Raw genomic sequence first — 241,431 nt, 5'->3', positions numbered from 1 at the left:
AGGGGGGAGTCACAAACATTGTGATGTCACTTTAACTTCATCAGTAACCGAAAATTAATTTATATTTTTTTATTCGCTGTACAGTTAAATAATGAGATTTTTGATGTAACTTTCGTTGTGTTATAAAATTACTAATATTTATATATCAAAAATATTTTTTTATTAAAGTTGCCTGTTTATTGCCTAAGTCACACCAGGGGGGAGGGGTTTGCAAAATGTGACCAAGTGTGACAAGGAGCCCTGGGGAGGGGTAAAAAAACCTAGAAATTGGTGTGACGTAATTAATGGATGATCCCTGATCTGATAATTTCATGAGTGGCAGCCTTAATTCTTGTGTACCTTGAGGGCTATCTCAACCCCTTGAACATTTCAAATTTATCTTTATGCTTTAGTTTCATTTTAGATTAAAGGAAGTGAGGAAGAAAACATTTTTTTAACATAAACATGTATTTGATCAGAATAAAATTGTATGATTTGAAAAAATAGAAACCATTCACTTATCACTTAAATTATTAACAAGATAAAATCTTACTAATACTATTTGTGTGGAACAAAATATGTTAAGATTGTGTTCGGTTTAGCTTTGTTCATTGTTCGGGGGCTACTCCGAGCCACGCCGGAGCCCGAGGGGTTCTTCCACATGGCCTTCAGCTCCTGCTGCATCTCGTACGGCAGCGCGCTGAACACCTCCTTGTCTACGTCGCTGGGACAGTTATCACAGCCTCCTTCTGCAACATCTTTCATAGTGTCTGAGTTGTCAGACATATTGTCTTTAGCTGGACTCGCTCTAGGAGTTAAAGATCTATCTCGAGAATTCAGTCTGAGCTCTGAAACTTTCTCTAACTCTTTAGAGTTCAGTCGCAACTCTCCAACTTTCAGCTTGCTTGGCGATGCTACCTCACCTTTAGACAAACATCTTCTTTTTGCTATCCAATTCACTTTTTTGGGCTTCTTAGGCGAGGGTTCTACTTCTGCGTCAGACAAGTCAGTTGTTGTGCTGCTGCTAGGAGAGGGAGCGGAGTAATCCATGGATGAGACAGAGGTGTCACAGTCATTTTGCAAGTTCAGTACAGACTGGACGGATATGTCATTCATCAGGTAGTTGACTATGGAACCCCTTCCTGTCATGCGTTCCTGGAACTTGGTGAACGCCAGTCCTACTAATGTCAAATGGAATGGTTTGGACAAGTCAATGAGTTTGTTAAATAATCTCATAATGATACTTAAGAGTTTCTGCTGCCCTGCTGGAGTGACGGATAATGTGCCACTGGATATTGTGAAGATGGATGGTGAGATCTGACACTGTCTGGATTCCCGGTGACTGCTAAGTCTCTTGGCATCCTTTTTCCGCAGAGTGACTCGGAGCGAGACAGGAATGCGTCCATCCTCCCTAACTAGCACCAGGAGTCTCTGAAGCAGAGCAGAAAATTTTTCTTCCACCTCACTCTTAACACTAACAGTCTTGAAACTGTCCTCCAACCCTATGCTCTGGGGCTTTCCGGACTGCTTCACTGGAGTATTGTCGTTCCCTATACTTAGGCCCTTCAATCTGACAGCCATGTCACTGTTAAAATGCTTCTTTAGAAAGTCTAAAGGTACTCCCTGTAAGTCCGCCACTGTTATAATTTTCTGTGTCACAAGTGCTTCTGAAGTCTTAGAACCAATGCTTGGAATGGAGCGTACACTGGGCAGCGAGGACATGAAGCCCTCGGCATGTTCTGGGAACATGGTTGTCTGGTCATTAGGCTTGTGAAGTGGACAGATTAGCTTTGCCAACAGTTTGTTATGTGCAACACCAGCACAAGTTGTGAATCCTAATTCACTGTATATCCTCTGTCTCATTTCATTTGCTATTTGTGATGCTAATTTCAGTCTCATGTGGCACCCGCAGGCGCACTCCGTCGTGGGCTCCTCGTATACATGTCCAGGCACAGTAATATTGTTCACATCTGCACTTTTTACCTTCTCTTGCACTAACTTTGTGACATCTATAAAGTTTTCGTCCATGCCCAATTTTTCGACGGGACATTTCCAACTAGATAACAGTTCAAATATTTTGTTAGAAGCTGTCCTGTAATTCGTGAGATCTTCTCCGTTAACCAGCTTGATGTTGGGGCACACCTTGAGCGCCTCGTTGACGAGCATGCACTTGTGGACGCCGCAGCGGCGTGCCTCGTAGTTGCTCGTGATCACGAAGTTCTTCTGCTGCACCCCGAGCGGCACCGTCCGCAGTTCCGGACAGCGCAGCATCTCTACTTGAGCGTAAAAACAGTCGATTTCGATGTGTATAATCGTACGCGGGTGCTCGTGCTCGCCGTCGGTGTAACTGGAACTGCTGCAATCCATGATTCTGTGAAATAACAAGTAGTTTAGTCATAATTTGCATTGTTCCCGACTTAGTAGTACCTGTTGCAATGTAGTTCATTCGACAATGACTAACCTGTCGTCCATGACTTTTACATTGAAAGATGCTGTATATTTAGGAGTATATAAATATCAAAAATTGTTCCGAAATTATTGTTTTTCTTTCATAAAATACTAAATATTGATATTTCCAATGAGACAGTCACGACACATCAACAGACGCAGTGTTGTCATTGTTAAAAAATACCATTAGTACCGTTTGTGAATTCTACGATTTCACCCGTATTTACTCGGCGTTTTAAAATTACATTTTAATTATTTAAAAGCCAGCATAACTTTTATTACACTTTGATCTATTGCGTATAATCGGTTAGCTCATTGCCAGAGCAAATGCATCGTGCGTAAATTTTTCAATTGGACTAATGATTATACACGCGCTTTTATTTAACCGTACCTTCAAAATACCTCTGTAATGACATAAATAGTGATGCGCAACATCAAAAAAAGAAAAGAAAACATTACACTTTACTCGATAGTGGGCTATGAATTATACTGCAGACTACTTAATTTTGTGGTTATTGCATTAGTTAAAGCAATTTTTATAGTTGATTATGTAACAACGAACCAGATTTTATTATTTAGTTCGCAGCTTTTCACAGTTTAAGCTCACTATCAAAAGAATCGATTTCACAAAACGATGATTTACTCGCTACTCTGGTATGTCAAATTTGCGTATGTTGTGTCTTGTCATTTCTTTCACAAGAAAGTGGGTGTTTTAACAACATTTTGTTAAGCAACTACGCTGTTTAATCATTCGTTAAATAGTAATGTCTGCATCTACGTGAAATACGGCCATGGAAGGGTTACCTACGGGTGACATCCAGGCTAAATACCAAAAATTGGCAACGGAATATTCGAAGGTACAGGTGTTTCTTACGTACGAGGCACTGTAGTCGGCAATTTGTAAATCTGTTGTTTCCGTTACAGTTGCGAGTTCACGTTAAAGTGTTAAAGAAGGGCGTGCTAGATGAGCAAGCGAAGTCTAACGAGTTGAGGGAGAGTTTGAAGGAGAAGGAGAAAGCACTGAGGAAAGGGGAGTTGGAGATAGATTCACTCACGTTTAGGAATCAGCAGTTAACGCGGCGCGTGTCTGTGTTGCAAGATGAACTCGAGCTGTTACAGGTCAGTTGGGAAAGATTAATTCAATGCCAAACATGTTAATCAAATTTAAGTAATCAATTAAAATGAATGCAACCAAGCATACAAACAAATGTAGAATTAAATAAAAGTACATTAGTTATTTTTATTACAAGTAGGTAATTGTTTTTATGGTGCATTTGTTGAGCAGTTCAAACTATTTGTATTAATTTGCAATTAACATTATTTTGTGTCAAGAAAATTGCAGTACCTATTAGTATTTTACAGAATTATCCAGATTTTTGGTATATATATTTTATAGACAAAATCTTCAAAGAAGGCAAAGAGTAAAGATGACAAGCCAGCCGCTACCAGCAGTGCCCCACCGCTGGACACCGGTATACTGCAGGAAGAGCTCCAGAAGAAGATCATGGAGAATGCACAGTATGCTTCACAGGTAACTTACCAATCAGTTAAATTTAAGAGTACATACATAGTTGTTCTGTGCAGCAGGTGGTGAAGCCCTCCTTACTTTTTAACTGAATGCAAGTTTCTTCATCTCATGGTTTGATAAGTGAGCATTTTCACTTAACTGTGCACCTTAAAGCGCGACTTAAGTTGTGTTTCAGTAACGTCTAACCGTTACATTCCTGACATGGGATCTGACATTGACCGTCAGTTTTGTAACGATTGCTAACCGGCCGTTAAAGGTGCACAGTTAAGTGACAATGCCCTACTATGTCTCATCCTTAAACATTGCTCTTACACAACTCCATCAAAATATTAAAATACTGATTACAGTCCCAGTTATTTTTGCAATATTGACACTTTACAATAAGACTATACTCTAAATAGGACTAAAATATAAAGTTTTTTCAGTAGCCATTGCTATGCCTACTGCTAATAACCATTTGTTTTGTTTATTCTATTGAATTAGACTGGAATATAATATTAACTTAATAATTTAACTTAATTTAACACCATATGCCGCTTATCTTGCATGTTATACAAGAGTGGAGTGAATCATTCCACATTATCATTTGTGTAAATATATAATTTTCGTTTTGATTGCTGCTTCATAAATTATGAGATAAGCTTCATAAGAGATAATATTTTGGTGGAAATCACAATTTTCAGTAACTTATTAAATGATCATTTATACGTAGTCACGTATACCTGACCGGGTCTCTATTGTTTCCCAAATAGTTTTAAGCCATAATGTATTGTTTGCCCGAATTTTCGTTAGTCATAATCCATTTAATTCAGAAACGCTTCACTTTTCAGGATTGCCATAAAACAAACCTAACCTAACCTATCTATAGGATAACCTAACGAAAATCCTGAAATGTTAACGGTTTCAGTTTTATGACTAATGATAATATGAAAAACAATACATTATGACTTAAAACTTTATGGGAAACAGGGACCCCATACTGGACCACTTGTTTTAATTTACACGCTGACAAAGTACATGGGGCTACTTTTAGTGACCTTACGTTAATGCTAACTAAGTACATGTCCCATAATCTCAATTTTTTTTGTTTTTGTTAGTGATAAGTAATCTCTGATTACTTAATGTATATTTTTGTTTAGTTAGCATTGTGGTTGTTTATCTGATTAAATACTGTCTTATAATCTTGACTTCTGTGCAATGAATGAGATTTTGTTTCCATCTAACCAGATCTTATTAATTGACTTATTAGATAACTTGTTTTGGGTAGAATAATGAGGCCCATTATTATTATTTCAAATTTTCAGCTTTCAGATAAAGTATTCGAGCTGTCCCAGCTCAAAGCGGCCCTGGACGACTACCAGCGCCACCTGAGCGAGAGTGACAGCCGGTACAAATGCGAAGTGGCCAAGTTGAGGCACAAGAATCAGGAGCTTCAGTTTGCTTTAGAAGAGGCTCAGAGAGCGAGCGGCACGCCGAACAGGCAGCCCAGCCAGCCATGCTGTAACGGGGACTTTCTGTCGGAGGGAGGCAGCTTGGTAATTACATATTTTCTCTATGGTTTGAGTACAGGCGTGTAGCCAAGTTGTGATAGGAACTAGGAGCTTCAGTTTGCTTTAGAAGAGGCTCAGAGAGGACTGTAACGTGTACATGCTGTAACGGGGACTTTCTGTCGGAGGGAGGCAGCTTGGTAATTACATATTTTCTCTATGGTTTGAGTACAGGTGTGTAGCCAAGTTGTGATAGGAACCAGGAGCTTCAGTTTGCTTTAGAAGAGGCTCAGAGAGTGAGCGGCAAGCCGAACAGGCAGCCCAGCCAGCCAAGGGAGCGTTCAAGTATTACGTAACGCATTTGAGGGGGGGGGGGGGGTTCTTGTAAAACATTACGATGCGTTACAGGGGCGGGAGGGGGGGTTTGAACTACGCGTTACGTAACATTGATTTTAACCCTTCAGCCGGCCTAGCCAAGGTGACAATCGCTGTCGCTCCGTAGCGATCGAAACGCAACTGTGACTGTCGCACTAATATCGAAGAGTGATAGAGAGACACAAAGCGTTTCGTTGTCGAAGCGATAGCGATTGTCACCTTGGCTAGGCCGGCAGGTACTTTACGCCACATAATTGTGGTCTTTAGGTAAAAAAAGCGGCCAAGTGCGAGTCGGACTCGCCCATGAAGGGTTCCGTATTTAGGCGATTTATAACGTATAAAAAAAACTACTTACTAGATCTCGTTCAAACCAATTTTCGGTGGAAGTTTACATGGTAATGTACATCATATATTTTTTTTAGTTTTATCATTCTCTTATTTTAGAAGTTACAGGGGGGGGGGACACACATTTTACCACTTTGGAAGTGTCTCTCGCGCAAACTATTTAGTTTAGAAAAAAATGATATTAGAAACCTCAATATCATTTTTGAAGACCTATCCATAGATACCCCACACGTATGGGTTTGATGAAAAAAAAATTTTTGAGTTTCAGTTCGAAGTATGGGGAACCCCAAAAATTTATTGTTTTTTTTTTCTATTTTTGTGTGAAAATCTTAATGCGGTTCACAGAATACATCTACTTACCAAGTTTCAACGGTATAGTTCTTATAGTTTCGGAGAAAAGTGGCTGTGACATACGGACGGACAGACAGACGGACAGACAGACAGACATGACGAATCTATAAGGGTTCCGTTTTTTGCCATTTGGCTACGGAACCCTAAAAATGGTCACTTGGATGGTTACGTAACGTTTTACTAGGGGGGGGGAGTAACGTTACGGCGCGTTACATGGGGGGGGGGAGGGGGGGTCAAAAATGTCCAAAAATTGCGTTACGTAATACTTGAACGCTCCCCAAGCTGTAATGGGGACTTTCTGTCTGAGGGAGGCAGCTTGGTAATTACATAGGCCATAGGCCATACAAGTGGTTTCTAAGTTTGTTAAATAAATTAAATGACAATATCATTATTGTTTTGTTTTATAGATCGGCAGCGAAGACGCTCTAAGCTCCGTAGACGAGCTAAACGCCGTGGAACAGATCAGCGCGAAGGCTCATGCTACCGAACAGGTGAGCTTGTTTCACCTACTTTTGTTCACCAGAATGCCAACTAATCAATTCTATCCTCTTAACCTCTCATATCGCAGTGGCTCAAATATCAGTCGGAATTATAAGGATTTGAGAGGTCCTGAGAAACGAGGGGTTAAGTACCTCCACTCTTGCGCGGATGCACGGTGCGGGTGAACGCCTGTGCCCTATCCCACAAAACTTTACAAGTGTACAATTCGACAAAATTCTGTTGAAAAATTGTATGAGCAACGCTCGGCTAACTAGCGCGGACGCGACGGACTTTACCCACCACAGAACATATTAAAGAGGTTAGAACGGCTATAATAAACGGCATAATGGGATACCCTCCTCCAATTGAGGGGGGATTTAAATCTTCACGGGGCAGAGGTGTAGGGTTGGAGCCGGTCTACCTAGCTTTATTTGACGTTCATAAGCGTATTGTAATTATGCCTACTTGAATAAACTATCTTTTATCTTTTTTATCTTTTATCGCGCGCAGTTAGTATCGGAACCGGTGTCGCCGCTCGTTCCTCTCCACATTTACTAACACTCGCGCAACGGTAGTAAAAACTTGTGTGCGTGGTGAATGGATACGCCTCCTTTAGACAGATTTGATGTCTGGCTTCTTAATCTGAAGGTTATTGTGGCGCAAAAGGCATGTTTACTTCGTTTTTCGGTCAGCGCGGGCGAGTAGCATGCGAGCGTTTGCTCAAAACCGGCGGCGACACGTACCCTGCTCGCATCGCCATTCTAACTTGTTCTGTGTTACCCACGATGGTACCCGTGGGCGTGCACCCGCGTAAGACAGCGGAATTTAAACCATTTTCAATTAGAACAAAGTTGCATTTCATTACTTTCATTCGATTCCAAAACAGAAATAACCATATTTCAATAGTAAAAGCCAACACTTGCTACGATATTTTGAACTACCTGACGTGTTTTATTTTTAGTTTGTCAATATTTTTCTACAAGCATGACTAACGGTGACCTTTAATGGCATAATACTTATTTTTACTCTATAAAAATTTATTTAGTCTCTCTGAATTTCAACAGGAAAACCAGAAACTCCGCATGGAATACGAGCTGCTCCAAATGGAAAATGAAAGCCTCAAACTAGAAATTAGCAAACATGTATCAGCGTCCCAGAGACGGAGAGGGGACGGTCATGACTCCGGAGACTTCAACTTTTACTCGGAGACCTCAGTGGACGGAGAAGGCAGGCTCACCGGGATACTTGGCAGTGTGGAAGTGCCCTTCTTATTGGGACATGAGATACAGACGAGAGAGGATAGGATGAAGACATACTTTAGGAATAAGATTAGCGAACTGAAAGTTGAGAATGAGCAGTTGAGGAGTAAGACTGAACATTATGTGAAAGAGGTTAGTTTTTATAAGTTATTAAGGTATATAATGGGTCTTTTTACTTTCTCCTCTCATCTACTCAATGGTTAACTGGAAGAGATCCCTCATAGGGATAAGTTCGCCTTTGTACTTCTCACTACTTGTATGTTATTTTTAATGTCTTTTTGTACAATAAAGAGTTTACTACTACTATAATGCTTACAAATAAAAATTTAAACTATAGTTCGTTTTTTTTAGCATTAGAAAGAACTTGCAAGAAGGTAAGCGATCTTGACATGTCTTTTAATTGAAAACGCTTTTTAAAAATCAGTAACTATTACTTACGAAAGCAGAAGAATATAAATGATCGTATTAGATTCATAATTGTTACATATTTGCCGTGACTTATTTTTAAAATGTGTTTTTCAATTAAAAGACACATTAAGATTGTTTACCTTATTTCTAATGCTAAAAAAAACGAACTATAAAAATTTAAAAACACAAACCGCTCCGTGCCGTTTTTGGTCCAAAGGTGCCCATGATGCTCGCAAATGAACAAATATTCTTTTGTTTTTATAATGATAATTTATACGAGGTGTTAAAATTAGTTGTTCCATATCATTATTTAATTACGTTTGTAAAACCCTCGATGATGATTCGGCCATGATGAACTGCCAGCTTTGTGTTACTAAAAGGTTCAAAAACTTGTTTAGTAGTAGTAAACTCTTTAGTTAAAGTTATGCGACTTTCCTGTGGACATGCCTGATAAAATAAACGGACTTTAAAGCCTAATTTTCGTACTTTTTCCTTGTAGTTCTTGTTAAAATCTTCTACTTCTTAAAATTTGTAAGACTTATTTGTTGACAGTGTGAGATGCTGAGGACGAGGTTTGAAGAGATGGAGCGCGACAGAGAGACAGACGCGCGGACCATAGAAGACAAACATAAAACTATTAGTAGATTGGTGAGTTTAATTATAGTTTGTCAAAGGACTGTCTCATTTCAAACATAGACTAGAGATACATAGAGAATCATACTGTCTTTGTCTTACACTAATACTAGCACCCAAAAGAAAAGGATGAGTAGGTATAGTTTTTTATGTTCTTATTTGCTAACAATTTGGTTTGACCAACTATATTAAGAAAAAAAAACTGTTGTTACTATCGACGATCAGTTAATTATTAAAAAAAAAAGTGACAGTCTTTTATACCATTTTTCATATCCAAAAACATCACACACACGCCAACATCATATGGGCTAACAAATATAAACTTTACTTGAAAGTTACTTTGACGACGTACGCCATAATATTGTATTTCTAGGCGGTATGGTGTTACTAATAAACGGCTGCTAACTTAATCAGTTGATCGTCGTTTGTCCCTATCTGTCGTTATATCATAGAGAGGGACAAACGATAATCATCAGCTGATTAACTTGGCAGACGTTTATCAATAACGCCATAAAATGTTCATATAGAATAGACGTTATAAAAACCGGCCAAGTGCGAGTCGGACTCGCGCACGGAGGGTTCCGCACCATCAACAAAAAATAGAGCAAAACAAGCAAAAAACGGTCACCCATCCAAGTACTGACCCCGCCCGGCGTTGCTTAACTTCGGTTAAAAATCACGTTTGTTGTATGGGAGCCCCACTTAAATCTTTATTTTATTCTGTTTTTAGTATTTGTTGTTATAGCGGCAACAGAAATACATCATCTGTGAAAATTTCAACTGTCTAGCTATCACGGTTCGTGAGATACAGCCTGGTGACAGACGGACGGACGGACGGACAGCGTAGTCTTAGTAATAGGGTCCCGTTTTTACCCTTTGGGTACGGAACCCTAAAAATGGTGTTATATCAGGAGGAAGAGCTACATTCCACGTCCCGCAACTACGAGGAGCAGATGTCGGTTCTGTCGGAGCACGTGGCCGGGCTCAACGAGCAGCTGGCGCGCCAGCACGACCAGATCGACCAGCTCAAGCACCAGGTGAGCAGGAGGAAATAGGACCCTATGGAACTCAAGCTTTGGATTCCTCCGAAAACGGTGCCGTCATATTACGGCCGCTATATAGCGTTGACTGACGTCACTAGAACGTTGTCTATGTAAACAAGATGGCGCGGTTTCCTAGACGGCGTTACGTTACGTTGGTTGTCAACGTAAGATGACGGCCGTCATGACCTTGTCGATAGTTTCGTGAACGTTTTATTAGATAGCGGTGACGCCATTTTGAATAAATGACACGAGATTTGAATAAATGATTCCGTACTACGATTATTTTCCTCTTCTGATGATATTTCATCCTCCAAGTAAATTATAGATGATCAAGCAAATCTTGTCAGTAGGAAAAGGCGCGAAATTCAAATTTTCTATGGGACGTTATCCCATCGCGCCTACATTTTTCAAATTTGCCGCTTTGACCTTGGTGGATGACGGTGTGTTATGACGCCGTGGTACTTTCCACATGTCGCCACCGTAAAGACGGCCGTCTTTTGCTGCCGCTATATGACGGCCGTCATATGACGGCACCGTTTTCGGAGGAATCCAAAGCTTTAGGTCCGTCCTGTACAGTCAGCAGCAGAAGTTGCTAAGCGGGCCAGGTGTGCAAAATGATCTTGACGCGACTTTATTGTTAAGAGAATAAGAGCGTGTAATTTTGAACACCTCGCCCGCTTAGCAACTTCTGCTGCTGACTGTACGGCTACCAGTTTGACACTGACATTCGCTAGCGTGTGTGTAACTTATAAAGTCAAAGTCAAATATTTTATTGTGTTTCATGTGTACATTTGATGCTTATAGCTTAAAGCTAAGTGTATTCTCAACATGAACTCTGAGAGGGTATAGCAACATTAAATATGAGTAAACAATATATGAACGAACTAAAATGTTAATAATAATTTTTCACAATAATTATAGCAACTAACTTATAAAACTTTCTATGCATCTCGCTACTCGCATATGAGTGCGAGCGAGATGTATCAATTTCAATTTATCACCACTCTTTGCGAATTTCCTATTCGCACGTGTGTCGTACAACGTTTTACAGTACATATGCCCCTTTGAATTTTTGACATAGCTACGGTAAGTGCTAATTTCCGCACTAGTGCGAGAAAGTAGCACCATATGTACAGTAAATATAGATATATTGTAATTTTTACAAATATTGGTTATTAAAATGTCCAAAACTTTGTAATAATCATGTATACATTATGTAAGTGTAACGTAATATATATAAGACCTGTATAGGCTGTATAAATGTAAAAAAATGTTATAATGAAGTTGAAGTTAATTGTAAAATTATGAGATTGTCTTAAATAATTCGTGGCCGAAAGTTGTACGAAATTGGACTTTATTTCCAACTGTATGTGATCTATTTTAGCTTGTTAAATTATACTTGTTCTCAATTATGTCAAAGTTTATATCTAAATAATAAATTCGATATAAAATGCAATCTATTATCCACTTTCTCCAGACTTACTGGATTTAGTCTTCACACTATTGCTATCATGTTTCTATCGATGGAGTTGATGAAAATACGTTTACTTACTGTTTCAACACTACCGGTACCAACCTTTAGTCTTTAGGCGCTGTGGAAATACTTGTGATTTGCTATTAGAGAAGGGTCCTTATGCTCAATGAGCATAAGAGCTCATTTAGGGCTGAATTTGACGGCGGCCGAACTCGCATGCGATTTTAGTTACATTGCGGACTGTTGGTTACGTCCAATTCAGCCGACCGATCAAAACCCAATGTAATGAAACTTGCATGCGAGGTCTCGCATCGTCTAAATGGGCCCTTAGACGGTGCGAGAACCCGCATGCGAGTTTTATTACATTTCGTGTTTTGATCGGTCGGCTGAATTGTTGTAACCTGTCCGCAATGTAACTTAAATCGTATACGAGTTCGCGCGCCTTCTAACCCCGGCTACACGCGTTAACTATAAATCGTAGCGATTTATAGTTACGTGTGTAGCCGGCATAAGGGCTAATTTAAACGATGCGAGAACTCGCATGCGAGTTTCATTACATTGCGGGTTTTGATCGGTCGGTTGAATTGGACGTAACCAACAGTCCGCAATGTAACTAAAATCGCATGCGAGTTCGCGCGCCGTCTAATTCAGCCCTTAGGGCTCATTTAGACGATGCGAGAACTCGCGTGCGAGATTCATTACATTGCGGGTTTTGATCGGTCGGTTGAATTGGACGTAACCAACAGTCCGCAATGTAACTAAAATCGCATGCGAGTTCGCGCGCCGTCTAAATCAGCCCTAAATGTGCCATAACTGCCATAAGGCTAGTGGCATGAGGCATAAATATCACTCAGCCCTTCTCCTTGCCCCTTTCTGCGAGGCCTTACTGGGCCTAATTTATGTCAGTCTGCTAGTAAAATTTAAATAGGAATGAAAGTATTGATATCTACAATAATTGATAATATATAGATTTCACTGAGATTCAGTAGATGACGTAATGTAGGTATACGTCGTAACGTTGGTACTAAATAAATGTGAAACATGGAAATCTCGATAAAGTCATCTAGCTAGATAAACTGAATTTAGTATATACGAACCATAGACTAGGAATCCTCTAGACGGAGTTTAGAGCAATTATTTATGAAACCGATGCTGCCAAAAATACGGGCAGGGTTGGGCAAAATACTGGCTTCCACGTATTTGAAATACAAATTACAAAATACATTTTTAAAAGTATTTGAAATACAAAATACAAACTACTTTGGTGACGGGTATTTGAAATACAAAATACAAATTACAGTGTTTAAAATAATGTATTTCAATTACAAAATATACCTTTATTTATTTTTTTGTTTAGCATTTAGTTTTAACGTTAACGAATATCCTTTCATATAAACTTATAGGGTCATTGCGCTAGTTTTCGTCCAGCTCTAGTTTACGTCCACTTGACGAAATTTGAATATATACCTACATTCCTGCACAAATTTGGACTGATTTCAATCCTTATGTCTAAGGAGTCTAAGCAATATATCTGTCTACATATAACAATGATATTTCGCAAAAAGGAAGCGCTGGTGGCCTAGCGGTAAGAGCGTGCGACTTGCAATCCGGAGGTCGCGAGTTCGAACCTCGGCTCGAACCAATGAGTTTTCCGGAACTATGTACGAAATATCATTTGATATTTACCAGTCGCTTTTCGGTGAAGGAAAACATCGTGAGGAAACCGGACTAATTCCAATTACGGCCCTAGTTTACCCTCTGGGTTGGAAGGTCAGATGGCAGTCGCTATCGTAAAAACTAGTGCCAACGCCAATTACTGGGATTAGTTTCCAAGCGGACCCGAGGCTCCCATGAGCCGTGGCAAAATTCCGGGACAACGCGAGGAAGATGAAGATTTCGCAAAAAGTAGTAAATTAAAAATGAAATATATATTTGATAATCCGTCAAGTCGTCGAAAACTAGTGCATGGACGGAAACTACTGCAATGACCCTATCCCCTAGATTTAAACGAAAAGTTCCACGCAGAAGTTGACCTAATATAGATCCAGTATCCAGCCAATGCTCGGCTCACAGCTTGTGCGAGAGATTAGACATTTTAGGATTATAGAATTTAATAAAATGTATTTATAGAAATGTATTTTGAAGCTTGAAGTATTTGAAATACAAAATACTAAATACATGTGAGTGCAGTATTTGAAATACCAAATACAAAATACTTTTGAGGTAGTATTTGAAATACAAATACAAAATACTAATTTGTATTTCAAATACATGTAATTGAAATACTGCCCAACCCTGAATACGGGGGTGCGGGGGGACGAGGTGAGCGAATCCCGTGCCGTGATTGGTCCGTTCAAAGACACGGACCAATCACGGCACGGGATTGACTCGAAGATGGAGTAAAACTACCGTATATAGTGGCAGAGGGGGTAGCGTTACTATGCTCAGTCTAGAGGATGTCTTGTCTGTGATACGAACCCAAACTGCATATGGAGACTAGCGGGCTCAGCACGGTTCCATTTTTATCGACTATCACTATGCCCGTCACTTTCGCACTTACATACTTGTTAGAATAGAACGTGACAGGCATGGTGATAAACGATAAAAATGCGACCGTGCTACTAGGGTAGGAGTCACTATTATATCATCGCCAAGAGATTTTTCAACAAATACAGTATATGTAGGTATAAACATTTGGATAAAATGTAACGTAAATATAATTCGGTCCCTCAATACCTAATAAAGTATACATGTGATGAAATTTTATTATTGTAATTATTTATTACATTGTGTATAAAAAGGATATATACTGTTTACACTGTATTTATGTTATGTTGTAAGAATAATGAAATAACGATTAAATAGTTTTGAACAAAATGTGTTTTTATTTTGAATATTTAAGTTATAGTTATAAATTATGAATGTATTGGTTTATAATTTAGCAAGCGTATTTCTGCTGGAGAAATTTCAAATTTAAACCGTTATTAGCTTATCAAAGGCGATAAGCCTTTATAAAAAACATGTACCTATATTTATATATATTATGAATCTGAGGTTTGATGTTGGGTACGGTGGAACACATAACATAAACATACCTACCTACATACATCTGACATAGGCAGACTGCTAAAATCATAACCCTCTTGTATAAGGTCATGTGGTCAAGACAAACACTGGGGAAAAAGTAACACTTGTAGGGAATCCTCGTACTATTACTCTTGCCCCGAGTCAAATAAACTATGTACCTAAGGAGGTACATACATATTTCGTGTAATATGTCGTGAGCTTACAACGATATTTGATATGACCCATTCGGCTTAGGATTGTTATGTAGGTCATTGACATAGATATCTAGGGACTGGCTTTACGGGCAATAATAATGAGGCATGACAGGGGCCAGTACAGCGGTGTGAAATCGCTACAACGCGATTGGTAGATGAGTTCGCATCACGCGCGCGATTGGTTGACGAGTTCGCATTACGCGCGCTATTGGTCGCAACTAGTTGCGTTAGACTGCACGATTGGCTGGAATTCGTGAGTAGCACCGCTGAACTTGTACCATTTTTAGTGCCCCATTAGCCCGTCCTTAGATATTATACGTCAATGATGTAGGTAGTAAAATAAAACACATGGCTATATGCACAACTTTGTATTATAACGATAATCATAAGCACCCTTATATCTTCTGTTACATTAATTCAACAGTTACATTATCGTTATAAATATTTATACAAAATTTATCAATTTATCGAACAGCGTGGCAAATGATTGTCTAAGTGTCTCCATACGTGCAACACCCACGAACATTCTGGCAAGCGACTTTTCGGGACTTCATACACACATACAAATCAATAAAGTTCAATAACACATCAGGGAAACATTGATTCTGAGAGAAGTCAACATTATGGCGGTTATTCTCAAAATGAACATTACTTCACAAAGTAAGGAACGCATACAAAACCTGAATGGATATAATCATTATTGTCTGAGCGCAGATACAACCACAAACCCAAGTTAAATAAAAAATTACAAATATTTATTAGTAACAGCCTGAAGTCTTCATTTTGAAAATCAAACCAAAAAGTTTAAGTTGTCGGCCATAAGCAAACTTGAATTTAATAAAGACATATGTCTCAATTTCTGCAGTATTTCATGTAAAATGTAGTTTAGAAACGCACTTTGCATGGATATGTAGTATTTGTGCCCTTAGCGAATACGATAATTAATAATAATTATATCTGGCATAGTTGTTTAGGCCATCATTTAATCTGTGGTTGTGAAAATTCTATACGAAAGCACCATGAAACAGTTGTTATTTTTTTTGTTCTAGCTAGCTGTATTGTTAGAAAGTCCTAGACCTAGATGGCAGTTTTCTGTACTATGCTCTCTAGCCATCTCACTTTTATATTTTAAAGCACGAAGAGATGGCAATCAATAAAAATGACCTTATGAGAAATAATCATTCAGTCCCTTTGTATTTACCTATACTTAGTATGTTTTCGCATTTTGCACCAGTTTGGTAACTGGTTCAGTTGGTTCAGAGCATTGTTCTAAAATATTTTGCACTGTGGCAAATTGCCTGCCTTCATATTTCGCAGTGTTATTTGTTGATACGCGTCCCAAAATTTGTTAAATCTATCTAAATATAATTATCAAATTTTAGGCACCTACTGTACTACACATGTAAAAAATCTACGCCTATAACCATTTGTACTTGCGATGCGAGTTGTATTGAACTTTAACATTCATATATTTGCGGGTCTTCATGGGAACTTATTTGCATATTTGGTTTTATCTTAGATGAAGAAGAAATAAAAACAAAAGTTTTCCCCAAAAGTCACTTGCTTCTTTCATAAACTTTTATCCTAAACATGTACATGAAAACATTGAACTATTATTACTACGTATAGAACCGACACAGAGAACCAATATTTTGCGCCACGAGTTGTTGTTTTGACAACAAACCATAAAAGCGGAGCGTGAATCTCACGACCTAAACGCGCAAGCGCCATTAATTTTACGGCACTTACGACGTTTTGGTCGCGTGATACAGGTTGCTATTGCAACAATTTCATTGTTAGGTATTGCTTGTCTATAGTAATAATAACTCAGTGCATTAAAATTTTAAAAATAAACATTGCTGATTCATAAGGCAATAAATAAAAACGAATGCATTTAAGTTAACATACCTATCCATAACCTTAAATTGTATAATTATATTCGGTTAATTTAAAATTTAGACATTCACTTCGGATTAAAAATTATAAAATAAATAATGTTAAAAAGGTGCTCATTCAATCTTTACATTCATACACTACCTACACACTTTCATTTATACAAATTGTCTTGTTAATGTTATATTTTACCATGATTTTTATGATGCATATTATACAATTATAAGTATAAAAATGTCTCCGTCAACATCCCTAAAATATATAACAATGTTTTTATAAGGTGGTCATACTTTTGATAAGGTTGAAAACACACATTTTTATACTCAAATCACTCCAAATAGACTTTTTAAGTAGTTAGATCAATAACGGGTAAATGTAGCTATGAGGTAATGTAGAACTGGCATTCACATTAGGGCCTGTCTACACATTGATTAGCGTTTATTGCGAGTACATGTATTTGCCAATAAACGCAAGTAGCATGCACTCGCAATAGACACTAATCAATGTGTAAACAGGCTCCAATGTGAAGGCCAGCCACACTGAGTGTAAGGCCTGAGTGGACGCTCGAGTTGGCCGTGCAGCAGGGCGTAAATGCAAGCGTATAGGAGCGGCCTTAGTGCACGCTGCTCAAATCACTTGTGAGCCCGACGCCACGCTGCACGCCCCGCCGAACGCACCGCTTCGAGCGTCCACTCAGGCCTTACACTTATTCCGCAGCCACACTTAGCCGCAACCTTAAATCCTTTTGGCGTCTAACAGTGAATCGAAGCATTTATTTGTCACCTTTGGCACGCCAAGCACGTAACTAATGACAGGCTCGTCATTTTCCTCAACCGTCGGGCAAAAGAGACGCAGCTATAAGTTAGAGTAGCAAGCAACCAGTGCTGTATACATATACTAAAAAATAGCACACTTAGTTAAATTAAGCACGAAAACTCTACGAGTGTTTGCGTTTTAGCCCGACGATTGAAGGAAATGTTTAATTAAAACTAAAGAAAACTCTTATGAGTGCCGTGTAGTCAACCAGATTAGTCTATTACGATATATCTATTAGTTAAGGCATAAACTATGGCTAGTCCCTCGTGATTCCCTCTAAGTAACAAGATACTGTTTAAGCGCTCAACAAATGTATTAATTGATCAATAAGTCCATGTGAACATAATATTGGTCCTTCTTAGATTTGGTTTTGTAAAAGCTATCCAATTAAGTGTAAGGCCTGAGTGGACGCTCGAAGCGGAGCGTTCGGCGGGGCGTGCAGCGTGGCGTCGGGCTCAGGAGTAATTTGAGCAGCGTGCACTAAGGCCGCTCCTATACGCTTGCATTTGTTTAACATGCACGCCGCACGCCCCGCCCCGCTGCACGCCCAACTCGAGCGTCCACTCAGGCCTTACACTAAGCTAAATAACAAATTGTGTCATAATATTTTTAATAATGTTAATATCCAGGGAGGAAAATGAGGACTACGTTTGTATGAAAAGGCGATTTCGCGCGGCCTCGGTGTATCCTCATAACCTCTAGCCGCCCATACCATATAACCTTGCCAAGCAAAATGAAATTTTATTTTGTCAACACAAAGTTCAAATTAGAATGGAACAGGAGACCTTTTTATAGGAACGTAGGAAGGCCAGGAAATCCGACAATGATCATTATTTTGATATGATCCAGCTCTTTAATCATATATGCAAGTACATAAATGCAATAACAGTATAACAAGTTTTTTTTTACACAATAGGGACCTATTGTACGAGAAAATGAATTTCCTGTTTTAATTTTACTTCAAGTATTCCTTTGAGAGATGTACAATATAGATGTATGATGCAAATAGCACAAATACATATGGTCAATACGAATATGTGTAGCATACGATTGAGTGTGGCTGGCCATTGGGCCTGTTTACACAGTCATAAGTGTTTATTGCGAGTTCATACAATCCAAAGTCAATCAATGTGTAAACAGACCCCAATGTTAAGGCCAGCCACACTTCTCCCTATGCCACACTTACCCGTATTGACCTTACGAGTAACTTGTTACATAGTTAAAAATAACTCAATGCATATTTGGTTCGTAAATAATAAATAGAACTACATTACGATGGCTTGTTATAAACATTATAATAGATGAATGATGCGAGTCGGCCAAAAGTCTGTGCGGTTTAGTTATAATTAGCGAGTAGCGACCCGCCCCGGTTTCGCACGGGTTAACAAATTTTACAAATTATACACAAACCTCCCTCAAGAATCACTCTATCGATAGGTGAAAACTGCATGAAAATCCGTTCAGTAGTTTTTGAGTTTATCGCTAACATACAAACAGACAAACGCGGCGGGGGACTTTGTTTTATAAGCTGTAGTGATTATAGCATTCGTATTAGTTGGGATCGTCGAACCCTTTGACCGTTACACCTATTACATATATCGTAAACCTTATTGAAATGAACGAAGGTATTATTAAACTTTAACCGCGCACGTTTGTGGCCTGCTTTAGCGGTCAAAAGGTTAACCTGTGTTTGATAAGGACCCTGTCCAAATTTTTCAGTCATGCGTTTTCATTATTTTGAAAACTATGTGTTTCTGCTCTATACGGTACGACCGAGCGATGAACCCACGATTTTAGTCCACACACATACGTGACATACGAAACGCAAAACAGTGTGTCAATTCGAGTTTTGAAAATAAAAAAATCCTTCATGAATTTAATATCGCCCTGGTCTTCAGTTCGCGCTTTTAATGGTCGATAGGCCGCGACAGTATCTCTCGCGCGAGATAGACTACCCGTCTCTTTCTAACTAATACAGTTATAAAAAGACAGGTAGTCTATCTTATAGGTGACACAGCTCAGGTAAGCAGGAAAACACATCAAATATTATATGTTGGTAATTCATAATAATCAATCAGATTTATATAATATGTTTTCCCATTTCTTTTAATAACTTTATTTTCTTTTCCTTTTGTAAGAATTTGATATGTTTTCTGAAAGAGCTACGAATTTGTATGATTCCATGTACATATGTATATTTTCTAAATCAAATTTCTATTACACCTTATGTGTATAATTGCATGAATTCTATAGTGATTTAAATTGTATTTTTTTTTCCTTATTTTCTCGTAATGCATGTTAATTATAAGATGTAATTATTTTTGAAAAGATGTGTCCCGCCGAGTTTGTTGCCGGTCCCATAATGGGATACCCTCCTCCAATTGAGGGGGGATTTAAATCTTCTCGGGGCAGAGGTGTAGGGTTGGAGCCGGTTAGCTTTATTTGACGTTCATAAGCGCATTGTAATTATGCCTACTTGAATAAACTATCTTTTATCTTTATCTTTATCTTTATCGCGCGCGAGATACTGCCGCGGTGCACTCGCGGTTCAAACGCGAGCTACATAATGTTAGGATATAGTTAGAAATTTTCTCAGGCACATGGAATGCATCTATAAGGGCTTCTTTTGGCTTTGCCGTCGTTCGGTAAAAACATTAAAATTAATTAGCTGATGATCGTCATTTGTCCCTCTCTATGGCATAACGACAGATAGGGACAAACGACGATCATCAACTGATTAAGTTAGCAGCCGTTTATGATTAACGCCATAACACTTTAGTACGTTGTCATACCGATCTGGCCCCTATTTCACCACGGCGACAGGTGCGATATTTCTACAAATGTCACTGTTGCTGTCGTCACAGGCATCCATGGACTACGTTTACCGCTTACCGTCGGGCGGGCCGTATTCCTGTTTGCCACCATCATTGTATTATTTAAAAAAACTTTATTATATCGGCAAAAAACAGGTATTTCTCTTTCGAAGTTTATGATGATGATGATGATGACAATTGTCACACGATTTAATAGAACTTTCGGTAATTCTTGACAGAAAATGAGTTCTGTGTCGGAATTTCGTGACAATTGTCGTGTTTCTTGCGACAATTGTCATTAGCTTCGCAAAATAAGTATTATTTATTGGCGATATAATGGAGTTTATTAAAAATTTATATGTTGGTGGCAAATAAGCACACCGCCCGTCCGATGGTAAGCGGTTACCGTAGTCTATGGAGGCCTGTGACGTCAGTAACAGTGATGTCGACAATTGTCGCACCTGTCACCGTGGTGAAATAGGGGCCAGGTAGTCTATTTTTTACGGTACACTCTTCATTTTCCTCGCGTTGTCCCGATCTTCCCACGGCTCATGGGAGCCTGGGGTCCGCTTGGCAACTAATCCCGAGAATTGGCGCAGGCACTAGTTTGTACGAAAGCGACTGCCATCGGACCTTCCAACCAGGGATGCTGCGAATATCCGCATCCGCAACCGCGGGACTTCCGCATTATTTTCAACATCCGCATCCGCATCCGCATAAAATCGATGCGGATTTAATGCGGATGCGGATGTGGAACAGTTCGGTACAGGAACGTCTTAGCAACGGCGTAAGTGCTAGACTGCTAGGTAATTTAGTCATTAGCCAAAAAAACCTATTAGAAATTAGCAGTCAAGCGCGAGTGGGACTTAATGTACGGAACCCTTGGAACGCGAGTCCGACTCGCACTTGGCCGGTTTTTTTAATAAAAATTACTAAAATCTAATATTTGACGTTTTTAATGTACCTATCTTGACATCCGCATCCGCATCCGCGGATGTGAGCCTTTAAAAATCCGCATCCGCATCCGCGGATGTCAAAAAATTGGCATCCGCAACATCCCTGCTTCCAACCCAGAGAAACTAGGCCTTGTTGGGATTAGTCCAGTTTCCTATAGTATAGACTATAGTAGTGTCATATGCTTCAAAATTCAAATGCATTAATAGTTATTTACAGTACATATGGGGCTACTTTTCCGCACTAGTGCGCAAAATAGCACTTTGCGTGCGTATGTCGAAGCTTTAAAGTGCCATATGTACTGTAAAACGTTGTTCGATACACGTGCGAATAGGTAATTCGCAACTCGTGTCGATTTAAAACACTCCCTTCGGTCGTGTTTTAATTTATCGCCACTCGTTTCGAATTTCCTCTTTTTCGCACTTGTATCGAAAATAACTATTTCGAATAACTATTTCGAGTTGCGAATTACCTATTCGCACGTGTATCGAACAACGTTTTACAGTACATATGGCACTTTAAAGCTTCGACATACGCACGCAAAGTGCTATTTTACGCACTAGTGCGGAAAAGTAGCCCCATATGTACTGTAAAATGTTTTTATCTCTTTTTCACTATATCGCTATGTCAGATGATTTCGCAAATGGAATGGTGATTTATATATATTTTAATACAAAAATAATTTAAGTAATACAAGCTTGCCGGCGCTTTGTGATTCATATTGAAATCTATAAATAATTCATTCTCGCAACATTTAGATCACATTAGTACTAATGGACCGAGAGTTGAACGTTTTTATGACTACATTTTACACTATTACGAGTCCTATGTGTATGAAAACAAAATACAATTTGCTATGGCAAGTATAAACATGACAATATTTACTATAGTGACATTTTAATGTTAAACGTTCAACTGTCGTACCAAAGTGGGCTTAGCACTGGAGCCCCGCGATAGTATCTCGCGCGCGAGCTAGACTACCCGTCTTTTTTCTAACTGTATTAATTAGAGAGGGACGGGTCTATCCCGCGGGCGAGATACCGTCGCGGCGCTCCTGTGCTAAGTCTACAGATCACATAAAAACATTAACAGAACTACATTTTTATATAAGTATGCGTACTAACTATTTAACTCGGCGGAGTATCTGTCACTTCTAGAGGTGTTTAACGCATAGTATTGAAACACCTTTATAGGAAAATTGTTGATATTGTTCATATTCTATACTTTGACTTTGTTTCATCAAACATTCGGCGATACAAATTTCGTCCACCCGCCACAGAGGAGAGGGCCTACCGTGAAATTCTAAATTTCGTTATCTGTCTCTATCACTCTTGCATATTCGAGCGATAGTGAGGCAGATAACGAAATTTTGATTTTTGCGCTAAACCCTCGGGTACTAAAATTTTTATCAACATTTTTTTTTTAGGTAATGTCAGTGGACGTAAATGGTCGAATAATTACCGAATCTTCACCCCCCTTTCGCAACACTAGGGTGACTTTTGTATTACTGTAGGTACTTGATTAAAACTAAAACTCACAATTCGATTTCATTATGTTGTGTTACTTACTGGGTTATAGACATTTCGCTGCACGTCTATTTTTCTACATGGATATTTTGTTATAGACCAATCCATAGTTACCAGCATTTCATTTCGCCGAGATACGACGACGAGCGAAGCGAGGAGAGCAGTTTCTCAGTACCGCCGATCAGTTTCAATATATACCACAAGGCGTAGTCACTAGAGCGTCCTGCCGCTGTCACTGTTCCGACGACCATTGATCAGTTTAATGATCAGGGATCACTGTTCCGATGATCATTGGTCACTGTCCGCCACCATGCTGATCACGGTCACGGGATCACTTTTTAGAGGATGGGCTGGGGAGCGTTGGTGCCCGTTTTATAGTGGTTAATCTGTGGAAGAAATTATGCGAATAAATATTATATCCAGATTTTTTTTTATAAATATAAATAAATAATATACGACATTTTTACACAAATTGACTAAGCCCCACGGTAAGCTCAAGAAGGCTTGTGTTGTGGGTACTCAGGCAACGATATAAATATGTAATATCAGGAACAAATATCTGTGCTCATCACACAAATAAATGCCCTTAAATGGATTCGAACCCGGGACCATCGGCTTCACAGGCAGGGTCGCTACACACTAGGCCAGACCGGTCGTCCAGTTGGAGCATAGTTTCGATTTTGGGAGGAATACACTATTGGGGTAGATATCATATTAGGGATCCCTTTGTTTCCCACATAATTATTGCTTCGAATTTCGATACTCAGAAATTGATATCCATATGATTTATGGACATAATCATCAATAGTCATAATTTTTGTTAAGTACAACGTTTCATAGTTCTAATATTAATGATCTATAATATTAAACACTATAATCACAAAAGTTATAAAACTGATGAGTATAACATTCAAAGATCTATCAATAATTATTCAGAAATATTTTAAGGCATATATTTCATCGTACTAATGGTCGTTAATCATATCTTTTTAATGTCATCCCTTTGTTTCCCATAAACATACTGTTTGGAATTTCGATTGTCAGAAAATGATATCCTTATGATTTATGGACATAAACATCAATGTTTATAATTTTTGTCAAGTATAATGTTTAATATTTATAATATTAAAGAGCTATAATATTAAACACTATAATCATAAAGATTATAAAATTGATGAGTATAACATTCAAAGGTGTAGGTAACAATAATTATTCAGAAATACTTTCAGGCTTATATTTTAACGGACTAATAGGTCCTTAATCATTATCGTTTTAATGACTAAAGTGAATTACGTCTAAGAAACCAAATCAATAACTTCCTTCATATTATGTCATTATTACTCTACTCTCTCTACTATTAGATATTTGAAAGTTCATTTCATTATGATTTTTCGATAATAATTATGTCTTATTAAAGTTATGATGAAAAACGTTATGAAATGATAAAAGACGATTTTACCTAATATAAATTACGTCTTAAGCGATCAGTATAGAAACGAATTAGAACAAAAGAAACTTATTTCCCCATCAGGTAGGTTCGTTAGTTACCTTGTGTCCCTCAGAGCGGAAATAGGAGCCAAGCGGGGCTCCGTCGACTCGTTGGCGGGACAAAATGGCTTAATAAGCTACATGAAAAATAAGAAATGGCGGGAAATCAGTAATCCAAACAAAAAAAACCTGTTTCCTCAGCGAGGTTCGTTAGTTACCTTGTGTCCCTCAGAGCGGAAATACGAGCCCCGCGCAGCGGGGCTCCGTCGACTCGTTGGCGGGCCGAATTGGCTTAATATGCTACATGAAAAATAAGAAATGGCGGGAAATCAGTAAGCCAAACAAAAAAAACCTGTTTCCTCAGGTAGGTTCGTTAGTTACCTTGTGTCACTCAGAGCGGAAATAGGAGCCCCGCGTAGCGGGGCTCCGTCGACTCGTTGGCAGGACGAAATGGCTTAATAAGCTACATGAAAAATAAGAATTGGCGGGGAAATCAGTAAGCCAAACAAAAAACAATCTGTTTCCTCAGGTAGGTTCGTTAGTTACCTTGTGTCCCTCAGAGCGGAAATAGCTCCGTCGACTCCTTGGCGGGACTAAATGGCTTAATATGCTACATGAAAAATAAGAAATGGCGGGAAATCAGTAAGCCAAACAAAAAAACCTGTTTCCTCAGTTAGGTTCGTTAGTTACCTTGTATCCCTCAGAACGGAAATAGGAGCCCCGCGCAGCGGGGCTCCGTCGACTCGTTGGCGGGACGAATTGGCTTAATAAACTACATGAAAAATAAGAAATGGCGGGAAATCAGTAAGCCAAACAAAAAAAACCTGTTTCCTCATGTAGGTTCGTTAGTTACCTTGTGTCACTCAGAGCGGAAATAGGAGCCCCGCCGTCGACTCGTTGGCGGGACGAAATGGCTTAATAAGCTACATGAAAAATAAGAATTGGCGGGGCAATCAGTAAGTCACACAAAAAAAAAAACCTGTTTCCTCAGGTAGGTTCGTTAGTTACCTTGTGTCCCTCAGAGCGGAAATAGGAGCCCCGCGCAGCGGGGCTCCGTCGACTCGTTGGCGGGACGAAATGGCTTAATAAGCTACATGAAAAATAAGAATTGGCGGGGAAATCAGTAAGCCAAACAAAAAAAAAACCTGTTTCCTCAGGTAGGTTCGTTAGTTACCTTGTGTCCCTCAGAGCGGAAATAGGAGCCCCGCGTAGCGGGGCTCCGTCGACTCGTTGGTGGGACGAAATGGCTTAATAAGCTACATGAAAAATAAGAATTGGCGGGGAAATCAGTAAGCCAAACAAAAAAAACCTGTTTTCTCAGGTAGGTTCGTTAGTTACCTTGTGTCCCTCAGAGCAGAAATAGGAGCCCCGCGTGGCGGGGTTCCGTCGACTCATTGGCGGGATGGAATGGCTTAATAAGCTACATAAAAATAAGAAATGGCGGGGAAATCAGTAGGCCAAACAAACGCGTGTATGTAAACAAGTAGGCATAATAATGTTATAGCTAACTAATCACGTGACTACCTAAGATTATAACCTGCGAAAAAAGTCCTTATAACAATTATTATAATCAAGTTTATAGCCTTCAACATTATGTAATGGTATACCATCTGGACTTTGAATATTATGAGTAACAAATTTTATGACTAACAATAATGATGACCTGCAAAAATCGGAACTCCAATTTATATTGTTAAATTTTATGACTATTGACAATATAACTAATAAAAATTATGATGGAAAACGTTATGGACTGATAAAATCGGAACAAAAAATTTATGTGAACCAATAGAGACCCATCATATTATCGCCAAAGTAGTGTTCAAAAGTTCATTTTATATCTGTTGTAATTTTCAGAGTTAACACCGCATTCGGTATGAAGTTATTCGAAGGGTCGTGACCTTATAATAAAGGATCTTTCTGTTCACTGGGGCCCTCTTGGGTCGTACACCTGCGGTTTATTTCACTTTGCTGCACTATAACTACGCCACAAGTTGCAAGGTTATTAGTTCAACGAAATTTGACAACCTGTTTGTTTGGCCTAGTCATCAGTGACCCCAGTGAAAATTCCGGTAAGCAATAAGCACAAATATCTGCTAGTGAAGTTATCGGGTGGCGCGATAACGATGCCTGTCTGACAGTCAAAATCCGGACTGTGTCGTTCTCTTCAGCAATTTTAGGATGTGGTTTGTAATGAAAGGGGACCCACGTCCGCTAGCACTTTCCGGGGTCGGGCGGCGGACTCCGGTACTGGTTGGAGTGGTTGGTTGAGCCGGATGATATGCTGGAGTCGGAATCAGCTCTTTGCGGAGGCTGAGGTTGGTAGAGAGGCACTCACGTCCGCTAGCACTGGTCGGGGTCGGGCGGCGTGCTGAGGTACTGGTCGGCGCGCTGGTGCTGGATGAGCGCGGCCACGGTGCTGGAGTCGGGTGGCAGCTCCTTGCGGAGTGGAGCTTGGCCGAGAGAGTAGAGAGGCACTCACGTCCGCTAGCACTGGTCGGGGTCGGGCGGCGTGCTGAGGTACTGGTCGGCGCGCTGGTGCTGGATGAGCGCGGCCACGGTGCTGGAGTCGGGTGGCAGCTCCTTGCGGAGTGGAGCTTGGCCGAGAGAGTAGAGAGGCACTCACGTCCGCTAGCACTGGTCGGGGTCGGGCGGCGTGCTGAGGTACTGGTCGGCGCGCTGGTGCTGGATGAGCGCGGCCACGGTGCTGGAGTCGGGTGGCAGCTCCTTGCGGAGTGGAGCTTGGCCGAGAGAGTAGAGAGGCACTCACGTCCGCTAGCACTGGTCGGGGTCGGGCGGCGTGCTGAGGTACTGGTCGGCGCGCTGGTGCTGGATGAGCGCGGCCACGGTGCTGGAGTCGGGTGGCAGCTCCTTGCGGAGTGGAGCTTGGCCGAGAGAGTAGAGAGGCACTCACGTCCGCTAGCACTGGTCGGGGTCGGGCGGCGTGCTGAGGTACTGGTCGGCGCGCTGGTGCTGGATGAGCGCGGCCACGGTGCTGGAGTCGGGTGGCAGCTCCTTGCGGAGTGGAGCTTGGCCGAGAGAGTAGAGAGGCACTCACGTCCGCTAGCACTGGTCGGGGTCGGGCGGCGTGCTGAGGTACTGGTCGGCGCGCTGGTGCTGGATGAGCGCGGCCACGGTGCTGGAGTCGGGTGGCAGCTCCTTGCGGAGTGGAGCTTGGCCGAGAGAGTAGAGAGGCACTCACGTCCGCTAGCACTGGTCGGGGTCGGGCGGCGTGCTGAGGTACTGGTCGGCGCGCTGGTGCTGGATGAGCGCGGCCACGGTGCTGGAGTCGGGTGGCAGCTCCTTGCGGAGTGGAGCTTGGCCGAGAGAGTAGAGAGGCACTCACGTCCGCTAGCACTGGTCGGGGTCGGGCGGCGTGCTGAGGTACTGGTCGGCGCGCTGGTGCTGGATGAGCGCGGCCACGGTGCTGGAGTCGGGTGGCAGCTCCTTGCGGAGTGGAGCTTGGCCGAGAGAGTAGAGAGGCACTCACGTCCGCTAGCACTGGTCGGGGTCGGGCGGCGTGCTGAGGTACTGGTCGGCGCGCTGGTGCTGGATGAGCGCGGCCACGGTGCTGGAGTCGGGTGGCAGCTCCTTGCGGAGTGGAGCTTGGCCGAGAGAGTAGAGAGGCACTCACGTCCGCTAGCACTGGTCGGGGTCGGGCGGCGTGCTGAGGTACTGGTCGGCGCGCTGGTGCTGGATGAGCGCGGCCACGGTGCTGGAGTCGGCGGGCAGCTCCGACTTCTTGCGGAGCAGGGGCGCCGGCTTGGCTGAGGTTAGACCTTGCTTGCGAGCCTGCCAAAGATAAGTAACTAAAGTCAATATTTGCAAGCAGAATATTAATAATTAAGTAGGTATTTTCAAATTTAAAAAAAAACAAAATTATTTTAAAAAAATTCATAAGTATTTGGGGCATTATCTATGAAAAGGGACCTTATTGTCGATGGCGCATACGCCACTCAGCGTCGCGCGGCATTGTATTTATATGGGAGCATCGTTAACAAAGGCGTAAGCGCCATCGACAATAAGGTCCCTTTTCATCGATAACGTCACATTTATTTTTGTAACAATTAAGAATTTATTATTTTATTTGCATTAAGAAGCGCCCGGATTGCCCTAATGCGGTAGTTGCGCGCCCGTTTTTGTGCGCTCCCCTTTTAGATTGTACACAGATATATATTAAAAATATGAGGAGATTGGACATGCCGGTCACGCCAATTGTGACAGTACGTATTAACGACCTATCTTTTTCCTATCAAAAAGTGTGGGGCTGGTCTAGAAAATCTAAATTTTGTGTGATGTAATCAATGGACGACCCCTAGGTAAGTTTTTTATTTCGCACCAAATAAACTACTAAGTTAATCAGCTGATAATCTTCGTTTATCCCTCTCTATGGCATAACGACAGATAGGGACAAACGACGATCATCAACTGATTAAGTTGGCAGCCGTATGTACACAGACAATCCAACCTCTAGACATAGCATAGTCGCGCTACCCCCTCTGCCACACATACGGTAGCGTTACTCCATCTTCGAGTCAATCCCGTGCCGTGATTGGTCCGTGTAAAGACGTGTCTTTACACGGACGTGTCTTTACTTTGGTCTGTTCCGTGGAACAGACCAATCACGGCACGGGATTCGCTCACCTCGTCCCCCCGCACCCCCGTATTTTTGGCAGCATCGATTTCATGAAAGAATTGGCCAGTCTAGAGGTTGGATTGTCAGTGCGTATGTATATCCCACAGACCTGCGTGGCTTCTCTCTCGATCCTGGTATAGCTGAGGTCGGGCGCGTCGTCGACGAACTGTATGTTGTCGTCGCGGCGCGGCGCGGGCGGCGGCGCCTTGGCCGCCTTGGCTTCCAGCCGCTGCCATAGCTCTTCCCTTTGTAGGAGGCGCTCACGCTCTCTGAAAAAAACCTTGGTTTAAAGCACGGACTACATTCATATTGGACCTAAAATTGCCCATAAGTGTCACACCACAAGTCAACTAGACATCACAATTTTCACCCTAAGTGTAAGGCCTGAGTGGACGCTCGAAGCGGAGCGTTCGGCGGGGCGTGCAGCGTGGCGTCGGGCTCACAAGTGATGTGAGCAGCGTGCACTAAGGCCGCTACTATACGCTTGCATTTGTTTAAAATGCACGCCGCACGCCCCGCCCCGCTGCACGCCCAACTCGAGCATCCACTCAGGCCTTACACTAAGTGCCACGCCACAGACACTAGCTTCTTTTGAGCATAGACGCCGACGCTAGCGGATTTTCGTAAGGTTATCCTATAGATAGGTTAGGTTAGGTATGTTTTATGGCAATTCTGAAAAGTGACGCGTTTCTGAATCAAATGAATTATGACTAAGGAAAATGCGGACAAACAATATATTATGACTTTAAACTTTATGGGAAACAATAGAGACCCGTCGTCATATGTATCACTCACTTGTGCTTCTCCTGTTTGTACTGCTGCTTGCACTCGTCGAAGAGCTTCTGGTTCATCTCCATGAAGAGCTTGAGCGCGTTGTAGACCAGCCCGTGGATGGTCTTGTTCCAGTGGCTCTTGGTGTTGCGGTACAGCGAGGGGACATGATAGGCAGGAGGTGCCTCTGATGGTAGTGTCATATGTACTCACTTGTGCTTCTCCTGTTTGTACTGCTGCGTGCACTCGTCGAAGAGCTTCTGGTTCATCTCCATGAAGAGCTTGAGCGCGTTGTAGACCAGCCCGTGGATGGTCTTGTTCCAGTGGCTCTTGGTGTTGCGGTACAGCGAGGACATGATGGGCAGGAGGTGCCTCTGATGGTAGTGACATATGTACTCACTTGTGCTTCTCCTGTTTGTACTGCTGCGTGCACTCGTCGAAGAGCTTCTGGTTCATCTCCATGAAGAGCTTGAGCGCGTTGTAGACCAGCCCGTGGATGGTCTTGTTCCAGTGGCTCTTGGTGTTGCGGTACAGCGATGGGACATGATGGGCAGGAGGTGCCTCTGATGGTAGTGACATATGTACTCACTTGTGCTTCTCCTGTTTGTACTGCTGCGTGCACTCGTCGAAGAGCTTCTGGTTCATCTCCATGAAGAGCTTGAGCGCGTTGTAGACCAGCCCGTGGATGGTCTTGTTCCAGTGGCTCTTGGTATTGCGGTACAGCGATGGGAACATGATGGGCAGGATGTGGTGAGCGTTGTCCGATATTAGGGACATTATGTACTCGTTGTTCCAATAATAGAGGGCGCGCTCGGCCACCTGTAATTATATAGAAGGTTATAAACTACTAGCGACCCTCCCCGGCTTCGTACGGGTTAACAAATTATACATAAACCTTCCTCTTGAATCACTCTATCTATTAAAAAGAACCTCATCAAAATCCGTTGCGTAGTTTTAAAGATAGATAGGGACAGGCAGCGGGAAGCGACTTTGTTTTATACTATGTAGTGACATAAACGACTACGCTGACGTCAAACTCATCTTACGAGTCAAGGGAATTTGGAACTTCTATTAGCTATTGGTTCAGCACGGAGCGCCGCGACAGCATCTCGAACGCGAGATAGACTAATGCGCGAATGGGGTTGGCCGGTCAAAGTATTTAGCAGATGGCGCCCCTTTTTCTATGAGAAAAATAACAAATATTGACACAATTCTAAGCATTGAGGGGGCAAGCTATGATGGCGCCATCTATGCAAACCTTTGACACTTGCCAACCCCAATAATAAAGTTAGAAATATACGGGTTTATGACAAATCGTCAGGTGACAAGCAAAACTCACTAATTACTAAAAAATATTTAACCAAAAATCAACTTTCTTTTCGTACTTTAAAACTTCACTATGGTTATGAACTTTTGGTGGTACCAAGTGAGTTTTGCTTGTCACCTGACGAAATACGAATGTTTCCGAGACAATACGATGGCAAAGGATTGTTCACTACATCTGTATAGTTTGTAGCTTTCTAATAGAGCCCGAAGGCTAATCCTATTGTCTATTGTTAAGTAAAACCGCTCGTGCCACGTGCCACAACCACCTGCATAAAAAATCGGTACTTCGGTTACTGAGTGCCGGCGAGTCGAACGCTACAGAACCAATCTAAAATGTGTCATCGAGATGCGTAACAAAGGCGCGTTATCGGAGAGCGCACCTACACTGGTTTTTTGAGCGTTGGACTACCCCGCGCTCAGGTGCCAAATAGAATAATTAGGACCCTTTTTTTGCAGGTAAGTAGCACGTGCGGTTTTACTGAACAATAGACAATAGGATAAGCCTTCGGGCTCTACTAGAAAGCTACAAACTATACATAAGACGGGGATAGAGAAAAAAAAAACCGGCCAAGTGCGAGTCGGACTCGCCCATGAAGGGTTCCGTATTTAGGCGATTTATGACGTATTAAAAAAAAACTACTGGCTAGATCTCGTTCAAACCAATTTTCGGTGGAAGTTTACATGGTAATGTACATCATATATTTTTTTTAGTTTTATCATTCTCTTATTTTAGTAGTTAGGGGGGGGGGGACACACATTTTACCACTTTGGAAGTGTCTCTCGCGCAAACTATTCAGTTTAGAAAAAAATGATATTAGGAACCTCAATATCATTTTTGAAGACCTATCCATAGATACCCCACACGTACGGGTTTGATGAAAAAAAAAATTTTGAGTTTCAGTTCGAAGTATGGGGAACCCCAAAAATTTATTGTTTTTTTTCTATTTTTGTGTGAAAATCTTAATGCGGTTCACAGAATACATCTACTTACCAAGTTTCAACAGTATAGTTCTTATAGTTTCGGAGAAAAGTGGCAGTGACATACGGACGGACAGACAGACGGACAGACATGACGAATCTATAAGGGTTCCGTTTTTTGCCATTTGGCTACGGAACCCTAAAAACCACTGCTTACTTGGAAGTGCGGGCTGGAGACGCACTTAGCGAGCTGCCTGAAGAGCGGGTCCATGATCTTCTGGAACTCGGCGGGCTCGATCACGTCCAGGATCTCTTCCATCTCGTTGAGGAACATCACCTCCTTGGGCGAGTGCGTCTTTGGCCAGTATTTTAATAATGCCCTGTAGTCAATACTCAGTATACAATATCGTTTGCGAATTGCGAATACTACAGGTTGGTACAGTGTGAATTGAGGTTTATATTTTCGTCTAAATCTTTTAGGACAGCTACAGAGAAAACTAATAGCAAAGAAAATTGTGTACGAACGATATTTAGAGATGAGATCAGGCCATTTCGTGGCACTTTAATCTTATTTTGTGTTTTCTTTCATATTATGTATTGTCTGTGCTTATGAATAAATTATATTCTATTCTATTTAGCTTAGAATAAATAAAAAAGTGGAAACATTACTGTCTTGCGTGAGACTTAAAAACTCAGGGCCTCTGGATCAAGTCTCACCCAAGACAGTAATTTTTCCACTCTTAAATTTATTCTAAGCTTAAAAGCATCGTTAGCATTGTAATTATGCCTACTTGAATAAACTGTCTTTTATCTTTATCTTTAGCAGACGTTTCTGCTTCTTAAAAATTAAGAACGATATTTAAGCCAAAAATCTTGAAAAAAGATCTAGGTAGATGCGGAAAAAGAACACTAACTTAAAAATCTAATTATCACTGTCATGACGACAGTATGATAATTTGTTGTGTGCGTGACATCAAGTTACGGCCGATACCTTTACCTGTAGCTTAGAACCGCTTCACTTAATCTTAAGAACTTTCTATTTAATTTGAAACCCTCGCAAACGCACTAATATATACGTATTACGTTCGCAAGCATTTTTAATAATAAACATAATAGATACAAACCACAGACAATCCAACCTCTAGACATAGCATAGTCGCGCTACCCCCTCTGCCACACATACGGTAGCGTTACTCCATCGTCGAGTCAATCCCGTGCCGTGATTGGTCCGTGTCTTTGAACGGACCAATCACGGCACGGGATTCGCTCACCTCGTCCCCCCGCACCCCCGTATTTTTGGCAGCATCGGTTTCATGAAAGAATTGGCCTAAGCTCAGTCTAGAGGTTGGATTGTCAGTGATACAAACTCACCTAACTACGGGTTGTGTTAAGGAGGGGTCCTTCTCTAAGAATTGTACTACGCAGTAAGCTAGCTGGGGATGGTACACAGACAGAGACTTCGCCTTGTGTAGAGGTAGCAGCACCTGTTGACAACATATTTTATTAATATTTCGTCACCATGGGATTTGATAGCATTGCCGCATCAATTTGGCGAGTGGAAAAATTTGTATTAATCTTACTACCGCATAAAATGTGACGTTCCACGCGGCATATTGGAGCGGCGTTAATAATAGCGTAAGCGCCAATCGTCATAAGGTAACTTTTCTCGTGGGACGTCACAAATGTATCTTTGGCATAAAAACAAAACACTCTAAGTAACAAAGATAGAAATCATCTGAATTCTTCTGAAAGAATTCAGGACGAGTAAAGCCTTAGTTTTGTTGTAAAATCGACACTATCCTCATAGACATAAGCACTCACCCTGAGTAAGAACATTTTGTGTTCCTCCTTCAACGGCAGCGCGAATCCGTTTATAATGGAGCCGAGGATCTCCAGTAATTCCGCTATTCCATTATGGTGTTCTGTCTCGTATATAAACCTGAAACAATACATAGTTACTGTATACATATTTTAAATCATTCGAAAGATTGATTCAGCCGACCTCACGGATTTGACAAACAACGAAAATTACTCTAAAAGAAAAAAACTAGAGTAACATCGAGTTTGAATGACTTCAATAAGGCTGACCTAGCTACGATAACGACTTTATTGCTGAACTGTCCAATCTGTCTGTTCTATCAATAAAAGTAGCGATATGATTTTCAAGTCACCTCTAACATTGTCTCATGTCGAATTTGGCGACACACGCTCAAAAAAACAACAAAGAGACGAGATTTTCTTTAAGTTGCGATGATATGTCAATTCTGCCATGATAAGCTTATGCTTGCATGGCAGAATTGATATATGATTTATGCATGGTTAGTTATCTATACCATGCATGCATTAGTAAATTTAGATTGAACGTGTACTTTAGTGAGAGAACATGGTATACAATCAATTGAATTTATCTTCAAATACACATACTTGTACTCTTGCAATCAGAGTGTTGTATATCAATTAAATGTGTATTGTGTACTTATCCATTTTCGTTCGTCTCTTAGGTGTACAAAAACTATTATACAACCATATGCTAAAACATTTAGGTACGCTGTATGGCGTCATCGTTTAATAACTCTAGTTTTTCACCTTGAGGCCATTTCGTTACACATGTGTGTAACGGCCACCTTTGACTTGAGATAATTACTAGATAATTAGGTGGATTTGGGCTCGCCGCGATGCGTAGTTTTTAATTAACTCTATGCTCGATTTAATTCTTTGATCTAATAAGAAGGGTCCACTGCTAAAACGTGTTAGACTTACTAGTGTTTCATGCCACAGTCACATAAGATGGGTTCCCAAAATTCAAGGGTACAATTAAATTACGATACGAGCCGTAGCCGAGTTTTGTAATAAGATAGCTGTCGATTTTAAGAACGTGTTATGTAACCTCATTTTTAATCAAGCAGATACGTCTGCAAGCGCAAGCGTCAAAATCCTTTAATTAAAAAAAAAATAGTTATGTGAATTTGCACATAATACTGTATGCAATGCACACAGCATAACCAGTTGTTATGGTGTTCGAAAATATAGAGTTACAGAGGGAGACAACAAAATTTCAATTTTCAATCTTCCCGGTGGCACACCTCGGACACTGGCGATCAAATGTATGAAACAAACGCGTTCCTACGCACACAGCCTAAGCTCGTGTAGGTGAACGCGTACCATGCTTGTGTGAGTGAGATAAGACATTGTAGGGTAACTGTGAGGTAACCGAGAGCGGGTCTCAGCGGGTGGGCGGCACTTTCAACGGGAGGCAGGGAGCGTCCATACTGTATGCTAGTACTCTTTATTATACTGTGCCGGTGGTCCCCTGATTTGACTGGTTTGGTTAAGTACCCTGTTGCGTGTTATTGGCCGTTACTTAAAAAACTATTAGCGTCATTTAAACGTTAATCGTTATTTGACTTCTGTACCTTATAATTATTGCAATTTCGCCCACAGTCCAATCTCTGGTTATAACTTCACAAGTAAGATTAACGAGTCAGGATAGTCTCTCAGTAAGAAATACTCAGTAAACTATGCGATCAATAACCAGATATGTCATTACCACGTCATTGCCGACGAAACTATTCCATTGTCGTATGGGAACGGTTTTTGCGACAATTCCGCTACCTATTTATAGAATAATCGATGTTTTTCTACATGTTTTCCTTCTAGTTTCTGTAAAGAGCGAGGAAGGACAAATTGTGATGAGACTTAAGGATATCGTTTGTTGTCAGTCGGAAAGTGCATATTAACGCATTCACTGCCAACGTTTTAGTAGCTACGCTCGTAGCCGATCCCAGCGTTTTCCGGCTTTGTAGAGGAAAGCGACTACGAGCAGGGAACCCGCTCGGCGCACTCAATGTGCCTTTTCGAATACAGCACGCAATAGTAATTCTTACTGAAATGTGTGAAGGTGCATTGTTAAACTTTACTCATAGTTAGTCGTCTAATGCTGCCTATGTCGGTCAAAGGCTTAATAATTAGGACGTAAAGTATAGGTACCTAAGGTAAGGTAGGCATGTAGGTGGAAGAAAACGCTCTTTAGCGATAAGACCACTTGTAAGGCGGACTTAATGCCATAAGGCATTATCTACCAGTCAGCTTTAAGGCCAAGCAGAGTGATTGTGGGTGGTGCTACAATTACTTTTAGGTTGCTAATAATCATGCATAAAACGATGACACTGGCTGACCTGATATAAGTTATATATAGCTGGTCAACCAAATCTTGTCAGTAAAAAAGGCGCGAAATTCAAATTTTCTATGGGACGATATCCCTTCGCGCCTACATTTTTCAAATTTGCCGCCTTTTTCTACTGTCAAGATCTGGTTGACCAAGTATAGTTCGAAACATAATAACTATGTACTTAGCTTAGGCTAGGACCATTTGTAAACGCAATTACAGTAAACCGTAACTGTGGTAAACCGCTTTGATAAAACAGCGTTGTATAACAAAGGGTTTTAGCTAATAGGCCAATTAGCTTCGACATGTCAGGTGGGGCTTAGTTAATTTGTGTGTCTTATAATATAAATTCACTTATTAAAATACGGCTAAGTGTGGTTGGAAGCGGAGCGTGCAGCGTGGCGTCGGGCTCACAAGTGATGTGAGCAGCGTGCACTAAGGCCGCTCCTATACGTGCGCATTTGTTTAACATGCCCGCCGCCAAATTTCTCCTAACCCCGACGCCACGCTGCACGCCCCGCCGAACGCTCCGCTTCGAGCGTCTACTCAGGCCTTACACTAAGGGGTGTAAAAAAGTGATATTTTCAACCAAAAGGTACCACATTGTCGGTTGTTGATAAGGTTGACTTCAAATGAAACCTATATGGTAATAGCCGCAATAGCTCCTTATTGACAACCGACAATACCCTGTTGGTTGAAAATGGCAAAAATATGCATAAACTTACCTATAAAATACGTTGTTGATCTGTTTCCGTATGTAGGCACGCAGTACTAAGAACTTTCCATATATCCGGTGCAGCGTCGTCTTAAGGAAGTCCCTCTCGCGCGGGTCCTCGGAATCAAACAGGTCTAGCAACTGCAACAAAACGTGTAGCTTAGTAACGGAAGAGAACCTTATTGCTACGAGATAAGGTATTAATGTGCGGTTTAAAAGGGACTCATCTCTCTGAGAACGCTCTGACTGTGGATGGAATGAACGGCCTTCCGAAGTTTCTTCAATACTGTGGTATATAGTCCGGAAAGCAGCGTAGGTGTAGGAACTCGAGTTGTGTCTAAATTTGAAGGAGTCGACTCGTTTTTACGCGACCCTGAGCTTAAAAAACTTTCAAGTCTTTTAAGTTCCGAGTAGAGTCCTATATTGAGTCTTTAAAGCGCAATTAAAAAAAAAAAGACTCCAGCCTTCGAAATCTTCGTATATAGAATTCGTAATTTTTTTTGTAGGTTTTATCTAAATAAACACTAAGGAAAATTGGCGTTATTGAATGACGTGTGCCGTGTGCCTAACCCATGCATTTCGTGAGACAATGCGTTTTTAGAAAACTTTTGTACATAATTTGAGAGTTCTCATTAAATGACTCAAGTTTCGACTTAATGACCAAGTAGAGTCTAAACAACGGAGTCGTGTCTTAAATATGATCAGTCAAGAGTTTTGCTGTTAGAGTTCTATAAGTCTGTTCACTGACAATGGTAATGCTTATTGCATAGACATAAGCACTGATGGTCAATTGGTCAGTTCACTGTGAACGATAGAACGTAAAACAAGATACAATACAGATTTATGATGTGTGGCGAAGAGAAGAGAATAAAGCGCCTTTTGTGCGGTTGTCACGGCATAGAGAAATAATGAATTACTTTCGCTACAGTACGAGAAACCAAAGGAATACAAAGCTAAGCCATTTGGCGACGTTGTCCGATACATGAGGAAATGGTGGAACAAGTTTATGGATAATTATAATTTATGAACGTCCTTTCGACACCAAAAATTCGGGCGAAACGGAAGATGAAAATTCAGGCGTAGAAGTATGAGTAGGTACATCAAGGGAAAGAACCCCCTCTGGGGAGCGTTGTTATCGAAATAGGAACTCAACCCGTTTGGAAACTCAAGCTACATATTATGTTCGGTTTCCTATTGTGTAAACTGTGGGTACACAACTTATTTAATATTCAGAGGACAAAGTAAAACTGTAAAAAAGTGCATAATTGAACGGTTGAAATGGAAGGTAACCGTGGTAGGACGGCAACCAAATCAAGAAGGCACAAATCGTTCGATCACGTACGGTCAAGGGCAGTGTGGCCACGGGGCACTAAAATATTAGTGCACACGTCTTGGCTATCGATTTACAGAAGTTTCCAGTTTCACCTTTAAGTTCTTGGTTAAGGCCAATGGAATTCTTCAATGATAATTCCATTGTCAAGGCACAGCTATTATCGATTGAAATGAACTGAATTACACTATGTACGATAAGAGCGTGATCGGTAAAACTTGTATTGCGATATTTTAAAGTTTTTAAACCATTTTCATTCAAACGCCTTCTGATTGTATCTAGAGATATCTTCAAACCTTTTTCTTTAGTTTTCTTGCCCAGAAGGCCCAGAACGCAATGATAGACGTGAATTTTTTGAAAACATCTGCAAGGCCCGTTTTAAATCCTATGTGGAGGAGGTCTTTTTTTATTTTTTCCCGTGTTCTGGTAAATCGTAAACATTTTTATACTCCATATAATGCTTCACCGACTTCATTACCAACGCCTTCGATTTATTTATATGCAATCAGCTTGGCTTCGTGACATTTTGGGCCCTTTCGGGTACGTACAGAAGAACACTGCCTCATAATAACGTGAATCGTAAGCTACATTCTTTTTTTTATTGATGTTTAGGTGGGAAACTGTCAAAATATTTTTATTATTTTTTACGAAGCATTGTAGGCAAAACAACATTCTATTCAGCTAATACTTTTTTTTTCTATGCCACATCCTTAAAATATATAATTACACTGGTCACGCTCTTGTCAAACACACTGTAGATGTCACATACGAAAGAAAAAAGTGACCAAGGTCTTCATATTTATACCTACTAATGACTTTTCAATCATACGATATGTCAACATAATTTGCTATTGTCAAATGGTTTTGCTCAACTTAAGTCCTGAATAAGTCCTAACACTCTGCAGGCTTATGATGGACGTTGTTATCAGCAACTATCAAGATTAAAAAAAACCGCCTGACAGAAAGTGACACTGTCACGTGGATACCTGTGACCATCATATCCATACTGGCCATTGTAATCCTTACCCGCGCTTGGCTCAAAATCAACAGCTTGTGGAATTTCACAATAAAGGCGCCATCATCCACGAGTATCTAAAATATTAGAGTTCTATGTCTTGATAATCGATTTGCTATTGCTATAACATCGAAGTCAAGGGAATAAAAATTCAGTTGATTTATTGTGATTTATTATAAACGAACTTAACAGATATTACCTATTAGAATTAGACTATCAGTCAACATAATTTGATGTTGGCAAATGATATCCATCTGGGACTAAGGGGAAGGCAGGAATATGGTTCTTATTCCTTGGCATTGTTTCGTTTTGGGTCTGTTGAAAACAACTGTTGTTTTCAACAGACCCAAAAACAGCCTAGTAACGGGTCTCGAGGTTATTAGTTCAAAAGTCTAAGTTATCGATTTCATGCAAAACTTCTCATCTAAGTTCTTGGTTAAGGGCCGATGCTACACAAATACTCTGTCTCTGATAACGTTTCCATTAACAGCATTCAGTTGCGATCGATCCCGTATCAATCTACGAGCACATCGGAAATTAATGTCCGAACCACTGACATGCTACCAGGGTAACTAGCGTCCTATTCAGAATGATCGGTGAACGTAATTTGATGTTATCACATGATTTGTGGTAATGGATCTGGAAATTGGAAAAACGCAGGGGCCCGTTTGTCAAAAGCTTGTAACTTGTAATACAAGTGGAAGTCCCTTTCTAACAAAAGCTGTCAAAAAGTGAGATCCGCTTGTATTACAAATTACAAGCTTTTGAGAAACGGGCTTCAGATGGTTTGTCATTTTACCGTTAAAAGGCTTGAGTGAACGAGTGTCTACAGGGCGTAATCGAAAATCGTCTCTCGTCTACTAAGTGGAAACCTTCGCCTTTGAAGTGAGGAGTTCGACAAGGAGAGACTTTAAGCCTGTCTTACCGATATTACTTCTGGTCAATATACTTCTTGGCCACGTTGGGCTGAAAGTCTGGAGAATCCAACAACAGCTGGAGTAACACGTAGAGTCGAGCGTAGCGAGGTAGGCGGCTTCGAGTAGGTTCGTCCTCTTTAATGTTCAGCACTGATCATTATTTTAACCTAGTCTTACCGATTGCAAAAACTTCTGGCCAATGTACTTGGCTACATTTGGCTGAAAGTCCGGAGACTCCAGCAGTCATGAGAACAACTCGTAGACTAGCAGAAGATGTAGCCAGGATACCTCGACCGTAGACTTGTCCTAGTGGGGGGTTCGACAAGCAAAGAGATCTTAAACTAGAATCTTAAGCCAGTCTTACCGATAACACAAACTTCTGGTCAATGTACTTCTTGGCTACATTGGGCTGAAAGTCCGGAGACTCCAGCAGCCTCAGGAACAACTCGTAGACTAGCTGGAGATGGGGCCAGGCGGCCTCGAGTGTGGGTTCGTCTTCTTCAGGGTCGAACTCTGCGCCGTTGGGGTTGGACGACGGCGGCAGTGTCCGGAAGAGGTTTATGGCAAACTGTGAAAGAAAAGAGTGGAATTAGCGTACAATAATAAATAAAACAATAGAGGTTTTAGTAATAGGTTTTCGTGTGTGTGAAATCCACTTTGAATGAGCAGGTCCTAGTCCTAAAATTGACTTGTCTCACACCATATTGACCGCCTCGGGGTATATCGCCTCAATGACGACTCCCCTCTGCGACGTGACATACTCCACCATCTCCAGCAGAGCGGCGCGTTTCACCTCCTTCCACTTGAGATGAGACAGTGTTCATCAGCGTCGAACAAGCTCTCTGTACAAACACACTCACCATATTGACCGCCTCGGGGTATATCGCCTCAGTGACGACTCCCCTCTGCGACGTGACATACTCCACCATCTCCAGCAGAGCGGCGCGCTTCACCTCTTTCCACTTCAAGTCTGAGAGGGGTTCATCAGCGAAGTCGAACAGCAAGCAGCACTGTCGTAGCTTCTGTACGAAGAGCTGCTCGCGTTCGGCGGCTGGCGCATCTGTAAGAGACGACATTTGTGAGAAATCTATGTGGCTTTTGAGAATGTCAGATGACGTATAATAATATGGAATATCGGGGGGAGCATATACATTTCTAATTTTTCTAAACATATTTTATTTCGAAATCGGTCCTCGCTTGTGGAAGATACACAATATGTGAGAAATTAATCATGCTTATGAGAATACCAGATGGAATATATGAGATAGTATAGGAGTATCGTCGTATATCGGGAGTATATTAAAACCGGAATATATCACGTCATCTGAAAATAAATCACATGCAAACTTCTTTATAACCACAATCGCAATTACGTTTCTATTACGGTAGGTTAGGTTTTGCCGCAGTGAAACTAGTAAAAACCGGATTCCTTCAGTTATTTTACAATCATGAAATACCGAAGATTGTTCCGCCTGCATATGATTAGGTATACTTGTTAGTATAGGAGCAACCCCATTTTAGATGAAAATTGAGGAGGTTCGCAAACGTTAAAGAAAATGGAATACATTTAGGGCCTCATCAATCTTAGTTTATAAGAATAATAAACTAAGCTTTGGCGTGCATTCATATTTGAACTAACTATACCATCTAGAAGCCTTGTATCGACTGATTGAATTTAATGTAAACGTCATGTCCATTTATTAACTTTTATGGCTTATGCATTACGAATACCAAAACTTAACAGTTTTCCCGTCTATATTGGCACTTCAAGTGGCTCTAGTCTAATTGCACCCCAGAATACCTCAGGAACAAGTCAAGAAAGTAAACAGATTAAAATAAATATACGTAAGTACTCGTACCTACAGATTCTAATCAACTATACGACGTAACAAATCTGTGAGTACAGTTCCAGAGTTCAATCTTCATCCTATTACCCGGGATTAAAGTATACAGCTTCGTAGGCAACGTACAGCATAACTGTTCAATAGGGAAAATACATATTGGATTCTAATCTAACATTTACAATACGTAATCTGCGTATACGAGACAGATGGGAATCTTATTCCTGTTATTATACTATGGTTCAATTATTTCAATACTAATTTGAAAAATTTACTTTCACTTTTGGTCAAAATATCTGCTAAGTTTTCATCCAAATATGTACGAACATTTGAAGGTTAAGCGCTAAAAAATTCTGACACATTTTTATATTTCCAAGTTAGAACCTAGAATAAAATGTACAAACCTCGGTATACAAGTTATACAACTCGTTCGGTCGATGAAGGAAAAATTCCAGCAGCAAGGGGCTGCCATGGAAACCGGACAATAGGAAATAGGAATCGAGCGCAGCTCTCTCAATGTAACTAAAAATTTTATGTACAGTGTACAAATGTGTCTAAATTTAGATTGTTAGGTCTAAGGAAATCTTAAGTCCATTTTATTTGTTTTATGTTGTTGTGTTAGACAACAAATTAATATTTAAAATGTGCAAAATTATTGGAATTCTACTGGATTATATGGTAAAGGTTAAGTACCGTTTTCTTAAAGACTTAACATTTGAAATAATAACAAAAAATAGTCGCAGTAAGCATAATAATAATGTCCGCTGCCATTACCGAGCGAGATAACAATACAATTATATTTATAACTAGCGACCCGCCCCGGCTTCGCACGGGTTACCTAGGTACACAAAACCTTAACAAATTATAGATGGAAACCTTCCTCGAGAATCACTCTATTGATAGGTGAAAACATTATGAAAATCCGTTCAGTAGTTTTCGAGTTAAGGCAAAGTTGCCTTTGATTGGGTAAACAACTTGAATCAACAACCCAATGCGATCGTTTCTCGAATACTTAAATTCGGGTACAATGGGGTCGTACTATTTAGCAAGTAGAATCTGTTCGATATTCACATCATCGATACATAAACATTGATTGTAAACTCTTGCCGTGCGTATAGGTAGACTAGTAAATATTCAAGACAAACCTCCAAAACACTGTTCCTTGCGTGCCTTTTTTACTATTTTAGCTTTAATAGCTTAATACGTACAGTCGTACAAAATCTATCACCTGCTGAATCTATGACTTCTAAACGTAAAATTCAACTTTCTCCGCTGTTTTAAAGCCTTTCTAAGGGCCCGAAATGCTTTTTTTTTGTTTTGTAGTCCTCAAAATTAATCGCAATCGTTTTCAAACTTATCTCTTTCGGGAAACTCTGAAACTTCAGTATTTTCCAGACAGCGTTGAAACATGATTATATCAACCACTAACACATTTACCGCCCTCAAACGAGCACATAACCTTAGCAAACTAATTACCATCATTAGGCAAGTTAGCGACACAACCTTTATTTTTAGCGCCAGCTATCGGCCCATGAATAATGTCAATGGGAACCGACTGCAGGCCAGCAAGGACGCATTCTATTTTCCCATGGCATACTTAATGGGCCGGCCGGACAGCGGGTCGATATATTTCTGCGGCATTTTCGCCATTTAGTATAGCGTTGGTATACCTATGGACGAACACATTAGCCGTAGCCGTAGCTGACCTCCTCAAGGCTTAGGCGTAGGCGAGTTTGGGCTACGCATGTTGTGCCGGCTAGCGGTTACGATTAGAATGACGCACGTTTGTATCGAACTCGTAGACACTTGCGGCATTCTGTTAGGATGAAAACTCGTTTAATGCTTCGACGCAAATCGCAGCCGTTTACAAACGTTTATTTATCTCGGTAGCGGATAAATGAATAGCTAAAGCGTAACGCTTGTAAACATTGAATTTTCAAGGTGATAAGATCGACGAACCTTTAACTATAGGTAATTGGACCATGAGGCTCTCTTTATCAGCGGGCACGGCGAGCCGTTCGGGCGTGATCGCAGCTGCGGGCGGGCTGCGCGCGCCCGGCGGCGATGGCGCCTTCTGCGGCGGACCCGGGGCCTCCATTCCACCAGAGAAAAGCGCAAAACGGAACGCACGAGCGACGTCGGACACGCTTTCGGAGCGTTTGGTAGTTTGGCTAGCGACCAGATCGAGTCCCGAATGGAACGAGGGGGACTTCGGGATACCGAGCGGGGAGACGGCGCGACGCGGCTTGGTCTCAGCGGCGGTGAACATAGCGCGGGTAGGAGCGCGCACCGGCCCGGTGTGGACCATCGCAAGCGGCGGCCGGCAGCGGCATCCGGCACAGCACCCGGCGGCGCCGGGACCGGAGCGAGCGGCGGGGGCGGCGCGACTGACGGGCCGCGCCGCGCCCGCCGCCCTGCGCGCGCACCTATCGCCGCTCTATACTACCTTCCCTTCTATAAAGACTTATCACACTACGACACTATTATGCCGATACAACTTAATAGGTCCGCATGGGAGAGTACGCGCTAGGGCTGTCGCCTCGTGTCGCACGCGATTTACATAATCGCTTCTCAGAAGGATGAAGCGGAAGTGCATCTCAAATTACTGTGCGCTTCAACGAGCGCGTTATTTCGCTTCAGCGCAAACCTACCTATTTAAAACATTGTTATCAACATGTGTTGTTTCTGAGATACAGGACGGTGAAACATAAACATAACACATTTTTTTACACTTATAAGTCTTTAATGTTATGTAGGTAGTAGTGTCTATAATAAGACATTATAACATTAGATCCCAGTGTCGACGATTTCATGAAAATGCACCGAAATTAATTAAATACGAATAAAACTAGAACACTTGAGTGTTCCTAGTTCCTACCGAAAGAGCTCGATATTCTCAGTTGAAATAAAATATTAAATAAAAATTCCTAAACCCACACAAAACTTTTTTTTTTACAACAGATCATATTTAAAATAGTGACCTCAAAGCTGTTATAATAAGCCACTTACGGTGTCACCCCTGCGCGACGACGGGTTTACATTGGCCGTGGGGCAGAGCATCCACCCGACTGCCTTTACACCCCGCGCTTATCACCACTCCACTGATTACACGAAACCTAGGGATAATTAGCAGATAGATATGCAACTATATCAAATAGGTTAATAAAATCCGACCCCCTTAACCCTTTAACGGTCCAGATTTAAAGACACCCTCAATTAAAGCCTCATTGCCAACTTATACAATAGTCCTAAAAATTCAGCTTAAAAAAACACAAAGAGTTGACGCTATAGTGTGGTAATTTTTCCTTATAATATCTTAATATCTGGGAGACCGAACTTTGCTCGGTAAACATATAAAAACTCAAAAATTAGCGTTTTCCCAGAGATAAGACCTAGCTAGATCGATTTTTTGCCCCCAAAAACCCCCATATATGTACCAAATTTCATCGCAATCGTTAGAGCCGTTTCCGAGATCGCCGAAATATATATATATGTCGGAGCGAGACACCAGAAAGACGTATTGCAGCATTACAGTTCATAGTTAGACGCCTGTATAAAATCGATTAGCAATGTTTGGCGTATTGTTGAACTAAAATGACAGGTAGAAGGCTTTGGAACGTCAAGATGTGTACCTATCTTGAGTGAACGTAGGCACGGGCAGGCATTTTTGTCGTTATGTTGGTAGACTGGTCAGGCAGGTTTACCAACTTGAATTGGAGGCGGGAGCGGTTGGCTCCGCCGCTGGAACTGGCTTCTTTCTTCTTGATCGGACCGCGCTAGAGATCGGACGTTAGCCAAGCTCGTGCCTAATTCGCTACGTTCCTGAAGGCTTATACCTGAAGGATTATTCTGAAAGCTTATAGATTCTCACGTTCTTTAACCGTTTAGCTAAGTGTTTTATTCCAAGTGTTATTTTGATTTCTTATGTGCCATTAGAAGCTTACTTTTGTAAAATAAAGATTTAAACGATTTCATGTGATCTTTTTATTTTAAATAAAATCATTTTAGAATAGTGATTGGTCGTTTTGATAATTTAGTACTGAAATATAGTAGGCACTAGTATGGTTAACAAGTCTGAATGTTTATTTCATGCGTGGGTAGCATACCTACTATTTTGGCTGTGAAGTAATACATCTAGGTACTACCCTCACGCGCCCACCGCCATCGGGACCATCCGTTCGCCGATATATAAATAAATAAACAAACAAGAATTGCTCGTTTAAAGGTATAAGATTGTGCCCTATAAAGGATTAAATCACTTTCAGCTAAACCAAATTTCACCTGCAATTTTTTTTTTGCCTAATAAAAACTAATTCAAATCTCATTTGCGTTAAAATGCATTTTTTTATAAAATTTGTACGATCATATGATTGTTGCTGTCGTATTCACATCACAAGCACATTTCACACTTTATCTCACAAAAACGCGGAGTCTATTCCAACTTACAATTAAATTAAATCAATGAACACTGAACGTGTAACTCTACCTTCTAATAAACACGGTATAAATATTTTCCGATACAATGTTTACTGTCTCAATCTCCACTCAGACGGTAATAGGAGACGTCGTGTTATATTAACAAGCTGAACTATTCAAAACAATACTTGACGCAAAGTAGCACAAATATTGTTGTCGTTTTGCTCAACTTCTGGAAACTATTGATTATGTGTGCGAAGCTCTCGGCTGGATAGAAGAACTAAATATTCATAACTGACTTGTATATTGACTAATGTCATGTGTTAAATAAATCACTAGAGAAACCAGGCGGTAGGTACTTGGTATGGTCGGTAGGTATAACAGAAATAGAGAAGTGTAAGCATTGATTGGCAAGTAAAGATATGATGCAAATGTTGCAAAAAGTATAGAAAACACAATAGACTATGATTTATTGAATTGCAAATGGTGGTTGTATAAGATTATGAAAAACATCCGGTGTTTTTCATAATAATGAATGGCGTAGACTGCACATTATTCTACAATAAAATAAGTAAAATAACATTGTGATTGTTTTTAAGGACGAGCTTTGACGACGTAGTTTATTAGTGACACTGGCAAGGGAGAGAATTTAACAAAAATCTATTCAAAGAGATTTTGGAAGGAGATGCAGTCCAGGAGTTATCAGGACTACAATACAGGTAGGTGACCGTAAAAAACACTCAAGATCTAACAGCCTGGACAGCAGCCAGTGGCAAAGGAAGTCAACCAGTGGTAAGTGTAGACCCGCCCTCAAACATGAAAATACGATATGAGTGATATGACCGAGAAGAAATATGTTAAAGGTTTACATATATCGCATATTTTTGTCCCCAATACGGAGAGAGAAAAACAACGATTCTATCCACAACCAGAAAGAGATTGTGGTTACTGTTTTTAGGGTTCAGTACCCAAAAGGGTAAAAACCGGGACCCTATTACTAAGACTTCGCTGTCCGTCCGTCCGTCCGTCTGTCACCAGGCTGTATCTCATGAACCGCGATAGCTAGACAGTTGAAATTTTCACAAATGATGTATCTCTGTTGCCGCTATAACAACAGATACTAAAAATAAAATAAAATAAATATTTAAGGGGGGCTCCCATACAACAAACACGATTTTTTTGCTCTATTTTTTGTTGATGGTGCGGAACCCTCCGTGCGCGAGTCCGAGTCGCACTTGGAAGGTTTTGTATGTAAATATCTCATAATATCTCATTATCGTTCTCCCTCCCTGATCCATTTGAATTTGGTACAACCCTAAAATAACCAAAGCTAAACAAAATGAATCACAGCCCCTCATAATTTCATTACGTCACCTGTCACCAAGCATTCACTTCCACAGACAATTTGTGCGCAATTAAAGCGATCGATAATCTTGTACAGCGGTGCGTCTGGCACCTTCTTTAGAAACAAAACAGCATAGGTAATTATGTAATACAAGTGTACAGTCAGCAGCAAGTTGCTAAGCGGGCGAGGTGTTCAAAATTACCTTGACGCGCTCTTATTCTCTTAACAATAAAATCACGTCAAGATCATTTTGAACACCTCGTCCGCTTAGCAACTATTGCTGCTGATTGTGCTCAGCACATAAGCCTTACCTAAGCTTCTTACTGCCATAACACCTTGTCAAGTAGAACTGGCTAAGGATAAAGCAAGAGTATTTGAGAGGAATGTAAAATGGTGTTATTATTAAACCGTTAGTTCCAAAACTGTGGACACATTTGTGACGAATTGGCTGTAGATTTTTGATGGCATTTCTCGTTATTTGAAAGGACCGGATATTTCTTTTTAGTAGAGGAAATATTCGAGTCGGAAAAAATCGAAGTTGTTACCCTTGTCAGTCCGCATTTTCTCTTAAGACGTTTCAGTTTTGATAACTTATACGCACCCCACCCAAATAAAGTTTGCCCCTGATATTTGTCGTTTCTGGGAAGTCGCCCCCGTCTGGGACGATTCCCTTAACTTAGCGAGGACCCTCTTTACTTGCACCAGCGTTTGCACGTGATTTCCTATTAGCAGTTGGTATTACGACTTTAGAGGCCAGGCATATACTGGTGGTCTTGAGTTTCGTAGCTTGCGAGTGCGCGAAAGCAAATGGGAATAGGAGCTATGCTATCCATATTTTTACGATAGTGTAGGCGGGTTCGCATCCCCTTTTCGAGAAGTTTTCCCGGAATTACTGTCTGCGTTTTGGCCGAATTGGATTATATTTTCCGTCTGTTAATCGAAGGAATGTCCAGGATTCAAATAGAAGTTTATTTTATTTCAAGCTAAAATGGTAATTTACTCTATATATACGAAAATGAGGTAGGTGTTTACCATGTATATTTGTTTTGTCGAGTTCCCGATATTTTGGTGCAGTTACTCCTTGAAGATGTGGCATGTGCGAGTTGTGCTAATGTGCCGAAATATCTAGAACTCACCAAAACACATAATAATATATACATAGAAGAAAACTTTCGAAAATTGAAAACGAAGTGTTTATCGTTTTCAATTTTCGAAAGTTTTCTTTTGTGATTAAAAGCGTACAACTTTATTTATTTACCTATTTATCCTAAGGTTTCTAACATGAACTAATGTTAGAGGCAGAAGCATACATCGCTTTTGTTCGCCCTTCATAAATAACCGATACATATTTTCCACATAGCAACGCCTAAACAAAAATGCGATATTAATGGATTTTGATATTTACTGCCTGGTCATAAGCGGAGCATCAATCAACTAATGCGAGAGTCGATGGCCCTTCTAGTAAAGTACCAAAAGCAACATACTTAACTGACCATCAGTAGATCTTAGAAGACAAGTTACATTCCATGTAATATAAAAATGGCCGAATTCATAAAACAGTATAATTCGTGAAATGTATGGAGATGTTACTGCCATTTAACTACACTGTAGTAGGTCCCTGGGGCCTTCGAATCCTTGTCAAACATAAGACGATGTTACACTGAAGCCCGCAAGGCAACTCGTAGATAAGGGAGATTAGTCTGTAGCCAGCGATGTGTGATGACCGTTCCGTTAGTTAGATGTATCAAAGTGTAAGAACGAGAACTCATTGCGTCCGCGATTTGCATGGGGAATTCCTATAATTACGTTTGTAGGTAATCCTTGTTTTTGTATCAGAGATACTAAAATCACAGATCGATTGCCTGAATCGGAAGCAACTGTCAAAGGTTTTTAGAGATGGCACCAGCGTAGGTTTTCCCTGTTTCTAGTTTTTAGGGTTCCGTACCCAAAGGGTAAAAACGGGACCCTATTACTAAGACTCCGCTGTCCGTCCGTCCGTCCGTCTGTCACCAGGCTGTATCTCACGAACCGTGATAGCTAGACAGTTGAAATTTTCACAGATGATGTATTTCTGTTGCCGCTATAACAACAAATACTAAAAACAGAATAAAATAAAGATTTAAGTGGGGCTCCCATACAACAAACGTGATTTTTGACCGAAGTTAAGCAACGTCGGGCGGGGTCAGTACTTGGATGGGTGACCGTTTTTTTTTTGCTTGTTTTTTTTCTTGTTCTGCTCTATTTTTTATTGATGGTGCGGAACCCTCCGTGCGCGAGTCCGACTCGCACTTGGCCGTTTTTTTTCTATGTTATTTAGCCCATAAAATCCCCTAAAAAAAACAAGTATTTCTAAGTATTCAGGATTAACAGGAGACACGTATGCTGGCGCCATCTAAAAATCATCACCCGACCAACCCCATTGGCAAAACCACTCTGTCATTTAAATCAAATAAGTGTTCCCAAAATTTGTACGGAACACAAAAATTTAACAAAAACTGGTTGATTATATAGTAAATCACCCAAATAAAAGTCATTATAGTTTAAAAACAGAGTTTTTAGGTTACTGGCATTAATTACACTGCGATACTAGGTCCACAGGGCCTTGGGTGTCCTTGTCAAACAACATAAGACTGTGTTCAGAAGCCCGCAAGGCAACTCGTAGATAAGGGAGATTGGTCCGTAGCCAGCGATGTGTGATATGATGACCGTTCTGTATGTTTCGAGGTTTAATTGGTATTCCGCAGAATATATTTGCTTTTATGTGTTTACGCGGATAATAAAGCTATTTCGTTTTGTATCTTTGATAATAGTATTGCTACCGTCTGGCAGAAAGGGCCGCGCAATAGCTGTTTTTTTTTTACTATTCTGCAATATACCTAAATAATTTGTACAATTACCTACAAAAAACCAGAAAATTCTACTCAGAAATATAAATAGGATATGAAGAAATGTACAGGAAAGAAGATCGCAATTATCCAAAATAATGAAGGTATGGTGTCAACATTGACGAGTTTGAATTTTTCACAATATTAGGTATACTTATAAGATGCTACTATTTCTTTGCGGTCATTAATATCGACCAGCTATATTAAAAGCTTTACATCGTTGGATTTAACCGTAATCAGAGTCGACTTGCTTAGCACTAAAAATAGAAAAGCAATCTTGTTTTTGAACTCATCTAATAACATTTGAATTCCCTAGAAATATGATTAAACTTAAGAGTTTCTACGACCGACGATAACCTAAGATTTCAAATTGGATAGCCAATATTACAGATACAGAGAAACTATCAATGAAATAACTTAAGCCAATAACAATATTGGGATAAATTGCCTCGAAGGAAGAAAAAATCGAATATTCCGTAGGCTTTTGGGTATGGTTTAATGGAAAATGGAACGGAAAGAATAGATGTCTCTCTGTCTAACAAAAGCAATGATTAAAAGCTGTACGTGTTGCTGTCTCTTCCTAACACAGCACATTGTCGTTCGGCTGTCCAAATGGTGAATTGGTCAACTTGGTGGACTGGACTTAGCATTGTTCCTTTTTCAGTTAATGTTGTCAGACTCCACATTCCACAGTTTTTACGACATTTCGCCAATGCATGCGTCCTGTTGGCTTGCTAAAGGAGATCGTTTAAACGGCCTCACTGATCCATCTATCGAAGGTTTTTGCATACCGCAGCATTCTTCGGCATTTTCAACCACATTTTCAATCTTTCCGGTTTTCTTGCTTAACCCGTATGTTACACAGGTATAGGTCAGAGTTCGCTCAAGCGGCCCCGCTGACCCATTTCCCGCAGGTGTTTGGCATATATTGCCTGTTGGCACGGATACTCCAACTCTGTACTAAATGTAGATAGGTACTGATTGCTGTAAGATACCACTTTCCCGCGTTTGCACCAGTTTTGTACATGGAAGACGCGACCGGATTTGAGTTTAGGGTAAAAATTTAGTAGGAGGTTATAGATAGCGCTATAAATTATAGGTATAAATATTATTCAATATAAGTAGATTAGAAATATCATCACTACGAGTCACGAGGCGTTAAAGAAAGGTGTAAGTTTACCCATAATAATAATCTATTAAAAACTAGTAGTACTAGCAACGGAAAGAAACCATCTGCGGCAAAGGAGCGTGTGCTTATTTCAAAACGCCACAACCTAAGGTACAGGCCCCATAGACAACATGCCAACTGAACAACTGTCACTGTCACACTAATATGGAAGAGTGATAGAGACAAAACGATTCGATGGCGAAGCGATAGCGATCGTCACCTTCGCTAGGCCGCCAGGACAATCCGGGCTGTCTACTCGCAATCGAACTCAAGATATTGTTGGATATATGTACCTTTCTTATGTGTGTGATTGTCAAAAATTGTGGGTTCAAACCTCAGTCGTGCCGTAAAGAGCTGAAAAAATTGTACTCGTAAAAACGCAAAAACATAACTATTAATTTGGTCAGGACCCTTTATCGTACAGAGACGAGGTTAACGGCCCTTATTATGTATTTGTCTTTGGGTCACGTGTTATGGCATGTTTTATTCCATAAAATAAGAAGCCTCTATTTATCGAGGCCAATATAACGTAGCGAAATGGAAAATACCATTTAGACTTAGGCATAAAGTCTAGTTGTCAACAGGCTTTTATCGCCATTGTCCTGATTTTGCCTTTGTTTTTGTGAAAGCTGTTGTTATTATGGATTAATCAGGCCTCGTGGATATTTTATTAGCTTCGAGGCTAATGTATCTAGTACATATTTGTCGCGTGGGCTAATTTTCACGTAAATATACCTATTTGTTTGACACGCGTAAGTAAAATGAGAGTCTAGAAAAGTCGAATCATATTAGCTTTCAGAGGGCAGTCGAATTCATAAAAAATAAAAGGCTGTTGTCAGACGGCTTAAGGTGACGGTAGAGGTGGGTAAATTTTCAGATTCTGTCAATTTACCCCATTTCACACACAAGCGCACTTCACGCACACTACCTCACTTTACTGGGACAGGTCATTGACCCGTCAAGTTTTTTTAAGATTGCGTTTTGAGTTTAGTGTTAACCACTGACCTCTTTTGAGGAACAGAAACTGTAAAAACGTTCCATTGAAAGAAGAAAGAGAAACAATACATTAAATCTTGCTCTCCTTGTCTGTTCATGTCACACGTGACGTATTTAAATTCTAATTTAATTCATTTGATTGTTAACTATTTTCTGCATATTATGGCTTTGTCGAGATACGCGTTTTGTAAAGTTAAACCGAATAAACCCAGATGTCATTAAGTCAGATGTAAAATGTTATTTACTACTCTATACGGTTATTCATAAGGCGAAAAATCAATTCAATTAAAAATTTAAATAAATAAAGTTTCGGCAGGGTGGAAATTTAATTAAGGCCGACAAAATAAAATTTAATAATATATGTCGGCTGATGTACCCCTAAGATCTTTACAGATTTACTTGTACGAGTATCCTATATTCGCTATTTATTTTGCTATTAAATTTATAAAATTAAAATAAATAATTAAATATTATACTGGCATTCCACCGCTATTATTTCAGTGCTGAACTGATTATCTTCGATCGTAGCCTTGATGATGTAGTTGTACTTACACTTACGGCGGTAGGAGCGGCAATGAACCCCGCGCAGCGTAGAACGAGAGGTGCGTTGGGATAAGTGCATATACATATAATTCTTCGTGCGTCTGTCTGTCTGTCCGTCCGTCTGTCACAGTCTATTTTCTCCGAAACTACTGGACCAATTCAGTTGAAATTTGGCACACATATGTAAATTTGGCACACAAATGTAAATTTGTGACCCAAAGATGGACGTGTAACGTAAATAAAATGTATTTTAGAGAATTTGAAATACGGTAGCCATTTTTGGGGGGGGGGGGGGGTAAATGAAAAAATTAAAAAATGTTTTTTAAACTATATAGTGTTACATATCAAATAAAAGAGCTCATTGTAAGAATCTCAAACATAACTTTTTTTATAATTTTAGGATTAATAGTTCAGCAGTTATTCATGAAAATAGGCAAAAAATGATCATTCTCCGCCCACTTTCTCCGAAACAACTGGATCTAAAATTTTGAAAAAAATACACAAAGTAGTTCTTTACCTATATATGTCAGGAAAATCTATAAGAAATGTGCAGTCAAGCGTGAGACGGACTTAATATACGGAACCCTTAGAATGCGAGTCCGACTCGCACTTGTTTTTGTTTAGCTCTTATTAGGTTTAAGGAGTTTTATGAGTGAAAAAAGAAGTTTTTTGTTTTATGTGCCCGCGTTATTGCCGATCGATTGTGTTTTAAACGATAATTAGACAAAAAAACTTGTTTTTCACCCAACGAATATAGATCCCCATGACACATCTTCCAAGTCGCCTTTGGATAGGCTTAATTTTAAAAATAATTGAAATAATGTTCTATATCATTCATACTTGCAAAAAAAGACTAAAAATAATTTACGTGACCAATGCTTATTATTAGTAAATATCTTACAATTTAATATCTGATATATCACACGATACAAAAAAATGGCCGCAAAGTTAAAAGTTTATTTATTTACGTTACTAGTCCATCTTTGGATCACCGACTCTTTGTCATATGTGAAAAATGTGTACCAAATTTCAATTGAATTAGTCTATTAGGGGCAGACACACGAGTGATCTTAAAAGGGATTTTTTTCTTGAATGATTTGTATGTACTTACCCCAACGCACCTCACGTTCCACGCGGCGCAGCGTAATCAGTAAGTACCTAATAATTAGTGTCCGACCGAAACACAAATTTCTGTATATATAAATATTGTTGTCCTACTTGCTCGCCAACTTTTGGTCTTTGTCACATAGTTTAGTTTCATAATACGAAGTACTATTTCGTATGTTTCGGCCAGGCCGAAAGATTCGGCCGTTTTTTGGCCGAAACCGAAACTACGGCCGAAACATGATTTTATGGCCGAAACCGAAACCGAAACCGAATCTTCGGTCGGACACTACGAATAATCACAATGGTCTAAGTACCACAGACCCTACTGTCGCTTAAGTCCTTTATGCCAATCTCTGCCTATTAGAACTTATAAAAAAAAAAGAAACCGAGTAATTATATCCAACTACCGAACCTGCTTACAAATTTTCTCGAGATATTTGAGAAATGTGATATGCAAAGGAGAACATTCGAACAAACGAAAGTATTTTTGCCCAAGCTGAAACGGAGACCTTCGCCTACGCTCGGTCAGTGATGGTTTAGGTACAGTCAGCTGCAGGTCACCCCTGCATAGAAGATTGTATGCAGGGGTGGTACCTTTTCTCTGCAGCTGACTGTACACCTATAAAAAATTGTTGTACCTGCTGCAATTTTATACCGGTACCGTACTTTATATTTCAACAGGTATAGTACCTTCAAAACGAAGCGGTATTGATAAATAATAACGGTACCGTACCGCCTATAAATAATAATAATAATTCAGCCTATATACAGGGTGGTCCAAACCTTGACGTCCAAAAATTTTTTTTAGATTCCTCACGTCGTGGGCTATCAGAATATACCCCATGTATGTTAGCCGATTTTTCGTAGTTATCGAGTTATGATTTTTTTTTACTTTTAACTTTTCATATGAAATTCCGGGGTTCCCATACAGAGTGGCTAAAAAATAACTGCATTTCCGTTGCCAGGGAGGTTGTAAAAGTTGCTCAGTATAATCCCAACACCTCCCTGGCAACGGAATGCAGTTATTTTTCAGCCACTCTGTATGGGAACCCCGGAATTTCATAGGAATAAGAATAAGAATAAGAATTGTTTATTGCCACATACATGAACATAAAATAGAGTTAGAATTACTTACATAATAAAATAAAACAGTTGTTATCATATACAAAACAAAAGTGAGAAGATCTTTGTATTAGGCACAGGGTTCCAGTCTCAGCGTGTGCCGGGCCTAGGTGCCCGGCGCTGGTTTTCAGACCGGTCCCAGACTATGGACGGTCGGAGAATATTACCTACATAGGAAAAGTTAAAAGCTTAAAAAATCATAACTTGAAAACTACGAAAAATCGGCTAACATACATATGGGGTACATTATGATAGCCCACGATTTTTGGACGTCACGGTTTGGACCACCCTGTATAGACAATAATCTCAACGCTAGCCCAATGCGGATTGGGGACTTCACACACAGCTTTGAATTTCTTCGCAAATGTATGCACTACGAGTATGCAGGTTTCCTCACGATGTTTCCTCCTTCACCGAAAAGCTAGTGGTAAATATCAAATGATATTTCGTACATAAGTTCCGAAAAACTCATTGGTACGAGCCAGGATACCAATGAGTTTTTCCTTACCGCTTATACCGTAAAGAAATAATGCAGTCTCTGCTTTGCACGATTATTGTGTGGACATAATTCTTATAATCACCGAAACATACATACCTCTACGCACAGAATGTCATTGAAATAAAACATTGTTTTTTATAGTAAATTAATATAACATTCGATTTATACACATAACAATAAGCAGGCCAGGCCGCAGCGATATTGGCCTGTAAGCTTCATCTCGGTCTCCAAATCCGCAAAACTCGCTGGTACTAAATGCTGGTCTTGCCGTTATTAATTATCTTGATTCTTGAAGATTATCAGAACAGCACGTTACGTAATCGCATACATAGACGGAACGAACGTAGGTGTAGACACTGCAAGTCTTTAGGTATTAAACGAATTACGCTTCGTATTAATAGATGAGTAATATTTAAATGAACATATAATATTCTCTAACATAAATACAAGATTACAATTAATTGACATCAAAAGTCATTGACGTACAGAAGTCATATACATTTTTATAATGACGCAAAATTGATACCAGCATAATGAAAATCAATCCCAATCAGTAAAACGAGTTTTTAAACTTTTTTCATTTTAAGCGGGTTTTGAAGGAACAAGTTACTTAAATTCGATTGTAATCGTATTGTTTTAGGATAATTTACTGCTGTTTTCGACCGTTACGACCCGTAAATAACAACAACTCACATTTAAAATTTGACTGGAGCTCGACGTGATTATATTTATTTACCCTATTTTATGAAATACAATTTATCTACTGGTATACATTTTCGTATGCGTATATGATGAAATGTCTTTATTAATGTCAAAAACGAGCTATGACGATGTACACGTCTGCTTCGATGCAAGGCCAACGGCCATCTGACTCGAAGAAGAGTTTTGAGTGATGTCGTCAATGTATGGAAATTATACGAAAGTTTACATTTGGGATTGAATTTCTGTGTTGTATTTGTGAGTAAAAATATAAGTAGATAATAATCTGGTAGTTTAGTTATCTAGCCTTCAAAATCCCACAACAACTCAATTACTGTCAAAGACAAAACTGTAATGCGTCTTGCTCAAACGGAACTCCATATTTTGATTTTTGGACACTTTTAGTGTCGATTTGTAGAGAATTACAGGAAATAAAAAAAAATATGGCGTGAAGAGCCGGTACACGGCTTCTTCGTGAACAGATTTGCGTATAATTTAATGCAGTTATTAATCATTCATTGAACAAATTGATTGCACAAAGTGAGGTCTAAATCGAAAACGTCATATACCGTCCCCTTAAGTATTACAATTATGTTGTTTTTCCACCATGATTAATTGATTATATACCACTAGAGAGGAACAATAAAATCGTCAGAGGTCGCGCCGTAAGCCGTAACTTGTATAAAAAAAACACAAAGACATAAGAGTCTATTAGGTTCATTATAAAGGTCTCGAGATACTTGATATACGTGCAAATGTCAGTCAGCAATAAAAGTCTGTGTCAAACAATTTTTTTTTAAATCTAATACCTTTAAACGAGCAATTCTTGTTTATTTATATATTTATTTATTTATATATATATATATATTTCGGGGATCTCGGAAACGGCTCTAACGATTTCGATGAAATTTGCTATATGGGGGTTTTCGGGGGCGAAAAATCGATCTAGCTAGGTCTTATCTCTGGGAAAACGCGCATTTTCGAGTTTTTATATGTTTTCCGAGCGAAGCTCGGTCACCCAGATATCTATCTAATACCTTTAAACGAGCAATTCTTGTTTATTTATTTATTTATTTATATATATATATATATATATATTTCGGCGATCTCGGAAACGGCTCTAACGATTTCGATGAAATTTGCTATACGGGGGTTTTCGGGGGCGAAAAATCGATCTAGCTAGGTCTTATCTCTGGGAAAACGCGCATTTTCGAGTTTTTATATGTTTTCCGAGCGAAGCTCGGTCACCCAGATATTTTACTTATTAATTGACACCCAAAGATAAATCATCTGATCTGTGACATGCATTAGTTAGTTAGACAAATGACTTGTCAATTTAGAATCTTATTGGAACATATCCAATGAGTCTGTTTCCTCTTTGGCCGCGGAGTGGACGCAAGCGGAGCGCGGTGCGGCGAGCGGCAAAATAAGACCGTACATACATTTGGTTAAATGTATAAGCCGTAACAGACTACCGCACCTTGGTGCGGTGCGTCGCACGTATCGATAGTGTGTAAGGTGGTCGCCGTATTACGTGCGTTAATAATAATAAAAATCTTTATTTCGAAGCACATGACTCCATAGGGTATTAGTATATAGTTATTAAATTAAATTACAATAATTAAAATAATTAAAACTATGTTAGTGCCTAGACTAAGATAGATTAAAATTGAAACTACAACTAAAAAACTAAGAACAAATGCTGAAACTAAAATTAATCAACAAAATGTTCTGCCACACTTTTTACTTGCCCTAGCCAGTATACAATGATCGGGCAATCAAACTTGTCAGCAATCACATTCAGAATGCTATTGGGACCCTGTCTCACTCGCCTCAGCAGGGATGCAATCTTTTTTCGCATGATTGCAGGAAACCCATCAGTGCGCGCCTCGCAAAACATACCTGACGCGCTACACCTGCTGGGCAAGCCCAACAGCATTCTGAATATGTTGTTATACTGCACTTTCAGAGCATTGTAGGCACGCTTGGTATACCTCACCCATAGGCTGCTCGAGTAAAAAGATTGACAATAAGCTTTAAAAAGCGTTATCTTTACTTCATTGGAACATCGAGCAAACCTGCGGGCAAGCATATTTCCACGTACTGCCAGAGCCCTGCGCTCTCGTTCTATATCTTGATCATCACTCACATCATCAGTAATTATATGACCAAGATATTTGAACCGGCCCCCCACATTCAAAGGCATCCCCTTGAGCATAATCGGAGGTACATAGGAGGGTTTTATTTTTCCCGCTTTGAACACCATCACCTCACTTTTTTGGGGTTATACTCAAGACCATGAGATTTGGCGTACGTCTCACAAACGCTCAGCATTTCAGCAAGTGCACCAACAGTCGGCGCCAACAGCACCATGTCGTCGGCATAGCTGATGTTATTAACAGCAATGCAGTTAAGAACGCAGCTATAACTTAGAGTGAGAAAGAGATATTTTGATCACATCAAGATCGTGGTGCGGTGCGGTAGACTTGTTTTGCCGCTCGTCGCGCCGCGCGCCGCTTGCGTCCAGACCGCGGCCTCCCCTCGTTGATTTAGACGCAGTAACTACAACTAGAAGAAATGTGTGCTATGATCGATTTTGGCAAACACATGAGAGGAATGTGCGGCTTGCTATTGATTGATCATGATCAAGTGTACACATGCAGGTAGCAAGAATTTTGTATTGGTCAACACCGATATTTATCAGAGGCAATCCATCAAACGTATACCATTCTGTATTATTTCAGGAAGGCAAGTAAAATAAGGTATAGGACAGAATCGTCTATCTGTATATTGCTAGATAATCTACTAAACTAGACTAGACTGTAGCAAGTACAGTCAGTGACTATCAATCTTGCTTGCCATATCCGGCATTGGCGACTCCATCAACCATTCTTATCCGGATTATGAAATGCCCTAATGTGGCTCGCAAAAAACTTTGTCTTGAAGATGCGGTCACTAGGGCTTGCAATTCGAATATTCGAATTTGTCGAATATTCGACCTGTTTTGATATTCGAATATTCGGCCGCTCAGGTTTCGAATATTCGAATATTTTTTATTACTATAAAAAAATCTATGTCATCCGCTGTAGTTACAGTTTCTGTGTGTTTTACGGGTATTTACAGTGAATGAGGAACGGTAGGTACCCAAATACGAAGGAAATAATATTTTTACTGTATTCCTCTCGATAGACTTCGTGAATATTCAGTGAAAACTAACTCAATTTAAAAGAAAACGAAATCAAAAAGTATGTTATTTTTACGGTGCGTAAGTTTTAAGTTAAAGGGTCATTCTGTTTATTTAGTACAAGCGTACGTTAAGCGAATTTTTGAAGTCTAAACCTTGCCACTTATCGCAATTCTCAAATTTAATCATACCAAACCTGCCCAACTTGGTAATCTAACCATGCACCTTTAGCTGACGAATAATCCACCCAGTACTCAACTAACTTTTTCCCTTAAATATTCCAATATTATATAATTAGCCGACCATTAGGAATAATAACTTGGCAAAACAAATAAAGTCAATAAAGATTCAAAATACAATGAAATTAAAGGCCTTTTTACAGGCCTCTGAGTGATTACAAGTTAATTTAAATCGGAAAATAATTACCTACTTACTAAAAAAATATCTTACATACCTAGGTGTTTGGATGGTTAAAGTTATATTATTTCACGCAACGACGCATTTATAATAACTATTAATAAGTTATATCTAGAAATATTAAATACGTCTAATTTTGGCGTTTTACTTGTTTTTATAAATGTGGGCATCTTATAAATAGTAGGATGATAAAATCTAGTCAATTAAGTAGATTTCTGCCAAATATCCTTAGTTTTAGCAATATGTGAAAAAAGCTTTTGAATAAAACGATAATAAACCGATTTCTCGTTCCTTTTCTTATTTTTTATAATATTCGAATAATTATTCGAATATTCGAATACGTCGTCAGAAAAAGTCGAATATTCGAATATCTGAAAGTTTCGAATATTTGCAAGCCCTAGCGGTCACCCGATGCGGAATGGAGTTATCCAGTCGAGTTGCAGTTGAGTTGTCAGTGACTACCTATACCCACGAACTGTAGGTATATACTTGCTATATCGCAGCACTGAGCGTTTCCCCGGAACCGGAACAGAATACAAAGAAAGGGATGTTACTTAAAAAGCTAAACGGACGTGAGCCACTTTAACTGTGCTGAGGAGTTTTTAGCGTAGTTACTATCACTTTTTAGGGTTCCGTATCTAGTTGATGGTCAAGTTTAGTAGCTTATCGCTGAGGACAAGACACACATTAGATAACTGTGGTACTGTGGTTGGTAGTTACCTAAGTGCGGGAAAAGAGTACGAACACGAAATGTCGTTGTCTATACATAGTTTTCAGCTCTTTTTAGGGCTCCGTATCCAAAGGGTAAAAACGGGACCCTATTAAGTACTAAGACTCCACTGTCCGTCTGTCTGTCTGTCTGTCACCTGGCTGTATCTCATAAACCGTGATAGTCAATCACGGTCTAGGGAAGGCACATATTTCATACTAAAAGGGGGGGTTGCGGCAGGGGGAGGGGTTTGGACGCTAGTGTACGTAAAGCACCATACCCAAAGGTATCATACTACATTCATAAAAGGCTGGCTATAATTTGTTTGTCTTCCCCATACATTAGAAGTATTAGAACACAACTTAACCGAATCATGATGACGACTATACAGTACTGTAAATACCTATATGTATAAAGTGCCTTCACATGCATATGAACCGTATGTTATTCCCCGAAAGAATAATCAAACAAAGCGTGTCTAACGTACCAGACGGCGTGTACAATTCCCAATGCGCTTGTACCGTTTACAGTGCAACAAATAAAATTGCACGCTGCCAGCGGAGCATTCAGAGGATTATTGTGAAATTACTATTACGTAATGTGCATACGCTCATACCTACATGTGGTTTTTGTTTTTATCATGTTTTATTTGTATAATTTACATTCGAGCTATCAAATTGTGAAAAAAGTATTCTTTGCTTACCGTCTCAGCTACTTATGTGCCAGCGACCCGCTGAGATTCATATTAATTTGGTATTACCACAGAATAAATAATAGTACTAGGTAGGTACAGAAGACTCACTCTCTAACAAAACGCGTCTGTCACGATCAGGACAGATATGGCCGCTAGGTGGCGACAGCGCCACGCGCGGCTTATGGCTAGCCACCAAAATTGGTGTGGAACGGATGTACTTTTAGCTACCTGTAGCAACGCGACGAAATCGCGGAGTGAGCCACGCCTGGTAGTACATTGTATAAGGTTTCCGTTTCTCAATGTGGCTCTGAACGTAGGTAGTGTACTGACATGGAAATAATATGCCGTCAACGCTGGCTCGGTCGATTACAAAGTTGTCTCAAAGGGTAGATTACACAAGCTAAACTCACATGTGAGGTTAGACTATCCTCTGCGGATGCAGATTGGATTATGTTTACTCACACCGGCCACGCAAACTTGTATAAACTTTTAACGCACATGTATAATAGTCTGTCATGACTCATGACTGTAGGTACAGGTACTTAAGATTACCAGTCCGCCGGACGATATCGGCCTGTCAGTTGTTCGGAGCAGGGATGTTGCGAATATCCGCATCCGCAACCGCGGAACATCCGCATCCGCATCCGCATAAAATCGATGTGGATTTAATGCGGATGCGGATGTGGAACAGGTCGGTACAGGAACGTCTTAGCATCGGCGTAAGTGCTAGACTGCTAGGTAATTTAGTCATTAACCAAAAAAAACCTATTAGAAATGAGCAGTCAAGCGTGAGTGGGACTAAATGTACGGGTCCCTTGGAACGCGAGTCCGACTCGCACTTGGCCGGTTTTTTGAAATAAAAATTACTAAAATGTAATATTTGACGTTTTTTATGGTACTATCTTGACATCCGCATCCGCATCCGCGGATGTCAAAAAATCGGCATCCGCAACATCCCTGGTTCGGAGCCGTCACCTTTTGCGTTTAACCGACAGGCCGATATCGTCCGGTCGACTGGTCATCAGTGGGCCCCTTTAGGATTTCCTCTTAGGTAGGTTTCGGATTTCCTTTCGTAATATTGTATGAAAACTACCCGCTTTATTTTTTACTGGCCTCTATAGTCTATTTTTTTTATTCGGTAGACTGAAATGACATTTCATAGTATGAACATAAAATGTCATTTCATACTATGAAATGTCATTTTAGTCTACCGAATAAAAAAATAGACTTTAGCGCTCTTTGAAATTGTCAATCATATATTAGGAAATATAGGGCAGAGAAGATTGGACCGTTCGTATAGTACGTGGTACTTAAACAAAAACATTAGAATAAAAGCGTCGTGATGTTTGGTTGGTCGTCAAGCGTCCTTGGAAATAATGGTCTTTACTATATGCGCCAGCGATTATTTTGCTATTTGCGATCAGACCAATGTCAAGACCACGATTATTGCAATTTGCGAGGGAAAACAATGCTTGGTGGGCCATTTTTATACGAAAATTCGTCTATGAGTACATTTTTATGGAATATAAAATACCCTTTTAATAGTACTGTAAACCTGCTCCATGTTGCCATCACACACATTGCCTGGGTTAAAAAAAGAAATTCTCTACTGTTGAAATTAGAGATGCCACGTATATTCGGCAACTATTCGGCCACATTGCCGAATATTCGGTATTCGGCCGAATGTTGCCTACTATTCGGCCGAATACCGAATATCTGTTGCACCTTCTTAAAAAGAAAAATTGCACAATAAAAATAACCAAAAACTATGTACGTATATTTAGAATATATGTTCTTGGAAAGTTGTTAAATACGAAGACCCTTTTTTGAGCATTCGTTGATTAAAAAACGTTTTATATTTATCATGAGTCTGTTTTGTTTGACTCTATTCATTAATGCTGTTCAACAAAAATATATCTTAGCTAACGTCATCTAACGTTGAGCTTTGATAGCGATCAGTTTTCATAATAATTGTGACTCAAAATGTTCGTATGACATGCCGAATATTCGGTATTCGGTATTCGGCCAAAACCACTATTCGGGGCATCTCTAGTTGAAATAATAAGCTCACAAATAACATTGTCAAGACTCCTGGCGATCAGTCGCTTGCGCTACCACAACGAAACGCTTTATGTCTCTCTATCACTCTTCCATATTAGTGCGACAGTGACAGTTGCGTTTCGATCGCTACGGAGCGTAAGCGATCGGCATCTTGGCTACGCGGCCTGACCTCCCCTAAATACGGTTCAATTTTCGCCGAATATTCTTTTGCAAGTCACTCTTTCCGGTACGAAGATAGTGTCCCAGCTAATTCCGCATTAAAATTAATCGTATAAAGGAACCTTTGCCGTCAAGCAAACGTCAAAACTTTCATAATTTTGTAAGATCTCCCCTGTGCAACAAAAAAATTCAGAACAATGAATGTCAAGATTTTTTCGGTTCCCAGAGATCAAACGGCATGTTTATGGCTGCAAACCCTGAAACCATGACGGTATATTTGAGGTTAGATAATAATAGCGTAACAACCTAGGAACTAACAAATATTTACATTTCGTCAGAATCGTCCCGCATAATTAACCCGTTTGTAAACGTATAAGTTACGAACGGAAAAGGAATTCATGTCAAATTTGACGGTCGATTAACGTTACGATTAGTAGTCGTACCACGAGTTAACACTTGATATTTACGTTGGCGACTGTGTAAACTCGATCGCACTGATAGAGAGGGAATGCGATCGAGTTCACGCAGTCGCTAACTTAAATGTCAAAAGACAAGACAACTCGTGGTAGCCGTGTAGCTTAGTAAGAGTAAGAACTAAGAATCCGTAATCCGTATCGGGTGACCCGAGACGCAGGCCTTTATTTAACATGTTTTAATTTAATATTAATTCTATACGGAAATGTTATCTAAAACAAATTAAATTCATTCATTCAAACATCATTTATCAAGTTTGAGTAAGTGCATTCTACAAACAACTTGAAGCCTAAGCATGTTCGCGTGACAACACACAGCGTAACGACAAACAACTATGTAATTACTCTTTCTGCACAAGAAACCTAAACAAGTGTCGGAGATCCAATTATCATACTTGTACGATAAATGCACATTATTATACGTGTACGTGAGAACGACGCATTCTTTCGGCATTTCACTGTTCTTTTAGACGTTATTGTAATCATTTTCATTTCATTAATGGTATTTGACGATCGGTCTGGCCTAGTCGGTAGTAACTCCTTCTATTAATCTTTCCCCTTATATTAGGAAATCTCTGTCAATTTCTCTTTCTAATACAAATGTCAGTGACAGACAGGGAGAAACGATTATTAACGGCCTTGTAGATTTCCATGAGAAATAACGCGCAAGATTACCTTACTTGAGCGGTTATTACATCTAAATATACACTTGCCGAGGCCGGGCGGATTAAGCCAAGTTTTCCGTTTCATGAAATGAGAACATCGTTAACAGTACTTTGTCTTGAACTACCAAAAATATTCAATGTTACAAAATGCTGGCCCCCTTTCGCAGTTCCCGACAACCGTATAGATGTAATAAGCGCTTTACTTCAGCAAACGACTTTGAAACCTGTCCAAACTGTAATCAAGGCTTATACCGTCAGCTTTTCTATCGACATTAGAAATGAATTTTCCCGAAAGATAGCGCTTTGCGAGTCGTATCTGGGTTTCCAATTTCCTTCGCGCCCACGGTTTCCGCTGCGGCACAGGTTACATATTTGATACTGCAGACACACCACTCCAAACGGATGTTTCTGGTGCGACTGTTGCTTATTATTTTGTTTAACCTAAACCCAAAATCTAGTCAGACGGTCTAGCATGAGTTGCGTATGGACGTATGCGTTCAAGTATGGACTCGCGCGCGAGAACGCAACTTATGCTAGACCGTCTGATGACCAGACGGCAGCGGGTCCATAAACTCGATTCCTATCGGCTTGTCCAAATTTCAGGTACCTAATTGAGCCGTTTTCAATTTTACTAGCTCATGAAGAAAAGCAAAGCCAACAATATTCAAAGCTTCGGTTTCGGGTCTACGAATGTTTTTGACGCGTTGTCTGTCAGATGCTTCTATTTTGATAGATGAATGGAAGGCCAGATGGCCGCCGATTTAATTAAAGTTAATGTATCCGATCGAGAAGTGATATGACAATCATAACTGTTATTAATTTTGTCAATTGGCTCGGTTGTAGACGAATTCAGATAACAGTGGAAATTAAATTGCTCACCCCAACGCAAAGCGATACGAGTATAATGGCCTAGCTCTGTGGAAGGGTTGAGCGAGGCGACAACTTGGTAAACATTACGATCAAACATTTTTTACATTGGAGACTCTGCATTTATGTACCTAATCTGCAGACTAGTGGTGAAAAATGTTATCGAACATAAAATACCCTTTGATGCCGTGAATGCCTCGTCACGTCGTAAACGTGCAGTCATCAAATCAAAGTGGGCAAAGGTCTTATGTCGTTGGACTCAGGTAAACTATTAGATATTGAAATTTCTTCAGATTTTTGTTGATAGGACGTTGTAAAAGCTAAAATGTTTGTGTTCCAAGACTCCAATTTATGGCCTTTCGGTCCAATCGCTCTTAAACAACTGAGCTACCAAAGTTTACCAGAAACGTGCGAATTTTTCCATTCGTTCCTTTTGTTTACACGCCTTAGGGAGGCGCATAGCGTCCTCTACCGTAACCGTACCGTTTAGAAATCGTTCAAAACATTAATCCCAATGTTCACCCCTGAATAGGGGTTGTATTAAAAAAGTCCTTTAGTAATGAAATTCTACATTTGAAGAGTTTAAAATTTCAATGTCCTACTTTATATTAAACGGTTAAGGCTGTGCCACATGATCTGTGGGCTGTGCAGTGAAAAAATAAACGCATGGAAAACATCCGTGATTCATTGCATACAGAGCATACACAAATAATACAAGAAGCATCCACACATTTTTATTATAACCTAGATTTATAGATTGATAGCTGCAGCCTACGTCAATAGTTACTAAGCCAGTGCAATAAACGAATAACGATAAACATTCATGCAATAAAGATACAGGAAAGAATTTGAAGAATGTTGCAGAAAATCTCAAAACAAACACGCATTCTGCATTAACTAAAAAAATCTCAGAGAACATTTCAGACCTCTTAGCACGACTTGCGTTAGTTGCGTTGCGTTAATACTCGTACTCGTACCTCAAGGTCCTCAAGTGACAAATATGGAGTCGCGCGCGACAACGCGTTACGCGAGTCATCCTGAACCGTCTAGTGTGATTTTGACAAGTGGGAAGAGGAAGAGAGAAGTGATAACAGATTCATTATCATCATCATAATTTAAGAGCCTTGCTCTTGGCTGGAGGTGGTTGGAGAGAAGAGGAATCTATTGGCAACCATTGAAAATAGAAGAGGCAAAATGATAGTCGACTCGACAAACAATACCATACGTTTTCGTAACTTGGAAGAAGACTTGGTAATAGGACATACAGAATAATTGCAATTATATTGTACAAAATAGGGGACTCTATACATCCACCTAATTTTATCGAAAATCGAAGAAAAAACGACAACAAAATAATTTGTAGAAAAGTAAATTGAAGTAAATACAATTCGGACATATAATGAAGCGCCAAAGAAAACAAGCGCTATCCTATGTAGCCGCGGGTGTCAATTAGAGCCATTTAGCGTTAATTAGCGCCAGTTGCTCTTTTGTCCTCTAAATTCTGTTCAATGCAAATCTTTGATTTAAAAATTCCTAATGAACTCTACTCTTTTAATTAACTAAGACTGCTAGGGGCGTTTTAGATTTAGACACTATGAAAGATATAAATCAAGCCATGGAATAGGTTCTCGTATTAATCGACCAGCAAACAGCTATTTACTAGCCTTTTGAAAAGCATTAAAAGAGGAGCGTTCGTAAGCCACATTGTAATGCTCCAAAAAACCTTAATGACTTTCCGTTTTAGCTACTAATGGTAGGTAGACCACTCTGTCTAAGAGCGTTCTGAAAGCAACATAGGGCTGTAGGTAGATGCTAGGGGCGTTTAATAGTGGACGTCCTCTAATAATGATAACCTGAGATTTTTACCTTTAGTGCCTAAAATATTTGTCACTAAGAAAATTTCTGATTTCAAACTTGCCTTTAATGGGGAGTCCTTTATTGACTCACATGGTTTAAATTATGTATACCGAGCTGCAAAAGTGCATAACTATGATTAACTTTGATAGGTGGTAGTTTGACCAGCTCCTTGGGTTTTGTACGATTAATCAGCCGCAGCCGTGCCGTATAGGTTTCCCGTTCTATCCCGGTCTAGGTCCGTCCGCGGATTTCGGTACGATAGCTATCTCCCATTAGTGCCTGACCTGATGATGGATAAAGTCACTAACCTTTGATGGGTGGTAGTTTCACCAGCTCCTGGTTATGATTGTGCACGTTGAACCGGCTGGAGCCGTGCCGCCTGGGCTGCCCGTTCCATCCTGGTGGCCTTGGTCCATCGGCAGACTTTGGTACTATGGCAGCCGGCGGGGGCGGGCCGGATGCTATGGACGACGGCTTTTCTGGACGACCCTGTGGGCAAAGATGGGGAATTCGGTCAGATGTATCAGAAAATAACACATAATGTTATAATTTTAGAGATATGGGGATCAAGGGAACTGGAACGATTAGCTTAAAATGGCTATCAAAAGTAATGTAAAATCAATAAATTGAAGCGACATGATCAAGCATTAAGCAGTCTCTAAGACCGACCCGTAGGAAGGGCGATAATTACGTGTAGTCACGCGATTGCAGACATACTTATAAAAATAAGTACGACCAGTGCCCTGTTTATCAAATGCTTGTAACTTGTAATACAAGTGGAAGTCCTTTTCTAACAAAAGCTGTCAAAAAGGGACTTCCACTTGTACGAGTATTACAAGTTACAAGCTTTTGATAAACAGGGCACAGGCCCTGTTTCACCATGCTGACAATTGCCAAATGATGATGACAAATCACCGCATATTGCTGGTCCAAGGTAAGGTACAGGAAATCTTCATTTCCAGATGACAAGTATCAAGTTGGTGAAATGGTTTTTACAAAACTCGAGCTGCTCCAAGTACTTATTTTGCCACATCACATCACAAATAAAACAGCCCAATAACTCTGGCCAAATTGGGCTCAATTGACACAGTTTACGTGATCCACAAACAATATCGATCGGCAATAAAGGAACAACGGAGGCCATCAAAGATGGTCGCCAGGATATCAATAAAGCGCATAAGTCTAATAAAACATGGTCTTCTCTTCCCAGAGTGACACAAGCCTACGTCACAATAACATTGCCACTTTATATAGCGCTATCGCATATTATTATATAGCGCTGTCGCATGATTACGTAGGCTTGTGTCAGTCACGTGGTCAAGGTCAAGTCGGAAGAGAGTACCAGGCGGAGTATATTATTATACCATGAATAAAGCGGTAGTTTACGATATGAGACGCAATAAAACGGTATGTGTTTACGAAGGGTTGCCAACCGTACTATATCATTTTTCTATGAAATAAATAAGAACTGTTTACGGTAAATATATATACCCGTATTTTCTAATATTTCATGGGAATGATAATTTTTTTTAACGGTTTTATAAAGGCATAATTTTTTCAATATTGTGCGTTTCGTCTAATGCTTCTGTAGCTATACCTACTGTGCAAACCTTGTCTTATTCTTGCAGTTTATTAAGAAAGTGTAAGTACATAAAAAGAGTTTAGTTCTTTTGGAAAAGTTAGGATTTTATACATATATATTTACTAATAGAGGTTTTTCAGGTTGTATGAATAAGATCATTAGGCTAGACATCAAAACAATCTTGTATTTTGTAAACGACTCCAACCAAACTTGAAGTCGCGCTAAGTACATGTGTGGAGTCGCGGGCGAGAACGCAAGTCATGCTAGCCGCAGTCTGATGATGAACACAGGACCAATAGACATTTTAATGATAATAATAAGTACCTAGACTATCGAGATTGATTATGCCTTTAAGGGCTTTAAGATACCCATCTTTATCTTGTAGAGGCAGCCCTAAGTATTTAGGTCAATAGAAGTGGGATTCAATGTCAATGTTGCCTCGTTGACCGGAACGGACGATAAGCAGATTGAGTCGAGAGACAGGTCTTATATTTAGACCGCCTGTAACATTGCAATGCGTGGGCTAGATCAATTCCAGCATTGAATGTGAAGTGTGAAGACTTTGTCAACAATGTTGTTCAACTGTTTTTAGAATGTCTATCTATATCCTTACCTGTACTAAAATAAGTTACTTTAAAATTTAAAAATAAAAAATACTGCCGATGTGATACCATCTGACCCAGAGGGGGAAACTAAACCTTTTTGCGATTAGCTCAGTTTCCTCACGATTTTATCCATGAAAGAGGAGCAACTAAAGCAACTTATAAATGCCTAAAGATATTTCAAACACAAGTTCCAAGAGTGCACGATCCGGATTTCGAATCGAACTCACGAACTCCAATGTGGAAGCTGCAAGCTAGCATTGCTGTATAGCAGTGCACAGCTGTAACTGGGCTTAATATGAGTCTGAGAGAGTCATCACCCGTCTGAGAGGTCATCACTTAAAGTTAGAAAGGCATAAGTCTCACAGTAACCCATAGAAGCACTTTTTGAGCAACCGAGTAGTGAGGGCTTGGAACAAACTCCCTGAAGATGTGATTTCAGCACAAAATGTGAACCAAATTAAAAATAAACTAGACAAGCACACCTATACATCTACTTGTCAATGACAACTGTCAATTATTACTGGATACAGGCAATATCAGTTGTCACAACTGCCTGCCTGCTTATAGTATAATAATAATAATGTGGTAGTGTCATTGGTATATCAATTGCCTATGTGCGAAGTATGTGGCGGCGGAAAACTACGACAACGCACGGGGTGGGAAATATGTGAACTTTCATGGGATCTTCATACTATTTGACAGCTGTGAACTGTCAGATAATTAATATTTCCCATACCCGTCAGGGCAGGGCGTGCCACAGTGATGAACAGACCTAATCGGTTCGCGACTTTTCAGAGCCGTAATTGTGTAAGTGAGAAAAAGAGCATGTCATACGTTAGGGAGGGACAAGATGATTCGTGACGTCACAGTGAAAACTATACGTAGTGCTATTATATATTTCTGGACATGTGAAAAGTCCATTGACTGATGCTCTATACCCGTACCATAAGTCACTGACAGTGTCAAAACTGACATATACGCTAACGTCTACGTAATTTACTTTCTGTACACCTAGCTCACACTAATATGCGAGTACGAGCGAGATGCATAGAAAGTATGTTACGTTTGCGTTAGTGTTTATGTCAGTACCAAACTGGTGGTAGCCACACTGGTGAGGACGCTAGTTTTAACTCTCTATAACCTTAACACTGATTTAAACTTTCACGATTTTTACACATTATTAAATTGTACAACTGGACTTAATCGCGTATCTAAGTTTTAAGATTTACCTCCGACGTTTCGAGGACGGCGTTGTCCCCGTGGTCTCGGAGAAGACTGGCTTAAGTTGACATCAGCATCTTCTAACCGCGCGAGTTTTTCGAACTACCCGCACTTGGTCTTGTTTATCCACTTGAACGTTTTGCGCACTAGGGATGTCACTCTGTCGACACACAACACTAACGATAATTCGATTTATCGACTGTCGATATTACGCGCTTAGATACGCGATTAAGTCCCGTTGTACAATTTAATAATCTCTATAACCTTGCCTCATTTGCATCGTATCACTTCTCGCATTTCGCTTACACGTTACGCTTACGTGTATATGAAGGGGAAAAAATATATCTTTATAGCCGCATCATATAATTTGCATGAAATTACAATATTATAATTATATTGAGATTGACGAGCTTTATAACTGATTAATTTTACAAAAAGAATCTGATTTGAATATGCAAAAGCAGGGAAATATTTTTATCTAGGTCTTTAGTAAAACAGGTAGGCGAATTAGATTCCGTAAAACTCGTTTTTATTATTAATTAATATACCAAATTAGGCCTATGTTTGAGAATATAGGATTTAAGGCTTCGTCACAGGCGCGTATTCCGGGCGGGGCGTGAGCGTTTTATATTATATTTAGCGGAAAACGCTCCTGTGTGACGAAGCCTTTTACCTCTTTGTTGATCTCGGCACAGAATAAATAATAGTACTCGGTTGCAATGTTTAATTGTTATATCTCCTGGTACACTTTTTAAAGTATTTAAATTAATTATAGGTTTATGGTTTTATAAAGCCATTATATTATGGGCCATATAATGTGTGTGTAAAAAATGTGTTTAAACCTACTTTTCAACAAAATGTGTTTGTTACTCTCGTGGCTAACAGTACAACAAGAAATGTATAGGTAGTCGATCTATCTATGTGATTACTTTAGATATTTCAGACTGTAGGTAGCCACAGCGGGGATCTTTCTCTTTTACTCCAATGAAGGCGTAATTAGAGTGACAGAGACAGATGCCCACAATTTGCGTATTTCGGTTTTCGCGGATATATTTAGGCCTGAGGAAAATAGAAGCGGAAAATGGATAAACTGATAAAGAGGACCAATTCAAGGCCTAGTTTGCCTTTCAAAACAATATTCGGAAAAGGGTGTGAAAGCCTATTACGACCTAAACCCTCATAAATTATATGAAGAGAAAAGGGCGTCTTTGCAAGAACTAGACTATAATTATAATAAAGACTATAGGCAACTAAATATACCTATCACTTTACATTTAACGGCCTCCTACACGGTAGTGACCCTGCCTACGATATTGGGGCTCCCAGGAGGGGTTCGTATCCGGTAAGGGCCTTTTTTTTGTGTATTTACGAATATTTTCTTTCCAATTTTGGAATATTTTCCATGTATGTACATAATTCTTTATTTATGTATGTACGTAATTACGTAGATCACCGCCTAGTACCTATAGTCCAAGCTTTGCTTAGTCTGGGGCTAGGTCGATCTGAGAAAGATTGTCCTCAAAAATTATATATTCATTTTATTTTTACTTTTTTAACCATTGTTTGTATAAACAAAGTTATAATTAATGAAAAAACTTGATTAACGCTTGTGTCCTATAAAATAGCTAGATTCGTGATAGCAGAGGCAATCGATATCCTATATTGATCTGATTGCGAGCTTATCTATTATAGACAAGCTATCGGGAATGGGCTAGACATAACAATACCATTATATTTTATCTATTTTCAAACGTAACGTCAAGTAGAAATTTGACATTAATGACGACATTGCCACACTTTGACATTAAATACCATGCCAAGTTAGGTTCGTCCGACTCTAGCGCTTTTCATCTCACAATAGGGTATTTGACATTTTTTTATGAATGGTATCAGTCGATACCATTTTGTTTTGATGATCATATGTCTGTATGGGACCTATTGTCTTAAAGCAATACAAAAGTCACAAATGATGGTCAAAGTCTTTATTATTCCCATTTTTTTAAAGTTTCTAATGTATTATGATAAATTGCTCATTGTCTATCTATTTAACTAGATTTAGTTATAAAATTCAACATGTGTTACCAACCCTAATATTAGTTGCCACTTCGCTTGCAAAGCAAACATAAAAGAAGAACTTAGATATAATTCCACTTAGGTATATCAGCTAACTAATGTATTCGGTACATGCGTATCCCATCAAAAATATAAATGTGAAATGAGAGTCAAGTCTCAAGTTCTACATTGTTCTACATTAAAAATATGCGTCGTTGTTGACTTCACCGGCAAAAGAATTGATAACTGTAATTATGAGTGCCAAGTTCTAGTTCACTTGGGCTGTAATTAAAGCTCAGGATTTGGCTTGACTAGTTTTTATACCAACAAACTAACATATAATATAACATATAGCCTGTACGTAAAAATATCGCTGCCGCGTGTCTAGATACGGTATACTGACTGTCTAGCACTTCGTCGCAAAGGAAACAAAGAAAAACTTACTCGTAGATGTAATAATCCACTTCAATCAGCTAATTTATCCGGTACATGCTTATGGAACGGAAGCAGAGGGACTACCGAAAGTATACTCGTATTCCGACCAAATCGATACGTTAGAAGCTAAGAAGGCTTACATTTGTAAATTCATTCCGCATTTTGTCGTACCCAATTGTAAATCAATAACTGTCGACGTTCAGTGAAGCGTGTGCAATAAATATATCGAGTTGATACCAATAAGAACTCGCATATTATATATGATGTGGAAGGTTTAGAGTATATGTTAGGTATGCTTCGGTTATTTTAAAGTTTTTATATGACCGAGACTTAACAGTCTGATAGTTACTAATAATAAAATAGGTACAAATTTGGAGACAATCTTACACAGGTCAACGTAGCCCCAAACTATGCAAACATTGTACTATGGGTACTAGGCGACGATATACATATTTGTATAGATAACTTAGATAACATCCTTAAACCTAGGAACAAATAAGTAGTCGTGATGAACACAAAGTTAAATGCCCTAAAATTTAGAACCTAAATGGACCTACAAATATGGTAACCTAGTCTTATTTTAGTAATGTTAATTATACCCCTATTGTAATATCTCATTGGCTAAATAAATATCCTTCAATAGGCCTTATATCCTTTAATGACATTATCTATAATAACTCGACTTGACATTTGGATGCATATCAAGCGGCATACAAATGTCAAAAAAAAGTTACAAATTACGCTTTGTGGGAAGCCTATGAACATAACATTTACAGTACCTACCTAGTTCGTCATTTTATGAAGTTCTTTTCTACCGGGAAAACGGTACCTAAGTCAAGAAAACCAACGATAATATTGAAAAGATTGATTAATGATTACTCGCTCGAACACAAATATTCAATCAATCAAATAAACATTATCAACAATTCAATATCCAATGTCAAGGCTAGGTATTACAAACGGCGGAACAACGCCACCGTCTCGACTTGTACAGTCGCCATCACATATATCGGAGGGGCTAAGGTGGTCAAAAATAACTGAACATGAGCTTTAAAGTCTTATCAATAGAGACTTTGTTCAGATATTTGTGAACATTGGTCGCTCCGATATGTCTAATGGGCCTTAAATCGCAATTTCGTTATCTGCCTGTCTATATTCGAACGATAAAGAGGCAAATAGACGAATGAACGAAAGAACAATAGTAAAAAAAATAGATTTTAGATCTGAAAGCAAAACTAAATACATGAATAAGCTTTCATTTGTGATGTTTCCCTTTTACTTGTGGAAAAGGCTCGGTATCTGTTTTAGAATAACATAATCAATACGTTTCTACTTTAAAGGGCCCACTGATTAACAGTCCGCCGGACGGAATCGGCCTGTCAGTTAGAACAAAAAGTTGACAGTTCCGAACAACTGACAGGCCGATACCGTCTGGCGGACTGGTAATCAGTGGGCCCACTTATTAACAGTCCGACAGGCCGATATCGTCCGGCGGACTGGTAATCAGTGGGCGCCTTTATATTCAAGTTACTTTGATCAAAAAGACATAGGTAAGCAACCGGCATTTCTAACAGAAAAAGGTATCTTCAAACAAGGCTTCATCGTCCAGTACGGCTTCCATCAGTTTGGCACTGACATAAACGCCGTCGAGAACGTAATATACTTTCTATACATCTCGCTCGTACTCGCATATTTGTGCAAACGAGATGTATAGAAAGTAAATTACGTTCTCGATAGCGTAAATGTCAGTTTTGACACTGTCAGTGACTCATGGTACGGGCTCAGAGCTTAGCAGTTTGTAAAACATGGATTGCGTAACAAAGAAGCTATTTATTGAATTAACATGACAATGCTTTCCGAATGTTCTTAAGTAACATACGAATCTTAATGATATGTAGATAAGGTCGATATCTATGTGTGCACAAGCTCGACACGCCTCCACGTCTGAGGTGACGTCGACGTACATTAGAATATAATTTGGTGTTTACTCTGGGAAGGTCGTTGTATTAGACAGGAGTGACACGTGTATATGTGTACATTTTAACGATGTGAACAAATATTATCACATACGAGTATAAACAGATTTCAGTAGTTAGTCGATGTCATTTTTAACAGACTTCCATAAATACCTCTTGACTGTTTTTTCGGCTGTAACTTTAACTTCGCGAAAGCGAAGAGTTACGTTGACTACGTTTCATCTCGAGAAAAAATTATTAATTATTATTTCCGGATGTCCTCGTCTACAGGTCGCTTTTTTCAACCGATTCTCGGTGAAATTTGGTGAGCAGGTCTGATAAATATATAACATTTTTTTGTCGCGTCAGGTTTTTTTTTTTTTTTCAAAATGGCGTTGCCATGGGGGTTCGCCGTGTCTACAGCTACCTAAAACCTAAAGCTAAACTGAAGCGGTTGCTTTAAATTGTATTTATCGACTTATTTCTTTGTGGGGCTTAGTCAATTTGTATTATGAGTGTCCTAAAATATTTATTACTTTTTTATTAATTTTAAAAGCTTCTAAACTCTTCGTTCCGATCTTGTAAAAACGAGAATTTGACGACATAATCCATTCCATGAAATAAAACGGATCCGTCGATTTCATTTCAAATATCACACGCAAACTTAGACAATAATAATAATGTTTTATTATGGCGATGGTTTTACTTACTACAACACCAATAATTAAACATTTTGCTGGACCTTATATCTTTGGAATAAGGTTTATTGTCACTATTGTCAGTTATAAATACGGGTAATGATAGATCTTGGTATGCATAGAGGATCCATTAATAAAGATACCGCATCAGAAAACACTCCACAAATCACCACGATCAATTACTAAGATTGATTGCAATAGTCTGAATAGTCTAATGGTAATGGCGTATCGCACCTCGGAACTATGACGTCATCGTACTGTGCTTAGTTTTTTCTACCGTTCATGGTCTAATAAAACATGGTCTTCTCTTCCCAGAGTGTCACTTGCCTACGTCACAATAACATTGCCACTTTATTTCAACATAACATGTTACATGGGTACATTATATCTATGGTTAATAAGTTAAAATATTTCTTTATAATTTTATAATTTTCATTTATATGTATTTTATCTTAAATTTTACAATAACACGTCATTTTTAATTATTCGTTAGCAATATCTTCCGATTCACGAAAGAAATTTCAGACGTTCCGGTAATTCTGTTTACACTACTGGCAACACAGGATAGCGCTGTCACATTTGACAATCCGCCATGTTGTCCCTGACCGTCATCCTTGTCGAACGCGTGTTAATTGTTATTTCCTTCTCGCTTAGTGTCAGCAGTCGCAGTGTTTTCCAAACTTTTCACGTCGTAAGCTTGGTAATTAATGTTTTGTTACGAAAATGGTTGGCTGTTCTATTCGGAACTGTAAGAGTAGGAGTGAAAAGGGCACTATAGATTTGTTTTATTTTACTATGTTTCTACATTAATAACTTAAAATTAATGCCGTTAAAATAATTTTCACCGTTGGTTAAAATTCTCCCACATTTTAAAGTTTGAGAACCTGTAAACAGCATGATGACGTAGGCAAGTGACAGTTAGGTCATTCGCGAATCTCGGAAGAGAGTACCAGGCGGAGTATATTATTATACCATGCTACCGTTTATGCATATGAAAACTCATTCGAGTGTATACCTTGTTCTTATACAATAAGGTACATATTTGAATAAGTTTTTAAATTCACTTACGATAGATAGCGCGGTAAATTGGTTTTGTGTCAGTGCCCGGAACGGTGTTACGTCATTGTTCTAATTGTGTGAAGCTAGTATATCGGTATATATGGTACCCTATTGATTTTCCGAGAAAAAGCCGATTTTCGTTTCGCCGACAGCGATTCGCAGGCGGGTTCTTTGGCAGAGAATCGATTGTCAGAATGTCATTACGTATAATAGTCGTTTGCAAGAGTAGTAGTAAGCAGAGAAGTACAACCACAAGCTTTGACGAGTTTAAATAACTGTTGTCATTTCCTAATTTGAATAGTTGAAGGTTTACTCTCTACCATCAGGTTCAAATACGCTATCGCATCGCTTCATTCGAATTCCAATCGTAAAAGTTTTGCGCATCGGAATCAAAGCAGGCCTATGCAGATGGGAGTAGATCCAACCCAAGAACAAAAGGTCAAATAGAAAAGTCACTAGAAGTTCGCAATGAAATGATAAAACTTGTAACACTACAAACACATAACACCGACCGAATCCAAATTTCACATGTAACTTGAGACTATAACGTAAATAAGTTTTTGGCAAAAATTTCATTTTTGGTACAAGCTTTTATCGCTGACTGTACTTTTCTTACGACAGACACCTAATACTCATCGAGACAATTCTAAAAACCCCTAACACTATTAGGTTGCGTTGTTTCATCACAGAGTTCCTATGGCCACCTCCTGTCTCCATCATCAGATCAGCTCCATAGTACCATAATATTGCATTGTCATCCGACTTACATGTGTATGCAAAATTTCAGCTCAATCGGAAACCGGGAAGTGGATCAAATTTAACTTGCAAGATTCCATTACATAGTTACATACAGGTCGACTTAATATAAAAGCTTGTTAATGAGATGTTTTAGCCACACTGTTAACTGATAAGTCGTAAACTTTATTGCAAATACGGAAGGTTCACCTATGGTCAGGCAAAATGTGGTCAGTAGTGTCAGTACGTCAGTGGGCATAAGGTCGCATGTCATACAGGAGCCGTGTGAAGATGGGACTCTGTCGCTGTACGTTGGGGTCATGAGCCGCTGTGTATGCAAATTGTGAACGGTGACGCTGGGGCACCGTTAGTTGCCATTATAAATTGTAAATAACGTGGTACATGCTGACCGGATATTTTGTTTTTATCTTATACTAGCTTATCTAAATATCCTATGTCCTTCCTCGGGCCTCAAATTATCTCCATACCAAATTTCATCTAAATCGGTCCAGCGGGAAGCGTGAAGAGGTAACGGACAAAGTTACTGTTTATTTTAGAAAGATCTTATATATAGATGAGAAATAACTTAAAAATAAGTAAAATAACTAATAGGTACCTAATCCGTTTGATATAACTTTTTAATGAGAGTCATGTACTGGTGGCATTAACTATTAAAAAAAAAAAGTATATTACCAATAAAGATTCCTAAGTCCTCAGCAACAAGATCGTAATTTAAACCAGCAGTTAAAAACCATAAACTTTAGTGAAGGAATTTTCATTCCAGATGAGGGACATAGCGAGAATAAAATCTACTGGAAAAATTTCCTTAGGCCACACTGAGCAGACTTGTGAATTTGTGAGAATTAAGGTTTTCCCTTTTCCCACTAATGAGAAGGCCGCCGGACGATATTGGCCTGTCAGTTGTTCGGAGCTATCACCCTTTGCGTCTGTGCCCATCAGTGTGCCCCTTTATAGACGGTCTTCGCCACTTTGACCTTATTATTTGTATACAATACACAGTTCGCTTACTCGTACTGTATTTAAGTCTATGTTTACACCAAAAAAAACAAGCGAATATTCCTAGATATTTACAACGTGTTAAACGCCGTGTTTATAACACAACTCACCTGCGCTTTCTTGAACATGATGGTCAGAGTACGCCCGCCAAAATTCGCCGCCGTAGTAGCAGACACGAACATTTTTAAAAATTCAGTCGGACGCAAACAGTCTGCGTCTACGCTATTTTCAGAGCATTCCGATCAATAACACAAATTCAATAACATCAAAACTTTCGCGTCTAGTGCACAAACTATCACTTTCCTCATTTGGGCAAAAACACACGAACTTTCTCTACAAAACAAACATTCGATAGTGTGAGTCATTTATGAATAACTTGATTGCAAGGTTTCGGAACATATGTGTGTTGGAAACGTATGCATCTAGTAGTTGGTATTGGATTTTTATTGATGGTGGCTGAAGATATTGACGAGTAATACGAGTATGATGTATACTTGTGTAAACAGAGACGATATCTGCGATTTTAAAGATTTTTGTAAGTATATAAAGAAAGTTGAAGTAGGACCGTTGCGATTTCAGTCAAAGCTTAGATATGACACAAAAATGTTTGAATCAGTATCAAAAATAGACATATCTCTTTTAGTTAAGCTATTATATTAGAGAATGGTAGATTGACGTGTTGTTCGATCCGCCACTTTTAATGCTGACTGTACTCTTGAATATCTAGCTCGAGATTGTATGCAGAATATCAAACTTTAAATTGGCGGGATCTGCATAATATAAACTTTTATATTATAACAATGGAACTGCAGATTTGCAGGATTCTCCTTGTTATTACGAACTTCTCTTATCGAAATAAAACTATAGTATTGCATTAGAATAAACTGGAATAAACATTTTTGTTTTGAATAAACATTTAAGTGAAACATTGTAGATGTAGGCATCATATTATTTTATTACAGTTGTTCAAGGCAGATATAGAAATTTAGATTGCAGCTAAATGCAAAATGCAATTCAAATTATTCAATGGCAACCTACCAATTTAATAAAGCGGTTATGCTATACAATTATTGTGTAGGTATACACACTTACACAGTGGACTGGTTTTGCTATTTATACCAGAAGATATTGCTAAATCGAATTGCAATTTCCATTTACTTTTTTTATTAGTTATATTGTAATAGATCAGATCGATTATAATAGATTTCAACTTTTTTACGCGACTGTCACGACATACCGGCTAGAGCAGGGGTTCCCAAAGTGGGGGGCGCGGGGCTTCAGGAAATTTGAACATGATTACCGAATAGTTCTCCGTTTCCTTGCATCGAAGCGAAAAGGGGGGCGTGGCAACTTCATTTTAGGCAGCAGGGGGGCGTGCCTAAAAAAAGTTTGGGAACCCCTGGGCTAGTCTGTGCGGAAAGAGAAGAGTCGTGAATTGTATTGGGCTGGGCCCCATATAGTCCACGACTCTTCTCTTTCCGCACAGACTCTAACAATCTAGATAAAAGTGGCTGTTTTGTATTCAAGAATAGATAAGTACATTGCAAGTTAAATAAAAGCTTGTAAAAACATAAGTTTTTGGCAAAAAAATAATTTTTGGTACAAGCTTTCATCGCTGACTGTACTTTTCTTACGACAGACAACTAATACTCATCGAGACAATTCTAAAAACCCCTAACACAATTAGGTTGCGTTGTTTCATCACAGAGTTCCTATGGCCACCTCCTGTCTCCATCAACAGATCAGTTCGACAGTACCATATTATTGTATTGTCATCAGAACTACATACAGCTGCCAATTTTCATGACGCTACGATCATTGGAAGATGGTTAAATTTAGTTACCTTAGATTCCATTACATGTTAGTTACATACAGGTCGAGAGTTCCTATGGCCACCTCCTGTCTCCATCATCAGATCAGTTCGATAGTACCATATTATTGTATTGTCATCAGAACTACATACAGCTGCCAATTTTCATGACGCTACGATCCTTGGAAGATGGTTAAATTAGTTACCTTAGATTCCATTACATAGTTAGTTACATACAGGTCGACCTAATAAAAGCTTGTTAAAAAGGCACTTTTTTACTTTTTGCTTCTTTGCAGTCGTATCCGACAACTCATATCGAATCGGACAAATGAAAACGCTCTAAGGGTCCATCATAGGCGTTTGATGCCTACTAAAAGCGACACCTGTATAAGGGCTCATTTAGACGGTGCGAGAACTCACATACGAGTTTCATTACGTTGCGTCATTTGATCGGTCGGCTGAATTGATGTAACCTCCTCAATGGTGCGCAATGTAACTAAAATTGTATACGAGTTCGCGCGCCGTCTAAATGAGCCCTATCAGAGGTACCTTTCTTTATTTCTTTGGTACTTGACGTTGTTTGAATTTTAAATATTTTAATGTCAAAATTCCCCTGAAGTTTTATTCTTTTGTTTACGATATTCGCCCACGAGCTTTGAGAAACAAGAATACAGTAAGGGGACGAAATGGCTCGACTTTTAACTGGGACTTCATGGCACCGCACCAACTGCGATCAATCAGAAGTCATAACGTAACCATTATAACTGAAAGATAACGCAAGAATAACTTATAGGTGAAACTTAAATTGTTATGATGCATAAAATATTTAAAGACTCGGAAGCTGTCATAACACTAGTAAAAATGAAATGTTCAGAAGGTTCGAATTTCAGTACGGCTACCATCAGTTTGTCACTGACATAAACGCCGTCGAGAACGTAATTTACTTTCTATGCATCTCGCTCGTACTCGCATATTAGTGCAAATGAGATGTATAGAAAGTAAATTACGTTTTAGATAGCGTAAATGTCAGTTTTGACACTGTCAGTGACTCATGGTACGGGCTCTTATAGTGATAACGTTTTTAGTATGTGGAATTTTCATTGTTTATTTGGGACTCGCGGTTTATAGTTATTTGTTTTACGATGGAGCAAAGTTGTTTTCCAACCTCTCGAGCTATTATACTTACTAATATTCGAGCAAGCAAAAGTTTCTAAAACCACGCGCGAGAGCTAGCGAGTGATTTGTAAAGTGGAATCTTGAGCGTTGCGAGGTTTTCAAGGCACGAGGGTTAAACACACTTTGCAACCGAGTGAAACACAGTTCTTCACCTAAATAGCGCGAGGAAAATTGTTGTAGGTACTAACTCTAAAACATTACAAATCAAAACCAAATGTACACCATTAAAATTAAATATTTTTCATTCAAAACTCATTAAAAAAAGTCAATTCTACCAGTCATCATGAAGACACAACTGAAAATTTGCATGAACTTACTTTACCCCTCTGCAATAAAATGAAATTTTCCCATCAGTTATTGAAGCATAAAAGGAGCCTTTACGAGATGGCTTGGTAAAAAATATTATATCCTACAAACCGGCGATAATATCTAATCGGAATATAAGGGAACCTGTCGTAAAATTACATGACATAGCCGCGAAACTTGCGGCCGCAACACTGAAACCTGAAGCATACCTCTCTACGTTCTTACGCTAAATTTGGAAGGCCATTTGTGAAGTTTACACATATTTAAGCTGTCAGCGTTAGAGCAAGCCCCAATTTACAACGAGCATGACATCATTCAACGAGGCTCTTCCAAATTTAAATTATGATGTAAACTTTTCGCACAGCTGAGACTACAAACTTATGGTTCTAGTCGGTAATTTTTTAAGGAAAAATCGGTTTACTTCACTGATAAAACAAATTGTATTGACCTAAATAATACAAATACAAACAATATACACTCAACAGCAAAATAAATCCAGTCCTTATAAGCTACCTGCGCCGACTTTGACAGAACAAAGTTTGCAAGTGTCATAACGACATACTCGACTACTCGTACTTTCACAGATATTGGACGTTTACGATGACACTTACACACTTTGTATGCAAAGTCCGAGTAGAGTTGGCTTGGTCCGACACTATAAGAAAACTGTAGACTTGTATTTATGCTCGTTTAGTGTATATTGACTCACATTCCAGTGCTCTGTGTTTTGGCTCAAAGTTCTATGGATGAAAAAGAAGAGAATACACGTTTTTTTACACGATTCTTGGTTATTCGATTATATGCAAGAACCCGAGCATGAGCTCATAAATTCATCAAAGTCAACATAAATCCAACGGGATTTATTCCCGTCCCGAATCGTCGCACACGTGGCTCTCCCAAAATTTCTAGGCTAACCTTGAGTATTCCTAATGGTCGAGCGAGTTGACCGAACCACTCTTGTAAGTGACCTAGAGTTGGATCAACAGTTTTTTTATGTGATAGTCAGCAAACGAGCAGACGAGCCGCCTGATGGGAAGCGGCCATCGTCGCCCATGGACATAAGCAACATCACAGGAGCCACTTAAGCGTTGCCGACTCTTGAGAACCCTAAAACCCGCTTCTACAGAGCTGATTATGGACCAAGCTAGGTTAGCTCCACCTTCGACAAGATAAAGCGTGAAAGTGTCATAATAAACGTCATATTCATAGAAATTTGTCTTTGCTAATACTTCCAGTTTGTTATTGCGTCTGTGCAGAGTTAGATCATTTTGGCGGCGGCATAGTTAAGCCTAGGGAGAATTTAAGAGAAACTCGACCGTGCTGTTATACTACACTGGAATACGTATAGTCGGAACGGGTTAACCAAACTGACCTGCTAGCATGACTTCTGTTCTGGCGCGCGACTCCATACATCAAGGGCGACTTCATGAAAGGACTCTGGCGCGAGAACGCAAGTCATGCTAGCCGGTCAGGGGTGTTTTAGAGGTTTAAAAGCGAATCGTTGATTCTCTTTTCTCGTAGTAGGTACCTGGACCGCCAATACGAGAAAGTTCAGTCGAAATGATATTATCTTTACTTTTGAAATATTGGCAGGAGCTAGCCGGGCGGATTCGTCGGTACCGAAAGGAAAGGAATGCCTTCGTGTTTATGTTGTCGCGAAGTGTACGAGTACGTCATTCAAACTGTATAAATGTAAGCGATTGGAACGTGACGTGACACTGCGCGTACGCCGGTCCACGCCCACTTCAGGCGGGGGCAAAAGTATTTATAAACTTGTTTATGTTTGGAAAGTGTAGATCGTGGTTGCGCTGCGGGGTAGCTGGCGAACTGACACCTTCATTGAGATGGGAAGGTTGAAATGTTCCACATACGATTCAATTTGTGTAAATAAATTTAGAAAAAATCCGGTAATTATCATACTATATTTGCGGACTGTGTTTTCTAAGGTATGCTAGCTGTCTGTAATCAGTCCACAAGGAGGTAGGTTCCTCGATTTGAAAAATTGTACCTTCCCAATACCGGAACAGCAAAATAATAGTTTTATATTATTGAATTAAGCAGAACTTTCAACTGTAGCATTTTATGAATACCGATTTACCATTAAATAAAACAAGTAAAACAACCCTTAACAACTGAAGTGCCCGGGGTCAAATATAATTGCTACTTCGATTCGAAATAATATTTTCTTCACTCGTAAATTACAATTGCTCGTCAATGTCAGCTTTATTTAATTGAATTGTGTGGGAGGTGAGACTAAACGCCCATGCACAATTTACACGGTGTAAGCCCTGGAGAATACCTATATCATGTTATTTTAGAGATACATATTGAGCTGCAGAATGGAGAAAATATGCCAATATTTGTTACAAAATAAAAATACACGTAAATTTCCAGATTTCTACCGACGCAGTATATAAATTAGTGTTTATTCTCTAGGCTCTATCCGTGATCATTTTATACTTTTACGATAAAAAACCTGAATCACTTTTCTGTAAAATACTTCGACCAGCCAACCCCATTAAGTAAGTACATACGACCTATTGGCCTGGATGTAGGGTTTGCACGGCGGATCTGAAATGTATGGGAAGATCCGCGGATCCGGATCATCCGGATCCAGATTCGGATAAATTCATACATTTCGGATCCGAATTGCAAACCCTACCTGGATGTCGCGAACCGAGTGTGTTTAAATCTTTCATGTTTTTTTTAAATAGTTTCCGGCATACTTACAATCCTGAATGCGAACGATGCAAGGTGATTAGTTATTGAAAGCGGATGCCAAATATGTGACGTCAGACGTCTATCTATTCGAGTCAACAAAGTAAAATGCAATTGCCAGAACTACATATCCGGCATATTTTGACAAGTCTTTGGTTAGAACTTGGTTTGAACGTCAGAACCTGCGTACCTATTTGAGATCATACACTTAAAGGCAAGTTCATATTCTGCATTGAGACTTCGAAGTATTCTTTGAGACTCCACAAAGTTCCGCCGCAAAATCTCAGCCGCAATCCTGACAAATTACCAACATTTTTGGTAATCATGGGGGTGTTACGAACACACTTCGAAGTTCATATGTCTCCATCTTTATTGCTCATGTAGTGGGAGATGCAGACAACCGAATTCTTTGTCTACCCTGGAAAGTCTGACAACCCACGCCACAACCCCTAACCTACATTCTACAAAGTCTATAAAGAGAACAGGCGAGAAACGCGTCAGAGTGGAAACTAGCCTACACGTGTTAATTGGAATCCTTATTTGAGGGATCGATCGCACACACGAGCTTCCCAGAATAGATGGAATTACTAGTGTTGGCAGAGCTGTGCAATATAATAGGGATGTTTTTTAATTATTATTTTTTCACTGACGGACTGATTGGCCTAGATTTATTGTCCCATCCGCGTCATAAAATCTAAAACAATCTAAAAACAAAGAGTCAGCTACCCTATTATATCGGTTGACAGTACGACACCCCACTAATTGATATTACATTAATACATTATAGCTATTATTGCCAATTAATATCTTGCGAAGTAAATGGCGCGGGCAACCGCTATAAATAGTTTCCCTGACAAGTTAAGTGCCTGAAAGTTCGGTGAGGTCCTGTCCTGTCTGACCCCTATAACACTGAAGCCTCTCAGGACTACACGTATTTGGGTTAATCAAATTTGAAGGGCGCTAGTTGTTATGGTGACGTCCTCTAGTCTCTTACAGGACATATAATGGCTATAATTTTGATGAAACAATATATGTTCATGGTTAGCTTAGCACGTACTACTTACTAGTAAGGACAGAAACTATGAGAATAGAACACCTGAGAGTCCGAATCATTTTAGTTACTGAGTGACGTCATAACAAAGCTTCAAATGGAATCTGGAGTACATGTTGCCAGGTGGACCAAAACGTTAATGGACTGGCGCTTTCGGGTGAAAGAAGCGCCTGTCTTGTGCGTTAGCTTACCTCGTTGGGTGGACAACGTTCGGAAGATCGTGGGGCAATGTTGGATGAGAATAGTCCAGGACCGGGATAAGTCGCGTACACGAAGAGAGGCCTATGCTCAGCAGTGGGCGACAAGAGGCTAAAAAGATGATGACTGAGTGCTCCCATGATTTTGTAGATGATGATGACGGTATAGTTTAGAGTTGGCTTTATTTTATACACGTAGTAAAATTTCAATCGACTGCCTAAAGTAATTTCAATGCACGAGGACGCCCACTCCTTGTTACCCGTAGTCCGTACTAGTAATACGAATCTGTAGTGTGCCTATTGCCTAGGGGTTGGCTCGGATTCTCAGATTAAAAATGAATCTACTAAGTATTACGAGTATTTACGAGTATGTATTACATATAAAAGTACCGATGGGTAAATATAGTAGTGTACTCGTAGGTCGCTTTACGCAACAACTCCAAGGAATTCTCAGTTTTATTAAATCAACTCCCGTATTGACCCACTTAGTAGGTAGTTTTTATAGAAACTGCGACAAGCGAGAAACTTTTCAAACAAGAGTTACAAGAGCCCTTTTTTTCAGTCAGGATCGTTTTAGTCAAAGCTTCTATGTAAGCGGACACTATCTTAAGAATATTTGCAACACCCAGCGTGTCAGACACGCTTTACTAGCTCAAAGCGTTTATGATTATGAGGATCGACTCTATTTTAGTCAAAGTTTCTATGTAAGCGGACACTATCCTAAGAACATTTGCAACACCCAGCGTGTCAGACACGCTTTACTAGCTCAAAGCGTTTATGATTATGAGGATCGACTCTATTCACATCTAAGTGTACGGCCTCAGTGGCCACCGACCAGCGGGACGTGCAGCGTGTTTTGAGCTTCTAAGGGATTTGAACACGAACAGTGCACCGAGGCCGCTCTCATACGCTTGTATAGTTGTATTTGTATAAAGGCGTGTCCAGACGAAGACAATTTTTCGCCAATCTGATTAAAGTGTCCGATCAAATCAGGACGTGCGGACACAAACGCCAATTTGGCTCGCCGAAGTAACCGCCGATTATGACCGTTACTACCGATAAAATGGGTTGCGGACGCAAGAATACCAATTTGTAACGCTAGTATTCGCGGTTACGGGCATTTTTTTAACCATTCCATTGCATTTGGTAATTAAATTAGTTTCGCTTTTATATTTCACAACACCTTCAGTTTTACGTTTTTATTACATTTATCTTATCACTCCTACTTCGAGTAACACTATTTACTGTAAATTAATCCATTTTAAAAACCGGCTGCGCCATGTTTAGTATGTAAGGGCACAGGGAACGTGAGTCAAAGACGAGCACTGCTTTAAGACTGGTTTATTGTTTTCTTCAACAACCCTCCGCATGCTAATATATGACAATTTAGACCAATTTAAATTTAAAATTGGTGAAAGTGGCCAAATTGGCGTTTGCGTCCGCACCACCTGATTTAATCGAACAATTTAATCAGATTGGCGAAAAATTGTTCTCGTCTGGACAGGCCCTATTATAGACGCGCCGCCATCAACTCAGTTTGCAAGCTTAACTGACATTATACTGTCATGTCACTCCTAATAATTGTCATGTGTGCACGTGTTGACGATAACAGTGCACACGGTATGCAAATCGTTAGCAGGTCACTGTCTTGAGTTACATCCGAGTGCTCTCATGTTACGCGCGCCATGCAATATGCTTGTTTACAAACGAGTTGTTATGAAAGTAGGAAGAGATCAGGCAAAACTGGAGCGTTATTTGGAATACTGTACTATACAAGATACGATAAAAGCTAACGGCCTGGCCACGACATCGCGCGGCAGCGGCAGCGGCGAGCGGCGGCCATAGGTTGAAGCGAGACACAGCGATCCTACCTTTCGTTCCCACCTATGGCCGCCGCTCGCCGCTGCCGCCGCCGCGCGATGTCGTGGCCGGCGCGTAAGGTGGTCACAGGGCAAGAACTCTCGTTGTATACGTTCGTCGCTCAGGGGGGCTACCGCGAAAACCGAAATTCGCAAATAAATAATAATAAATATAGGACATTATTACACAAATTGACTAAGCCCCACAGTAAGCTCAAGAAAGCTTGTGTTGTGGGTACTCAGACAACGTTATATTTAATATACAAATACTTAAATACATATAAAACAACCATGACTCAGGAACAAATATCTGTGCACATCACACAAATAAATGACCTTACTGGGATTCGAACCCAGGACCCCGGCTTCACAGGCAGGGTCACTACCCACTAGGCCAGACCGGTCGTCAAATGCAAATTGCGGGGATCTTTCTCGTTTACTCCAATGAAGGCGTAATTAGAGTGACAGAGACAGATGCCCGCAATTTGCGAACTTCGATTTCCAGGGCTCAGACACAGTCAGAAAGGAAGAGCTACGCTTCTTCTGCCTTACCGACCTTATGAAATTAAAATATACATTGTACAAGTACGCAAGAGTTAGAAGGGCCAAAAGAGCATGTAGGTCTTACATTCATCTGAGTGGCACCGTTATTTTCAGCCACTTATCGCCCTTTCTGAGCATTCAGCAGGCATGTCTTCGAGTATCCACTGGTACAGGTCCTTTAATCTCATCCAGAAGTGACGCGCAATCTTTCGAATGCCAACCATTTCGCGAACGGACGTCAAATGATTTGAGCGTACTAATATTTAAGTTTTTTATAAAGATTTTTTTTATAAAAAGGACTTCAGGAAATCCGCTTTGCAAACATGTTATCGGCGATCGAATAGGATAGTGTCTTTAACGCATTCATTGCCAGGGGGCGTGGCCTAGGAACAAACTTGTATGACAGTGACGGTCGACGCACATGTGCGTCGGGGGCAGTGAATGTGTTAAAATTGACGTTTTTTTCAGTACTCTTGTTGCTAAAACGTTCATCATCATGTTCATCATGTTCCTCGCGTTGTCCCGGCATTTTGCCACGGCTCATGGGAGCCTGGGGTGCGCTTGGCAACTAATCCCAAGAATTGGCGTAGGCTCTAGTTTTTACGAATGCCATCTGAGTCATCTGACCTTCCAACCCAAAGGGTAAACTAGGCCTTATTGGGATTAGTCCGGTTTCCTCACGATGTTTTCCTTCACCGAAAAGCGACTGGTAAATATCAAATGATATTTCGTACTTAAGTTCCGAAAAACTCATCGGTACGAGCCGCGGTTTGAACCCGCGATCTCCGGATTGCAAGTCGCACGCTCTTACCGCTAGGCCACCAGCGCTTCTCTTGTTGCTAAAACGTACAACGTTTAAAATTCTTCATAGGATATCCCACCATGTTATATCCTTTTTAGGGTTCCGTAGCTAAATGGCAAAAAACGGAACCCTTATAGATTCGTCATGTCTGTCTGTCTGTCCGTCCGTATGTCACAGCCACTTTTCTCCGAAACTATAAGAACTATACTGTTGAAACTTGGTAAGACAATAAATTTTTGGGATTCCCCATACTTCGAACTGAAACTCAAAAATTTTTTTTTCATCAAACCCATACGTGTGGGGTATCTATGGATAGGTCTTCAAAAATGATATTGAGGTTTCTAATATCATTTTTTTCTAAACTGAATAGTTTGCGCGAGAGACACTTCCAAAGTGGTAAAATGTGTGTCCCCCCCCCCCCCTGTAACTTCTAAAATAAGAGAATGATAAAACTAAAAAAAATATATGATGTACATTACCATGTAAACTTCCACCGAAAATTGGTTTGAACGAGATCTAGTAAGTACTTTTTTTTTATACGTCTTAAATCGCCTAAATACGGAACCCTTCATGGGCGAGTCCGACTCGCACTTGGCCGCTTTTTTTAGGATATAACATGGTGGGGCTGGTGTCACACAACTAGGAGGCTTACACACAGTACACACGGGTCACGGGTCAATTTTTACCTATTATCTAAGTATTTTATCAAAAAATTATCACACGACATGCACATATAATCACACACACTGTACGATTGTTTCCGATGTACGTAAATACTTCATCGTAAATATATTCTTTGTTGTGACCTGGGTCCCGGCAGAAAATCAGTGCTTTGCTCGAAAGAGCGAAGCGTATCACTGAGCCGTGACCCTTTTGTCCTGCTGCAACGCACACAGTTTGTACCTACCTACTTTTATTAAATTTTACTTCTGTACCTATTAATTTCTATGTTATTTTCTTTGTTAGTGTAATAATTATTTTGTTTTTTTTTTCCTTTTCTTCTGTTATGATGTGTGTAAATGGTGTAAATTTAAATTGTGTGTCATGGCAGCTGTCAAATAAATGATTTACCTATCTATCATAAACAATAACAAGTCTAGCCGGTTGTTACAGAACGCACGAGGCACGAGTGCAACAAATGCAGTTGATAGTGAAAGTTAATCAGGGGTATCGCGATAACAATGACAGGTCGGTCGGTGCAGCTATATTTAATAATATATTTTATTTATAAAATTACAGGGCAACTGTGTTAATATTTAATAAATAGGTAGCCGTAGATTTACAAAATGAGGGTGCGAACTGCGACGGTATTACCAAAACACTAAGGCGTCCTTAGGTAAGTACGTTGGATACGGATCGCACGATGGTACGGTGTGCGAGCGGGGCATCGCTTTATACGTGGATAGCGCTGTTTCGCTCACCATCGCAGCGACGCGCGGAACCGCATTAGTGTCATAAACGAGTAAGATTCGAGATGTGATAAATTGATAATGAATACGAAGAGAGCCCAGGGGGCTTTTTTAATCACACATAACTTCATACCTTAACAGATGACGTCAAGTGCAAGTGCAGAAGAAAATAAAAATAAGTTCCAACTAAGCATATCATCCCTAATCTAAGAATTAGATTAACAAGCAGACCCCATGTGCCTTTAGGATGCAACCAGGAAAGGGCTGAGACAAGAACTGATATCGTTTCATTTCTAGGGGTCATATAGTTTAACCATTACCTACACCTATACATATAAATCCATTATGTAGAGCTTAATGCAGTCTTGTAAATAACACAGAACAATTACAATTTACACAAACACATACATTTAAAATTTAAATTTAGAACTGCGAATTTTTAGAATACCGTATACGCGTGCGTTTAAATTTAGAACTGCGAATTTTTAGAATACCGTATACGCGTGCGTTTCCGCAATACTGCGTAACGTACACTACGGAGAAATCATCCATGGTGCCAAATCTCTGTTTACATACTCTAAACAATAATACTTGGGTAAACTGTGAAGTGTTTAAACTAATGTATGTGCTATGTTGTTGGCAGTAGGTTTGAAATAGAATGACATGGATTCCGATGCGAGATAAGTATATCTTTTGGTATAATGTGTTTGAAGGTATATGATTATACTGAACAATAATATCACTAATATCACTATCACTTCAGGTACATTTGTAACAATGTAGACCTTGAACGAAAACATGTTCTCTAACATGCAGCCTTTAAGGGATTATGCTCTTTTCTAGAAGGCTTGAAAGTCATATTGGTCCGGAAACACCATATCAGAACTTTTTATGTCTTGGGCTGGGCGTAAATAGTTCTAATTTGAGGTTAATACCTTTGCTGCGGTTCATCATTTAACTGGCTGGAGGCTGGCTTAGAGGCCTTTACATCAGACAGGGACAGATGGGAATGATTCATATGAATGTACCTAAGCTATTCCCATATTTGCTTGGCGGAGACAAATTCATTTATTTCTTTATTTATAGCCTTATTTCAGAATACATTTTTTTTTTTAAATTATATCTACAGTTTTCCTTAATTTACTACGGTAACTGATTCTGTGTGCCTTCGGGCAAAGGCCTCCCCCAATCTTCTCCACTCTTCCTTATTATGAACTAATCTCGTCCATGTTTTTGTTTTTGTGCCTCCAGCCATGTCTTCAATTTCATCGGACCATCTTTTAAATTGCCCGCCTCCTTTTCTTTTATGCCCTCTAGGGTGCCAAAGTGTTACAATTTTGCTCCATTTATCTCCTCCTCTAATAGTATGTCCAGCCCACTTCCATTTTAGTTGTTTTGTTTTGTATGTAACATCAGTAAACCCTGTTTTGTCTCTTAAATTCTTGCAACTTATTTTGTCTATTCTTCTTTTCTTTAAGATGCTTCTTTCCATGGCTCTCTGAGTTATGCTGAGCTATGCGGAGACAAATAGGAATATTTGAATATTATTTGTTTATTCGTCAGTTTAGAGACTCATTGATTAATGATTATGTCAACAGGAACACAATATTTATAGACTTTGTTAACATTAAAAAAATACAAAATTCACCATTATTCTCTCAGGTTAAGTTTTTGATAACCTGTATTTTGTCTAATCTTAAGACTAGAGTTAATCTGTCTGGTTTCAGCTCCTGAGACCCAGAAGCAGTTGTATTGTTTTTGAATTTGGAACTCTTAGTTTCACTACATAGTATAAAACAAAGTCGCTACCCGCTGTCTGTCTGTACGTATGCTTAGATCTTTAAAACTACGCAACGGATTTTAATGAGGTTTTTTTTTAATAGATAGAGTGATTCCAGAGGAAGGTTTATGTATAATTTGTTAACCCATGCAAAGCCGGGGCGGGTCGCTAGTACTCTATAAAAGTTCAGAATAAATAATAGAAATTGTACAAATATTTGTCTGCATTTGAAATTTGTATTCAGCAGGGGTATTACGGATGGCTTTATTCACATGATAAAAAAACTCACATTTTAACACCACGGGATAGAAAGTGACAGATACCGTTTTATCAACGCTGTTACATAGACAAGAACAACCATCATATCCGTGCAGGAGGATGAATATTATAAGAAATTCTTTATCAGTCCGTTTGATGTGTGAATTTACCTTAGTACTTAAATTGATTTGCTAAAACATTTACACATTATTTCATGCTTTCCGTACCATTCAAGGGTTCCGTACCATTACGCAAAAAACGGCAAAAAAAATCACGTTTGTTGTATGGGAGCCCCACTTAAAATTTATTTTATTTTGTTTTTAGTATTTGTTGGTATATCTGCAACAGAAATACATCATCTGTGTAAATTTCAACTCTCTAGCTATCACGGTTCATGAGTTACAGCCTGGTGACAGACAGACGGACAGCAGAGCAGAGTCTTAGTAATAGGGTCCTGTTTTTACCCTTTGGGCACGGAACCCTAAAAACCCTCTCTAAATCAAAATCCTTATAAATGTTCTATCAATTGTGGCTCCAAAAGAGAGTGAAATGAGCATAAACTTTCTAGGTTAATCAAATCAAAAGGAAACCAGATTTGAGTTATGCTAATGATACAAACTCACTAGTAAATATCTTCATTATTTCATACTGATTCTCACAAACAACAGGAAATTCTGACTAGTTTCTTAAGCGTGGTGTAAAAGGATAATGTCAATAGGAAACAATTATATGTTTACACGCAAAAACACAATCGGACACCAATTCTAAGACTCAAATTGTATACTAATGAGTTATAAATAATTTGGTCGGGCGTTTTTTCGCAAACTCCACAGATTGGCGCAAATAAAACGTTGAAGGTTAAAGTTTCACTAACAATTAGCTCATAATAAGATAATGCTGTAAATATTTCACCGTTGGCTCCGCCGACGGGCCGTCCCAAGATTATTAGGTACATTATAAACAACTCACCTCAGAGTCACTGTCTCCGCTCTTATTTTTGTCCGTTTTCGTCTTCATCTCCTCCTGTGAAATACAGTTCTCACTCAAACTCACTGTAAACACCGATATTTTGAACACCACAACGAATTTATAAACTTATATGTTATGCGGAATCGCATACCATCAACGAACTGACTGACATGGCATGTACATACTAACTTACGTTTGGTCGGTGTACGGAGACCGTAGCAAAATGCCGATAGCACTATAATTTTATAGTTTTCTACGCGGTCATGCGAAAACTTCGGGCAGATACTTTGTTCAGTGAGTCTTCTATATTATTTTCGAACTCACCTTTTCATTTTTTGGCATGTTTTATTAGTAAATAACGCTGAAAATTCAACTTTTTGATAAACAGACATATATAGGAAGACAGTTTTGCAAAACGCGTGTTTTGATTGGTTGTAAATTGTCACGTGACTCCATTGACGTTTGCAATGCTGGAAAGTAGTGATGTGGGCAAATTATGTAACGTCAAACTAAGTCGACTCGTTGTTGAATCGATTTTATATCGACTATTGATCTATTCATTTTGCACAAGCAGCACAAGGTGCATGTTTTGTAGTTCCGTTAGTAAGTTTGTCAAACCGAGATGCTGCTTAAACCATAGGCTTAAACATCTGACACAGATGGTAAAGGGCTGTTATTATTAGGTTTGTCACTGAAACCTCCTCCTATAACCTTTGCAAATAAAACACCACTTGAACAATCCCTTCAAAAACAACTTTATTAGTAAAAAAACTTGCTACTTCTTTTTCGGTGGCTTCTTCGCTGGCTTGTACGGCCCGAGTTGCCTTCGGACCAGCAAGCCGCGCCACCAAGCTTGCACGGTGATGGCCGACTTGTTCATGGTCTCGCGGTACTGGCGCTCCTTCTCGCGCTCTTCCTTGAAGTTGATCCAGTCTTTCATGAGTTTGTCGTGCTTTTCGATCTGCGGAATAAAAGAAAGAATTTATTGCGAGGGAACTTTAGTCTCCGGAAAAATTAAGATCATGCTCTTAACTCAAACGATCTGTAAACACAAAAAAAAATACAGTTGCACAACTGTTTAGGCGACAACGGTTTCACTCACTTGAATTTTTAGTCGCTATTGGCGAAATGTTTCGGGGTCTTTGGGGGTCATTCAAGTGAGTGAAACCGGTGTCGTCTAAACAGTTTAAAATGTATCTCACGAAAGTTTCATCTCGATCAGTGGCACAACATTGGCACAGAATAAGTACCATAATAGCCGTACTACCGCATCGCACCGCGACCTTGGTGCGGTGCGGTAGTGTGTTATAGCTTTAATAATTGCTCGGAGCAATGCTGAGCCGAACGGAGCCGAGAATGCCCGAAAGGAGGAGTTTCGTACTCCTGGGATTGGGTTCAATTTAGTCTGGGAGCCTATTTGAGCGGTGTGTAAAAAAGTCGAAGTTTTTTTTACAGCTCAGCCTTCGCACGCCAGCTGGTGCGCTGTTTTCGGACGCTTTCAGCCGTTCGCGGGCCACGATCTTCGAACGTCATAGCCAGTCCTAACGATATTACCGTGTCCTCCAATCCCATTCTCTCGTCACGTGCGTTTTGGTAGTCATTCTTCTGTATTTGTATTTTCAAATCGATTCTTTCCATGTCCTTGTCATATTTTTCCATCCACCTCTCGACTTCTTCCAATGTTTCCTGAAACATACATGAAATTGTGACAGATTTATTTAAACCAATGAAACCATTACTGATGTGCGATTACCGTCGCCCATGGACACCCCAAGAGGGGTTGTAAGTGCGTTGCCGGCACTTTAGATGGGAGTACGCAAGTTGCGGAAAAAATCCAAAATATTGGAAAAGCTCACAAATACCTATGGGAATCTTAAGAAAATTAAATGTGAAAAATCGCCAACCCGTTGGCTCGATGTCATGAACAATACCTGCCAAGGATCTATACGTGCTTATTCAGAAGGCGGACAATCTATCGCATTTGGCAAACCTTGGTGCTTCAAACCATACCTCATATGGCTATGAGTTATGTTATGACTCTCGGTCACAAGGGCCACCTCACACTAACGTCTCCTGAGCGTCGGCATCTAGTCAACTCTATGGCTGCTGCTCGACGCTACGTTGGCGCAACTGCGCGGCGACGCCATTTTCCATAGCGCTGACTAGACGCCGACGCTCAAAAGACACTAGTGTGGGGTGGCGGGTGGCCCTAGAAAAATAACGAAGAAGAAAGTAAAACCCACGTTAATAGCGATGTTGATGAGTAGTTCAACCTCTGTATGCACACGCTGTTCGTTATCTGTGCGTTGCTTGAAGTACTCAACCACCTGTAAATAAGAATAAATATGCACATGTTTAAGTGAATTAAATCCCTCGTCCTTCATGAAGTCGACGGTCTGAAGTTAGAGGTATTGTGAATAAGGAGAATCAGGATCCTAGTTATATTAATATGATAATCATTACAACCATCGCAAATTACAACCATCCAAGCACCAAAATTGGTGTGGGCCGCATGTACTTATAGCGACGCGGAGTGAGCCACGCCTGGCTTTAGTAAACAGACCTGTGAAGGCGTATACTCGTTGTCGTAGATCGTCTGGAGATGCTGCTCGGTGCGCGCGCGCTCCCAGTTGTGGACGTAGCGTGCGCACGTCTCGGCGTTCAAAGTGAAGTCCTAGACAGAAAATATTTGTTGATATGGTGTGTGTGTGGACACAGCGGACCCCAAGTTTCCTCAGTCGTAGCAGAAATTAAGCCAGGACAAACGCTATGATAAAAGTCAGCTGTCCGAATAGTTACGATTAGCGAGTTACAAGTTTCACTTTACAGACGAGAGCTTTTTCAGAAAAAGATCTCGCTAGGTGTGAAATCGCTGAGATATCAATATCATCAATAATCATCATTTCATTTCTTACATGCACCATGCAGACATCTGGACAGCTATTTTCACGTATCGTACTATTATTCTTGCGAGAGAAAATAGTCCATCGTCGCTTCCTCGGTGTCGCTTAACCTACGAACACCTGCATAGTTTCCTCCAATAGCCTCCCGAGACCCAGATGCAGTTGTTTTTGAAGTGAAAACTTCCTTAGCGGCGCTGGGCACTTTTTGAAGTGGGGAAAAATGATAAACTCGAGACAGCGTAAGGCGATCACGTGACCGTAAGGTTTAGATGGCCACTCATTTAGATGGCATTTAAATCAATAAAGAAAAACTCAATGACATAATTCAATAAAGCTACATCTTGATAAAATCGCTAATAAAAGTGAACTCTAGTCTGGTGAATAAAACTCCAAATTTATCATGACCAAATATATTTAGATGCGAGGTCTGCAAGGTAACTTTACAATTTCTATTCGAATTTTAAACAATTAACGCTAATAAATTTGAATTTCGAATTTTAAACAAGCTCACTGATCAAGTGATCAGCAATTTCGGAACTTAAGTGTTTCAATAGAAAGGAGGATGGGTCAATTATACATAGTGCTGCAGACATTTTGGACTATTAGTCATTGAGTTTTCACTTCTGTAGGCACTCCCGGAGTGCAACCCGTTGTTTTTTTTAATTTGGAACCTTCAGTTAAACAATAAAAGTTCAAAAGACATTGGGAGGATGTGTAGTCACGCTCCGTGATTGTTACGCCGATTGGTTCTAGCTAAATTGGACATTCCATAGCGTAAGTATGGAACAACCAATTTAGCTAGGAGCCCTAAATGGCGTAACAATCCCATGTGGTGACTGTACAGAAAATTGTACCCCTGGGGACTCAGGATAGGATAGGAACACGGACTTTTGACTAGTATTACCTCCACTTGTGTGCGCAGATCGTCTATGATAGCGTCAGTATCGTAAATGACGGACTTGATGTGGTTCCGCTGTTGTCGCAGTTGTCTATTCGTGTCTCGTCGCAGTCTACACAAACCAAAATATCATTATTATCTCAATATTAGTAAATAGGTTCTCAATAAAGTCCGGAAACTAAAGAAATAAAGGCATGGTGGTTGAACAAAACCATCAGGTAGGTACCTGTACTCTGTGTAATACATATTTTAACGGTAGTCATATTAAACCAATAGATAGGTAGGATAGGATAGGTTCGTTAGGTTGCTTCAGATGCCCGAAGGGCAAAATGTCCAGAAATAAGTGCCTGCCGGGCTCCGTCGACTCAGGGAACAAGACAAAGATTTTCAGATTTCACGATATGCCGAGGAATTTCACGATCTGCCTGTTCTTACGATCGGCCGCCGACATATATATTACAAACGTACATTCTATGCCTAGCCTCAGCCTCCTGGAGTTCTGCGCGGTAGTTGTCCCGGTCCACGATCTTCTTCACATGCTCTGCGAGGACTCTGTAGCACTTGTTCAGCGCTAGGTCCGTGTACGAGGTCTCTAGCACTTCGGCTAAATATTTTCTGGGGAAAAAACAGTGTCAGAGAAAAGATATCCGGAAATATGTACCTACCTACTTATCATTATTGCCTCCTCAAAGACAGTAAAAGTACATCTACTAAAGACTGCTTTCTTGGGTGATGCGAATAAACGACTAAAGTTACAGATGTTTTTGGACTTGTTGGTGATTGAGAAGAGGTTTATTTGTACCAAATTTGTGTATTCCTATTTGTCCCTGTCGGGCAGATATGAAAACTCATATCTTGTATGGCGTCATTGGCGTCGGTCACGTGGAGCGGGAATAAATGGGTACACACCCTAAATTTAAGCTATATTTCTGTCAGTTGATGATATGATGATGATCAGTTCATCACATAACTAATACACTGTGCAGCGAAGAGTTCTTCACCTTATCCCAAGTGAAAAAATGTATGTAGGTACAATGTATTTATGAACTCAACTGTACCAATGTATTTTACATAGTACCTGTCTGCATCCAGCTTGTTGAGCTTGTACTCGTTACAGCCCAAGTGCTTAGGGTCGATGCCGTCCAGTACATCTTTGACCAAAGGCTGCTTCACACCGAACTTCAATGCCAGCAGTAACCCCATGTCCGAGTGCACCTTGCTTATGCGCATCTCTGTGTTGCATTCAACTGTGAACGGTTATATGGACACTTTAGTCCGGCAGTGCCGAAGACAATTGATGGACTGAGTACTACTAAACAGTCGCTATCGCTACGACATCGAAACGCTTTGTGTCTCTTCCATATTAGCGCGACAGTGAACAGTTTTGTTTCGATCGCAGCAGCGATTGGCATGTTGGCTATGCAGCAGCCTGTACAGTGAGCTGCGAATTTGCATGGAGAAATTATGAATCAATTCATTGATAAAGTCACTTACACTTACATACACTTTTACGGCTAATGGTACCTTTATTGTTTTGCAATGAAAACTAAATTTAAATTCGACAAAGTTTGTGTCTTTGGCCCTTTGGGTACTTAAAGTAAGTAATAGAGTCAGCCGTATGCAGCTACTTATACAGGTAGCGTACGGGTAAAATATCATGCAATGTAAAAGTGCAAGCAATTTCCATGTGAAAGCATATATGTACCTAATCCTCCCAGACAGTTTCCATGTAAAATCATGTACCTAATAATTATCTTTATCTAATATTTATGCGTAGGTAAAAAGTATGGTTCATTTGACCGTTGTTCAAATTGTGGCGTTACTCGCACGGCGTACCTAATATCCGCAACTCTGTGATGGTGTCCTCGAAAATAGAAGCAAATAACGACGCCTCGAATTTGGGTAATCTGAAATAGTAATAATCTGTCTCATGTTTTTTTTAATTATGTACCTAACTATAGGTATAGAATAGATAGTGTGTAAAATCTTTAAATAAATCAGAATGACCTACGTTGGAAATTGTCTATCGGCTAAACAAGGGTCGCTACATTACTACATAGTACCTACCTATAAAACAAAGTCGCTTCCCGCTGTCTGTCTGTCCCTATGTATGCTTAGATCTTTAAAACTACAACGGATTTTGATGCGGTTTTTTTAAATAGATAGAGTGATTCAAGAGGAAGGTTTATGTATAATTTGTTAACCGGTGCGAAGCCGGGGCGGGTCGCTAGTAGACAATAACTGTGAATTAATAACACGCTAACATCACGCTAATTTCGCATATTCATAACTCGAGGGCGAGCGCGAATCGCGGCGCCAAGCTGCGAACGCGAGTGTGGAGTCGATTTCGCAGATCTGCGAACTTGTATTTTAAGCCCGCTCCACACTCGTGCGCGAATCGCGGCGCGAACGCGAGTGTGGAGTCGATTTTCACAGACAGCGAAATCGACTCCACACTCGCGTTCGCGGCTTCGCCCGCGATTCACGCACGTCGTCTGGAGGGGGCTTTATGGATTCCACTATTTGTAGGGTAGATATTTAGGGTACTTAGGGTAGGGTAGGTACTTTATCGTAAGTCGTAAGGCAAAGAGTAAAGTAAGTGTCGTAAGGTATCGACATCGACAAATGTATTCTGACTAGTGAAGGGCAAAGGTAGGCTGGAAATCGATAATAATGACAATTCAGCTGGTATTTTGGGCTTAGTTACCGATAAACATCGTCAGCATTGCACACAGAGCTCTTAATTGAGTTATTTTCAAACTTGTAACACGAAACGACGGTCTCATCCTCCGATGTCTGTGATTGTTTCTTTTCCATGAGAAATGTTATTGGCCTCTCTGGTTCCTGTGCCTAGAAATTAAACCAATAAGTATAATTTAAATTGCGAACGCGTAGAACGGTAGAACGATCCGTGATAATAAAGGGTGATAGAGATGGAGATAATATTATTATAAACGATGATGCTTAATTGGCTCCTCTACACGATGGCACAGCGAGATGGTTATGCTATGGTTATATGGCTCCTCTACACGATGGCCCAGCGCTGGACCGCGAGATGGCCATGCGATGGCTGAGAGCACGCAGTATGGAATGGGCTACGTGTAGATGCGTACGCACCATCGCTGGCCTACCTTTGATGTGCGGACGAAAAACCGACACCGTGGCCGTAATCCCATTGCCATCCCGTCGCGCCATAAGCCATCCGACACCATGCCCTTTCTACACACGGGCCCATCTTAGTAGGCCAGTATGATGGTCCATCGTGTATGTAAGAGGAGTGTAGAGGAGTTATAAGATACGCTGTTCGCCACGGGCAAACTACACCTGCCAGGCTTGTGGTCGTGTTTGCCGCTCCCGTAATTGGCTTAGGAAAAACATCGCTTACTTACCTGACACTGTTTGTATAGTCTGTACCATTCTGTAATAGACTCGAAGGCCAATGATGATGAGTAGCCTTGAGCCAGAATCACGACTCTAGGCGTAGTAATCTAGATTTTATTAAATATTGTCCATACAAACCATGTTTTTCAATTGTAGGGATGATAGGTTTTGCTTTTGTACAAGAAATAATCTAACATCAATTAATTCAAAGTCATAATAACGGTTAACAATAAATTAACTCATCACCGGGGTAACACAAGGTACCTATCTATAATGAACGAGGATTGAAAGTTTAACTTTGAATAACAAGTTAGGTACATATGTAAGGTATACATACTTTCTGGGTGTCATTTTCTTCTATTGGTTCATTTGAGTAAATAGTCGCTCTGCCCCATGGGCCCTCTGCCACGCTCACAATTCTATTTTTATTCATGTTGTAAAATTACTAAGATATAAAAACTTCAATGTCGCCAAAAATGTCACTATTGACAAATAGTGACTGATAGTGACAAGCTCAGAGCAACAGTACTATTGAGGTCACAAGGGGGAGGGGGAAAATGGCCGAACGAGATGATCTTATGGAACTCTGCTTTGTTTTTCAGTGGCCAGTGTGTTTCGGGTAAAAGTATCATAGGCGAATAATAGTTGGGCCAACCCACTGACCATCCAGCCTCTAGACATAGCATAGTCGCGCTACCCCCTCTGCCACACATACGGTAGCGTTACTCCATCTTCGAGTCACGCCTACACCGCTTACTTCAGTCGGCGGACCGGGCTCGGTGTAGAAACTTCGGTAGCTCGAAGAAGTTTTTGCTATCAAAAATGCATTATTGTTGTGTCAAATTGTGTGGCAAGAACACTAAAAACTCTGGTGTACAAAAAAATGGCATTTCATTTCACAGGTAAGCCGATTTTTTAGAGATTTGGATAAAAAAATATTTTAATTTAAGCGTCTCATCAAATTTGACAGCGCTTGAAACTCGATGACGTCTTTTAAGAAAGTCTCTTTCTATCGCGCTGCATCCGTATACATCCTTTCTTGTCTTTTATTACGTGACATTCCTAAGCCCAAACTAGTGATGTCCATATCCATAGAATGTGATTGTTTACTATTGATAAGGTAATTCAATTCAAATCGCATAGGTATTTGCGAAAAATTCACTATAAAACAAATAAATAATATGAGAAGTACACTTACGGTCAGGTACCAATTTTCCCTTGAACATAACCGATATTGTCAATTCAGCACTACATAGGTACTCGTATTACTTTTAGCGATTATAAAAACATTGCAAAAATTAATCACAAGACCAATTTTATACAAAAACACACGGTTGCAATTTAAAATGCATTATTTTGATTCCATTTTTGTTGAGAATAGTGGGCGCCGGTTTAACTTTTTAATTTTTGCTTTTTTTCTGTGTACGACTGCCAACATGGCAATGATACTTGAACATTCGGCCAAATAATTTAAACCTCATTTAGTTAGATTGTGTTAAATAACATTTCATTTACATAATAACAAATCAATATTTGATTTAAACCATGTAATAACTCTTAATAGAATTATACAGGATGTTTTTAATGGGTGGGTATAGTAGGATACCGCGAATACAGGGTGGATTTTCTTTTTGGCTCAGTGAGGGCAGCTACCAGATCCCGTACTGCTACGAGAAAACGGTCTTAAGAGACCTTCCCTCGATTTTAAATTAATGAAGATTGGCATTTACAGATTTTGGAAAAAACATACAGGATACGAGAAAAAGGTCATTTTTGACAAACTTTTTTTTATGCCAATCGATCCCATTCCTATTGAGGATCAAAAGCTTGTATGGGAGCAAAAAAAAATTTCATGCTAGAAAAGCCACAAATCGAGGAAAACTTTTCCCATAATATTTGAATGAAAATGAAAACTTTTATTTTTCACATGCTACTTTTGTATGCCAATCGATTCCATTCCTATCCAGTATCAATAGTTTCCTAGGGGTCGACTTACGGTAATGTACTAAAAAGCCACAAATTAATAAAAACTTTTTCCATACATTTACTATGGAGAAAATGTGAAATTTATTATGGGAAAAGTTTTCCTCGATTTGTGGCTTTTCTAGCCGGAATTTTTTTTTGCTTCCATACAAGCTTTTGATCCTCAATAGGAATGGGATCTAATTTGAAATCGAGGGAAGGTCTCCTAAGACCGTTTTCTCGTAGCAGTTCGGGATCTGGTAGCTGCCCTCACTGAGCCAAAAAGAAAATCCACCCTGTATATAAAGCCGCAACCCGAGTGATTAATTGACATAATTGCTCTCCCAGAAGGGGGTTCCTGGGGTATTTGACTTTGATACGGTCGTATAGAGGGGGTGGTTTGGTGACTTCCAGAAAAATCCGACTTTTGGTCTACCGGATTATCCGACTTTTGGTCACTAAACGGTGACAGATACGTGGGAGATGCTCGACCAAATGTCATAGAGGGACGCTGACAGTTTCTGAAGCCGCCATTATTTTTTCAAAATGGCGGATTCAAAATGGCGATCATTTTTCAAAATACTCCCAGCGCGCTAAAATTTTGGTCACGAAAACTCGGGGTCACCTAGCTGTATTCCTATGGATTTTTTTTAATAAAACCAATATGGCGGTAAAAATGGCCACTTATTTTTTATGAAAATCTTCAAAGGTGAGAGATAGGTGGGGGGTGCTCGACCAAATGCCATAGAGGGCCCGAGACAACACAAATTGCATTTAAAAAGTTTCAAAATGTACTAACTAACATAAAAACACCTTGTAATACCATGGTTGCAATAAAGAATTATGATTATGATTATGAAAATGGCCGTCTTTTTTTTTTCAAGTTGGTCTGAGCGCGTTGAGATTTGGCATGCGGCGAGCTTGGGGGCCCAAGATTAGTATGTGAATTATTTTTTGAAAACACTCAAAATGGCGGCGGACACGGGCAAAGGAAAATTTCCAAGTAGGTTAAGCGAACCCGAAGGGCGAATATCAGGCTGGGAGGCCGAAGGCTGACCCGCCGAAGGCCCGAAGCCTTCACCCCGACTCCCAAGCGTGCAACCCTCAGTAATTTAAAGCGAGGCCGAAGGGCGAGCTGCGTGAAGAAGTGCTTCCAAGCAGGTATGTTGCGAATATCCGCATCCGCATCTCGTCTCGTCTCGCGCTTCTCTAAATCCCATAAGACGCCTTTTTACCAATAGTTTATTTTTAAATTAATTATATAAAGCAGATACACCTGCTAACGAAACCACAACGTTATGGGTTAATGTTTTCGAACGAACGAATCAACATAGCATTCAAAACATGCTTGCATATTATTACTGTTATTACATTATTGACCGTGATTGACAATGTTATTATTCAACGTGTCACATCACTAGCGCCCGGCAGATATTACTGTCTGACGCCCACGTGTGTTTGAACGGACCAATCACGGCACGGGACTCGCTCACCTCGTCCCCCGCACCCCTGTATTTTTGGCAGCATCGGTTTCATGAAAGAATTGGCCTAAGTTGAGTCTAGAGGCTGGATGGTCAGTGGGCCAACCATGTATTGTGTTATTATCATGTTATGTTACATCAATACTTTTCTAAACAGGAAAAGAGTGATTGGCTGACCATAATCTTTATTTCCATAATAATAAGTGTCGGTTGCGTTAACTAAGCCAACTCTGCACAAAGTCGCGCCAGACAACATCTTCCATCTCTTTCGAACGGTATATATGCTAGGGGCACAGACAAGACATCCTCTAGACTGAGCATAGTAACGCTACCCCCTCTGCCACTTATACGGTAGTTTTACTCCATCTTCGAGTCAATTCCGTTCAAAGACACGGACCAATCACGGCACGGGATTCGCTCATCTCGTTCCCCCGCACCCCCGTATTTTTGGCAGCATCGGTTTCATGAAATAATTGCTCTAATCTCAGATGGCTAGGGGGCTTGTTATGTAAAGGGAGACTTTTTTTACTGGGCTATATGGGGTCGCGCATTTTGCAACTAGTTTAGGAATAAACACAAGTGTATATTTTGATGTATCAACGTTTATTCACTTTAATATTAAATTTTGTGATTATTTACATTTAATAATATGACATGCGACTATTTTAATGAGGTAACATATCATTCAAATTGCAATCTTTACCTACAGATTATTATTTAAAAATATATATTGAATACTCAGGAGTGCCATATGGCATATTGGTAGTTTTCTGTTGAATGATATGATATGAACAAAATAGAAATAAATAAAACTACATATTCAAATGACAATTATTTTAAATATTTGAATGGTAGAATTTAATTCAGTCTTAGGCATATAGTATCCGCTGAATTTCTATAAACGAAGGCAACAACATTTTATTATGTGGCGATACCCAAATAAGGAATATGTTTTCTGTTGGTTTTTCTTAAGTATATTGCACATTAATAAAGTAAACTCGTACCAGCGGATGTAAATAAAGTAATCAAGTAGGATGCATTTTCAATATAAAATAATACTTCAAGGCCTTTTATAACACTCAAAATTGACAACGAAAAGTACTACTTACATCTAAGCTAGGTAATAATATATGACTTTTCTGCCCGTAGACAGAATTAATGTTAAAACTATATACATAATAGTATGTATTACAAAATATACTGCTTTTCCTTACCGTCGTACATGTTTTGTAAAATAATCATGTTACACTTTTTGATTTCAAGTAATAAAAATGCCCGATCTTGTCACGAATCGAATCCCCATAATTGTTTAAAAATCGTTACGAATCGATTAATCCGATGACATCGCCACATCACTAGCGGATTTTTGGCATCTGACGTTTCTGAGGCGTTTTTATTTTATCTTTAACTTGTAATCCTGTGTACGTAGCACAGATGTCAATGCGTAAAATATATACATGTACATGTATCCTTTGTATACTACATATTAACTCGTAGATTTTTAAGTATGCGTCAGCGACTTCTGCGTTGAGGAAAATTACCTATTTAAATAAAGGAGTACATACATAGATACGTTACAAAAATGTATCATACTATTTAGTACGGTTGCGCTTGTAGGTATCAGACGAAAAAGCGTGTATGGTTTCAGCGCTGAAACTGCATATTAGAAAATATATAATGAACATAGGAGTAAGAGTGAAGAAAATATATGTTACTGCAATTCATAAAAATTTAGATTTATCCCATAACGTACTCTATTTAATTCTGAATATGAGCCATAGGTATCAATCATAATTAATACTTTACGGGGATCACAGTAAAACCGAACTATAAAACGTAACACACCACACAACAAGATCATGCGGTACAAAAATACCACACAAAATAATTACTTGTCAGTACAATGAATTCGTGATTTACCCCCTTATTCATACAACTTAGCAACCTTTTACAAACCTCCGTCATTTTTTGTCTCTTTCTAACAATCACAAATGTCAAAATTACAGATAAGGATAAAATATTATCAAGGGTTTGTTAGACTTGACCAGCGTTTACGCCTTTAGAATATAAAAGTCCCTAGAGCAGCGGTCGGCAACAAGCGGCCCGCGAACCTCTCACTTGCGGCCCGCGACCCTCCCGGGCTATTTTATACAAAGTGCGGCCCGCGTCAACTTTGTTAACTACTATGTCGCCCTTGGCTGCAAAAAGGTTGCCGACCGCTGGTCTAGAGTTATATCTCGCTACGCTAGGTCAGCGGGCTCAGCACGGTTCCATTTTTATCGACTATGACTATGCCCGTCACTTTCGCACTTACATACTTGTTAGAAAGTGACAGGCATGGTGATAAACGATAAAAATGCGACCGTGCTACTAGGTCAGGTCAGCGAAGTGTCAAACACGCCACCGGAGGGCGGAAGCCCTGGCTCGCTCGGCACGAGCGCGGTTCCGAATATCACTGACTCGAAGTCACCTCGCGGTTTTCTGAAACAAAAAAAAATAGTAATTTAAAATGTGAAAAACGCTCCTCGGTGTAAATATGACAGTGGCTTAATAGACTAGAATCCAGGTCATAATTTCCTAAAAAAAATACAATTAGTGATGCTACTACATTAATCGATCAGATGAAAACGATAAATATAAAAATCTTTAAATTGTTTGGTAAAGCCCGTAAAGTCGGACTTAGATACTGAAAAATATGGGCGGTTCATAATAATAAAATAATAATTCAACAAACCAAAATTCTATATAAAACGATATCTGTGTGAACACAACCACACGAATTCTTATCAATGGCCATAAAATCCTAGTGATGTATCTAATTCAGGTTTCTCGATTAATTAAAAGATATTTAGTAATTGTAAATAGCAAACTTGAAACGTTATTGCACAATGTTACACGGAGTGACTAATTAATTAATTATTAGCCACTAATGCTTTCTTTAAATATTGAACATATTAGTCATTGGATAACATATGATAACTTGTATTGTATACGTATGATATAAAAGACATGTATATTATGAGTATAATCGTTTGCTGTGATATCTAAAGGGGCCCACTGATTAACAGTCCGCCGGACGATATCCGCCTGTCAGTTGTTCGGAACTGTCAACTTTTTGTTCTAACTGACAGGCCGATATCGTCCGGCGGACTGGTAATCAGTGGGCCCCTTAAATGAGAACTGTAAGTTAAAATAATACTATAACAATATTAACAATCAATTGGCCAACATTATTAAAAATAAACTTTAAATAAATGTCATATAATAATAATAATAATAATTCATTTATTTCGACCAACGTACAATATACCATATACTATACCAATACCAATATACTATAGTTAGTTTTTTTTAGCATTAGAAAGAACTTGCAAGAAGGTAAGCGATCTTGACATGACTTTTAATTGAAAAACGCTTTTTAAAAATCAAAAACTATTACTTATGAAAGCAAAAGAATATAAATGATCGTAATAGATTCATAATTGTTACATATTGGCCGTAACTTATTTTTAAAATGTGTTTTTCAATTAAAAGACACATCAAGATTGTTTACCTTATTTCTAATGCTAAAAAAACGAACTATAAGAAAAAGTGACCAAGGCCTACCTTACCTACCTTACCTTTTTAGGCTGTTCTACCTTAGAGGTGGCCAGGGGGCGCCATAGGCCTTCAGTAAGAAGTGCATATACTTGGAAAAATTCGACCTATGCCGCTGTGGCCCAGTGGCCGAATGGCACAGGCACCTGCCGCGATAGCAGAGGACGCTGGTTCGATTCCAGCCTGGGGCACTGGAGGCCTTGGTCACTTTTTCTTAGTAAGTATATGACATTTATTTAAAGTTTATAATTTATATAGTAGTGTGTCTACTTGAAATAAAAACAAATTAAAATATTTTCTGTAAATAATTTAATTTGTTCTAATACATTATTAAAAATTTAAATTTTAAAATCATCCGAGGCATTTCATAAGATGCCATAGACATCCCCAAGACAAGACAAGCCAGCGAAAAAATCCAGTTTATGCGCTGGAGGTTAAAAATATACCTATAGACTTATGGGTCAATCAACTATTTCTTGTTGTTATTATTCTGTCCCATCAGCGAGGAGACAATAGTAGCATAGATTGTTAGAAGAACTGCTGTACCATGTTCAACTAACATGCTCAGTAGATGTCCCATTATGGAAAGTATAACTACCATGAAATGCAAGTTTGGTTCATTTAAATACGAAAAACCTACAATTTTAAGAGTGACTCCGGAGACCGTAACCATAGCAACGTGTGACAAGAAAAAGTTGATTAGCCCTTATATATAAAGCCCCTCCAGACTATGTGCGTGCGGGCGAAGCCGCGATTCGCGCACGAGTGTGGAGGGGGCTTCAAACGAACATGGTTAATTTTTCAAAAAGCTTCAAAATAAATAAAGATAAAAAATAACTTACGGCGATGTCGCTTCAAAGCTTCAGCCCGCTCTTTGGCATCGAAGTACCAAAGCGTGATGGCGTATCTGAAATATAACAAAAAAAAAGTTGATATGGCATTATGGTTAACTATTATGTTATGCCTCTGCAAGCGAAAAAAATATCGGAGGTTGAAAAATCGAACATCGTGAGTGTTGTGTGTCGATCGGGTGACATCCCTAGTGCACAAAAAGTTCAAGTTAATAAACAAGACCAAGTGCGGGTAGTTCGAGAAACACGCTCGCCTAGAAGATGTTGATGTCAATTTTAGCCAGTGTTCTCCGAGACCACGGGGACAACGCCGTCCTCGAAAGTGTCGGAACTAACTTAATTACAACAGTGATGTTGGCGTGTGTCTATTAAACCTACATAGAGTTTGTATATGTACCAACATAAACTCTGGTTATATGGAATAACTCTTCTAAGGCCAACTTGCACCATTCCACTAACCCGGGGTTAACCGTTTAAACCTGGAGTTACCATGGTTACCAGTACAATTTGACAATATGTTAACGGTTTAACCACTTAACCGCGGGTTAGTAGGATGGTGCAAGTGTGCCTAAGACAGATGTAACATTTAAATACATGTAGTAGTAGTAGTAGTAAACACTTTATTGCACAAAACAAGTACATAACACAGAGATAATCCAGTAAATGTGTACAAAGGCGAACTTATCCCGTTAAGGGATCTCTTCCAGCTAACCTTTAAGTAACTGAGAGATACATTATGAAATGGTAGTCAAACTAAGATAAACTGTACATGACGGCGAGACTTAAAAGAAGTAGCTAACTCTAACTGTAACTCTTCTAATCGTTTGCCTGTGCGGATGCACAATCTATTTCGTGAATTTACATTGTTTTTTCATTCGAGTAGTCCACGGTATATCCAACAGAAACGTCGGAGGTAAATTTAAAACATAATTTTACGCGATTAAGTCGTTGTGAATAATAATGTCCATACCTAGTTTCATAGGCGGGTTGAACTTCGTGAGGGTTCCTCCGATCCGACCAGAAGAAAACCATTCGGTCGAACAGGGGCTTGATGTTAGCTACCTCGTCCAGACCTTCGGGAAACACCCTGAAAACCATAATTGTAATTTACCACCATTGTAATTTATTGTAATGTATTTTTATCTTTTTGCTGTCTTTGTCTTTTGTATGTTATATATTAATTTTGTTTTGTATTCATGTTACCTGTCGTGATTGTTTCACCGGATGGTCTCATCGGAAGATCAGCGCTGGAAGTCGCCAGCAACATGCTGAGATGAGACCATTTCGTGGCACTTTATCCTTTTATTCTCTGTTATATCTCTTGTCATCTCTCGTTATATCTCTGTTATATCTGTTACATCTGTTTCTATTTTGTGTTTGTGCTCACGAATAAAATTATTTCTATTCTATTCTATTCTATTCTATAATAACAATGTGTTTTTAAAATAGGTAATAAGCTAAGTAAATTCTTCATACTATACTGTAGAGTGTAGATAGTTAGATACCCAATGATGTTGGCAACTGTCGAAGGTTTGCTTATTGACGCCACTTGTCTCTAGTTTTATAGGTCAAAAGGGTTAGAATCCAGGCCGTAAAATACCAAAAAACCGTTTTAGACCTATGTTCCTGATGTTTTTCTTTCGGGCGAAGTTTTTGTAATCAGGTTTAGAATCGATGAAGTTATTAGAGACCTCAAGATTGCTCCTATTCATATGATTTGGCAACCGTATTATGATCTATAAAAGCGCTACGATTTTTCAAAAACTCTGCTGGCAGTGCTGGCTGAACCCACGGTACCCTCAACACTTTCAGTGACAAGCGGGGAGCTTCCAATACAAAATGAAGACACTTAGCGTTTTCTTGGCAGTGAATGTGATAAGACTTAACCTTTTCCACGCCGTGTCAAACACAAAAGCTGTCACTGAGACGCCACATCATCGAGGTGTCAAAACTGAAGTTGAACTTAATGTATATGCACGTGACCTATGTTGCTCTGTGGTCTGTGACCGATTAATCGGTATTTGGCGTTGAACCTACGGTGCAGATATATCGGTCATTGGGGTCCAAAAGGTTAAGAGACGTCATAGTGAGCCGTGCGTGTTATAAGGTTGACCCACCTACCCTTCTTTATACACCGTGTTTTTTTTGATTTCCGTTAATTTCAAGGGTGCATTCCTGAGCTTAAATCAAGTAACTTTCTCAAAGATACCGATATTCTAATTAACTCCATTTCGGAGACAATCAATGATTTATTTTTTTGCTATAAGGCCTCTACAAGCGTGTACACTTGCCTTAGGGCCGGTTTACATATTGATTAGTGTTTAGAATGAGTTCATACATTTGCTACTAAACTTAAGTACATACAATCTCGGTCGATCGATGTTCGAAATGACATTGATATGTCACAGATTTCAATTGTTTGGTTGAGTTAAATGTAATGCCCGTGTTACAACAACGCTATATGCTACATTTAATTAGTTTTTAAACATATTTTTTTTTTGTAAAAAAAGCAAAAAAAACTTTTTTTTTTATATTAACTATGTCATTTAGTTCTCTTAAACGTACTTAACCATACCCCGGAGTTAACGGAATTCAATAAAAACACGGTGTATAAAGATAAAAAAGGTTGACCCACCTGAGCAGGCCCCCGCAGCGCTCCTTGTCCCAGTTGAGATTCAGGTAGTATATGGCGGTGATGCAGCGGCCATCTTTGTTGGGGTTGTCCACGTGTTTGACGTAGTGCGTGCCGGAGCCGGGGTAGCACGCCACCATCGCCTGGAGACAAGCATTATAAACATTACTTTAGCTGTTTAATAAACGCCTAAATAAATAAGACCCGTACATCATAATTTTATATAAAGGGGCCCTGACGGCCTGTCAGTTGTTCGGAACTGTCAACTTTTTGTTCTAACTGACAGGTTGATATCGTCCGGCGGACTGTATCGGCCTGTCAGTTGTTCGGAAATGTCAACTTTTTGTTCTAACTGACAGGTTGATATCGTCCGGCGGACTGTTAATCAGTGCCCACTTAAGGGGCCCCCCTTAAGGGACCCGTTGGACGGTCTGCCATCTTGTGGCCTAAATGGGTACCTAACTTAAGCTTGACATTGACACCACGCCAAAGACACTACGTTAAGCTTGTCACTTCGCGCCAGTAAACAAGGGGCTCCTGTGCTGCCCATGCCCCCTTTAGTTCATGCACGTTTCCTATACCTAGCTCTATCGATTGGGCTTTTATCGATAGGAACACGAAGTTTATAGTTATAGCGCTGAGCTAGACAGATTTTAATGAAATTTGGTATGGAGATACAGTCCCGAGGAAGGACATATCATCTGGGAAAAAGTACTTACCTACTTGTAAGGGTTTGTGTAAAACCCAAACATGTGGCTGTTTCATCTCATTGAGTAGAGCTATTCTCAATAGTAACTACTTGTACAAGCAAATGATCATGAATATCGATATGGATGGCTGAACACATAAGATGAACCACGTCCTACGAGATACTGGTTCATTAACATGATTATATGTCCACATTCAGATATTTGCATAACACGATCCGAATAAGAAACACAATAGATAACAGAAAGTTCGTCGATCGACCAATCAGTTATACAACTAATCCGCTAACAATACTATACACAGATCTGCGATCCATTTTCAACTTAAACATTTAATTCATAAGAGCTATTATCGCAGGATTTATCGACATTTATTAACCTCAGCAGCTGTGTCATTGATGTGTAATAGACCACCCACAGCTACTATTGTTTATTTCTAAAACGACCTAAGACCTTTCTAGGACAATGCACATACGTCGTTTTGTAAAAAGTCTTCTATCAGTAAAAGGGCGTAAGAGCGTCTTATCCTAGGTTAAATAGGTCGTTATGGTTTCGAATGAACAATAGAAATATATTTCGCCATGACATTTGCACGTGGAACACGTGTGTGATGATAATCCGGTGTTAAGTGTTTTATTTAAGTACTTATGAAATATACGCCAAATAGTTTTTCAAATAGGTATACAATATGTACTATCTATACTATACGGCTACCACAATTTTGACACAGACATATTCGTCAACGTCTGCGTAACTTACTTTCTATATATCTTGCTCGCACTAATATGCCAGTAGGTACGAGCGAGATGCATATACATAAAGTAAGCTACGCAGACGTTAGCGAATATGTCAGTGTCAGGTCAGTGTCAAAGCTCGTGGTAAGGCTGCTGGTATCGAGTATCGACAATATAATAATAAATAATTATTAGTGACTCGTGGTAGTCGTGGTACGAGTATCTCTGCTATGATTAGGTATACTTTGCTCAAGACTGCACAGTTATCTCTGATAGCAAGTAAAAACGGCTATGTAGATTCCTTAATTCATTGCATTTTCTTCCTTTAAAGTAACAGTAGGCTTGAAATACCTATCTAGGTAGTTTTGTTACCTATAAAAATACAAAAGAAATATATAAAAAAACCTATAAGTATAAAACTTCCTTATGTCCTCGTCTCGCGGGATTTTCCCAGAGAGATGTTGGATTTGGATTGTCTCAATTTAACATAGTCATCAACATCAATTTAGCATCTTGGCTAAGCCCACAGAGAAATCGATTACCCAAGTCATTCGAAATGGTATTCGGCAACATATCTACCGCTTGAATCAATATTATTCAAAACATGCTTTTCATATCTAACGCACAAAAGACCGATCACTAATGCTCACTATATTTAATCGTCTCTCAATGGATTTTAAACGATTTCACCATTACACGACGAATACCGACAAAGTGATAAAACCGCAGTAAATTACAACCATTAGTCTACTATTTGACACCTCAGGGTGCGAAGCGAACATGCCAATCGTTTACGCTTCGTAGCGCGAACGAAACGCAAATGTCACTGTCGCACTAACATGGAAGAGTGATAGAGAAACACAAAACGTTTTGCCGTCGCAGCGCAAGCGATTGTCACCTTGGCTAGGCACCCAGGAGGTAACTAACGCATAACTTCGTTTACCGCAATCGGTGTAACCGCAGATAATGCCTTTACGAGTGCGGCGTCACGTAGGCTCGCCGTGGGCTTGGCCGTGAACGTTTATAGGACGAGAAACCATTTGTGAGTTTCGTGACCGAACGGAAGCAATAGGTATCATTTTGTCCGCTATAATCACTGAAAGAAAATATGTTTGCATAAAAGTAACAAATTATGTATTTTGTTACTATACTTGGTTAAGCAGATCTTGTCAGTAGAAAGGCGGCAAATTTGAAAAATATAGGCGTGAAGGGATATCGTCCCATAGAAAATTTGAATTTCGCTCCTTTTTTTACTGCAGACAAGATTTGCTTGACCAGCTTTATGTATGTACTTATCCACACAACAATTGGGACTTGCACCGGCAAATAGATCGTTTTGTTACAAAATCGGTTTTAAGATATTGATGGCGATGACAGATATTTCTTGAATTACTCAATGAGTGCGGCTAATCTTTGTTTTAGTGAATGGAGCATTCTTGATAGCGTCGCTTAGCTATTAATATTATTCTGATACTTTAAAATTTCTAGCATTTCGAGACCGAATAGCTTCATGAATTGCGTTGTCGCGCGCTACTCCATATGCCAAGCGAGATTTCAAGTATGGAGTCACGCTCGACAACGCAAGTTATTCAAAGCGGCCCGTCCACCTGACCTATTAAAAGAGTAGACATAAGTAAGCGGCATTTTTGTGGCATATTTTATTACCAGGCATCGGAGTTTTTGTCGCATGGTAAGACTAATAGCAAGCTATGGAGTCGACATTTGCCATAAATGTAAACTCTTATTCACTTCAAGCTTTATACAGAACTGGATAGAAAACCACGAGGAACTATAATATATGATCCCGACCGGTCCGTTATACAATGTACTGTTTGTGATTTTTCTATCACTCAGCTCAAAATTAATAATAAATTAAACTCGTATACGTAGTAACTATTTAGTAATCTGTTCTCATATTAAATAAAATTAATCATGAGTATGAGTATGAATAAGAGTTTACATTTATGGCAAATGTCGACTCCATAGCTTGCTATTAGTCTTACCATGCGACAAAAACTCCGATGCCTGTTTATTACCCATCCAATATATGTAACATCTTTTTTACTGAAAATACCTGTACTAACTGTAGAACACACACGGAAACTACTTCGGAAAGGATTATAGGTATAGTTTGTAGCTTTCTAGTAGAGCCCGACGGCTAATCCTATTATCTATTGTTAAGTAAAACCGCACGTGCTACTTACCTGCAAAAAAGGGTCTTAATTATTCTATTAGGCACCTGAGCGCGGGCTAGTCCAACGCTCAAAAAAATAGGGTAGGTGCGCTCTCCGATAACACGCCTTTGTTACGCATCTCGATGACACATTTTAGACTGGTTCTGTAGCGTTCGACTCGCCGGAACTCAGTAACCGAAATACTGAGTGCTGGCGAGTTGAACGGACCACACACATCCTAACAAAATATTTATCCATTAGTCCGTTTTGAATCTTATTGCAATTTCCATAGGAATTGTAATTCAATTACGTGGGTAAAGTGAACGAACGATTTTTTATGCAGGTGGTTGTGGCACGTGGCACGAGCGGTTTTACTTAACAATAGACAATAGGATTAGTCGTCGGGCTCTATTAGAAAGCTACAAACTATACCTACATTGTACAAAATTTCCTATTAGTGTGGCATCACGTAGGTACGGCTTGGCACAGAGCGATGACCCGATGACAAGCTGTTTATACCTATTCCAAAACCGTGCCGCGATCGGTGGTCATAATAATTTTAATTTTGTAGCGGATGGCTCTTGAAATGGTTGGCCCATACAACTAGTTACATGTAACATCATGATGTTAGGACTACCGCGAAAACCGATAGGTATTCGGCGAATACCTTACGAATACTATTCGCAAATTGCGAGGATCTTTCTGTTTTACTCCAATGAAGGCGTAATTAGAGTGATGGAGAAAAATGCCCGCAATTTGCGAACTTCGATTTTCGTGGTTATAGCCCTAAAACCGATCGACTGACAGTTTCTTTCCACTATATATATGCATAGTCGCCAGTGCTGATTTTCTCTGCAGTTCCTCGTGCATATTAATGCATAGGTAAATCTAGTGAGTGAACCTCAAGGTGTTCAACTATGAAACTTTCATCTACTTTTTTAAACCATAAACAATAAATCAATGTAAAATCTGGAGCGCATATAAAATAATCAACACATAAAACTTGACCTACACTAACCGTCACAAGATTTATCGCGTGCCAGTTACAAGTACTTAAGTTTAATTATTTTTAAATCGGAGGCTGTTTACGAGGTCCTTAGTCCGCGACCTGCCTCAATGTCGTTTCCGGTCGACGACAACGAGTGCTCTTTCAAATGGAACGCAGCATGTGCCAATTTTTAGGGTTCCGTAGCCAAATGGCAAAAAACGGAACCCTTATAGATTCGTCATGTCTGTCTGTCTGTCTGTCCGTCTGTCCGTGTATGTCACAGTCACTTTTCTCCGAAACTATAAGAACTATACTGTTGAAACTTGGTAAGTAGATGTATTCTGTGAACCGCATTAACCTCGTAAGTCCCCGCGTACTTGTACAAGTACAAATTAAGGATAGCACTTCAGACCTGAAATTTTAACTACATAGATGGCGTAACTGCCTAATGTACTTACTCAAGTACAAATTTTTCATTCCCTATTTACCGGGTAGTTTCTTTACAACGGCAACACTGACACGGTCATTCTCATTCTATATTCTATGGTCAATTTCGCCATGTTAGACAGGTAAAGTCAACTGTCAGTGTCAGTGTCACTTTTTCGCAAGACGGCCACACAGTCAGGTCGCTGGCTAGCACGAGCTAAGATAATCGGTTTATATTCAAGTAATCACTTGTTTTTTCTGTTGTCATACGAATGTATTAGTATATTTAAATTATAAATATTGTAAAATAAACAATATTTCAAAGAAACCTACATATTTAAGGAGCGTCGTGATTGGTCAAAATAATTTGTACTTACGGTAGTACGTTCGGTCTAACTTACAAGTACTTTTTTTCTTATTCTAGCGTTTGATGAAAAGCAAATATCACAACTTCTCAATAACTATGACTTCAAGGACTCGGATAATGAAGATATGTTTATATCTGAACCCGACCAAGAATCAAATAGGGACTTTTCTTCGTTTTCAGAATATGAAGATGGAGAAATAGAAGTTGCAGTATGCGGACGTGTATCTAGTCATCGATTTCAAAGTGCTCGTGATCAATGAGGTGGGCGTAGCCGTGGTACAAGCACAAGTGCACAAGGGCGCGACGTGGGCAAAGTGCAAGGGGTAGGTCTGGAGATCTAGTCCAGGTTTTGAGCACCCAAATCCAACCTCCGTGGATGTAGTATGGTATTAAAAGAATGAAAAGAGGTTTTTAATTCACCTTTGTATAAGAAGAAGATTAGTTATGTTGTAATAAAGTAAAATTTTTACTTTAGTGATGTTTAGAGAAAATATATGATTTAATTTTAATATTAAATAAATCATTTAACTTTTTTTATTATACTGTGTAAATACCCAATGTACTCACACAAGTACAAAATATTTTCAATAATTTCCTTCTTAAAGAGGTGCTATACATAATAAACATACCATAAAAAATACTGAAAATAAGACCTCACTTCAAAAAATCTCTAAAATCGACATCTTTTTGTTTCGGTCTGAAGCACTATTCTTGGTTTGTACTTGGTATAGTACAGCCGGCAGATATGACTACTGCTGTCGGAAAAACACAGGACTTACGAGGTTAAGATTTTCATACAAAAATAGAAAAAAAACAATAAATTTTTGGGGTTCCCTATACTTAGAACTGAAACTCAACATTTTTTTTTTCATCAAACCTATACGTGTGGGGTATCCATGGATAGGTCTTCAAAAATGATATTGAGGTTTCTAATATCATTTTTTTCTAAACTGAATAGTTTGCGCGAGAGACACTTCCAAAGTGGTAAAATGTGTGTCCCCCCCCCCCCCCTGTAACTTCTAAAATAACAGAATGATAAAACGAAAAAAAATATATGATGTACATTACCGTGTAAACTTCCACCGAAAATTGGTTTGAACGAGATCTAGTAAGTAGTTTTTTTTTAATACGTCATAAATCGCCTAAATACGGAACCCCTTCATGGGCGAGTCCGACTCGCACTTGGCCGCTTTTTTTTTTGTATTTTTAATGGCGGCGCCACACGTTTGAGAAGTCAGCTGTCAAAATAGGATATTAATATTCAGCTACAAAATTGTACGCAGCAGAAGCAGAATTTGCTAGGTGTTCAAAATTACTTTGACACGCTCTTATTCTCTTAACAATAAAGTCGCGTCAAGATCATTTTGAACCCCTGGCCAGCTTAGCAACTTCTGCTGCTGACAGTACGTGAACGGAATAAACATTACATTTGTGTTAACTGTTAACACATTTTGAGTAGATAGGCATAAGTAGCTTTGAAATGAATCGACAGAAATATGTACCTATTGCTAAAATTACAAGATTGTATATTTATGATTAGATTCGCGTTTTTATCTGGATTACCTACATTCCACCGAACGGTAAACACGAATAAAATATATCGTAATGTAAAATTATACGACCTAAAAATCCGCTGTAAATGTCAATATAAGTAGGTTAACAAGTCTCGAACCATTTTGACAGGAACTGTGTCCATTAGACACACACACGTGTTTGCAATTAAACGGATGTCTATGTAAAATGAATGTGTAAGAACGTAAGCTAAGTTTGTAAACAGCGCCGCGTGGGATTCGCTCACTTGACTATAAGATTATTTGCTGTTAGTACATTTGAAAACGCATTTCATTTTATACCTTGTTATCATAGCATAAGGTTCGGAATGGATTGAGGTTTCGAAGGTAGTTACTACATATTGGAGTCAGCTCGGCAGCGCGGTGTTTACAATGCCCCCACCACCCCGAACGGCGGCCATGCCCGATGTCACGTACGCAAACCCTCAGCGCGCATGCGTCTGCGTTATTTTGGTTATTATCGCGAAAAAGCGATTCTAATGCGATAACACGATGGAAAGATAACGAAACAGGTATGATACGAGACTGAGGTTGGATATTTCAAGTGCGTATGTCTTAAGAATGTGTGTTACTGTGGTTTTACTTGGATTGATTGGACAACTTCGTGTATAAGTTGTTTGTTTGGTCGTTTATCGCTATTAGCTGTTTACCTACAGAAAAAAATATTTAACACTGACAAATCACATAAAAGTGCGAGAGTGACACAATACAGATTTTATCCATGTGGATAAACGAGTAAACGCAACTAGACAAGAGAGTAAACAACAACTGGTTCACTGTGGTGATTTACTTGTCTTAATTACTTAGTTATTTCTAGTGTACTGGTAAGCAATTATCATTGTTTCGCTTTTTACGATACAAGTAGGCAATAAATTCGTTGCAATTTTCAGTGAATTTTGAGAAACGGCATGGTAAAATATTTGTTGAACATTGCTCTCTGCTATGTAATGTATTGCTTTGAATAGGTTTAAAAAGACGTCTATTACTATAACAGTTTAAACTCTCGCGTTTTGTATGTACACATATTTAGTTACACAAACGGGTCTACCGCGATATAATTTCATTGTTTTTACCTTTCATTCCGACGTTTCAGCTGAGTTGCACCAGCTGTGGTCACGGAAAGACTGACGTCCCAACAAATGTCAACGGAGATATTAATAAAACACCACTAAACTACCCGAGTATAGTTTATAAAAATGTTCGGGGTAGACAAAGAAATTGTAGCTACCCGTCAGAGTTTAATGTTTATTGTCCACGGCACGACACGCAATACTCATAGTATTCGTACCCTGGTCCGAAGATACATCCGCTGGTTTCAACATTTGAATCACTGGTCCCCAAGTAGACGATAATTTGTACCCGTCCTCTCGATTTAAATTTTTAGAGTGTTTTTTAATTTCAATCGGAATTAAAGGTAAAAACAATGAAATTATATCGCGGTAGACCCGTTTGTGTAATTAAATACCTACGTTTATTACTAGAAAGTAATAAATAATAAGGTGATTAAAAAATAAAATACTCATGTATTTGATTGTCTTATTTCTACCCATGACTCAATTTTCCCCATCTAGCCGCTGTTACACACAAAACTCAACAATTCTCAGCAATAAACATCGAAAAAGGAAATTTGCTACAATGACTTGAATTGAAAACAGACGGTCATTTTTGTGGGGGACCCCGATGGTTTGCCAAGGGGTAGATATGCGGATATCGATCTCTTATTACCCTATTCGCCAACGCGAAGAACGGTTTTATTGTTGGAAGTGTTGAAACTACCCATGGATTTTTTGATGACATTGTTCTGAAGTTTTCCACATTTAATTCCTTCAACATGCACCGTGGACTAAGAAATTTAAGAGAGACTTAATTCCAGTGTTGTTCTAATAAAATTTATTGGCCAATAGGTTAGGAAGTTTAGCAAAAAACTTAAAAATATCCGACTGATTCTGGAAAATTGACTTTCATGCTTGATGCTTGCTGCCTCTGCTGCGGAAAAACTAACAAAGGTAGTGTTTATTAATATGTATCACATAAGTCCACGTTGCTTTTTCAACGTTTAATACCAAAGGTACCCACTCTGTAAGGTAAAGTTGGCCAGTTAACAAAACAAACTTAATTGCTAAGGGGTACTGTGATGTACCTAATCTTAATGGGAACGTAAGAAGAAAATTATCTATTACAAAAAGACGGGATTAATTACTGTCAATAATAAAACCAAATGAGAGCTATGAGATAACATGTTTACGGACACCGTACTAAAATGAATCATACCTACTGTTATTAAACAAGAAGGTGTAGGTACCTAAATATGTATATTTTTTTCTAAATTCCGTTAGTCGCATGGGTTCAACGCTGCTCAACGTTGCGTTTAAGCGTATTGTAACATTTTATTAATCCTTATAAATAAATGTGCTTAATATCTATCTAAATTTTTAAAGATTTCAACTTTATATAACGTAATCACAGTCGTATAAACGTAGTCACAGTCGACGCAATGAGTATGACGTCATAAGTATCTTCAACTATTTTACCCCAAACGTCATGACGTATCAGCTAATCGCTTTGACTATTCAGAATAACTTAATGCTCGTCTTGGCGGGGGCACTAACGTCTACCAGATTTATATTAATTAACCTCTTCCCGGTGTGGGGTAATACCAATACCTACTAGACTAGGCTCCTGATGTTGTCGTTTCAAAGGCTCGAGATTGATCAGTGAATAGTGTCGGCGATGGTATCACTACACAGTATAAAACAAAGTCGCTTCCCGCTGCGCTGTCTGTCTGTCCCTACGTATGCTTAGATCTTTAAAACTACGCAACGGATTTTGATGCAGTTTTTTTAATAGATAGAGTGATTCAAGAGGAAGGTTTATGTATAATTTGTTAACCCGTGCGAAGCTATACGGGTCGCTAGTAAATAATAATATGATATACTCGTATTTACCCTAGTCCTGCCGTTGATCGTGTAGTCTCCTAGCTTCCCGTTGTTAGGCATCTTGTTTGCCCTCAGGATTATGTTGTCCACCTGAAATGAAAACGTTCAATAAAGATCTTACATCTTACTACACACTCAATTCAACGGAAAAAGTTAGAGATTCCAAAATGCAAGATGGATTATTTTGAATTCTCTACGGGCTCCTGTAGACAGGCTTCAAACTAGGACAAATCCGGGGAATCCCGGACAGATGGCAGCTTACAGCCTACAGTGTAACAAGGCTGACAAAGGAGGGTAATATTTTTCGATGTCAGTGTGGAGAAGACCGCTTAGACACAGTCAGAAAGGCAGAGCTTCGCTCCTTCTGTTACACCAAATCTACCAACCGACTGTAAGTGGAGTATGTGTATTGTGTACAAACGCAATAGTTAGAATATATAGACGGTCTTCCCCACATTGACCTTACCTATATATATTATATACTTTTGGCATGCTCTACATACAGCCCATGCGGCACATATTAAATCAAAGTAGAAGATGTCGTAAAATTAGTCTGACTTCAGTGAGTCACATAGGGTGAATTATACCTACCTATCCATCTTTCTACCTGTTACGTCTACGACGTTACTGTAACGTTTCTGTGTGAATGTGATCAAATCTTGCAAGTCTCATTTTAGATTGGGCAGACAATTTTGATTAAAAAATTTCGGATTAAATGAAAATCCCTGAGGTACTAGATAGTTACAGTCAGCAATAAAAGCTTGTAGAAGATATTTTTGGAGTGGTTTATACATTTTTTGTTATAGGTATTCAAGTAATGCCATTGCATATTGCACGACGGATACTTGCATAGGTACATATCTATTGCAAAACAATTACTCATTGCATTATTACGAGTAAATAACCTTTAAACTTATGCTCATTTAATAATAATAGTTCCTAGCGATAACATTTGTTGTGATAATTGGAATTGTAGATATATAATTGACAATCGCGATTGATGATTTCGTTTGGGGGGCGCTTTTAAAATCGAAATATGTAGCTCGTGAATCGTGTCCTTATGATACGTTGTCAAACATATCATATAATGAATAGTGAGATATGTAGGAAATGGCGTCGCGATACGAGATACTTATCTCAAGATAAGATTAAGTAATTTAATGCAAATTCCGACTTTTCCGACCATCCATCGCGTTTTACACCTTCTACAAATCATTAAGCAAATGTAAACCAATTTGCAGATCGATATCGAATATTACCAAAAAACTCATTTATTGCACAATAAGTGTTATAAAATGAATATAAAACTAGAATTAAGTACAACTAATACTAAAGCTAAAAAATATAATCTGTGGGAAAATAACAATAACAATAAATGACATGACTATTTGTGGGGATATATAAAATAGGGGATAAATAAAATATGTAGCAAACTCTCCAGCTGCAAATTGTCGCACATTGCACAAATGCACGCTTGCACAGCACGGACACAACTTTGAATCACTACAAATTTTGGTGTTGTAACAATTCAAACAAATCAACTAGTAACAGTATTGAAAGACAAGCAGGACAGACAGGGCGAACTGATAGACAGAATGATATACATGTTGAGGGCTAGGCTCCTTTCTAGATAGTGCAGGGATGCCTAAGTGGATCTTCAATGAAGACTTGTTATTTTAAACTTGTGTACAAATATTTATTTGTAAATTAAAATTAATGCAGTACAACTAGAGTTTGTCGTTCAATATATTTTGGAAGATTTTGGTTGGCTGCTGGCGGCGGAAGTTATATACGCATCCGATCGTTGCCGATATTCGAATTTCGGACGCAATCGGCTGTCCGTGACGTCACATAGGATGCGTTCTGAACAGACATGACGAAACATATACAATAGCTTATAGCTTAAACAGACAAACTAAAATCAGGTTTTAGCACTTTTTGATTGGAGTTGCGAAAAGTGCACACTTCTTTTATCTTGAAGCAACTCAAGATCCGTTAAAAATTGGTAACTGTTTTCTTTATAAACTCAGTACTACTGCATGATTAATGACTTTACGTCACAAAATGGATGATATAGATTGCTAATACCTAGCTAATAGCGCACTATGTTTATCGTTTCTTGCAGATAATATGAACCTAATAGTTTATACCTACAGAATAGGTCGGTCAATGGACTTGAGATAAAAATAAACAGTAAATGTGCCGATTTCTTAGAAATCGTCTATGAATATTACGACTATACGTAAAATGTGGAATGCAATGAACCGAAACCTGGTATCATATTATTATTCTTTAAATATGTAATAGTAATTTATATTATATTAATGTATAATATACGGAAGCAAGCAATATAAATATACAGCAATACATAGGTAAGTATGTTAAAGCAAGAGCTATACAAAATTGCAAAAGCTCCGGAAATCGGGACGATGGCTACCGTGGTTCGAAAGGTGTGGGGTTCGATTCCAGTCTCGGGTACAGGAGGTCATCGACACACTTTCCTTGGTTGGTATATGACCTAATTCAATTCTCTTACAATATTAGCATAGAGAGGGTTATTGTCACAGTAAATTTACTGCCATATTTCGACACAGGACTAAAACTAAAAATGAAAATGAATAAGAATGTCAAAACATGCATGTACATATACATATATGGATTTTTTATTTTATTTAGAACGCCAATAGACTTTGACCCATGTTCTTTCACTGATATGTGTTAACATTTTTAAATATCAAACGGTGTCGCCATCTACCCGAGTATAGGCGAAAGGTATGGCGCCATCTATTCGAGTAATTTTTTCTTGGTGTTCCGAGGCACGTCTTTTTCTTAGACTTTACTTATCTTATACGGAGTTACATATATATTTGATATTAGTTAGGATTTAGATAACACGAATGTCTACGTGACAAGCATTGTGAAACGAGAGCAATATTCATAAATAGGTAAATAATCGGAAATGACTGTACAGGTAGGTACGTATGCACACCGTCATTTTGTCACGTATGTTTACCCTTTGTAAATAAGTACCTACTTAATGATAATACCAAGTACATAGGAATCTACCTACATTTTCAAGCTCGGTATAAACTAATTTATGTACAGTGCCCCGTTTATCAAAAGCCTGTAACTTGTAATACAAGTGATAGTCCCTTTTTGACAGCTTTTGTTAGAAAGGGACTTCCACTTGTATTACAAGTTACAAGCTTTGATAAACAGGGCACTGGTATTAGGCACACGTTACAAGAGGCTTTAGGTTATAGTCTCCACTCTAGTTCAATTGGGATTTCACATTGCACAAAGCCACCTCACGATGTAAGAGCAACTAGTAAATATCGAATGATGTTTCGTACATTTCTCTAACTTATCCAAAATCAGTTTGTTACTGCGGAATTCAAGAAACAAAACTTTCTTATTAGGAGCCCATCAACGTGCACACTAGCGCCACTGCTAAACAATCATGATTATTTAAATTTAACGAAATATATTGAAAAAAGGGGGCCGCTACGTACTGTATCTTGTATTAAAGTACCTTTTGAATACATTAACTTAGCTTTTATGTTGCTGGATTCTTCAATCTATGCGTCCAAAGATAAAACGGCCGTTTTTGTTTTGAGTTCATACATCGACGAATCCAGCAACATAGAATCAAGTCTGATGTATTCAAAAGGTAATACTTTAATATAAGATACAGTCCTCCGGCCTCTCTTTTTCAATATCTTTCGTTAAATTTAAATAATCACGATTATTTAGCAGTGGCGCATAGTGTGCACGTTGATGGGCTCTTAAATACTTCTTGTAATCACGTAGATGTATACTACAGTCACACTACAGTATAATTGTTTACATACAGTATCAGTCATAGGTAAACAATAACAATCGTATTGACACGAGTAAACATTAGATTTTCCTCGCCTGTGCCTTGTCGGGGAAATACCGGCATCTACGTGTGAAGTGAGTGGTTGAAGGTACCTAACTTAATATTACAGATATAGAAAATGTTTTCAGTATGTTTGTAACAAACAAATAATCATTTGCGATATTCTTTCATCGACTGTACTTTTCTTTAGACACGTTTTTCATAAGCGTAAGATGAATGAGATTGGGTTTTACAGAGTTTCTATAGCTAATTCCTTCAATTTCCATTCAGGCCAGCCAAGTGGTTACTATACAATAACATCACATTGTTACATTTGTAACTGAAGTTACGTGGTCTATTCTGGATTCTAGCTCAATCGGACATATGGAACTGGGTCAAAAGTTCCTTGAAAGTCCTCGCCACAGATAGCCGCTCTCATACCTATTTAGGATGGGCAATATGAAACGCAACTGCTTATTTCATTCACATAGCGAAATTATCAATCGATGGTGTCAACCAACTCTTCTGTCCATCGCCTTTCACATAACTGTGCTTGACAACCGTTTCAATCTAGTTCATAAACGATCAATCGCGATTGTCAATCTTACGGGACAAGCGCGTTTGATCGTCTCGGGACTATTAGCATGTTCATTGTTCTCACGGTACTATCTTAGTTTTATACATACACAAAAACTGTACCGGAGCCGGGAATTCCCGGGTTTTTCGATTCTCGCTATACAAATTTAGTACCGCGAGTCTCGGTACCTCAGTAATGTGTTAAAAACTTACTTGGTTGATTAGCTGCTTGATGTAGAAGCAATGTGGCTCCTTGCCGTCTATCCAGGTGATCCGATCGCTTCGGACCGTGTGCGCGTCCGTGCTGCCAGGGTTGGCTACCAGCTCACCTGCCTGTATCAAACATACATTATTTACTAACTATTCTGCAACAAGGACATATGGATGAAGATGAAGAGTGGTGTTAAGAGGGGGTTTAAAGCTAGGAAATTAGAAGAGGACAAAAGATACGGAAACTTGCGATCGTCATTGGTATATATGATATCCTCATTCAATCATCAATATAATATGTGTATCATGCATTAATAGTACATTATTGTCGAGGATCGGAAGTAGCTACTTGCTGGCTGAGGATTCGTTTTAAACGGTCAACCTTGGGAGTCCGTTTAATTGAATCCGAAGCCAGCAAGTAGCCTTCCAGCCGAGTCATATATAGTGCTTTTCTCAAAAATGGTGCAATAAATAGAAATATTTTACAGAAGCAACGTTCTAATTTTCACAGAAAAAAGTAAAACCATTAAAAACATTTGCTTGCCGCCTTTAAAAAAAAAAAGAAGTGTATTTATCTGCTGAAAATACGCCAACCTATTTGAGACACCTAAATAGTCGCGGTACCATTATAATAATAAGTGCTGATCATCTGTTTGGCTGTTTAAGGGACCTATGCCTTCATTTGATATGGCTATTTAAAGTTTTAAAAAGTTTGGAACTCGTTAAATAATGGAATTTGTATGCAACATTGCAGTCCCGAAATCGAGACTGCAATGTTTTTAACTTTTTAATTTTTTGAATGACCATAAACTACGCACTTCGAGACCTATTTTTTAATCAGCAACCTCGACTTTGCCGTCCATTTTTGAGAAAGTGCTGTTCGTGGCGCCGACAGCGGGGCCTCGCATGCGCCGTGCCGGCAACGCGCCCGGCGCTCGTGCGCCAGCGCTGCTTAACCAACTCGTTTTAAGCCAGGATGCCGACGTGTTCCACTTTGATTAGTAAAATACCCTCATTATGTAATGAATTCATTTAGAAATTAAATATGCATTAGATCTACTGTTACATTATTGTATTGTTAAATACTGTTGTTAGCATTATAGGCGCTTTGGTACTACTGTAAGCTTATAATTTTATTGTAATTGAATAAATAAAATAAAAATCAAACAATACAAAGGAAAATATTATGTATAAAATTGTATCTATTTGCGTATTCAATTAAATGTTTTGATGGCCTCCTAAGCCTTCCGTAGTAATCCTGCCTATGAAGTAAGAGGCCCCGGGTTTGAATCCTGGTAAGAGCATTTATTTGTGTGTTTATGACAAATATTTGTTCCTTCTATGTATAATGTATATTAAAGTATTTATATATTTTTTATTTTACTCATTTAATTCTGTGTGAAATAGTTATATAATATTTATTTATTTATTTAAATGTTTTTACATATGATCAGACATAGGAAACCGTGGGGCAAATTTTCTTGACAGGTAGGGACTTCCTATATCGATAAACTCAATTATCGATGCTCGTTCTATATACTAGTGATCGCCCCCAACATTGTGTTGTTTTTTGTAACTATTGCTTTGAAGACAAGTATGAAATTCACACATAGCATATTTTAAATAATTGCTAGGTTATATAAAGGTAGGGCGTAATACTTATTGCACTATGAAATAGTCAATATTATCTCAACCTCTTTATTGATTGATTATCAATCAAATTGAATTGAGTTATTATGTTATTTGATTTTTACACTTTTAATAAAAACATATTTTTACAAGCAAACCTTCGAGTGATCACTAGTATATAGAATGAGCATCGATAATTGAGTTTATCGATATAGGAAGTCCCTACCTGTCAAGAAAATTTGGCCCACGGATTCCTATGTCTGCATATGATAAATGATAATACTATTAGATACTTTTAACACCTTGACATAGACCTTGGAGTGGCAGGTAGGAGCCTGCATATGGTTGATAACACAATCAAATTTAAACTTTCATTAAATGATGAGAAGTTATCATTCCAATGACATAAAATAAATAAGAAAAAAAAGATGTGTTCTACTGTAACTGCCCATGTAAAAGTCCATATATATTATGTACATCACAAAAATTTTAACATTGTAAAACATGTACTTTGGTTGACTGGTAGAGAATGCCTTAAGGCATTAAGTCCGCAATTTGTACTTATTTTTTTGTGGAATAAAGTTTATATAAATAAATAATGTACTGTAAATGGTGTCCTACATATAACAAAAAAAAAGTGGAAGTACATAACTTGAAGGGTAAGTAATGAAGTTTTAAGGCTTCGTCACACAGGCGCGTTTTCCACTTTTCCAGGCGCGGCGTGAGCGTTTTATATGTAAAAGCGGCGCGCCCCGCTCACGCCCCGCCCGGAATGCGCGCCTGTGTGACGAAGCCTTTAGAAATGTTTTTGCTTTTCAACATTATCTAAGGGAGATTAAAAACAATAAATAACATAATTATTGTATTCTGAACATAATAGAATTCCCAGACAATAATTCATTTGTAACTGCTATTGATAAGATAGTGTTATTAGCTGTGGGACTTAGTCAATCTGTGTGAGAATGTCCTATAATATTTATTTGTTTCTTTTTGTATGTTTGTTGTTTTTTTTTATCGAACGAGCGAGCGAAGCGAAGCGAAGTTCTTACATTCGACTTTGAACACGCGGCTGGCTAGCGGCACGTCTCGGCATTTCGATGTTTTTAAGCTGAACTGTCAGAAGATAGTTTGATACTCAATAACTTACATAAATTTGTTCTAATTTAAATGAAATTGGGTAAACGTGTAGTCGAGGGAATTATATTTTAGTCATTAAATTATGAGCAGGCCCGATCAAGAGGTTATTGAGCTAGAAGAGCTTAGAAGGCCAAAAAGCTGTTTGTGAGAGGTCTTGCTATTCTGGTAATTTTTTTGCAAGAAACATGGTCGAGTTTAGTATCAAATGAAAGTGCTCGACTTACACTTTTATAATATCGTTTTTAAATTTACCATTTTGAAATAATTAGCAAGATAAAAATAAAATAGAATAAACATAATATATGTATTTGACATTTGACAGGAAATATTTCGGGTTAGCACAGATACAGTTTATTTTAATCTCTATGGTGGTGACTTAAATCCAGGGGAGGGACAGCCGTATACGAAGCCCTTTATTCGAAAAAATAGCGCCATCTATATTACTTAACGCTAAACTTGTAAATGGCGCTTCAAAATTGATGCAAAAAAGCAAATCTTCTCAGTAGAAAAAGGCGCGAAACCCAAATTTTCTATGAGACCATATCCCTTCGCGCCTACATTTTTTCTACTGACAAGATCTGCTTGGCCAACTATATTATACATACTACTCTTTGCTTAAATCAATCAGTTAAGGGCTCCACATATACCTTGCAATAAATCCACGCGATTTTTGATCCACTGCCGCCTATAGAGCGACATAAAATAGTAGAAATTAAATAAAATGGAACTCAAAAATGTCCATACTAAATTGTTGCCATGTGTAAGCATTTTACGTCAAAAATGTGACAGTTACGTAGAAAGTGGCGCCCTCATTTATTTTCTATTATTTTATGTCGCACTATACGAGTACCTAAGTAGGTGCATCAAAGTCAATCGCTATATAATTTTTTGTTAACCGCGAGTTCTCAGTTCGGGGCGAACTACTAGTTAAATAAAACTGGCTAGCGGCACGTCTCGGCATTTCGATGTTTTTAAGCTGAACTGTCAGAAGATAGTTTGATACTCAATAACTTAAGTAAATTTGTTCTAATTTAAATGAAATTGGGTAAACGTGTAGTTGAGGGCATTATATTTTAGTCATTAAATTATGAGCAGGCCCGATCAAGAGGTTATTGAGCTAGAAGAGCTTGGAAGGCCAAAAAGCTGTTAGTGAGAGGTCTTGCTATTCTGGTCATTTTTTTGCAAGAAACATGGTCGAGTTTAGTATCAAATGAAAGTGCTCGACTTACACTTTTATAATATCGTTTTTAGATTTACCATTTTGAAATAATTAGCAACATAAAAATAAAATACAATAAACATAATATATGTATTTGACATTTGACAGGAAATATTTCGGCTTAGCACAGATACAGTTTATTTTAATCTCTATGGTGGTGACTTATATCCAGGGGAGAGACAGCCGTATACGAAGCCCTTTATTCGAAAAAATAGCGCCATTTATATTACTTAACGCTAAACTTGTAAATGGCGCTTCAAAATTGATGCAAAAAAGCAAATCTTGTCAGTAGAAAAAGGCGCGAAACTCAAATTTTCTATGAGACCATATCCCTTCGTGCCTACATTTTTTCTACTGACAAGATCTGCTTGGCCAACTATATTATACATACTACTCTTTGCTTAAATCAATAAGTTAAGGGCTCCACAGACCTTGCAATAAATCCACGCGATCTTTGATCCATTGCCACCTATAGAGCGACATAAAATAGTAGAAATTAAATAAAATGGAACTCAAAAATGTCCATACTAAATTGTTGCCGTGTGTAAGCATTTTACGTCAAAAATGTGACAGTTACGTAGAAAGTGGCGCCCTCATTTATTTTCTATTATTTTATGTCGCACTATACGAGTACCTAAGTAGGTGCAACAAAGTCAATCGCTAATATTTTTTTGTTAACCGCGAGTTCTCAGTTCGGGGCGAACTACTAGTTATAGTTTATTTTGTAATTAGACATTTATAGACTTTATACATCTCTATTAATACTTTAGTTTGAATTGATATTTACAGTTAGATGTATTTCATCATTGTTGATGTGTTTTTTTTTGCTTGTATGTAAATTCCATGTTGACATGTAAAAGTGCCATTGTGGCCTATTTGCTGAATAAATGTTGATGTTTGATGTTGATGTATTTATTAGCAAATTTACCAATAACAATATTTGCATCAAGTGGGAGGTAAATTGCAAAACACTAAACAGGCACATTATTTCATCCTCTACTATTGATGCAATATATTTAATTATATTTAATTTAAACCTATTTTTATAATGAATAGAGTGTGTGTATGAATGCCATGTCATGTGGCAATAAGTGCACCTTTTGAAACTGTATATATTCCTGCTTACTCCAGAGCACAGTTGCTGTGGCCGAAATTGGTCAGGAGCATCATCATCATATTTTTAAAATTATGCCACAATTAATTCATCTCCTTTTTATGAGTTTTTTGTTTAAGAGTAACTGAAATCACAAAAGATTTGGAAGATAATCATTTCAGTGTATTTTACTTTATCAGTAGGCAACAACCATAGGATGCGTTATTGGTATTTTATTGAAAATGTAGGCTGCATACAACATAGAAGCTAATATTAAGATCTAATAATAATTAAAATTATGATTAATGACATTCATCCTATGTAAACAAACTGTTGAAATCTTGGTTCACTGCCATGTTTCTGCCTAGCAACATGCCAGCCCCACTTTGGTTTGGTAACAAAGTTCAAAGTAAATTATACCAATCAGTTCTATATAACAACAATATTTATGCAAGAAAAATAATTTCATAGTTAGTTAACAAATTGTGACGTAAAAGTGTAATCGAGAAAAGGATGGTACGGCCGTGCCTCTTTGTTTTGCTCGACTTGGTGTCAGTCAGATAAAAAAAATGCATACTCACTTGAAAAATACCTGATCTATACATTTTTAACACTTCATTTCTCACTAAATGTCCCCTTTCTTGTCCAAGGAAATTGTCCAAAACACACACACCGAACTGTGTCATGTCTCTAATCACTTGCTGGCATATGTTGTACCACTGGTCACTGGGGTCCATGTAGAAACTGTTCTGTGGCTGGCCAAACGGCGCACTACTGTTCCTCACTGTCCCTTCCGGATACTCCTTCATAGGGGCTTGTTCCCCGGAGTAACCGGCCACCGCCAACATATTTGGCTCTGATTTAGGAGCCTTCACTGTTGTACTGGCTGTCGAAAACTCCACAGCACTAAGTTGCTGCGCCGATTCACTTAGAATCTCTTGCTCAGACGACCCTTCGTAAGTTATGGCACTATTCACTTTGTCCTTATCCTTGCTAGCACACAAAACACTAGATATCACGCTCCGATTCTTAGGAACAGCACCCGAGCTCACCCCCGAGGTACTCACAGCGTTTTGTTTACTCACACTAACTTCTTTAATCGCGTTTTTTTTCTTTGAATTTTTCAAACGTCTTGTATCACTTGTTGCACTTCCGTCGGGTGTCGAAACGCTCTGCGGCCCACAGCTAGCCCCGCCGTGAGGCGCGTCGTCTTTCACCTCCCCTATTCTCACTGCTTCTGCCGTAGATGTCGAAACACCGCCAATTTTCTCGTTTCTCGGACCTTGTTTTGGTGTTCTTGGCACGCACTCGGGTTTGTGTCTTTTCCAATCTTGGCGTTGATGGTCCGTGTTACAATAGTAAATACTGAGACAACGCGAACATCTCCTAACGGTACGCTGATTGCAAACGGCGCAACAAGCCAGTACGCCTTCTTGATTCATTCTGAACAGAGGAAGTGAAAACGAAGGCCTTTCCTAGGGCAGACTGGGACTGTCAATGTAGTGTCATTCATGTGTCATTCACATGACGTTTGTACTGACATTCCTAAAGGCGTTTTTCATTCGGCTTAATAGTTTATCCGCTTGTCAAAATAATATGAAATTTGAAATATACTGGGTCAATCAAATCTTGTCAGTAAATAGGAACAAAAAAAACTATACTCATCCTTTTCTTTTGGGTGCTAGTACTAGTGTTCGACAAAAATAGTATGATTCTCTCTGTCTATGTTTGAAATCAAACAGACCTTTGACACACTATATTTAGATATTGTTATGATTTCTGATTATATAATAGTAATTTGCTATTTTATGTAGTTATAAGGATCAAATTACGGTAATAACTGTAATAAGATAGCTTTGAACACCATTTGAACACCATTTTTATTTGATTAAATGAAATAAGACAATTTTCACGATTAAACAGGTTTTTCTATGGCAACATCAATGGATTATTTTTTAATTTATCGCATTCCATGGATAAGTTATTCGGTCGAAAGTGGCAAACTCGGAAATGGTGTGCTGAACTAAAAACCCCCGTCTTAGCGTTTTGCAACGATTGCGGGAGGAGAAACATACACTTATAAGATAAATGATAACAAATAGTAAAGGATTCTGAAGAAAGGTCGACCTTCAAAATATAAGTTTCATCGGTTTCATTCGGTAAGCAGATCAGAGCGCCTACCGCGAACCACGTTCGACGTGTTGCCTCTCTGTCGCACTTGTAAATTCGTACGTAAGTGTGACAGGGAGGTAACACTTCGAACGTGGTTCGCGGTAGGCCCTCAGTGAAGGTCGACCTTAAGCCCCCTCCACACTCGTTTGCGAATCACGGCCGCGAAGCCGCTTCGCCCGCGATTCACGCACATAGTCTGGAGGGGGCTTGATGTCGATTTCGCAGATCTGTGAACTCCTTACAGCCGAACTTTTATGCACCAATGAGCGCATGATTCTTCCCTATAATATAAATAACTAGATCTTACGAGGGATAGGTATTGGTTTTGTAAAAAAAATGCTGTTACAAAATTATTTCTTTATTAAGTACTTATACATACAAATAAATTTATGATTTATAATCTCTTAAATTGCTCTCAATAAAAACAGTACAACTGGGAATTCACTCTATTCAACAACCAATTTACAGACATGTCGATTCTCATGATTAAACTACAGTTATTTACAAAATTGGTGCAAGACATGATGTTCATTTTCGTGACAATAAAAGTGATGAAGAAAGAAAAAGACTAGATTAGTTCTACGTCGAGCCACGGTCTTTAATTTGGTTGGCAATAAACAAATTCAGCCATCCTTTTCACTCGATGCATTTACAACTGGTGAATGAAAGAGGTGGAAGAATTCGTTTAATATGATATAACACCTACACAATACCCTTTTATGGGTTTTAAATCAGCAAGTGCTCTGTTAAACTAGTGCTGTGTGCTGTAGACCCTGTAGATATTAAATATCGATGCCATAGTTTTGCCTTAAGAAAGAGCGAGACTCAACTAGCGGAACTAAGATGCGTACAGGCGTGCGTCGAACCTCCGACGAACGCCCATGCGCAATGCGCCTTAAAGTACCTTAAAATAAACTTAAAACTACAATACTATCAATGCAAGGCCGAATCTCGATTCAATCGACTTGGCATCGGAGAAAACGATACAATAGTCGCTCTAGACATGTTTTTTGGACCCCATTTTATTTATCTCATTTATCTGCACTAGAAATGAAAGAGCGCGAAATGACAAGTGACAGTTTTCATATTACCACAGATTACGAATACAGATTTATCAATATCTAGCGAGCAAGAAAAAATCTACCAAGTTACTAATGGTCCAAGTGGATTTCAAACGTTTGAAAGTTTGTCTTTTATTTAGTAACGTCACACCATTCATTCCTTATCAGGTACGATACACGTGCGTATTTTAGGCATGCGTAAACGCACGCGAAACACACGCACCTTTAACAAAAACGCCCTTGATTCGTATGCGTTCGTTCGGGCTGTCCGTGTGAATCAAACCTCACATGCTGAGTGTATGCAGTGTACGCTCATGTATCTTAATACCATTATTATATAATGTTAACGTTACCTAAGACTATTTATATTCAGTACTGTACGATACCACTACCGCACCAACCGTAAACCAACCCAAAAACAAAAGCTAGTCAGACTTAGCACCTAAATTCTAGTGTGATCATTTTGAGGGGGTATTGGCGGTGGAGGGGCGTGTAAAGCCTTCGCTAGCTCGGCTTTTTCATCGGCTGATAGAACGTAGACGGGGGGAGCGGGGGGTAAGAAACGCTCGGCTTTTTGGGGCTCTCGTTGTAGCCGGCCTCGGTATAGCATCACCAGGACGCAGAGTACACTGATGATGAAGGCGGAAGACGCTGCAAGGACGATCAGCGCGGTGTGGTATGATGTCGTTGCTGACACCTGTGGAATAATAGCGACATTAATTAAAACGTTTTTGCAATTTAGTTTAACTCAAAACAAACAGGTAAGGGCAAACGCCTTTTTGTTACACAGCAAACGACACATGTCAACAAAATTTGACTATCTCATATCACCAAAAGAGAAAGTTCCCACGATTGCGTCCCTATAGGGCCCTCTAGTGTGGAGGGGGCTTAAGTATTTCAAAGGCGTATTTCCGCGCGTTTAAACTTCGCTTTAAATGCGCATGTACTGTGGGTAGGTAAGTACATTATTAGGGTAGTTTGAGCATACCGTGGATTCGCTGAGTATCTCCCGTTGCTGCATGAGCGGCGCCTGCGCGGCGAGGCGGTACTCGCTGCGGATGACGTCAGCGCCCAGCGCGCCAGCTGACGTTTTGTTCACGCCTGACAGCTTCTCTTGTTTCACCTGTCAGGGAGAAGATTATTAGAACTGCCTTTTTTAACAGCAGGAGGATGGAAGCAAGCATACTTTCCGTTGATGCGTTGGTGGTAAGCGGCCCTATGAACTAAAAAACTTGTATATACCTAGAATCGTAACCCTCACATCACTGTAGAATACAAATAATCATAGGATTATAGGATGGGAGCAGCTAAAAATAACGCTAGAATAACGTTATCTCTATATTTTTCGGGAATCAGAAAAAAGTGCAGCAAATCAGCTCCAGACTTACCAGATTCTCCAAATGATAGACGACATCCACAGCCCTGGGTCCAGCCAGCACTGCTCTAAGTTTTATGGCGGAGCGGTCTTTGGACATTGTGACCGGCACTCGAGCACCGAGGGAAGCGAGTTGTGATTGTAAGGCAGCCCGTGCCCGCTCCGCCGCCGCGGCGTCAGTCCCGATGATTTCCAGCTCTAGGGACGCCGATTCGATTTGGGTTGGCACTGGGAAGATAACGCCAATTTTAACGAATGAGTGTCATGTGGTGCTCACACGGGAGATAAATTTCCCCTTCGTTTATTTTTTGAAAATATAGATCACGGTCATTATGACATGAGATTATCTAATAAAGTGGAGTCCAGACGAGACAATTTTTCGCCAATCTGATGAAATTGTCCGATCGAATCAGGCCGTGCGGACGCAAGCGCCAATTTGATTCCCCGATCAAATCAGCAGGTGCGGACATAAAAATGCCAATTTTCGGAGTTAGTATCTTATGGAATGCAAATTAGTGATTAAATTTGTGTATGTGTGGACGCTAGATGAGATTGGCGCCAATTATTTTCCTGATCAAATCGGTCGATTTGCCCACCTCGTCAGGACTCTACCTAAATTGCGACGATATGGTGATCAACACCTTTTCGTTGACACAAACCCTCACTTGATATGAAGTCATGGCATGTGGGGCACGAAACGTCACAAAACTTCATATGTCAATGGCGGCGAAAAGGTACGTAAGTCAAAAGTAATCTCACAGCAAGGGTCCAAAGCGGGCGAGTCGGGTACGGGAGTGGACGCGCCGCGGCGCTGGCCCGCCGCGTCCACGCACCAGCAGCGCCCGCGCGCGCACTGCCGCGCCGCGAACGACCCGTCCGGCAGGCAGCGGACCGAGGGACCGTCTCCTGGAAACGAGAGGTAACGTTAGTGAGGCTTCTAAATATATGTACGTTAGGGTTCCGTACCCAAAGGGTAAAAACGGGACCCTATTACTAAGACTCCGCTGTCCGTCCGTCCGTCTGTCACCAGGCTGTATCTCATGAACCGTGATAGCTAGACAGTTGAAATTTTCACAGATGATGTATTTCTGTTGCCGCTATAACAACAAATACTAAAAACAGAATAAAATAAAGATTTAAGTGGGGCTCCCATACAACAAACGTGATTTTAGATCGAAGTTAAGCAACGTCGGGCGGGGTCAATACTTGGATGGGTGACCGTTTTTTTGCTTGTTTTGCTCCGTTTTTTGTTGATGGTGCGGAACCCTCCGTGCGCGAGTCCGACTCGCACTTGGCCGGTTTTAATTATATACCCACGCAAGGTCTTGGTCTGTTATTATCATGCGGTACTCTGCGTACAGACAGTCATAAATTTTATAGGAAGACAAAAAAATCTAAGCACAAAACGATCACACTCTTTGCATCAAGCATGCTTTTCGAGACCCTGTTTGCACCATACGGCGTTAACCGAAGACCAAGGACCTAAAGGGTTTAGTATTGTTTTCAGCTAAACCTGTTAAAACTCTAGTTTATCCATCAACTTCTATGTCAAGGAATTACATACATTTTATAGTTAATTTAATATTCATGCCTTCTTCAGCTCCAGGCACTTAGTTTTGAAGTGATTTTGCTTTTAACCTCGCATTCGTGTACATACTTACATTGAATTTAAAACTCTAAATTACATCGGGTAACCACTTACCATTCTCAGCCTCATCCTGTAGCATCTGGCACTTGGTCTTGAAGATGGTCTTGCTCTTCGGCTCGCTCTCCTGAACCTCGAGTCTCTCCATCGGCTTCAAGGTCTCCACGGTCCTGGGCTCGACTGGTTCGTCACGAAGCACTTCCTCTTCGTCGTACTCTTCGATCTCTTCGACGCGGAACGCAGTCATTTGCCTGATGAGCTCTTCTAGAACTGTTCAAAAGTATCTATTTTAGTGCATCCATTTTTCTAAGGTACCTGCTTAACAAAGGTGTGAGACCATTCTTATATTTGGTTACATTGTGTGAGTTTGGCTAGCTTGGCGCCTTAGGTAGGTACAGTGGGCCAAGAAAGTGGTCTACCAGTTTTGACAAAAGTTTCTGCGAGGTCTAACGATCGCTAAGGTTGATAATTGTCACTGACATAATATTACAATCGACCTTGTTGTCTCATGACGTTCAAACGAACCTCAACCGTAGGGTGGTAGACCACATTTTTGCCGACTGTACCAGAATCTCATCAAACAATTTAATTATTAACAATAACAAACATAAACTAACATATTTTGCTAGATTGTAAATAAGTAGAAGTAAAAGTATAGAAGGAAGAATCCTTTGTGTCCAACACAACAAACACAATCTCAAAGATAGTTTTTCTGGGCTTCGCTGAGAATTCCCGTCCCTCCTCTTCATGAAAAACAGGCACCATATCCATAGGAGGCATAGGATATCAACTTACGGAAAATGCATAATGCAAAAATTCAAATAATGTATGGGACTGTTTCCATACATCACGTAACTTTTCGTAGCATCAGATACATTCCGATACATTTATTCTTTTAGTTTGGCGTTATGGTATTTTAGGTATTATTGTACAGTTCCCATCAGATACATCCGAGAACGGCTATGCTGGCTACACATGTAACTATATATCGTAGCGATTTCAGACTGTGCAGATAAATCGAAGGTTCCTAAGTTATTGTTAAGGAGTTTGAGTGCGTGTATAGATATTGTGAACACCTTGGCCGCTCCGATGTATCTGATGGCGACTGTGGTATTGGCTAGGCCCCCTGTATACCTTCGTCGGCGCGCGCTCGCTCGTCGTCTCCAGTCCGCTTGGCCCACTTGCGCGCCTGCCGGAAGTTGCAGGAAGGCTTGGCCCCGCGCACCAGGGACCCCTTCAGGGGCTCGCCGCGGGCGCTCACACACCAGCACACATCTGAAAATTAGGAAAATACAGGTTCAAATACTGCGTTTAAGCTGGGAATCCAAAACATGTCTTAGAAGATGAGTAAGAGGCCTGTAAATAGTAAGTATAAGCTTTGATGCTTAAGTTGGTTGCTCGTATTATAGTTTCTAATTTCTGGCAATATTTTGCTTGCACACGGCACATGTAATTGGAGCACAGACTTAAATATATTGTGAATTGGAGCAAGTAAAGGCGCGACTAGTAACGCGAACGATAGCCTTAATACACTCGGTACAGATAACCAGACCAGAGCATGTAAAGATGTGAGCTATGTGTGGTCTTAAGTTGCGGACGCACGCGCCAGGTAAGTTCTCGCTAGCAGGTAAATGCTGGATGTTCTATCACTGGATCCAGGGATATTCAAGCAATACAGGGGCAAATAAACGAATGGACGAACAAAGTGATTCGCGGTAGACCCTGTTTTATACTCTTGTAGTGCTGAGCCTAGTTTATCTCCTCCTACTGGTACAATCAGCAGCAGAAGTTTCTAAGCGGGCCAGGTGTTCAAAATGATCTTGACGTGCCTTTATTGTTAAGAGAATAAGAGCGTGTCAAGGTAATTTTGAACACCTCGCCCGCTTAGCAACTTTTGCTGCTGACTGTACTGCTTAGTATGACACAGAAGATTTCTCACCGATATGCGACATGCACTGCACAGACTCCCAGGCTCCAGTGACGTCACACTTGGGGATGAACGTGCCTTTGCCGTATTTCTTCTCGGCCGCCTCGTTCTTCTCACGCAGTCGCTCGCACGGGCTCAATACTGTAAGAAACATAGTGATATAGTGATTAATGATAATGACCTATTAAAGTACATTTGTAGACTTAGTGAGATGGTGCAGAACATTTAAACATGCTCTCATTTTAATCACATTGTTTAGGGAATAACAGACATTTTTGAAGATATTTTTAACTCATGCAGCATTGCTTGCAGTCCTGCAAGAGCAGGATTGCCGTCTTACTCTAATAAATGACGTCGTCTTTTAAAATCTTAATTACGTATATATAGTTGTACTTCGGTAGTATTGTATCAGGAAAATTGACACGGGTTAGAAAACGCTGGTTTTTATGAATATTTTGTCATCAATTTGACGCATAGTTTTATGTATAGAGTTAGACCAAGAAAAGTCTGCAGCGATTTTGATAGCCCACGCAGTGCAAGTGTTATTTTAAACGTCAAACTACTATGAAATTATGACGTATAAATAACACTTGCTCTGCGTGGGCTATCAAAATCGCCGCAGACTTTTCTAGGTCTGACTCTATGTATGTTGCAGTAATATGTGCTATTATGATATGACATCGTCATGCTACTCATGCTAGGTACTGTGTAGTTAGTATGTGTTTCAGGTGCATAAGTGAGTGCGTATATTATAAAACACGTATCAGAAATGAGACATTACGTGCCTTCTGTGTCAATTTGAATGCGGGCTTTCTTCGTCGTGGCCAGTTTGGAGGCTTCACCTTCAGCTGTTATGGGATTTAATGAAGAAGGGTAAGTTAGAAGGTAAGAAAAGAATAAGAAGGTCGGTAAAATATTGGGAAAATAAGATTAGGTACCTATTTATAAGAAACTAAGGAAATAGAGTTAGATTCTGATAATGTCCAGTCAATACCTATCTGCATAGAGTTGTGTGTTGTCGACATTAGTGTAAATTTTTGTGCTAGAAAATTCAGGGCGATAGATTCCTGCTTTCTATTTAGACCCGCTATTTCAATACCCTAAAGGGTCCCTAACTGACAGTCCGGACGTTGAATTATGGAACAGTCATTGTACTCGTAATGGGTGGGTTACCTGTTGTTTTGATACAGCATTATATGACCGGGGCGGGCGTAGATCGTTGTACTGTACTCCTTAAGCCCCCTCCATACTCGTGCGCGAATCGCGGTGCGAAGCCGCAAACGCGAGTGTGGAGTCAAGATCGCAGATCTGCGAAATCGGCTCCATAGTCGCGTTCGTTGCTTCGCGCCGCGATTCGCGCACGAGTGTGGAGGGCCCTTTACTTCTAAAGTTGCTTCTAGAGACTCCATATTGTACTACTAGATTTGCTCACATTATTAGCCTTCATTTTCTCTATGTCTCATAGCTTTAATTCTACTCACCGGGGCAAACGGCGTTGCACTCCTCCTTGCTTCTAAAGTTGTTGTGGTTACCAGAGCAACCGTTGTACTTGAATCGTTCACATCGGTTGCGTTCGTGGTTAAAGTGCCATCGCGTCGCGTTCAGACCTCCCGTGTCCGTGCAGTTGCCTTCGTCTTTTGTGTCGAAGCATACTGTTCCTGAAAATTTATTAGACCTATATGAAAACTTAAGTTTCATCAAAACACAAGGTAACTTCAAAGATTACGCTAGTGGTAAAAACAAAATTGTTTTGACGTCCTTTTTCGAGGTAAAGTACCTATATCTTCCCGTAACCACAGCTGGTGCAACTCAGCTGAAATGTCGGAATTTAAGGTAAAAACAATGAAAATATATCGCGTTAGACCCGTTTGTGAAATTAAATATGTGTACAAAACGCGAGAGTTTAAAGTGTTATAAAGTACCTAATATCTACTAGGTATCTAATTTAATAACTTATATTATAATGGTCAAGTCGATCTGACTCGAGTAGATATATCTACCTACTCATCTATATTCAACGTTTGTCGATTTATCAACTTTGATGTGATATCGTTGTTATCGTTAGTGAGATCAGATTGAGAAAGACCACACCCGAAAGTTTTTCTGCATAAAAAAAAATCGTTTATTCAGATGAAATAAACCCTAACATACATATTTTTTTCTTCTGCCAAACTGCAGGACAGTTTGTTGGCAGAGGGAACTCCCTTAAAACATAGATGGGTAAACTTAGCTAATTAGGCAATTGCCTAATTAATTGTTAACAGTAGGTACATCTTATTGCTTATGGTGGTAACTTTAATTTAATTTTTAACACATTAACGATTCTAAGATTGTTTGAATACCTATGAGGTCCAATTAGACCTATTGACATGTTCCCGAACTTTTGCGCTTCGAGCTCTCGGTAACAAGATTAGACTCACGTGGCTTAGGACAACACACGGGTGCGCCGGTGTCGTGCGGCGCGAAACGGCACGCGTGCGTCGAGGGGCAAGCGGCGGCGCTGGGGCCGCACACCAGCGCGTCCGCGCCGCCCGGGACCGGCAGCGGCGCGCCCGAGGGGCAGCGGGGCGTCGGCGTGCAGCGCACGATCGGGGGGCAGGACTCCGACTGGAAATAGTGTAAGGCACGTTCAACGACGGTTTAAAGGACCATTCGACAGTGAGACTATGGGTCGGTTGCACCAATTATTATTATTATTAGGAGCCTGTAATATCCCACTGCTGGGCAAAGGCCTCCCCCCACTTTTTCCAGTCTTCCCGATCCTGTACAGTCTCTGGCCATTCCTTTAAAAAGGAGTCTAGCACGTCTCGCCATCGCCGACGTGGTTTGCCAACTCCTCGTTTTGAGCTGGGCTGCCACTCTGTGGCGATCTTGGCCCACAGCTCACTAGGCATTCGGTAGACATGACCAGCCCAGTCCCACTTTAGCTTGGCCGCTTTCCGAGCTACGTCGACCACTTTTGTTCTGGAGCGCAGCGTGGTGTTCCGGATACGATCCATTAATGTCACACCTAATATGCTGCGCTCCATAGCTCGCTGGCAAACCCCTAGTTTCGACCTCTGACACGCCGTCAAAGACCAAGTTTGTGCACCGTAGGTGAGAATTGGAAGTATGCACATGTCCATGAGTCTCCGCTTAAGTGACAGCACCAAACTGTTCGCTAAATTTTTATGTATGGAAAGTTTCATAGTAAAGCGCCGGGGCGCGCCGGCTGACGTTCATCAGACTGTCAAATGTGGTTTGTGCAACTGGCCCTATATGGTGCAAATACGACGTGACTTTTGTGAGGCCGAAAGGTGCAGTGCAAAATGGACACCTTGAGGGCCTGAAGTAGACGAAGCATATGGGCCCAGGGATATATTCAATTAACGATTTTCACATCGGCCGCATAGGATTGCGATCTTAATACATTTTTGACATTCGACATCACGACCCCACAATCACCCAGTATATTCTAACTGACGTTCGAGAGAGCAGATCTCGTCCTCGGTGCAGCGGTCTATGGGACAGCCTTTACAAGACGGCAAAGTGTTGAAGGTTGGGATGGTTGACCACTAACCTCGCATTCCAAGGGCACAATCTCGTAAGTTTCATCAGGTCTGCACTTGGCTTCGGCGCAGAGATCTCTACATTCTATTTTTCTTTCTTTCCCAACGACACGGACTCTGCAGTCGCTAAAATAAACTCTGATCTTAAACGTATTTCAGAATGGGCCTCTGAAAACTGCCTGGTTCTAAACCCTATAAAGTCCAAATATATGATCCTGGGATCACCGCACCAGACAAACTCTATAACAGCCTGTAATCCTGTAATAGAAATGAATGGTATGAATGTGGCTCCAGTTACCGAAGCGAGAAATCTTCGTCTTTTGATGGATAGTAGCCTCCGTTTCGAAGGTCACATAGCTGAAATATTCCGGTACTGTATGTACCGTCTAAAAGTTTTATACAACGTTCGTGAATTTCTGAGTGTCGATCTGCGAGTGAGACTATGCGAAGCCCTTATTATATCGAAATTAAATTACTGTATTACTGTATATGGGCCTTGCCTCTTGGCACGCTCGCAGCGCTGCATTCAGAGGGTCCAAAACGCATGTGCCAGGTTTTGTTACAATATTCCCCCGCGGACTCATGTCACTCCATTTATAAATAACGGTAACTGTCTCAAAATGCTACCACGTCAGGAACTAATGTTGGCATGCTTACTGTTTGATGTAATAAACACTCAGACTCCAAGCTATCTATTCAAAAAACTGGTTTGGTCAACAAACAGAAGCTGTCACTCAGTTAGAGCCCCGCGTATTCTGATGCTGCAGCCTCAAAAATACCGCGCTGCTGCCTTTAGGGGAAGTTTTAGGTATAGTGCTACAAAGTGTTGGAATAACATACCTCCACCAATCCGAATATTAAAAAGTAAACCTCAATTTAAAAAAAAATTACGCGAATACTTACTAGAAACACAAAAACGAAGTGCTTAAACTAACCCCACCTCTCACACCATTACCTGCCGTTACCTGCCGTTACCTAATATCGCTGCCTGTCCACTTGCGTTCACATCATATAAATCTTATAATATTAAATTATTAACAAGTAAGTACTAACTTATGCGTCATACTTTGTTTGTACCCACACCGTTACGCGACACATATTATGTAAGTAAATTCTATTTTTTCAAATATTTATAGTATCTACAAATACAAATACATATAAATACATATATATAAATATATACGTATTTCATACATACATCGACTGGCGCTGCACTGGTCGTTCATTACTGTAGGTTTATTTAAGGTTCTGACGGAAGATCAGCGCTGCGGTCTCCGCAGTATCTATGCTGAGTCAGCGCCTATTCTTTACCACAACACATGACCCTCTACTTAGGTAAAATAAATATGTAAATTGCTATTACTGCTATTAGTGTCAAATTGTATGTTGCTTTCTTCTTTTTGTCTCTTGTCAACTTTCTTTTTGCCTCTTGTTATTTATTTATTGTGTCACAAAACATGTAAGTTGTGGTTGAATAAAGATTTTATCTATCTATCTATCTATCTACATTCGCAGGTCGGGCAACCCTTAATGTACAACTAGCGTCCGTGAGCGCAGATCTCTTCGTCGTTGCAGTGGATTATGGGACATACTTTACTAGACGGCAAAGTGTTGAAGGTTGGGATGGTTGACCACTAACCTCGCATTCCAATGGCACAATCTCGCAAGTTTCATCAGGTCTGCACTTGGCTTCGGCGCAGAGATCTCTACATTCGCAGGTCGGGCAACCCTTAATGTCTAACTGGCGTCCGTGAGCGCAGATCTCTTCATCGTTGCAGTGGACCTCGGGGCAGGGAGCTGGTGCTTCGCATGAGGGCGTGGTGTTGAAGGCTCGGGTACCGGGGATCTAGAATGTGATATGTACCTATAGATAGCTTTTAATGATAGATAACGCAGGGCCCGTACTTTTCATGCCGTTGGCGCAAAATGACGTTGCATAGAGTAGGTATGATTGCAATTATTATTTTGTCATAATTAATCATTTTGACAACCTCTGCAGATAACCGATATCGATACTTGAAATAATCAGTAGGATGTCTAATTGACTTTTATCTTATTTACTGTCACTCAACTAAATAACTGCAGTTGTCAGATTAAAATAATACATTTTTTACTTAAAATTTGTTATATAGGCACAATGTCATATTTAGACGACTTTTGCAACAGATATCCGTTCTTAATTGAAAATTACGAAAACTATTGAAGTAATTTGTACATGATTAAAATGATTGCCGACTAATGATTAATAATTACAATAAAACTATTTGGGATCATCCTATATGCAGCGTGACGTCAAACTGATATCAACGGCATGAAAAGTACGGCCCCTGTACGGATATGATGGTCGTTCTTGTCTACGTGACAGCGTGATAAAACGGTGTCCGTCACTTTCTTTCCCACGGTGTTAAACAGTGACAGTTATTTTATCACGTGGATAAAGATGGATAAAGCTATCCATAATAGGCTGGCTGGATATCTATATATATAAATGCAAGTGTCCTGACTGACTGACTGACTGACTGACTGACTGATTCATCAACGCAGAGCCGAAACTACAAAAGCTAGAAAGTTGAAATTTGCACACTAGGTTGAATTTATAAAGTGTACAAGAGATAAGAAGCGATTTTGAAAAATTCAACCCCTAAGGGGGTTAAAAAGGGGATGAAAGGTTGTATGGGGTGCAAGTTTTATTTTAAGCTAGGAATTTGAAACTTTGTAAAAATGTACTATATTATAAAACAAGAAAACTAATTACTGCGTTTTCGAAAATTCATCCCCCAAGGTGGTGAAAAAGGGGTTGAAAGTTTGTATGGAGATCAAATATTTTTGTGAGTGTTGGACTTGAAACTTTGTATATGGGGATATTATTATAAGACTGGAAAAGTAATTTCAGCGTTTTTGAAAATTCATCCCCTAACAGGGTTAAAAAGGGGTTGAAAGTTTGAATCCATGACAAATGCTTTGAAACTTCTTAGAAAGACATAATAGCCGATGACAAAAAAAAAGGAATTGCGACGTTTTAGGTAATTCAACCCCTAAGGGGGTAAAAAGGGGATGAAACTTTGTCCTGGGGTGCAAATTTTATTTTAAGCTAGGACCTTGAAACTTCGTAAAAAGGTATTAAATTAAAAAACAAGACAACTAATTTCTGCGTTTTCGAAAATTCATCCCCCAAGGTGGTGAATAAGGGGTTGAAAGTTTGTATGGAGATCAAATATTTTTGTGAGTGTTGGACTTGAAACTTTGTATATGGGGATATTATTATAAGACGGGAAAAGTAATTTCAGCGTTTTTGAAAATTCATCCCCTAACAGGGTTAAAAAGGGGTTGAAAGTTTGAATCCATTACAAATGCTTTGAAACTTCTTAGAAAGACATAATAGCCGATGACAAAAAAAAAGGAATTGCGACGTTTTAGGTAATTCAACCCCTAAGGGGGTAAAAAGGGGATGAAACTTTGTCCTGGGGTGCAAATTTTATTTTAAGCTAGGACCTTGAAACTTCGTAAAAAGGTATTAAATTAAAAAACAAGAAAACCAATTTCTGCGTTTTCAAAAATTCATCCCCCAAGGTGGTGAATAAGGGGTTGAAAGTTTGTATGGAGATCAAATATTTTTGTGAGTGTTGGACTTGAAACTTTGTATATGGGGATATTATTATAAGCCGGGAAAAGTAATTTCAGCGTTTTTGAAAATTCATCCCCCAAGGTGGTGAAAAAGGGGTTGAAAGTTTGTATGGAGATCAAATATTTTTGTGAGTGTTGGACTTGAAACTTTGTATATGGGGATATTATTATAAGACGGGAAAAGTAATTTCAGCGTTTTTGAAAATTCATCCCCCAAGGTGGTGAAAAAGGGGTTGAAAGTTTGTATGGAGATCAAATATTTTTGTGAGTGTTGGACTTGAAACTTTGTATATGGGGATATTATTATAAGACGGGAAAAGTAATTTCAGCGTTTTTGAAAATTCATCCCCCAAGGTGGTGAAAAAGGGGTTGAAAGTTTGTATGGAGATCAAATATTTTTGTGAGTGTTGGACTTGAAACTTTGTATATGGGGATATTATTATAAGACGGGAAAAGTTATTTCAGCGTTTTTGAAACTTCATCCCCTAACAGGGTTAAAAAGGGGTTGAAAGTTTGAATCCAACACAAATGCTTTGAAACTTCTTAGAAAGACATAATAGCCGATGACAAAAAACAGGAATTGCGACGTTTTAGGTAATTCAACCCCTAAGGGGGTAAAAAAGGGGATGAAACTTTGACCTGGGGTGCAAATTTTATTTTAAGCTAGGACCTTAAAACTTCGTAAAAAGGTATTAAATTAAAAAAAAAAACAAGAAAACTAATTTCAGCGTTTTTAAAACTTCATCCCCCGAGGTGGTAAAAACGGGGTTGAAATTTTGTACGGAGATCAGATATTTTTGAGAGTGCGGGACTTGAATCTTTGTATTTGAGGATATTATTAGAAGACAGGAAAGGTTATTTCAGCGTTTTGTAATATTCATCCCCTCATTTAAAAGGGGGTTGAAAGTTTGTATGGAGTTCAAATTTTATTTTAAGTTAAGAACTTGAAACTTCGTAAAAATATATGTTATTAAAATACAAGAAAACTAATTTCAGCGTTTTTGAATTATCATCTCCTAAGGTGGTAAAAAGGGGGTTGAAAATTTGTATGGATATCAAACATTTTTTCGAACGCGGGACTTGAATCTTTGTATTTCGGGATATTATTAAAATACAGGAAAAATAATTTCCGCGTTTTGTAAAATTCATCCCCCAACAGGGTTAAAAAGGGGTTGAAAGTTTTAATCCATTACAAATGCTTTGAAACTTCTTAGAAAGGCATAATAGCCGATTACAAAAAAAAGTAATTGCTACGTTTTTGGAAATTCCACCCCTAAGGGGGATAAAAAGAGGATGAAACTTCGTCTTAGGGTGCAAATTTTATTTTAAGCTAGGAACTTGAAACTTTGCAAAAAGGTAATAAATTAAGATACAAGAAAACTAATTTCAGCGTTTTTGAAAATTCATCCCCTAAGGTGGTGAAAAAGGGGTTGGAAGTTTGTATGGATATCAAACATTTTTTCGAATGCGCGACTTGAATCTTTCTATTTGGGGATATTATTAGAAGACAGGAAAAGTTATTTTAGCGTTTTGTAAAATTCATCCCCTAACAGGGTTAAAACAGGGTGAAAGTTTGTATAGGGTTCAAATTTTATTTAAAGCTAGGAACTTCAAACTTCGTAAATAGGTAGTTAGGTAGTAGGTTTTATTTAATAGAGGACATGAAAATCTTCTAAGGGGGTTTAGAGGGATTATAACGAGGACAATTTTATTCAGTTAGGGGCTTGAAACTTCGTAGGTTGTGAAAGACAAAGTCTCATGCGTTGTATAATATTAATAATTAACAAATTATTAACCGTCCTACCGCAATCTCTTGATTCTCTTGCTGCACAATGTTCTAAGCTAATGTAAGCTAATGGTTATATAACCACCAATATACAAATCCACGCGTACGAAGTCGCGGGCAACAGCTAGTAAGTTATAAGCTGAAGATGTAGGTTAACACTCGTCTGGTTAGGGCCACTTGCACCATTCACTAACCCGGGGTTAACTGGTTAAACCTGGAGTTACCATGGTTACCAGTACAATTTAACACTGGGTTAATGGTTTAACCGCTTAACCCTGGGTTAGTGGGATGGTGCAAGTGGCCCTTAGTGAAAATTCTGTATTTCCTCACCTCGTTGCCGTCACTGTCAACGCACCAGCACAGGTTCTCGGCCTTGCGGCACTGGACGGGCTCGTAGGACCCGTCCAGCTTGCAGTCCGGCACGTCTTGCGAGGACGGCGGCTTGCCGCTCTCTGCGGCCGTGTGTAGCGCGAGAGCTCTGTTGACACCGAAACAATTGAATTACTGGAGTATTCTGTACTTAATGGAATGTACCTGGAACAAGCGTTGCAAAATGCATTGAATTATTTACCGAATATTTGCGCAACCAATTCAAAATTTAAACTGGCTTTGCATTATATGGCTGTTATTGCGTGGTGTGGCAATCAATGTTTAAAACGTCGAAATTTTAGGGACTTTGACTGGTTTGACGTGCAAAAGTTTGCTAACCATCGTATCCGTATCATTGCACCCTGAACGGGTGACATTATTGTATCATGTTATTATTTTTTCCATTAAGTGAACAGCGAGTAAAAGCATCCTCAGTTCGTTTTTTCGGCCGAGGTCCGCACTCGTTCGGATAGATAAGAGCTCCGACTCACTTCACACATCGAACACGAAACGCAAGCCAATGTGAAGTCTCTAATAGTTCGAAAAATCTAGAAATGAGGGTTTCTTTTATTTTTTGCCATTTTTATTTATTGTGACCTTTTTTGCCACTTTTGTGTTATTTCTACTCAGAATCGAGCTCTTTCGATCCTAATAGGGTAAAAAAATGTCCCAGAGTTTTTTCTATTGTGTTACCATTTACCCATATAATTTGTATGGTGGTAGGTACCTTACAAAAAGGTAAGTTTAAAAAATTTATGAAAATTACTTTTTTTCTCCTATAAGGATGAAAAGGGCTCGCGATCCTGACTAGAAATAACACAAAAGCGGCAAAAACTTTCACAATATATAAAAATGGCAAAAAATAAAAGAAACGCTCAAATACAGCTTGAATGGAAGGAGCTACCTTCTCTGCTGGCACGGCGAGTGGTTGGTGGCCGCGGCGCAGGCGGTGCCGCAGCCCGTGGCGCAGCAGCGCTCGCCCGCGCCGCACTCCGCGTCGCCGCGGCACGCCCACTCGCACGCCCCGGTGTGGGGCACCAGGAACGGACACTGGCCGGGTTTGCGGGGCAAACCTAAACATATGAAGATTTTTGAAGTGAAAACTTCTTTAGCAGCGCTGGGCACTTTTAGAGGTGGGGAAAAAATGATAAACACGAGACAGCGTAAGGCGATCACGTGACCGTAAGGTTTAGATGGCCACTCATTTAGATGGCATTTAAGTCAATAAAGAAAAACTCAATGACATTACATGAAAAAGGTTCTAATCTTGTACGGGCTGAAATACGAGGATCTCACAGTTACATTCTACTTTATATCGCTCAAATATAATTCAATAAAGCTACATCTTGATGAAATCGCTAATAAAAGTGAACTCTAGTACTGGTGAATAAAACTCAAAATACCATGACCAAATATATCTAGATGCGAGGTCTACAAGGTAACTTTACAATTTCTATTCGAATTTTAAACAATTAACGATACAAATTTAAGCTCACTGGCCAGCAATTTCGGAACTAAAGTTTTTCAATAGAAAGGAGGATGGTTCAATTATACATAGTGCTGCAGACATTTTGGACTAGTCATTGAGTTTTCACTTCATCGGCACTCCCGGAGTGTAATCCGTTGTTTTTTTTGTAATATGTGTACCTATGCTTCAGATTGGAGGGAGTTGAATTGCAATAGAGACTAAAATTTTACAAGCCTTAGGTAAATCAAGGCATCTGTAATTTGAGGAAGGAGCTTATTTGACGGTTAGTAAAAATAACCAGGGTTAACCTCAGCGCAAGGATCACCGCAAGTTCAGCAGTGGACGTCACCTAACTCGAAACAATAGTCGCAACCCATGCGACAAATCAGATACTTAATTGTCTAAACGGAAGATCAGCGCTGGAAGTCGCCAGCAACATGCTGAGGTGAGACCATTTCGTGGCACCTTCTCCTTTTTTATGTTTCTCTGCTTGTGTAATTTTCTTTTTTGTGTTTGTGCTCACGAATAAAAATATTTCTATTCTATTCTATTATATTCTACTATCAACTGAAAACATAAAACTACTCAAGGTTACTTACAAGCAGGCACTGGAGGGCAGTACTCCGCATCGCACGCTACATCGACTACAGCACAAGCACGGCCTTCAGGGCAAGTGACTCCTGTACAGGGGTCGCGGCAGCGGCAAGTCGGGCAGTGGTTACTGCCGAGCTCGAAGCCGTAGTCGCAACCCATGCGGCACGTTAGGTCCAGGCAGGCTAGGCTCTCGCGAACCCTGGAAAAAATGTGATGAGAAAAATTTTAGAATTTGATAAGAATAGCATCTCTTATCATCATGGCGTTTGTGATAGTCCCTTTTAGATGGGTGAATTTTGGATTAGAATTAAAATTTTATTCAGCTCTTAGTTTTTAGCTTGATATTGTTGTTCTCATGACTTATTTTCCTTTCTGTCCTTTTTCCTTTGTGATGTGCTCATTCCATAATAATTATGCCCTGCAACATTTCGAGTTTTCGGTAAACAAAGGCTCCCCGTCAGACCTTGTTAGGGCCACCCCACATCTAGCGTCTTTCGGGCGTCGGCGTCGGTCAGCGCTATGGAAAATGACGTCGCTGCGCAGTTGCGTCGACGTTGCGTCGAGCAGGGCCATAGAGTTGTAGACGCCGACGAGACGCCGACGCTACGCTAGATGACTAAAGACGCTAGATGTGGGGTGGCCCTTAGACTTACTTCACACAGTCTACAGTCGAAGCGTTGTTGGTGCTGGTCTCCGGTATCTCAGTTCCGAAGGAGTCCACGCACCAGCAGCGGCCGTGCGCGCACTGCTGCGGCGAGAACGAGCCGTCGGCGGTGCATGTGGGCGCCGGGAGGGCTAGCTTCATCCCGTCTACCGTGCCTTCCATCTTCTCGTCGAAGTCGCGGAGGTATTCGCACACTGAAATATAACATACTATTGGAATCGAGAAGGACAGAGAAGAACGAACCATTAATTAATCTAGAATTAACTGAGTCCAGTCAATACACGAACGCGAACTCTCCGCGGTATGAATTTGATTCCGAGGTTTAAAAAAAAACTAAAGTTCTTCATAGTAAGTTTCTATAATATGGGGCTTTCAGTATTATTAAAAGGTCGGCAACGCTCATGTGAAAGTACTGAAGCAATCGTCCGTAGCTTACCACAAGGTGGACTGTTTTTTTTTACCGACGTGGTATTCAAAACAGTGACATATTAGTTCAACGAATTGCTGTTGCTGCCGAAAGATAAGTTTGATTTAACAGCAATGAAACTGATCTTACAGATTTTTTGGGTTTTAAATACTGATAAGAATTATATTCAATTGTTACGTAATTATGGGCATCACTTACTGGTAGGCGTGTCGTCAACCCTATCCGTCTGCAGCCTCATCTTGGCCGGGTCCACGCACACCGGCCCGCAGTTGACAGTGGAACAGCACACCAGCCCGTCTTCGCAGTCACCGTCTCCGCAGCTGATGGTGGAGTTGTGGTCGCAAACGGCCTCAGCTTCCGCGCCGCAGGATTCGTAATTTATCTGAAACCACATACCGCACAGTGACTTTCCATTACCTACCACTTACGGCCGCCACGTACATGATCGAACCTGTGTGTATATGGCAAATTAAAGATAAAATCCGATGGCTTCTTTTCTGTGGATGACTTTCAATGGCTTCAGTACATACAGCATATCTGAAATCAAGCGTCTTCTGGACTTAATCCCTGCTTACTTCAGTAAGATCCGTCTCCGTCGAATTTGACTCGTATTTAGGATCTAAACAGCACAAAGCAGCTCCGCTTCGTCGGCTCCTAGTACACACGTGTGCGTACGGGCAGTCTTGGTCGCTGCCGCAGCCGACCACGGTGCCGTCAGTGATGTCCGTGAATGGGGTGCCGGATTCGCAGGGGTTTTCGTAGGTTACTCGGGGGCGACCTGGGAAAATTTATGGTAGTAACTATTTACTATCTATTGAAAAATTATTGCCGGGGAAAAGGAGTTGCCGATTTCCTCAGTCCATTTTGCAGCGGATTAAAGCTTTCAGCAACCTTTATGAATACTCACATACAGGGTATCCAGTACATAGCTCGCCTGTACAGTCCGCATCCCTGACTCTAATACATTCCTCGCCCTCCCCACAAGGGTATCCTTCACAAGGATCGTCACATTCACAAGTGGGACATCCGTTAGCGCTCTTGTATCCATACTCGCAGACCCCAGCACACAGGGCTCTTGGGCAGGAGTTAAGGCTGCGGCCACCTTCGCGGACTGGGCCGGGCTTCTCGGAGCATTGGACGGAGGGAGACGGACCCATGGAGCCGCGGAGCTTGTTGCCTTCGGTGTCTACGCACCTGGTGAAGATTATATGAATTACGAGTAAGAACAATATTAAGATTTCATATTTTTTTAAAGCACCAGAAAGAAAGAAACCAAAAATATGAGCAAGCTCATCGCTATTTGAGATAATTTATTTAGTCAAATCAAATCTTATTGTCAAAAATGGTTTTCCAAAATGACGAACAGAAGAGATTATTAACTGAGATACTAACCAGCAGACAAGTCCATTCCTCGAACACTGCCTGGACTCGAACGACCCATCCGCCGCGCATTGCGGCACATAGCCTCTACCCTCCTTCTCGCTGACCACCAGCAGTTCAGCAAGCATCTTCTGCTGGTGACACATGGTGACATTCTGGGGTAAGACGCAGTGCTTGCCGCATTCTCCGGAGTCGCAGCACTTCTCCATGGAAGGGCATTCTAAGTCGTGGGCACAGGGGGTTCCACATTCATCGCTGGATGTGGTTGGAGCGGGGCAAGTGCCGGCTTTGCGTAGTGCTAAAGATGCTGGACAGCATACTCCGTAGTCATTTCCTGGAATTTGAAAACGTGGTTATTGGTTAATGGATACTTGATGGTATCGGACTGGTTTACTCAAAGAGATTGCAAACTGAAAGGCGACACGACACGTCTGTCACACTAATGAGGTTGGTGCTCTGTGGATTCTGCTTCAATAAATATATCTCGCTTGGATAGACAGCCAATTTTAAATGAGAGAGAGAGAGACCACTACAGATAGATATTCAAATAAAGAGTTTTTAAGAAGTAGCTAGGATGAAAACAAAATAGAAAATTAAAGGCTGAGTTTCCATATGGGCTTGAGAATTACTGAAAGTATTTATGTATATTTCGTCTGAATAAAATAACATTAATAAGTGGTTACTTGCCTGACTCAACCAGACATTTGTAAAGAGGTGGGCAGTTCGGTTTGCCAGGATCAGTCCCGCACAGGAACGGACGGCTGGTTTCTGATATGAGCAGAGGTTCGCCGGCTGGACAGATGTTCTGGAGGCTTCTTGCTCTCTTGCCTGTGGAAAAAGTAGAGCTATATTTGACATATGACATTGCAATGTGCAATATATTATATATTTGACATGTGCAAGGGTCTGATACCGTATAGTTTGTAATGACAAGTGAGGCTGATGCCATTTACAGACATCCGAAAATTTGAAAAGCTTGCATCATTTACAATCCCGCTGAAAGCCAAGGTTAGCCATACTTATGTAGAAACTCACAGTTAGGAACAGGCGGGCATGGCGGTCGAAGGCAGGGAGTCTCATCCAATTGGCATGATAACTGGCCAGGACAGGTGATGCCATTACAAGGATCTCGGCATTTGCAGAGCGGGCAGCCGTTAGCATCCAGCTCGAAGCCGAGCGGGCACAGCATGCGGCAGGTGTGGGCCGCGCAGGGAGCTTTACGTGTGCAGTTGACTAGGGCGGCGGCCGGGGCGCGGGTGCCGGGAACCTGAAGAAACAGAAACAGTTTAAGCTGACGATCTCTTTACTGGCACTGGCTGGATTCGCACTGGATCACTTCGAACTCCCCATCGCTGGTTCTACACCGAGGAGCTCGGACTGATTCTCAGCTGCTAGCACCCAAGATACCTCTTCGAAGGCAGGTTGTCTAAAAGCTCACCTCAAAACCAGCCTGATCGACGCACCAGCAAGAGCTGACGATCTCATTATCGCACTGGATCTCTTCGAACTCCCCATCGCTGGTCCTACACCGAGGAGCTCGGACTGATTTGATGAGTCCTCGTCCTCCGCGGCTGTTCTCAGCCGCTAGAGCTCGGGATATTCTCTCGGAAGACAGTTTGATATTTTCACAGCCTGGAAAAGGAATGAATTCTTAGGGCTCATTTAGATGATGCATGCGAGTTTCATTACATTGCGGGTTTTGATCGGTCGGTTGAATTGGACGTAACCAACAGTCCGCAATGTAACAACTAAAATCGCATGCGAGTTCGCGCACCGTCTAAACGCCTTTAAATAACCATCTCTGAGAAGTGGTCTAGGTACCAGAAGATTCTTAACTGCTCTACAAGCAATTGGTATATATCCAACTATTAGGCTAACCTCTTAAATCTTAGAACCGTGAGGAATGTCAGTGCACCACACTGAATCCTGTTTTTCTTTAGCGCATAGTGACTTGCTAAAGTGTACTCGATTAGCCTGAGCTTAATTGTCTAGTCCACGCTTTCTTGTAGCAGCTTAGGTGTTGCAACACACTTGCTCCCTTCACCGATTATCTTCCACGTGGATGTAGGTACTTATGTATGAGGCACCAGACTAACATGAGACGAAAGAAATGGTCATACCAGTATACAGCGGGTCCACGCACGTCTTGCCGCATGAGGTGTCGCAGCAGACCTGTTCGCCGCACTCGTTGTCGTCCGCACAAGGCGACGCACGCGCCGGACACGTCGCGTTGACGGGACATCGCCCGATCAGCTCCGCGCGAGCTGGAAACAAAAGAATTAATTTGGCATGGGTATTGTTTTGATAATCGAAAGCCCCTTTGTCGTTAGGTACCTGAAGACAAAGTTAGCTTTAGATTTTTTTGCAGTTTACTAACGATACCTATAAGTATGCTTTTATTAACACATTTATGGTTGATATTAATGGAGTAAGCCCTATTACCATTCTTGGTGACCGAATTTGCAATACTTCAATCCAATTGTCAAATAATGAATGCACAAACCAATGAGGCTTTAGATTGTCTCTGCCCCTCACGATAACCATCACGAGTCTCTGAATTAATGGATCCTGAACCCGAGGAGTTGGGAGGGGCAGTGTCTACTATTGGCCTTGATTCTATGATTTGATGGTAATGGCACAGAATAAATAATAGTACAGAAGGTTCACTCTCTAATGGCTCCTCTACACGATGGGCCAGCGCCGACCACTCCAAGGGACGCATTTATGCGTTAGAGGGAGCAAGTGATATTGCTATCTCATTCCACCGCATGGCTGCGTCCCTTGGAGTGGTCGGCGCTGGCCCATCGTGTAGAGGAGCCATAACAAAACACGTCTATTACGACAGATATGGCCGCTAGGTGGCGCAAGCGCGAGCAGGCGTCCGTTCCGTAGCGGTGCGCCGGGTGCGCGGCAACTACTATGGCTAGACAGACACCAAAATTGGTGTGGGCCGCATGTACTTGTAGCGACGCGACGGAATCGCAGAGTGAGCCACGCCTGGTAATGGACGTAAAGGTAATGGTACCATGGCGTTTACACATGTACCCGACCATCCGTAAACCTTATCGCAACGTGATAAGGTCCATTCATGTTCAAAATCGCAGTTTAAATTAATTGACGTACTCACCGTGGTGCAGCAGCATCGCGCACGCGCAGAGCAGCGCCGCCCTCACCGCCGCCGACATTGCTTCATTACACACGAAACTTCTGGAACAATAACAAAACATTACTTTAGAGGACATTTGGAACTTTAGTTACTGTTGTTCAGAGCCTGATAATGTCATTATACGAAAGAATACTAAGAGCCAGTGGCACTCCACATCAACTCAATAGAAGGACTGATCCACCTCACTTCAAAGAAAACTACTTATCAATTTCCCATACTATAAACCGACCCTTAAACGCAAAATGTAGTGCAATATTTTTATACAATGTACTCGTAGGTACTAGGTATATGAAGTAGTTGATGCATCTCCAGTATTACTGATAATATTATTTTGAATTTTCGATTTCGAATCGAAGAGGACATTATTATCTAATTAAGGTCCAATGGAAATACTTTGCAAAATATACCTATATCATGAACATACATACCGTAAAATGGGGTGAGTAGGTTTCGCGGGGAGAGGTGGGTTATGAATGGGGAGAGAAGGTTTGAGAGGGGGGTGAGAAGGGATTTTAAGGCTACTGCTACAAAAATAATGTATTCCAATTTAAAATGGAGCTATAGTAATACGCATAATAAAAAAAAATCGATCCAACATTCTTGCAAAATCACCTTTGTATGAAAAGCCCTCTCACCCCAAATACGAGGCACTACGGGGTGAGGTGGGTTTTCCTCTTTATCGTCAAAGATAAGATAAAAACTAAAATACAAACGTCCGGAACACTTATTATATACACCATTCAGTTTGCATATGTAAAAATAAAATGTTATCGAGGTTTGAATGTCAGTTTTGCGCCTACTCACCCCATTTTACGGTAATATCTATTATACATTCTTACATGTGTCTATTTTATCAAAGCTTTTTGCATAGCATCATTATCAGTCTGTTTATCAGGATAGAACCCTAAAATCCCGGTGTTCCCCGATATCGTTTATACGTGACATTTCGTACCCGCCGCACACAGCCAACCAAAGCTATTCATTGCGGTGCATCGCAACACGTTCCGTGTACAGTCAGAATAATAAAAGACAAGTATTATCTCAATACACAAGAACATTTTTAATGTATGATAAAATATACTAATAATACACTCGTACGTTGCAACAAAAACGTTTTTAATATGTGGAAATGATCACAAGGCTGTTCGTTCGCATATCTGTAATTCTGATAATTATTAATTTATTACTTTTGAAATTCAATTTGTCGTTTGTCGATAAATTATTCTCATTTTGGCTATTTATGTCGCAGGATGGGATAATCTTTTTTGATGTTATAAGGTCGTCACAAAAAGCTTTCTTACGTTGCCCTAATCCGGCAATTCTATCTAGGCTTGGTAAGGATTTCTCTGCCATCTTAACCACATGGTCCGTCTAACTTTAGGGGCCTTGCGGTTTTGCGGATGTTGTGCCATTATTATGAGATTTTAAATAACACGCAAGACGAAAATAGCGAGGAAATTCTGCAATTGCTGATGATAGGATCCGAACTGCAAATCCACTAATCGACACATTGGCGGAGTGGCGTTCATCAGAAGATTAGTCAACTAACACATAAATGGAAACGTTTTACACCGCAAACACGCGCACCTGCTGACCGTACAAGCCATCAGTAAATTACGAAGCACACCGAGCGCAAATTAATCACTCACTGTACCAAATAGGGGCCAGCCTTGTGGCTATTGTGATGCCATCCTACAGGTGGTGTTTGTGTAATGAGGATTGCAGCCAATGTGTTCCATCCATCCATTCTATCTGTCATTTAATTATAGACCTTTTTATAAACGCGTAAGATTGCTTGTTGTTTGTTTTATTTGAGTGAGAAGTTGGGTGTTTTGTGTAGGATATAACAGATTGGAATTTTTGGATGATATCATTTATCGTCCTGCGCGTACTTCAAAGGCTGATGTAGGGAATTCAATGAAGAGCATTGTTTATTGGGAGTGAAAATGAGACGCAACAGTGGGGGAACGGGGAGAAATATCCACTTCACAAATTGTTTCCCGGGTCATTCTCAAAAAATATGTCTGCTGTCTATTGCCGCGACCCATACAAAATGTATGAACAGAGTCGTGGCAATTAGACGCACCCGCAGATATATTCTCAGAGAATGACCCTCCCCTTCTATTTTTTTCTTACCTATGTAAGGTGCCAGGTTTCATGCCTTCTTATATTATACTTTCTAAATAAACTGGGAAAGAAGCCGGACTAGCAAAGAAGTTTTTTTTTCTGATCGTGTGAATTGGCCAGGAACTGTCACTGATAGGTAGATTAGATATTATTCCGGCAATCTGTCAGTTTTCCCTAATCGCATGCTAGCTGAAACTTTTACAGTAACTTGTTCGATGTCAGTGCGTGTATAAAAAATGCGCAGATAGTAAACACGCAACTAAACTCACGCACCACTGAAGATGCGATTAGAATGTAATGAACGCCTCGAGGACGTTTAAATTAGGAATTATAGCCCGACCAGTAATATATGATAATTGTCAAGAGGGCGCTGTTATTCTCATGTATAGGGTGACAATTCAGTGTAGTATGAAAAAATTAGTTCCAGTGAAATTCCACAACATGGCGCACCCTCAATAGATCCTGGTTCACCTATACATTTGCATCGGACCGTTAATAACTACACGTAATCTTTGGTCATTACTTAAATCATTAATTCATCAAGCAGAGCTGCCTAAAGAGCTGTATTAAGTAAAAAGGGGTCTCTATTGTTTCCCATAAAGTTTTAAGTCATAATGTATTGTTTGCCCGCATTTTCGGTAGTCATAATTTGGTTTTTCTCAAAAACGCACAATATTTCAGGATTGCCATAAAACAAACCTAACTTAACCTACCTATAGGATAACCTTGCGAAAGTCCAAAAAAATTTACGGTTTCAGAATTATGACTAATGATAATCTAACAATGATTACATTATGACTTTCAGTAATTATGCCAAACAAAGGGATCCTAGTAAAAAGTTATGCACTGACTGAACTCACTGCCGACCTGGAGTCCGATTCAGATTTAAAAATTAGTTATAGTTTTGAACTGCCTTTAATACGACCTTGAAGCTCGTTCACGCTGATTGGTGCATGCGTGCATGCTAAATGAAATTAAAGTCGTGCGTGAGGGGCTCGCCAATCACAAACAATTGACAAGGTCGTATCAAAACCAAATAATCACGGTTCATATCCCGGTCGATTTAAGTCTAGTGAAACTAACCGTGATCATTCAAAAATGTTAAGAAAGAAGTTGTCCAATAAATGCGTAGTTATTGTTCGTAGAGATTAAACACTTATTTCAACGATTCCGAATGCATAGCGTCGGGAAAGCCCGCCGCAAGTGGCGCGAGGACACGCGTGTTTGGCGCGATGACCAACCGCAACCGCTCAATCATACGTGATCGTAATATCAACCGTGACTGATGGACGATTTCCCTGTGTGTGTAGGCTGTCGAGGAAATATGAGGGATGTGTTATTAAGCATATACCTACTTGTCTGTCTGCAGCTCTCTGCACTCTAGAGTTTGTTCGTTCTGTACTTAGAACAAAAACCATCTTCCCTCATTTAAGAATCGATTATCTTACGTAACAGTTAAAAATTAATGAAAATCCTGACATTGAACCGTCGATGACGTAACTCGAAAGCACTTTCACCGCGGTCGTTGACCCGACGTGACGAGTGACGACGTTGTCTATTGCGGTGTTGTCACGACTACTTTGTTTTTGAGCGGCTTGTCTATTCATGCTCATTCTCCGATTTGTTGAAATTTGACACGTATTTTTTTGATAAATGCAGTTGAGTGATACTGTTGAGATTATACTTACTTCACTCCTTGCTGTTGAGTGACAATTTGTAAAGTTTATTGAAAAGGTGAGAGGACACCAAAGGTCAGTTTTAAGTTCCGTACCTCAAAAGGAAAAAAGCGGCCAAGTGCGAGTCGGACTCGCCCATGAAGGGTTCCGTATTTAGGCGATTTAAGACGTATAAAAAAAAACTACTTACTAGATCTCGTTCAAACCAATTTTCGGTGGAAGTTTACATGGTAATGTACATCATATATTTTTTTTAGTTTTATCATTCTCTTATTTTAGAAGTTACAGGGGGGGGGGGACACACATTTTACCACTTTGGAAGTGTCTCTCGCGCAAACTATTCAGTTTAGAAAAAAATGATATTAGAAACCTCAATATCATTTTTGAAGACCTATCCATAGATACCCCACACGTATGGGTTTGATGAAAAAAATTTTTTTGAGTTTCAGTTCGAAGTATGGGGAACCCCAAAAATTTATTGTTTTTTTTCTATTTTTGTGTGAAAATCTTAATGCGGTTCACAGAATACATCTACTTACCAAGTTTCAACAGTATAGTTCTTATAGTTTCGGGGAAAAGTGGCTGTGACATACGGACGGACAGACAGACGGACAGACGGACAGACGGACAGACAGACAGACATGACGAATCTATAAGGGTTCCGTTTTTTGCCATTTGGCTACGGAACCCTAAAAACGGAACCCTTACACTGTCTGTGGAACTCAAATTTTGAAAAAAATAGGAAAACCTATTAGAAATGTGCAATCAAGCGTGAGTCGGACTTAATGTACGGAACCCTTGGAACGCGAGTCCGACTCGCACTTGGCCGGTTTTTCATTGCCAGTAGCGACGTTACGCGGGTAGCCGAAAATAGTAAACGAGTTTCTTTTTATTTCTTCACAATCTAAGTAGTTACCAAGTTTTGTACCCACTTATGTATTTCTATTGATTGTTGATTGTTCATCGTGTCTGTTACTAGATTAAGCATGATAACAGATACTTCACTATAATGAGAATATCGTTAATAGTGCCTACTCAGTACGCTATGATTATCACACCCACACAATACAGCACAGCTTTACATTACACACCACTCTGTTATTTGTGACTCGTTCCTTTCTCCATTCAAATTCATTTATACATCATCACTCGTATCACATTATCATTTTTATTTAATTGGGAACTCTACGTATATAACTTAAAGCTCAATTTTGTATACAATATCACGAGGGATTAAGAGATTGCGTATGTTTGTGTCATTTCTTTCCACGACATTTTCATCAATGTCACGCATATTGCATCATGATTTTTTATGCAATTATAAACTCTACGTTACGCACATAAAGTTCTATTTTGAACAACAATGTTAGGTAAGATAAGAGATTGCGTAGGTTAACATTTTTAATGGCTTCCGAACGCGTGAATGATCCATACCGGGTTTTCTTCTCACGATTTAGAGTTTTCCCTATTGAAGGAAAAACGGAATCTTGAAACGGAAGTATAATTACATGCAATATGGCAACTTTCCTGTATATATTTTAGATGTATTGTATGTGTGAAACACTAGGTTGAAACAGTTTCTTTTACATATAGATAGATGGATAGGTATCTTATGAGTTTTATTTTATTTACGTTCTATTTTTTATTGGTGTAGTAATACATTAGATTTTTTTCAACCTCAGGTACTAGGTACTGCTTATTAATTGGCTACGACCCCTGGAACACCAACACACAGATTGATGCGCCATCTGCTGCCGGTTTTGCGCGTTTATCCTCAACTAGCGACCCGCCCCGGCTTCGCACGGGTTAACAAATTATACATAAACCTTCCTCTTGAATCACTCTATCTATTAAAAAAACCACATCAAAATCCGTTGCGTAGTTTTAAAGATCTAAGCATACATAGAGACAGACAGCGGGAAGCGACTTTGTTTTATACTATGTAGTGATAAGTGAGTATTCGTAGGTAGGCGTGAAACACGTTAGTGACGTTCACACAAAGCTAGCGATGACGCAAGGCGCACGCGCCGTGTCGGCGGTGAAAGGCGCAATGTAACTTATGCTAATGTTTGGGTTTTGGGAATTGTGTAAACAGTATGAGAGAGATATAGAGTATATACAAGAGCAGTCAGATTAAGTTTTTCCATATGAATGGATGGGACACTAATGGGAAGCTACACGGGTAGAGAATATGGTACCATAATATATGCTACTATTATGTCTTTTGGTGGCTATCTTTCAGTCAATACCTATGTCAGGCCGCGTAGCCAACGTGCGAATAGCTGCTCCGTAGCGATCGAAACGCAACTGTCACTGTCGCACTAATATGGAAGAGTGATAGAGAGACACAAAGCGATTCGATGGCGAATCGCAAGCGATCGTCACCTTGGCTAGGCCGCCAGTCAACCCTGTTTTCAGGCGACTACGGCAAAGCTAAAAGAAAGGTTTCTGATCATTGCATATTGTACGATTTATTACCTAACATACCTAATACTAATTATAAAATGTACATAATGCCAGCCTTCGTAGATTTTCTTCAATACCGTTAATTTCCCAATAGCTTGGGCAAGTATCCGCTTGTAGAAGGAAGTCGATGTCACGCGCCATTGTTAGTAAATAATGCGCGCTTGCGCACTGCTGTTGATCATGAGCCCAATTCAAACTTACATTATGACATTTTGTCATTGCAAGATTATATCTAAATGATGGCAAGCGGTCGTGCAGAGAAGCGCTGGTGGCCTAGCGGTAAGAGCGTGCGACTTGCAATCCGGAGGTCGCGGGTTCAAACCCCGGCTCGTACCAATGAGTTTTTCGGAACTTATATGTATATATACGAAATATAATTTGATAGTCGCTTTTCGGTGAAGGATAACACCGTGAGGAAACCGGACTAATCCCAATAAGGGCCTAGTTTACCCTCTGGGTTGGAAGGTCAGATGGCAGTCGCTTTCGTAAAAACTAGTGCCCACGCCAATTCCTGGGATTAGTTGCCAAGCGGACCCCAGGCTCCCATGAGCCGTGGCAAAAATGCCGGGACAACGCGAGGAAGATGATGATGGCAAGCGGCCGTGCGTCTCGCTCGTGCCATCGTCAATACATGTACGGACAAGTACTAGGGAAATGCACGCAACTGATATCATTTAAGGCTTCGTCACACAGGCGCGTTTTCCGGGCGCGGCGTGAGCGGGGCGCGCCGCTTTTACATACAAAACGCTCACGCCCCGCCCGGAAAACGCGCCTGTTTGCCGAAACCTTTAGGTATCATCTTGATGTCACAATGTAAGTTTCAATTGGCCTCCATTTGTTGCTTTTTATATACAGGGTGACTAAACAATCACGTAGGTACCTACTGTTAGAGAATGTGTAGATACTTTTGACGCATAATCTGGTCCGTTACTTTTGATGCTGACTGTACCACACCGCATAAATATTCAATGATGGCGAAGAAATATGCCTACGATTATGTAGGTAGCACTTCCTCTCTGATTAACAATTTAAATGAGTTACGAGTATGAGTATTATACAATATTGACAGTTCTTTCTCTTTGTCCCATGCAAATCAGTGACCTTACGGCAAACTTGTGTAAGGCCTGAGTGGACGCTCGAAGCGGAGCGTTCGGCGGGGCGTGCAGCGTGGCGTCGGGCTCACAAGTGATTTGAGCAGCGTGCACTAAGGCTGCTCCTATACGCTTGCATTTGTTTAACATGCACGCCGCACGCCCCGCCCCGCTGCACGCCCAACTCGAGCGTCCACTCAGGCCTTACACTTATGGAAAGTTGCTTATAGCCTATGGTGATTTTGAAGACCTGTACTCTCACAATAAGTTTTACGTGGCCTTATGATTGTCAAGAGCGGTCACTATCTTTAAATATAAGAATGTAGAAAAACTAAGTACTATGTATTAGATAATTTCCAAGTATTTTCTAAAATAGCAAGACAGCACAAACGCAGTAATTATATAAACGCAACATTCTAAGGAAGGAAAGGCAAAGTAAAACAGACAGTTTCAATGACAATGAACTTGCATTGAAAGAAAGTGAAAACACTGACTTTTAAGGAATGCCGATGACGAATCGAGTTAGCGACACTCGACGAAATGAAATGACCCGCGCACAATCGTTTCACTTCGCAGTTTTATTCAATGTAGAATAGAAACAAAAAAGCCTTTGTTTGTACCTAATCGTAGTTTTCGGGTGGTTCTTAGATTTAGGCCAAGAAAGGTGTGCAACGATTTTGATAGCATATGCAGTGCAAGCGTTATTTATACTTACGTCATAATTTCGTAAACCTTTGACGTTTAAAATAAAATTTGCATTGCATGTGCTATCAAAATCGTTGCAGACTTATCTTGGTCTAACTCTACTTAATCAGGTTTTCAATTGTGACTTTAATACGCCAAAAGTACCTACGGTTGGAACAGTTATGGTATGATTTAGGGTCCATCCTTAAGAGGATAGTGGAAGACCTCTGCTCCATAAAAACGTAGTCCACATTTTCCTCCCTAGATTTTGTCATTACTGTATATACATGTACTTACTGTATATTTATTAGGGTGTTCCTATTATTATGCGATTTTTAAAATTAACAACGCATACCCCCTAAATTTATATTTAGGGGGTATGCGTTGTTATCGATACTACTCCAAAACACCCTGATTTTTTTTTTCAGGATATTCCAGTAACAAGAACCCGTGCCGACTTACAACTGAAATTCCCATACAAATTACTATGGAGAAATTTGACCAGACATTAATTTGAATTGTTCATTCGTTTTGTGTTCGCATCGAGATTTGTTTGTTAAATAAATGCAACATGGCAATATTATACAAAATCGATATGAAAAAAAAAGAAAAATAATGTTATTTTCATACATTGTATGGGAAAATCTCATGAAAGTAAAAAGAAAAGAGAGAGAGGGTGATGTAAAAAGTAATGAAATAAATGCATTTGTATTTGTATTTGTATTTGAAAGTCGGCACGGGTTACAGTTACAGGAAAGACCTGAATTTTTTTACAGAGTGTTTTGGGATAAAAGGAACTGAAGGGGGTATGCGTTATTTATTTATGAAAATCGTAAAATAAGGGACACCCTAATATTTATTCGCCCCTTCGTTTAAGTTTTATCGAGTATTTGATTGTTATAAGAGTTATAATAGGAGCAAAAAACAAATTTCATACAATTTTTAAAAGTTTTGCTTCCACCCAGTTTAGATAACAGTAGTTTTTAGTAACATTTTGTAAAATTATTCATTGATGCAGTGAAGGCTTAAAAACTTATTATTCCCACGCCCGGTTCAAATCTGATTACAATATAAACGGTCGACCTTTAAAACGAAAAGTAAGTAAAAGTTTATTTAATATAAGCGGCTTACTGGTATGCAAATTAAAATTACAATTATAATGGCCGCATTCAGCTTTGCCTCTTGTCAAGAAATTGACTTTAAATTTTTATTCTAATCTCAAATGTCAGAGATTCGATTTTAGGTTGGCATTGTCTGATATAATCGGGTCATACATCATTGCATGTATTGTTGCAATAATTGAACTTTGTGTACTGATTTAGATTGACATTTGACAGCAACTTTCATATGTTTCAATTAAGTTGAATGAGAATGTAGGCCTATTCTATTTTGGATTATAAGGGTCAACTTTCTAGTCTTACATTTCATTAAATGCAGTGATGACGCTTTCTTATGGCTTATATTTCTCGTAAATATTTCTCTTTTGCTTTTGTGCCCTTTAAGTTATTACCTTTACTTAGTTTTGGTCTTACATCTATGGTTTTGTTTTAAGGAGTATTTTGGTTTTAATTGGTAATCAATGTTATCAAATATTCTTTGTAGATACGTCTAATACGTGTTGCCATAGCTTGATAAGCCATAGTTAATCACCGAGTCTACTAATGCCAAATACAGTAGCCTAACCAAAGCCTAACAGTTTTTAAATACGCTTATGTTACTGTGTAATGTCAGTTATATAATACAAAACAACGATGAACCAACGCAGTGCGTGCTGCTGTTCGGTTATATAAAAATTGGCCAACTGCGACAGGCCAGAGAGGAGGTCACGTCTTTTATAATGTCCATGTCCACTCAATACAACCATGTTGTATTGCGTCCCAACATTAATACACCATTAATGTACTAATTAAAAAGCTTTCTCATAGACTTTTAAAGCGTCTGCAGTACAAAGCCTGTAAGGCGTGGGCTAAACAATGGCCTTATATAAAGGGTTTTTATTTTTTATGCGCAGGCATGCTTGCATGAACTCGTAATGTTTGTGCCCGGAATTTTTATTCAGAGAGTGTTCTGGAATAAATTATGGGATATTACACACACCAATCTCTGAGTCCCATGAGTAAAGCATAATAAGGCTTTTCTGCTCACCATGTTCTTGTACCTAAATAAAAATGGCCTTAACGGGATTCTATTGGCGATTTTATTATCATGTTATGTTAATATATTTTTGTGTTTTGTATCAGACTTACGAAGTCATTCTGCAAGTACGAGTAGACCGCGAGTCAGGAACAGATTTCCATGACCAATCGCCTCCCGGGTGATAACTCGTATAGTGGTTAACGGCTATGTATTATGAACCCTCGTGGACGTCAGCTGCCGCTCTGTTGATAGGTTGAGGAATGGCAGTCACCGTAACACGTAAAAAAATAGGCTTCAGGCTTCACCACAGGCACCATTATTGGTACATTATTGGTTGGCATTATTGGTATTAAAGCTACGTAGCTTTTTAAAGATTGTCCTATTGTCGTTTTTTGTATTTTTTTCCTCGTACGCTCTGCAAATGGTACATGTACCAGCACGTAATAAACAGGTATACATAAATAGCATTACGGGTTACCGGTGCTCCGGCATTTGATCAACTAGCGCACATCAGTGACGCTCGAATGCGTCGCTATAGGGCTAATAGTGTACCCATTCACAGTAACTACCTATCCATTAGCCTATCGCTATTATGAAATACCGGTCCATTTTTTAAATTAAAGGTTTTAATGGCAAGATAAGCTACTTATATTTTTAGGGTTCCGTACCCCAAACTCATCAAAGGGAAAAAAGGAATATAGGATCACTTTGTTATCTGTCCGTCCATTTGTGTGCAAGACCCTTTATCTCGGTAACGCGTGGAGGAATCGAGTTGAAATTAAAACCATAAAGACTCAGGTCTACAATCCCTTGAAGCTGTGAAAAAATCAAACTTAAATTTCGACTCTCAGAAGGGAATCAAAATTTATAGCGTTGACCTAGAACTATGAAAGGCAAGGAGTTTTATGTCACGTTGCAAATAATTGAGTATCTAAAGTGTCATAATGTCATTCAATAGAACTTGCTCTATGTAAACAAAAGTTACTAGTGAATTTATATTCAGTGTCAATTTTAGTATGGCGGTTTGTTTACATAGTTAGCAAGTTCTATTGAATTGAATGACAGTTTATGATGTTCTATGCAGGCGAAGTCGCGGGCAGAAATTAGTATGAGAATGAACACTCTACCGATTGTTTTAGTAAGAACTGTAGATCAAATATTTTAATAATTTTCTAGGAAAGATAGGCTGAACAACATTAAAGTGCTCAATAAACAGCACGGACGGAGGTCATTGATGCCGCTTTCTCGATTTCACCACTATCACTTACCCACTATCGTGTGCGGCCGTTTCTAAACCTAACACTAAACAAGCACTAGATTACGAACATGCCACTGGCGGCCTAGCCAAGTTGACAATCACTATCGCTTCGCCATCGAATCGCTTTGTGTCTCTCTATCACTCTTCCATATTAGTGCGACAGTGATATTGCAGTTGCGTTTCGATCGCTACGGAGCGTAAGCTATTGGCACGTTGGCTATTTCCACGGAGGCGGAGATCAAGTGGGAATGAACCTGAAATTGTTGGAATCTAAAATTAGCATTGGTGGTAATACAGCGCAGCGGAGAAGACAACCAATGCTATTTATGGCTTTCCACCACAAAAGGGTCGTTATGTTTCATGTGTAATAAGGACCTTTCTATCAGATATTCCAACATAAATTGTGATAGAAGCTTCCTTATTGCACATGAAGCATTAAGGAGCCTTCTCTGATGGAAAGTCAGATTTGTTGATTCCCGCACGTCTCCTCTCATCTCCGCCTCATAACTTTACGTTTTTACTTGTGATCACTGACTTAATAGGTTAGTTCTTTATTCTATATCTATGCTAGTGATTCGTAAGCTTTATTGTACACAGAGCGATCGAATATTTAATACAAAGTTTGGTTCGGATTTGCGATTGTAAGGGTCGCCGTTGTCGGATACGACATGGAGGACTATATTATTCGTTATTAATTAAATAAATACTAGTTAAAATGGACGTGTATGTGTTGAAAACGAGGTTATATTGTCGAATATTTATTTAAATTCAGTCCGCATTATTTAATGCGTAAACAACGGGCTTCTCTCGCATATGAAAAACTAGCTGTTGCCCGCGACTTCGTACGCGTGGATTTGTATATTGGTGGTTATAAATTCTACATTAGCTTAGAACATTAGGCAGCAAAAGATAGCAGTAGGGACGGTTAATCATTTGTTAATTATTATACAACGCATGAGATTTGTCTTTCACAACCTGGCTACAAAGTTTCAAGCCCCTAACTGAATAAAATTGTTCTCGATATAATCTCTCTCAACCCCCAGAAGATTTTGAAGTCCACTGTTTAATAAACCCTGCTACCTAACCACCTATTTACGACGTTAGAAGTTCCTAGCTTTAAATAAAATTTGAACCCTCTACCAACTCTCAACCCCTGTTTAAACCTTTAGGGGATGAATTTTTAAAAACGCTGAAATTACTTTTCTTGTATTCTAATAATATGCCTTTATACAACGTTTCAAGTCCCGCACTCAAATAAATATTTGGGTTCCATACAAATTTTCAACCCCCTTTCACCACCTTGGGCAATGAATTATGCGAGCGAAACTACCGTACGAACCGATGCGCGCGCGCGACTGACTGACTTTATACAAAGATTTAAGTCCCGCACTCGCAAAAATATTTGATCTTCATACACTCTTTCAACCCCTTTTTCACCTCCTCGGGGGATGAATTTTTAAAAACGCTGAATAGGTTTTCTTATTTTTTAATAAAATACCTTTTTACGAAGTTTCAAGTTCCTAGCTTTAAATAAAATTTGAACCCTATACAAACTTTCAACCCCTTTTGGACCCTTATAGGGGATGAATTTTTAAAAACGCTGTAATTACTTTTCTCGTATTCTAATAGTATGTCATTATACAAAGATTCAAGTCCCGCACTTAAAAAAAAATTTTGACCTCCATACAAATTTTCAACCCCTTTTTCACCACCTTAAATGTTGAATTTTAAAAAAACGCTGAAATTAGTTTTCTTCTCTTTTAATGAAATAACTTTGTACGAAGTTACAAATCCGTAGCTTAAAATTAAATTTAAACCCTATACAATCTTTCAACCCCTTTTTAACCCTTTTAAGGGACAAATTTTTAAAAACGTTGAAATTACTTTTCTTGAGTTCTAATAATATGGCTTTATACAAAGATTCAAGTCCCGCACTCTCAAAAATATTTGATCTCCGTACAAACTTTCAACCCCTTTTTCACCACCTCGGGGGATGATTTTTTTTTAAACGCTGAGATTAGTTTTCTTTTTTTTTTAATTTAATACCTTTTTACGAAGTTTCAAGGTCCTAGCTTAAAATAAAATTTGCACCCCATGATAAAGTTTTATTCCCTTTTTTACCCCCTTAGGGGTTGAATTTCCTAAAACGTCGCACTTTTTTTTTGTAATCGGCTATTATGCCTTTCTAAGAAGTTTCAAAGCTTTTGTAATGGATTCAAACTTTCAATCCCTTTTTAACCCTGTTAGGGGATGAATTTTCAAAAACGCTGAAATTACTTTTCCTATTATATAATAATATCCCCATATATAAAGGTTCAAGTCCCACACTAACAAAAATATTTGATCTACATACAAACTTTCAACCCCTTTTTCACCACCTTGGGGGATGAATTTTCGAAAATGCAGAAATTAGTTTTCTTGTTTTTTAATATAATACATTTTTACAAAGTTTCAAATTCCTAGCTTAAAATAAAATTTACACCCCAGGACAAAGTTTCATCTCCTTTTTTACCCCCTTAGGGGTTGAATTTTCTAAAACAACGCAATTACTTTTTTTTGTAATCGGCTATTATGCCTTTCTAAGAAGTTTCAAAGCATTTTTAATGGATTCAAACTTTCAATCCCTTTTTAACCCTGTTAGGGGATGAATTTTCAAAAACACTGAAATTACTTTTCCTGTCTTATAATAATATCCCGATATACAAAGTTTCAAGTCCCACACTCACAAAAATATTTGATCTCCATACAGATTTTCAACCCCTTTTTCACCACCTTGGGGGATGAAATTTCGAAAACGCAGAAATTACTTTTCTTGTTTTTTAATGTAATACATTTTCACAAAGTTTCAAATTCCTTGTTTAAAATAAAATTTGCACCCCAGGACAAAATTTCATCCCCTTTTTCACCCCCCTTAGGGGATGAATTTCCTAAAACGTCGCAATTACTTTTTTTTGTAATCGGCTATTATGCCTTTCTAAGAAGTTTCAAAGCATTTGTAATGGATTCAAATTTTCAACCCCTTTTTAACCCTGTTAGGGGATGAATTTTCAAAAACGCTGAAATTACTTTTTCTGTCTTATAATAATTTCCCCATGTACAAAGTTTCAAGTCCCACACTCACAAAAATATTTGATCTCCATACAAACTTTCAACCCCTTTTTCACCACCTTGGGGGATGAATTTTCAAAAACGCTGAAATTAGTTTTCTTGTTTTTTAATATAATACATTTTTACAAAGTTTTAAATTCCTAGTTTAAAATAAAACTTGTACCCCATACAACCTTTCATCCCCTTTTTAACCCCCTTAGGGGTTGAATTTTTCAAAATCGCTTCTTATCTCTTGTACACTTTATAAATGCAACCTAGTGTGCAAATTTCAACTTTCTAGCTTTTGTAGTTTCGGCTCTGCGTTGATGAATCAGTCAGTCAGTCAGTCAGTCAGTCAGTCAGGACACTTGCATTTATATATATAGATTTACAAACCGGGGAATTTGCTACCTCTATCGCTGGTTTACAAAAATGGACTTTACGTTGTACCAATCGCGGTTGCTTTTATTATAGCAAAATAAGTAAAACACCAAGTTTAAGATTGTAGTCAGGCCGTTTGGGGACGCAGTAAAATCCTGCGAATGTACTTTTATTGGTTTTCAAACGTGAGCATTATGTTTTAGGCATGAAGGTTGCTTTTATATTTTATTCAAAATACAATGTTAAGGTATTTGGGGACATAGTGAAAACTAACGGGCGATTTACGCTCGAGTCGCGTTGTTAGAAAACGCGCACTGCGTAGTGGAACAAGGGTGTAACTGGCTATAATTATCAAATTTGATACGTCGTTGTTATACCAAGAGTGCAAAAAGTGAGAAACTTGGTTTTAATTTTGAATTAGCTGTTTCGATGCATACCTATAGCTAAGTTGAGAGTCTATGTCACACAACAAACCATTATGATGTAACGATTGTATAAAAAGCTACTGTCAAACTTTTCAACAATTGACTGTCACATTTTTAATCACAAAAATCCTATCCTTTTCCGTATATCACGCGTATATTTACCGCGACAATAAAATTAGATATGTGCGATAGTGCCGGCACTTTCACCGTCGGTGTCGTGTGCCCGCGCATGCGACATACCGCGTGTGAAACCGAGAGAGAGAGCGCATTGCCGTGTCCACACCACTTAAGTAAACATATTTGTGTAGGTAATATAATATAATACAAGATAAAGTGGGGATCCGTTTAAGGGCATATTCGATATCGTGTTCTGATTAGGAAAAAACGTGGAAAAAACCGGCTAAGTGCGAGTCGGACTCGCGCACGAAGAGTTCCGTACCATTACGCAAAAAACGGGGAAAAAAGCCTGGTGACAGACAGACGGACAGCGGAGTCCCCTAAAAAAAGACTAGGCGCGCCGCGCGAAATTTGAATTTTTATCAACTACTGCTGGTGACTGCGAGCGACTAGCTGACAACAGCATGATCTTCAACAATAACACAATCACAAGATTGTGTTATTGTTGAAGATCATGCTTATCCTCTAGCCGCCCCATACGTCAAACCTTGCCAAGGAAAATGAAATTTTATTTTGTCAACACAAAGTTTAAATTAGAATGGAACAGGAGACCTTTTTATAGGTCTCTGGGGGGCTAGAGGTTAAATAAATAAAACAAGTAATGTAGGTATAATTATTTTCTACAAGGCAGGACGACTTGTTTGCCATCAACGTTGTCCATAGCCCAAGAAAGTCTTTGTATGCTAAGGGGCCTACCACGAAATCCTAAAAACCAAACTCGCGACTCCATCTCTGTCATTCAGACGGAGACAGACACTCTTAGAATTTAGATGTTCGCGATAACCCCTTCGGAGATAACGGCATTAGTCTTCAGCGGGTTATGGTGATGAAACACGGTCGTAAAGCTTTGAGAAATGGCTCCCGAGGCGTTACGGAGTGTTTTAATATCATAATTCTGCCATTTGGTTCGGGCAAGGTCACAAAGGATCTGTGTAGAAAGGTCATGTTATATTAAACTTAAATAATCTAGATTTTATTAAATTATACAACGGGACTTAATCGCGTATCTAAGTTTTAAGATTTACCTCCGACGTTTCGAGGACGGCGTTGTCCCCGTGGTCTCGGAGAAGACTGGCTTAAGTTGACATCAATCAATCAATCTTTGGGTAATATGGCTCCATCGATACTGTCGATGATTTCGCCAACGTCAAAGTGGATCCCACGTGGGATCGAATTAATTAATATTATTTGTAATAAAATTCAGCCAGTGTACGGTATAAAAGTATAAAATTATGGCCTCTAGGGCTCTAGCCAGCCACGGTTAGAGGTAGAAATACCAAAATAAATGCTCTAGAGCACGACGTTGTTCGGTAGTCTGGTTCTCAGTTCTTGTAAGGCGATAGCTGGACTTTACAAGAACCCGCGTGGGCTACCCGGCGTTGACGCCAGAATGGTGGTTATACGCGTTTCATGATAATTTTTTCATTATCTGCACACTTCCACATTAGTTTACTGCATAATACGCTACCAATATTACACTTTAAACAATATTAATAAGCAAAAACAAAGAAATTAATCACGAGGCTATGTTACCAAAATGGCGGTCGACGAATAACCCAAGTTGACATCAGCATCGTCTAGCCGCGCGAGTTTTTCGAACTACCCGCACTTGGTCTTGTTTATCCGCTTGAACGTTTTGCGCACTAGGGATGTCACTCTGTCGACACACAACACTAACGATATTCGATTTATCGACTGTCGATATTCGTTTACGCTTACATTTACTAATGACTGGATTCCATGTGGATGAGATCTTGAAACCCTCGTCCCGATTGAAATTACTATGTTTTTTGATTTCAATGGCTTCCCGTACTTTCCTGCTGTAGAAATGACGATCCGTGGACAGGATTTTAGGGTTATGCAGCTCAATCCAGTGGTTTGGTCCTGACTCCAGTAAATGCTCAGCCACGGCAGACTTGTTCACCTGACGATTTTTGACAGCTGCAATATGTTCCTTAACTCTTTGTTCCGATATAGGAACTACCACAACTGCAATCAATTTTGTAAACGCCAGTGATTGCAGTTGTGGTAGTTCCTATATCGGAGAAACAAAGCGCACAATAGCAGAAAGAGTTAAGGAACATATTGCAGCTGTCAAAAATCGTCAGGTGAACAAGTCTGCCGTGGCTGAGCATTTACTGGAGTCAGGACCAAACCACTGGATTGAGCTGCATAACCCTAAAATCCTGTCCACGGATCGTCATTTCTACAGCAGGAAAGTACGGGAAGCCATTGAAATCAAAAAACATAGTAATTTCAATCGGGACGAGGGTTTCAAGATCTCATCCACATGGAATCCAGTCATTAGTAAATGTAAGCGTAAACGAATATCGACAGTCGATAAATCGAATATCGTTAGTGTTGTGTGTCGACAGAGTGACATCCCTAGTGCGCAAAACGTTCAAGCGGATAAACAAGACCAAGTGCGGGTAGTTCGAAAAACTCGCGCGGTTAGACGATGCTGATGTCAACTTAAGCCAGTCTTCTCCGAGACCACGGGGACAACGCCGTCCTCGAAACGTCGGAGGTAAATCTTAAAACTTAGATACGCGATTAAGTCCCGTTGTATAATTTAATAATGTGTAAAAATCGTGAAAGTTTAAATCAGTGTTATTCTAGATTTTTCAGAATTTACATGTCAGAAGCCGTATTCTGATTGTAATAATAATCTTAACAGTCGTGATTGTAGTAAAGGTGTTTTTGGTTGTAAAAATGTGACTTTTGACTAGCTTTTGACACTGACAGTGACAGATCACGTCCATAACCTGTTATTACAATTAGAATACTACTCCAGATATTATTTAAGTCTTTAAATTTACCTATTACAAGATGTTCAACTGTATAAATGGAATTACTGCTTTAGAGTTTAGACATTATCAGTCAACCAGTGGGACAAACAGAAAGTTGCAGTTATATAGGTACTTGCGAAAATTCCGAATTATTTGTTCTAAGATTATGAATAAGCCAGGGGTCTCATAAATGGAATCTGCCAGAGCTTGGCCGTCAAATCGGCGCAATTTTAGCGGATGCTAGATTTTGGCCCACAACTACGTATTTTTATTTTTTAATAACCAAAGGAGTTGGAAGGGGCAGACCTCGGCGGACTTTCTTTAATCAGATCGGGGAAATCCTGAAGAAAGGCCAGGTCAAGAGCACCCTAAACCGGCGAGCGTGTATGAGGAATGCTATGAAAGTAACGGAAGCGAAAGAGGTATGTCAGGATCGTAGCAAATGGAAATCCGTGGTCTCTGCCTTCTCCTCCGGGAAATAGGCGTGATTATACTCATATATATGTATGTATAATAACAAAAAAAAACAACGGGTTGCACTCCGGGAGTGCCGGCAGAAGTGAAAACTCAATTACTACTGCAAAATGTCTGCAGCACTATGTATAATTGAGGTTAACGCCATCTAGCGTTATTTTGTCGCAATACTTGAAACCCCTAAGCACATCACTGTTAGTACTCGAGTTATATTAATACCAGTTAGAGGGAAACTCACTAAATGGCATTTAAATCAATAAAGAAAAATAACTCAATGACATTTCGATCAGGTGACGTGTCCGTCTTACGGTCACGTGTGCTGTCGCGAGTTTAACATTTTTTCCCACCTCAAAAAGTGCACAGCGCCGCTAAAGAAGTTTTCACTTCAAAAATTTAGGTATATCCATGGGGCTATATCTCCTACATACCTAAGTAATTGTTGATGTTGATTATTTGTGCAAATCCAAGTCTCTATTATTGGTACAGGCAATTGTCTGTGTTTTCCTTTCAGTTCGTTAACTATTGTCTGATTGATAGTTACCGGACAAGGCAACCTCGCTCGGTTCAGCGCCCCGAGGTTCCGTTTGTGTGTAACATGGAAAACTCCACTGCCGGTGGCTTTTTACTCTGTCACTCTAATTTACGCCTTCGTTAGAGTAAAAGAGAAAGATCCCCGCAATTTGCGAAATTCGGTTTTCGCGGTAGCCCCTCTTGTCTAATTATAATATCCGTTGGATTTAAGTGAGACCCCACACTAGCGTCACTCGAGCTTCGGCGTCTAGTCAACATAGTGGCTGCTACCTACTCGATACGCAACATCATCATCATAAATTAAGAGCATGGCTCTTGTCGGTAGAGTTGCGCTGGTGGCCTAGCGGTAAGATCGTGCGACTTGCAATCCGGAGATCGCGGGTTCGAACCCCGGCTCGTACCAATGAGTTTTTCGGAAATTATGTACGATAGGTATATATTATCATTTGATATTTACCAGTCGCTTTTCGGTGAAGGAAAACATCGTGAGGAAACCGGACTAATCCCAATACGGGCCTAGTTTACCCTCTGGGTTGGAAGGTCAGATGGCAGTCGCTTTCGTAAAAACTAGTGCCCACGCCAATTACTGGGATTAGTTGCCAAGCGGACCCCAGGCTCCCATGAGTCGTGGCAAAATGCCGGGACAACGCGAGGAAGAAGAAGAAGCTCTTGTCGGTAGAGTAGTATGCGCCAGATTTCGCGGCCAGGTTCTTAAGGTCCCTGTAACATTTGCCTTTGCTTTTAGTTTTTGTGTATAGCTTGCTCGTGGTCTTCCTTTTCCCGACTCGACACAACGTTGACGTCATTTTCCATAGCGCTGACGCTCAAAAGACGCTAGTTTGGGGCCCTTAGTAATAGTTGACCCAGTGAAATCGTACCTTCGACCGAAACTTGACTTTTATGCAGAAACCTGCTAAAACCGAAACTTCGGTCGGTACACTAGTACCCCTTATCATAGGCCCCACAGGGCCTACCGCGAACCACGTTCGACGTGTTGCCTCTCTGTCGCACTTGTAAATTCGTATGTAAGTGTGACAGGGAGGCAACACGTCTAATGTGGGTCGCGGTAGGTCCCCAGTCCCCCGGGGTCGAGTAAGCCCTGGTACTTTGTACTCATTAAGCTAGTTCTAAAGCTCATCTTCATCTATAATGGAACGCACTTAGAGGGCTTATCTTACGAATGGCTAAGTTTACTAACTTCAGGCTAGTTCGTTTTATGTTATTGAGGATAAGTGTTTAAGTTCAGGTCATATTAGGGTCACAGGTACTCAGATTTAGGTTCTAACTTTGTCTCTTCTATTTTCGAAAGTTAAGAACATTAGTTAATTAGATAAAATGATCACAATTCACAATTTTGATTTAGACTTAAGCGTCATGTAGGTATGGGTAGCTTTCACCTACTGATATGAGAAACAAAGTGTCCCAATATTTTTATTTCCATTACCTATTCCATTACCTTTTTTCATAGATTTAGTATAACGATATAAATAATGGGATGGAAGGAACGAAAAATGTACTTATAGAAAATTTGCGGCATTTTTTCCTCCTACGAAGCTCATTACTAATGAGCTTCTGAGTAGAAATAGCATAAAAATTCCCAAAAAAAAGTGTAGTGGACAAATTTAATATAATGAATGAACTGAATGAAGTAACCAAGCGTATATTATCAGATTATGTAGGTACGTATGTAATTTTTTTTTTTGCTAATTTGATTGATACAATGGTAATTATCCAATTTATACTTAAAATTACACGTACATAAAGCGGTACGTGGCGGTACCTAAAGGATGACTCATGCTAGAACGGGCCGTGGCTGGGCCGGAGCTTCCGGCGCTTCGTTCTGGAAAGCACCACGTGATCACCGATCAGCCGTCATAGAAAATGACGTCGGACGCTTCGGCCCGGGCACGGCCCGGTCTAGCGTGATTCATCCTTAATTCGGCGGATTTGGCAGCCTACTTTATACCTTTTATTAACCTGCACGCCATTGTTCGATATTGCTAACTTAACGGTGGGTATATAGGTACAGAATACCTACCAACACGAAATTTTAAATTCTGTTAAAGTCTGCCTCTGTATAGTCTGCATCAGTCGAATATGCAAGAGCGACAGAGAAAAAAAATGCGATAGGTGTATACCTATATAGGTCAAATATTTTCGCGGCCTTTGTTGTGTTGTATTTTTTTTAATGCATGTTAATTATAAGATGTATTTTTTTTTAAAGATGTGCCCCGCCGTATTTGTTGCCGGACCCATATTGGGATACCCTCCTCCAATTGAGGGGGGATTTAAATCTTCTCGGGGCAGAGGTGTAGGGTTGGAGCCGGTTAGCTTTATTTGACGTTCATAAGCGCATTGTAATTATGCCTACTTGAATAAACTATCTTTTTATCTTATTTTTTTCTTTTAACATATTATTGCATTTGACTGTATTGCAATATCAATCTTGACTATAAATCTTAGAACTTGCCAAAGTGGTGATATCTTGATATCATGCGTTACCTGTGAACAAAATTAACAAATAATATTTAATGAAATCGTAATTTATCAAAATTAACGAACACATATGCAAATAATTTCAGATCATTCGTAAATTTGCACATTCAACATGTATTCTCGCCTTCTCGGTAAGTGCATTTATTTGTGTGTTTAATTAAAATATTTGTTTTGTTTGCCAAAGGGGCGACTGATATTAAAATGAATAGTAAATATCACATTGGTATTGTATTGTTTATTACTGAATAAAGCTTTAAAATAGCTCAACGTTCAACGGTGATACTTTTTAAAAACATCACACTTAATTAACACTATTCATTTTAATCAAGCTTTGCAATACATAAATTAGTTGACCCAAAACCAACTTAAAATTTCATAAGCACACATCTCTCATTTTAACTTACCGCATTTTCGATTTTAATTCCATTCGGTAAAGTTGCTATTTGAAATTCGAGTTATATACAGATACGATGTACGGGAAGTTGTTCGTTGGTATAATTCTGTTAATGGTAGTATAAAATGTAGAAGTAAAAGCTTTCATTATACGAAATAATTGTACGCGAGGGAGGCATTAAGGGGAAGTGCTTTATAAAAGCTGGAGTATTGCTCGCGTATTAATACTATATAGCTGCTTTAAAATGTGCTTTTAAAATTGATGTTATACCTAATAACACGATTAAATTAGTTTGACGGTTTAAACATTAATTATGACTTTTTATATTAAAATATCAAACTCTTATTACCTACATTGTACCTCTAAGTTTCTGAAAATAACTTAAAGTAGGCCAGAGAAGAGTATTTCAGTATCCACCTGCGTGCCTTTTCCATATAAGAATAAAGTTAAATATTTTGTGCAAGTCCGACGTAACAATATCAAATTAACCTCATATATTTATCCCAATCAAAAAACCTAAACCATATCCAATTATAAAATACACCCTTTTTCCATTTTATAGCCTCCGTCCGCCCAAACACCTATAAAAAGGTCTCCCATTCCATTTAATTTTAAATTTTAATTACGACAAATCAAAATTGCATTTGTCTTGGCAAGTTTTGACGTGTGGGCTAGAGGATAGAGCTCGTGACAAACTGCCACAAATAACAGTTATAGTTCGTTTTTTTTAGCATTAGAAAGAACTTGAAAGAAGGTAAGCGATTTTGACATGTCTTTTAATTGAAAAACACTTTTTAAAAATCAATAACTATTACTTATGAAAGCAGAAGACTATAAAAGATCGTATTAGATTCATAATTGTTACATATTTACCGTAACTTATTTTTAAAATGTGTTTTTCAATTAAAAGACACATCAAGATTGTTTACCTTATTTCTAATGCTAAAAAAACGAACTATAGAGTCGGTGCGGAAAGAGAAGAGTCGTGAAATGTATGGGGCCCAATACATTCCACGACTCTTCTCTTTCCGCACAGACTCTAGTAGTGAAGATTGCCAAATGAAAGCAAAGTAGTAAGTTTCAATTTAATTTGGCATGGCCCACTTGGCACTGAACTGAATCTGGCTCCCGGAGGTTTATTGAGTGGCCCCCAAGATTTATGGCATGTCTCGTTCGGCTCGGAAGTCGCATTCGGGTTATTTCCACTTGTTCCCACTAGTTAGGTACTACGAAGGACCCTCTGCATAGCACTTACATCTAAAGCCAGCATAGCTAATAAATAATAAATAAATAAATATTATAGGACATTCTTACATAGATCTTATGTTGTTGAGAATAAGACTTTCCGGTCGGTGCTATATCAATTGTCAAGAAGCAGTACCGATAGTTCCGCTACTCGATGCTAGATGTAGACACTGAAATTATGTAATAGTCTTTTTGGTACCAAAACTGATGTATGGAGTGAGCAATCTATGTATATTTTTCTCTATGCTGTGGGTACTCAGACAACGATATATAATAATATACAAATACATAAATACATAGAAATCACCCGAGACTCAGGAACCAATATTATCTGTGCTCATCACAGAAATAAAAGCCCTTACCGGGATTCGAACCCATCAGGACCGTGGCTTCACGTGCAGGGTTAACCCACTATAGGCCAGACTAGTCGTCCGCTAATAATTTTGCTGACTGTACATGTGGACAAATGAAATAATTTGTGACGTTATCTATGAAAAGGGACCTCATTGTCGATGGCGCTTACGCCATTATTAACGCTGCTCCGATATAATTACAATGCCGCGCGACGTTTTGCGGCGTAAGCGCCATCGACAATAAGGCCCCTTTTCATAGATAATGCCCCATTTGTGCTAGTCGCTCATGGAATATTAAACAGTCAAAGAACATTGATTAACCTCGTCGGGTGACATCAGCTTTGAAAACTTTATTTTATGACACAGTTTTGGAGCCAAAACGTTTTGGCAGACGTATTTATGTATACAAATTACACGAATGAAATAGGCAAGCATTTTATTACTATCTTATATTATTATGGAAAAAAAATGTAGTTGTTTTATATAAGATGGTATATATTTGTATTTGTAGTAATTTTGTAAAAATAGATCAAAAAAGACTTTCTCGTAGATAAACAATAAGAGTAAATGTCATTGCCGATTGGTTTAGCCATCTAAAACGCTCGTAACAAAAGGCATAAAACTCCTTGAGTTACGGGACACATAAATCAAATGCTATAAACCTCCATCTACCACCTGAGGCCTAATGGTTTAGGCTACTTATACACTGTTTTAACAAGATCAATTAAAGGAGGGCTTGAGCTAGAACGATCCGAGTCCGGGCCTAGGCGTCCGACACTTCGTTTTCTATAAAAGCATCGCGTGATCTCCGATCACCAGTCGTAGAAAACGAAGTGTTGGACGCTTCGGCCCGAACCCGGACCGTTCTAGAGTAAGTCATTCTAAAGCTTTAAGATATAAACCTTACTATACCTATGTCAATCTTTGAACTGTAAACTAGTGAAGTTCAGATAAATCGTAAAAGTCCGACTGTTAATTGAATATATCAAGCAGCTTATGTTATATGTCACTTCCAGAACTAAGTCGTATACAGTGTGTGGCCTATAACGCGGGAGAATAATTAAAACGTAGATTCTACTACTCAAACAATAAAACTTTTGTTCGACAACTTTTTGAAATTATGTAGTCTTAAAATTGTCCCTTTTTCAAACAAACTAAATAATATTTTCAATGTACTTTAAATTCCGTCTAATTGACATCGCCCGTCAGTCTTGTCACCGTACAGGCATAATCAATTTCGTGATACATTGCGTGTTCGATTAAATTTTAAAGTGTTTTAAAATACAAACCACAAGTTATTTTTAAAAGTTGCTGAACAAACATTGTCTAGTTTGAGGAGTAGAATCTACGTTTTAATTATTCTCCCGCGTTATAGGCCACACATGTCTCACATCTCGAAATACCGAGAGTGCACACCGTATCTTTTATAAGCGTAGGTATGCGTCATCATAGACCTATATACAGGGTGGCCCATTTAGATAGGTCAGTATGGGAAAGTCTGAAACTATAAGAACAAGAAAAACTGCATTCATACATTTAAAAAAGGGTTTTTTAAAAGTATGAATGCAGTTTTTCATGTTATTAAAATCGATGACATGGTTCCTAAGAACAGATCTTCGTATGTCTTATAGTTTCAGACTTTCCCATACTGACCGATCTAATTGGGCCACCCTGTATACCTATATAAATATAAATCCTTATTTATAACAAGCCGGTGCTCCGAGAGAAGAACTACGTTCGCTTAGTTTCGCTTTATTTTACCCAACTTGGTTCATATATATGCTAATGTTTAGACTATCAAGCAAAAGTCGTACATTCCGAAAATGGAAACTTTTGGTGAACTTCAAGAAGTTTTTGGTTAGCTTGGCGTTTGCGCTCAGCAGAAAATAATTTGAATATAAAACAGCTATTTCTCTATCGTTTAGAGGCATACCTTTACTAGGGGGTACTTGGGTGGATTTTTTACTTTTACTAGGGCGTACTGAATTCGATCGTCTAAACATTAAATTAAGTTCACACGCATATACCGCAACCGAGATTACGTTGCCTAGGCAATCTGAGACTGGAACAGTGGACCGCCCCGTTACCACGGTACCGGTAACTGGAGTTATTCCGCGTTTTACCACCACAAGTGAGAGAGGCTAAAGACCAGTGTTCCGTCCGTCCGTCTAAACTAACTGCACAGACTTGCTGCCGTATTCGAACTTCAAGATATTCACAAGAGACGACACGTACTAGATCCATTCTAGATACGTTATAGTTTAAATTTCAACTAGTTCTCTTTTGCAGCGCAATTCGGGCAACCAATGTCACTTTTACTATAGATCGTGTTAGATATCTATTAGATGTGAATTAGATCTCTAAGTAATATCTTGTGGAAATCGTTCAAGTTAAGAGTATCTCCAGAATCGCGGAAATGTCAAATTTGACAAGTTAGATCTTAAACATATCGTTATCGTATCTTGGCGTTGTCTAAATGATATCTAATAGATGTCTATTACAAAATCCGAATCGGCCCCTTGAACAGAACAGAGGGAGTGTCATTATAAACGTCATTGTTTCATTGAAATTTGACATTAATACACATTCAGTGCCAGCGCGCGCTACGCGCTACGAGCGTAGCTGATAAGTGAAAAGTGCCTACGAACAGTGAACTCCTCGAGTCGCTGGCACTGAATGTGTTAATAATGACATTGCCACATTTTGTCATTGAAAATGCCATGGGTTAGCTTGGTCCTCTACTTGCTGCCTCTACTGCTTGGTTACTCTAAAAGCTCTTCTGAAGGGACTAGCTAAGCGACAATTGTCTATAGTGACATTAAACCAATATATAGGTAGGATAGGTTCGTTAGGTTGCTTTAGATGCCCGAAGGGCAAGCTGCCCAGAAATAGGAGCCCCGCGTAGAGGGGCTCCGTCGACTCAGGGAACGGGTCAAAGATTTTCACGTTTCACGATATGCCTAGGAATTTCACGATATGCCTGATCTTACGATCGGTCGCCGACATCATATACATCAAAGAGTAAAGTCAGTATTTATACATATGTACTACTTACATAGAAAACCATAAACAATGCATGTCATCACTTCATTTTGGTTGCATCTGTCATGCCAATACATTTACATTATGATTAGCGTTTGCCAATATTCATTTCCACTTTACCATTGGCCGGTGTAAAGCATAGTTCCCAAGTCCCAATTTTAGTGTAAGTAGGTAAGTAGTAACAAAATATTGTTACTGTTATGCAGTCAGTCAGTGCACGAGTTTTGTTACGTTGCACTGGTCGACTCAATAACTCGCCTCGGCAACCAATTGTGAATAGATCATATACACGGTTAGGCTGCACGCTCCGTTGCCTGTGCATCTCCGGGTTCGAACATATAAGGTTGCACATTCATTTGCTCGTATTTGCGCAAATATGCTGAATGTTTATGTTTTTCTGTACACTTAATGATCATGATTGATATTGAAATTGCCATACCTAATCCCTTAAGACTCCCGTCTTTGGTAGGTACGTTTACCTACTAAAAAGACACATTTATGCGACTTCCTCTGCGCTGAACGAATGTTGGTTAGTTTGAGGAGTACAGCCTAAAGTTTAAATTTTTGCTCGTGTTACAACTTACAGGCCGCACCCGGTTTATTGCGCTACAACAACAAAATGATAATAGTTATTTGTACAACAAGAGATCAAAGTTTGATATTTCTTCGAGTGCTTATTTTGAGTCCCGTGCAAGCGAAAGATTCTATACTAGATTCACGAGCGTAGCGAGTGAATCTAGTATAGAATCTTTCTGTTTCTGTTTTTAAGTAGCAAAGTACCCTTGTTCGAGCTGCTGAGGTGAAAAAATAATTGCAAGCCGAAAACAAAGCCCACTTGCACCATTACACTAACCCGGTGTTAACCGGTTAAATCTTGAGTTACCATGGTTACCAGTACAATTTGACACTTGGTTAACGGTTTAACCGCTTAACCTCGTGTTAGTGGGATGGTGCAAGTGGGCCTTAGGGGTTAAAAATGGCATACTTCCGCAGTCGCCTTCCGAAGTTTCCAAAATAAATGCAACTTCGCAAACTCCATAAATTCAAATTTAGACAACACTAAGGCAATACGCAAGGGAGCCCGAATCGGGTCAGTATACAATATACAGTGTATGTAGGTATATAATGTAAACGTAATCCAAGCTTTTACAACATCTCTGTCACTCTAATTACGCCTTCATTGGAGTAAAAGAGAAAGATCCCTGCAATTTGCGAAATTCAGTTTTCGCTGTAGCCCCTCAGAGTCTATAATCTAAATGGAGCAGTGAGAGAAATCCAGAATACCTACCTACCTAGGTATCCGATTCATTCAATTTAAATTTCAAGTTCAAACTAAATTGCAAATCAGTCAAACAGTCCGTTAATACCGAAAGGTAAGGTAAGAGCCTTACCACACTGGCGATTTGCGGGAGAGTTGAGAGCGAGGCGAGCGCCCAGCAATTTCGCCGTGGGCGCGTAACAATTTCGCCGCGAGCGGGCAACGAATTCGTAATTCCCGTAAGTATCTTAGTAGGCAGCGAATTCGTTGCGCGCTTGCGGCGGGATCTTTTTCAGGGCACTTTCTGCTGAGAGGGATAGAGAAGGGGTGTATATTATTTTTCTGTCCCTCTTAATGAAAACGTAGCAGAAAGTATCCGGCGAATGGATACACGTAATAACCCCTTAAAACTGTTAGGGGTCTTCCAATGCCGCGTTTATCTAGAACCTAAAGGAAAACTTACGCTAGAATGGTTCGGGTACAGCTACAGATCCAAGGCGTTCGACACATCAGTTATCAATAGAAAGCGTCACTTGATCACCGATTACCCGTAGAAAAACAAAGTGTCAGACGTCTCGGATCGGACTCGGACCGTTCCAGCGTGAGTCATCCAGCTTTTACAAAATATGTACATTCATATGTATTTTCATAGAAAAGAGCTGGCGCACTTTGTGCACCGGTCCATTTCACTGCACAAAAATATGTAGATTCGACGTTTGTCTGGGAATTCGAGGGAATTCTCGAGTGCCTCCCGACTTTGAGACAATTCACTTCATGCGAAAAGTCTTGAAGTAACTTTTAGAAAAGGTTTCGAGAGCACATTGAAAGGAATAATTTAGACTTTAGAGATAAGATGTACAGTGAGCAGCAAAAGTGCACACCCACTTTACGAATAAATTCATAAAACGGATATGCACTTTTGCAGCTATAAGGTGAAGAGTCCATGTTACAGATGAGAATAATATTGATATTGGTGCTTCTGGTAAATATTTTCTGTAATAAATTAAGATGCGGGGTGTAGAAAATTGTAGACCTGACGTCAAATGTATCACATGTATTTAAATACATGATTACTTATGTAGACGTACTTATTTATTCTTATTTTCATAACGATTCATTCAAAAGTTCACCATCATAGCGTAACCTAGTGTTTACTTACACTAATGCCACTTTATTGAAAATTGAATTGGAAGTAGCCTAAAATATGGGTTTTATAAACATTTTAACCCCCAGCGAAGTTTCTAGCATCTCGTAACATATTTAATAGGCCAATAACAAAACCAAAACAATACAACATAAATAAACGAATCTCTAATACAAAAACTGATTTCTATATATGGAATCCATGCCAGGAACATATTTAAGGGCCAATTTAATATTCCGATAAGAAAACACACTGACATCTTAGTAGCTTACGACATAAAGTTTAGATTTGAATGGTTTTTATTTTTCCAACTGTATGTGCCGGTGGTTTCTGAAAGAGAAGGTAGTCCTTGGATGGCCGCCAGTGAATAAATTATTCAGTATAAAAGATATATTGAAAACTTCACACATCGACTATCGTATAGAGCAAAAGATCTGCATATTTATTTTATTTTACATTTATAATACATTGAGTCAATCAACCTAATTGCCAAACTATAGTGAGAGTCAAGGTTTTTAAGCTAATGTAGCAATTTGTGGATAATCTTTTAACACGAAAAGTAAAAAAACAGGGTACGGCTTTAAACATGTTTCTTACGCCATATTTTTTTAACATTTTACGGTATTAGGTGTCCCAGAAAATATACTTACAATTGTAATTTATGATCCAATTTATTTTAAGAGAATAGAGAACAATGTTATTCAACCAATTTATACTATAATAGACAATAGTTCGTTCTCATCCAATCATTCTCCCAATTCTCGAGAACACGACAAACGAGGGAACGGCAAACGTTGTTCACATACCTACCTGATGTACATGATAGTCTTTAGTTTATGTCCTAGGCTCACGTGCCACGAACATCTAAAATCGAATTTCGTTGACTTCGCACTTGTATAAGTTGTATAATTCGAGCGAAAGAGGCACATAATTTTATACATAAACCTTCCTCTTGGATCACTCTATCTATTAAAAAAAAACCGCATCAAAATCCGTTGCGTAGTTTTAAACATCTAAGCATACATAGGGACAGACAGCGGGAAGCGACTTTGTTTTATACTAAGTATGTAGTGATTTGGTATTTCTGTATGATTTTAACGACGCGACAATAACCGTACAGGTCATGAGAAACGTCAGCAGCTTAACTGCAATTGATATCAATAAATAATCTCAATATGTGCATAATGTATGAGTGCAGTTGGTCAGTAGGGCACGCGAAACCGGCCCGACTTCAAACCGGTTGCAAAGCTTTGTCTGGCTACCGTGTTGCGAAAGGTCGTATCTGGGCAGGAGAGTTTAGGTTCCATATGTAAGTAGGTACATCCGGGCAAGTTTGAGTCAGGCGGCGTGCATAACTCGTAAGGCCCACCGAAATTTCCTTTTTTTAAGTTAAACCTTGTTGTATAGTAAATCTAAATAGTGACGTATTTCGTTTGTTTGAGAAAGCAATAAAACAAAAGGTCAAAAGAAACGCTAGTTTATTTGGTTTATGAATGGTCAAATTTTTTACACGACTGCCCAAAAAAAGGAGTGTATTGTTTTCAGCGTTCATGTTTGTGGGTATGTAAGTTTCTTTGTTCCACCCTACCAGCTAAATGCCTGAACCGATTTAGATGTATGATGTATCATTAGAATCCTTACGTCATCCCGAGTGACATAGGCTATATGACGTCATTATAAAAACAATATGGCGGACTAAATACGCCATATTGCGCAACATTTAGAAATGAATATCTTGCAAACCCATCGAGTAGGGCATCAAAATGAAGCGCTTTGAAAGACGATCAATAATATATATACAATATGAGGTTTTAAGTCTAATTTCGAGAAAGTAAGAATTCACAAAATATGTTAAGAAGAGCTAATCTTATAAAACCAAATATTATCCTATTGTGGGGATATTCAAAGGAAGTGGCTTGACCGCTGATCATAAAAAAATGTATACATAGGTAGGTATTATATTAATCGTATTTTACTTGTTTTGAAACCAAGCCAATATGTTCTAAATTGCGCTAAAGGAATAGAAAAGTGTAAAAGTTCTTTGTAGAGAGTCTGAGATTGTAGAGTCCGTCTTCAGATATAACTCTGCACCCACTTTGACGGAACAAGGTGTGAAAGTGTCAGAACCGAAGGCCGAGCTCTACGTAGGGATGACGGCCCGGAGCGTACGGCAGATGGGCTCTTCCTGCAACTTCCCCGAGTATTCAAATTGCAAAGGTCGAAAGCCGAGCTCCGCGTAGGGTTGAAGGCCCGGAGCATAAGGCAGGCCCGGTGCGCGCTTCCAAATTTCCCAAGAATATTAATTACGAAGGCCGAGCTCCGCGTAGGGGGCAAAAACTGGGAGCTTGAGATAGATGGGCTCTTCCTGCAACTTATCCGAGTATTTTAATTACGAAGGCCGAAGGCCGAACTCCGCATATGGCCGACGGTCCGAAGCGTAAGGCAGGTGAGTGCTTCCTGTAACTTCCCCAAGTATCTTAATTGCGGTCGAAGGCCGAGCTTCGAGTAGGGCCGAAGGCCCGGAGCGTAAGAAAGGTGGATGGTTTTTGCAGCTTCCCCAAGTTCCTTAATTGCGAAGGCCGAAGGCCGAGCTTCGCGTAGGGTCAAAGGCCCGGAGCGTAAGAAAGGTGCACGGTTTTTGCAGCTTTCCCAAGTATCTTAATTGCGAAGGCTGAAGGCCGAGTTTCGCGTAGGGCCGAAGACCCGGAGCGTAAGAAAGGTACACGCTTTATGTAACTTCCCCAAGGTTCTCAATTGCGAAGGCCGAAGGCCGAGCTTCGCGTAGGGCCGAAGGCCCGGAGCGTAAGAAAGGTGCATGCTTTATGTAGCTTCCCCAAGTATCTTAATTGCGAAGGCCGAAGGCCGAGCTTCGCGTAGGACCGAAGGCCTGGAGCGTAAGAAAGGTGCACGCTCTCTGTAGCTTCCCCAAGTGTCCCAACCGCGAAGGCCGAAGGCCGAGCTTCGCGTAGGGCCGAAGGCCCGGAGCGTAAGAAAGGTGCATGGTTTTTGCAGCTTCCCCAAGTTCCTTAATTGCGAAGGCCGAAGGCCGAGCTTCGCGTAGGGTCAAAGGCCCAGAGCGTAAGAAAGGTGCACGGTTTTTGCAGCTTTCCCAAGTATCTTAATTGCGAAGGCCGAATGCCGAGCTTCGCGTAGGGCTGAAGACCCGGAGTGTAAGAAAGGTGCACGCTTTATGTAACTTCCCCAAGTTTCTCAATCGCGAAGGCCGAAGGCCGAGCTTCGCGTAGGGCCGAAGGCCCGGAGCGTAAGAAAGGTGCACGGTTTTTGCAGCTTTCCCAAGTATCTTAATTGCGAAGGCCGAAGGCCGAGTTTGGCGTAGGGCCCAAGGCCCGGAGCGCAAGAAAGGTGCACGAATTTCCGAATATAAGTTTCTGGCCGACCGCAGCGACCGCGTATAATGGTAGTTAACTTCTGTAACGTTAGATGGTGCTAAAAGGTCACACAAACTTCACGTGCGGCGCGAAGCGTTTCCATGTGTGCGTGTTAGCGGGGAGGGAAGAACTAGCGGGCGTGGTTTACAAAGCGCCAGACGCGGCTGCAGTAGGCCCTTAATTGCGAAGGCCGAAAGCCAATAGGAAATAATTATGTAGTTACAGAGATATAAAGCCATAGCACTTTTCAATACGTCTGGTTTTTGGGTCCGACCTATTTAGGTTTTTAAGCACGTTTTATGCTAACATATCAAAGATCAACATGATGAAAGCTCCTTGAAGCAACTAAGTTTCCTTAAACCATAAAAAATGTGGTCACTAAAATGTATAAAATAAAATAAATTAATTAAAAATTAAAAAACACGACTGCAGTTTAAAATCGAACTGAAAAGCTAAAAATAATTTTTAGTTATGTTAGGTACTCAACTTAATGAATATAAAATAGAATATAAGTGTTCAGTCCGGGTCATAAACAGCAAACGGAAAAGTTTAGGCTCATTTAGGATCGTGACTGTACCTGCATATTTTATTTCTATTGCAGTCGGGGACCTTGATATATTGAAATTTTCCCATTCACAGGTCCCCGACTGCAATCGAAATAAAATATACAGGTACAGGTCACGATCCTAAATGAGCCTAAACTTTTCCGTTTGCTGTTTATGACCCGGACTGAACACTTATATTCTATTTTATATTCATTAAGTTGAGTACCTAACATAACTAAAAATTATTTTTAGCTTTTCAGTTCGATTTTAAACTGCAGTCGTGTTTTTTAATTTTTAATTAATTTTTTTCATGTTTTTTTTGCAAATTTTAAATTAATGTTATTTTATGACTGAGTTTATTTGTTATAAGTACCTACGTGAAAGCTCCAACAACTCGGATAATATTTTTCTTGCCAACAAGTTTTTGAAGTGAAAACTTCTTTAGCGGCGCTGTGCACTTTTTGAGGTGGGGAAAAAATGTTAAACACGTGACCTTATCGAAAAACTGTTTATTACATGTAATGTCATTGAGTTTTTCTTTATTTATTTAAATGCCATCTAGTGAGTTTCGCTCTAACTGGTATTAATATAACTCGAGTACTAACAGTGATGTGCTTAGGGGTTTCTAGTAATTAACGCTAACGCTAGATGGCGTTAACCTCAATTATACATAGTGCATTTTGCACTAGTCATTGAGTTTGCACTTCTGCCGGCACTCCCTGTCCCTGAGTGCAACCCGTTGTTTTTTTTAAAATCTACACTCGTAGTTTATTCAAAAGAAGATGCAACTTTGCAACTTTTAATGTAATGCCCGTTCGTGAAACGAGTGTTTCTCAGCGTTTTAATTTCAAACTTATTTCTTCAACAACTCGCTTCTTGCGAAAATGTTTTGTCAGTTTATTCGTTCTTGTTTAAATATGCAAACATAAAATGGCGCAGCAGTCTCCTCGACTGCGTTGAGTGTAACTTTATTATACTTATATACTTACAGTGACGGAATACATATACCTATATATATAAACGATGCTTTTAGTAAATTTTTGACTTCTAATAACGGACCATATGACTGACACATATCACTGAGCATTTTTGAGCTCTAGTCAGATTTCTATAGTTCCGTAGGTACCTGTGAGACATAATTAACACAAATAATTTTTTAGTGATTTTCGGTTTTTTCAGTAAGTATCGCACATAATTTCTGATGATCCATCGATCCATAAAACTATATTTATCGATAATACCACCAACCCCAAGTTTCTCAAATGCATTTTACAGTAGGTACCTATATGCATAAGCCTCTGGGAGACGTTTAGATGTAGGTAAGTGAAATACAGTTAGAGTCTGTGCGGAAAGAGAATAGTCGTGAGATGTATGGGGCCCAATCACAGACAAGACATCCTCTAGACTGAGCATAGTAACGGGTAGCCTCTGCCACTCAAACGGTAGTTTTACTCCATCTTCGAGTTCGTGTCTTTGAACGGACCAATCACGGCACGTGATTCGCTCACCTCGTCCCCCCGCACCCCCGTATTTTTGGCAGCATCGGTTTCATGAAATAATTGCTCTAAACTCAGTCTAGAGGATTCCTAGTCTATGGGCCCAATACATTCCACGACTCTTCTCTTTCTGAACAGACTCTAAATTTTGTTATGTTAAGCGTGACAAGAAACGTCAACTACGCTGATGACAGTGTAAATTGAAGATAATATTTAATTTACAAATTTCATACCAGTTTGAAATACAGGAAGTCTAAAGTCTTCACAATTTTTAAATGTTGCTGAACAAATGTTGGTCGGTTTGAGGAGCACAGCCTACAGTTAAAATTTTTTGCTCGTGTTCCAGGCACACCCGGTATAGGTATTAATATGAAATATGAGCAACACCCCTCGAAGTTTTAAAAGTAAAACCATCGAAACATCGGGTTTCAGGTTTCAGCGCACTTAAACTCACTTCAGATCCTGAAGAATTCTTCAGTTTGTTGGTTAAACGGTTTTTTGCGGGAAATCCGAGATGTTTGCTCAAAGTCAAGCGATGTCTGCTCAGCGAGTTTTATACAAGAAAAAAATAAAAAGTTTCAACTGCTTAACAGAAAAGTAGGTACTTACTGTTTCACCGTTCTGTATCTATAGTATTTTATACAATCGTGATATAATGGAGAGCTTTTCAGTCGAGTACCGTGTTTAGGCAATGAAGCTTGCCGAGTTGCCTAAGTAAAGGTACGAGATTGAAAAGCTTGATTATATCACTATTGTATACAATACTTTTTCTACGAGTCAACAAAAAAAATACTTAAAACTAGTAGAAGAATCATATATATAGGTAAAGAAACCAAAAGTATACAGCTAAGATGCGCGAGCAGCCGCGATACCTTCATACTCGTACGCGACTCGGCCCCCGCGCCCCGCGACCCCGGCAGGTTGATCAACGACACCTTCTCGTAACTCATGAGGCCCTGGTACTTGCTCCGCGCTTTCGATTGGTCAATTTCATTATAGTTGACTAAACTGTATCGAAATGAATATTATAGTTGACTAAACGGTATCGAAATGAATATTATAGTTGACTAAACTGTATCGAAATGAATATTATAGTTGAGTTGGGATCCCATAGTGGAAAAAGTATGCGATTTCACTTTGGTATACGAAGTCTTAATTCAAGCATTGCAGTCGACGAGTAGAAAAAAAGATTTAAGTGGGGCTCCCATACAACAAACGTGATTTTTGACCGAAGTTAAGCAACGTCGGGCGGGGTCAGTACTTGGATGGGTGACCGTTTTTTTGCTTGTTTTGCTCTATTTTTTGTTGATGGTGCGGAACCCTCCGTGCGCGAGTCCGACTCGCACTTGGCCGGTTTTTTTATTGTATTCTCACAGTCTCACAGTGATTCAGACTTCACCGCTTACCTGCAAAGAAAAACAACACTTTTAATTAAAACAATAACAAACAAAGCTAATAACCCAAAAATGTTTAGCAGTCAAGTATAATTGCCATCTTAAACAACGCAACCCATTTATAGTCAAGTAAATACCCTTTGGTTAAAAATTAATGTACTTACAAAACACGGCTCATATGACTTCCTTTTTGTATAGCTTACTACCTATTGTTTGTCTCATTACCTGTTCTTACCCTTTTCATTATTAAGATAAAGAATCCTAAATGCATCGTAATTGGTTATCTCTATGGGAGGCGGAGTTTAGCTCGCTCGTAAGGATACAGGTAAAATGGTTCTGAAGTGGTTCATACTATTACTTATTCTGTGACCGGGAATGTCCCCGATCTCCGATAGTAAAACATAAAGTTTTGTCGCTTAACTTACGTGAACTACTCGATATTGAAGTGGTCGCATTCCTAACTTATGTGAACTACTCAATGCTTTTCATATCGAGTTTGTAAACTACACTCCCCCTCTTGAAAGTTACCTGGGGATTGTTATGGCCATAGCTTCCCAAACATACAATTCGAGTGAACCATCCACGGCCCTAGCCAAGATGACAATCGATGATGGAAAACGCCAATGGAACATTGAATAAAGTATGGAAATAGTCACGTAGCATCTGGCAGCCCGATATATTTTATCTTTTCGTTTCGACGTTTTTCGATGTACGATTGTCATCTTGGATAGGCCCCCAGCTACGTGTACACTGTGGAATAGGGTATTTGACATTTTTTTATGAATGGTTATCAGTCGATCAGGTTTGTATTGAGGATCAAATGTCTGTATGGGACGCATTGGCTTAAAGCAATACAAATCTTGTATATTTTTATTATTCCCATATATTTTTTAAGTTTGCAATGTATTGTGATAAATTGCTCATTTTCTATCTAAGTATTAAACTAGATTTAGGTGGGTAATATAAAGTGATCATTCTATTGAAAGGGTAAATGAATAATTTTACGAAAAGTTACTTACTTAAGTATAAAAACGTTTGTTTTAATGAAACGGTTGCTCGTTTTATTACAGTTAATTAAATGTTTTGCTTTAGAATGATGAATGGGTGGCAGCTGCAAGTTTATGAAAGCCTTTAGTAAATTTTTAATTAAGATTAAGAATAATTAAATACTTTTACTTTAAATCGTATTAAACTGCCTTTATTTCTTTATTTGAACTTGATTATAAAAAATACAGTGGGCGCTCGATAATCCGGCCTAAAATTTTCCCCGGATTGTGGGAACTTTATACGAAACTGCCAAATAGCATCTCTACCTACCAACGGCATGTATTTGCCGTCAAAATCCACGGTAATGTAAAAAGGGACTGCATACATACACAGCGTTATATATTCGTAGTCCATGGGGAAATATGTTTAATATGACCATCTTAACACATTTTTGACCTTCGGGATCACGACCCCAAAATCATCCGGTATAAATGCGCCCATTGTGCCTCAACCCAACCCTTACGGAATATGTACGAGTACCTATACAAATCGTAAATCACACCGTATATATATACGGTGTGATTTACGATCTTCTGTATTTTATGACTCGACGTGTGACGGAGACGGAGATTCTTTATCGACAACCCTGAGACGTACCTACTGGCAACAATAGGGATGATGACACATGTTGAATTTTATAACAAAATCTAGTAAAATAGATAGCAAACGAGCAATTTATCACAATCATGTGGATATTAAAATAAAATATTGAAAAATTACAAAAATACAGGGCCTGAAAGTTTCAAAATTTAAGTTTTCTTTAAACTTCCAAAAACGATAAAAGTAAGGGTACCATTCGATTCCTTACATTTCATCCAAAAAAATATTGTATAGCAACTATATAGGTAGGTACATAAACGCAATATTTCACCGATAAAAACGCAATTTTCTTGTTTTGTTCATACTACAAGCTGGGCTCCCAGAGACCTTGACGTCACGTTCCCTTGTCGTTTTGTTTAGGGCGTTTCGCGAGTGAAGTGCGACTGTCGGCCTTTGACTACAATTTCTGACTTTTGTGTTACTTTAACGCAATGGGTCCCATCCATATAGAGATTTGATCTTAAAAACCCGATCGATTGATACCATAAATGAAAATTAGTCATGAAGCCTATTCTCAAATAGAACAAAATTAAGTAGGTATGATTGAACAATTAGATAGTGACATAACTAGAGTCTGGCTAATGAAAATTGAACCTGAAAAAACCGGTCAAGTGCGAGTCGGACTCGCGTTCCAAGGGTTCCGTACATTAAGTCCGACTCAAGCTTGACTGCACATTTCTAATAGGTTTTCCTGTCATCTATGGGTAAATAACTATTTTGTGTTTTTTTTTTCAAAGTTTTAGACCCAGTAGTTTCGGAGATAATGGAGGGGGGGGGTAATTTTTTGCCTATTTTCTTGAATAACTGCTAAACTATTAATCCTAAAATTATAAAATATATATATATTTCAGATCCTTACAATAAGCTCTTTCATTTGATATATATTATATCACGATATAGTTTGAAAAACTTTATTTTTTAATTTTCTCATTTACCCCCACCAATGGCCTCCATATTTAAAATTCATTTATTTACGTTACACGTCCATCTTTGGGTCACAAACTTACATATGTGTGCCAAATTTCAACTTAATTGGTCCAGTAGTTTCGGAGAAAATAGGCTGTGACAGACGGACGGACGGACAGACAGACGCACGAGTGATCCTATTAGGGTTCCGTTTTATCCTTTTGAGGTACGGAACCCTAAAAACGCGGCAATTTCAAAAAATCTGTAGCTGGCGACTCTTTCATTACATGTACCATCACGCTCCGCGATTGTTACGCCATGTATGGTCCTAGTTAAATTGGTTGTTCCATACTTACGCTATGGAATGTCCAGTTTAGCTAGAACCCTAAATGGCGTAACGACCACGGAGCGTGACTTTACATATTGCATAATTTTTATAATTTTCATATTCTTATAGAAATCATAAAAAGTATAAAACGTAGCTATTATAATCTCGTTCTATAGTTGGTTTTTTTAGCATTAGAAAGAACTTGAAAGAAGGTAAGCGATTTTGACATGTCTTTTAAATTGAAAAACATTTTTTAAAAATCAATAACTATTACTTATGAAAGCAGAAGACTATAAAAGATCGTATTAGATTCATAATTGTTACATATTTACTGTAACTTATTTTTAAAATGTGTTTTTCAATTAAAAGACACATCAAGATTGTTTACCTTATTTCTAATGCTAAAAAAAAACGAAGTATAGTAGCTGCTTCCCTTTAATGAGTAGGTATAAAAGTAATTAGAAATAAAGTATACACTCTAAAAAATGAAGACCAACTAAGAGCAGTTTTCTCTTAGTTGACGTTAAGTTAATTATAACAATAACGATCTTATATAAATCAAAGAAACCTGATTACTTAAAACAATAAGTGTATCTGTGATTGAACTAATAAAGTAGGTATGTTATTAATCCTAACAATTGTATACTTTGCATCTATCATTAACTTGTTGGCATAATTATGTAACGTAGGTTGATTAAATCCTTAACAAATTAATTAAAACAGATAAATATGTTAATAGTTATGAACATTTTAATAGTTTATGTGATTATTTTCTCTTTGTTGATTTACATAAGACTTGGTATTTTAATCAACTAAACATATAATATTTAGAACAACGAAGATAAAACATTCAATCCCATTATGATCAAGTTATTGTATTAATTACGAAACTAATATTCCATTATATTAAGAATTATTTGTTAAATCGATTTTCTTCATAATTAAATTAAATAATCAGTTAATCCGTTCAATCAAGAGATAAGTAGCGGGGCGCCGGTGCACCCGCGGTCCTCCCCGCCCGCGCCCCTGCGGCGCCTGTGACCGTGCGAGTGGGGAGTCAGTCTCAGCCTCGACGTTCAACATTCAACTACTTAGTCATTCAAGTACGCGTCAACGAAATAAATTTTACTTGTGCCTTTATTTCACGGCAAGCCTGGAACAGTGAACGTGTTACCTTTGCTTTGTGTACCTAATGTATAATAGTGTATGTGCAACATGGAGCAAGTGATAATCGTGGCGACGGGAATAAAAGGCGCGGGGACGGGCCGGGATGGTTATGTGGGAATCCCTGTTGTGGACTAATGAGACCCCAGGTCCACCCAGTAAAACCCCTGTTGGCCGCCTCAAGGCTTTAAGGCGAGGCACGGGAAACGATCGGGACCATGCTTCCGAAACCCCGCCAGCGGCTGTCCGAACTGCGGACTCGACTTCGGAGGAACTGTTTCCCTTTACTTCTCTAAGAGTGCGCCATTTTTTGCGCATTTGCCATCCCAGGGACCCTCGTGTAGGCGACAGACGTCCCCGAGCCTGCCGCCAACGGGTACCCATAAGGGGGAAATCGACGGTTGTACGCCAAACGGTCATTATATTTGTAGCCCGTTTTAAATGTTAATTATAATATATATGTAAGGTATGTAAAAGAAAGTTCGATTTTTAAATGTAAAATGTTTAGTTTTCTAAATGTTTAGATGAATAAATAACATCTTATTATATATATATTTTTTGTTTTATTCATTTACCCCCTTTTCATAAAACTTTACTTTGTTAAATTTGAATCTCAATTGTTTAATCAGTTCAACTATGAAGCTTGTTGTTTGTTGTTGTGTTTTATTGTACTAGTACAATTGATGAAGAATGGTATATTGTACTAGACAAGCTTCATAGTTGAACTGATTAAACAATTGAGATTCAAATTTAACAATTTCTTAGTTCTGGCTAATAAGATGCATAAGTCGATGCAATCATGTTCTTAGTTGAACTTATTAGGGTCAAATAGTTGATACAGTAATTCTTCATGTTAACATTGATTTACATCTTAGTTGAAATGATTAAACTATTGAGATTCAAATTTAACAATATCTTAGTTCAGGCTAATAAGGTGCATTAGTCGAGGTAATCATGTTCTTAGTTGAACTTATTTGGGTCAAATAGTTAATACAGTAATTCTTCATGTTAATATTGACCTACATCTTAGTTAAACTGACTTGTTTGTATTAGTTGGTACAGTAACTTATCATGATAATAATTATCAAGCCCTTAGTTGATCTTGCTAGGATCAATTAGTTAGCATAATTATTTTTCGTGTAAATATTGAACAAGATCTTAATTGGTTCAGTTACATAGATATAGTAATAGCAATCAGAATTACCTTATTTGATATGTCTAAGTTCTTGTTAGGCTCGTATGGAATCAAGATGCTTGATTACGACTATCAAGATATTGATAGGGCCAACCAAATTTTTTTTAGAGTGTAGTTAAAACAAAAGTAGGTATCGACTGCGAATTCCAGCCACTACCGTATTATTGCAGTTTCAATACTTTCAGCAAATGAACGAGGAACGCGACGCAATAACGAACGAACGTGCCAAATGAGTGCACCACTCAAAATAAAATAAAACTTTTCGCTCCGAATAGGTACTTACACTTACTCAGACTTCAGAGACGTAAAATATGATATCCATTTGATATCTCGCGCTTGCATTTTATACATAAAAACTTCGTTCTAAAGTCTTGTTTAGAATTCGGTAGAATAAATGAGGCCTATTCTGTTTTAATAATTTGATATGATTTTCATCTCATTTTGATACGACCGTCGACCGTCGTGTCATCAAGCATCATCAATCTCATGCGCACTTAAATCGCTTATGAGACATAGGTATTAAAACAACCGCCACCATACTAAACCATATCAAATTGTAAAAAACCAGAATCGGCCTTAATGATGTTAGAGAGGCTTTTGATTTAATATTTTTATAAAAAGCGTCTGAATTGCTAAATAGATAACTCATTGTTTTCATAAATTCTGTCACTGTCAGTTTACTCTAAACTAAATGATTCAGATTAAATAAAACTTTGCAGTGCACAAAAGGTAAATTAAGCACCAACATATAAATACCCTTCGGAATACGCACTTTGCTAAAATAAAAATACGTTACACATTTGTAAATTTGCATTTGATGATATAAATTCAACCATTTAGGTACTTTACTACTGCTATGAATATAAATTGAAGTTTACATGTTTACGAGCCGCCTGATGTTAAGCCTGTTAAGGTGACATTCAGATTACTACTGCAGCTGCATTACTGTTGCGAAAATACTGCGGCGGCGTTGATAACTAGGTAGTCTTCTAATATGCGTTGCTGATTCTTTAAACCTTTTTTTAATCCTGTAAATCTTTTTTTTTATAGGAGTTCTTTAACTAACTTAAATTCTTTTGAAACCATAAATGCGCGCCCATTTAGGTTCCAGCCTGTACACTAATGTAGAACAACTAGGGATTACTCATACTTACTTTAAAGATTATACTTGTAAGACATAAAGAAACCTTGCAGGTTCAAGTGAGCAGCCGTTGCAAAAAATATTCAATATTTTTACATTAGACACATTATTACACTTTGTTTCAAATTCCGTGTCTAGATACACGGAATTTGAAACAAAGTGTAAAAATGTGTCTTTAAATGTAAAAAATATTGAGTATTTTGTAACACCTCGCCGTGTCATATTTCATGCAATTCTACGTTCACAACACAGCAGTTGCACATATCTACGAACGAAACAGTGTGTTGAGTAATGTGAAACATACTGATGAAAATTACTGGAAAACCCTTCGAAAGCGGTGATTGTCCTCTGTGCTGTTACCAATAGCATTTAGTTATCGTTATTTTATTATATTGTGGCCACACAGCAGCCGAACTCCGCTTTATTTAACCTTTTTTCGTTGATTTACTGTGGTTTTATACTGTAGCCAGAAAGCGGGCAAAGTTTCCGCTTCTCGTGACGGCGTGGCTAGGCAAGCTATTTATGCCGGTGAAGCACGCGATATTTTAATGATAATTTGGTATTTTGATTCGAGGTGTACCTGCTTCCGTGATGTAATGTTAGTTAATGCGACTTAGTTTTGGAATGCGAACTTTTGTTATTATTGCATTAGGGGGTCTCCAAACTTTTTTACCTGAGGGCCATATTGCGCCTTAGAATTTTCGCAGGGGCCACCGTCGGTACCGAGGGGGGGGGGGGGGGGGGGGGGGAGAGGGTGTATTGGGTATTGAAATATTGAAACGCTTCGCGGGCTGGGGTTTGGAGAGCCCTGAATGAAATAAAGTCTCAGTGCTCTGCTAATAATGCCCAACAGATAACACCCTGCTGTCACCTCTTTTGAAGAGACTTCACTTTAAAGAGGACACGTACGTACTTGGACAGTAACGAGTACAAGAAGGCTTATTGATTCATTCATTTATTGATTTATTCATTCATTATTAAACCATGTTTTTATGGTTTTGATACGACCTTAGCGATCGCTCACGCTGATTGGCGCCCGAGAAATGAAATTAAAATATTGTCATTAGGCATCTCGCTCGCACTTATTATTGTGCGTGAGATACGTACTTTGAGGCGATCATCGAAGTCGTATCAAAACGAGATCAAAACCGTAACAAGATAAGATTTAATGATGTACATAGGTACGTATTTCTACTAAAATCAAAAATGTTAAAGAAAGTACCCTAAAACAGCAACTATAGTCCAACATTACAACTATGGTACACAAGTTCAATACGTACCTGATTAAAAGTATGAATATCAAATGGTCTTTTTGGTTTTACATATCTGGGCTTTTATTTTTTCTTCCATTCATGAAAATATTTTGCCTCAGACTCAGAACGCGTCATAATACTCATAATAGGGTTAGTTTAGGACCATATTTGACGGATTTTGGACTGCACTCCGGTAGTTTTACGGTACATAACCTTTTGGCCAGGAAAACTAGGAAATATATGCTTCCCGTGTCGAAAACACAATGTTCAAGCGTAGCTAGGTGGGTGTGTTTCAGATTGTTATGAACTTATGATGAATGATGTCGTTCCATCAGTCGAAAAGTTTAAAACTTTCCAAATAATTCGTTCTTTGCGACACCAAGTAGGTACTTATCTATTGTACCTACTTACATACCTATATTTTAATTATTTACTATCTGTCTGAGCAAATAAAGATATGTTGATTTTGATTTTTGTGATGTGTGTGTTATGTGTTGTGTGTGTGTGTGTGTGTGTGTGTGTGTGTGTGTGTGTGTGTGTGTGTGTGTGTGTTGTGTTCTCTTCTATATCGAAACCTCATTTCTGCGGGCAGTGGCGATCATACAATGAGGTAATTTTCAAACATACTGTAATTCTGTATATATATACGTGTATTGCTAGTCAATGTAGGTCGATAGTTCGATACCCTAATCACCAGTTAGTGAGAAGCTAATTATAGTAATAAGTTAATCAATTAAGAGAATCACCAGTTTCGGGCGTAAGCCGTTAAGAAGATTACAGCGCCGACGGATCACTTACATAGTAGATGTAACATACCTACATTTACGTTTTCGACTCACACTCACGACTCACTCACCACTCAGTAGAAGATGTACGAAATACATGTACAGAAGGGCTGAGATGGTCGGCTCTTTATCATTTGTCACCGTGCCTGTCACGTTCTAACAAGTATGTAAGTCCGAAAGTGATGCATGACATGACAGGTGATAAAAACGCGACCATCATAGCGCTGGAGAATAGGGAACTCTACCTATCCACCAAATTTTATCAAAATCTGATATAGGTACCTAAAAAGGTGATTTTATAAAAAATTTACTTCTTTGTATTCGACATCCGATATCGGAACGGACAATGTGAAAACGCTGAGGCTGAAAAAAGTTCGTTGGTCCATGTTAACTTCCACACGGTAAGAACATTTATTAGTGTTTCCAAGCTAAAAATCTTGTAAACAATTTATTGAACATGTTTTTATATCACCGCCGGTCACCATGATTAATGAACCATATCATTTACAGCAAAAAACGTGTTATTCTCACAATAAATGACTTTAATTAATTCTTACCGTCATTTAGCCATGTTTACGGACTGAATACATTAAAGGGGGTATTAACTCCGCCATTCATCAGGCGTCCTTTTGTGTCTTTTATGGTTTCAATTTCACACGTAGGGTATAAAACAGCTCTATAAATGTATATTTGTGAATAGTAATTGTTGTTCTTTTGTTGTGTTGTTTTGTAACATATCATGTTGATGTCAAGGCAGTATAGGAGCCAATTTATATGTGTATGTTAGTGATAAATATTGACAAGTCTTATCCTGTGGGTCTATGATAGTCGGGATTTATCGTCATTGCGGCTGTCACGTTCTAACATATAGGTACCGGATCTATATCTGAATCCCTAAAGTCTTTTCTCCTATCTTTGCATTCCCTAATATTGTTTGTCATAATGATCAGTTGTCCTAACACTAAAAACCCTAATTTTGGTTTTCCTAATTAATTATTACTTATCCTAATGTTATTAAGTTTATTTTCTTTTTTTGCGAGGGTCGCAGTTCTAACCCTAACCTAACCCACCTTTGTGGCAGCAAGTTCTAAAACCTAACAATTTTTCAGAACCTTACATTATGGAAAATAACCGTTATGACAATTGATCGTTAGAGCATGTGCCCATTAGGACAAACCAGTTAGGGCAAGTGACTTTAGGACAAACGTTGTTAGGGATTCAGAATGACACCTACCTATAATAGATGATAGGCGACAAAACGGAACTATCATATCCCTAATGATAATACAAGCGTGAAATATTGATGTAATTCTACCAGACTGTGAAATCTTACGTTGTATATGTCGGCGGCCGATCGTAAGATCAGGCATATCGTGAAATTCCTAGGCATATCGTGAAACGTGAAAATCTTTGACCCGTTCCCTGAGTCGACGGAGCCCCGCTAGGCGGGGCTCCTATTTCTGGGCAGTTTGCCCTTCCGGCATCTAAAGCAACCTAACGAACCTATCCTACCTACCTATATTGGTTTAATGTCACTATCGTCAAAACATTACACAGGAACATTACGATCTGCCTGGTCTTACGATCGGCCGCCGACATATATAATTTATTACTGTCGATATCGTATATATTTTCAAGTTTCGAGTTATTTGATTACTTCTGTTAAGTATGTTGCTTAAATATTAATATATTTTCATTATTATTTATATAATTATAAAGGCATCTCCCAGAAATTACGAGAGGTAAGAGAATTGCGATAGAATTCGTACATTATTTAAAAAGGGAATTATCTGTCATTCTGTCTTATTTTAAGCGTACTGACATGATTACACAAACGAAATAAATTCTTAGAATTTGGTTTAGATTATAAGAGACTGACAAAGATACGTAGTTAGATACCTGTTTATACTCATAACAATCTACTACAAATTAATACACATAAAAGCATTTAATTGGGTTACTTTGTGTGGAACTTTCTACACAAAGCGACCCGTCTTCAATGCTCCTAATTTTAGATAATAAATTTTAAAATATATGAATCGGTATTTTAATAATATTAATACCATCCATATCATCCATTCCATATATCACTTCAGATAATGAAACATACGAACACATACCAATACGTATGTACACATATAACTTGTGGTATGCGTATTAATCACAACGGGGTTATACGATGACACGCGTGCCTAATCCCGCTTAATATATATTGGCAGGGATATATACCTATATATCACTGTAGGCACTTGGTACTTACATAGGTTTAGGTTCGTCGGAAGCCTTAATAAACTAGTGTTGGTGCATTTATGACTCGGGTCTTCAAATACGTACATTATTAGTAAAAAAACTCAATCTTCGACTTCAAAACTTTTTTTAAACTAAATTGAACCTTAAACGCGATGGCTTTATAGTTATTTTCGATACAAGTGCGAAAAGGAGGAAATTCGAGTGTTTTAAATCGACACGAGTTGCGAATTACCTATTCGCACGTGTATCGAACAACGTTTTACAGTACATATGGCACTTTAAAGTTTCGACATACGCACGAAAAGGAATTTTACGCACTAGTGCGGAAAAGTAGCCCCATATGTACTGTAAAAATATTACCAACACTACTTGAAAGCGGTTTTGTAAGCCTTCTAGTTCCAGAATCATTTTGCAGTTTTCAATTTGGATTGGAACCTTCCCTTATTCCATTATATAGGTAGTTCAAAATTCGATTTGATGTTGTCCTTTTTAAATGACACCGGGACTAGGGAGGATAAACTCTACTTGCTTATTCGTGCATGAAATCGTGTATATAAATACTGTTCTCTAAATCATACTGGAAAAAAGATCGTACTTGGTTGGCCTCAATATATATATATAGCAAGAAGGCAGTGCTGCTATCCGGATTCGTCGCGTCGCTGACCTTGACCGTTGTTTGGACTGCTACACGAACTCTGCTGCTGAGAAGTCTCAGGATGTCTCCTGGTCTGAAGCAGAAAATATGCAGCCCGAATATCCCTGACTTCAACCTTCTTACAACATTTTTGCGCTATTTTATTTACTATTACTCAATTCTTATGTTATTTTTCATATGTTCTTCTCTTAATCATGTTATATATTTATACACTTCATACACACTTCACAAATTTAACACCACACTAAAACAAGGAGCGGCGAGTAAAATCCAGGTAAGCTACTTAGGAGCGATGTCTGAATGGTATTTCCTTATTTTAGTTTTTTTTTGTTTCTATTTAATTTCCATAGATGGCGTTACTTGAGTTAGATAATGTTCTGGACAACGACCTGGCTATTGATTGTCTCGCACTCGAAGTCCTCGAAAACTGTCAACAGTATCTCACTCCTAATTATAGTTTTAAATTGGCAGCCCTAAACATAAGAAGTCTCCAACGTAACTTCGATTCCTTCTTTGTGACGTTAAATAGAATAAATATTGAGTTCGACATTATCATTCTTACCGAATGTTGGTTAAATGATTCTACGGTTATAGATTTACTTCCTAACTACCAAATGTTCCATACGACAAGGGTAATAAATAAAAGTGGCGGAGTTGTTGCGTATGTAAACAACCGTCTATCGGTAACCTGCACCGAACCACCTATCGACGACGCAAACTGTCTTGCTTTAAATATTGAGGGTCAAACTTCAGTTTTAGGCATTTACCGCTCTCCTTCCTTCTCTGATTCAAGCTTATTTTTGAACTCCTTAGACACTTTTCTCAATGTTACAAACTCACGCCAAATCATCATAGCTGGCGATTTAAATATTGACATCTCCGATAATGCTACGCCCTCCCATCATAACCTATCAGATTATCTGAACCTTATGTCGGCCCACGGGTTTTTACCTGCGATTACTAAGCCCACGAGGGACAATGCGTGTCTGGACCATATTTTTATTAAGGCCGCGGTTGATTCGATAGGTATTGTTTGTAAATGCTCCGTAACAGATCATAACATTGTTATGGCTGGTCTCAAGTGTCCTTCACAAAATTCCCATAACAGAAATCGCTGGGTGCTAAAAACAGATTACAAATTAATTGCTAAAGAGCTGTCGGAGGTCGACTGGAGTCCTATCTCTAATAGTAGCGATGTTAACACTGCAGCTAACTACTTCAACACTATCCTATGCTCTGCAATTAAAAATAACACGAAAAAGATAAAAATTAGCCGTGCCAAATTCAATATTAAGCCTTGGGTAACACCTGGGGTAATTAGGTGCTTAAAACACAGAGATAAACTCCATAGGGACTCAAGAGCCTCTCCTAACAATCCGATCACACATATAATATACACCCGCTACAGAAACTTCTGTAACAACTTATTATACAATTTAAAGACTGAATTTCATAACAAGCAAATACAAGAAAATAAAGATAAACCTAAGAAACTATGGAAAACAATTAAGACTATATGCCAATTCTCAAACAATATAAACGATGCCGCCCACCTAACCAAATCTGGAAACTCCGCTCAAGAATCCCTTGATAGTTGTAACACTCACTTTACTACGGTAGGTAGTAATTTAGCTGATCAGATACTTTCCAAACTCGCGGAATCTCAACATACTCTAGCTGACAAGTTTGTTCCCTCACATACCACCCCACACTCATTTTTCATGCAGCCAACCGATACTTTTGAGGTAGAGATCCTTATTAGGCAACTCAAGTCTGACAAAGCTCCTGGATACGATGGCATTAAACCTTTACTAATCAAGGAAATAAAAGAGGTAATCCTTGAGCCTTTTGTCTGTCTCTGCAACCTTAGTCTAGAAAAAGGATACTTCCCTGACTGTTGGAAATTAGCTATTGTCTCCCCGATTCACAAATCCGGCCCAAAAGATCTGCCCACTAACTATAGACCCATCTCTCTCTTATGCGTTTTCTCTAAAATCTTAGAAAAAATTGTAAATATTCGTCTCGTGAACTATTTAGAGAAACACTCACTGTTGTCAGAACATCAGTTTGGTTTCAGACGCGGCAAATCGACTGAAGATGCCGTGCTTACTCTCACAAACATGATCTCTGGTCATCTAGATGCCGGTAAATGCTGTATAGGGGTATTCCTTGACCTGGCGAAGGCCTTTGACACCGTCTCAATTCCCATTCTTCTCAAGAAACTAGAAGCTCTCGGAATTCGAGGCTCTGCACACGACTGGTTTTCCAGCTACTTAACAAATAGACAGCAATCGGTTAAGATCGGAGATTCAACAAGCTGCAGATCTCACATCTACTTCGGCGTCCCACAGGGCAGTATCCTCGGACCCTCGCTTTTTATTACATACATTAATGACCTTCTTCAAACCACTATCCCAAACTCAGAATTCATCTGCTATGCTGATGACACCGTAGCTCTTTTTAGTGGTAATACTTGGGAGGAAACATACTTGTCAGCTGAGGCAGGACTATCATTAGTATCGAAATGGTTGGATCACAATCTTCTCACTCTAAATATGAACAAAAGCTATCACATCCCATTCTCAAAGACATCAGTCTCCTCTGCTCCGCTCACATACCACTTAAAGTTACATTCCTGCGACACAAATAACTTAAACTGCTCATGTGGGTCCATAAGTAGATGCTACACCGTCAAGTATCTGGGCCTTATCGTTGATGAACACCTTTCTTTTAAACAACACTTGACTAGTCTATCCAAAAAAGTGAGAAAACTGATTTATTTAGTGAAACGGCTGCGGGACTGTTCACCTCTAAGTGTCCTTCGCGTTGTCTACCATGCCCTGTGCCAATCTGTTATAAAATATTGTATTGCAGTCTGGGGCAGCGCAGGTAAGACGGCACTCCTAGAACTAGAGCGTGCGCAACGTGCTGTCATCAAAGTCATGCTAAGAAAACCTTTTAGATTTCCTACCGACTTGCTGTATAATGAAACGGGGATCCTCAGAGTCAGACAATTATTTATTTTCAGCGCAGTGTGTAGAGTTCATAAAAGTATTACAAATTTACCGGTAAGAGACCTCATTTTGAGCAGACGTATATATAGAGTCCCGGTACCTGCTGTCCATACATCTCACGCCAAGAGGTTTGCTTCCCATATGCACCCATTTATATATAACTCTGTTTGCAAAATTATCGATCTAAAAACGTGTACTTTATCAAATGTTAAATCTAAACTCAAAAAATGGTTTGTGACCCTATCCTACAATGATACGGAAAATATAATACGTTCTTATGTTTAGGTCTGTCATCATCTAGTCCTTACTCGCTCTCCTACACCTTTCACACACACACACACACACACACACACACACACACACACACACACACACACACACACACACACACACACACACACACATACACACCCTAAAAGCATACACCTTATCACCCTCTTTCACACATCATTTTAATTAGGTTTAGTTACCGTATGTTACCTACTCTTTTGTAAGCCCCAAGATACAGGCTCAGCCTAGTTTGGTGCTTACCGGACACCTTTGTGATTGCCTACCTATTTTATTATAAATAAATTATTCTTATTCTTATTCTTATTCTTATTCTTATCTTCCAGATCATTAAGGATCACACAGACGGTGTAATTTCTCAGTTCCTCGTAGCTACAGTTATAGATTATATGTGACTTTATCTATGAAAAGGGACCTTATTGTCGATGGCGGTTACGCCATTATTAACGATGCTCCGATATAAATACAATGCCGCGCGACGCTGTGCGGCATAAGCGCCATCGACAATAAGGTCCCTTTTCATAGATAATGCCCCATATAGCTATGACAAATTGCTCCGGTTTAGCAGGATGACATGTGTCGTGTCTCTAATCCTAGTACGAAACCGAGGGCCTAGCCAAGATGCCAATCGTTTGCACCGTAGCGAATGAAACGGTAATCAATCTTTATCACTCTTCCATATTAGTGCGACAGAGAGACATTAGCGTTTCTTTCGCCACAGCGCAAACGATTGGCATCTTGGCTAGGCACCCTGAAAAGAGAAACATAGCCGGTGATTAAGAAAGAAAGAAAGAAAGAAATCGTTTATTTCAGGCAACTAGTGGCCCATACAGAATTAAGGAAAATGGAAAAAATACTGAATGTTTTTAAGAGACACTAAAGCCGCTTTCGAGCTCAACTGACAATTTTTATACAACAACAAGCAAACAACAACAACAACACACAACAACAACAAGCAAACAACACAACAACAACAACAAAGCAAAAACAACAACAACAACAAGCAAAAAGCTTTTTCTATTACAACTTGTGAGGTTTGTCTACATCTATGTGTGTTAGAATTTCAGTTATCTCTACGTATTTTAAGTAGGTAAATAGGTATTTTTCACTAGACTTATATCGACCGGGATTACCTTTTGTATTGCAATAAACAACGTTCCATAAAGATAATTATTTTTCAGTACGTATGGTGCTACTTTCCCGAACTAATAGTGCGGGAAATAGCACTTTCCGTGCGTATGTTGAAAGTTTAAAAGTTTAAAGTGCTATATGTACCTACTGTAAAACGTTGTACGATACACGTGCGAATAGGTAATTCGCAATTCGCAACTCGTGTCGAATTTCCTCTTTTCCGCACTTGTATCATAAATAACTATTTTATTATTTATTGATCAATATAATTTTATGACGATAATTTGCGATAGTTTGTTGCTACTGATTATAAATTGTAATAAATAAAAACAAATAAAATAACAAGTATATAAGGGTCCTTTGCAATTTAATATTTTAAAATGTCTTGTAAATGTGTTGGCATAAGCTGTAAACTTAATAAAAGAAACTTGTAAAATAAACAATAAACAGAAAAAAGCTCTAGGTAACAAGTTATATCTATGATGGATTGAGACCGATCGCCGCCGCGAAAATAAGTTTCGGGGGTATTTTATTGACGCCATTTTACAAAACTTAAGTATTTTACCTTTATTAATTTCAACAAAAACACGTTAAGTATACCAAGTTCAAATAGGTACCTACTTATTTGTAAAAAAATGTCAAATTGTGTTTAAAAAACAGTTGCTATCTTACACGGTTCGTCTAACTAATATCAAATTAAGTAAAGATTTTAAAATATTGAATGCGGCATAAGTACGTCTTATTGCAAAACATTTAAATTTAAGTTTACTGTAGTTACTTAAATTATCTTTGGTTTACGCTTGACCGGTGATTACCTAGGTACCTACATAATTTCATTTGTGTTAAGGTAGAAAATCCAATGGATTTAAACCATTTGCCAGGCAATAACTTTGAAATACCTGCACAATTTATAGCCAAAAGTTAAAGAAGGTATACAAAAGCAATTCCATTAGTTGCGTGATTCACCCACATCAGCGTGCTTGCAGGCTGCTTATATCTTCATTTACGAGTAAAAAGTCTGATTGTTCATCCCAAATAAGTAGTAAAATGACAGGTACCTAAATGTGACGTTATCTATGAAAAGGGACCTTGTTGTCGATGGCGCTTACGCCATAATTAACGATGCTCCGATACAATGCCGCGCGACGTTATGCGGCGTAAGCGCCATCGACAATAAGGTCCCTTTACACGGGAATAAAACAACGTTTTAAACTGAAAATTGTCTAAGTGTTTATGATAACCTAGTGGCTCTGTGAGCTGTAGACCTCGCTAGCAGAGCTTAAAACTGAATAAATGTATGGCAAAAATATTTATTAAAATATAGGTATAGTACATGTAATATATGTAATATTACATGTACAAACAAAAATTAAACGAATACGCTTAACCCGCGCTTGATAAATAAAAAATACGAAATTTTTAATTTTTTTTTCAAAATAAAAAAATAAAATAAAAAATAACTATACGAAATTTAAGTAAAAAAAAATACAAAAAGTTATGTAGCAGTATACAATTACTGGGGATGGAACCAGGGACCTCCCGATGCAAACAAAAAAAGCGAACGTTTGCAAAATACACCATTATAGTTCTTACTACAGCTGACGAAATTTAGCTACTCATTCTCAAGTAAAAATTAAATATGAAAATAGCGCCAAAACCAGCGATATAAATTTTCTGAATTTTTGGCCATTTTATCTATAAACATATCTCAAAAAGAAAAAACTTATGATACCGATACGACTATTTGTTTAGGCGGGAGCTATTACAACTCCGCCATTTTGAAAAATTTCCAAAAACCGGATCGACAAAAAAAATTTATTTAGTCATAGAATTCGGTCACAAAATTTCACGAAAATCGGCTAAGAATTGCGACCTGTAGAGGAGAACATCCGGACATACAAAAGCAAAATGCCCGAGTCAAAACGTAGACCTTCGCTACTCTTCGGTCAATAAATAATAAATAAATATTAATGGACATTTTTACACAAATTGACTAAGCCCCACGGTAAGCTCAAGAAGGCTTGTGTTGTGGGTACTCAGACAACGATAGATATAATATACAAATACTTAAATACTTACATAGAAAACAACCATGGCTCAGGAACAAATATCTGTGCTCATCACACAAATAAATGCCCTTACTGGGATTCGAACCCAGGACCGCGGCTTCACAGGCAGGGTCACTACCCACTAGGCCAGACCGTCCTCAAATACTTGAACGCAGGGAGCGTTCCTATTCCTATTCGTCACACTTTTGGTAAATAGGTAGGTCTTGGTCTCAAATCATGATGAACATTTAGCAATTTCTGTCCACTTCCTATTCTGTTGGTGGTGGCATTAGCACAAAACTAGTATTAATGGAACATACAACTATGGCTGGGATATAGAAACAAACTGTAGCCATAACCTACAGTCAGCAGCAGATGTTGCTAAGCGGGCGAGGTGTTCAAAATTGCCTTGACACGCTTATTCTCTTAACAATAAACTATAAAGTCGCGTCAAGATCATTTTAAACACCTGGCCCGCTTAGCAACTTCTGCTGCGTTAACATTATTTTATTTTTATAAGAGTTCAAAACTCAAATATAATTTGTACTTGTACAAGTACAGACAGTTGCAATAATATGTAACTCTTCGAAGGCCACAGATTCCACTGAATATGTACGCTCTTATGGCTCTACAAATAAGATCGTGTCAGATATTTTTGTGGCCTTTGTGGTGTAACATATTATTATTGCGGGTGACTGTACGCGGGAGTTATGAGGTTAAAGAAGCTGCTAAATCCAACGGTTGCGTGATTCCACCACATCAGCGCGACTGCAGTCTGCTTAAATCTTTATTTACGACCAGTTCGGCTGGTAATGCTGCCAAAGTAGGCCATTTGCCATCATTACGGTCTAGGTTATTATCGGTAGCCTACATTTACATCGACACTGATGTAGCCTTATCATTTCATTTTCTTTTCTTTATTAGAGAAACAGCAGAAGTAAGTACAACAGTATTATAAATGATAAGGTATACAGTAGGTACATTACAAGTATGTAGGGTCACTTGTCGAACATTGAAACAATCGTACACAGTGAAACTTTGCGATATCTCGGAAACTAGGTGTTATCAGCTAGTGCCATCTGTCAAGCAAGGGCAGGCTCAGGGACCCCCAGCACCTCTCCAATACGCAAGCGCGCCTCGGAGAAGGAGCACGTTGCCACGAGCGTTATTGTGAATTCGTGCGACAAAAGTAATATTTTTCATTTATGTTTCGCAATTTTTTACCAAGATATAGAGTCTAGTTTGGCGTTATTTCATTTTTTGTTGTGTTCTATGTGTATTAAAGTTACTTTGAAGCTAAATATTTATAAATTTCGTTCACTCTTTGGTGCAGTTTTTTTAATTGTTTAAAAAAACACCCCCTAGTCTCACAATGAAACATTTTTATGTAGTAAACAATGAAACATGATGTTCACTGAACACCAGTATCAGTACACAATGAAACAAACTCATTATTTTTTTAATTAATTAAAGACTATGTGCGAATTTTGCGAAACTAAAATACCATGAAAATTGATAATAATTTGTCTATCATATGACAAAATATAAGATACTTAACTTTAGAAATGGCTGAGATCGGATAGTTTATATGTTGAATGTTTCATTGATGACAAGGTTAAGGTCACATGTCTTACATTGAAACAGTCGTTTATAAACACTATATTGCAAGAAAGTGTATAATATCAAGCATGGAGATGCTTAAAACCCTCCCGCGTCCACCTAGTTGGCAATCATGCTCCGTGGACATAAAAGGCGCCTTTCTCGCAGCATGCCGTTAAGTGCCGACCAGATTTTCGATTCACAATGAAACTTAGGTGCGCGTACAATGAAACAAGTCTTTCGTTTTTAGATATTTCAGCAATCTTATAACGATTCCATATTTCGGAAACCTTTTAAATAACAAATTTCAGCCTACCACTATTTTCTCCTTTCCTTTCTCATTAATTGATTGAAAGGATCTATGTATTAATGTAACTTATTTATTACAACGTTTCACTGTTTATTAAGGATGTTTCATGGTAGACTATATATATTACATCTGTTTCACTGTAAAAATTAGAGTGTTTCATTGAAAACATGCACAAGTACACAATGAAACAAAACTCATTTTTCAAAAAAAGCTTTATAATACAGAAACTGTTAAAAATAAGTAGAAACCAAGAACGCCATATGATAGCCAAATAAATTGTTTATCTTCGTACGAAATATCACACTCATAACTTTAAAAACACCAGAGATAGGAAGGCTTGAACTTTTAGTGTTTCATTGATCAACAACTAACCCTAAGTACATATATTTTTTATATTTTACTTACTAGGAGATTCCATTAACTGTATTGTTAAAACGAAACATTTACCTAAATAAATAATTTTTCATTTCATTTTCATTTCATATTTTATCCATGTTCGATGAGTATTAGTTGTCTTGTCTGTAGAAAGAAAAGTACAGTCAGCGATAAAAGCTTGTACTAAAAATGAAATTTTTGCTAAAAACTTATTTTTACTTTGTAGCGAAAAGCTGCTGCGAGCGGGTTCTATGCCGCCTAGCGGGTCATTAACAGTGAATGTGTTACATTAGGTCCCGAGAGGCCTATTTCGACCATTAACATAGATATCTAGGGACTGGCTTTACGGGCAATAATAATGAGGCATGACAGGGGCCAGTACAGCGGTGTGAAATCGCTACAACGCGATTGGTTGATGAGTTCGCATCATGCGCGCGATTGGTTGACGAGTTCGCATTACGCGCGCTATTGGTCGCAACTAGTCGCGTTAGACTGCACGATTGGCTGGTATTCGTGGGTAGCACCGCTGAACTAGTACGATGTTTAGTGCCCCATTAGCCCGTCCTTAGATATTATACGTCAATGATTTCAACATTACTAAACGATCTTATTTAGATACCTATTACATTTTTCTCGATTTATAAATAATTTATTAAGTCCATATAAACCACCTGGGGCTTATTTGCCAAAATTCCCTTTAACTAACGACTTTATCATTTTATGCCTAAAAAAGCATATTAATTTAAACCAAATTTAAATTCAGAATCTCTTTTTAAGTCGGAGCTTAAACTGCTGACGGCTAAAAATATAAGATCCTTTATTTAAATTCAAATCATTGCATTCATCCGCAAATCAGGCACGTTCGGGCTCTTAGCTAGAACGATTCATCTCCGGGACAATTAACGGTGTCTTCCTTATTAAAACTGGTTGAATTCAATGGTCATGGAATAAAATTATAACTTTCAGGCACCAATAATGAGACGCAGATCACAAATCACTTAGTGTAAGGCCTGAGTGGACGCTCGAAGCGGAGCGTTCGGCGGGGCGTGCAGCGTCCGACTCGCACTTGGCCGGTTTTTTTTTTTTTAGTTTATTGATTTATTTAGATGGGGGGAACGCGGCTAGTGTCCTGGGAACAATGCCTCAGGCTAAATATCTGGGTGACCGAGCTTCGCTCGGAAAACATAAAAAAGCTCGATAATGCGCGTTTTCCCAGAGATAAGACTTTTCGCCCCCAAAAACCCCCATATAGCAAATTTCATCGAAATCGTTAGAGCCGTTTCCGAGGTCCCCGAAATATATATATGTCGGCGACGGGTGGTCCTGGTGGCGGTGGGCGCGTGGGGGTAGTACCTAGATGTATTACTTCACAGCCAAAATAGTAGGTATGCTACCAACGCATGAAATAAACATTCGGACTCATTAACCATACTAGTGCCCACTATTATTTCAGTACTAAATCATCAAAATAACAACGATCTTACGATGGAATCGGATTCGATAAAAATAAAAAGATCACATGAAATCGTTCAAATCTTTATTTAAGTCAAACTACACCGACTCCAACCCTACACCTCTGACCCGAGAAGATTTAACCCGGCAACAAACTCGGCGGGACACATCTTTTCAAAACAACACATAGTTTCTTTATTTTACAAAAGTAAGCTTCTAATGGCACATAAGAAATCAAAATAACACTTGGAATAAAACACTTAGCTAAACGGTTAAACAACGTGAGAATCTATAAGCTTTCAGAATAATCCTTCAGGTGTAAGCCTTCAGGAACGTAGCGAATTAGGCACGAGCTTGGCTAACGTCCGATCTCTAGCGCGGTCCGATCAAGAAGAAGGAAGCCAGTCCCAGCGGCGGAGCCAACCGCTCCCGCCTCTAATTCAAGTTGGTAAACCTGCCTGACCAGTCTACCAACATAACGACAAAAATGCCTGCTCGTGCCTACGTTCACTCAAGATACTCCTCTTGACGTTCCAAAGCCTTCTACCTGTCATTTTAGTTTATCAATACGCCAATAGATGGCGTCGTTACTCACTACGCAGCTTCATTATTTCGTTACAAGCAAATAATACATAGCCAAACATTGCTAATCGACTTTTACAGGCGTCTAACTATGAACTGTAATACTGCAATACGTCTTTCTGGTGTCTCGCTCCGACACGGCCGTCCTGCGCTACACACGTCCTCGTGTGTGGGTGTACGCATTTGATACTGAAACAAAACATACAGCACAGTATGTCATCGCTCGGTCATTCCTGACCAACAATTTGGGTCTCATTCAAATTACTATTAAAATCAAACTTTGTTATCAATCAAACCAGAAAAAAAATAATTGTTCAAAATTACTTTAACAATCCTCAATTCTCTAGTCAAAAATAGTCCATCGAGCAACGACTAAATAAAAATACTCGTCAGTAATCATCGCTGCTATCTAACGGATACACTCCAATAATCATCGCCTCCATCTGGCGGGTACTCTCAAATTTATGTGAAAACAAAACAATCCCAAACATCAAAAACACAAATCACAACAGCTCTAATTCATTGCTCGACAGTATCACTAGTATCACTACTATTGTCGTCAAACTCGTCAATATCAATTTACGGGGAAATTATCTGGCTTTAAAAAAAAAAAAAAATTGGTCATTCTAAATTTTTGTAAGACATCTTAAAATAAATAACATTCTGAATTGATAGTTCCAATTTTACTCATATGAACACAGTACATAAACGGGAAATCATTTTTAACAAAACAACACCAGTCCTTCGGTGCATTGCCAGTCCTTCGGCAGATACCAGACCCTCGTCAGAAGTAACCATCTCAGCTGCGTAAGTGCTACTCCTCGCAAAGAGCATTCTGCACATAAAAAGCAGACCACGTGCACCTCTTACATGCTCCGGCACTTCTGATGCGGTCACTAAACAATACCCAGTCCATCGAAAGCAAAACACTAGTGCCCAGTCCATCGGGCGTACTTTCAGTCCATCGAAAGCAAAACAGTATTGCCCAGTCCATCGGGCATGCCTTCAGTCCATCGAAAGCATGACAGTATTGCCCAGTCCATCGGGCGTGCCTTCAGTCTATTGAAAGCAAAACAGTAGTGCCCAGTCCATCGGGCATAATTTCAGTCCTACGAAAGTACAAGCTTTCAGTCCGTCGAAAGCAAATCAATGTTAACAGTGAATTCCAAAAAAAGAAAATAAAAACAGGTCTTTAAATCATGTTACTCAGAACCATTGGTACTATCAGCGTCAACTAATCAACTGAAACTGAACATTACTGATCAAAATCACTAAAGATAGCTTTCTTCTTTAGCTTTAACAACAGAAACTCGCTCAAGACTTCTATGCAGAAGTAAAACATCTCAAAATAATCCCAACGAAATGGGAACTGCTCACCAGCTTAATAAAGTATGATGCACGCGACCAAGTCAAAGGTGGTGGTGGTGAGGTCCAACCCAAGCACGGAGGCTGATCCTTTCCGCTTGCCGTTGCCGTTGCTGCGGCAGATTGCGAGAGACACGATGTGGTTCAACATAGCTGGCTGTTACTGAAATCATCATTTGCACAGTGTCAGGTTTATCATGTATGCAGCCTAAACTCAAAAGGTTTATGAAATGCAAGGTAGCAGTCACAAAAAACATGTTTCCAATGTATACGGGACTTCAAAAATCTCAGCATAAAATTTAAACTTCAATGAGTTCGTTTTATTTCCTTCTATGAACAAACAAACGTGTGTTCCAAAAATAAGTAACACGGTAAAATGGGCCAATACGAAAAGTGACAGCTTATTAGTTACGTTCGACTGTTATGCTTCGCCATTACACTCAAAATAAAATTCACTAATAAACAATTAGAACGAAACCTGTCCTTTTATTTCCAAATCTCCAGCACAGAAGATACTGCACAGCCGCCTCTGTATCACGGGCGCAATGGCGTCCGCAAGCTCGCTCGGCTCCGGCTGCAGGACACTGTAACATTAATTTTCATATGCGTAGCTCATGTTTCCATAGTATACACGATTTGTGATCTATCACGGCATTACGAGCAACAATTTGTCGCAATTTTATTAATTACTAAACATTACAGGGTAAAGATTACATAATGCTTGCATTGGCAAATCAGCAGGATCAATTTCAAACGGTGCATTGTATTTTTATGAAAAAAAATATTTTTTGAGGGTAGATGCACAAGTGAGCGATGAAATAATATCACGTCGCGACAGCCAATATTTGATTTTAATTAACAATATGGATTTCACATCAAAATAACTTAAGATCACTTAGATTTCAACGGATTTTAAAAATTAATTGTATTTTCAAATCAATTATTGAGGGTAGATTCACAAGTGAGCGATGAAATAATATCACGTCGTGATAGCTAATACTTGGTTTTAATTAACAGTATGGATTTCAAATCAAAATAACTCGAGATCGCCTCGATCTAAATGGATTACAAAAATTAATTGTAAAGAAACGCGGCGATACCAGAGATGACGTCACGTAACGACCGCTATGCTCGACTGCCTCAATCATAATTCACAATTTCACAATAATTCTCACCAAATAACAATGAATTACACTCACCATTCAATCAAGGTTAGACACGTGAGCTTACCATTACAAAGTGTCCAGATTATGGAATGTAGGTCACCAGAAATACACCATGCTCCCAGGTGGCTGTGTAAGCAATTATACATGCAACTCCGCATCTATCCCACTTGCTGATGTCGGCGACGGGTGGTCCTGGTGGCGGTGGGCGCGTGGGGGTAGTACCTAGATGTATTACTTCACAGCCAAAATAGTAGGTATGCTACCAACGCATGAAATAAACATTCGGACTCATTAACCATACTAGTGCCCACTATTATTTCAGTACTAAATCATCAAAATAACAACGATCTTACGATGGAATTGGATTCGATAAAAATAAAAAGATCACATGAAATCGTTCAAATCTTTATTTAAGTCAAACTACACCGACTCCAACCCTACACCTCTGACCCGAGAAGATTTAACCCGGCAACAAACTCGGCGGGACACATCTTTTCAAAACAACACATAGTTTCTTTATTTTACAAAAGTAAGCTTCTAATGGCACATAAGAAATCAAAATAACACTTGGAATAAAACACTTAGCTAAACGGTTAAACAACGTGAGAATCTATAAGCTTTCAGAATAATCCTTCAGGTGTAAGCCTTCAGGAACGTAGCGAATTAGGCACGAGCTTGGCTAACGTCCGATCTCTAGCGCGGTCCGATCAAGAAGAAGGAAGCCAGTCCCAGCGGCGGAGCCAACCGCTCCCGCCTCTAATTCAAGTTGGTAAACCTGCCTGACCAGTCTACCAACATAACGACAAAAATGCCTGCTCGTGCCTACGTTCACTCAAGATACTCCTCTTGACGTTCCAAAGCCTTCTACCTGTCATTTTAGTTTATCAATACGCCAATAGATGGCGTCGTTACTCACTACGCAGCTTCATTATTTCGTTACAAGCAAATAATACATAGCCAAACATTGCTAATCGACTTTTACAGGCGTCTAACTATGAACTGTAATACTGCAATACGTCTTTCTGGTGTCTCGCTCCGACATATATATATATATATAAACAAGAATTGCTCGTTTAAAGGTATTAGATAGATTAGATAGATAGATTTTAATAAATTATTTATGTAGATACTTTTAAGTATTTAATGTCACCTTTTACACTTTGGGAGCGAAGTGAAAGGAGAAAACCAGGAAAGCAGACCCCATCACCGTAACAGGACAAACGCTAGGAGGATGACAATGATGATGATTGTAGGTGAAAATTCTTTACAATTGACTACCATTTCTGTAAAGAGAATTCTTAAAATACAAAACAGTCCAAATAATCGTAGTCGCAACAGTAGCCCTTTTGTGTTACCTTTAATAATGCAAATCATTCAATTACCTTCCAACAACAATTCATCAAGCAGCCCTTTTGTCGAACTCATTTGAATTTCAATAGATAGTAACTCAATTTTCATTGATCAATTTGTCCTTTTCGAGATAGAGGGCGCTCGAAATTATTCAATCACGATATCTGTCTTTTAGAAATAAAAAGTACTATAGTTCGTTTTTTTTTGCATTAAAAAGAACTTGAAAGCAGGTAAGCGATCTTGACATGTCTATTAATTGAAAAACGCTTTTTGAAAATCAGTAACTATTACGTATGAAAGCAAAAGAATATAAATGATCGTATTAGATTCATAATTGTTACATATTTGCCGTAACTTATTTTAAAAATGTGTCATGAGATTGTTTACCTTATTTCTAATGCTAAAAAAACGAAGTATAGATAATATGAGAATGCTTGTTTTAAATTTCAACCGGAAAAGATCGTATCTCAGAGATAAATATGTATTGTAGCTATTTGATTCTTTAAAAGCGGCCAAGTGCGAGTCGGACTCGCCCATGAAGGGTTCCGTATTTAGGCGATTTAAGACGTACAAAAAAACTACTTACTAGATCTCGTTCAAACCAATTTTCGGTGGAAGTTTACATGGTAATGTACATCATATATTTTTTTTAGTTTTATCATTCTCTTATTTTAGAAGTTACAGGGGGGGGGACACACATTTTACCACTTTGGAAGTGTCTCTCGCGCAAACTATTCAGTTTAGAAAAAAATGATATTAGAAACCTCAATATCATTTTTGAAGACCTGTCCATAGATACCCCACACGTAGGGGTTTGATGAAAAAAAAATTTTTGAGTTTCAGTTCGAAGTATGGGGAACCCCAATAATTTATTGTTTTTTTTTCTATTTTTGTGTGAAAATCTTAATGCGGTTCACAGAATACATCTACTTACCAAGTGTCAACAGTGTAGTTCTTATAGTTTCGGAGAAAAGTGGCTGTGACATACGGACGGACAGACAGACGGACAGACGGACAGACGGACAGACGGACAGACAGACAGACAGACAGACATGACGAATCTATAAGGGTTCCGTTTTTTGCCATTTGGCTACGGAACCCTAATAAAAAGGCAGACACATTTGTACATACCGACTTATATCCGTACTATATTTTATACAGGACTAAAAATAAGGGTACTAAGGCCTAACATTCGGTAGCAGACGGAAAGTGTCTGTTTATTATTTATTTATTAAAAAAATACAGAGTTACTCTTAAATATAGTAATAGCCCCGCAAAACTCAACAATGACTGTGGGGTCATCACGTCATCAGTCTCTAGTTATGTAACTTAAAATTACTTATAGTAGGTAATTAATTACTACAATATATTATGGACATAATGGTAATGTTTTTTAACATACTTAGATTTAAATTTAGACTTGTTATTTTCACGTCTTATGGCTGGCTATGTAAACTATTAAAGGGTTCACACAGGCGCGTTTTCCGGGCGCGGCGTGATCGGGGCGCGCCGCTTTTACATACAAAACGCTCAAGCCCCGCACACGCCCCGCTCACGCCCCACCCGGAAAACGCGCCTGTGTGCCGAAGCCTTAAGTAAGTATGGTATTCTTTTCCTAGGGGTTCTATCCCCGAAGTAGTTATTAATTCTAGGAACAGATAGTTTTCCTGAAGTCACAGCCTTCGTGATGTATGAATGATTAAATCAGCTGAGTTAAGCTCTCAGTAGCTACGGTTATTGATCGCAAGTACCTAAGTATTTATGTTTTAAACTAACTGTTGAATTGATTTATCTTAATTAAACATAGATAGGTAAATAAGGGTCATAATCACTATAACGTTTCATTAATTCAGTTGTTCCCGGAGCTACGCCATGTCTGCCTTACGGGTAACAATAGAAGTTATTGTTTATATTGCATGTCTAAACACGTAGGTATTGTGAACATTAATTAATGCTCCTGCTATCTGCCGAGCACTTCGAGTAACCAGTATAAATATGACATCGATATGCATACTAACTTTGCGTACTTGAAGATCAATGTATAATGGTTCTAAAGATCTTTTGCGTTTGTTTTTGATACAGATAATAGCGGGCTGGGTACGGGATGGGCTAGTGTAAAGGTATGATATTATATTAAGTTTAACCTCCTAAGGTCCAGCCATACAAACGATACATCCAAAATTTGCCACTGAAATTTGAACCTAAATGTTGATTTTGCGTTGTTTGAAAATTTAACGAAACAAAGCAAAAGCGACTCTGTTCCAATTGAACATGGTTTAAATTACATCGAACTGAGTAGGTACTATACAGGTAGGACCAGGCCTTAGGAGGTTAATTTAATATCTCGGTAAAGGACCTTCAATATCTACATAGGCCGGGCCGTAAACCCAGGCAAGGGCGCCTGGAGGATTACTTGTACAGCTTAAATACCGCTTTAAACTACTGTTAAGTGCCTACCTATTACAAAATTTTGGCTGGTATGAATACTATGCAAATTTGGAAAAGTGTATAAAGTTACAAATACAGACGGTATCTTCTGGTAGGAATGCAAAAATGAAATTTAGCGACAGACAAGGCGCTACTGCACAAGGTATTTGTAATAAGTAATAAGTAATAATTTTCTTTAGATTCATGTCCTTCATTAGGAATTTAAAAAAATATTGATACTCATTTGTTAATAATGTTGCCTAACCTTTTGGCCTGGCCTGTATCGCGAGTGAAATACATGAAAGGACTTACAAATACTTTTTTTGTAAGTCTTTTAATTGTATTTCACCCCTTCGGAAAACCTTTTTTTTTTACAAGTCATTTGGAAAGTGTCGAATAATCCTCTGAATGGCGCAAATCGAACTCGTCGCACGCCAGTGGATAGCATATATTTTATAAGTCCGTTTACGACCGTTTCCGGAATGACTACTCCGTCGCTATTTGGCTAATAAAAGAACTCTGACATTTTAAATCCGGTTGAGCTGATTACCTACTTTCAGAGATTTATAGGTTTTTGTACAATAAACTATGCGAAAAGTAATGAAATTATTATCTATGTAGGTATTCATAATTGTTTTTTTTTTCGCGTTAGCTCAATGTTAGTTTGCAGTTAGTAGCTATATTTATAGTATTTACTAGCAGGCCAATTCGAATGTGCACCTCAGATCAAACCGATATTTGAATCATATTGGAATCATGTCAGTTAGCTCGTCGTTCTCGCGTTCATATTGCTGTGACTTGTCCGTACACGTTAGTGCGAGCGAGACGCTACACTAATTTTACGTAGGTATTCGAAATGACAATCGTACATCGACAAACGCCAACCGAAAGGAATAAATGTACGGGGATGACAGACTATTCCCATCAGTGGCGGCGCGTCAAACATAATTCATAGGCAGGCCGAGGGTAATTTGGCTTACATATTTCCTTTACAGCTCTGCTCAAACGTCCAAAAACAGGCAAGCCGGTGGTAATCGGCTTTTATGGACGCGCCGCCACTAATTCCCATACATTATTTTAGTTTTGATTGGCGTTTTCTGTCAACCATTGTCTTTTTGGCTAGGCCCCCTGAAGTGATAACTCTTTAACACATTCATTGCCACCCAGCCAGGCCACAAAAATTTCGTCATATAAAGTAGTACCACGATCCCGACTATCGGTCGTCCGGCCTGGGAACGAAATCATAGAATACCCGGAATAACCATAGTCGGGTTTTCGGCACTGAATGTGTTAAGTAATCGGCAATATCGATGAGACGATATGACATAAGTGTCCCTTTAGGACCCAAAAAGTAGGAAATATTTATGCCGTTATACTCTTTCCATAGAATGCACTTCTACAGCACTAATACATAAGACGAACCAGTCGATTAAAGTTCCTTCCCTACGTTCAGCTAGAAAAATTCTCTACTGTAAGTGAAAAAGCCAGCGGTTGGAAAAAACTAATTCCCTTACAGATGCTTGTTTTTACCGCTTCAAGGCAATTTGCTTCTCGAGTTAATTAAAAGGCTGGGGTAAAAGGGAGAGTTTAGCGTCAACGTTTTACGACTTTTTAGCTTTTCACGGAATCCATAATGATCTGCCGAGCTTCTTGGTGAAACGAAATTTGTTTGAATAGGCTTGTTTATTTTTAGACATTTTGTGAGGGATTAATTAGTGGCATACTGTCAGGGAATTCAATAAATAAAAAGGAAACTGACTTATACATTTCCCCGATCTTATGATATATTTCCGTAATATGTTCCGTGATATTTTTCCCCAATCTTATTAATGATGACATGCGCTACCTGCTGATATACCTATGTTTGAAGACGGTACCATGCCCTATTTTGCATGCCCAAAGAAACACGCATTTTGATTGTCTACGATCTAAGACAAAGGAACAAAGAAGTCTTGAACCACATTAATGGTCCCATACTTGTCACATTAGTCGTATACGAAGATATGTATATTAATTATATTGCCTTAAATGTTCAATTTAGTGGATATGACTAATCTAAGGGCTGGCCAATAGTTTGCCAAGCGGATAAGCATTGCCAATTCAGCCAATTGCCATCCAGCTGGGTTTGCGGCCAGCCTTCTAGGCACCCTACCGAGCGACTACGACTTAGGCCAATTTTGTTTATTTATTTTTTTATTTAACTGTTTTTAAGCTTTTCTTGTTTGTATAATTATCTTATTGTGTTTGTGCTTACGATATTATTTATATTTTATTCTTTAAAAAAAGCAAGGCAGACACGAGGGTAGCTGAAAGAAATGTAGCCCCATTGTCGCGGCAGGTGCACAATGGGGCTTGAATTCTTGACGAAGCATTCTTGTAGTCGTGCCCTATTTCGGAGTATGTTCGTTAGCCGCCAAGTCGTACGCTGTCACTCTTTTCTTTCGTTTCATGTTTTAATTCACGCCTTTGAAGGAAAACCGCAATGTTCCTTTTTTTGCACATTTGGGAAGAAAATCAAAATACGCAAGAAGAAAAAACTATAAGTGGTAGTAACAAAACTTAAATACTAATGACTAAAATTTTTATAAAACCTACCATGCAAAACAGTATAGATACTTAGGGCTAGGACTAGGACAATACAATACCGGGGGGTACCTATAGGTGTCAACCTCAACTTTGTGATAATTATCTGTAAGTGCTATAACAAAAGCTTAAAAAATTAAAATCCTTATATTAAGTACACACTAGAACCTTGTGATATAAACAGTCAGTTGGACAAGACCTTTTTATATGTCAACATTCTATTTTTATCATACGCAGACATTTCCAATTTCCTGAAACAATCCCATCCAACGCCCACAAAAAAGCCAAAAATCGCTACCAGAAAATTGTCCTCATTCCATTAATTCCGTCATCTTTTCCAATCCCTCCGTCGTCAATAGAAGGTGTGTATCGAATTCGATTGGAGAATCAATCGAACCCTAATAGCTTTAAAGTATCTTGTCGAAATGTGAGCGTTTTCGATGGAAATCCAATTACTTTCGCCTAATGTCTCGTCCCAGTTTTGTTAGCTATGTCAAGAATGTTATAAGGGCTTGGCTGAACTTACAGGACACTTAAATAAATAGGGAGAGTAATACTTTTTTAATGTTTTTAAGTTGATCTTGTATTCGAGTCAATCGCTATGGAACTTGATATTGGTCGTAATACTTTCGACCTAATAAAAGGTTTAATGTATTTACGTCACCCTAGGCCCGTAAGTGGGAAAATCTCACATCCTGGCCAAGGCAAGACGTAAAACTTTAGACAAACCGCGGGCGGTAATTCGTAAAGCCCCAGATCGCATATTTATGGCCCTCACCTTCGGTTCGGGTCACAAACACCTGCGATCTGGAGCATTCACGAATTCACCTCCCTAGGTATGTAATGTACTGTTACCCCCGGAGCTACATTTTAAAGTTCTTGTCCTCTTACAATTCTCTAGGGAACAAAAGTATATAAATCCTGTAACTATTCAGCGGTTTAGACCAGTTTAGACTGTAGCTAAGAATGCAAAGCTAATATTTTTGCTAACTGTACATCAGTACTTATACCTACTTATGCAAATTACCAGAACAATTTCACATCCGGCAACCAGGCTATAGAGCCACTTAATTCCTACATTTAGGGAATATCGGGAACGTCCACTATCGACCAAAACCACTTCAAACTAGTTTTACTTTCCGCCGTACTAACAAAACGACCTATGTGCCACTGAAATTACCACTATTTGCGATACAATTAACTGACTACTGATAAACCTTATAAGCAAGACAATAAGGTCCACAAAAGTTAATTTAATTACATACTCGGTTGTATGAACTTACGATCTTTTAAATGTAAGGTAGAAACACCGCAAGCGATGTTGAAAACTTTGCCACGATTAAAGTACGATTAGTGAAGCTTTTATACTTTATAGAGTTCCATAATCATCTCTAACTACATATTAGTATTAGTATTTTAATTTAGTAAAAAAATATGATATAGAAGGCAAACGAGCAGATCGTCTGTTAAAAGTCTTTAACGAAAAAAATTTAAAAGGTAGTCACCTTCCTGTCACGGTCCTCATCATATATGGTAAACAGACAAGAGGTTAAAACTTCAAAAATGTAGGTAAGATAATAGAATCTTGAATCTAGTATCTTGAGTAGTACGAGTATGTTGAAGAACTTAGAATGAAAATGTTAATAAGCTGATGATCACCAGTGATCGTTAATTTTCCAACAATTTTGGTGCAGCATTGTTGGTTAAAAGGATCTGTATGCCAAACTATAGGAGGAATAGATAATTAGGGTTAATAACAGTAATATCCAGAGTAACCAATCACCCAGCCCAGACGATTTTAAGTGCGCTATTTTTAATAAAAGAAAAACGTATTCCGTTCTCAGTAACTTTGTTATTTTTACATTGAAACAGTTTCTGCTGCAGTGTTATTTTTTGCGCCCCAGAATGGAACCAAAGAGGTGCTTCTCCATTGTTTCAAGCCTTTAAGGCTTGAAACCGCGGAGTCGGCGGGAGCAGAGTCAACAAGATGTCTAAACAAGACCCTTTTTCGTTCTAACAAAACAACCAAGTGTGGTTAACGAAAGTGAGACAACGATTTATAATGTAAAATTCTGACATTACAGTCGTAAACACAGACGACTGTTATTTCAGACCATTTTTATACTTTTATATTTTTAATGTTCTGTCACTTTAATGTATCTCCAGCTCTAGCTTATATTATTTAAACAAACGAAATGGAGCAAAAACGAGATTTGTATTAAAACTAAAATCCGCCGTATGAAAATGAAAATGAAAATGAAAGTTTATTGGTAACAATGGTTACAAGTCTGTTTAAGTCTATTTTTCACCTACATACACAAATATGGTAAGTTAGGGTTTTTACAGACAAATTCACAATTTGGAAATTCATTACGTATACATTTATATAATTATATTACATTCATTTTATTCTACTATATATTTAAGATTCATTATTGTGTATGTGTGTTTCATTGAAATTAATTAATTTATCATTATATTATAAGCTAAGTGGCATGTCAAAAAATTCATTATAGTCATAAAACATATTAGTAAGGAGCCACTTGTTTAATCTAGATTTAAAACCGGTATATTTTAACTATAGCATCTGAGCTATATTAAAGTAAGGCATAGATATACCTTATCCTATTGTAAGTACAAAGTTTCAAAGCAATCTAGCTAGTCGTTTAAAAATGAGAGCGTTACTACGTTTGTATGGAGAACCAAGCTTGCGGCGGACTCTTAATTCGCGTGAATAAGGTTACCTCTTGTTTGATAGCAACAATCGATCGACTTGAACACGTCGGATTCCTTCAGAACAATTCAAAACAAGAAGAATACGGGGAAGGCAATGATTATTATCAACAAATACAGGATCGATGCTGCAAAACCGTAATTAAACATCCTATTGAATTTTGTCTTACCACATGACATAGGAATTAAATTCTTTGACCGTACTTAGATGTTCCAGTGGTCGTCACTGTTCCAGAACATGTCATTTTTAAACTTACATCATTAGCAATAAATGTGACAACAAGGTGTCCAACTATTGGGAATTAGCATGACTAGCACAGGGTCGTTTACCTTATAAATAAGTATATTGTTTAAAATTAGTATTTATTTAGCCGATTAAATTGAAGGGACAGGTCTATAAGACCATCATTAGACCTGCCCTTCTGTACGGCAGCGAGACTTGGCCTTTACTAGAGCGGCACAAGCAGGAACTGCGTGTCACGGAAATGAAGATGCTGCGGTGGATGTGCGGAGTTTCACGCAAGGATCGCGTCCGAAACGCCCACATTCGGGGTAGTCTTGGCGTCCGTGACATCGCTGACAAACTGCAAGAGTGCCGCCTTCGTTGGTATGGCCACGTCTCGCGCAGACCGGCAAGTTACGTGGGTAACAAATGCCTGGCCATGCCGCCTCCTCCCGGTACGGGAAGAAAAGGCCGGCCCAGGAAGCGATGGCTTGATGTCGTTAAGGAGGACATGCGTGCCAACGGACTCACCACCAGGGACGCCGAAGATCGGGCAAAGTGGACACGAAGGAGTCGGAAGGCGGACCCCGGGTCCTCGCGCTGGGATTGACGCCAGGATGATGATGATGATGATGATTGTTTAAAATTAGTAGACGTTTGAGCAACTTCTACAAGTTGTGTAACGAGGCCTCAAGAATGTTGATTCTCTAATTACAACGAATTACTTCATTACATATAAATCATATAATGCGATATCATCGGGCCGCGGGTGATTGTAATAGTAGAGTCGACCTCAAAAATATGTTTACACTTTTGCACCTTACTCCTTTGTATTAAGGCGAAAAATATAAACATATCTTTGACGTCGACTGTACATTACGATATTTACGATACAAGTGCGAAAAGTAGGAAATTCGCAACGAAAGCGATAAATTGAAACACGACCGAAGGGAGTGTTATAAATCGACACGAGTTGCGTATTACCGTTTCGCACGTATTAGGAATATTGGATAGGTAGAGCTGATAGAGCTCCCTAATAACACAGTTAAATTCCTTCAAAATTCTTGAGCAGCGCTCATGTGACCCTTTCAAAGTGCGTATAGGCTACAATGTTTACTTATCTGATAGTTCTGAGCTGATCGTGTAACTTATGGTAGACTTTACGTTTGTTTGCTACAATCGTGGTTTAAACAGAAATGAAATTTTCCGGTTTCCTTTTGGTTTAACAAATGCATCAACCTTTCGAAATTCTTATTGCTTTTTGTTTTATGGATCATGCAAGTAATTTTATGAATACTTTACTAAATAAAGTGTAGTTGGATACCTAGGTATTTAGTTCGCTAGAGTTGGTAGAGTATCTAATTAGCAGTAAAATGTTTAAGACTGATGAGACTTGTCTTAACACCACTGAAGCGAACCAACAAGCAAAACATCAGGACTTTCACGTAATTACACAAACCAGACATGCTTCTAAATAAACCAATGAATCATTTAATGCTCAACCAGCCACCGTAACCATATCACGGCACTACGTTACTCAACTTTCACATTTTACCGCGAATTCGGCCAAGTCATTCATAAAACAAACAAAAACATAAACACACCTCGGGATTTTACTCGGCTCCAGTTTTCCTGGTATCCTGGACGTTCCACAAATCACTTAGTCACTTGGGCACAACACCGGTAAGTCGTCACTCGCGGCGTTACTTGACACAAACACGCGTAGCCGAGCCGGGCGTCAGTTGCAGACTGGCGAGTGTGTCGAGTCGAGTAGACTGGCACAAACGCTCGCCCGCTCAAATCAAGGCCATGCAAAACTCTGCTCCCATTTCCTCAGTGGAAAGTGTATCCGTGATCCGCCCGTGCCCCTTTTGGACAGGTGTGGGGAGAAAGCACACAAAAAACTTATCGTTCTGAGTCATTCTGCGAGATGATTCGCTTGTTATCTGTGGAGGAAAGTGATACGACCGGTTTTGGAGGCGCCAGATTTGTTTGGAAAGGAAAAGTGGCGCGTGCGTCCAATCAATTTTTGACTTCTGGTTTCTATAAATATAAATCGGTGATAACGATCTTTTTATTAAGCTTTAACAACACTAAAGGCGCTACGTAATCTATGTTCACAAACTTAATTCTGGCGCTGACATCTCATTAAGCAAGAAAACTGAGATTTTCGCTAAAAGCGTTTTTAAAGTGCTGTATCTGTCAAGTCATCAAGTATCGCCAAGTCGAGCGCGAAGCAAACACTACTGCCGTACCATCCTTTACTGGAACCATTTCGCCGCATTTTCAGGCCCCTATTTGAGAACCTCTGCATAAGACCAGAACGCAGAAATTTTCGTCATCCAGTAAGCTATAATCACATACTTAAAATCCAAAATTTCAAGTCTGTAGGTCATTTAGTTCCGAAGTTAAGCGAAAGCAAAGTTTCGCATTTATGACACTCACTCACTCACTCATGATCATCAGAATAGAACTAGTACTTCCTATAAACTCAGAGAGCTGAAATTTGGTACAGAGTTAGGGTTTAATGGCCACATAAAGGGAAAACCTAAAAATATTGCAATATCAGTCACGTTTTAAAGATCTAAGAACTGCATAAGTAAGTTTGTAATCCCATATAAATATATGATATTACAAAGTTACTGTTGCAGTTCCTACAAATAGTAGGTAAAGTAAAGGTACACTACGATGTACGATGTGCGTATGAATGAAGATATGTTTAGTTATGATATGTGTATACATAGTATGGGTATGAATACCCGAAAAGAAAGACTGCCTACAAAAAGAGATGAGATCCGATCAAAAACATTACATGTAAAAAGGTCAAGTCAGTCAATGGCCAAGTCATTATACATATTACAAATTAAAGATATCTTATTGATACGGTTTTAACACCCCCTGGCACTGATTAAAATAACCGACTTGGTTTCCCATTACATCTCAAAACTTTTTTGTAGTAAAAGCGTTGCGAGACTTGCACCTTTTTACATGTAATGTTTTTGATCGGATAGAATTTTCTACTTAACAGGCGATACTTTTCTTTGCACCTGAACCTGGCGAACTTATCGTATATCTTCTTGTAAAGAAACGTTCCAAAATTTTCGAATAGTTTGTCTATCTAAATTAAATATTTACATTAACTAGGTATACACAGTTTTGGTTTCGAGAATATGGTAGCTAATTATGTTAACAATTTCCAAATAATGAATCAATATCAATTGTTTATGTTGCTGTTGCTCACTTCAGCTGTTAACACCTTCATAAAAGATGCTAGACGAGAGTAAACATGGTAAATGAAACAGTTCTTTTGGTAAATTACTAAATTTAGGATTTAAATTTTCCAGTTGGTAATTTCAAGTAATTTGTGCGGTTAGTCCAGTAAATTACGACGTACAGTCAGCTCAGCTTCCATAGTAGCGAATGAAACAACGCAACGCAGCAAAAGAAAGTATCAACCACCTTGAAATACTATTCCAAATATATCTACAATTCGCGTTCAATAATATTATCTGTAACAATCTACTGTCGTACATATAAAGATACCTCCTTTTCTTAAGTTAGTAGATACTTTTAACGCGTAGTCTGATCCGCTACTTTTGAAGCTGACTGTACCACAGTAAGTAACCAAATGATTTGGGCTACATAAAGTTAGTTGGGTTTTTCGTAGACTTCATCTCGGTGCAAGAGTCGTTGACCGGGCAACGATAGATGCAATCTAGTCTTTCAACACCAAATTATCGTACTTTTCGACCGGAGGTTTCCACAGACGTATTCTAATCAAAATATATGTGATTGTTACACATATATAATTTGTAAACAACGGGCATTAGTCACGGTATGGTATTTTATTCTGATTGCATATCCAATTGGAATGGTACACCTTAGGGCCGGTTTTTATTTTCGATAAAATTTGGTGGCTATATAGAGTTCCCTAGTGCTAAAATCAAGTCAAATGCGTCATGTGCCGTTCTTAACAAAGGACAAAGGCTTATGGCGCTATTCATAAACGTCTCTGTCATTTTGACATTTTTGTTTGTTACAGAAAGACAAAATTTAACAATAGTTTGTTAAGTTTATGAATAAGGGACTTTAACAAGAATATTAAGTTAAAGTAATAACAAGTTTATAGGGCCTGACACCGCATTGATTAAGTATTAAAGCGTTGACCGCCCTTTAATCTTCGGAATGGAATCCGACACACTTCAGTAACTTTTGTAAATATTGTGTTTAATTAACCAAGCTTTAAGGTAGGTAGTTCGTTTTTGATTTTATGGATAGAACTACAATTTTATAGACAGCTAAATGGTACCTATACCTAGTACCTACTTTCCCTCGGATCTAATAATATTTAGGTTTACTTTTACTCTATGGTAAGGTATTTATGATCAACTACTCGTAGCTTATACCCACAACTTCGCGCGTATACAAAACTAGCCTATGACCTTCTTTTCACGTACCTACTGTGTTAAAATGTGTAACACCTTCTCATTTTGCGCACTCCTCCCATACACTCTAATAAATCTACCACAAACCGCAGTTTCCTCTTTCGATCATCCTTATTTCACCGCAGACATCGTCTGAACTTTCAACCAAACTGGCACACAAATATAAGCGTTATGCCTTTGGACTTACGGTTGTCGTATACTTGATCCGGGTGAATCTCGCACATTGGTAGGATTCCTTTGGTAACTGTAAAAAATGACATCGAGTTATTCAAAAGCTTCAAACTGGTTTTAGAACAAAGATACTACCCCTGACGCTTTGATACATAGCATGAATACTTATGTAGGTATTTAGTATGGATTCTCTAGTAAAAATGTTATGCGTTCTAAATATTTCGTGGCATCAAGGCAATACACAGCAGCTATATATCATTAGGTAATTAACTCCTAAATTAGTACTTATTCCTATCCTCCTAAATAAAGATGACATCAGTCATCATGCACCCAGATGTGCAAGTTGCGAAAAGTTTCTAAAAGTTGGAAAAGTTCTCGGGAATTTCAGAAAATATTTGTAGGAAATTAAGGAAACTTTCATTTTGGAAACCGAAATTTCTATCGCCGTACAAAATAATGAGACCGAAATTTTTCAATGTTTATATTTCTTAATTTTGGATACTTTCCAATGGCACATTATTTTATTCATACACACACCATAATAAAGCTACCGCCGACGCGTTAAAAAATGCAGTAAGTTCCTATGCATCACAATGTATTTCGTAAAGTAAGTATAAGTTCAAATTTCTGAGTAAGCTTCGTCACTACTACGTCAAAGGTCAGACCTTCGGGTTTACGCACGCGTCATTTCTTTCAACACTCTTTTCTAACAGCAACATATAACTGACCTATTATAAACTTTATTTCTTCGCTATAAGGTTTACAAATGGTTAAAATATGACTACCGGATCTGCTTTCGTAACGACTGTAACAGAATGCTAACGGGTTTAGTTAGACTTCGTCATCGTAACGCCTTTTCTTTGAAAACGTAGGTACTAGGTAGGTACGTCATGGATTTCGAAATCTAATTACCAGTGTAAAGGACATGTGAGTCCTGTTCAATAGGATAATGTGCTGCGTTCGTCATATTAGCAATCATATATCCTACTGCCCCTACTGGCAGAAGGTACCTATTATTAACAGCATAGCAAGTGAACGACAAAATATCGTATCACATTCCTGATTAACTAGCGACACTGACCCGGTTTCCCACGGCGGACAAAACGCCGAATTCTCAGGCTAGTAACTGCCAAGTTTATTATCGTTACACTTACAATTTCCGGTGACCTTATGTATACTTAAGTGCAAGAAAAAAGGAACACTGCATGGCATGGATTTTTCATACATAGGTAGTGACCTTCGACTAACGAAAGTGTTGCATTGCAGTTTTAGTTGATATTCAATAAGAAGTAGACATTTCAAAAGTGAAATATTTGCATACTACCCCTCACCTCGTCCTAACCTTGCAGTAAAAACCGTAAATAATATACCTATAATATTACTAAAAATAAATAATTTAACTGAAATACAGTGATAACCCCCAGACAAAAAAAAAAGAGAATGTTTACATGAACATCATATCTTTTTATCTGGATTCTAACCTAGCACCTGTTTTGTTGCGCAAGACCACAGACCACTACAAACTTAATTTAAAAGTGTCTTTAAGAAATTTGACGAGTTAAGAAATACAAGTTGAGACTGTTGAGAGCAACTTCGGCACTCGTTCCAGTGGATTATACGCTCGGATGCACGACGGTAGCTGTCAATCGGTACTACGTGAGATATTTCGCGCCGACACCAATCGACACACTTACACTGCACGTTCCATTACACGCACGTTTTCTTGTCTTATCGGTAATGGACAAAACATCGAAACTAGAGCTGATATGAGCTACTCAGATACCTAATAGCTTAGAGGATATAACCAAACGGAGTAGCCATCAACAGGCGTTCCCCTCTGTCAAAAATAGGCGGCCAGTGGTCATACACCATACACAATTGGTATGGAGTGACGTTTATCTCACCATACACAAGGTATGGAGTGATGTTTATCTCACATGGCTATTTACGTTACGTATACATTTGACGTGCCCCTCCCCCGCAAAAATCGACAGACTGTTTTGTACAGAAAATTACAGACAAGGCGTTTCCGTTTTGTATAGGATAATAGCTTTAAAGTAACTATGCCGCTTCGCACGAGACTGCCCAATTGTCCCTTCGCGCGGAAACTCGCCAGATAACCATGAAACTGCACATTTCGCAGCTATATGGTTTGCGAAAACTTCAACCGGTATATTCCATATATTGACACTAGCAGCTCTGCTCAGCTATATGGAATGGAATCATGGAATACTAAAACTTCTATATTGACAAAAACTACGCCAGTAGCTCCGCTTGCGTAGGATTTTTGAAGTGAAAACTTCTTTAGCGGCGCTGTGCACTTTTTGTGATGGGGAAAAAATGTTAAACTCGTAACAGGTGTCACGTGACCGTAAGACGTAAGACGGACACGTGACCTGATCGAAAAACTGTTACTTCAATGTTATTGAGTTTTTCTTTATTGATTTAAATGCCATCTAGTGAGTTTCCCTCTAACTGGTATTAATATAACTCGAGTACTAACAGTGATGTGCTTAGGGGTTTCGTGACAATTAACGTTCCTAAGGCACGCTAATAGACTACAACTGCTGTTTTTTTTCTATAGCTTGAATGAGTGTCATGAGCGCCAAAAATTATAAAATAAAGAATTAGAATGTTTGATGTTTTTCGCCCAAAAAAGGAACTATGGTAATAAATATATGGTACCTATACATGGTAATTTCTAAGAATAATATTTGGATTAAGTCATTCGCTTTACACGTACAAGTTAACTATTATGACTGTAGTTATTTTATATTCATATAAGATTATATATTATGTACCATTTTCAACCAAAAGGGTACTACCTCAGAGCATATAAATACAATAGCTTCAATTTGAAATCAACCTTAACGACAACCGAAGTACATATGGTTCCTTGGCAACGTCATGTATTGAGCATAACAATGCGTGCCATCTCATATTGCGTAGGCTAAAGGAGATTCCAGGAATATTCGCGGGATTCTGCAAAAAGTTCCCGTTTTGCCGAGCGCATCGTCTCAGAAGGGCTACCGCGAATACAGAAATTCGCAAATTGCGGGGATCTTTCTCTTTTATTACTCCAATGAAGGCGTAATTAGAGAGACAGAGACAGATGTCCGCAATTTGCGAACTCCGATGTTCGCGGTTATAGACCAGGGCTTACCGGTGTTGGGACCATCATTCGACGCGAGAGGTTATAGTACCATAGCCCACATTGTTAACTGTACATCGGGGGATCTTATGATTCTTATGCCTTTTGTAATAAGGTCCACCGATGTACAGTTAGTGTTGCTGTTTTTACAGGCCGACACGGTAATAGTATTGTTATCTTGATATCACGTTAAACTGGCTGGCCGATTATCTGATTCACCCGCGTTTTCAAATAAATGGGAATACATGCCCAATATCCAAGAACGTCGACATGCCCTTAACTCAAATATTTGGCAAGTCATCTTTAACGTGTTATTACGTAATAAAATGATTTCTCGAACGCCAAAAATTTTATGAAGTAAGTACATAATTCAGGATCAATTGAAGGAATGCACTCCCAAGTACTTAGGAATTTTCTTAGAATTGCTACCGAATTTCCAACAAATTAGTAAAGAAAATACTTAAATGTTTATAGAACCTTTGCAGGGTACACGCATAACAGCTCTAAACTGCCCCTGAAAAACCAGTTTGAATTTAGAATTAGTTGCGCATAAAATACGGTAAACAATTGAATGCGTTTTCCGATTGCCCGTTACGGCTTATAGTCGAGTGTGCTCAGAGCATAAAAAGGTCAACGACGGCGTTGCACGAACAAGAGGTTTCCTCTGGCAGGATTGGTCCTTAGGACCCAAGGATGGATTTAAGAAGTGGAGCCACCCAGATTTTAGATGCAGGTTTTAAGCGTTTGCGACGTCTGAGGTTAATAATTCTGTTTAGTTTAGGTTCTAAGTCAAGTTTAGTATCATTTTCAACTAAATCAATGATGTAGTCATTGATTTCATCCAAATCGGTTCAGCGTTTATTGATTCCCCATACAATCCTACACCTTACCTTTCATTTTTAAGCGATTTTTTTCGGGATAAAAAATGTTCTTCCCTGGGACTCAAACCATCTCTATACCAAATTTCAACTAAGTGGTTCAGCAGTTTAAGCGTGAAGAGGAATTAAAAAAAAAAGTATCTTTTTCATATTTTATGTGTTTTTACTTCGGAATGGTGTCATTATGATATCATAAATGAATTCGGCATCCCCGATTTATGCGAAAACGATACCAAACTTGGCCTAATAGTAACTAAAATGATATAGATATCAAGATTAAATAAAGAAATCTTTTGTTCATGCAACGCCGTCGTTTAGGGCTTCCACTCTCGACTATTATGTATTATTTGCTTATTCTGTGATTATGTGTTGTGAAGGAGAATATTATAGTAGTTTATGCAACAGTGATATAATAAGGGTTCTTAAAATTCAAGGGTCGAAGTTACAAAACGAGACGTAGTCGAGTTTTGTAAAAAAAGACCCGAGAATTTTAAGAACCAATTATGAGCTGTTGCATACATTACTTTTTCTATGACAGCTGCAGCAAAAAAAAAAAAAAAAAAAAAAAAAAAAAAAAAAAAAAAAAAAAAAAAAAAAAAGTTATTATTAAAAAAAGAGTTATTAAAAAAAAAAGAGTTATTATTAAAAAAAAAGAGTTATTATTTAAAAAAAAAGAGTTATTATTTAAAAAAAATTGAGTTATTATTTAAAAAAAAAGAGTTATTATTGTAAATGAAAACATACCTCTTTCAATCAAGATGATCGGAACTTGTATCTTTAAAAAAAATAAAGCAGTTGTATTATACTCATAAGATGACTGCTAGCAGTCATCTTATGAGCCTATAGACAAAGCATTCAAATGACATTGCTTTAGATATCACTGTCAGTCATTTAATTGACACATTTAAGTGCTGGAGTAGAAAAAATCTATAAATAACTCGAGAGACAAAAGAAAATGAACGATCGCTGGGAAAATTAATAGTATTTTATACAATCGTGATATAATGAAGAGCTTTTCAGTCGAGTACCGTATTTAGACAACGAAGCTTGCTGAGTTGCCTAAGTAAGGTACGAGATTGAAAAGCTTGATTATATCACTATTGTATACAATACTTTTTCTACGAGTCAACAAAAAAATACTTAAAACTAGTAGAAGAATCATATATGTAGGTAAAAAACCAAAAGTATACAGCTAAGATGCGCGAGCAGCCGCGATATCTTCATACTCGTACGCGACCCGGCCCCCGCGCCCCGCGCCCCCGGCCGGTTGGTCAACGACACCTCGTAACTCATGAGGCCCTGGTACTTACTCCGCACTAAATTCAATTTTTAGACAGCTTTTGATTGGTCAATTTCATTACAGTTGACTAAACTGTATCGAAATGAATATTATAGTTGACTAAACTGTATCGAAATTAATATTATAGTTGAGTTGGGGTCCCATAGTGAAAAAAGTATGCGATTTCACTTTGGTATACGAAGTCTTAAGCATTGCAGTCGACGAGTAGAAAAACATTGTTTTGGACTTACTATTACAATTTGCTTATTTTGGGGCTAGGTCGATCTGTGTAAGATTATGTCCAAATATTAATTTATTTTCATAATTCATAATTCATAATTTATTTATTGCTTTTATGGGTTTTACAAGATTTTATAGTATTTACATGTTCCAGCATAAACCCCGTTGGGGCACAGCAATATACATAAAGACTTAAAAACTAATACTTATAAAACTAGCACACACTAGCAATTAACATTAGTAAGACTTATAATTAAGATACTCCTTTATATTGTAAAATGAGTTTTCAACCAAGAACTTTTTTAGTTTTTTAAAGAATGTTGAATCTTTCTTTCTGTCTTACTTATATACTGGAGCTGTACAACAACAAACAACAACACACCTCACAACAACAACATCATCCTCATTCGGCAACCTCAGGTGTTAGAAATCTCAACCTGAGGATGCCGAAGACCGGGCGTGGAGAAGACTGAGCAGTAAAGCGGACCCTGGCACTAGGCCGGGGAAATGCTAGGTTGAATGAATGAATGAATGAATGAATGAATGAATGAATGTTTGAAGAAGATTTACTCGAGCCGTAGCCAAAATAGTCACGCCATCAGTTCCTGTACATTATTTACATTTTCGATTGGCATTTTCTATATCGCATCCGTCGCATCGGATCAAGTCAAGATAAGATTTCTAAAGTTATTCCTCCTTTATTCCTCGTCGCCCATAAACGTTACTCGCCTGAAAGGTTTATTAACGCCAACACTTTACCACAGTGCTGTCAGTTCATGCATTTTACAAAAGGCTCCCAGGAGATCCAGGTGTCTGCCTATAGCCACGTGTACCGCAACACAAGCGGTAGACATTGTCTTAACTCGACTGGCTATTTCAAAGAAAAACCTGCTGAATCCTATAGAAATGTAATCCTGTAAATAAATAAATAAGTAGTTATTTGTTTTACAAGGGGGCAAAGTTGTATCGCAACCTCCAAATGTCGATTATGCTAACACAGTACTAATAATTATCTCTCTGTATATTATTTACAATTATTTTTTTCCTGCGAAAAAGCACTGGTGGCCTAGCGATAAGAGCATGCGACTTGCAATCCGGAGGTCGCGGGTTCGAACCCCGGCTCGTACCAATGAGTTTTTCGGAACTTATGTAGTTCGGTAGTTCGGTGAAGGAAAACATCGTGAGGAAACCGGACTAATCCCAATACGGGACTAGTTTACCCTCTGGGTTGGAAGGTCAGATGGCAGTCGCTTCCGTAAAAACTAGTGCCCACGCCAATTACTGGGATTAGTTGCCAAGCGGACCCCAGGCTCCCATGAGCCGTGGCAAAATGCCGGGACAACGCGAGGAAGATGATGAGTAATAATTATCTCTCTGTATATTATTTACAATTATTTTTTTCCTTTGGAGCTGGGTAAAGTACTGCATTGGCAGTATTCGAAGTTTGTAGGGTTTGTAGGTACAAGTACTGCCCGCTGCCTGACAGGCGGAACTCGATAAGAACGGAACTGATGGATTATTCTCTTTCATTAATGGAGTATAGTCGCTGTAGGTATCGGACTATAGGAAGGCGGTGCTTAATTTTAAAACCTCTGCTTTATCGCCCCTTTTTGCCGTTAGTGCAAATTACTGAACCCCTTGTGTACATTTCATTTGATAGCGCGTTTGCGTTGTCTATTTTTGTATGGGATTTTGAACAGCGCGCCAAGCGAGACGTTTTGGGAACTCAAAATATGAGTGTCAGTGGGTCGTTATCTAAGTACCTTCCCATAACACAGGCTCTATTGAGCATACTGTGAGGCTTACGCAATTTGCGTAATAATGTCATCTTCCTCGCATTGTCCCGGCATTTTGCCACGGCTCATGGCATGGGAGCCTGTGGTCCGCTTGGCAACTAATCCCAGGAATTGGCGTAAGTACTTACTAGTGAATCACGGGACAAGAAATATCGTCGGCTTTTATGAATAAACATAAATACGCCAAAACTCGATATTCAAATACCTATAGGGCCTGGCGAGCTCCTAATGTGCCCCAGATTGCGTGAGGTCGTGGGTTCGATACCAGCCGTTAACTGCCGACTCATCCACTATCGGGGTCGCTTGTACAGAGTAGAAACAAAACAGTAGCGCAAATTTAGCAATGTGCAAGTTGCAGAACATGCTCAAAATATCCGAAAATGTCTGAAAACTTTATTCAGAAAATTCTTGTGCATATGTTTCCCTTAGAAGTTCCGTTCAGATTAGGGATTATTACTCAATGTTCTTAACTGTTGACATTTAACATTTACGTCACTGATTGGCGTCTATTTCAACCTTATTTCAAACGTCATAGATATCGAGACTAACTGTAAGAATGTTGGGCAATAAATACGCAAAAAAAAGTACCGCAGATTAGTACATATTATTTCTTTTTAGATTTCGGTTTTAAGTTTTATTGTTATTTCTATTATATTTTAACATTAGCAAATTGTTCAACTGAAGCAGTACCTATTCAACTAGCTTTAATAAAAAACAATAAGCTTACTCTATTATTTTTGACTATGCCCCCACTTAATTACCAACCACCGCTTTTTGCACGGAAAGCTCCGAAGTTAACAACTGCCGTGATACGAGTAGGTACCACCCCGGCAGCGGTCACGGAATTATACTACCTGATCATTAATTATAACGGAACTTCTTGATGTGACGGGAAAAAATATTCATTAAGCGTTTGGCCATACGTACGATAGGTAGTTGATAGAAAACGCCAATCGTAACTTAAATAATGTAGGTTGTATGGCAATAATCACGTGACTTTTCATAGAACCTTGCGTAAGCTTAAGTAAAGCTCATGCGCAAAATTATTCGGAAATCTATCTGCCTGCTACACAAGAAGACCTACGGGGCCTTAATGGTGTCAGTGACGCAGGTTTGTTTTGAGGATCAAATGTCTATATGGGACCCATTTACATTTAATAATAACGCATTGCAATCAAGGAACACAATAAGTCAGAAATTACAGTCAAAGTCGTACTAAACGGTAATTGATCGTGACGATGACGTCACGTAATTTTTCTTTTATCATTTCAATATTTTTTTGTGTGTGTTAATGTAAGAAATTCATCATTTTCGACCAATTGAAGGGATGTTTACAAAAACAACATAACGACTACACTGGTTGACACCTGAAACGATTAACAATGTTCTTAAAAAAGTGTCAACCGCTTTAAGCAGTTATGTTGTTTTTGTAAACATCCCTTCAATTCTATTTAACTAGATTCCGTTAAGTAATAATATTCAACAAGTAGGTATGTATCATCATTCCTATTAGGTACGCAAATATCTGTGCTGTAGAAATAAAGACCGAGAACAGAAATAAACGTGAATGTGTATAGTAAGTGTAAACAACTGTTCATTGGGTCCGCTATCACAATAGCAAATCTAGAGCGCGGCCATGAATATTATATAATTAAAATAATCACACCCTAGTTAAATGGAAATTGTGTCAAGTTCAGTACTTATAATTATTTAGCCTTAATTGTTATAAAGCATTGAAAATTGACAAAGGCGGCCAGCAGCACGCGACGTTTTCAGTTAAAATTAAAAAATGCTGAAGTTTTCAGTTAAATGGCTTGCTGAATTTTAATAGGAAACTTAAAGGGCATTTGTGCTTGCCAATTCATGCCGTATTTATTGTAGGTATTTTACCTACTGTGTTGTAATACCTACAGTAAAGTGTTTATTTTTAATTAAAAATTAAAGGAAAATTTAAATAATATTTTACGATACAAAAGAAGCCATAAATTCAGTTACCTATACGACCGAGATTAAAGCGGCCATTTTGTAAGCTTTAATCAATGATTTATAACTCAAGATAGGTTATAGGCGTTCCAAAATTGAAGCGCTTAACTTGTGACAAATTGGACAAGTTGCCTTTAGACGCGGCTGGACAAGCGATAAATGTGCACGTGTTAACGAGCTCCCGCACACCGAAAGAGAAAGAGACGACCTTATGTTTAACAACGAGTGTGACAAAGATGGATGGAATGAGAAAATTAATCAAAAATAACAGATTTCTTCGTAGGCACAGAAATAAATATGGAAGTATTTTTTGTGCTCTTGCTGCTTGTGTAATTATGGTTATAATTATAATATCATTGGCTTTAATGGTTAATTTAAACAATCGAGCGACGGGCCAATAATTATTAAGAAAACAGACACCGGGCCATAAATCTCCATCAGGGATTTTAGGGCCTTTCAAGGTTGCGTCTGAAATTTAAGTAAGGTGATGCGGGGATAGTCATTTAAAGCAGTCATTTTTTATAATATTGAATAAACGTAGCTTTTGAAAAATGGAATGAGCTAGGTTAGATCAGATAGGTTATTAGTATAATTTTTACGATTAG

At 39.1% G+C, this 241,431-nt stretch overlaps 6 protein-coding genes across 8 annotated transcripts; 1 reads left to right on the top strand and 5 right to left on the bottom strand.

Annotated features, from left to right (window-relative positions):
- Positions 1-459: 459 nt before the first annotated feature.
- LOC134655937 (DNA polymerase iota) lies at positions 460-2,610 on the bottom strand. The gene is made up of 2 exons (XM_063511448.1): positions 2,441-2,610; positions 460-2,350 (listed from the first exon to the last, which is right to left on the bottom strand). The coding sequence occupies exons 1-2, from the start codon at positions 2,449-2,451 to the stop codon at positions 538-540; spliced, it is 1,824 nt and encodes a 607-aa protein (XP_063367518.1). The 5' UTR covers positions 2,452-2,610; the 3' UTR covers positions 460-537.
- A 478-nt stretch (positions 2,611-3,088) lies between these two features.
- Positions 3,089-10,348, top strand: LOC134655953 (protein phosphatase 1 regulatory subunit 21). The gene is made up of 8 exons (XM_063511467.1): positions 3,089-3,284; positions 3,352-3,546; positions 3,824-3,958; positions 5,260-5,490; positions 6,921-7,004; positions 8,058-8,384; positions 9,213-9,308; positions 10,205-10,348. Exons 1-8 carry the CDS (start codon positions 3,219-3,221, stop codon positions 10,346-10,348), a joined length of 1,278 nt encoding a protein of 425 aa, XP_063367537.1. The 5' UTR covers positions 3,089-3,218.
- A 17,871-nt stretch (positions 10,349-28,219) lies between these two features.
- On the bottom strand, positions 28,220-94,753 carry LOC134655705 (serine/threonine-protein phosphatase 2A 56 kDa regulatory subunit delta isoform-like). Of its 3 annotated transcripts, XM_063511166.1 has the most exons (12): positions 94,643-94,741; positions 94,319-94,372; positions 68,390-68,570; positions 41,235-41,434; positions 40,739-40,942; positions 37,123-37,253; positions 34,054-34,171; positions 33,604-33,716; positions 32,450-32,612; positions 30,578-30,807; positions 29,327-29,486; positions 28,220-28,373 (listed from the first exon to the last, which is right to left on the bottom strand). In XM_063511166.1, the coding sequence occupies exons 1-12, from the start codon at positions 94,658-94,660 to the stop codon at positions 28,221-28,223; spliced, it is 1,725 nt and encodes a 574-aa protein (XP_063367236.1). In that variant the 5' UTR covers positions 94,661-94,741; the 3' UTR covers position 28,220. The 3 variants fall into 3 exon arrangements, with proteins under 3 accessions (XP_063367236.1, XP_063367235.1, XP_063367234.1); XM_063511165.1 differs by lacking the exons at positions 28,220-28,373; positions 29,327-29,486 and having other exon boundaries at positions 30,574-30,807; positions 94,512-94,753; XM_063511164.1 differs by lacking the exons at positions 28,220-28,373; positions 29,327-29,486; positions 68,390-68,570; positions 94,319-94,372; positions 94,643-94,741 and adding an exon at positions 44,175-44,681 and having other exon boundaries at positions 30,574-30,807.
- Positions 94,754-95,049: 296 nt separating this feature from the next.
- Positions 95,050-100,965, bottom strand: LOC134655716 (dynein regulatory complex protein 9-like). Its single transcript, XM_063511177.1, has 9 exons — positions 100,827-100,965; positions 99,956-100,026; positions 99,198-99,366; positions 98,588-98,734; positions 98,126-98,231; positions 96,882-96,992; positions 96,562-96,645; positions 95,873-96,004; positions 95,050-95,279 (listed from the first exon to the last, which is right to left on the bottom strand). Exons 1-9 carry the CDS (start codon positions 100,934-100,936, stop codon positions 95,094-95,096), a joined length of 1,116 nt encoding a protein of 371 aa, XP_063367247.1. The 5' UTR covers positions 100,937-100,965; the 3' UTR covers positions 95,050-95,093.
- Positions 100,966-107,313: 6,348 nt separating this feature from the next.
- Positions 107,314-133,145, bottom strand: LOC134655709 (egl nine homolog 1). The gene is made up of 7 exons (XM_063511169.1): positions 132,231-133,145; positions 126,575-126,694; positions 121,936-122,016; positions 112,027-112,166; positions 110,362-110,478; positions 109,383-109,447; positions 107,314-107,424 (listed from the first exon to the last, which is right to left on the bottom strand). The coding sequence occupies exons 1-7, from the start codon at positions 133,089-133,091 to the stop codon at positions 107,396-107,398; spliced, it is 1,413 nt and encodes a 470-aa protein (XP_063367239.1). The 5' UTR covers positions 133,092-133,145; the 3' UTR covers positions 107,314-107,395.
- Positions 133,146-135,192: 2,047 nt separating this feature from the next.
- LOC134655744 (neurogenic locus notch homolog protein 4-like) lies at positions 135,193-228,716 on the bottom strand. The gene is made up of 25 exons (XM_063511210.1): positions 228,488-228,716; positions 156,817-156,896; positions 155,810-155,953; positions 155,128-155,321; positions 154,725-154,956; positions 154,377-154,517; positions 153,702-154,023; positions 153,217-153,503; positions 152,885-153,087; positions 152,508-152,691; positions 151,872-152,076; positions 151,224-151,417; positions 150,061-150,229; positions 149,118-149,265; positions 145,017-145,223; positions 142,250-142,436; positions 141,311-141,487; positions 140,615-140,677; positions 139,842-139,970; positions 139,037-139,177; positions 137,960-138,172; positions 137,017-137,163; positions 136,271-136,485; positions 135,871-136,005; positions 135,193-135,579 (listed from the first exon to the last, which is right to left on the bottom strand). Exons 2-25 carry the CDS (start codon positions 156,872-156,874, stop codon positions 135,325-135,327), a joined length of 4,350 nt encoding a protein of 1,449 aa, XP_063367280.1. The 5' UTR covers positions 156,875-156,896; positions 228,488-228,716; the 3' UTR covers positions 135,193-135,324.
- Positions 228,717-241,431: the final 12,715 nt, after the last annotated feature.

This window comes from Cydia amplana, chromosome 17 (genome assembly GCF_948474715.1).
Source record: "Cydia amplana chromosome 17, ilCydAmpl1.1, whole genome shotgun sequence".
Taxonomy (NCBI): domain Eukaryota; kingdom Metazoa; phylum Arthropoda; class Insecta; order Lepidoptera; family Tortricidae; genus Cydia; species Cydia amplana.
This window is presented reverse-complemented; position numbering and strand designations above follow the sequence as displayed.

Coding starts and splice junctions, on each gene's coding strand:
- LOC134655953 (XM_063511467.1), top strand. CDS start 3,219: ATGGAAGGGTTACCTACGGGTGACATCCAGGCTAAATACCAAAAATTG. Junction 3,547..3,823: donor ATGAACTCGAGCTGTTACAG/GTCAGTTGGGAA, acceptor TATATTTTATAG/ACAAAATCTTCAAAGAAGGC. Junction 8,385..9,212: donor CTGAACATTATGTGAAAGAG/GTTAGTTTTTAT, acceptor ATTTGTTGACAG/TGTGAGATGCTGAGGACGAG.
- LOC134655705 (XM_063511166.1), bottom strand. Junction 29,487..30,577: donor TACAAACAGGAGAAGCACAA/GTGAGTACATAT, acceptor GGTTTTTTTCAG/AGAGCGTGAGCGCCTCCTAC. Junction 28,374..29,326: donor TCGAGAGAGAAGCCACGCAG/GTCTGTGGGATA, acceptor TATCTTTGGCAG/GCTCGCAAGCAAGGTCTAAC.
- LOC134655716 (XM_063511177.1), bottom strand. CDS start 100,936: ATGGAAAAGAAACAATCACAGACATCGGAGGATGAGACCGTCGTTTCG. Junction 100,027..100,826: donor AATGCTGACGATGTTTATCG/GTAACTAAGCCC, acceptor TTACTATTTCAG/ATTACCCAAATTCGAGGCGT. Junction 98,232..98,587: donor GCTGAGGCTAGGCATAGAAT/GTACGTTTGTAA, acceptor TGGTTTGTGTAG/ACTGCGACGAGACACGAATA.
- LOC134655709 (XM_063511169.1), bottom strand. CDS start 133,091: ATGAATCAAGAAGGCGTACTGGCTTGTTGCGCCGTTTGCAATCAGCGT. Junction 110,479..112,026: donor CGCTGCGGGGGCCTGCTCAG/GTGGGTCAACCT, acceptor TATGGTTTTCAG/GGTGTTTCCCGAAGGTCTGG. Junction 107,425..109,382: donor AGCTTTGAAGCGACATCGCC/GTAAGTTATTTT, acceptor TTTTTGTTTCAG/AAAACCGCGAGGTGACTTCG.
- LOC134655744 (XM_063511210.1), bottom strand. CDS start 156,874: ATGTCGGCGGCGGTGAGGGCGGCGCTGCTCTGCGCGTGCGCGATGCTG. Junction 152,692..152,884: donor CGGAGACGGATCTTACTGAA/GTAAGCAGGGAT, acceptor ATGTGGTTTCAG/ATAAATTACGAATCCTGCGG. Junction 149,266..150,060: donor TCGCCGTGCCAGCAGAGAAG/GTAGCTCCTTCC, acceptor CGGTGTCAACAG/AGCTCTCGCGCTACACACGG.